This window comes from Schistocerca piceifrons, chromosome 1 (genome assembly GCF_021461385.2).
Source record: "Schistocerca piceifrons isolate TAMUIC-IGC-003096 chromosome 1, iqSchPice1.1, whole genome shotgun sequence".
Taxonomy (NCBI): Eukaryota; Metazoa; Arthropoda; class Insecta; order Orthoptera; family Acrididae; genus Schistocerca; species Schistocerca piceifrons.
In genome coordinates, this window is record NC_060138.1 from 768,532,445 (window position 1) to 768,820,802 (window position 288,358).

General features: G+C 39.8%; 2 protein-coding genes and 1 non-coding gene across 4 annotated transcripts; 2 read left to right on the plus strand and 1 right to left on the minus strand.

Moving 5' to 3' along the window:
* Positions 1-19,284: 19,284 nt before the first annotated feature.
* On the plus strand, positions 19,285-19,359 carry Trnas-uga. The gene has a single exon. It is a non-coding gene; the product is annotated as a tRNA-Ser (tRNA).
* Positions 19,360-30,195: 10,836 nt separating this feature from the next.
* Positions 30,196-181,242, minus strand: LOC124712359 (longitudinals lacking protein, isoforms H/M/V). Of its 2 annotated transcripts, none has more exons than XM_047242664.1 (10): positions 181,159-181,242; positions 180,828-181,032; positions 161,203-161,502; positions 113,224-113,373; positions 109,299-109,580; positions 107,074-107,184; positions 76,771-76,828; positions 61,638-61,899; positions 40,711-41,131; positions 30,196-30,869 (listed from the first exon to the last, which is right to left on the minus strand). In XM_047242664.1, the coding sequence occupies exons 3-9, from the start codon at positions 161,356-161,358 to the stop codon at positions 40,711-40,713; spliced, it is 1,440 nt and encodes a 479-aa protein (XP_047098620.1). In that variant the 5' UTR covers positions 161,359-161,502; positions 180,828-181,032; positions 181,159-181,242; the 3' UTR covers positions 30,196-30,869. The 2 variants fall into 2 exon arrangements, with proteins under 2 accessions (XP_047098620.1, XP_047098613.1); XM_047242657.1 differs by having other exon boundaries at positions 107,008-107,184.
* A 267-nt stretch (positions 181,243-181,509) lies between these two features.
* LOC124712376 (PRELI domain-containing protein 1, mitochondrial) lies at positions 181,510-211,043 on the plus strand. Its single transcript, XM_047242675.1, has 3 exons — positions 181,510-181,840; positions 191,333-191,546; positions 209,991-211,043. Exons 1-3 carry the CDS (start codon positions 181,749-181,751, stop codon positions 210,336-210,338), a joined length of 654 nt encoding a protein of 217 aa, XP_047098631.1. The 5' UTR covers positions 181,510-181,748; the 3' UTR covers positions 210,339-211,043.
* The last annotated feature ends 77,315 nt before the right edge of the window (positions 211,044-288,358 follow it).

Consider the following 288,358-nt stretch of genomic DNA (forward strand, 5'->3'; position numbering starts at 1 on the left):
TTTGAGTATTTTTTTATGTTGTATGGGCTTAAAAATGCTGCACAGACTTTGCAGTGGTTCATTGATGGTCTCCTATTTCACTTCCCCTTCTGCTATACATATCTTGATGACACAATTATCTTCTCATGTTCTGTGCAGATGAGGCCTCACTGCACCAACAATAAATTCTAGTCGCATTGCAGGAGGATTGAGTGATCAGTAATGAAGTGAAATCACAACTCCAGCAGATGGAAGTCACCTTTCCCAGGCATGCTCCTAACACTGCTGGCATCAAACTGACAACTGAACATTTGTTGCTGGTCCAGAAATGTACCACAACCTATGACGATTCCTTGGGATTCCCAACTTTTACAACCTATACTTACCACAGGCAGCAGAGTTGCAGATCCCACTAACAAATGCCTTGAAAGGCAAGGACAAACATGGGAAAAGGAAATCATTTTGGACCCCAGAAATGATGCAAACATTTCACTGGGCTAAAAATTGCCCAGTTCAAGCTATTACTTTGGCACACCCATAACCGGATGCGCAGTTGACACAATGGACATGAATGATGCTGCAATTGAGCAGTTCTTGAAAAGATTGTTAATAGTGTGCCACAATAATTTCGATTTTTCTCCAAGAAACTCTCAGTCACACAATTGAAATGGTCAGCATTTGACTGCAAGCTCCCCACAGTTTATTTCGCTGTGCATCATTTTAATGACAACATCAAAAGACACCATGCAACAATATTCACAGACCATAAGCCCTTGGTTGATGCCATTTGCAGTCTGTCCACAGATGCTAGCCCTCGACATTTCTGTCACTTGGATCTTATTGGGCAGTAAAAGACTGACATTCAACCGTCTTTCTGCAATCTCCCTACAATATGACATACAATTGAAAGGGCAGGGCACAAGTACAAACTAACGATGCCACCATCAATCAACTACTCACTGGGTTTGAGTCAGCTCTTTCCAATGCCACAAGGGCCCATGAACCAAGGCACTTCCATAGGTCCTACCAGACATATGTTGTTGTTGTTGTTGTGGTCTTCAGTCCTGAGACTGGCTTGATGCAGCTCTCCATGCTACTCTATCCTGTGCAAGCTTCTTCATCGCCCAGTACTTACTGCAACCTACAGCCTTCTGAGCCTGCTTAGTGTATTCATCTCTTGGTCTCCCTCTACGATTTTTACCCTCCACGCTGCCCTCCAATACTAAATTGGTGATCCCTTGATGCCTCAGAACACATCCTACCAACCGATTCCTTCTTCTAGTCAAGTTGTGCCACAAACTTCTCTTCTCCCCAATCCTATTCAATACCTCCTCATCTAATCTTCAGCATTCTTCTGTAGCACCACATTTCGAAAGCTTCTATTCTCTTCTTGTCCAAACTGGTTATCTTCCATGTTACACTTCCATACATGGCTACACTCCATACAAATACTTTCAAAAATGACTTCCTGACAGTTAAATCTATACTCGATGTTAACAAATTTCTCTTCTTCAGAAATGCTTTCCTAGCCATTGTCAGTATCTACTTCGACCATCATCAGTTATTTTGCTCCCCAAATAGCAAAACTCCTTTACTACTTTAAGTGTCTCATTTCCTAATCTAATTCCCTCAGCATCACCCGACTTAATTCGACTACATTCCATCATCCTCATTTTGCTTTTGTTGATGTTCATCTTATATCCTCCTTTCAAGACACTATCCATTCTGTTCAACTGCTCTTCCACGTCCTTTGCTCTCTCTGACAGAATTACAATGTCATCGGCACACATCAAAGTTTTTATTTCTTCTCCATGGATTTTAATACCTACTCTGAATTTTTCTTTTGTTTCCTCTACTGCTTGCTCAATATACAGATTGAATTACATCAGGGAGAGGCTACAACCCTGTCTCACTCCCTTCCCAACCACTGCTTCCCCTTCATGTCCCTCGACTCTTGTAACTGCCATCTGGTTTCTGTACAAATTGTAAATAGCCTTTCGCTCCCTGTATTTTACCCTGCCACCTTCAGAATTTGAAAGAGAGTATTCCAGTCAACATTGTCAAAAGCTTTCTCTAAGTCTACAAATGCTAGAAACGTAGGTTTGCCTTTCCTTAATCTAGCTTCTAAGATAAGTCGTAGGGTAAGTATCGCCTCACGTGTTCCAATATTTCTACGGAATCCAAACTGATCTTCCCCAAGGTCGGCTTCTACCAGTTTTTCCATTTGTCTGTAAAGAATTCGTGTTAGTATTTCGCATCCGTGACTTATTAAACTGATAGTTCGGTGATTTTCACATCTATCAGCAACTGCTTTATTTGGGATTGGAATTATTATATTCTTCTTGAAGTTTGAGGGTATTTCGCCTGTCTCTTACATCTTGGTCACCAGATACCGAGTTTTGTTAGACCTGGCTCTCCCAAGGCTGTCAGTAGTTCTAATGGAATGTTGTCTACTCCTGGGGCCTTGTTTCGACTTAGGTCTTTCAGTACCTTACCGAACTCTTCACGCAGTATCTTATCTCCCATTTCATCTTCATCTACATTCTCTTCCATTTCCATACTGTTGTTCTCAAGTACATTGCCCTTGTATAGACCCTTTATATACTCCTTCCACCTTTCTGCTTTCCTTTCTTTGCTTAGAACTGGGTTTCCATCTAAGCTCTTGATATTCATACAAGTGGTTCTCTTTTCTCCAAAGGTCTCTTTAATTTTCCTGTAGGCAGTATCTATCTTACCCCTAGTGAGATAAGCCTCTACATCCTTACATTTGTCCTCTAGCCATCCCTGCTTAGCCATTTTGCACTTCCTGTCGATCTCATTTTTGAGACGTTTGTATTCCTTTTTGCCTGCTTCATTTACTGCATTTTTATATTTTCTCCTTTCATCAATTAAATTCAATATATCTTCTGTTACCCAAGGATTTCTACTAGCCCTTGTCTTTTTACCTACTTGATCCTCTGCTGCCTTCACTATTTCATCTCTCATAGCTACCCATTCTTCTTTTACTGTATTTCTTTCCCCCATTCCCGTCAATTGTTCCCTTATGCTCTCCCTGAAACTCTGTACAACTTCTGGTTTCGTTAGTTTATCCAGGTCGCATCTCCTTAAATTCCCACCTTTTTGCAGTTTCTTCAGTTTTAATTTACAGTTCATAACCAATAGATTGTGGTCAGAGTCCACATCTGCCCCTGGAAATGTCTTACAATTTAAAACCTGGTTTCTAAATCTCTGTCTTACCATTATATAATCTATCTGAAACCTGTAAGTATCTCCAGGCTTCTTCCATGTATACAACCTTCTTTTATGATTCTTGAACCAAGTGTTAGCTATGATTAAGTTGTGCTCTGTGCAAAATTCTACCAGGCGGCTTCCTCTTTCATTTCTTAGCCCCAATCCATATTCACCTATTACGTTTCCTTCTCTCGCTTTTCCTACCACCGAATTCCAGTCACCCATGACTATTAAATTTTCATCTCCTTTCACTATCTGAATAATTTCTTTTATTTCATCATACATTTCTTCAATTTCTTCGTCATCTGCAGAGCTAGTTGGCATATAAACTTGTACTACTGCAGTAGGCGTGGGCTTTGTGTCTATCTTGGCCACAACAGGGCATTCACTATGCTGTTTGTAGTAGCTTACCCGCACTCCTATTTTTTATTCATTATTAAACCAACTCCTGCATTACCCCTATTTGATTTTGTATTTATAACCCTGTATTCGCCTGACCAAAAGTCTTGTTCCTCCTGCCACGGAACTTCACTAATTCCTACTATATCTAACTTTAACCTAGCCATTTCCCTTTTTAAATTTTCTAACCTACCTGCTCGATTACGGGATCTGACATTCCACCCTCCGATCTGTAGAATGCCAGTTTTCTTTCTCCTGATTACGACGTCATCCTGAGTAGTCCCTGCCCAGAGATCCGAATGGATGACTATTTTACCTCTGGAATATTTTACCCAAGAGGACGTCATCATCATTTAACCATACAGAAAGCTGCATGCCCTCGGGAAAAATTACGGCTGTAGTTTCCCCTTGCTTTCAGCCGTTCGCAGTACCAACACAGCAAGGCCGTTTTGGTTAGTGTTACAAGGCCAGATCAGTCAATCATCCAGACTGTTGCCCCCGCAACTACTGAAAAGGCTGCTGCCCCTCTTCAGGAACCACACATTTGTCTGTCCTCTCAACAGATACCCCTCCGTTGTGGTTGCACCTACAGTACGGCTATCTGAGTCGTTGAGACATGCAAGCCTCCCCACCAATGGCAAGGTCCATGGTTCTTGGGGCATATGGACTGCACATAAAAAGGACCTTCAGGCTTCGCTCACTGAAGCAATGTATGAAGAACCCCTTGCGCTACCTATAGATTCTATTCTGCCCGCGACCAACTTCAGCGAGTTCGGATCTTCTGCAATTTGTATGACGTATGAAAAATCACACCCGCCACACATGGGTTCCTATGCCGTCATCACACTCCCCGTTGAAGTTATTCATCCACACAGATCTTGAACACTTTGACCAGGTGATGATGTGTGATGACACAATACATTTCACATTGTAGCTTCCTTATTCATACTTTTGACATTTTGATTAACAAGAAATCTACCACAGTCTGCCTTGACTGCCTCAACCTGGCATGGATACTGCAAGATGGACCTCCTCATCGTTGCTGGATGACGACGATACCCACCTTGTCAACAACAACACGGCCACATGCAATGCAACATTTCAGCCGTCACAAGAGCTATGTAATGCTGCTTCGCCTCCGAATGAGCCAACCAACCTGACCACACATCCAATGTCACAGTATTGCCATACCAGACAGCTACTGCAACACCTTAGCCCTATCAGGTGCAGAGCATCTGTCTCACTACTTCTTCCTCCTAAATGAACTGAAAGTTATGCTAGTGAACCGTTCAATCTGTTATCTAAGCTGACCTGTTACATCTCAAACTGCAAGAGAGAGTGTGGCATTTGTCCTAGAGTGACTGAACATCTTTGGGATGAGTGGTGTGGAAGTTCTTTGGGACAACACAACGGGATTTTAGTGCGAGCTGGTCAATGCGACTGACTACAAGCTCTCTACTATGTTCTGTTTAATAAAGTGTGATCCAGGTGTGTTGTCTCTATTGGTGGCTTACTACTGCTATAGTACCTCACTTCCTACAAGAGGGGAAAAATCTTTCTTCAAGAGTATCCAGCTATCTAAAACTGTGATTTGATGACAGGAAAACAGGGATTTGAAATATAGTCAGATGAAACATTCACCTTATTCAGCAGAATTGTTATCTCTGCCTTCTATCTGTTCCCACATGTAGAGAAATTTTTTGCTGGAAATTATTTTGAGTTCACTCAGAAGGTTATGGTAAACCATAGGTGAATATTTTGAAGACCTTCCAGAATCACACGAGTGATATGTACTCAGAAAAGAAAAGAAAAATTAGAAGCAGTGAATTAACCTAAAATGTGAATACACCCAAAAATATGTGCAATTTTTGTACATAGAAATTAACCTAGAAGGGAATTTCTCTAAAATTAAGCGTGTTTTTGTAATGAGAAACGCAATGTTTCACTGTTAGGCAGAAAACTTTATCTTGCCCTGGTACATCTATTATGAAACACGTCAAAAAATTACATTTATATTTTGGACGTGTTTTTATGCATAACATTACAATGATTAGACCTTTCTTTGGGAAGCCCTTTGTTTGGCAAATCTGAAGCCAGCCAGTTAGAGCTGAGCTCCCTATAATGGCCACCACATAGCACAACCCAGTGAGAATTTGTAGCCTATGGAATCCTAAGGAAAGAAGAGTTGGGTTTAAAATCCCATCAGCAATGAGATCATTACAGACAGAGCACACGCTTGGACTGGGGAATGATGGAGGAATAAATCACCCACATTCCACAGAGCTCAGATAATAAAGAACCTTTAAGATTGTGGAACACATGGAGCATAAAATATTAAGCACTCACTGAATATAACACAGCATTGAAAGCAATGACAGACAACCATAGAAGAGAAGAGTGGCAGGGAATGTATGAAATCTTTGTACTGTAAAGAGGATGGGTTCTGAATTATTCCAATCTCAGCAATTTTTCATTTTATGGTTGAGCAATAATGGTCAACATGAGAATTCATTCAACTTGAATAACATGGTGATTGTAGCAAACTGACTCACACAGCTTATAATTTCAGATACTGTTTTTTTTTTCCATTGTGGCTGCAACTTATTTTTCTGGTACTTAGGCATGCAATTTTTGTTAGAAGCAGTACTGAAGCACATACATGGCTAAATTGTAGGAGTGTTATAAATATAATAGAACTGATCTGTACAAAAGCTGCCACATTCTCTATGAATGTTACAAATTTCACGAACCCTGACGATATTGCATATATTTCTTACCCTTTGTATGACCAATGTTACATGTAAAATACCGGAACACCATAAGGTATGAAAGTTATCTCTGACAGCAGTGATGGAAGAAGTCTTTGAAAGCTCAGAATATCATAAAAACCAAATGTTGCAAGCAAATATAGAATTTTATTCTAGAATATTGAGGGAAATTATCCACTTACATATATTAGTTATCAGTCCTATTGTACACATTGCAGTAATTTCTGTTTTGCTTATTACGCTATCTTCCACCTTTAAGGTTTTAAAAGCTCATCTGGTGCAGTGTCCAACAGTCAGTCTTTCCTTTTCACCTTGCACAAGTCTCCCGACTGGGATTCTGGGTGACTTTTCTGTACCTCTCCCCATTTTTCAAACCTTATCAGTCATTTTCCTTCATCTCTCATCCCTCCCCTTCAGCCCTCCTCCCAGCAGCCATTGGCTCCAAAAGCTTGCACATTACCACAAGTTTTATATGCTTTTTCTCCTGCCACTGATTGGTGTGTAGATTTTTTATCCATCCAATTATATTTTCAAAAACTGGTTATTCTCATTAATATGTTAGCTGCTATAAGCCTTGTTAGAGATTCTGTAAGAACATTTTTCTTGATTAATGTGGGACTCAACAAAAGCATTTTAATGGTATAGAAACAGCAAATCCATATGGTGACAATGGCTTCAAGGATAATATGAGTGCTGACTGAAAGGTTGGTAATATATATTACTTAGTGCCTACTCTTGCAAATCCAGGGCAGATCTCTAGTTTTACACAGTTCTGCTACAAAATAAGGTTAGTGATCTAAGGTTGCACTTCTGCTTTTTCCAGATAATTTGTAACAGTAATAGGCTCAAGACATCTACAGTAACTTATGTTACACTGCAGAGCAACTTAATTTGCAAATTATGTACAGCATCTTACATGAATCTTTTGTTGGTGCTTACAAGCTACTCACTTTTGCAATGGTACAGTGATAGAACAGTGGCGACAATAATCAAGTTTTCTTTGGAGGCGTGTATTGGGAGAGGTCTCACAGTAGGATTTTGTTACAGTCGTTGCAACACTTTTCTCTCACTGACCTTTTGGAATGCAAACATCTCCAGAATAAAATTAGGCTGTCTATGATTTTATGTTCTGCTTCTGTTGTATAGCAATGATGGTATTTAAGAATTACTTTAGGGCTAACTCAACTGTTCACTTGAACTTGCTCAGTGAGTTTGTAGAGGAACTCCAGCTTGAATATGATGATTCTAGCTCCTATCAGAGAAACAAGGAACATATACTGAGCATGCAGGCTTTTCTTCCAATTTTCATAGCGCTTTGAATTTTGGTGATTATTTTTGTTACACATGCATCAGATTCACTGACACTGTGCTCTATCTGAGCATCTTCAAAGATCAAGAGCCCTTCAAATAGATACAGTTTTTGACACTGCTTCTACAAATAATTATTTGTACCCTTTAGTCTCACTTGTCACATGTGTGACACAAATATCTTAAAAGCCTCTGCAGTTATGTTTATCGTGAGTGGATGGAGTCACCTAATATTTAACAAATAATTCCAACTTGTGTTCATTATTAACCCGTCAGCTACACTAAAGGCTATGTTCAGTGCGTAAATGCACCATGAGCTACTTATGAGAATCATGCAGCTTTCAACTAAATGATGCTAGTCTAGCAACGAGGGGTTGAATCCTGTTACCAACTGATTTAGAATGCTTCAGTATACTGCTTCGGATCACTCAAAAGTAATGCCTATAAAAAGGTTACAGCATTATGCTTTCATTTTCTAAAAGAAGAGCTCAAAAGCAATGATGCAGGATCTGGTTTTGGTGCAGGTGGCATTGTTACAACATTAAAAGTAATGGTATTTTATTTGTAGCTATTAGGCCTAATATATAATAATTTCCAAGAAATCTAAGAATCAGTAACTTTAATTCTTTGCTGGTACAAACGACCAAGAAACCACTTGCTAACTGGAATGGTGGCCAAATGATGTGAAGCTTGTAGTCAGATCACAGTAAAATTCCATGCGCATGGATTTGAATTTCAGTTTCTGCAATATTTTTCATGCTTTGGCAGGAAATAAAAACTGTAGCAAAATTTTTATACTGGGACTTTTAATCTCCCCCCTTTAAGACTCATTTATTCTTCCATATGTACACAATCACACAAACTTACTTTAGCAAATCCGTGTTAATACTTGAAGTGTCTCATTCTGCTATGGGTTTTAATTTGAAGTCTGATGAAGACTGTGAGTTCATCTGCTCTATTGTGAGCACATCTCAAATAATTTGCAAGAAATATATTGTACCTAGAAAGAGAGAAGTGATATTTCACCAATAATTGCTAAACACCTTTTCCTTTTGACATTTCCTTTCAAAAATTAACTAATTCTTTTTTTCACAGGTAGGGGCAAGCAAAAAATACAGTTTACATCGAGGTTCAAACACACATTCTTAAAACTTGTTAGTATGTAGGTTGATTACATTTTCCTCCCTCATAACAGAATTTATTTTGTTTTAGGTAATTAAATAAATTTTACCAGAATGAGATTTTCACTCTGCAGCGGAGTGTGCGCAGATATGAAACTTCCTGGCAGATTAAAACTGTGTGCCGGACCGAGACTCGAACTCAGGACCTTTGCCTACATTTTCCTCCCTCATAACAGAATTTATTTTGTTTTAGGTAATTAAATAAATTTTACCAGAATGAGATTTTCACTCTGCAGCGGAGTGTGCGCAGATATGAAACTTCCTGGCAGATTAAAACTGTGTGCCGGACTGAGACTCGAACTCAGGACCTTTGCCTTTCACAGGCGGTCCGGCACACAGTTTTAATCTGCCAGGAAGTTTCATATCAGCGCACACTCTGCTGCAGAGTGAAAATCTCATTCTGGAAACATCCCCCAGGCTGTGGCGAAGCCATGTCTCTGCAATATTTTTTCGTTCAGAAGTGCTAGTTCTGCAAGGTTTGCAGGAGAACTTCTGTAAAGTTTGGAAGGTAGGAAACGAGATACTGGCAGAGGTGAAGCTGTGAGGACAGGGCGTGATTCATGCTTGGGTTGCTCAGATGGTAGAGCACTTGCCCGCGAAAGGCAAAGGTCCCAAGTTCGAGTCTCGGTCTGGCATACAGTTTTACATAAATTTTCTTGAAGACTTTCATTATCTTGCCACACAGTAAAAAATACTGCACGACTGAACTCACGGAACAATAACTGACTGGTACCTTGCGCACTGCCTCAGCTAGTAGTAAATTTTCTCAAATATCTTCTTGGAACAGCATACTGAAGTCATTGAAATCAGGACCAATGGTGTCCTTATGAACAGAGATAGTGGCTGTCAACTGAGCTCTGACCATTACTGGTCACAATATGCAGTTTAAATGTCCTTAGCCATGAGACAACCAGATGGCACACAAAGTGGATCCTGGTTGAGCATGACAGGACTTGAGAATGGTGCCTCGCTTCAGTTTTGCCCATTATGTGACACTGTGAAGGGCAGAATCACCCCTGCCCCCCCCCCCCCCCCTTTCCCTGGGTTGCCTAAAATCACATCCTAGACACCATTTCAAGAATTTTATGGAGACAATCATCAAAATGTTGTGCCATTTCAATGAACTCATCTGGAAGGCAGCTCAAGAGCTTTTATATTAGTTCAGTTCACCAGAAAATAAATGCTGCCAGGATTGAGAGATATATAGAATGGATGGTCTAGGGAGCTTTTGATGAGAAAACGGTATCCACTAATTTTTCTATTTGAAACAGAAACAGGGCGAGTACAACACTTTGAGCTTCAAAATCCATTATTACAATGACATCTGTATAGTGGCTCTGAACTTCTCAAACAAATTATGCCAATGAAAGGCATCATAATTTAGTTGAATATTTAGAATTTGTTTAGAAACTCACCTAGGGCTTACAAGTTTCTGGAAAGAAATCTTTATTAATTGAAGATCTAGGCATTGCAAGTCAGCTTAAGATGTAATATACTTATTTACTGTATACTTTAAGCATAATCACTAACAGTCAACTGAAGCATGGTTGGGTTTCATCTCAATGACAATGCAACCTTTAAGGAGCCAGAGAAAGATGATGGGAAAAGTGGCTGTGAAAATGATCCCAGCATTTCTGCCCCAAATAATTTAGGGAAACCAAGAAAAGTTAAGGTATTTTGGGCACATGAGGGTTGGAAACCCTCTTCTTACAGTATCTTAACTGCTGCACAATTTAGCTTAGTCAGACTAGTTGATTTCCTTACATCAACAGGAAGCTGTACATTACTTTGTCTACATGTGTAATTCAGAAGCACATCAATCAGTGTCATGAAGGAAATACACCACTTATTCACCATAAGTGTGTGGATATGTACCTCAAAAGTTAAACAATGCCACAGTGTACCACACGGTGTTCCCAACATGCCTTCTTCATTGGTGTATCAGCTAACTCATTTCACTGACCTTAATATATTCATAACCTTGGGTCAGGATATACTAATCAGTTAGAATGAGAAGAATTCAACAAAAAGATGCATGTAAGAGATGAATTTGAAAACCTGATAAATTGTAAGAGGATTGTTGACAAAGGCAAGAGAGGGAGGAAGAAGGGGGTTACGGGGAGGCAACAAATTGAGAGAAAAAAAAGGGAAAAAAGTTTACCTTAGAGTGGTGACAGGACAAGGTTGAGAGATGAAATGTAGGTAGATAACAGAAGAGAGAATGTGCTCAGAATATGCTTTACAGCAACAGTGCTGAGAAGGATGTGTTCCACATGGCAAAGGAATGAGATATGGAACACACGGTCCAACCAGGATGACGTAAAGGTGGTGAATGTGACCAAGATACCACGGTCTGCGTCAAGAGAATAGTGGATTTCGTTCACAAGTGTCAGAATAGAAAATTATAGTTTTGCTTCCCTTCTGTTTCTATTTTTCTGATGTCTCAACATTTTTCCATTGGCTAGTTCTTCTCTACTACACGCTGCTTCTTTTGTGCTGACCATTTTGGCCTGATCAAGGGCTCCATACGGCCTGTCCCATCTGTTTCATCAGATCTTCAAATATTCTCTATTTTTTCTTTGATTGACACACTCAAACAAGTTGCTCTGCTAAAAAAAAAAAACTCATCCTATTTGAGCTACCGCTTGGAAGTAAGATACTTTTACTGATATTTGATTGAGGATGCATTTTAGATATCATTTTAATTACAGCTATTAATTCAAGTTTAAAATATATTAGAAAGGAAAATAAGATAGAGTATGGTTGTATGTCTCACTGCTACCACTGTCATGAGAAAGCAAACAGGCTTGGTTGTCCAAGGATGGGGTGTGAACTACCATGTTCTTTACAAAGCACCTAGCCTTCAATTTACATGATTAGAGAAGCTACAAAAAAAACCTAAATAAGTAAGGCTCTGCAGTTATTTGAAGCACACTCCTCCTGAGTGCAAGTCCACTGTCTTAAACGACTTTGTTCAATATATTTGTGTATGATTTGTACAATGGATATAAGCATAAGAAATGAATGCATGGAAAAATATTTACATTGTGTGAATATTAGTTAATTTTTTTTTTTTTTTTTTTGCATTGATAAGAAGAGATGGGATATAAATTACACATCTTATTCTTCTTCCTTGTATAAAGCCTGTTTCCTTTAGTACACCTCAGTCTGCATAGAGGCTGCCATTCCATCTTTGATGATCTATATTTCTTTTACCAGCTGGTGATTTTATTTTTTAAGAATTTTCATAATCTTCTGTTCACACACCCTGTCCATTCCATTCATGCTCTCTCATGTGTATGCATTCATTAATGGGGTCCAGTTTACATTCTTTTCTAAGGCTTTCACTTTTCTATCTCTCGGTACCTTCCATGTAATCCTCTGAAAAATTTTCATATTCATAGTTTCCAAAAGTCATCTAATTTTTGATGTTTCAGGTCTTGTTCCAATTGTGTAGGTCATAACTGGTCTCACTATTGTTTTGTTTATTCTTGCATTTGCATATTTTCCTATACATTTCTTTTCTAAATTTTAATATTGAAACACTCTGCAACTTCGTTTGCTTTTGCTGAGTTCTCTAAGCCCCTTTCTGACGTTTCTATTGCTGAACAATTCAGTAGCAAGGTATTTAAATGTCACACTCAATAATTATTCCACCTACTTCCAGTCTAATTGGTTCTACATATATGGTCATACATTGGTTTTTTGAGTGGATATGACCATATTTAGATTTTTGTCTGGCACATTAAATTACATATGTAAAAGTTTCTGCAGATCGTCTTCACCGTGCGCTAGCAAGGTTGCATCATTAGCATAATAACTTTATTTTTGTGTCCTCATTCTATTATTATCACCACGCAATATTTACTTCATCACATTGCCTATGAATATATTAAAAAGTCGCGAGTTCAAAGAGTCACCTAGTCTTACGTACCACTGTTAACTGGCTTACAGCTAGTTGACCTGGATGTAGTAGTTGGAATAAACGTTTTCAACTGCTTGATTAAGTTGATAAGAATGCAACAATTGTAAATCAGGTTTACCACACCTGTTAACTGAAAGCTTTCTGCAAGTCAATAAACAAAGATAAGCTGGTCTGTTGTATTCAATGGACTTCTCTACAATCTACATGAGAATGAAAACAACACCTGTGCACGACCTACGAGATATAAAACCATATTGCTTGTCAGCAAGGATTTTAATTTTTTTTCCCAATATTTTTGTTATGAGTTGAACTGAATAGACTTATCCCTCTGTGATTGGACAGGTCTTTCTTATCTCCTTTCTTGTACATGAGAATAGTGATACTAGTTCTCCAGTCATTTGGAACTTTATTTCAAGTGATAACATTGTTAACTAACTTTAATTCTTCCCTTAGTGAATATCCAAATACATTTGTAATTCATTGGGAACCCCATTTTTTCCCCTGGGGATTTCCTTTTTTTTTTTTTTTTTGCAGGCTTATGGCTTCTTCTACCTCTGGATCTGAAACAGTTACACCATTGTTTACTTGTATGCTGATCTCTGATATCTTTCTATTATCTGACAGTTTTTACCTTTAAACAACTGTTAGATATTCTGCCCAAGATTCCTCATTTATGTCATTCACTTTCAAAATTTCATTTAGTTCTTTCTTCTGTTGTACCATTCTGCAGATTTGTTTCTGAAGCTCATATAAGCCATCTAATATATTTTAGAAAAGATTTCATAGTGTTTCTTATTGATTTTACCTTGTTACGAGTTCTTTTGTTATCTTCGTACGACTCCTGGTTTGAGTGTTTCGTATGTAAAATCAGTACGTCTTTTTTTTAACCTCTTTGTGAAACCATGGTGTTTATTTTCCTCTGATGCTTTATAACTCATGTACCTAACGTTTCTTGAGCTGCTGCTTCAGTAATTTCCTTGATTTTCTCCCAACTCTTATCTACGTTATCCTCTGTTTTATTGGCATTCTCTCTTTTTCTCTCTGCTAATCATTTATGATATATAATATTTTTGTAGATTCATTCTATATTGAACATTTCTTCTTTTAATATAAGTTCTTTAGTATCTTGTTCCTTTCTATGGCATTTTGTGGCACAGTACTAATACTGTGGGCAATGAAGTTATACCTCCAGTTGGTTGCTGGCCTAGCTGCCAATGGGTTTGTTTTCCAAGATTTTCCTTCCCCTACACTGACTGCGTTCAGAACAGCTTAGGAGCCCATTCTGACAAGCCTTGTTTTGGAGTGCTAACATTTTGTAGACTTCAGTGCTCCCATGCCATTAATCCTGCAAGGCAGCAGGAAGAGCTAATTTTTATCCACTCCTCTCTCCAAGATTTTCTTCCCTTGAACTTTAGTGAATCAGGGACATTTCTACAAGAAGGTCCAAAATCAGGACGAAAATGAAAGACACCCTCAGAACTCAAAACCTAATACTGTTGGGGTCCAATAAGCAAGGAGTTGGCCAAGAGTAGCTGACAGGAAAGAAAACAAGAACTTGAGACCAAACGACTAAAACATCAGTAGTGTACAATACAGTGTGTAGTATGAACTCTAACCAATATTAGTGTAAATCTTACTTTTATTTGTTTGATTATAAAAATTAATTGCACTAAAGAAAAAAGTAGCATACACAACTCTCATAAAGAGCAGGTTTGATGGCTAATAGACGAAAGAAAATAATAATTAAAAAAAGCATTTGCATTAAGTGTCAAAATACATATTCATATAGGTGGTATGCAAGCGATATGTTTAATAAAGGAAATGTTGAGTTGCAAAAAGGCATAGAAAAAACCTGTTATATATCTGAGCTTTTGGCCAAAAGGCCTTCTTTGAAAGCGCGCACGCGCGCGCGCGCGCGCACACACACACACACACACACACACACACACACACACGGCATGGCCACCAAGTCTGGACTCAATGGCCCAAGACAGTGATTGTGTGCGAGAGTTTTTTTGCATGAATGTGGCTAAGTTTCCTATTGTGGAAGAAGGCTTTTTTGCTGAAGGCTCATATGTATAGCAGCCTTTTTGTTGTATCTGTCTGTGCCTCATCTCCTCTATATTGTGAGTAGCAATCTATCCTTTTCATAATATTGTCATTATCCCAACCTGGATTTTTCATTGTTTGACATGTTTAATGACTATACTATCCCCTTTAACGCATTTTGAATGCATGCTCATTGGTATGACCCTTTCCTCCTCCTAACTGGAGCCCTTGGTGGTACATGGAAATGAATAGTTGATGCTGAAAGGCTACGGGCAAATAAGCTGAGCTACCCATCATCTAATAAAACAAGCATTGCTACTGATGGTTGTCCATCATAAGACAGCAACACAATGTCTGGTGGCATAAGGCATTTCCATTACTGTGACATCTCTGTGACATTAATTCGGCCAACTAAAGAGAGTACCAAATGGTCTTCAGATAAAGTCTGACAATGACAACAGAGGAAGTAACAAAGCTTGAGTTAATAAACACATCTGATACAGCAAGAAATTGATGAAACTTTTATACAGTCATCGTGCAACTAACTGAGCAAAGCCATGTGCACCATCTCTCGGTGAATTGTGTAAGCTTTGGCCTATGTGGTGTCATATTTGAACCTTTGTGCATTTATATTTTGAGACTGAGGATTAGGCCATCATCTGTTTAAATAGGCATGCAAACTGTCAAAATAACACACCAGAATTTATCTGTGTAAAAGAAATAGGGTCATTAATATGGCAAATGGATTGAATTCAAGCCTGGCTTGGCAACCTGTCTCTTAATTTAGAGCACTGTCCATTACACTATATGAGATGCTCCACTGATATAAATGTATATACATGCAAAATTATTTTTGAAAATACAGAGGATAACTGAAATGAAACAAATGCACTTATATTAATTTTATTTTTATTTTGTTTTAAGGGCCAAACAGGCTACACTCTTATCAAAATAATGGAATAGCCATAACCCCTCACTATTATCTACGACAAAATGCATATTTATGTAGATATATGTACTATGGCATATTAAAACATATCAAGCCCAGTCATTCCACAACAAAGTATAAATATCACTTTCCATTTATAACAGCCGCAGTAAAACAATCCCAATTACAGAAAAACATTCATTAGAACATGTGGATATATGAAAATATCGTCAAATAATATTCATTCATAACTAACAAAAACCTTGTTTTGTAATGGAAACAATAACTGAAAAAGAAAAACAATATACTCATTGCACTTAATTTCCACCTGTTACGAAAATTGCACAATTCAAAATTTTCCAACAGTCAGACTGTATAATCAGATACATATCGATGAAAATGTCAGGCAACATACTAACCTAAGTCTAAGGTCAAATATATGATATGTGATCCTAAATCTATTGTATACAAAATATACTGAAACATTTTAAGTATATTTGGTATTTAATAGTCTTACATTTTTAAATGATATACTGGGCTTATCTTGACTCAAGCATTAACAATAACAAACTACACTAACACAGATTATTCTGCATAACAATTCTTCCATACAAACTTCCATAGCATACTCCATTTGAATTGGATTTATTTTCGAAAGCACAAAACTGCAATGATCACACAAGCATAGTACATGTGTTAAAAACTGTCCTTTTGATATATACAAATAACAATAAAGGCAAATTTAGCATGAAGTACATTATATACAACATCTAAGGCAAATGTTTCAAAGGAACTCAAGTACTGATTTGTGTGAAAGTTTTTGTGCTGTTGCACATCATGGAAATGTCTGCAATGGTAAATATGGCAAAGTGGGTAAGGCATTTCAATATTGAAGCACTTTGTGTGTTTCAAACAAGAAAATAACTTACAAAAATATGTTTTTGTTTCATCCAACATAGATGAGAATTCACCAGTTAGTAAGTGAACAGCGACATATATTAAACAAAGTAATTTGTTATATCACAAATTCTTGTGCCACAGTTCTCTTATGCAAAACCAGATTGTGAACATTTATATTAATGGTGTAAAATAGTGTAAGTTTTATGTAAATCATAGATCTTTGATTTCCAATAAAATTATTATTCCACAGTGAAATTATGATTGACACCATTTTGGGAAAAAACTGAACCTCATTCAAGTGGTGAAAAATTATCCAAATTTACTGTAGTGTCAATTCCAGGAAGCACCCCAGAAGTGTGTCAGTTCCAGCACACGTCATGTAACCACACTGCTAACGAAAACCGGACGTGTGAAATTCATACCTCTTGTTATACAACAAATAGAAGTAGGATTCTGCTTATTAAAAGAGCAAAATCTCGCATTTCAGTTAGCAAGTGAAGTAAAAAAAAAATGAAGAGGTTATATTTCCTGTGTGGCTTTACAGTAGCCATAAGTTACATTTTTAATTCTTACATTTGTAGAAGCATGAAAATAATTGTATGTGGTAAACACTTTGTAGCAATATTAGTACACCTAGTTATAAAATGCAGTAACTTAACTAAAAGTTTTGGATCATGGAGGAAGGAAAGGTTGCTGCACTCATTATAGGAATATTTAAGATATGCCAGACATCTCCAAATGTTAGGTCTCTACATTCTGTAACAGATGAGTTCCTTTTGATACAGTACAAAAGGAGTGGAAATACACGCATGAAGAGGTATGGATGCAGAAATTTCTAACCTGTGATGTAATATTAATGTATCAGGTTATTATTCTTGTGACAACAAAATGTATGTGGGTAGTCATACTCCAGTGATACACAAGTAATTATATTTTAGTATAATCAGAGTCTAACACATACAGTCACAACACTCCCAACTCATGCTTGTTATATACTACAATGGCAGCTCTCAAGGTAGACAGAACACTACACTTCTGAATATAATACGGTATGAGTGTTAACAGTATCACTTATATTGATTTGTAACTAGAATTTTACAATAGAGGACACATGCAGTGCAATTACAATCAGCACTAATTAAGAAATGACACAAGATTTGTTTCTCTTTAGTTTCTGAAGGTCCCAGGGACGTATGAAACGGTACATTACAGGACAGTTTATCTGCAGTTCTCTTGTAATGTACAGTACAGATATTTACTGAAGAACGTAGTTTTCTTTTTTTCCAACAGTGTGCAGCTTTCTTCAATACATTTCCAGTCAAATCAGTGAATGTGGAATGCAGGAAACTTGTATGGAATGTAAGACCTATATTATTTATCATACCAAATAAGCCACCACAATTGTAGCTGCAGGAAAAACCACACAGATGTGAGAATAAAAGTGGTTCCCACCACAGGAGAAACCAATTCCATAACTGTTGCTAAATCTGAGGCACAAACAGCAAGAATCAACATATTTGCCTTTGAAGCAAAATAATTACATTTACAAAAATATTTGTATTAGACTTGGGTGATGTGTAAGAACGTAAGAATCATTAGACTCCATAAAAAACTGTTTTGTGTCAAGAACAAAAGCAGAAATGTATGCTTCTCACAGATCAAATGTATGTTTATATCCCCTTGTTTTTAGTGGAGCAGGCTGCTATTATACACATATTTGAAAGTATTCCTTCATGAGTAAGTTTCAGCTTATATAATTGAAGCACTAACGTCATTTTGACTATCTAAGAGTAACAATTTTCACAGCAGTGTCATTACTGTATATGTCAGACTGTGGTATAATTCTGGTATTTGACCAGCTTTTTTTTTAATGGAGCCCCTACAGTTTAACCATAAGTTTCTGTTGAACACAGGCATGTACTTACAACTTACAATTTTATAATCTTTGTCAATTTACATTGTGATGTTACTGGAACAACCACAATAATTTTATTCTGAGAACAAAGAACCATTTCAACAATGTACTATGTGCTATGCAGTATGACAGTCAAGAAAGAGCATTTTCATTCAAACAAAAACGTAAAAATCACTAAGTAATGGAAACACCTCAATTCTAGGAATACCCAAATCAAGCTTCTTGCACTGCCACAGATGTTCTTTCACTCAGCATTCAATGAATAGCAAATGGTCTACACAATCTCCTGCATAGCAGTATTTAGTGTTAATAACCTCTACAATTCTGTTTCGCTGTAAATTATACTGCATCTCTGGTAGTCAATGCATGATGATAGAAGGTGGGAAAACATGAAACTGAACTTGTTAGTAACATATCTTGAACAAAGGGTACTATAAGAAACTTCCTGGCAGATTAAAACTGTGTGCCGGACCGAGACTAAAACTCGGGACCTTTGCCTTTCACGGGCAAGTGCTCTACCAACTGAGCCACCCAAGCACGACTCACACCCCGTCCTGACAGCTTTACTTCTGCCAGTACCTCGTCTCCTACCTTCCAAAACTTTACTGAAGCTCTCCTGCGAAGGAGATCTTCTGTAAAGTTTGGAAGGTAGGAGACGAGGTACTGGCAGAAGTAAAGCTGTCAGGACGGGGTGTGAGTCGTGCTTGGGTGGCTCAGTTGGTAGAGCACTTGCCCGTGAAAGGCAAAGGTCCCGAGTTCGAGTCTCGGTCCGGCACACAGCTTTAATCTGCCAGGAAGTTTCATATCAGCGCACACTCCGCTGCAGAGTGAAAATCTCATTCTGGAAAGGGTACTATAAACTAAATATTTGCCTCGGAATAAACATAAAATGTAACAACAAACAATGTTGCAAAATGGATTCAAACAGCAACTTAACAGTACTTATAAAATTTATCTAGCAGATTTCATATATCATTCACGGTATATGAAAATGTGGGGCTGGCATGTGTTAATGCTTTTTACATCTGACAGCATATATAATTTTTCTTCGACATAATGCACGATGACTTGGAAATGAAAATGAGCATATCTGGTTTGATATTCAATAAGAACAGATCTTTGGAACCATCACTGTCAGGTAGTAATACGTATTGTTCAAATCAACAGTGCACCTGCTGCATGTATTTAATTATCATGCAATATCTTTTTGCAGAAACATTGTCACACAAACTGCTAACTGCACTTCACATTTACATATCTCCTGTATACACACTACAATGTGACACCACCACAAATGCAAATATTATAACAATTTATTATGGTTGCATCCTTAAATTTTCAAGCACTGAATGAACAGATAGAGTGTGAATGATGAATGGCAATAAACACAATAACACACACTGTGATTCTCTGAAAACACATTCTAAATTATTTGAGAACCTAACCTCCAATAATATCATAAAGAAAAGACAAAATATGTATCATCACAAATATAACAAACACCAGTTCAAAAAGTATTGCAAGTAGCAGATTTTAATGTTTCCTACAAGCAACATGGTGTCTGCAACAGAACATCACAGCCAGAGAGATAACTGACAGATAGGCAATTGGTTTTTCATGCAAGAAGCGAACATTTCAACTACAATCCAAACAATTACTGAAGCAATATGTAAACTCAAAACTTTGAATACTGTCACTCTAATCCAATCAAAATAGTAACAACAAAAATTATAAAAGGCTAATAAAACACAGTCTTTAGAGAATTCTGAATAGCTTGGCCAGAAATTATTTTCAAATACAATTCAAAATCATTTCATTCTAAAAGGGCAAGATATATCGGTGGGCAGATATAGTTCATAGCATGTCGTTATAATAGAGCATACATGCACGTTTTTAAGCAGGAAAGGTCACTCGTTCCTTATGATTCCAAAACAGTGATATAATACACATTGATTTAAAACTTAGTTTAAAAATATGAAACATCAATGGAAGTACAAAAAAAGAAACACTGTTTGACAACAGATGATCAAATGAAAATAGCACCTTTCTAGAGAGGACAATGAAACAAGAATAATTACGACTATGTAAGTGTTCTGAGTATGTTTTCATATATATTTGCATGTCCCATTCTTTAGGTTTTTTTTTAAAAAACAGAAGAAACACATAAAGCCTAGCATTGGGTTTGTTTGTTTCTCATTAACAGAATAGACTAGTTTTTATTTGTGCATTCTGACACTCAAAGTAAAATATTTTAGTTTTAAGTTAGCCCAGATTTTAATTTAGCCTCCTTATTTAACAAGTTTTTGGCAAGAGAAGAAGAATTCAAAATATGCTTCAAATATTCAAGATATGTTTCAAGCTCAGCACAATCACTTATTCTAAGAATACTAAAGCAATAAAACACTAACATTTTGCCAATTTCAAATTAATATCAGAACACAACCATGTATACAGAATGTATTTTAGATCAGTATTATGAACAAGGGTGGCTTAAAAAGGTCAGAATATCGTAAATTACAGAAATGTACTGTTATTGTATCTGTTTTTTCTGTGTAAAAGTATTCCTTTTACTCAGGCAATGATATACTGAAATAGGTTGGTTGAATCAGGATCCTGCCCTCCTGATGTCTATGTTTACAAAGAAACAAAAAGGTGTGATAAACAGTAGGGAGACACTTTATATCGCACAACAACAATAATTCCACATTTATTCATCTGAAGAAATTGTCACCAAAACAAATCAGTCTGTAAGAAATAAAATCAAAAACAATTTTCTACTGCAAACTATGTGCTAAATATGAAAATTAATAATAACAATAATATATTCAAATAAGATTTTGGTATTCATTATCCATTTATATTCTGAAATGTCCTGTATGTGTCTTATTAGCAAACATCTACAATGATATACTTTCCCTTCAAATGTACAGGGCTGCGAAACAAGTAGGTTATAATAAACTTCTCAACATATATCAGTTTTTATGCACAATATAAATTTCTTATTTCCTACAGTCATAAAAGGTGACAGGAATAATGAAGATATAACTTCTTTCAGATTTTCTTCCTTTTACTGTACCTTACATTAATGAGAGACGGGTTTGGCACACCTATTCAGATCTTGAAGAAACTGTGCATTTACTGTAATTTTAATTCCCACAGTCAGATGTTAGATGTAACATTTTGAGGAAAGAGTCAAGAGACTTTACAAAGTTAACATCCATAAGTAAAAGTGTGCATGTTACAAAAACCCTTTCATATTTGAAGAAAGTAATTCTTCACCTTGCTGTATCAGGTGGTAAAAAGTTTTATATGACATGAATTCATCAGTGTTTGGTTATTTTAGAATGTGTTACTGTCTTATAACAGTCGTAGCAAATTGATTGTAACACCAAATTATAGAAGTAAATGAATCACGGAACATTAAAGATGTTTACATGGCAGAATCCACCTTGTTGAAATTATTAAGTGATTCTGCTACACTCAATGCATGATGATAATATACACATGAAACAGAACTGGATGGTAATGAGTACCTGTGGAAGAGGATTTATTACGAAACGAAACACAATTTATACCACAGTAAAAAGCGACTGAAACACAGAGATAACCAACTTTCAAATTGGAACTTTATCTTAATACCCCCTTTTCCCCTTCCCAGAACAGTATCAATTCTTGTAATACAGCATCCTGAAAAACAGGGAACAGTATACAGTGTATAAAGGAGACACAATCATACTACAAGTTTTGAATTTAATTTCTATTATTATCCAGAAGAATGCGCTACTTCATAAGATTAATCATCACAAAAATAGTTCCATAAAGTAAATAAAATTTAATTCTTCAATAATGCTGAAAGTTTTTGTAGCTGTATAATAGCAGCAACTGTTGTGAGAAATACTCATATCATCATCTTAGTGCAGTTGTGTGAAAAACAATTTCACGACAGACTATTTAAAATGATATCTTGTGCATAATGTCTGAGAAACATGAAAGTTACTTGTATTATATGCCAGTGAATGTAATATTTCCTGTATGTTTAACTTTATACTGGTCAGAATTAAAGTGATCATTGTGCAATACAGAACCATGGAATGAAACACTATTTTTATCATTCATGAAATTTCACATTCTTCCTGACAAAAGAATTTTGAGTTACACAAAAGGCAGAAACCTGATGAAACAATCGCTACACTTATATAATAATCTGTCATGAACTGAAAAAATGCTATAACAGAAAACGAAGAAAAAATGCTAGATTAACATCTGTAGAAAAAAATAATGCAATCACTTTAACTGCTTTCAGTTCAATGATCTCGCAAAACTTCACTAATTGAATCAAGATGTCCAACAAAAATAATATTTTTAAAAAGTAACTTATGTAATACCATCTGTTCAAAATAAAATTAGGAATAGTATCAATGGAATACAATCCCCTTGGAAAATGATGGCACTACAATTTCAAATCTTTCAAGACTGTATGAGCAACACACGTATGAAAATCAAGTAATTTGCTAGAACATCTTTATATAGGTGTCAATATGTTGCCATGCAATAAAAGAATGGTGTAACACACACACACACACACACACACACACACACACACACACACACACACACACACGTGACAAAAAACATTTATCAGTCTCCTGGAGAATAAATTATGTTAATAAAGCTACATATGGATAATAAATTTTGCATTTGATAAAATATGAGATCATTAAAAATAGTTTCTCCCTAACACACTAGCAAAATGTTGTTCAAAACTATCATCTTCATTTTATATTGAAAAAAAAAAGTAGTGTGTGCAATTACGCGAGCTTTCCTACTTGTCCTGAAATGGCGAAATCATGTGCAGGAAAGAATCCCCAACAGCAAGTACAGCATATATATTCATATCAAAAGACTGAAAGATACACATATCTTAAAGACTGAGATTCGTTCACATGTCCTACACCAACACTGGTAAAGAGCTGAAGCACACATGCATGGCTGTTCAAGGTGTTTGGTTCACTCCCAAAAGCTTATTTCTTAAGTGGGATATATCAGACAGAAATTTAAAACCTGGCTAAAAAATATCAAATCACCCATGTGAACAATAAATGCACAAAAGCAGTTACTATACTGGTCACAAAGTTACAAATACAGAAGTTAAGGTATCTCTGCTGACTGTACACTGACACCAATATAAATATCTATTTTAAGTAGGTAAGTGTAATGACTCACAGGATTTCAGCTTTCAAATCACTCCATGAATTTGTTGTATCTTTTCCAGTCTTGAAATATATTGTGATATACTCTCATTTCAAATGGTCATAACCTGATAAATTGACAAATCAATTATCTGTGATTGTGTGTGAAATTAAAAAAGATACAAACGAAGTATTACAATAGATATCTAGAAAATGGCATAAGTTGTGTTTTTAAATCAAATGAAACCTACTTCTGTCTGATATTTTTCACTATAAGAATTTGCAAGAGATTCACTTGCATATTATATTAACAGGCAGAAGCCTAACTTGTAATTTTTTCAGCAATATAAACTAATAAGAATAATATTCTGAGAAAAATAAGCAACCACAAATTTATTTATTTTTTCTCGTAAACTGCAGCTGCATATTCAGTAACCTAAAATATATCTTAGGAAGTTAAATGCAGAAATAATGCTTGAAAACCACTTGTGGGTAGCTACAAAATCAGAATAAAAAACAGCTGCTGTCATAAAAGTTATTTCTCAATTTAACAAACAATTGGAAAAGCAATGAACTAATATTTTTCAGTTTTCATGCATTTAAACTATCAGAAATCTGAGTAATGAAACTCTTTAAGCAGCTATCTATTTATACAGTTGCTGTCCAACAGCAACTTTCCTAAAGTTACTTTTCTTTACACAGTGCAGCTAAGATAATTTCTTGCCCTATGACTGGAGTAGTTTCTAATTATTTCATTAAGTTTCTTACACTCTCTCACAATTCTTGCTGTCACTGTGGTGGCCTCAGAATCTCTACAGAGCCAAGAACAACCAAATGACTTAACATAAAACAGTACTACACCAGAAAAATAACAAAATGTGGAAATTATATTTGAATCTGTAAAAAAGCAATGTCAGTGTTCAATGATCAAGGAACAAAAGAAAAGGAAAAAAACTGACTCATAACTAAAATAAAGAATGAAAGTGATGTACTTAATCAGAGCACATTGCACTAGAGATGAGTGAAAGTGAGAGGTGAAGAGATGGTAACTGCAGCTGCAGTTTACATAATATCAATGGCAGAAATAAAGAACCAACTTCCAGAGTAACCTCAATTTCAGAATTCTGCTTTGCACAAACCACCACTGTTCAACTGCTTATTGGATTCAGTTTGCAGCGTTTTATGATATAAGTGATAAAACGCATATTGCATGGACATTAAATCAGAACATAAGAAAAATGTTCATGTGTGTGTTTCACCTGTAAATTTCCTCATTTAGTTTAAAAACAACTGTGAAACTTTCATACAATTGTGACAATATCTCGGCAAAGGAAGTTCATTAAACTTACAATATGCATTTACAAATGAAAATAAACTAAAGAATTGCTTACAACATAAATAATTAAACAAGAACAATAGCTACAACACAAAAGTTGAGGTAAACTGCTAACAGTGTTGGGTGATGTACAAATGATGAGAACTGAAATGACTCTCCGAAATAGGTCTAGTACGTATAAAGTGTACTTTCCTCTCAGTTATCCAACATTTAGAATATTTTGAGGATAAATAGCTTAAACTTCCTCTTTTTGCCTCAATTCAAAACAGACGCTCTACAACAAACACCTAAGCATTAATATTTAATGCTAAAGTAAAAAGTTGTTTCATCAAATTGATACACAGCTACATTTCCTTTTTATAATGTTGCTCAAATACTGAGATATAAAAATTAGCAAGAATTATATTCTGATATAGGAACTTTGTGTGAGTGTTTTCCTCTCTTTTTTCCCTTCTAATACACATTCATATATTTGTAATTGAATTTTACATGTATGTATACATATATATATATATATATTCTTAATAATGTATCTTCGTCATAGCTACGTCAGTTACATATTTGGTTACAGATGATGCAAATGTAGCACAATTACCTTTTTAGAAAAGTGATTGTATTAATTTATGTTCCTTTGCATGAGGCACTGGTATCCACTAAATGAAGACCTGATAATTATCTACCAAAACTAAGAGAACCAAGGAAAATCTCTAAAATAAGACCCCAATGAAAAATGTACATACAAGGATTGTTTCACAGTGTGTATACAGACAATTATCTTTAATTACAAACCAATTCTAGATTCCTGTACATTTAAATGAAAAATGAGTTCATACATAATGGAAAAAATGTGAAGCACAAAACAAAAATTATTTAAGAAAACTTGGGCCAAATTATCCACAGCGACAGGTAAAAATACATAAATAAATTTTCTCAAATCATTTTGATATGCATACACTGCTTCTGCTGCAGTCTGAACCTACAAAACAAGGTTCAAAAACACATTGCCACAAACACAAAGATCACACTGCTCTGTGAAAATACTACACAATACAATGCACACAAACTAAATACTTTGATCATGGTTCAGTCTATATCTCAAAAATTATTCTGTCAGTTCTTTGGTCCTTGCTATGTCTTTAAAATGCCACAACAGAAAACCTGACATAAAAAAAGTATAAAAATTGTCATGAACACTTATGTTTGTCAGATGGCTGTGTAAACATATCAAAATGTAAATACGATTGTCTAAAACATACTTTATGTACTAGATAAAATCATAAGTTTATACTGATTATATCTGCAATGCATTTAACACTAATTTATGGTTCTATAAATTATATAAGAGATATAATAAATACTGACATTACAAGTAAATAAATAACTAATAGTTTCAAAACCCACTTTTCGCAACCGTTTGTTTTTGTAAACCCGCTATGTGGTTTCCAACAGAAGACTTCCATATCATATTTTTTTTTTTATTTTTGCATTGCTTCCATACACTATTATGGTGGCCACTGCTTTACTTGGTGTGTTTTAGTTTCTGCATAAGCTGTTTGGTGTTACAAGGTACTGTGAGATTATGGAGAAGAGCTCCATGGATGCGCCCACATACAGAGAAAATCACAGCTGTTACCGGTACAAGCGTACTGAGTGCCCCATTTTTTTGCTGAGAACATTTCGAAGTGAAGTTAGAGTGAATGACTCTGTGTGTGTGTGTGTGTGTGTGTGTGTGTGTGTGTGTGTGTGTTTTTTCTCGTTATATAAGCTATTTCAATGGTTTACACAGCAGCACTCTAGAAATACTATAATTGAAAATTATGGTTATGATGTTCCCTGTACAGTAAATTAATGTGAAAAGTCACTTCATTTAACCATCAGATTTCACAGTATGGAATGCCCACTCTGATAGTTAATTGCAAGAGTTTTAGAACTCAGAATACAATGGCAACTTCAGGTAGATGATTTGTATGCTGTTTCACATCCATGTACATCAGCGCTATTTCCACCATAAAAAAATTTGATGAATAGTTACATAAAACACATGCATACAGTAGGATTTTCTTTCTTGACACTGACTAGAATAAGTTAGCAAAACATTAATGAAGAAAACCACAAATACCTGTATACAACATAAAGTATAAGATATTTAGCACAAGTTAAAAATGAGAGTTCTGAGATTTCATTAGCCACATATATTAAACTAATTCAATACTCAGCATGTTTCTAAATAGTGTGAAAAACTCAAATTTTACAAATGTGATAATTTCATATTTTCCTTACATAAATGAGGACCAAATAATTGATGAAAGCACTCCATGAGCACTTCTACCTCAAAGTACCAATTAAAGATGAAAGACAAAGGTACGTGTAAAGATAAAGAAAGCAGTACTGGCAGACTTTTACTTACAAAGATAAACAACAAAAGTTCTACATCACACTCGACAGAGTGATCAGACATTGGAAGGTAGCAAATAATGAAACAAATGCAAGAAACCAATTCATAGATGGGCTGCCTAGATTCTGCCAACCTCTTCGTCACTGAGATGCAAAGGCAAGACACAACTAGACAAAAATGCCCAACATAGAATTATATGCAATTGAGATTACAACATTAGTCTGACACAGTGCAGCACAACTAAAGAAAAAAAGAGGTAAGTGCTTGGGAAGATACAGGCCAGAGAAGATAAAAAATGAGACTGGGCGTCAAATGATCTGTACTAAAGAATGTTGATGGTATGAGAAGAAATCTGACTGAAAAATGCAGTGTTTGCTAGTCACATGATTGGGAAGGGAGATGTAGGAGTGAATTAGTGTTACAACATCTGGAAGAATAGGACCTGAGATGAATAAAGATGGAAGTGAAGGAGAACTGGCATAATAAAAATGCTCCAATCGATACATCCCAACTTAATGAGAGATGGGTACAGTGACAGGAAACGTTTTGTGATTGAAGAAAAAGAAAAGATACTGTTATCCAGCAGTTGTTCTAAAGAGATTAGAGAAAGCAAAAAAATAAAGTGGGGTATAGCAACAACAATATGGAAAATGAGCAGTTTTCTGCTAATTCAATTTAAATTAGCCATGTGTACAATACGTAATGGCTGAGTGTTCTTGTAGAGGCAATTTCTTAACAGAACATATTTATTTGAATGTGTGGTCTGAAAGAACAGATACCACATGGAATCCAACACATCGAAAAGAACAGATACTACACATTCATACAATTGATTCACATTAATGGGCAACAAATCCACCACCTTCAGTGCAGATGCACAATTACGTTCTACCTTCAGCGGGAACCTCAAAGTAGCAAGCATGGAGGATACGGGCGGTGATTGTGGCTATGTGGCACTACATGGGACTGTGGGTCAGCGGAGATAGTCTGCGCAATTGCAATAAACACTGGGTCCGGATGGCACAGTGGTTAACACAACTGCCTACTAAGCAGGAGATGCAGAGTTCGAATCACAGTCCATAAAGATTTTCACTTGTTGCCACTGATTCTGCTTAAAGTCCCGATGCAGCTGACATCAATATTTCCTTCCCTTTCTCTCCCCCTCCACTTTCAGTTTATAGAAAAGAAACTACTTAAGTTTCAGTAATAAAATAACTCACGGCATTTATATATACTGACAGACATCGTGCTTTATCCAAGGCCTCCAAATCCTGATTTGTTATTTTTGAACAGTTTGCTCAATTACAAAAATACTGGTTGATTTGGTGATGTCATTGCTTAATTTTGTTTGTCTCTGCTGAAATAGAGAAACATGACAAGATTTTTCAACAGTGAAAATTAATACATTGAATATGCTAACTGTCGTTTACATCAGGGCACAGACCAGTATATGGAATTAAAATTATCATTCATGTTCAAACTGACTATTTGCTCGTTTTGGGAAACTGAAGTCTTACAAAAGCCACAATGTAAGCTTTGTAACAACAGTAATGGGCAAAGTAAACGAAGATTAATACCCAAGCAGCAACTTCATACATTATGTCACTGCAATAATGCATATTACACAGAAGTGAGCTGATTAGTGAAAACCTGCTATGTCTTCAACCAAAACTAATTTCACAATACTGGAATATCATTTTACTTACGCATTTGGCGACATCTCATGGTTTGCATTCGAAACAAAAAACCTCACTGAGTATTATGGTTATTAGTTGATACATTCTCTTATTTTCTGGCAACAAAAGGATACTTCTAAACAACTGAGATAAGTAGTTGTGGTAGTCATTCTGATGGTAGTGTCTGTCAAAGTAACATCAGCACAGTTATCTTTTATTGATTTTAGCTTCTGTAGATTACAGTATTTGTTTATAATACTATAACTTGGGGATGGCACCCAAGATTGCTTGTTGTGACATCACCAGACGTGTAGATTGTTACCTTCTACAATATTTAACACAGTCACTTTCTCATGTTTCCATTACATTTACAAACAACAAATGAACATAGCAATGTAAATGATTGAATAGCAACATTATGAACCAACTTTTAGTAGCACACGAAACATCCGAACAAAGTAACGATACTGTGATTGCGAGAAGTGGGTTTTTGCACCTTGATGTACCATCGAATCTAGGTGTGAGATATAAGATAATTACACCTTACAACAGCTTGAAACAGTCATTTCCAGAAATATCACAGGAATGGAAATAATAATCAGTACAACAAATTCAGACTTGCAGTACAAGCCTAAAATAACACAGCAATAATGTTTTCATTTTCTTCCTCAGAACTGCCAACTCGTATCAAAAGAACGAGTTAGATGTTGGTGGTGCAAGCAACATTTTGGTACTTGTTTTATTGCCAAACTTAAATTGTTTTTAACTTATGAAACTGTTCTTGACTAATTTTGCAAATAAGGTGACCTCTTTGCAGGACTGTTCAACATTTCCTTTGCTCACTGTGGTATTACTTCCAATGAGTGATAAAGAGTGTCACCATACTGAAACAATAATTACTCCTGCTGGATAACAAAATACTACAAAAAGCAACTTATGACCCAAGCACGACAAATGCAACTAAGGACAATTAAGAAAGAATGAAAATGACTTACAAATACGTTAATTTTGGAGGCATCAGTTTTAATTGAAATATGTCTATTACAATGCACACTGTGAGAAATAGAAAGCTGCATTATAATAGGCTTTTACCATATCTTCCTTAACATTAAATATTCTGTCAACAATATCGCTAGATCATTTCATTCAATATCATTTACTCAGTAAACATTCCTCAGTACAAAACAGAAATAAATAAAAAAAAAGTAAAATAAAATTAAGAGACTGTCTACAAAGCATAGACAATGTGGCTGTTAACACAGTCAGTTCATTGCAGTCTACAAAGAGAACAACTGATTGCACAAAACTCTGAATACCAGTCACACATCACATAAATGTGTCCCTTTTCTCAGTCTGTGTTGAGATACAAAAGAGGAGTGCGGATCCAGTTCTGTATGTTTTACATCTGCCAGTCAAATCCATTGCAATAAAAATAAACAAAACCACTGGACTTCAAAAGGTTATCCCAGTTCTATCATACAGCAGTAATTTCTTGTATTACAGTCACATGGCTACATCAATTTAGAACTATTTGTACCACATTCCCGAGTAACCATCACTTAAATACAATTTTCTTCATACAAATATCAGAAAATGTAGAAAAAAGGTGTGATGGCATCTTTGAAGAAGCTGATTTCATTTCAGGAATGTTCTGTACTGTTAGAGCCTTGAGGAATCAAACAGTTAATATCTGAAATTAGAAGAAAGAAACACTCAAATAATTAAACCATCACATAAACGGATAATATTTAAGACATCTAGATATTACGTATACATTCATGTGTAAAACAGACATGCACACACACGCAAGGCGGGGGTGTTACAGACAAGGATGTGGACCACACACAAAGATGGGGGGAGGACAAGGAAATGGACCACACAAAGAGAGGGGACAACAGGGCAACCACACAAAGAGAGGGGACAAAGTGCGGGGGCAAGGAGACAAAACAAGGTGGATGGTGGGGCAAAGAGGGGTACGAAGTGGGTGTGGGGCAAAGTGGGGAATAAAACGAATGAGGGGAAGAGGCAAAGACAGGGAACAAAGCGGATTGTGGGTTGAGGCAAAGGGGGGGGGGGGGGGGGACATCGATGTAGATTAAGGACGAAACAAAGAGAATTGGGGAGAGACAAAGAAGAGAAAAGAAGCAGATGGGAATGTGCAAAGAGAGGAAACGAGGCAGATGGGAATGTGCAAAAAGAGAGGAAACGAGGCAGATGGGAATGTGCAAAAAGAGAGAAAACGAGGCAGATGGGAATGTGCAAAAAGAGAGGAAACGAGGCAGATGGGAATGTGCAAAAAGAGAGGAAACGAGGCAGATGGGAATGTGCAAAAAGAGAGGAAACGAGGCAGATGGGAATGTGCAAAAAGAGAGGAAACGAGGCAGATGGGAATGTGCAAAAAGAGAGGAAACGAGGCAGATGGGAATGTGCAAAAAGAGAGGAAACGAGGCAGATGGGAATGTGCAAAAAGAGAGGAAACGAGGCAGATGGGAATGTGCAAAAAGAGAGGAAACGAGGCAGATGGGAATCTGCAAAAAGAGAGGAAACGAGGCAGATGGGAATCTGCAAAAAGAGAGGAAACGAGGCAGATGGGAATCTGCAAAAAGAGAGGAAACGAGGCAGATGGGAATGTGCAAAAAGAGAGGAAACGAGGCAGATGGGAATGTGCAAAAAGAGAGGAAACGAGGCAGATGGGAATGTGCAAAGAGAGGAAACGAGGCAGATGGGAATGTGCAAAGAGGGGAAACGAGGCAGATGGGAATGTGCAAAGAGGGGAAACGAGGTAGATGGGAATGTGCAAAGAGGGGAAACGAGGTAGATGGGAATGTGCAAAGAGGGGAAACGAGGTAGATGGGAATGTGCAAAGAGGGGAAACGAGGTAGATGGGAATGTGCAAAGAGGGGAAACGAGGTAGATGGGAATGTGCAAAGAGGGGAAACGAGGTAGATGGGAATGTGCAAAGAGGGGAAACGAGGTAGATGGGAATGTGCAAAGAGGGGAAACGAGGTAGATGGGAATGTGCAAAGAGGGGAAACGAGGTAGATGGGAATGTGCAAAGAGGGGAAACGAGGCAGATGGGACTGTGCAAAGAGGGGAAACGAGGCAGATGGGACTGTGCAAAGAGGGAAAACGAGGCAGATGGGACTGTGCAAAGAGGGAAAACGAGGCAGATGGGACTGTGCAAAGAGAGGCAACGAGGCAGGTGGGACTGTGCAAAGAGAGGCAACGAGGCAGGTGGGACTGTGCAAAGAGAGGCAACGAGGCAGGTGGGACTGTGCAAAGAGAGGAAATGAGGCAGATGGGAATGTGCAATGAGAGGCTCTGAGCACTATGGGACTTAACTTCTGAGGTCATCAATCCCCTAGAACTTAGAACTACTTGAACCTAACTAACCTAAGGACATCACACACATCCATGCCCCAGGCAGGATTCGAACCTGCGACTGTAGCGGTCGCGCGGTTCCAGACTGTAGCGCCTAGAACAGCTTGGCCATTCCGGACGGCTGTGCAAAGAGAGGAAACGAGGCAGATGGGGATGTGCAAAGAGAGGAAACGAGGCAGATGGGGATGTGCAAAGAGAGGAAACGAGGCAGATGGGAATGTGCAAAGAGAGGAAACGAGGCAGATGGGAATGTGCAAAGAGAGGAAACGAGGCAGATGGAAATGTGCAAAGAGAGGAAACGAGGCAGATGGAAATGTGCAAAGAGAGGAAACGAGGCAGATGGGAATGTGCAAAGAGAGGAAACGAGGCAGATGGGAATGTGCAAAGAGAGGAAACGAGGCAGATGGGGATGTGCAAAGAGAGGAAACGAGGCAGATGGGGATGTGCAAAGAGAGGAAACGAGGCAGATGGGGATGTGCAAAGAGAGGAAACGAGGCAGATGGGAATGTGCAAAGAGAGGAAACGAGGCAGATGGGAATGTGCAAAGAGAGGAAACGAGGCAGATGGGAATGTGCAAAGAGAGGAAACGAGGCAGATGGGAATGTGCAAAGAGAGGAAACGAGGCAGATGGGAATGTGCAAAGAGAGGAAACGAGGCAGATGGGAATGTGCAAAGAGAGGAAACGAGGCAGATGGGAATGTGCAAAGAGAGGAAACGAGGCAAATGAGAATGTGCAAAGAGGGGAAACGAGGCAAATGGGAATGTGCAAAGAGGGGAAACACGGTAGATGGATGTGTGCTTTGACGGGCAACAAAGCAGTTGGATGTGTGTTTAGAGAGGAAATGGTGCAGGAAGGTGTGTACTTGAAGGGAAAATGGAACAGATGGGTGTGTGCTTAAAGGGGAAACGAAGCAGATGTGGGTATTCAAAGAGGGGGAAATGAAGTAGTTTGGAGGGGGGAGGGGGGAAACGAAGTGGACTGGGGAGTGAAGAGGTTAAATGAGACAGATGGTGAGGGCAAAGATGGGAAATGATGTGAGTGAGGGCAGGTTGAGGAGGATCAAGTGGAACTAATGAGGGAGAAGGTGTTAAGGTTTTAGAGGAGTCTCCACACCCTCGGTTCAGATAAAGACATCAATGACTCTGAACCAGATGAAGGGTTTGGGATTCTGGTGATTAGGAAGCATTCTTCTACATGGCCAATGAATAGGTTATTATAGGATGGTGCCATGTAGGTGACCATTGCTGTACCATGAATTTGTTTCTGGGTGGTCTTTTCGAAGCATCCTATCTGTCAACACTGGCTGTATCACTGTTATTTTGATTTGCAGAGACTACCAGGTAAAAGGACTCAGCGAGCTGTCAGAGTCAACCACCTATCCCCCTTACCGCCACCACAAATGTTTCTCCCAACAGTTGCAGTTGCTGGCAGCCCAGCTTTGGTGGTCAGAGCAGAGATAGTGATCGCGAAAGCCTTTGTGTGTGTGTGTGTGTGTGTGTGTGTGTGTGTGTGTGTGTGTGTGTGTGTGTTTTGTGCCTGTTTGTGACTCAACGTCTGCTCTATATGGTGAGTAGCAATCTGTCCTATTTACAACATTAAAATAAAAACACTGTCCTAAGAAGACGGCATGAAAGTGAACTACCAACTCACCAAGAAAGAAAATAAGGAATCCATGCAACTGGGGCAGTTAACAGCAGACAGGAGCAATGAAAAAATATTTCTATTTGAAGGAGAATAAATACATGATACAACAAGTACAAGTATATGAAAATGAAGAATAAAGAACATATGCTTGTGGTGTGTGTAAAAATTGGAACAGAATGAGGAACCAAAACTCTATTCTGAAAGCAATAGCTGTACAAAAAGTTGCAGATATTGCGCAGAAAATTATTAACGATCATGCTGGTGACATGAAGATTGTGGTTTCAAATGATTGGTAAAAGTGAACTGGTGTAAAAGCTGATAACATTTTTGTCACTGATAATTGGAAAAGAGTATGAGGTGACAACACTTGTAGTACTGTATTTAGAGATAGACAGTGGATGAGGAGATAATTAGTTCAAAAGATCTTATGTAGGTTGATCTTTGTAAGGAATATGGAGGCTTGGACAAACAATGAGCCAAAATTAGTTGGTTTTACACGTATTGGAGCTATGAATAGCAATGCTAATATAATGCGGATATGTTTGGTAGAGGAGGCATCAGAGTGTACAATGTAATAGACAATATTACAATCTATCTAGCTGTAGAGTTTACGAATCTACATCTTAAAAGAGTATTTAAGAAATTTGTAAAAAAAAAAAAACTAATGAATTTTGGGAAAATTTTTTAACAAATAGGAAGTTTCATGTAAATGTAAAAATTTTAAAAAAGGACTGGCAATTTGGACTGAAAAGCAGTGACTATACCGGTGCATTCACATAAACGACAAAATGATTTACGAAAATCACTGGAGAGAATGTTAAAAGATGCCAGGTATGCTTGGTACCGATCATGGAATGTTGTGCCAAAAGAGCTGTAACCAGAATCATGTCGACAACATTTTTGTGGTCAATGATACAAGTAAACAACAATAACAGTGGCAAAGTATGAGCTACAAGACACCTCACTGCACCAAAGTAGTTGTATTTGTGATAAATTCCCAACAGCTGCATTAGGAAAGTACCTCCCCTCTCGCATGAAAGATTTTGTACAACTAACTAGAAGCATAATTTGTCAATGAATTGTATAAAATCTGATTCATTCTCATTTCAACAACCTATCATTTAACAGAAGGCTGCAGAAGAAAGTATTTGGATAGTACTACACATTTGAAACACAGCAAGGTGGACCAGATTCACTTGTCTTGGTATCATTCCTTACAAATAATATTTTTTCCTCTATTCTTATGTATGTACATAGGTCACTCAAAATGTGAAATTCTTTAAAGAGATTTACTTTTTATGATTCTTATAGTTTAAAATATAAGGCCCCATTTATTGACTAGCTTGACAGCAGTGTCCATTTCAATATTTACGAGGGCTATTTGGAAAGTAAGATCCGATTTGTCATGAAATGGAAACCACAGTGAAAACCAAAAACCATTTTATTTGCAACAGTTTGCAGTTACTTCTCTAAATAGTTGCTGCTCCAATTTAAGACATTTGTCTTAGCATTGTGCTAACTTTCCAATACCCTCATCATAGGAGGCAGCTGCTTGTTCTTTCAGCCACTTCTCTATGCGAGTCTGCAGTTCACTGTCTGTGCCAAAATGTTGTTTTCATAGCCAGTGGTTCATGTGGGCAGGAATGAACATCAGAGGCAGCCAAGTCTGGGCTGTAAGGTGGGTGATCAACACTTCCCATCAAAAACACTGTAGGGTCATCCTCATTGTCTCTGCAGTGTGCGACCAAGAATTTCATGAAGAAGAAAATGCATGACAGTTACCTAATGTGAGGTTGCTTGAAACCAGGTGCGCAGTGATAACCCATTCCTGGTGGCAGACACTACTGTTCTAGGCATCTTTACATGCCGACTGTTTGCTCAGAACTGAAAACAGCGATGTAACATGATCGACAGGTGTACTAGAAACAATGCCCAAAACATACGTGAAAAATTCATTGGATTTTCATTGCCATTTCTGGTTTGTGACCTATTGGTCATTACTTTCTGAACAGTCCTCACATACACAGTATCTCATTTTAAAGACCTTTTCTTCTGCCTTTATAAGTTTTCCTATCTTGTTTTTAAATTTTTAAATTTAGGAAACTTTGCTGTTGAAAAACATTATTTTTGTAAGGAACCAGAACTTGACAACTTCTCAAATGTAACACTTACAAAAATCCAGTATTACTATTTTGAAGCTCATTTTTGTTGTTGCTAAAAATGAATATAATTACTGAGAAAATATGTTAGTTAATGAAATATTTCAAACGTAAGATTTTGTTTCTGGGATACCTTTGATGGAGTTCACTAGAATACTGTGTCCATAAAAGTAGAGGACAGTACCAAAGTCATTTAGAGAATAATTTGTCATTAGTTAAATATAATAAATTAATTTTCATAGGTGTACAAGTACTGTCCATAATTCCTGTTTTTAAAATATCCATTGAAAATTTAATTGATATGTATTTTATTATTTTGTGAACATACATTAAAAATATTTCTATGAACATCTGAAAACAGGCATGGTGAACAATGCAATTGCTAGTGGCAAATAAATAGCTGTGATCAGTCAATCTCTGTTAAGCATCGAGTCACTGTCAATTTGTCTTCGGTAGTCAGTCAGTCAGTCAGTCAGTCAGTCAGTCACAATCAGTTACAATCAATCACTGTCAGCTATCATTCGTTGATTTAGGTTTGACGGTATTTTTTAAAAATTTTTAACTATCTGAAACAGCAAATTGATCATTTCAGCACTGGTGTTAAAATAAATGTCTACTGACAGTAATTTGAATATATGGAGCGTCTACAACTTTACTGAAAATTACTATCATCATTTATTATATTCTCTTTTGAGGCTGAATGAGGACATAAAATGAGGCTTGCAGATATGTAACAGAGATTCTAAACAGTGATTAATACTCAAGCAGTGATGGAGGATACGAGTAATGTTGCAACTATAAATAGAAATGGTAGGGGAGAGGACTTTACAACATCTCTATTTTCTTAAACAATTCAATTATTATGTAAGAACTGTCTCAGATTTCAGTTGGGTGGTGGGATAAGAGGATACATTGCAGAACAAGTTCCCATCTCTCGAGTCTGAGGAAACTGGTGTTGGAAGAAAGCCTCCAAATCATACCATAGCACAAACTGAAAAACTGGCTATTGAATGTCCTAAGTTGGACAATTGTTCTGTGGAAATTCATGTATATGGTCAGTTTCGTGGTGCTTATCCTTGAGTAGAAAGACATGCAGTGAACACGTCAGCTGGCAACATGTAAACTTTCGTTGTCATTCACCACTTGAGTGCAGACATAATTTGGTTCTTGATGCCCACTATCAGAGACAAGAACTTGTTCTCCAGGCAGAAAAACATGACCTCTGAATATCTTCTTCCCACCAACAGTCTCAGTTGCCATCAGTGTAATGTATGTGAAATGGTTTAATGTTGTTTATGCCAAAGATGATGACAATGTTAAATATTCAGCACACTCAAGTGATGATGACAATACAGACTAAGCATGAAGTGAATGAAACATTTCAAAAAATCGACAGAGATAAATGGTCAAGAGCAATTTAACAAACAATAGGTTATGTAAAAGACAAAAAGTTTGTTTTCTTTTAGAGTGTTTATAAATGTTATGTGTGTCCATACTTTATCACACGGCACACATCTACTCGATGGTCCAATTCTAACTATACCCAAATCAGTTCAGGAGTGATGGTAAAAACAGCTGTTGCATTGCAGTGTCACAGTTCAAAGTGCTGCGATACAGATGGAATGCAAACATTATCAATGATGTAATGCCGCAAGCAAAAATCACAAAGCATTGAGTCCAGTGACGATTGTGGGCACTTGAGTAGTGCTAGTTCAGTGGTTGCAACACAACCTATCCAGCAACATGGCAATGTCTCCTTCAGGTAAACTCATACACAGTTGTGGATATGTGGAGGGGCACCATTCACCAAATGTTATGTTTAGCTATTTCCCTGTGCGGATTTTTTAAAATGTTTCATGGACTTTATAATTACCCTGCACATGCAAAATATTTTTCATAGTTTTGATATGTGTTGAAGCAAAAAATTTTCAGAGAAAACTGATTGAAAATGGCCACATGGTCAAAACTATAGTAACTGTTTTCATGAACAAACAGTTTTTGCAACCAAGGCAACTATGATGTCCTTCAAAAAATTTTACTTGATTTTGAACCCCAACCATAAAAAGTTAACCTACAACAATTTTATTTTGATAAGATAGTCAGTATGCCAGTTATAACATTTTGGCTACCTGTGTGCGAAAATAAAAGAATACATTTGACATTGCAATCTAGTAATATTGATAACTCTGTTTTCTGTGTTTCAACGCTTCCACTTTAATACCTGTTCAATAACAGGGCCTCTTTCATTACACAGCTAATATTGCTCTTATAGTTACAAGCACAGCAGAACCTCACTATATGTCTGCACCCATAAGTGTATTGCTATTAGATGATTCCAAACCAGTGTGTTGGTTTACCATGACATTTGCTGCAACATAATAATTAACAGATTATATTATAGAAGTGTATCCTCATAAGGTCATACATGAATGATTAATGCATTAGCTGTATTTTTTCATAGAGTTAATTACATGCTGATGTTTGCAGTTCAGATTAAGCTGTGACACATGTCAATCTTCTATAATATTGGCAGCATGGGGGGAACGCAGATGACATAATACACTGAACGCACAGTAAAATGTGAAAATGTTTCAAATTATATAAGTAACTCTCACTGTGACAATAGTAAGTTGTTGTTGATAATTTGCAATGATTTATGAGCTAGATATTTTTAAAGAAGGAAGAGGAAGATTTGCATTATGCGAGTTCTTTGGCTCTGAAGTACAGTATATGGCCCCAAACTGAGCTGGATTGTTTGTAACTAAATAGAATTTAATGCAATTTTCTCATTTTCTTAATCACAATGATGTTCTTCAAATTTATCCAAAATGCTGAGCATCAGACACACAAAACAAAAGTAAGTATTAGTAGCTTCATTAGGAGAAGCCCATAATATGTGGACCCTGAAATGGAAATGGTGTGACACTGGAGAGGGAGATGGGGAGCAAGAAGAGGCTAGTGATAAAAGGAAGAAGAAAAAATTACAAAAAATTAAAAAAGAGATATTACTAGACAGTACTTAGCAGTTTTATCAAAAACACATCTCAAATTATGTTACAGTATAAATCAAGACTATAGCAGCAATTTAACACAATGGGTACAATTTTGTAACATCACTGTCCATATATGAATGTTTATATTAGTGCCATTTCTCAACTCTTATGGGAGGCTTATGGTTGTTATGTTCTTGTCAATTTGAAAATGTTACATTATTTATTAATAGCTACCTGAATGCAGCCATAAAGCATTCAACAAAAAAATTCAGAGGAAACATCAAGTGGTGCCTCGTAACTCTGCAAGGAACTATACCCTGACAGCAGAAAAGAAATGCCTGTTCAAAGAAGATTAACTTGGCCTACCAGCATATCAAATGATTCTCAAATGAAGAAAACACACGAGACAGTTACAACAAAGACAGGACAATAAGGAATATGAAAAACTAAACTCCACCCAAACAGGCCATGAAGGCCCAACTGTACCGACTGGCCGCCGTGTCATCCTCAGCTCACAGGTGTCACTGGATGCGGATATGGAGGAGCTTGTGGTCAGTACAGTGCTCTCCTGGCCGTATGTGAGTTTATGAGACTGGAGCAGCTACTTCTCAATCAAGTTGCTCCTAAGCTTGCTTCACAAGGGCTGAGTGAACCCCGCTTGCCAACAGTGTTCCGCAGACCAGATGGTCACCCATCCTAGAGCTAGCCAACCCGACAGTGCTTCACTTCAATTATCTGATTGGAACCAGTGTTACCACTGTGGCAAGGCCACTGGCATAAGCAATATGAAAATATTTCATCAGTACGACTTAAAAAATTCACAACTACAACAGGATCAAAGTGGCATAAAACAATGAAATTATACTGTTGTGGATAGTACAGTTTAGAAACATACAAATGTTTCCAAATGAAGAACCTCCTCTCTTTCACCAAATGAAATACTCCTTGGTTTTCTAAGTTAACTTCCCTCCTCCCCTCTCCACCAAATCTTTTACATTTGTTTAAAAGTTACATCTGCTGAATTTATTTCAATGTCTTTTCTTGATTATCTGTAAATTTATTTAGATTATTCTAATTTGCCATCATCTTTTACATTACCACACTTACATCCTTACTAAGTTGTCAATTTTTTTACGTTCTTTAACACCAGTCACTGTGGCATGCTTTTTAATTACAGAAAAGCGGTTTCCCAGATGCACCATTTTACTCTGCAGAAATCCTATGCATTACAGTTATGCAGTATCATGGCCAAATTGAACTTTTATTAGTACTGTTATTATCACCATCACCATCATTACCACCATCACTAACAACAACAAAGCAGTTTTCATCTGAGCAACCAACAATACTTACCTATTCACCTCCCTCGTCATCTACTCCATTTGTTGGTAGATGGCTACCAACAGTTTTTGTGTCGGAATGGTCTGCATCATTTGTTCCAACTGAAGGAAGGGCACTATCATTATCAATCGGTTCATGGTTCATCATTGTCCCTGGTGGTTCCTGTTTCACAATAGTGATATCAGGATTATTTTCAAGAGCTGACGTAAATTTCTTAACTGGTGTTTTATATGTATCTCCAAACATGTCATCGTGATCTCTTGCATCATCAAGGCTTTCATCTCCTTCATATTGGCGCAATGTAGAAAGGTAGTTTGCAAGAGTCGTCACTGTCACATTTAACATCTCTGCTGCTCGAAACAGTGTGATTTCTTTCCTCTGCACTTTAGCTAGAACGTCAGCAGGACCAGATTCTGACCAGAAATCTCTAACACTGTAGGCAAAAGAAAACTTAAATTACTTGATGTGAAACACACATGGGGGACGGAGAGTTATTAGTATGAAATTAACATAAGGTCACAGTTATTAGTATGTTTCATACTAAAACAAAAGCAACTGGGGAGGAGGATGCTAGTTCTCCCACACCTTGTCTTCCCTTTGTTTGTAACTGCCAATGAAAAGCCTCCGACCTAGACTGGCTTGACTTATGGCTAAGAGCACACTGTTAGCACAATGTCATTTCTGTGACAGCTGCTGCCCAGATAGTATCATAAGAAGCAGTGTCTATAAAAAACACACACACACACACACACACACACACACACACACACACACACACACACACACACAAACCTACCTTTGAAATTCTGCTGATTCAGTTGCCTATACATTCGCTGTACGGAAGTGTTGCATTGATTACAAAGAGAACTGTCATTTTCATCATGTACTATTGCTGTTCTTGTTTGTGATTTGAGATGACAGAAGACACACAAAGACATACACAAGGTACAAGAATTTAGGCAATCCCAGAAGAGACGAAATCTTATAAGCTTCATGGACCACAACTACAAAGTTGTAGGGTGTTTCACTCAGAACAATATAGAAAGTCTGTGCAGAAGGATGGAGAATCGAAACCTGCGGTTAAGAAACGAAGTTTTGATGAAAGACATATTATGCTGGAAAGATTCAATATTGAAGCAGCTAGGGCAAATTTCCTGAGAAAAATGTATAACATCTGAAAATAAAATTGCCATTTTATTATTTTTTGTGATTTTCAATCTAAACCATGCCACGAACCACATCTGGTAGGCTTCGAAAGACAATGGCTGAAAGTGTCAAATGGCGAAATGGCAAAGAAAACAGAGGGACTGCCTGTCAAAGGGCCATCTCAATATGACATTATCAAGAGCGCAAAGCTAACCTCTACATTTAGCAAATCTAATGATTATCATGAAAAGATGAATAAAAGTGTGTTTAAACACTACATAATACATGGCATTTATTACATGATTTATAAGAGGATTATGTGATTTCTGTGGATAACACCAGTTATAACCTAAAAATGGAGAAATAATTCAAACACAGACAAGGAATAAATTACATGTGCAGAGCCTAGAAGAGAAAACATTCAATTTTGAGCTGCTAAACGATTCCAAAAATGTTTGAGGAAGTTCGACACAACAAGAATCTTTACAATCATTTTGAACTATTTAGGCTTAATTTAGCAGCAGAAATGGCCATGAGATTGTGAGGTTTTCCTGTTGCCACTGCCAGTAGAACCCATTAGAAAATATATGGGTGCTAGTGAAAGGAAAGGTTGCGTCCACAAATTGTACATTCCAAATTAACAAGGTTCAGAATTTACGTGAGGAAGCCCTTGATGGTGTTATTGTGGAAATTTGAGCTATGTGCATACACCACAATGACAATTTTCAAGAAAATGACTTTCTGAAGGAAAGTATTCAATAAAATTCAATACAATGATGCACTGTTATTGCTTCAAATGATTCCTTCAATACTGAATTTCTGATACATTTAGTTCTTCAGGGCAGGATAATTAAACAACAATATAATACCTCTTATGTTTCTGTTTCTTGCTCTTTCACTTCATTAAAGCAATATATGCTGTCCCCCCCCCCCCCCTCCAGTGCCCTTTACTGTCATTTCACAATACCCTCTCTGCTCACAAAAATTTATCATTATGAGGCAGAACCGTGTTGGCACATTTGCCGATATCAGTTGTGGGGAGCAGAAGATTCATATTTTCTACCTCGTATTGAGGTCAAAACTGACATGTTGAGGTAATCAATGCTTAAATATTTACTGAACTAGCTTTATAATTTATGAGAAAAGCAGCAATAGTATAATATACAACATAATCCACACAGGAATAAATCAGTAATAATGCAGAGCCAAAGAATGAAGATATGGCTCCTATTTCACCACACCATTTTTGAACACTCTCTTGATCTATTGTTTCACATTATAAGAAATTGTTTAAAAGAGGTCAATGTTTGCTTCTGGCAGTAAAATCTTTATTGCACTGTGCTATCTGATGATTTGGTAATCATACCTTTCCAAATGAGCATCTAGTAATGTATACATGTACCAGACAGTACTGTTCAATAGCAAGGTTCAGCCCCATGCATGGGCCTTTGGCCAAAGGATTCCAACTTGTGACAAATGAGCACCACGGTGAGAACACGGGAGACAGAGTGTGTGCAGAAAAGGTGGAGAAGGAATCTTATGTACTTGCTCCTCCAGCCACCACTTCCATTGCTCGGTAGCATATGTATCAAAGAGCACAAAATTGCAACCCAAAATTGATTTTCAATAATTGCAGACCATTTTAATAATACCATCTGAAGAACAGTTCTCCTTCCCATAGACATATATCTTTTTCTTGCTGTTAGACAAAATGTGTCTACTGTATAAGTAAATGGTGATATCTCCGGGTGTAAGTCATAATGAGCGGCAAGTTCTCTTTTGTCCTCACACCCTGAAAATTTGGGAGTATTTTTTGTCAGGTATTAAACAGACATTTGGTAATTCTCTTGCAATGTTGATTCATTACTGTGGTACAGTCCAACATGGCAACTGTAGTTACTAGCTCAGAGTTCAGAGAGAACTCAACAACTAAAAGTTGCACTTTTTACTTCATCAAAAAATCAACCATAACTGCACGATTCTTTCAGTGACTTGTCCATCCATCCCAACTTCCATTTACTTATATTTCTAATCACTCAGGCATGTACTGTGGCTTGCCATCTTTCCAGCCACTGGCGACTCCACTGCAGGCGATCGCAAGAAAACAGTATGAAAATAACACAAGCACATCGAATTGTAAACTGCATCTCCTGCAACTGCCACAGTAACACACTTCCGTACTAGCAGTGAAAGAGTTGCCACAACAAATGTTGCCACTGTGGGCATTAATTAATCTTCTGATCACTTGCCTGCTGATCGCCATGGCAGTATTCTTCCACCAGGCAGCTATAAAGGATGCCACCTGGCCATTCTGCACCAGCTCACATTGTGAGTCACTTCAGGCCACTGACTGCATCCTACCAGCTCACATTGTGAGTCACTTCAGGCCACTGACTGCATCCTGCCAGTCTCCCAATAGTAGCTCCCTTCGCCCCAGTGCAACTGTTCACTCTGAGCTGCATCCAAGTATCCACTCCGCACCTCGTATGAGTTCTCCATGTTGGACTTTAGCATTGGCCACATCTACAGTCCACCAGCACGCAACTCACCTTCACTCCTGGATTGCACCAGCCATGTCCTTAGACTGTCCAATGGAGCTCATTTCTCCACATTGGGCACAGCAGCCACACTAACTCCGGTCGCTACAGGCCTCCACCTTACCAGAACCTCTCTCCTGGCGCTCACACTCCTGCTGTACATACGAGCCTAGTCCTTGGCCCGAGGTATCGCAGGCTAAGCTGTGGGTAGCTGTTCCTCCTAGATCCTTACGGGTTGGATTAGTTGTGCCTCTCGTTGTGGATGGTCATTGTGTGGTTTAGGTAATAAATCTTGGCTGCTAGCATGCACACACACTGTTGGTGGAGTTGGCAGTTGATGTTGTATTAGTTCTTCTTCCCCTCATGCGTGATGTTATTTAGTGCGGCCTCCAGCTCGGGTGAGAGCTTCCTTTGTCCATCTTGGACCTCCTTCCTCAGCCGAGCGACCGCACCCTCCAAGATGAAGCCCCAGTCGCGCGGCGTAAAGACCAAGTTCGAGTTGATGGTGTGAAGGTCCTTCTTTGAGACGAATTTGAGCATAATTGCCGATATCCGTCACGTAGCTCGAATGGCCGGTGTGGAAGTGGTGGATTCTGTTTCCCTTCTGCTTGCACGAAAAGGTAAGGGTTTCTGTGGATGTCGTACCGCCCATCTCGCACCATGGTGGTGATCACCTTGAGTATCACTGGCAGGTTCGTGATGTCCAGGAACGGTATGACTTCAGAGTGCATCCCTCCTCCCTCTTGATCTTGTTTATCCTGCTGCATCTTCTTCTCCCCATATGGAGGTGGTGGCGGTATAGGCTGCACCACGTCCATGTGCGTCTCCCCTGTTTCCTGTATTGCTACAGGTTCCGGGGGGACGTCCGTTTGTGTCGACACATCCAACCCAGCTTGTCGTACCACCATGGGGGTAGCATCGGGGGCGGGTGTCTTCTTTTGCAGCGTCCTGAATTCTTCCCGCAGCTCTTGCAGCTGTCGGTGGAGCGCAACTATCTCCTTCTGCACTGCCACCCTCTCTGCCGCCATCGCGGCTTTGAGAGAGGCCACAGCATCGTCGGTGGTGGCACTGGGCGAGATTGCAGCCTCCCCGTTTCCCCCTTTGGGAGGGGGTGGCGGGACCGCTGCCTCTTCTCCAAGTACCGCTTTCTTGGCGGTGATGTCCGCTGCTTCAAGTACGTGCAGCTGCAAGCGTTTGCAGCGAGTGCGCCGCCGCAGCTAATGCATGTAGGGGCAACATGTGGTGGTTTGTCGCAATCGCGCATGTCATGCGCCTTGGCACATTTCAGACAAGCGACTGCATCCCTACACGTCCTGGTGACGTGTCCGATCTTCTGGCAGTGGTAGCACTGCCTCCTGTGCTGCAGTCGGCCTCGCTGCTTCTTGTTGTTGCCACAGCAATCTCCTGCCAGCGTGAGCAGAAGCTTGGACACAGCAGCAAGTTTGTCTCCCTTTCCGCGTCCCAACACGGCGTTGGGCTAGTGGCGTTGGCTTGCGCGAGCGACGGTACCAAAGTGAGCCGCAGCGAGTCGAGCAGCAGTGTGCATACATCACGTTCCTCTCTCCTGGACTTTTCATGAGCTCTACTGCTGTCCACAGATACGGTCGCACTAATGCCGCCCTTGTAAAATCTCTCCCAGTGATATGACAGTAACCATATTGGTGGACAGGAAGCAAGTAGTGTGGATTCACTTCTGAATAACTTTTGTTGTACTCAGTTTACAAGCACAAATAAAGTTCATTTATTCTTACTACCAGGGGCACATTAATTGGCATGGCTCTCTTGGCTCAGACACGAAAGTCCTTCCCATGATCTTTGAACTGATAACTGACTCTGCCCCCTCCCACCTGTTACAGGGGGACCGATATTGGAATTACAATTTTTTCACATCAACTAACCATTGCCACATATGTAAGATATAATTAATAGGAACAAAAATTATCATCAAACTACAGTGGAATCTTGCTTAACGAGTGTCTCCCATAATGCGCAATTCACATAACGAGCAAAACAAATCATAAGAAAATGACTCGCTTACCAAGTGATGTTTTGTGTAATGAGTGATGATTAGCTAGTGTGACATCACCAGCCATTCGCGCGCAGTGGGGGAAACATTCTACAATATGAACACCTTTCATTGTCGACAGCGGCATATGAACAATATCTTTAGTGCTTACTGCAGTCTGGGTTTAGCACTCTTTCTGCTACCTTCTTAGTGCAGCTTGTGATCCCATATTTTTCTACGCTTTTGTTCAGACACTGATTTTTTGTGTGCAAATTTCAATAACCTTCATAGAAATGTCCCTAAAGATAAAGCTACAAGAAAACGACCGTAAGAGGAAGATAATGACCTTAGAAATGAAAAGTAAAAAGTCACTCAAAAATGCGAGCATGGTTTGAGCAATGATGGTTTAGCACAGACATATGGTCAGTCCACATCAACTATTAGCACTATCCTCAAAAACGAGGATGAGATTAAGGGGATAGATGCTCCAAAGGGAGTGACAAGAGTATCTACACAACAGTTTCATATTCTGGACTGCTTTTCTGTGCCAATGCAAGCAGTGATTAGAAAATTAAACTGCTGGTTGTTTACCATAACAACAGGACTCGAGTGACACTTGATCTTTTTTGTGATTGGATCAATGAAGTGTTTAGTCCTTCAGTGAAAAAATGTTTGCTTCAGATGAGTCTGCCATTCAACGTCTTGCTTATTATGGATAACACTCCTGTCCTTTTTCAAGACCTACAAGACCACCTTCTTGAAGAATTTCAATTTATCAAGATCCAATTTCTGCCTCCCAACACCATTCTATTACTTCAGCCTATGGACCAGCAGATTATTTCTAGCCTAGTCAGTACCTGTGGAGCCTGTAGTCAACAAGATTGTGTCTTTGGCCAAGAGTACACTAGACTGGACTCTAAATGGATAACAATAATATTGATGAACTTGTGGAAGATCACAGCCAAGAAATGACCAGGAAGAGCTTATGGAGTTGCAGTGTGTTGCACAGCAAGAAGTTATGGAGAGGAGTTCTTCTTCTTCTTCTTCTTCTTCAGAGGAGGAGGAGGAGGAGGAGGAGGAGGACGGGGTGGCAAGAGCAAAGCAGCAATCTTCTGGTGCAATAAGAGAAATGCTGAAAGCGTGGGAATCAGTTGCATCATACAATGAAAATAATCACCCCAATAAAGAAGTGGTTATGCGCGCCACAAATTTATTTGATGATGATTCTGTGTCCCATTTTCGCCAAGTGCTGAAGCGTCAGTAGAAACAAATGACTATAGATAGATTCCTAGTAAAAAGGAATTAGTTATGTATCGTGAATAATAAAGTACATAATACTGTATGTATAATTGTTTTTAATAAATGGCATGAATAAGATAAAACTTTTAGTACTTTTTCTCCATGGAACACATTATTGTATTTTACATTAACTTATACGGGATATTGTTTTGCTTAATGAGTGTTTCACACTACGAGTAAGATTTTTCTGGAATGAATTATACTTGCTATGCGGAGTTCCACTGTATTAGTAAAATCCCATTTATATGTGAAATAACCCACATAGCCTACACCTACAACTCTAAACTCATATACCTGAAACTCTTCATTCTTCTTTGAAATCAGTGTTGGGTAAACAAGTCCTTATTGTGTAAGTGTGTCAGTAAATCCAAATTTCTACAATTCAATTAATTTTAATAGCAATGAAGCACCCATTATTTCAAGAAGCCACCAGATTCCATGTTGACAGTACCCCAAATTTCTAGTGTGAGAAATCTAACAGATTCTACACCAAGTTATGGAACTAGCAACATTTTGTTAAATGATATACTGACATTTTAAACTGATTCTAGAACTTTTTTGTTCACTGTACAAGGTTTACCCGAAGTCCTATGACTGGAATAACAACTCTGCTTCCTCTTTATCACAATAGAAAAATTCCACTGGTACAACAACACTGACTTAGAATGAGTCAGTGTTCCTTTATATCCAGTTTCCCAGTTTGGTTTAAACAGTCAAATTGAAATTACTTGGTAGGTGATGTCTGTCACTTGCTGTTACAGTGTTGTCACATCGGCTTTTGGTTGCCACTCTGTTATAGCTGACACACAAGCACAGCCGAACACTTCACAATACTGCTAAGGGGGTTAACACGGAGCAATGTATTAAGCAGCTACAGTGAAATATGACTGAAATGCTAGATGCTTTGTCGACAGCCGATTTTAAATGAATAGTGACTGAACTGTGACAGAAGACGTTTTGTAGCCCTGCAGCTAAACTCTTGTCCTTATGCAATCATAACCTTGTGATGTGCAATGTATACAAGGAAATGTTGGCCAACATCTTGCAGCATAACTACAATCATGATCACTTTGTTCATGGCAATCAATGCTCACATCTACCAATGAGAAAACTCAAGACAGAAAAATTTCAGTTACAGCACTAAAATCAAACTATAATTTCTCACTATCACTGGTTACCTAAAACTATCCTCATACTGGCTACACAAGCTGCCATATTAGCAACCAATGAGCAGTCACAGATGGGACTCTGTTACAGGTTATAGGCAACACAGGCAGATTACAAACGAAATAAGGATGATAGGAAGAAAAATAAGTGGAAATAAAAATGCCAATCAATGGTGGTGATAACACGGCAGAGTATTAGAAGTAAAAAGTTACATTTAAACTGATTAAATGAATAAAAATAATGAAGTCATTTTCATAATAATAATGACCAAAAAAATTCCAAGCAGGCGACAAGATTCAAACTCGCAACCTTCTACATGTCAGGTCTGTACCCTACCCATTGAGCTATGCTATCAGACTACAGAATACTGTTATAACTCTGTTGACCCAGTCAGGACAATGAATTGCAACCTTCAGAAAGTTTGGCTCCATGCAATGTCATACGAAGCTAATCTAATGTACACCTATAAATCTCTTTGAATATAATATGCGATGCTGAATGGCGTCTTGTGCAAAATGATCCAGTAGTGTTTAGTTAGTGCTAGGATTCAGGATCCAAACATATCAAAGAAAAGAAAGCCATAAAAGGAATTGAAAGTTAACTGCCCATTTGTTGTGGCAGTAACACTGAGCAGTCTGATTGAAAGAAGATGGCTCCAAAGTGTGAAATGTCAACTATCAAGTAACTTTAATTGGAAAATAGTATTATCAACAATTCACTGCTGTTATTGTTGTTGAGGTTTGCTAAAAGCTGGTGCAGCACTGTCTAATCTACTGAGTGTCCTCTATTCATCTTGAGGTATAGGATTGGAGTGTGTAAGGATTCTCACAAAGAATAATCACAAAGTCACTAACACTCGGTAATTTTAGAAGAATTTCTTCAGTTTTGTAATTAATTCACAGTTTCATTTCAAATATGCCTCTAACATATTACGAAGAAGAAGTCTGTCAACTTGCAACTAAGATGATAACATCAATACGTAATGGACAATCAACAACAATCTACATTCTACAGTAGTTTTTACAATTTGGAGGGTGGATATCTTCTAGAATTTTATCCAACAGCGCTGCCAACGAATGTCAATGGCAACATGTGCCCTAAACACCAGACTTATAAGAATTTTGGAATGAATAATTAATCAGAAGTAGATATTATTATTATTATTATTATTATTATTACGATCCATGGTTTCCTTCTTTTATAAATATGAGAGTTGACTGAAAAGTAAAGCCTCTACCATCATAACTTTTCAACAGTTGGCAGCATTGGTATGTGCCAGGTACTGGCTTGTTCCATAGCCTCTTCTCTACAGTTCCAGTTGGCGGCAAGCCGTAGCTTTGAATGGTTGTGTTGTTACAGTGTAAAGTATGGAACCCTGCGCAGACCGTCAGTCAATGCGATTTAAGCAACGTGCAGTCATTGAATTCTTGACAGCAGAAGGTGTTACCCTAATGGAGATTCATCACAGAATGAAAGCAGGTTATAGTGATTGTGTTGATATGAGTACTGTGTGTCAATGGGCGATTACGTTTAAAGATGTGGAGGTGGGAACATCTGACCTATGTGACAAACAAAGAGTTGGATTTCCTGGGACAGCAATCCCCGAGTTTCGCAAGCAAAATGTTGACAGATTGATTCAGGACGATCGTCGTATCATCCAGAGAGAAACTGCAAGCACAGTCAACATTTCACAAGAAGATGGGGGTCACATTATTGCTTTGGTTGGCTATTGGAAGATCTGTGCACGATGTGTACCCCAGATGCTGACTCCTGAAATGAAAGCGCACAGATCTGAAATTTGCCAGGAACTCCTCTCACATTACGAGAATGAAGGTGACGTATTTCTCTATTCAATTGTGACAGGTGACGAAACGTGGGTACACCATTACAACCTGGAGATGAAACGTCAGTCTATGGAATATCGACACAAAGACTCGCCCCCAGAAAAAGAAATTCAGGACGCAGCCCCCAGCTGGAAAAATCATGGTCACAGTGTTCTGGGATGCAGATGGTGTTATCCATTTTGATATCCTTGATTGTGGAACCACAATATATTCAGAGCATTACATCACAATGCTGCAAGTTCTGAAGCAGCAGCTGACAAAGGTCCGAAAGGGAAATGTTTTCCTGCAGCATGACTATGCCAAACCACAAACTTCAAGTGCCACCACAGCAGAACTTCAGAGGCTGAATCTCACCACTGTACAGCATCCTCCATACAGTCCAGATTTAGCACTGTCTGACTTCCATCTGTTCCTGATAATGAAAGACGATCTGCGAGGACATAATTATGCTTCTGATGAAGACATTAGGAGAACTGTGAGACTGTGGTTGCAGAAACAGAGTGCTGACTTCTTCTGTGATGGCTTCAGAAAACTTGTTCATCGTTGGCAGAAATGTATCCAACTGGCTGGTGATTATGTGTAAAAGTGAATATCGGTAATTAAAGATCACATTCTAAGGATTATTTCTGCATTTGATTTATTAAAATATTCCCATTCAAACCCAATTAATGAAGGTCGAGGCATTATATTTCATTCAACCCTCGTAATTGTCTATACAGCTATGAAACCAACATCAAATTACATTACTCAACTATTGAAAAAAATTAATAAATATATAAATAAATAAAAAATAAACAAAATACTGAGAAAGAAAGTTTATCTAAAGGAGGAGGAAACATAAATGGGAAGGCGGGAATGAGACTGAAAAAGTGAGGTATTATTTAATTACAAACAAACATAAAACACAGTGAAAAGAAGTTAAATGCAATGGTAAAAAGCCAAGAGAAATTGGTAAAATAAAGCTAGACGTAAGTATTAACTGGTCATCATTCTGTTACTGTTTTATCTGCACATGATGAAGGGCACCGCCAGCACTCCATGTCAGACTCGGAAACTTGGACTACTACTTTCAGGAAGGTGTTCACACTGGTCTTCAATGTCTTTGGCATGAACATCACCACTCACCAAATGTGACTGTGGTCCTTTGTTCTGCAATGCAGACCCTGATGATGTGATGTACTGTCTTCCCTTCCTCTGTAGCAGGGCACAAAAAGCTGGATCCAAGTACACATTATGAGCTCAAGACTTGAGACATGTAGACCCTGAGAATAACATGCACTACTTGCCTAGTGCTAACGTCAATCATCATTTCTTTGCACTGTCCCTCTAAAGCTGAATCTACAGTAATACTTTAAGACATTACAAATCTTGTGTTCTGTTCCACTCAAAGAATTAAAATACTTTTGTAGTTCATTCACAAAATAAGTGTCTAGCAGACTGTTTGGGTTGGGTTGTTTTGGGGAAGGAGATCAGACAGCAAGGTCATCGGTCTCATCGGATTAGGGAAGGACGGGGAAGGAAGTCGGCCGTGCCCTTTCAAAGGAACCATCCCGGCATTTGCCTGGAGTGATTTAGGGAAATCATGGAAAACCTAAATCAGGATGGCCGGACGCGGGATTGAACCGTCATCCTCCCGAATGCGAGTCCAGTGTGCTGGCCACTGCGCCACCTTGCTCGGTCAGACTGTTTGGAACAGCACGTTTTTCTATCACATATGATGTCATATGAACTTCGACCTTTTAAAATTATCTGTGTCTGCATGAACTGTGAAACTTTGATTAAGGTACTCTATCACTACATGTTCATGTGTGTCTCAGTTTCTCAACTTCACATCTTTTGCTGCTTCTCATCTTGAATCCATCGCATTTGGAAGGACGGCTGTACAATTCTGCATCTGGCCATTCTGATTAAGGTTTTCCATGATTTCCCTAAATTGCTTCTGGCAAAGGCTGGGGTGGTTCCTTTGAAAGGGGATAGCCAACTTCCCTCCCCATCCTTCCCTAATCCGATGGGACTGCTGCTGATGACCTTGCTGTTTTGGTTTACCCCCCCCCCCCCCCAACCAACCAACCAACTTAAATTGACTGAGATAATTAGAATAGGGTCTGTGCCTCATCAGCATGTGGATCAACCTCCTCCAAAAGAACCAGGCGATTAATTTATCTCCAAGTCTGATACAATACTAGACACTATTCTTCCTAGATTAGTTTCACAGGTATTGCCATTACGTAATTCATATGTTCAGTTTTCTTCTTTTAAGCTATTAGGTTACTGCTCATTTCTCTTTCTTTTCGACATTGCTTTACCTATGCAAATATTTGGCACCTTGTTTTCTGATCTGTAAGTCCATCAAATCATTTCCAAACAACATGAAAAGTCCTACTGACGTCGTTGGCAGGGACCAGGGATCTTTATAAGGACACAATACTGCATTCTTTGTAGGATTTGAACAGCTTTTCTTTGCTGGATTTTGGAAATTAACACACTTGCACGAAAACTGACTACAAAGGTAAGTGAGTAACCATAATATATCCCACCATCAGCAATTATTGAATATTATTTGTGTAATGCAGCCAACCAGTTGCAAAAGGATTTTACTTTAATGTGGATTTGGCACCAATTATAGGTGTCTTCATCTGGAAGTCCAAACAATTACATGTAGTACCAGATGAACACATTTACAAGGAAAATATATATATATATATATGAATGTGTCTGTGTATGTGTGGATGGATATGTGTGTGTGTGCGAGTGTATACCTGTCCTTTTTTCCCCCTAAGGTAAGTCTTTCCGCTCCCGGGATTGGAATGACTCCTTACCCTCTCCCTTAAAACCCATATCCTTTTGTCTTTCCTTCTCCTTCCCCCTTTCCTGACGAGGCAACCATTGGTTGCGAAAGCTAGAATTTTGTGTGTATGTTTGTGTGTCTATCGACCTGCCAGTGCTTTTGTTTGGTAAGTTTCATCATCTTTCTTTTTATATATATATATATATATATATATATATATATATATATATATATATATATAGGGAAACATTCCACGTGGGAAAAATATATCTAAAAACAAAGATGATGTGACTTACCAAACGAAAGTGCTGGCAGGTCGATAGACATATACTGTGTATGTGTGGATGGATACGTGTGTGTGTGTGTGCGCGCGCGCGCGCGCGCGAGCGAGAGTGTATATCTGTCCTTTTTTCCCCCTAAGGTAAGTCTTTCCGCTCCCGGGATTGGATTGACTACTTACCCTCTCCCTTAAAACCCACATCCTTTCGTCTTTCCCTCTCCTTCCCTCTTTCCTGATGAAGCAACCGTTTGTTGCGAAAGCTTGAATTTTGTGTGTATGTTTGTGTGTCTATCGAACTGCCAGCACTTCCGTTTGGTAAGTCACATCATCTTTGTTTTTATATATATATATTTTTTCTGCAATAATTAGTTACCCGTGTATTCCATGAATTGTAACTGTAACCTCTTGCTACGACATTGTCACATCATAACCAGAATCAAGTCCATTCCCACAAGCATTATTGTCAACAAAATACAACACTTAGCACTGAAAGCACATTCTTACGAACTCTGACATACAGCCAGAACAGAACTGAATTCCTTTACAGAGTGCAGCTATTTATACAAACTTCAAGTAATCCAGAATGCTGGCATTAATACAAACACCAAATATTCCAGCATATACAAATGTTACAAACATAGGACCCTCCTGAAACAATAAATACTAAACACTCAATAATTCTTACAATTTTAAACATGGCTGTGAGCCAGCAACCGTACAGGAATAGGATTTATATAACTTAGCCAACTGGTTGCAACAAGATTTTACTTTAACCTAGTGTCGGCATCAATTATAGGTGTCTTTATCAAAAAGGCCAAAACAATTACATATAGTACCAGATGAACAGATTTATGAACAAAATCCCTTCATCATGAGCATTTTCCTTGTAAATGTGTTCATCTGGTACTACATGTAATTGTTTGGACTTCCAGATGAAGACACCTATAATTGGTGAAAATCCACATTAAAGTAAAATCTTTTTGCAACTGGTTGGCTGCATTACACAAATAATAATCAATAATTGCTGATGGTGGGATTCGAAGCATGAGGCACAGTAAACCAGTGATGCTAACCACGACACTGTCCTGCATTCACCACAGGTTGTGGCAATATTGACTGAGTCAGTTTTATAATTACATTATAAAAGTTTAGAAATATAACAGTAATATTGCAATAATAGAACACAAACACTTTCTGGCTTTATGTACAAGAGAGCTTCCACTACTTTCAGTAGGATATTTGATACTTTCTTGTTTCAAGTCCTATATTTCATGTGTTCTCAGATTCTGCTACCGTACTGCGTAGAGACCCAGTAAGAATGAACTTACGGTTATACTACAAAGTGAAAATGATAAAATAATTTTTTATTGTATGTGGAAGACTATTGTGCATTTGCACCATATTATTTGAAAGGAACTTTTATAAAAGCTTATAAACTGGTGTCATTACTGACTGGACATGGAACTTTCCTTTTTGCCTTATAACATGTTTAATATCCATGACATTTTTGTGTGTGGATACAACAGACAGAACAAAATGACTAGCATATGGACAAGGAAGGAAATGTGCATTTTAACAGAGCTAATATAGGAATTTTACAGCCATTCATTTTCATAAACAAACTGTGTATTTTACAAACCAGATACAGCCAAGAACTCTCACTGGATAGTGCTACAGCAGAAAATTATGTTGAGGTGCATGTTCCATGCTATGCACTAGCTCATTTCTATGCACGCACCAATCACAATGGAAACATCAGGTGTGATTAACAATGAGAAATACATCCTGTGTGACACCAGCTTAACCACCCATCTGCAGGTGATGTAAATGTGTGCATTCAGCTCTTTCTGGAAGATTGTGTAGGTCCGCTGTTTGTACACTGGAAGGCACAATTTTCACATTGAATCCTTCTGTTGCACTGGAACACCGGGAGTCACTTTTTATGCATTCTTAAGTCTCACTCCCACACTTACAGTTAGGTCTTCCCGCATGAGAAGTTCAATAATCATTATTGCCAGCTTGTGTATGGAACTATGCTTCGAGATATACCACACTCAGAAAAATTACAATAAAGTGCTTCTGTGTTTATAGCACTGAACGCGATTTTCACATTTCCCACATGCACATACACTAAATGTCAATAAAAATCACTTCTAAATTTATTTTTCAGTTTTCTTGTTACAATCCTTTAACACAATTCTTACAACTATACTAACTGTTGAATAAATGGTTTGCAATGTCATACAAAAAAATAGACATCGACTGCAGTTGGAGGGTTACGCCAGGTGCACATTGGGAAATGGTAGGGGCAGGGGCAGCCTAGCGAAGGAAATATTTTTCGCCACAGTGCGTGCACTCTGGGAGACAGTTCAGCCACTGTTACAGAGTCTTTCCTTGTTAATCCAGTGTGCAGTCCTTCAAATGTGAAGGTACCGAACTCCATTAGGTTCATGGGCTCATGCGGAAATCTACATTTTCTAAGGGGTGTAATGCCTAAAAACCAACTGCAAGTGAAGAAAAACTCGCCATGTTCCTGAGTTAAGTTTTACTGAAATTTCTTACAATGTAACGGTTTAAGCAAGAGTTGGACAGGTTACTTTGGAAACTTAATTAGAAAAATTGTTGTTACTATACATGAATTGTGCATACGGTTCCACAGCTGTACTTGAAGGCACATCTACCGAGTTCTGAAGAAGTGTCAAAGACACACTGCTGGCTTCTGATGAGTACAATGGATATGTAGCACTTGTTGCATCATAGTTCCACGGTGGTTCGAGTTCTTGAGCAGTAAGTCTGTGAGTTCCTAGGAGAGATGCTTCTGTTAGCGAAATCACTTCAGATATTTTACCTCAAATGAAATATTGACCTGTCAGTGGCATATTTTGCTTGGTCCATCAATATGAAGAAATGGTAGGGAGGGTTACTGACAGATGTTCAATTGCTCTTTCCTTTGGCCTTTATTTGCAATGCACAATGGAATGTTGTGTAAGCTTGGAAAGATCAAGTTTCTTCATTTACTTTAGTTGATCATTACAACATCGATGTTTGGTTAATGAAGAAAGCTCAATCCTGCATGACCATCAGTTCAAGATGTAACCTCATTATATCCACCGATATTTCCAATACCTTCACCTTCATTGTCATCATTCTGAGACACTACCCAGTGGGAGCACGTGTTATACTCACACAGTAAACTGTGTCCCGGACATTGTGCGGCGAAGGCGGAAGCAGGTGCTGTGCTACTCTGCCCTGCTCTACACATCAGTCTGTGCTGTTACATATACACCCGTGGGTCACAAAATCCTTCCCTGCACTCTCCTGCCCCTCCATTCACCTGTTGCATCCAAATGTGTGTACATTCTACTCTCATTCAGATATATCCCCAAATACCAGTTTACCATTTACCTACTAACCAGGCACCATTTTGTCTAATACCCAGATTCCTTGTTTTCAACCATTTTCCCATCAGCATCGTGTAGATAGTCATTTCCTGCAATCCTCAATTTTTTTTGTTCACAGCACTGCTGGGTTACACATTTGCCCTATCTGAGCTGTAGAATTCCCAGTAACTACCATGAGGGTTATCAGCTGCATATGTAATGACTAATGACATCAGTGACTCCTTTATCATTTCCAATAGTGACTTGCTCACAACATCGCAGAAGTCAGGGCCACAGAGAGACCTATGAGAGCATCCTTCTGTTATTTCTCATTTGGCAGTAGAATCAGGAGATGTCCATTCAGTACTCTACTGCGAAGGTAGTCTCTGAAGGAGTTACACAAACATGTTGTTAACTTCAGTCCTGAAAGATTACCAAATACTCCTGACATCGTTTATCACAGCAGTGACATCACATTCATGGTAATCATCAATGATTCAACTTGAACCTTGATTCTATTATGGATTATCTGTGCCAACACTTTGCTTGGAATTGTAAGCAAGGTGATTCCCCTCAAATTATGCCAGTTAGTGATGTCTCCTTTTTGGGAAATTTGATGGGAGTCACTCTCTCCACTCCTGCACTCACACTTTTCAAGTTCCACATCTTTATGGTGGAGAAGATCAGTGGCTGGGTCCAGGTCAATGGTCAGAAGTTTTGTGAGAACATTATCTGACTCTGGAACCTTTCCATTCTTTAGCTGTAAGATTGCCGTCTTTATTTCTTCCTTTGAAAGTGGCTCTGAATTAAACATATTTTCTGCCATTTCAGGATCACCTTCGTCTTTTGGTTCTCTTTCTTATTCAGACTGCAGATAAAAAAAGGAGAAAGCTAGTTTTAGAAGTAGCTGTTCTCGTACAGTTCAAATAAACAAACTTGGAGTCATAATTGAACAATCAAATAAACTCATTGCTAGTACTCTCTCCCTCTCCCCCCCCCCCCCCCCCCTCCTTCTCTCTCTCTCTCTCTCTCTCTCTCTCTCTCTCTCTCTCTCTCTCTCTCTCTCTCTCTCTCTCTCTTTTTGCATTTCATTCAACTCCATTAAAAAGAGTCATATGTGGAAATCTTTGGCAACGTGCGTGATACCAGAGAAGATACTACAGGTTATGAGGGATACTTACAATAACTACATATGCTGAGTCATCCATGAGAGTAAGCCTCGAGTTCACCAAGAATGTGTTTTACCTGCAACCATTTCTTACTGGTGCTGGATGGCGTGATATGGGAATTGGAGAAGAAGAAGAAGAGAGGAATACAATGAGGACTGACAGAGATTGGAAGATATAGAGCTTGCAAACGACATCCTCCTCTTGCAAACCCATATTGACGTGGAGGGAAAGCTGCAGTATCTTGAACATGAAGCCAGTACTGTTGAGCTGAAAGTGTATGCCACCACGATGAAGTTCGTGAAAATTGATACAAGAGATCTGAGAAAGCTGAGAGTGAACGATGAGGATGTTGAACAGGTAAACAAGTTCACATACACTGGGAGTATTGTTACTGAAGATGGAGGAGCTGCTGCTGAAGCCAGAAAATGAAACCATGGGGCCTTCATTCAGCTGCATGCATTACAGAGGGAGAGAGAGATTTCCATAACAACAAAACCACAAATATTTAAAACAAACACGAAAGCAGTGCTGGTATGTGGATGTAAACTTGGTAGCTTACCTCTACAATCACCAATGGTTTGCAAGTCTTCATCAATAGATGTCTTAAAAGAATCCTTAAAATCTTTTGGTAAACATGATATCCAATCATTGGAATCAAATGCAAGAAGAACCTATTGCTGTCCAAATCAAGAAAAGGAAGTGGAGCTGGATCAGACACACCCTCTGAAAAAGCGAGGATGCTGCAGAGAGAGATGCTCTCTGCTGTACCTCACAGTGTAAAAGGAAACAAGGAAGACCACAGTCAGCAAAGAGGAGGACAGTGCAGGGAGAAGCCAAGAAAATGTTTGCAGAGTTGAGGATCCTTGGCCCAAATCAAATGCCCTGGCAGAGCTTCATTGAAGCCCTATGCTCTGCACAAGAGCAACACGAAATAAGTCAAGTAAGTCATTATCAATGATTGCAACTGCTCGGTTTACTATGTACTGTTCAGCTTTCCCTTCCTGAAACCATAGTGTGTTTGATCAAGATCTGTTAACATTCCGTGTGCAATTATCTGATTATATGAATCGCTCTTATATTTTGCACAGTGTGTTCAGCAAGCAAATATTAATGAGTGACTATGGGATTTTTGACAGCACCTTTTTTGAGGTAATGATCATATTTTCCTGCTTTCAGATGGTTGGTTTCATGCCTTGAATTAAATATCCTTTGAACAGGTGGTTAAGGTAGGGATGTAAATATCCAATACACTCAACATCACCCAAATGATATTCTACTGTCCATGATGGTAGTTCAATTAATTTCCTGCACTACATCCTCCAAGATGATCCAACGAAAAAAATATAGGAAATTTATCCATTCCTCAGCGACCACGATGCATAAAACTTTTGAAATCATTAATTCTTCACAGTTATCTTTTGGTGCATCCTATCAATATAGTGGCACTGTTTTTAGTTCCTGAGGACCCTTTGGGGAATGAAACATTTTTTCTTGCTTAGTCATGTTGGAATTCAGTTTTATCCAGTCCTCCTCGAGTGCTCTGTATCAGGCAGTTCCAACTGGAATGCTCATCTGAAGGCAGTCAGACAGTTGGATTATACTCTATGTGATCATATTGCCTCAGCTGAGTGAACGCAGGCTGGGCGGACAAATAGCTTGTACACTGCACAGAACATAATCAACAGGGCTGCCTAGCAGGTAGCCTATACTACATGCACCTGTAGTCCATGGGGACATCTGTGTCCTGCGGAGCAATGTTTGTGCAACCCCTCTACATACTTTTATCTCCTACCAGACTCCAGTAGAACATCTGCTAGTTGAAAAAAATGACACCAAATTCTTTCGTTATTCTAACTATGAATTTCTCCTGGTTGCTATACCTGCCTTCAAAGTGAATTACGCAAAAACAGCCATTTCGTTTAATGAAATCATTATCACCATTTGACTAAGTTTTTGTTACTCTCTTATTTCACAATCACAATTTCACCTGAAGGGATGTTTTTTTGCAGGTAAAAAAATCAGTAAATATCTGACATGTCAGCATTGAAATATCACGACATGTGTGTACATGTTACCTCATTACAAAATCTGAGGGAAAATTAAAAACAGGGGATACAGGTGGTATATACATCCATGAATGTGTTTTAACAATTTGATGACAATGTGTTGTTCAGATGTGTTGGACGTTTACCGACTTTCTTTCGCCTTTGTGCTTCGAAACGGCTCTACAGCCAAAACCACAATAGTGAAACAAATTAATAGTAAAAACTTACAGTCTAGTGGCAGCAATGATTTCTTCAGATAATGTATTATGACCGTGGTCACCGAACAAAGAAACTTTATTTCAGCCAGTTGTTTGGTTCCTGCCTATTGGAGAAGCATCACAGTTGCTAGGGAAAAAACAAAAGGGAGGGGTAGTCTCTGAAATCATCCAGAGTTCTTTTACAAAGGATACAAGACAAATATCACTGACAAAAAATCTGCAACTAGTTTTTGCTTTTTGAACGACTGATTTATTTCACAGTAATTAGTTTGGATATAATAGAGAGAAACATTCCACGCGGGAAAAATATATCTAAAAACAAAGATAATGTTACTTACCAAACAAAAGCGCTGGCAGGTCAATAGACACACAAACAAACACAAACATACACACAAAATTCAAGCTTTCGCAACAAACTGTTGCCTCATCAGGAAAGAGGGAAGGAGAGGGAAAGACAAAAGGATATGGGTTTTAAGGGAGAGGGTAAGGAGTCATTCCAATCCCGGGAGCGGAAAGACTTACCTTAGGGGGAAAAAGGACGGGTATACACTCGCGCACACACACACATATCCATCCACACATATACAGACACAAGCAGACATATTTAAAGACCAAGTCACATCATCTTTGTTTTTTGATAAATTTTTCCCACGTGGAATGTTTCCCTCTATTATATTAAAATCATCTTTGTTTTTTGATAAATTTTTCCCATGTGGAATGTTTCCCTCTATTATATTAATATCATCTTTGTTTTTAGATATACAGTAATTAGTTTCACACTTAGGCTCCTTGTCAAATGGCATCAAGGATTTCTCACACACATTTCAAAAAGAAAAAGAAAAAAAAAAAACAAAAAACCTACAATTTTGTAGTTTATAGACTTTTTGCAGGTAATTTACAATCTCTTTTAATTATTTGAGGGAAAGTTTTACTATAGTTGAAGTAAAACTAAAGTTAAAGTAAAACTTCCCTTCAAATAAATAAGGGAAAAATAAAATAAATAAAAAAAGTACCTCTATGGGCAACAATAAAACAAACACCTTACAATATTTAGAACTTACCGGTAAGGATGTTTCAGACAACCATAAGCATCTCTATACCGCCCATACAAGGTGCCGTACGACACACCAAGTAATTCAGCACCAGTCTTCATTTCCAATTCTTTGCTCTTTATAGCATCCATTATCCGCCTTGTGAATGGCTCCTCCCAAAACTGCTGCCGCCTTCCTGTTGTCAGGTAGTCATTTAATTTGATGACATCCCTGTACTGCTCTGCTATCTGACTTGTTATGCCACTTGAAGGTGTTGTCGTAACTGGTGCACCTAAATTTTAAATGCAAATGCTAGTGTCCAATGAGCAAAAAACTGAATGCGTAACATAACATTAAATTCGGGTAAGTTTCCTACCTACGTCAATGTAGCGATTAGATACAATTCTCATAGGAAGATTGGAAGACTCGACATGATTAATTCAAAATAATAATAAATTATATATAAAAACAAAGATGAGGTGACTTACCGAACGAAAGCGCTGGCAGGTCGATAGACACACAAACAAACACAAACACACACACAAAATTCAAGCTTTCGCAACAAACTGTTGCCTCATCAGGAAAGAGGGAAGGAGAGGGGAAGACGAAAGGAAGTGGGTTTTAAGGGAGAGGGTAAGGAGTTATTCCAATCCCGGGAGCGGAAAGACTTACCTTAGGGGGAAAAAAAGGACAGGTATACACTCGCACACACGCACATATCCATCCACACATACAGACACAAGCAGACATATTTAAAGGTCTAGGTCTTTATCTGAAACCAAGTTTTTAATGCTTGCTGGCAATTTATTGAAAATGTGTGTTCCTGAATATTGGACTCCTTTTTGGACCAAGCTAAGTGATTTTAGGTCTTTACGTAGGATTTTCTTATTCCTAGTATTGATACTATGTATTAAGCTATTGGTTGGAAGTAGATAATGAAATTTATAACACTGTCAACCTCTTTGCTCTGCATGTCTTCACATGTTATACACATGCTGGAAGGACATCTCTTACAGGTTCTGAACTGCATATAGTGTGTCTTCTCGAAATTTAATGACAGTGAATTATCTTTAACCATTTACTAATGTCAGTGAAAATTTGATTAGCAGCTATTTCTGAATCTGTACTTGATTTGCTACTTATTGCAATGTTTGTATCACCTGCAAACAAAACAAACTTAGCATCTGGCAATGTAACAGACGAGAGGTCATTAATGTACATAAGAAAAAGCAATGGACCCAAGATGGAATCTTGAAGAACAGCACATGCAATTTATTCCCAATCAGATGAAGACTGACTGCTTACTGCACAGGTATTTTGCAGTGACACCCTTTGTTTGCTGTTTATTAGATAAGATTCAAAACATTTCGCAGCATTGCTGGTGACACCTTAATATTCTTATCTAATGAATTAAGTACATTCTCACTGTAAGTGTAAATAGCTTTCTCTATATCAGAACCCTTAAGAAAGCCAAACTGTGACTTGGACAATATATTATTTGGAGTCAGATGCTTAAGGAAATACTTTAACACAACCTTTTCAAATATTTTTGAGAAAGCTGGCAAAAGTGAAATTGGTCAATAGTTTGTGGTATCTCTTTATCCCCTTTCTGGTAAAGGGGCTTACTTTTGGCATATTTTAGCCAGTCTGGAAATGTTCCGCTGATAAGCGATTGATTACACAAATAACTTAAGATACGATTCTACTTGCATGACATTATATAAACAACATTTTAATAAAACTAAAACATATTAGCCCAAACTGTAGTTTACAAATTTGTAAAACATTATCGAAGTCTCTAATAACCAATTATTTGGTAAAATTAAAAACTATTTGACTACTGTGAAGGAAACAATAGGTGAATAACTATAAATAATAGTCGTTCCTATGCACTCACAGCATGAGGCTATTATCACCAAATGTAAGTTTAAAGTCACTGCCATAATAATGAGCAATGTTTCACACATGAGATCAACTGACATGTTTTTCAACCTTCCAAATGTGTGTTCAATTTTTTGCACATTCTTTTGATCTTTTTGTTGCAACAAGCAACACAGAAGTCAATACAGTTTTGTCAAAAGAGCAGCCACTGTTGCTCGTTTTTCGAAAAGAGTTGTTTTTGGTTAAGCGAACTTGTTGAAATACAAAAAATTTAAAAGAAAACCAATCACCAACCAATTATTGCCATAACTGGTAGGAAATCTTCACTTGACGAGTAGTTCAATGATACCATCACTCAGTTTGAAGGAAATCACAACCTGCTTTCTGTGATGACTGTGAAAATAGACAAATATTGATCTAAGGCATATTTGTCTAGAAGCATCCCTAAACTTGTGGGAAACTAGATAACTGCAGTGCCCAACACTTCCTCAGGTGATTCTGACAAGATTTGTATCCCAACATCAGTACCCGGGGAGCATGTCTTATGAAAAGTAGGAATAACATGCATTAAGTTATATAGCAGTTTTTATATTATATTTTCAACGATGGAAATTCCAGTCTGGAATATTTACAATGTAAGGAAAAGACAGAGTGTTACTTACCATAAAGATAACACATTAAGTGGCAGACAAGCACAACTAAAATACCCTTCCACATTAGCTTCTGGCCACAGCCCTTGTTAGAAAAAGAAACACAACACAACACATTTATTCAGATAAGCAAGCACATCTCACACACTCATGACTGCCATCTCCAGCAGCTTGGATCTGAATGCCCATGCTGGTCCAAGCTGCCAGTGATGGTGGTCATTTGCAAGTGAGATGTGCTTCTTTGTGTGAATAAGTGTGTGTGTGTGTGTGTGTGTGTGTGTGTGTGTGTGTGTGGGCGCGCGCGCGTGCGTTTTTTCTGGAGAAAGCTGTGGTTGATGCTAATGTGTGTCTTTTAGTTGTCCTTATCTGCAACTTAATGTGTCATCTTTATGGTAAGTAGCAATCTATCTTTTCCTTACATTATTTTTGTTTTCAATAAAATTATGAAAAAATAACAACACAGTGAGCTACAGTGTGTCCCACATAAATCTCTCTAGAAGCTGCGCAATTTTAATTCTCTGAATTCCAATGTGTCTTGGCAATAATCACATTAACACCTGTTTCAGTTCGCTCTGTTATTACATTACTTCTGTGTAGATAACATTATGATTCACCATAGTTGTACAAAACATTTAAGTACTGCTTCCTGTGAGTATCAAGTTAGTAAAATTACGATTTTATTGGCACAGACAAGAGTGTAAAATAGGCCCGTGTTCTAATGCAATTATTTGTCGTACAGGATAAATTTTCATTCTTGGCACAGACACTTATCATACAACTATAGCAAATAAGGAAGGAGGAAATTGAATTAATTATTAAACCACAGAATACTAAATACCTACATGGTTTGATAAATTACCAAATATACTTATGAGGAACAGGGAAATTTACAATTAAATTTTAATAAAGTCATTTATGTGTGTGTCTTTCAAGTACGTTCAGCTTCCAGATAGATTAAAATACAGGTTAGTAAACTACATAAATACAGAAATATATAATGTATGCACTTATAGATCAATTTCCTTATTATCAGTATAAAGACTTTTTGAAAAGGCTACACATAAGACAGTAGCAACACACACCAATATACATTATTTGCTGCCAGTTTCACATGCATCAAGAAGGAACATCAAGAGGTGCCATGGAACTGAATGGAAATTTCATCATTGGTATATTTTGTGCTTATTGAACATATATAGGACACAATTTCAAAAATTCTCTAATTGCAAAAGTCATTTCTGAAAGATATTTACTGTGATGACACTGCATAAAGAATGATTTTTTTATAATGTTAATCCTACAGTGAAAATATTTTTCATTTTTACACTGCAAAATCTAATTGTGCCAACTAACTACAAGAGCTGCATATTATACTACCTCAATGTTAACCCATCTCATACAAAGTTCCTAATCACAATTACATCATACGCAAGGTGGCTACGGGTATCTGAACAACTCTGAGGGCTACTTGTGTGGTGTGGAACTTTACAATGTTAGTTGATGTGAAGAACATACAACCATGAATCATCACTCTTTGAAAAAACTATGAAGTAGACATGAAGTACACGTTTAACTGAAGCCAAACAGATGAAATATAATCTAAAATGGATAAATAGCTGTTCACTACAAAGAGGTAGTGTTGACCAAAATACACGCACACACACACACACACACACACACACACACACACACACACACACACACAGTCTCTATCGTATCTGGGTGCTAAGAGCCAGGCCTCGTGCCCAGAGATGACAGTGGCCACGAGCGCGCACGTGCATGCGTGCGCGTGGGGGGAGGGGGGGGGGGGGGGCAGGGGCACATGCGAGCATATGTTTTCTACATCTGAAACGTATAATATTTACCAGAATTTTTTCAATGTGCCTGTCTATAGCGCAACACCACCTCTGTGTGGTGAATAGCAATTTATCTATCAATCATCATCACTATCATCATTTTTATTATTGCATCTGGATTTTAATATATTTTTGGATACACAAGGCACATGTAACGACTGGAACTCTCCAGGATAGGTTCCAGTGTCCAATGCAGCCATTCAAGCTGTGCAGTAGGTAGTACCCATAAGAGATTGCTACATGAGGTACAACTATGGATGAGCTGCTCACTAACCCAGATTTTGGGTAAGGTTACTCGCGTCCATGACATACCCTAAGTCACATGTGCCTCCTGGGTGGTGCTAAATGAGTAACAACAGGATGAGACTGAACTGCCCGAAAAGGCCTCCCAGTCATAGAAGGCAGAGAAACAACCAAAAAGTCCTTCTCAGGACACACAAGTTCGTAGAATTGGACCATCTATTCGTATATGCCAACTTAACATCGAAGTAAACTTTGAAGTAGTTTTTGATACCAAGTATCCACCTACCTTTCATTCAGGACGTTGGAACAGAGGATATACACCTGATCTGTGCTTCACAACTCAGCTTCACAGCACCCATACCCAGATATGTCACTGAATACTTAAAGATTAAAGAGTACCAATACTTAAAGATTAAAGAGTACCAGTACTGTATTAACTCATTTTTGATTCTTTATTATGGCATAATGCCACACGTGCTAGAAGACGAAAACATGCACTTGAAATGCAGCAAGCAGTTGAAATTAGCCAACAGTGTGGAACCAAACACTTTGTTTCAAACACATTGACTGCCTCAGCGTAGAAGATTAATAAAAACCAAATTTCTTTAGCAAACCAACAAAAATAACTTAATTGTTCTACAAGGCGTTTAATGCATGGCTGTCAGAAAAGTGAAAATAAAATAAAATCTGAAACTAATAACGTATATTAGCCTTCCATAATTATATGAATGTATTTTAATTAACTTGATAGCTCCTGGCCACAGAAATCCATTTTGTTATCATTTGACGTGAGTGCAGTAAATGAAGAGGAAACAGCAAAATCACTAAGTGTAAAAACGGGTCACGTGGAGACTACACACTTCCCCACTCTAACTCAGACTGCTCTGCGCATGAGCCTCGGATCTACGACATTTCCAAACCAGGACAATACTAAGATAGTGGCGCCCCCTGCCCCCTCCCAGCCCCCATCCCTCGAGCATTTAAGATATGTCAAAAATTTTAAAAAAATCGAATTTTCAAAAACATATTTATTTTGTAGGGCACATCTTTCTGAAGGGTCTGATACATATAACATATATTTTCATGGAAATGTAAGACATGTTATTTGGTCTTAAGTGTGCCAGAGTGCAGTGCTACCCCTCTTCACACAGTATTCTTCTATCACACGTCACTGTATTTCGCACTGTGGAATTGAAATGTGTATATTTTGTACTGGATGCCATCAAACTATATTCAGGACAGTGGAAATTAAAATGTCCTGTGATGCTTCTCCTGCTCCCAGTCGCCCAGTTTCACATCCTGTCCCTCTTTTTAAAAAAAATAACCACACCCACTCGCAATTAATACTAGATGGGATTAATTGTAAATGGGAGAACAAAAACTTTTCAGGAAATTTGCACTCTTTATTGCCTGTTATCTAATAACTTTCTGTTTTGGGTGACATAAAATTAAATATAGGATACATAAAACCAATAAAGACAAGAGACAAGCAATACAGTACACATTACTTCAATGCTTAGCTCCTAGCATTGTTTTCTCTCTAATCTTGCTACAGTTTTACATGGCGCGCTTTCCTTTCTGCGAAAGAATCTATTACCTCATCAAAGTTCGTCGAACGTTTTGCTACATGAAAAATCAAAATATCGTTGTCTAATACTGCGTAAGCTGTTAATACAAATAGTACCCAAGACTGGTGTGGTTTCTCGATCTCATTACGTCTATTTTGTCACTGTCTGCTAGATAAAAACAAAATAGGCCTTTCTAACACTATAGAAATTGTAACACACACCAAATAAACGAGACTGTTTTTGCACAAATTGTCATTTTTATAACACGACAGAATATAATTCAGAAGACCAACATAAAATGCCTATTAGGCCTACTAAAAGCAAAAAGCTTTATGTTCGAAAATAGTTTCACATTTCGTTCATATGCTCCAGTTTCTCGAGCGTGAGATCGAAAAGTAGTAGTACGAGATTTTTATATAAATTTGGAATCCTCATATTCTTCCCTAATTTGTGTGATCCCTGTTTCTTCTCCTTCCTCGTTCTAACAAACAATCTTGTCATGATTAATTCTGGAACTATTTCTGCCTTTGTCAAAACTTATTTGCCGGTTAACTTCACTAACCCTGCCAGAATCACCGGTTTAGTTATCCCTGATTATTCTCCGGTTAGGCATTGTTATGTTCATACAAACCATTTTCTGCAGTACTTCCAGAATAGAACTTAAGCGGTTGCTAGACGGGGACTGTACAACTGACTCTTACTAGTGTAGCGATCTGGCTAAAAATTTTCTGACAGAATTTCATTTTCCTGGATACACCGAGAAGATAATATGCAACCTTTCTTACCTGTCATTCTTGTAGGTCGATTATTTCCACTCTGGTAGTCTGAATCTATGGATTTCCCTAGTAATTCAAACAACGCTCATCGTTCGCAAACCCAAACAACAACATAATCAGAGTGAGATTTGCGTTCACTCATTCAGCTTTACTCCGCTCAGCTTGTATAGCCAGGTCCCCTTTTGCCTGCAGGAAACTTTATTTCTAGATGCGACGAGGATTCCCCTGACAGAGACATAATGTACACTACGCACGCATTCAAAAATCAACTTACGATTCTTCTTCTTTTTCTTCTTTTTACTGGCGGACCAAACTGCTGACGTCATCGGTCACTTGGCTTACACTATTTACTATAACTTGAACTAATTTATGCTAAGGACAGCACATACACCCTATGCCTGAGGGAGGATTCGAACCTCTGACGGGAGGAGCCGCGCGGACCGTGACAAGTTGCCTCAGACCGCACGGCTACCGTGTGGGGCTTACGATTCATTCAGAAATCAAGAGTGTGTTCAAAAACCAACAGGGATGTGCATCAAAATCATATGAGTACTCGATAGACCAACATCCACTGGATGCTAGGTACTTTGTGAAACTGTTTTTTTTCTCTTTAAGAATATGAATTTGGCGCTAAAACGAATCTAATGTAAACAGTTGTGACATCATGCTCATCGGAGGCAATTTGTTGTTATGAAGCATTGCATAGTCTTCCTAAAGCCTTTGACACACTTTGCTGTTGGCAAACGCTTGTATGAGCACTGCATTTTGTTGTTGTATATGGCACATTTCCTTTGCAGCTTATGTTTTTTTTTTTTTTTCCCCCCTCCTTGTTCACATTTTATTGTTGCATTATTATTCTGCAGTAGCAGGATACAGCAATATCCTTTGTTACAGTATCGATTCTTACCAGTCAAAGTTACAAAAATTTAACTGAAAACTAAAACAACGAAAAATTTCCGGAATGCTAAAAAATTCCCGGTTTTCTCCCGGGTCGGATACACCCTGATAAGCACACAAGAAGGGAAATCAAAACCCAGCTCAATGCCAAGAAAAGAGCAGCCCCAAATTCCTCTAAATTTTCCAATCCATTCGATGAAGAGGAAGTAAGAGACGCCATCAGAAACATGAAAGTTGGGAAGGCAGCTGGATTCGATGGGATGTACCCTTAATTTCTAACATACTGTGGACCAGCACCTATCATATGGCTTTCTAACTTCTTCTCAGACATTCTCTCCACTGGAAATCTCCCACCATTATTCAAGAAAACCAAGCTAATAGCAATCCTTAAACTGAACAAAGACCCAATAAAAGTAGGAAGTTACTGCCCAATAGCCCTGTTAAGTGTTACTTACAAACTACTTGAACAACTCATCTACAACTGGATCTATGAAACAATTAATAAACAAATACCCATAGAACAAGCTGGATTCAGGCCTGGTAGAAGCTGTAATGACCAAGTGTTTGCATTAACAACCCGTACTGAAAATGGATATGAGGAGACAGGCGCAAGCATAGCTGCTTCCTTGGATCTATACGCTGCCTACGACACCATATGGCGAGAAGGCCTTCTCTTAAAATTTGTGAAGATCATTCAGTGTTGGAAACTCACAAACCTACTTAGCAAGATACTACGCAACAGACTTTTCGAGATTTACTCTGATAACGACAGAAGCAAAGTCTTCAAATTAAGTGACGGACTACCTCAAGGATCTGTACTGGCCCCTCTCCTTTTCAACCTGTACCTTTATGACCTGCCAGCCACAACCTCAAGGAAATTCATATATGCTGATGAAATCTGGTTGGCAACACAGAGCTCCAGTTTCACCACTGCTGAAAGCACATTCACTGCCAACATGGAAATCCTGGACACACACTTCAGGAAATGGTGGCTCCGCCTAAACCCTATGGTGGCTCCGCCTAAACCCTCAGGAAACTGTTACTTCAGCATTCCACATACGGAACAGACACTCTGACTATAAACCAGAAGTTAAACTCCAAGGACAAACCTTACAGTACCGCAGCACTCCAAGGTTCCAAAGTACCTCGAAATGACACTTGATAGGTCCCTAACTTTCCGACAACATCTCTCCAACGTGGCCAAACAATTGAAGACCCGTAATAATATCATTCAGAAGCTTGCTGGTACCTCCTGAGGTTGCAGTGCTCAAACCCTAAGATCAACTGCGTTGGCACTATCATACTCTGTCACTGAATACTGTTGCTCGACATGGATGAACAGTGCTCACTGTAGCAAGACAGATGTGCAACTCAACCAGACAATGCGACTTATTACAGGCTGCATATGTAGCACTCAAACTGCATGGCTACCAGTTTTAAGTAACATCCAACCTCCAGCTCTACGAAGATCAGATGCTCTCCTGAAGATCTGGAGAAACAGTCAGAAGAACCCTCAGCAACCCGTACACAGCGATACTAGCAGAATATCAGCATCTGAAGTCAAGAAAGCCACCTTGGCGAACTGCACGTCATCTTGAAGCCTCCGACTTTAACATCAACGAAGTATGGAGAAATCAATAGGAATAATTGTCAGTGTTCAACGGTCACCTGGTTCAAAAGCCTTCCATGCGAGTTCCAGGTTTCACACTCCCCAGACGTCAGTGGAGAACTATCAACCGCATCCGAACAGGACAAGGGAACTGCGGATATCTAAAGCACAAATGGGGTTGGGCAACATCTCCAGATTGTGACTGTGGAGCTGCCCTGCAAACAATAAATCACATTGTTGGTGAATGCCCGAAACGAGCCTTCAGGGGACCAATAAATGACATCCACCATGTATCACCTGAAGGACTCAACTGGATCAACAGATTGGACTTAGAAATCTAAGAACTTGTGTAATGTGTACATAATTTAGTATAATACCTTGGACATTTGATTCTGTACCTGTATTTTGCTTGTCATTTCTTACACTGTATACTCTTAAAATTATGTACTTAAGTCAAGCTCTGCATCATCATACGATAAATAAAGAAATAAATAATAAGCTGAACCAAATGTAAACAGTGGTTAAAAGTCATGGCAAGGATTGTTCTATTTGTCTTTGTGTCATATATGACACATAAATGTTGCGGCTAGATGTGAGATATGGCGATAGTGTAGGCATGATACCTGAGCAGTCTGTTAAAGGAGTGCAGTGAACATAGCAGAACGTCAGAATAGACTTTAAACACAGGTTGATAATTTGCGCAAGATGCAAGCAAATTAGAGATCACACAGAAACTCGGGCTTCTGAGATCGGAAGTGCCTAAGGTGGTTCTCCAACATCACAGAGACAGTGTTTTCACATGTGTAAGCTACTGCACATGATGACCATGAACGTACTCTCACCTCCACAGAGCCACCTACGGCTAATGGTGGTTTACAGAGTGACAGACTATCACTGATTTGAATGTGGGGCATACCAGATTTCCCAGTTAAAAATATCTTTTTCTTGGGTGAAAATACACTATACCCTGGATGAAAGTAGATTTTTTCCATGTTATGTGACAACATACTTTCCCTCGGAACTGTAAAACTTATCAATCCTTTGAATGATATAGGTTTTATACATCGGTATAGAACTTCCCAGCACTTTAGGCAACAAAATCTAGCAGAAAACACAATGTGTTTTGGAAAGATCTTTGATGCGCAGCACCATGTACGTGGCATATTTTCGTATTATGAATATATAAATATGAATTCCACCAAATACAGCTTCTGGTTTCTGAAGAACTAAAATGGAGAGTGTGATGTGCTTTTGTCAGTCAATCATAGTTCATGTCATGTCATGTGATCTTGCCAGCGAATGACAGAACATATTCAGAGGAGAAAACACAAAATGTAGTCAGCCAATAGTAACATGACTTAAGTAGCACAAACACACACATATAGGAAAAGTTAATTGTTTTAATTAATATACATACAGCATAGCTACAAGAAAAGCTAAGCTTTCACATATAATACTGGTCTTTTCTGGCGTGTTATCCTTTACGATATATAAACACAAATGTGCTGTAAAATTTTAAATAATGGCATAAATGGCTGATCCTCAAAATATTAGTTCTGAATGAGAGTCAAACACTGTCAGATAAATTCATCATCAGACATTCTCACACTTAACACCTTCATCTTGCGTAAAAGGAAATTTACTTTCAATGAAGCACTTCTCAAATCACCATTCCACCTGTTAGAAATTTAATTAGTTGTGGTGCCACACTCATCAACAGCAGTCTGTTGTTATACAGTCTTGCATAGTTTTTGTTCTAAAGCCTTTGATACATTTTGCTATCAGCAGATGCTTGCATGTGCACAGTGTTTTGTTGTAAATTGTGCAAATTTTTAGCAACTAAAGCTTTATTTTGGCGTTCTTCTCTCATTTATGTTTTATTGCTGCAGTATTCTGCAGCGGCGGGCCAAAGTAAAATTCTTTGCTAGTGTATCAGTTCTTACCAGTCAAAATTACAAAACATTAACTGTAAACTAAAGAAACTGGAAAAACCCTGGAATTCAAAAAAAATTCCTGCATTTTCTCCGACTTCCCATGATACAGCCTGCCCGCTGTGCTAAATGGGGTCATAATAATGAGATTCCACTATATTTGCATGTGACTTGACTGAAAAAGTAAAAGGACACCTTCATCCAAACACTTTTAGGTAGACTAGGTAACCTAGGACTGGCACATCTGTTGGATACATGTACCGCACTGTGTGAACGGCATTTAGGTATTCTAAGCAAGTGAGGTGATCTCTTCAGCTGCAGTACCCATTAAGGCTGTGAGTACTTCTACTTTACACATGTTGAACCTTTTCTGAAAGTGGATTTCGAGCATGACCAATGAAAACTGCAGAGCAGCTGAACATATTTCCCAGCCTAACACCCAATGGCAAGATTATCAGCACCATGACATTTATTAAAACAATCGAATGTGGGCAAGAACTAAAATTGTCGTACATGCATGCACTCTAAATGACCACACACTATCGCACAGCCACTCTCACATGCACTAAAACCAGGGAGAAGGGAAGATAGCTAATCAAGAAAGAAAAACAGAATGAAATCAAGACACAGAAGAGCTAAAAGAACAACACAGGGAAATGAGACTGGCTGACCACTTACAAAAAGCTTGGTGTGCCAGCCACCCTGTTGACACGTTAAAAATATCTCCCCAAAATCTTGTTAAAAAGACGGGACAATTCACAAAACTTTAAAACACAAACTACATCTGTTTGATTACACAAAATAGACTGCAGATCCACCGGCAAATCACTGCAGTCTGCTGATCAGCAAATAAAATGCAGTCCAATAAAATGTGGCACACCGTGATCTGCATGCCACAGTGTACTTTGCCACTTAATTATAGTTGACACTTAGGATAATGCAAAATAACAACAATATTTTCCTGTATTACTGTGTCAAATCTAAAATAATTTTGAGGCTCACAGTCAGCAGACCATTTTCAAAGCATGACAACTGCCACAATGGCACTACCAAAATGGCTCTCAGTTGGCTAATGTTTAAGGCTTGATGAAACAAGGAATGAGCTGTTGCAGTGGTAGAAAGTGCAAGCAGGGCTCAGCATTCCAGTTACTAAATAACACTTGCTTTGAGTGTGCCAGCTGCTGTGCACTACTCAAGTGCACTGATGCTTTGTTGTGTTACATTGGAAACAGTGGACAATTTAAGCATAACACTAAAAGTTATGAATGGAAAAACTCTGTTTCAAGGTATGAAATGTCAAGTTAACAAGTAATTTTAATGCTACTATAATAACCGCAATGACAGTTATCTCTAACTTTGTGATCTGTTTGCCATATGTAGGGCTCAAAGCATTTTGTCAGTCAGTTGTGGATAATTGTAAAGCCTTTTCTGTGATTTAGTGTGTGACGAAGCAAGCTGGGATTTTTTACTTCCCCTTTTGTTTTGCCATCTGCCACCTTAAAATTCATTTTTTCACTTTTAACTACTTACCATTAACATACATTAGTATAATATGCATTTTCATAAAAGACAAAGGTTGGCCCTTAGTTTTGAAGACTATTACACCAGATCTAATTTTGGGCTTAGTTTTATGTAGGTAATCGATTCTCTGATTCATTTAGACTATTCCTAGATGGTATCTTTTGTTATAAGGTGAAACCAGTAATTGTTTCGTTCTATTGTTGACGTATAAACAAATATAAATTCTCTACTAATTATAAGCATTTGGAGGAACAACTAATGGTATTCTTAAGGGAGTTTTGTCGAAAGTATTGTTTGCATAATGATATATGTTAATTTCATCATTTAAACAAATAATTCAGCCTAAATCTTGTAACAGAAGAAACTTTTAAAAGGAACGAATTTTTCGATGTATTCAGTTAATTTAATGAGTTACGTTTTAACTGTAATTTCTGTAAATTTAACTTCGAACAATGCGTAGTTTCAGCACCTCCTATCATGAGGATATATAAGGGCCCAATTTTTGGTGCCGAGACAGTCAGTCCACGGCCGAGTTTCAGACAAGGAACCTGTATTGGTTAGATCAACAACAATGCATCCATGAAATAAGTGTAACACAATTAGGCCGTGTGTTAAAGCTGCATACATACCTCTCTATTCTTCAAGAACTGTGAACTTTGTGGTTAGATGTTCACTGCTCGTATATGTTCAACAGGAAACTATTGTAGCAGCATGTGGAGATTTGCCTGCAAACTATTAATGAGGCTTATGGAAAGTTAAAATAATAGTGCACTGGCCATATATAACTGTGTATTATTGGGCGGTTGTTAACAGGGAAAGTAAACTACTGTGAAACACAACTGTGCACCTGTTGGCTACATTATTTAAAGTAGTCAGTGTTGTACTTCCACAACCCATTTTTAAGCTAATATCACATTGACACCGAGGACAACAAACAATGAAATAAATAAAGAAGGTGAACCATCACAAGTGCTCAATCGCATGGAATAGGGTAACTAGGGATATACAAGAAACAGCATGGAGAATTACAGACAGGTGTAGAGCAGCAGGCCTTCTGACTTCAGAGAGAGGAACAGAACTCAGATCAATAATTTGAAATTTCATGCATGAATTATGGTGTTAGCAACTTTTATTCAGACTACACTAACTGGTTTGGTTTAAGTTCTCAGCATCACCCAAGTTTTCAAAAGGCAAGTCGTCCATCTAGACTAGAGGTATACTTGGCACTGAAATGCATAGCATTGGGTGCTTCCCACTATACCACTTATAAGGGTTTCTTCCCCATTCATTTGTGTGAGGAGTGTGTGTATTTTAGACATTTATTTGAGAATCTGGTAAATAAATGGCAAAGCGTATCACTTTGCTAAAAACACAATTATAAGAGTGAACATCTGGGCAAATTGAGAGGGGAAAGACATTATAGAACGTAGATGGCTTGCAATAAAATGGCATATAATACACACGTATATCTCGAAGTTCTTCTAGTCAGAGTAAAAAGGTACTGGTAAGCACATCAGAAAGGAAAGCAATGGTGATGGAAGGAATGCTGCTTTGGCCTTTGTGTCTCAGTTATTGAGATTACCACACGAAAATAAATTATGGCAGAGTAAAAAATATTTTAAAAACCAAATAACTTGTTTTTGTATTTCCTCTTTATTTTTAAGTTCTAAGATTTAGGAAAGTCATTCGTCAATATCAAAGATAACTTTTTTTAATTTTCATAATTTTTGTTTCTTGTAATAAACTCAAAAATAATGTATGTAATATTTTCAGAATATACTGAAACATTCAGTTTTCAAGGCTGCAACAATCTACTTACTACTCATTTCTCAGTTTTGTAATCTTGTTTGGAACAATCCCAAATTATGCCAGTTTCAAAGCTAAGTATCACAGATGAAAATTATAAAGTTAAAACCTCACCCACCAAACTCTCTCCAAGTTTCTGCAAGCAATAATTGTGGATTTTGCCCCTCATATGGTTACCTAATGATAGGTTTAAATATCATACAATAAATCCTAAAGAAAAGCAATGAAAACAGAAACAATAATAAAACTAGCAATCCAAACAGGAATAGTAAAAAATGTTTAAATTTAACAGATATGAGTTACAGTTTTTTAGCAAATAAAAATTTTCAATTAATATTAAGTGGAATATTAAATACAGGCATAAATATAGGCCACTTTTTGAAACATTCAAGCTACTCTCAAAGAAGAAAACTTCTTACACTTACCATCTGAGTATGACGTAGGCTTTAACTTTTCTTTCTCCTCAGGTTCAGCAAAACTTTCCTGAAAAATATATAAGCAACACGTTCTTATATCTATATGTCAAATCTGATCCTACAGAAATTAATAATTAATGGTTTTGATTTCAATCATAGTAATGGTAACAGATGTGTTTGATGTACCCTGTCAGTCCAAAACATTTCCAGATGGGACTATTAAAAATTAGAGCAAAAAAGTTAAGACGGTGATTTTACTGTTTCAGGTATTCTACACAGCCCCTTACATTTGAGTACAAGGCATAGAATGCTCATACATCAATGTGAAACTGCTAGGAAAGTCCTTCATTGGTATGATGTTTAACTCTCACATTATATTAGCACTTTCTTCAGTCTTTGTGAACCAGATGAGTCATTATGCACTTTGCTGTTTTGTGGTAGAGTCGCAGTGATAATATCAAGTCTCGTCACCTGTGATGACTTTTTCCAGAAAAGAATTGCTTGCTTTTTTATTCCAATCAAGTGGTGGCAGGCATCTAAACGTCATTTATTTTTGTTTGAGATGCAAGGTGTGAGGGATAAACTTCCCCACATACTTTCCTCTTCTACAAAACATTCAAAAGAACATTATGAACTGCTAACTTACAGATGTTCAGTTAGTTGCTTCATTGCAATGTGTGACGATTACAATTTGCACAACAACAACAACAACAACAACACACACTAGGGTCCCACACCCACTACTTAACACTGCATGCTCACAACTTATCAGTCAAATGCACTTCTGTTTTTTACAGTCGCTAGTTCAAGCTACCACTGTAGTTACTACACTGCCATCACTTATACGCCAGGAATGGGAAAACATAATTTATCCATTGCTGAGAAAGGATGGTTTAAAGTCAAACTACATGAAAACTTAAAATTTACTCTCATGTGAACTGAATGCGTGGAAACGGTTTGAAGTGAATCAAATAAATAAAGAATGCATTCTTACGATAAAATTGAGAACTTGCTTTGAAACATCTAGTTTCATTCAGATTTTGCGAGTCTTTTTACACCCGTGCTATTTCAATGTTTCAAACTTGTGCAAATCGATTCAAATTTTATAAGAAAATAGACAAATACACATAAGTAATGGCCATCTTGTTTTGTGCAAGCTTTAACCGTGGTCCTAAGTTGCACACAAAATGCGTATAAAATCCAGTTTTACATGAATCACATCTGCTGACATGGTTTAAAGAGATACAAGTGATGATAAAAAAACATGTTCTTGAGATAATTATTAGAAACTTTTGCAAATATATTTCATCATTCGGGTTTTACAAGCAAAAAAATCGCGCAACTAGACACGAAACTACGTTTTGTACAAATGCTCTGCATTTAAGTGCTGCATTTGGATACAATTAAAAAATCTGGTTATTATAGTTGGTTATCATTTCATTGTTTATACGTTAAGGATTTTATTCACTAGTGACTTAATTGTTGAAAACTCTTTCGACATGCAAAACAATGTATATACCAAATCAGAATTATGCCCAGCAACATACAAATTGTTGTACTGTTTGAGCGAGCATTTAAAGCTTTATCGATGAGCATGCAGAAAATTAAAGTAATTGTCAGAAAAATGGCAATCTTATTTCCTTGCATTACTGATCAGTTTGCTTAAACTGGAGTCACACAGGTCATTGCAGTTTAACAAGAGTGCTTGCTTTTAGTAAACAGAGATGAAACAAATTTGGAAAAATCAACTGAGTTTATAAAAAAGGACCTAGAAAATTGAGAGACTGCGCTTACACTTGAATATGTTAGCCGATATCACCAATAAAAAACAAATGGTCTTAAAAAAAAAACATGCATGATGTAAGAAAGTACATTACAGAAGAGCCTGCAGTTGGAGAAATGTTATGTGAAGTAGTGAAGTGCATTAAGCTTCTCCAAGTAGTTCCAATCACAACAGCAACAGCAGAATGGTCATTTAGTGCCCTTAGATGTCTGAAGTCATATCTCTGGTCAACAATGGGAAGAAGCGATTCAACAACTTGGCTGTTTTTCATGCCCACCGAGATGTTTCGGATGACTTAGATATTCGACCAGTCATCAATGACTTCATATTCAGTAATCAAGTCACATGATCAACATTTGCACCTTTCTAAAGGCACTCTAGCCATAATAACGGCATTTAGAGCAATATTAAAAATCTTTATAAAATAGAGAACTAAATACATGCATAATGTTAAATTTTCAGTTTCGAAATATTAGTACTAGTTTAGTAATGTATTACTATATCACTGTAGTATTAGTTATTCTCAAATACTTAAATATTTTTGGGATGTAAGACTCAATTAAAACCCACTGATTACATACTTTTTGACTGAAAGTATTAGGCATACTGTATTAAAGCATCAACTTTGAGATATTGTTTTTATTTAATGAACCCTGAGCCTTATTCATAGTAAGCTTAAATTACCTATTTCACTTATTAATCAAAGTGATATTACTGTGCAACAGCAATATTTTATGTTTTATTCTGTTAATGATAGTTTAGGATTTATTTAAATATAATTTCAGTCTTTTCAGAGCTATATACTCACTGCTCTGTAATAGTCTATAAGCATGATTATTACTGTAAATTAAATTAACTTTTTACGAAAATACCGTGTGTGTTCATGTTTTGTTTGTTTTTTCAAAGCCAAAAAAGTGTCGGGCTTGTCGAGTTTCCTGAAGTGTCAAGTCATCAAGAGTCCAGTTTTCGAAGTTATAATGTTGATCATATGACTCTTAAATGCTTAAGAAACTTTAAAACTCGCTGTTTTTCATCTAAAATTTAGAAAATTTCCCAGGGAAAGATCCCCAATATTTTTTATAAGTTGGGGCCCCTAACGACATGATGGCATGTGCCATGTTACACGACATAACATCATGTTACTTTACTTGATATGATGCATTATATTATATGACAGGAGTACTAATACTAACAAATAAAAAAATGTGAATATATCAAGAAGTTTTGATTTACATATTTTTGAAGTTGCCACATAAATCGGAATGCTAGTTCTCATATTTTAAGTCCCCAACACTGCCCAGGACATATCTGCCTTTTTTGTGCTATGATAGGAGCATTTTTCATTCTGGTCCCACTATGTTTAAGTTGTAGACCAGCAATAAGCTGATAAAACTAATGGCTACTCTGAAGAAATTAATATTCTACAAGTGGAGGAAAAAAAGGCAACAAATAAAGAAGCAAAAATGCAACAGACCAGGTTTTGATTGGAAAATTATTCTAGAAAACTGCAAAAGCTAGAGAACTAATCTTCACGTGCTGTGCATCGACTTCAAAAGTGGATGACTCGCTGCTTGACGGTTGGACAACAAAATACCTGGAAATCAATGGAGTAAGGAAAAAATTAGGAATGTTACAGAAAATACTGTGTAGCACTACAAGATTGAACTTTTGTTGGAAATAAGGAGTTACAGATTGTTCAACATCAAGAAAGCACTCATCTAAGGTGACTCACTTTCGTGACTCATTACGACTGACGATAACAATGGAAACATTATGTGGGCCAGAGATTGGCCTAACACTTGTGGAAAATCTCATCCACTGTATGTGTATAGTTCATAGAACTGGAAGTCAAAACACAGTCAGTGATCATTACAGCCCAGACATTCAGCATTGGCATCAATAAGGAATTCAGCCAGGAAAAATATGACCAAGTGGCACTAAAAACATAGAAGATTACTGAAAGGGAAGGCATAGCAATGACAAATGGAGAAGCCATCAAGTGCTACCAACTCTACAAATACATGGGCATTTTGCAACTGGACAAAATCACATTTGACCATGTGAAAACTGTTCAGCAAAGAATATGTCTAAAGGAGCAGAAAAATTTTCAAAATGCAAACTGAATGGTGGCAATAACACCAAAGCCATGAATATCTGGGCCATATAGGTACACTGCAGTCATTGGGGACTGTACACAAGTGAAACAGTACAACTTAAAAAAAAAAAAACCTTGAAACACTTCATAATTAATCATGTCTTACATCTCTGCATGTGATGGACAGATTGTACATGTCCAGAGGCTTCTGAAAGTTGGGGAGACGTTGGAAGAAAAAGAAAAAACATGGAGTAACACACTATATGAGACAGAGACCTCTGAGGGAACAATCTGATCAACAACTGAGTTGTTGCAAAGGTCACACAGACAGATTACAAGCAAAGCTGTGGCATGAATGATAAACTTATGTTAGAAATAATATCTTCAGTGCAAGAAAATCCAAAAGCCAGACTACTGTAGGAATCCCATTGATTGAACACTGGAGCACAACAGCCAAAAATCAGAATCGGGGAGAAATGGGAACTGTAAGTTGCATACATTACTATTCCAAAAGACAGCAGAGCTGACGAATAAAAGATGAAAAAACTTATACCACGGGCAGCATCACAGCTGAGCAATATGACCTCTTGCTGCAATCTACTTGGACTGATTTGTACACATATTCCCAATGGCTTTATATGGTGTTACATATTTGGAAATAGGCAGTCAGTAAACTTGTTCTGTGGAGATAGTAGGTGAATTGTCCACAGTCTGGAAAAAGCTAGAAGTTGTTTAGGCCAATGGTTACAGGCTTCAGCTTGCTGAATGAACCTGTGGTGATGTTGGGGCACATGTGGCAAAAACTGGGGCACCTCAGCTGCTGCTTAAACCCCTGAAAGCCTCATTTTCACTGCAGCTTCTGAAAGCAAAGCACATGACAAATTGATCTTCACTTGAGGGTGAAGTGAATAGTAACAAAATCTTAAATACAGACTGTGATGGAATTCGAGACTTCCTAGGATATAGAATCCGACACCTTCTTGAGGGAGCAAAACATATGTAAAAGTAATTTCAGTAGTGCCTCAAGAAAGTGATATATGACTATTATCGTGATCCTCAATACATGTGAATGATCTAGTGGACAATGTCAAACACCATGACGTTGTTCAAGATGGTTCTGTTGGCGTAGTAAGGTTGCAATGCCAGAAGACAGTACCAAAATGCAGGAATACCTGCAGATTCACAATTGGTGCAAGGACTGGCAGTTGATCCTAAACATAAATAAATGTAACATATGGCACCTAAGTAGGTAAAAAGATCCACTATTCTTTGATAAATCACTGGAACAGTAATGACTATAAAACATCTGATAGTACCTGTCCTTGGTGATCTAATGTGGTATGACCCCACAAAACCAGTATTACGAAAAGCAGATATCAGGCTGATATTTAGAGACATCATCCTATGAAAATGAAAACCTTTAATAAAATAATAGCCTAAAAACACTTGTTGAACACATTCCTGAATATTGTTCAGTCAGTCTTTGTCCCTCAACAATGTAACAGGTAGGAAAAATAAGAAAAAAAGGCAGGGGAGAGAGAGGGTTGGACACGGACGGGTGGGGACAGAGGCGGGAGAGAGAGGGGTGGACACGGACAGGTGGGGACAGAGGCGGGAGAGAGGGGGGTGGACACGGACAGGTGGGGACAGAGGCGGGAGAGAGGGGGGTGGACACGGACAGGTGGGGACAGAGGCAGGAGAGAGAGGGGTGGACACTGACGGCGGGAGAGAGAGGGGTGGACACTGACGGCGGGAGAGAGAGGGGTGGACACTGACGGCGGGAGAGAGAGGGGGTGGACACTGACGGCGGGAGAGAGAGGGGTGGACACTGACGGCGGGAGAGAGAGGGGTGGACACGGAGACAGGGGGAAGAGGGACACAAGGGAAGAGGGGGACGGGGCTAAAGAGGGGGACGGGGCTAAAGAGGGGGACGGGGCTAAAGAGGGGGACGGGGCTAAAGAGGGGGACGGGGCTAAAGAGGGGGACGGGGCTAAAGAGGGGGACGGGGCTAAAGAGGGGGACGGGGCTAAAGAGGGGGACGGGGCTAAAGAGGGGGACGGGGCTAAAGAGGGGGACGGGGCTAAAGAGGGGGACGGGGCTAAAGAGGGGGACGGGGCTAAAGAGGGGGACGGGGCTAAAGAGGGGGACGGGGCTAAAGAGGGGGACGGGGCTAAAGAGGGGGACGGGGCTAAAGAGGGGGACGGGGCTAAAGAGGGGGACGGGGCTAAAGAGGGGGACGGGGACGGGGGTGGTGGTGGTGGTTAGTGTTTAACGTCCCATCGACAACGAGGTCATTAGAGACGGAGCGCAAGCTCGGGTTAGCGAAGGATTGGGAAGGAAATCGGACGTGCCCTTTCAAAGGAACCATCTCGGCATTCGCCTGAAACGATTTAGGGCAATCACGGAAAACCTAAATCAGGATGGCTGGAGACGGGATTGAACCGTCGTCCTCCCGAATGCGAGTCCAGTGTGCTAACCACTGCGCCACCTCGCTCGGTAGGGGGCGGGGGGGGGGGGGGGGGTAAATAGGGGAACGAGGGGTAAATAGGGGGACGTGGGGGTAATAGGGGGACGTGGGGGTAATAGGGGGACGTGGGGGTAATAGGGGGACGTGGGGGTAATAGGGGGACGTGGGGGTAATAGGGGGACGTGGGGGTAATAGGGGGACGTGGGGGTAATAGGGGGACGTGGGGGTAATAGGGGGACGTGGGGGTAATAGGGGGACGTGGGGGTAATAGGGGGACGTGGGGGTAATAGGGAGGCAGGGGGGGCACAGAGAGAGGGAGGCGGGGGCGGCACAGAGAGAGGGAGGCGGGGACGGCACAGAGAGAGGGAGGCGGGGACGGCACAGAGAGAGGGAGACGGGGGGGGGGGGCACAGAGAGAGGGAGACGGGGGGGGGGGCACAGAGAGAGGGAGACGGGGGGGGGCACAGAGAGAGGGAGACGGGGGGGGCACAGAGAGAGGGAGACGGGGGGTGGGGGGGCACAGAGAGAGGGAGACGGGGGGTGGGGGGGCACAGAGAGAGGGAGACGGGGGTGGGGGGGCACAGAGAGAGGGAGACGGGGGTGGGGGGGCACAGAGAGAGGGAGACGGGGGGGGCACAGAGAGAGGGAGGCGGGGGGGAGAGAGAGGGAGACGGGGGGGGCACAGAGAGAGGGAGACGGGGGGGGCACAGAGAGAGGGAGACGGGGGGGGGGGGAGAGAGAGAGAGAGAGAGAGAGAGAGAGAGAGAGAGAGAGAGAGAGAGAGAGAGAGAGAGAGAGAGAGGGGGGGGGGGGGCACAGAGAGAGGGAGACGGGGGGGGAGAGAGAGGGAGAGAGAGGGGGGAGGCCGGGGGGAGAGGGGGCCGGGGGGGAAAGGGGGCCGGGGGGGAGAGGGGGCCGGGGGGGAAAGGGGGCCGGGGGGGAGAGGGGGCCGGGGGGGAGAGGGGGCCGGGGGGGAGAGGGGGCCGGGGGGGAGAGGGGGCCGGGGGGGAGAGGGGGCCGGGGGGGAGAGGGGGCCGGGGGGGAGAGGGGGCCGGGGGGGAGAGGGGGCCGGGGGGGAGAGGGGGGCCGGGGGGGAGAGGGGGCCGGGGGGGGGGAGAGGGGGCCGGGGGGGGAGAGGGGGCCGGGGGGGGAGAGGGGGCCGGGGGGGGAGAGGGGGCCGGGGGGGGAGAGGGGGCCGGGGGGGGAGAGGGAGAGGGAGACGGGGGGGAGAGGGAGAGGGAGACGGGGGGGAGAGGGAGAGGGAGACGGGGGGGGGGGGAGAGAGAGAGAGGGAGAGGGAGACGGGGGGAGAGAGAGAGAGGGAGAGGGAGACGGGGGGAGAGAGAGAGAGGGAGACGGGGGGAGAGGGAGAGAGAGAGAGGGAGAGGGAGACGGGGGGAGAGAGAGGGAGAGGGAGACGGGGAGAGAGAGAGAGGGGGAGAGGGAGACGGGGGGAGAGAGAGAGAGGGAGACGGGGGGAGAGGGAGAGAGAGAGAGGGAGAGGGAGACGGGGGGAGAGAGAGGGAGAGGGAGACGGGGGGAGAGAGAGAGGGGGAGAGGGAGACGGGGGGGGAGAGAGAGAGAGGGAGACGGGGGGAGAGAGAGAGAGGGAGAGGGAGACGGGGGGAGAGAGAGAGAGGGAGAGGGAGACGGGGGGAGAGAGAGAGAGGGAGAGGGAGACGGGGGGAGAGAGAGAGAGGGAGAGGGAGACGGGGGGAGAGAGAGAGAGGGAGAGGGAGACGGGGGGAGAGAGAGAGAGGGAGAGGGAGACGGGGGAGAGAGAGAGAGGGAGAGGGAGACGGGGGGAGAGAGAGAGAGGGAGAGGGAGACGGGGAGAGAGAGAGAGAGGGAGAGGGAGACGGGGGGAGAGAGAGAGAGGGAGAGGGAGACGGGGGGAGAGAGAGAGAGGGAGAGGGAGACGGGGGGGGAGAGAGAGAGAGGGAGAGGGAGAGGGAGACGGGGGAGAGAGAGAGAGAGGGAGAGGGAGACGGGGGAGAGAGAGAGTGAGGGAGAGGGAGACGGGGGGAGAGAGAGAGAGAGAGAGGGAGAGGGAGACGGGGGGAGAGAGAGAGAGGGAGAGGGAGACGGAGGGAGAGAGAGAGAGAGGGAGAGGGAGACGGAGGGAGAGAGAGAGAGAGAGGGAGAGGGAGACGGAGGGAGAGAGAGAGAGGGAGAGGGAGACGGGGGGAGAGAGAGAGAGAGAGAGAGAGGGAGGGAGAGGGAGACGGGGGGAGAGAGAGAGAGAGGGAGAGGGAGACGGAGGGAGAGAGAGAGAGGGAGAGGGAGACGGAGGGAGAGAGAGAGAGGGAGAGGGAGACGGAGGGAGAGAGAGAGAGAGGGAGAGGGAGAGGGAGACGGAGGGAGAGAGAGAGAGGGAGAGGGAGACGGGGGGAGAGAGGGGGGGAGAGAGGGGGGAGAGAGGAGGGGAGAGAGAGAGGGAGAGGGAGACGGGGGGAGAGAGAGAGGGAGAGGGAGGGGAAGAGAGGGAGGGGAAGAGAGGGTGAGGGGAGGAGTTTGAGGGGAGGAGAGTGAGGGGAGGAGAGTGAGGGGAGGAGAGTGAGGGGAGGAGAGTGAGGGGAGGAGAGTGAGGGGAGGAGAGTGAGGGGAGGAGTGTGAGGGGAGGAGTGTGAGGGGAGGAGAGTGAGGGGAGGAGAGTGAGGGGAAGAGAAGGGAAGGAAAAGAGTTAGTATACAGCGTTATATTTGCTCAGGGGGATCATTGTGTAATAGTGGTAGCATTACAGAGATCAGCAGCAAACTCTTAGTTGACACCACAAGGGAGAAGAGATTTCCTACATTTCTTGGAAGATATTGTCTCAAAATTATATATATATCAGTGGCAGCCAAACTTATTAAGCTTCTGAGCAACCACACTGTTTTTAAATGTATACCTTGATATTTCAGCTATGGAACATCATCAGGAGACAAACTGCTGTGTTAATAAGCTAGTCTGCTACAGACTGTAGATGCTATCGTATTTTTCTAAGTATAAAAACGAAATAATATGTACAATAAAACATAACTTCAAGCAGATATTCATTTTAGAAGCACAACAAAGTTGGAGACATATTTTAATAGCCCTTCACATTAGTAGAAGAGATGGAGAAGATGCATGTTAACATTAAGTGAATGTCTACAGAAAATGGTAATAAAAAAAGTTTCTAATCACAAAGAGGATGACATCCTGAAACAACACATGGAAAAGATGGGGAATCTGAAATTATAACTCATTTACAAATTGCTCTTTTGGGAGTGTTTATTAATTGATTCCATCACTTTTGATATCTTTACTGCCAATATTTTCTCCAAGGTTTCTAGACATGGCTTCACCATGTCTTGTTATTTGCAATATTAGTGCTTTTGGTGCAAGGTTATAACATGATTTGCAAATTTTTAAACATACATATATCAGGAGACTGGAATGTTTTTAGCTTTTCATGAACTACTGTACAGGAACCACATTATTCTTATTCTTATTATTAGTGTCATGTAAGAAAATGAAAATGTTTTCATCCACATTTACACTCAAAACACCTCTATACAGTGTATACAGGAGGGAATCTAATAACTTTTTTTTTTTAGCGTTCATACAAGTCTGCCTTCAGTATATTGATATGTCATTCCCATTGCTACTTCAATGAAACACCCATCTGTAATTCTAACTCAACTTATTATGCACTCCCAAATGAGTACTGATTTGTCTCCATATACTGTGGTTGGAATTATTGTACATATTTGGACTGTAAAGGTGGATCTACTAGGTGTAAAGTTAAAACTTGAGGGAAATCTGCAAGCTAAATATTTTCATATAGAATAAATTATATGGCTTTTATTAAGAGCTGAGTAAACTTTGTTCTTATATTATTTGTTACTGTCTATAACAAAACAAAAACTGTTCAGTTTATCTTCAAATTTTTCATTCTTAGCATTTATGATTTTTGGAAAAACGTCTGGAACAATGGAAGAGCAATTCCTTAGAACAGATATCCCATCAGATAAACAAAAAAATGCAGCACTTTGATTAAAAATAAATTGCAACAAGTTATCAAGAACTTTCAGTTCATAGACCTGGTATGAATGTTTCCTTTGGGGGAGGAGGAGGCCGGAAAGAAATAAGGAAGTTATGGTAATATCAGTAGCTACTGTCTAAGTTTTAAATTAACAGTGTTGCAAGCTGATTTTGAAAGTGCATTTAAAGGAACATTTACCATATACTCTGTTTCAAACTGCAGAGTGTTAAAAACAGGTGTTGAATATTTTGAGAGACGGCAGTAACCATAAAATGAAACATCTCTTCTATTGAATACATGCTCATAGCTCTTAAGGTGTGTATTTTAGAGCCCATGTTTATTAGAAATTTTCTTGTTTTGATGGTTACTACCACCTCCCAAAATAATATATTACAGTGCTAACATGAAAACATTTTCCTGCAAACTGTGGCAACTTGAGGGAGTGGGGTGAGGAGGAATGAAAACAACAACATCACCACACACACACACACACACACACACACACACACACACACACACACACAGAGAGAGAGAGAGAGAGAGAGAGAGGGGGTGGGGGGGAGGTTTATATCCTACTGTCTACAACTAAAACACAAGTAATAACATTGCTAATCTAATGGGATATGTGAAAGGAATGTGTTTTTGGGGAAAAATGCTGCATTTTTAAATTTAATCAAAACAATGCTTACTTTATTGTAGACAGTGGTGACAAGTCCCAGTAACTCAAAGAGCAAGTCATGTGTAACTAAAATACAGTCAATAAGAATACAAATAACTGCCTCTGAGAATAACACCAACTAATATTGTGTGACTTGTGTTCATATGACAGTAGACTGATCACTTTAACAGTGAAAGACAACTAAAAACAGCGAGATCCGAAGTCTCTCGATTCCAAAGTTACTCACAGAAGAAAGAGGGTCCTCTAAAAGTGGATGGATCCAGTCAGGGGAGTCAAACTATAAAACAAGGAAGTTAAAACACACTCAGTAAAAGGCATAAAAGGTTAAAGGACTAGTTCAACCACCTGTGAATCATCCGCTAACATTAAAATTAAGAAACACTACACTCAGCACGAAGGGTCAAAAGAAGGGAACATTCCACCAATGTTTGGGATACCGTCAGTCTGGCTCCACAACCATACTGTGGGGATGGTTCGCTGCATAGGTAACATAGATGGAAACCATGGGTGAGCCTGGCATGACCAATGCGTAGATAGCATGAAGCAGTGGACTCCTTCCAAGAGGACCAGAAGAAAGAGCACCAAAGCATAGTAGTCTCCTTGATTGTGCGGAGTTTATTACTGAGAGCAGTAGCACACCAGATGTCATTCAACATTTGGGAAAAAGAAAGATCTGACATAGACCTGCATATCCACAGCTGGAGTCATGAAAGGGAATGGAGGGTGAGTATCAGCTTATCCAGCCAAATGGTCAGCCAGTTCATTCCCTGATATCCACATGACTTGGGACTCAGAGAAAGACAACTGAGCAGGCAGCATGACCAAGGGATGAGAGGAGGTCATGGATAGCAGAGACCAAAGGATGACGAGAGTAGGTGGCTGCTCAATGAGTTGATACTTATTAAAATACTGTGGAGGGAGGCCTGAGTAATGAAATGGAGGGCCCTGGTAACAGCCAGCAGCTCTGCTTGAACACACTACGTGATTCTGGCAATAAATTGTGTTGGGTCATTCCATATCAAATCACCCAATAAAAAATAAATTTTACACCCACCTCCTTAGATTTTCATGAAATTTGGCTCAAATGGTTCTAATACCATCCTGACAACACCTGCACATTTTTTTTTTTTGCTGTATCTCTTATAGTTTTTTTTTATAAATTTTTAAAGTTTTTATATTTTGCGTTTTCCGAACCTTCGGAAATGGTAAATTTAATTTGTATTCAAAACTTTAAAATTGCTTATCTTAAAAACTCTTTTAGATAACATCATGAATTTTTGCAGCAAGTTTATTTATTATACATATTTGAAGATAAAAATGATACTACAAAAATATATTAATATTTTCTATAAAAAATATATATGTATTTTTTCTTTTTTTTAACAGATGTTTTGTTTTATAAGAATTGCAATATCTAGAGTCTCAGACCTGATAGAATGCTCAAATTTGTTTTAATTTACTCTTAAACATATAGGCTACTTGATAAAACAAAAATAATGATGGCTTTTTAACATATTTATTAATTATAGTAGATTACATTAGAATTATGTACAAAGATAGTGTACTTACGACACTTATGTATAACCCAACTGATTGCTTGAAACATTGAATTTTTTGAGTAATTTTGTCTTTTTAATAAACATTAATGCTGATTCGAACTGTTTTCCCACTTCATCCAAGAGCTTTCAGTTCTTCTGATACAGTCTTTTTTGAAGTAATACATTCTTCCAGTGTCGCTTGATTTAGGTGCGTCTACTACACAGACTGTGCTCCAAAGGCACTATGCAAGAATCTTCTCTTTCAGGCCAATAAAATGATGCAGCTGGTCCTGAAGGATGTAGAAATAGAATTTCTGCATCTTCTTCATCATTGAATATTGTTTTTACCAGTCCAAAGTACCAGTTACCATCATAATTTGCAGCCACATAGCTATTTATGGATGGTTCAACACGAACCCAATCAGAAGAAGAATGGAAAGAAAAGACTAAGGAGGGTTTTACACTATCTGTAGTCCTTCTAATTTCCAGGTTGTTTGTTGGAAGTGGTTTGAAGTTATGAAAACTTCTTGTTCCAGGAATGATTCAGGTTGCTGAAAAACGTTTTTCTAGTTTTAACCGTAGCAAATCAGCTTATTTTTTGTCAATAAAGTTAAAATGAATGTTTTCAATATTTTTTTCACAAAATTTGTACACATAGATTGCTGTCATTATTTGTTCTTCATCTGAAATCTGTAGACTGGCTTTCCTTAAAATTCTTTTAATAGTTCCTCCTAGGCCATCACAAATTGACTTCCCATGAGTGTTGGGCCTTCAAATTAAAGTTTCTCAAGTGTTCAGTGAAATTTTTAAAACTGTTTCTATTTTTGTACTGCCCAGCACAACCATCTGTAAAGTAGTGAACTGAGTCAATGTCAGTATGACGTAATGACAGCCACTTTGTAATTTCTTTTTGTACAAAGTTAACAAAACCAGTGTCATGTTCTTGGTCATCATTAATAAAACAGTGGTTGGAAACAAAAACATTGTTTTCCTCATTTCTTAGAAAAACTCCAACTGGATGTAGAGTACAACCACCTCTATTCCAGTGGTAACTTTGGATCTCATTTTGTATAAGAAAGGAATAATTTTCACTGAAATCCATCACAATAATTGCTGTTTTGGGTGGTGGGTCTTCTTTCAATCTTTTAAAGGCTGCTGATTGGGATTTTGCTATAAACGAGTGCGGGGTGAGCTTTTCCAATGACCTAACCAATAAAGAAATGTAGTCTTCAACACTGATAGACTGTTTGATCATTTCTGTCCTGTCTGTGTTAACCCACTGACTGATTACAATTTCTTCTTCTAAATCATAACACTCACTTAGTTTTTCAGTTAAGTACTCAGTTAGTGCAGTATTTGCAGGACAGCTGTTGCAATGATGTAGCATGCAGTTTTGGTTTTCCGTGTTGCACACAAGCATCTTAATTAGGTCTTTATAAGATTCTTCAATTTTCACAGCATCCAGTAATAGTTTAACATTCTAGTGGATACTGCATACACATACAGTGTGTGTGCCTGCAGCACCAGCAAGGATACACCATTTAGGTCTCAAGAAACAAAATTTTGAAAAGCCTACTTCCACCTCAGGATTCTCCCATTTGAAAGAATAATAGAGTTCTCTCAAGTTACACAAAATGAGTCTTTTTTGCATGTATACATTTTTTTGAACACTTACTTTGTCTTTTGTTCCAGGTAGCACCCTGGAACTTTCATCCTTTTCATAAAAATCTGTTACAAGTCTTACTGTATTTTCAGAAAGAGTTTTATCGTATTTTGGACCAGGAGTTTCCAGAATACCCTTTTCAGATTTTAGCTTTCTAGCTTGTCGCACCATGTACTCACTTACATTAAATTCTTTCATCACTTTATTTTGACTCCATGAATCTGGAGCCAAGGTCGGAATCTGGATTTTTCTAGACCTCCCAACAGATGAAATCTTCTCTTTCATAAGAGAAATCATTACATCAAAATCCTTTGCTTTCTCAACCACACTTGTATCCTCTTCGTCATCATCAGAACTTGGTGCATCATATTTTAATGCCTTTTTTGCAGTCTTTTCAATACTGCTAACCTTCCTTTTAAAATAAGACCCCTTACTTTGTGCTGACAAGCCATGAAGCTTTATCGCTGTTAAACCTAAATTATCAAGAGCAATGTTTGTTTGTACGAGGGATTCATTTCTGGATTCCAATGATTCTAATTCAACCATGACTTCATCATCTGTTTCACTTTCATTGACTTCAACTCTTAATTTTTCCTCACAAAAGTTATGGCATGTTGAGCAAAGCTTTTGCCCAGGTTTTATGCTAATATTTTTTGTCAGTAATTGTTTAGAAAGATCCAAGCCTACACTTCTCAACGATTTTTTGATGGGCTTTTTGTGTTTTTTTAGTGGGTCTACACATATTGTTTGATACTTTTCAAAAACATTTAAAAAGTAGTAGCTGTGGTATGAACATATATTCTTAAATTCACACAGATTAATTCCAGATAGTAAGTGGATCAAATCTTTTTCTTCCTCATTCAATTCAGATACCGGATGTAACTTTTTTGAAGGTGTGTAGGTTGTTTGGAAATAGTTAGATTTTTTAAATAACCCTACGCTACAGGTTTGAATATCTGACATATTGATTTCACATTTTGATTACTGTTCTGGTTACTTTTATAGGATATTGGAAAAGAATTTCTGTAAACTAAGTGACAGTACTTACTGAAAGTTCGAATAAACTTAATAAAATACTATCCAAGCACTATTTAACATTGTAAAAATTTTTTACTTCAAAACACAGGAGTAACAAAACAAAATCCAAGCGTACATTGTTATTCCAAGAAGACAGAAACTTATTTTCAGTGTCTAAGTGACTTGGTACTTTTTATTTTAAAAATATAATTAATATTATTTTAAAAATTAGATAACTATTAAACAGGTTAAAAAGCCAACATAATTTTTCTTTTATCTAATAGCCTATACAATTAAGAGGGTTTTAAAACAAATTTGAGCTTTCTATCAGGTCTGAGACTCTAGATATTACAGTTTTTGTAAAACTAAACATCCTTTAGCTAAAAAAATAAATAAAAAACTTGTAAATTTTTTTTCATTTGGAAGATTTTAATATATCTTTATGGTAATTTTTTTTAACATTTAGATATAATACACAAACTTATTCCAAAATTTCATACTGATATCTTGAGTATTCTTTAATACACAAATTTTTTTAGTTGTGAGGACACGTTTAAGTTACGATTTCCGATCGCTGATACAACGCCAAATCTAAAAACTTTAAAAATTTATTAAAAAAAAACTATAAGAGATAGAGCAAAAAAATTTTACAAGTGCTTTCAGGATGATAAAAAAAGTAATTGTATCAAGTTTCATCAAAATCTGACATGGTTGGTGTCAAGGCCTGGGTGACTTGACATGGAATGACCCTGTTCTAAGCCGGCAGGAGACATGAAAGCTTATGCCACTTTATCTATCACATTAGAACCATCAGTGTAGAAGATGGTTGCACCCTAGAACTCTGCAAGGATGGACTGTACAAGACTCCAGAAAACCATAGGGGTGACCGAGACCTTTAGACCCTGGAATAGGTAAGTCCTAACAAGTGGTCTACGCACCATTCAAGGGGGCTTGTGAGAGGAAATACAAGTAGCGCATTTCAGTGAATGGAGATGGAGATCTTGACAGAGGGAAGTGAGACGCATTCCAACCAACAATCCCACCCGTGGGCGATGATCAGGAGACGACGTCCTTCGCTTGCAAAGAGGACAGAGTACATGGGATGGTCAGGGAATCTGCGAATGGCGATTGTGTAAAAAAACAAGAGTGGGCTTCATCGTATTTGTAGAGGGGAATCCCTGTTTCTGTGACGGGCTGCCAACGGGACTAGTGCGAAAGGCATCAATAGCCAGACACACCTCACAATGATGAACAGGATCAAGTATTTTTACAGTGGAAGAAGCCACTGAGCCATAAACTTGACTTCCTTAATCTAGTCTGGACAAGACCAGAGCATGGTAAAGATGGAGAAGAGTAACATGGTCTGCAACCCAAGATGTGTGGGCCAGGAGGCAGAGAGCACTAAGCTTCTGCATGCATGTAGTCCTCAGGCAGCAAATATGGGGCAGCCACATCAGCTTTCCATAAAAAAGAACAAGGGCCCAAGAAATGGGACTGTGCTGCAACGTCTAGGAGCTGGTCTCCTAAATAAAGTTCTGGATCAGGGTGTACTACGAATTGAGGACACAAATGCAAAACCCACGTTTTGGTGGGAGAAAATTGGAAGCCCTGAGAGACAGCGCATGCAGAGTCCATTGGATGGCACCTTAAAGCTGGCACAGAGCTAACACTACTGAGTGGGAGCTGCACCAAGTGCAAAAATCGTCAGCATACAACGCCGGGGTAACCTGAGGGCCAACAGAGGTTACAAGCCCATTGATGGCTATGAAGAAGAGTGTGGCACACACAATACAGAATCCTGTGGGATTCTCCTGAATTTGAGGGGTGCTAAGTGAAGAACCAACTGAACCTGGAAAACCTGGTGGAATAAAAATTCGTGAATAAAAATTGGAAGGGGACCGAGAAGGCATCAGTCATGGAGGGTAACTAAAATGCGATGGCACCAATCTGTGTTATATGCTTTATGTAGGTCAAAGAAGACCGTGACAAGGTGCCAACAGTTAGTAAAAGTCTGTCTGATTGCAGCTTCCAAACTAAGTAAATGGTGAGTTGGAGATTGTCCTCCCCGGAAGCCACACTGATACGGGGACAAAAGGTCGCGAGATTTGAGTACCCAACATATTAGAAGCTAACCATCCTCTCAAGCAGTTTACGAAGTACATTCGTCGGGCTAATTGGGCAGTAGCTGTCGAGGGCTGCTGGGTTCTTCCCATGCTTAAGGAAGGAGATAACTATACTGTCTCACCATTGTGAGGCAAAGGCACCTGTGAACCAAATGTGGTTGAAGACCCTGAGTAGATATTGCTTCTGCATAATGTCCAAGTGTTGGATCATCTTGTTGTGGATGGAATCTGAGCCTGGGACGGTGTCAAGTGAAGAGGTAAGAGCCTGCAAGAAGTCCCGTTCAGTGATGGGTTCATTATAGGGTTCAGCTGGATGAGGGCTGAAACAGAAGGAGCTCTATTCAACACTGTGTTTCTGCCAGAGTAAGATGGCAGGGTAGGAAGAGGATGCTGAAGCTGTCGCAAAGTGTGTCGAGGGGTGTTCTGCAAGGACCAATGGATCAGTCGCCAGAGCACCTTGTAGGATAACCCTTGGACAGTTGACTGTCACTGGCAGCCCAGAAGGCTACAGAGCTTGGATCAAACCTGCGATGAACAGCCATATGTCCCCAGGGAGAAAACATAGCACTCCCAGCATTCCTTTTTACTCTGCTTAATAAGGTAATGAGCCTTAGCAAGAAGACACTTAAAAGTGAGGAAGTTGGCCTGTGGAGGGTCGTGGTTAAATCGCTGCAGCTCCTGTTGGCAGTCCTGGACAGTGACCGATACGTCCTTGGTCCACCACAATACTGGTCGATAGTGAGGGAGACCTGTGGATCAGGGGGACAGCAGTGTCAGCAGTATGAAGAATAGTGGCAGAGGTGCCCTGCACGATCACATCAATGCAATTATCATCACTGGTTGACCAATGTAGGCAAGCCACTAGAGCAGAGGAGGAGATTGTGACATTGACAACAGTAAAGGTGCCATGAGTGGCACTAAAGTGGGTAGGGGAAACGTCATTGAGGAGACACAAATCAAAGTCTGTAGCAAGTTGGTCAATTATAAGATCCCCACCTGATGTAGTGGCATTCCCCCACGGGAGGGGGGGAGGGGGGAGGGGGTACATTGAAATCCCCAAGGAAGTGTTCAAAATAAGGAAGTGGCCTGCCTGGAGGGAGGCAGACATTGCAAACAGTGATTGCCAGAGTCGTCTGCACTCTAACCACTATCGCTTCCAGGTTGGTATGAAGGGGGATCCAGTCACTAATGAAATCAGTGCGAACCAAAGTGCCGACCCCTCGAGATGCTACTCCGGGGCCGGCACAGTTTCAACAGAATGCCCAATAGCATGAAACATTAGAGAGTGGTCATCATGAAAGTGAGTTTCTTGAAAAGCAAGATAGAACAAATAGTAGGAGGAAACAAGCCGCTGTATATCCGGGAGGTGGAGATAATATGTGTTGCAATTCCACTGGATTACTGTGTGATGAGAGTCCAGGTAAGAAAAAGAAACCAAATTGAGCTCACATCACTCGGTCGGTGGTAGTCATCAACGAGGATGTGGTGACATCCAGAAAAACTGGGTGTTATTCAGTACAAGGTGGAGGGGGCGAAGCCCTCTGGGAAGCCGTGGAAGCCTCGTCCTTTGACTTGCGCTGCTTCTTCTTCTTCTTCTCCTCCCCCCTCGGAGGGAGGGAGGAGGTGTTATCAGTAAGGGAATAAGTGGCAGTGATGTCAGGATTGGATAGAGAGCGAATTGATTTGGGACCTCTGAGTGCGGGTCTCTCCTCCGGCCAGAGGGTGCAAGCTTCCAGTCCTGAGAATACTGGGGAGGGGTGTTCCAAGATGGAGCTCCATCCCTAGCAGGAGCCAGAGAAGAGGACCTTTCCCTGGTGACATGGAGGAGGGGGAGGGGGAGGAAGAGGAGGAGGAGGAGGAGGAGGAGGAGGAGGAGTGGTTCCTGGAGGGGTAAGGATGGGAGCCACCAAGGGTGAAGAAAGGAAATGGCAGCAGGATGGGAGTAAGGGTGAGGGGTGAGGAGGGGAAGGCGTAACTTAGGCAAAGGTAGAGGAGAGGTTTACAGGGTGAAGTCTGTCAAATTTCATCTGGGCCTCAAAGTAGCTGAGACGGTCAAAGGTCTTTATTTCCTGAATACTTTTTTCCTTCATGTACACTGGACACACTAGTTAGTGGGGAGAATGGCAACCGGAGCAGTTTACATAGTTAGGCATTGGGGGTGCAAAGGCTCCCACATGAAGAGGGCAGCTAGCAGTCACCACAGATGGGAGCGGCATTGCATCGCAAGGATATGTGGCCAAACTTGAGGCAGTGGAAGCAACGCACGGGAGGTAGAATGTGCAGTTTCATGTCGCTTCTGTACACCATTACCTTGACCTTCTCGGGCAGGGTATTCCCCTCAAATGTCACGATGAAAGTGCCAGTGTCAACATGATGGTCCTTAGGGCATTTCTGGACATGCTGATGAAACAAATGCCACATCATTCCTGATTACCCATAAGTTCATCATCAAACTCGAGCATAAGGACCCTATGGAAAATTACACCTGTGTCATACTGAGTGACTTGTGAGGAGCACACATTAGGAGTGATTTAAAATGGAATGATCATATAAAGTTGATCGTCAGTAAAGCAGATGCCAGACAGATTCATTGGAAGAATCCTAAGGAAATGCAATCCGAAAACAAAGGAAGTAGGTTACAGTATGCTTGTTCGCCCACTGCTTGAATACTGTTCAGCAGTGTGGGATCCGTACCAGATAGGGTTGATAGAAGAGATAGAGAAGATCCAACGGAGAGCAGCGCGCTTCGTTACAGGATCATTTAGTAATCGCGAAAGCGTTACGGAGATGATAGATAAACTCCAGTGGTGGACTCTGCAGGAGAGATGCTCAGTAGCTCGGTACGGGCTTTTGTTAAAGTTTCGAGAACATACCTTCACCGAGGAGTCAAGCAGTACATCGCTCCCTCCTACGTATGTCTTGCGAAGAGACCATGAGGATAAAATCAGAGAGATTAGAGCCCACACAGAAGCATACCGACAATCCTTCATTTCGCGAACAATATGAGACTGGAATAGAAGGGAGAACCGATAGAGGTACTCAGGGTACCCTCCGCCACACGCCGTCAGGTGGCTAGCGGAGTATGGATGTGGATGTGGATGTAGATGTAGATGTAGAGCAATAGCCATGGGGTTGTCTCCTAAATGGTCGCAGGCACACAGGGAGGCTGGCTGACTGGCAGAAGTTGTCTTTCTAAGGAGAAAGCCACATCTCATCTTGCTTAATGAGTCAACTTCACCAAACTTGCCCTCAGTATGTTCCACAAAGAAAAGGGGTTTGGTGGTGGCAAAAGTCTCCCTGTCAGTCCTAGTACAGACCAGGAAACATGGAAAGGGTTTCGCCTCAAGCCGGCATGTCTGGCTCTCTTCCCAGGGCGTATCCCATGAAGGCATGGCTGGAAACGCAGAAACAGGAACTGAGACAGAACTATGTTAAGGAAGGGATCGACCACAGTAGAGCAGCCAGACAGTTCAACATATTTCATGTGCCAAATGTCCGCCCTTGTACCACCCCCACTCTGAACAGGAGCTCACCTTGTGGGTGCCACCCAACGACAGCAATTGCGGCCTGGCAGGACGGTTGTTGCCAGGAGTTCCGATGCCCTGAAAAGATGGGCAACCAATTGTAGGCTTGCTCAAGGCATTCACAGCACAGGCGCCAGCAGCGTGATCCCTGTGGTATCACGGAGTTCAGCCAGATGGATACATAAAGCCCCACCGCACGGACTGGCTACCAAGCAGGTGACCTAGCAAGGAGGCGAAAGGGCTTTGGCAGGGAGAGAAGGGAAGGGGGAAAAGGGAGAAGGAGACGAAGAGGAGGTGGAGAGGAATCCATGTCAAAGACGCTAGGGAGGGAGTTCTTCCCCACCTGGCTCACACGACAGATTTCAAATTTGGAAATGGAGGTCAAACCCGTGAGGGGGACCAAAAAAGAAAAGCCAGAGAGGAGGAGGAAAAGCAACCAGCCAACACTGCAAGACAAAATTAAGTCATGAGGATAGCTGGGCTGACATAAAGAACAACACCAAGAGAAGGAAAGGAAAGGACAATGGGAAAGGAAGGACAGGGAAAGCAGCCTGGAAAAGAATAAAGGCTGCAGTAGCTCAGGGACCTGTGCACGCCACACATGTATCCCACAAAAGAGCTGTTGGCCCCTGGAGGGACAAATTTTGAGATCTCAAGGGTTAGTAAAGACATAAGTTGACAAAAAAATGTAAGGACTTTTGTATTTCTAAATAAGTGAGCAAAAATCTTAAGTACTAACATCAACATCTTTTGGAATGAACTATTTTGAGATGGAGAAAGGCAAGCCAAATGGTATGTATATGTTTCATTAAGACAACTGATGTTATTTTATTTCAATAAAATGAAACATTTGGTGACAAAAATACATATTTCATTGGAGTAGCAAGACAGATTTACATCATCACTGATCAATAACCTCAGAAAAATGTAGGCCTCTTGAAAGAAGTGTATAAGACAGGGAAGAGTTGTGTAAATGAACACTATAGGTGACTGCCAATAAATGTTGGTTCTACTATGTTTGTTATTGTCTGTTATTGCCCACTGTGTTATGTCCATTATTTTACAGGTATTGTGTGGCTTTTCTTTCGTGAAATACGTGAGTACGTAGCATACAAGCTGTTAGTGACTGCGACAAGTTTCTTCCTCTTATCATCCATACTTTCTAATATATAAACTACTTTAAAAGTGTCAAAATGTGCTAGAATAAATAAAATATCTATAAAATGACGCACTGTACAATGTTTCTTGTAATTCCTGAAGTCCACTATCAGTGGCCTCTGGTCCGCCAAGGAGTACCGCAGCCCTGAGTCCATGGATAAACCATGAAAATCTGCTGCATTATGCCACACACAAACAGACCTGGCCTGCATGCAGATCTGTGAGAGTAGATCCGACGGGCAGGGACTGCACATTAGTGAGAAATGATGGGCTTCAGATAGGCAGGCCTGATCTGTTAGCCAGGCCCGATTTGATGGCCAGGAGTTTTGGCCCATCATGGAAGCCCACTGTTATGGCCAGCTATTTACGTGTCACTGACATCATGTTGACAAAATGAGACTGTAGTGATCAATCCATGCAACAGATAACTTGCGTGAGTACTCTGAAAATCAATAATAATGAGGACAGGTAGCAACTCACTGTAAAGATGATCACCGAGCTGCAGACAGGCACATAGAAAAAACAATTACACTCTCACACATTCAGACACAACTAATGCACACATAACAGCTGTCTCTGGCTGCTGTGTCAACAGTCTCTGAGAATCAGATCCAAACAAACCACTCCTCATGCCTCCCTGCCTCTCTTCAGCAGCTGCTGGGCTAGCAGCAAGAAGTGGTGGCAGCACTGACTGCAAGCTGATGGGAGTGGTAGAAAGGGAAGAAGCAGTAAGAATGAGGGAGTAGGCAAGTGGCTCACATACTCAGCTGCGCCCAGACAGTGACGATGCACAGCATATCAGTAAGCTTCCAACCCAGACATTTGAATTTACTTAGGATTTCATAAATGACTCAGAAATGAAGTCAAACACACCTACTTAATTTGTTTGATATCTCACACTATAGTGTCACAACCATTGGGTTAATGACACTCTGGAATAATGACACTCTTTATGCTACTTGAAGAACAACCTACTAGTTTGATCTGAAATCTGTAATACCAGTCTACATCCTGCTTGCCCAACATCAAGCATGTGATATTCAAGCTGGTGCTAAGGATTCACAATCAGGAACACAATTGCTCCAATCTCTGTGTGTGTGTGTGTGTGTGTGTGTGTGTGTGTGTGTGTGTGTTTTGTGGGGGAAGGTGAGCTGTGATGCATCCACTCGCTTGAAAATGAAATTTTGATAAAATTGCTGATGTGAGATACTGATATCAAACATAAGTACAACTTTCCACACATGAAAAATTCTGGTAATGCAAAAAATGATCGTCAGGTTACTTTCCATTATGAAACTGGGTACACTCAGCAACTGTTATGGAAGTTATAAATGATAGAGCGCAGCAATCACCTCCCCCCCCCCCTTTTTTTGCAGGTTTTATTATGCAAATCCAGATTTTGGCTAGTGCCTAGCCTTTATCAAAGCACTATTTTTTAATCTTGATGCATGTTAGCTCCCTGTTGTTCGGGCTTCAGTCACAGTTCTTTGAATACTACTGTAGTAGTAGAAATCTGGATTTGCATAATAAAACCTGGAAAAAAAAGAAGATAGGACTGATTGCTGCACTCTATCATTTGAAAAAAAAAAAAAAAAAAAGATTTTTTGGACCTACAAATGAGACCGCTGCAATGGGACAAAGCTTTGTCTTCCTAAGCAATCCAACCACTGCACTTGCATTTTGTGCTTCATGTTGGGCATCTACATAAATAACTATAGTAATCTTAGCTCTCAAAAAAACTGTTAAAGATAGTGTTTGCTATGGAGTGGAACTGTGTTGTAATCACTCATTTCACTATCAGCAAACACAAACAAAACAACACAGCATTCGTAATGAATATGAAAGCCATGATGCTAACAGTAACATCTTATTTACAGGATTGGTAGTGACTGTAGACAAAACACTAGTGGCCTGTCAAACAACTCAGTCCGAGCTAGTAGGGCAAATTTACTGATAGTAAATATTAATTACACAGTTGAGTCATCACTTTAAAAATGTGAAGATGAAAATACCACCCCAGACAAATAAGGGTGCTTTCCTGCCCTGTTACAAACTGCAAATGCATGGCACAGGAAATGGGAGCTGGTGTGATAGGTCTAACTGAAAGACAAAACTACCCCAATCTTTGGCTTTTAGCTTCTTCTTGTAAATGCATCGAACTGAACTCTCATATCGACAAACTTTTAACTTGTAAGAGACTTGTAAAATTTCAGTATGGCCAATGTAGGAAACAGTTTTAAACCAATATTTTCTTTTAATATTGGACTTCACAGGAACAAAATAGCAACCAAACATTTTCTCCTGGTATTTCCTCTCCCAATAACCTTGTGTGTTTCACTACTACAATAGACATAAAAAAAACTGGACAGGTGTGAGCAGGACTCAATACAAACTTAATTATATATACAGATGATGATAATAATCTTTCTACTGGACACCACTCCAGTGACTTGCGTGTTCCTAACTTGCCCCACCCCAGCTAGGCAAGGGGGACCTACATTTTTAACAGGGATGGATGGTTGGTTCACTGGTGATGAGGCAGAGACCAAATAACGAGTTCATCAGTCTCATGATTCTAGGTGACAGAAAAGAAGGGAGGAACAATACCAGCAGCATGGTCCAGTTGATGGGACGGGAAAATGGACAAAGAGCAGGGGGCACCCCAGATGCACTATGCACGATGGGTCACCAGCACCGACGCAGACACATCTTGATCCCCACACCATACTACCATTGTGACACAACAGAGACAACAGCAGGGGAAGAAAACCCAATAAAAGGGGAAACAAAATGGCACAAAAGACCAGACAAGACATAGGAAAAATGGGGGAGCCTGGCCGGCAAGGAGGCAAGCCAAAGGCCTCCCAAACCCTTATCATTGCTAACCAAGGGGCTCCAATTCTGGAAGAAAATTCAGGTACTTAAATCTGGGAGAACTAACTCCTGTGACACCAACAGAGGGAGGACATATATAGTGTTAAGGGCCAAAAGGCAAAAGCAGTACAGCAAAACATGGAACACCGTGAGTGGAGGCCACAACTACTAAGGCAAGGGGGCTTTTTATGGAGTAAAAAACCATGGCTCAACCTGGGAGAGGGCGGTAGACTCCCGCTGGGAGAGGCGGATGGAAGGACACCATGTGGCAGGTGTCCCCAATTATTAGACGGGGTTCCTTCCCCAGTATCGGCCCATGATTGAGCGAAAAGGAATTTGATGTGAAGCTGCAAAACTGATCCTGGAGAGGTCACAGAGAATGGGAGGATACGTGGCTGCAGAGAACATGCCAACACGAAGTCAGAACAACCAGTGTGACGAACTGGCAAATTAAAATCAAGAGGGGGGCACCAAAGACCCCACTAATGAAGTGGAGGAAAGATGTGATGGCAACAAGCCACGTCTTAGTCCTTACAAAGTTCAAAGAAAACTGCGGCGGATGGCGGCGCTGAGAAAAGATGTGCCAAACTGCAGTTTCAAACTGTACCAAATGATCAATTGGAGATTGTCCCTCCTCAAAGATGCGCTGGCAGGGAGACAAAAGGTTCAGAGATTCAAGGGCCCAACAGAGCCGATAAATCATCATCTGTTCAAATAACTTGCAGTGTTGGGTTTGCTGATCTGGGGGAGCAGATCAAACGGCAAGACCATTGATCCCATTGGATTAGGGAAGGAAGTTGGCCGTGCCCTTTCGAAGGAACCATCCTGGCATTTGCCTGAAGCGATTTAGGGAAATCACAGAAAACCTAAATCAGGATGGGTGGACACAGGTTTGAACCGTCACCCTCCTGAATGCGAGTCCATAAATCCAGTGCGCTAACCACTGTGCTACTTCGCTCGTTTGTTGGTCGGACTGACTGGCCAATAATTATTGAGGGACAAAAGGTCATTACCGGGCTTATGGACAGAAATCATGATGCTGTCCCTCCACTGAGAGGAGAAAAAACCTTGGAGCCAAATACGGTTAAACTTCTACACAGGAGACGTCGTCGTGTATGACAGATTGAAGCAAGTGGTTTGGGATGGAATCAAGGCCAAGAGCTGAATCGTGGAAAAAGGAGAGGACCAGCCTGCTGTTCAGTAAAAGATTCATTGCAGGATTCTGCCTGACAAGGGGTAAAACATAAGTGGGTAGCTTCAATCTGCTGTTTCTGGAGGAGGAATTCAGCTGGGTAGGAGGTAACTCAGATGTCATCGCAAATTTGGTCACAGAGTGTTCTGCAAGAACCAATGGATCCATACTGATACCACCTAGGAGGGCAAGGCCCGAGGAGGAAGAAGGCCATTGGCAACCTTGAGTGTGCAGAGTGTAGCCCACACCTGTGACGAAGGAAGAGAAGAACCAAGTAAGGAGACTAAACGTTCCCAACACCCTGTTTGATTGATTGATTAGATAACAGGCTTTAGTTTGAAGGCATTGAAGGTAATAACATTGGCAGAGGTCTGGTGCTTCTTAAGGAATTGCAAGGCTCGACAGTGATCACAGATGGTGATGGCGATGGCAGTGGCCACACTCCATCATGGGACCAACCGGTGACCAATGTGCCCACTGAGCGGGGGGACAGCAGTGCAGGAGATGTGAATAATCATACTGGGCATATAACAGACAACTTCATCAATACAACCTGACAAAAAGGCAGGTAAACAGGTTGTGGAACAAATATAGAGGCCAATCAGTACCATGGAAAGCCCAGTGGGGTAACTTGCCCACTGGGAGGTGGACAGGGAATGAGAGAATCAGCATGAAATGGTCACTATTGCAGAGTTCATCATGCGGCAACCAGTGTAATGAAGTGAGAAGGCTAGGATATGTGAATGAAACACTAATGGCAGAGAAAGTGCCACAAGTGGCATTACAATGGGTTCATTACGAATGCACAGGTTGTGATCCACAAGAAACTGATCTACGAGAAGACCCAAACTAGACAATAAAGCACTGCTCCAGAAGAGCTAATGGGCATTAAAATCCCCAAGGAGGAGAAAGGGAGGGGGGAGTTGCTGAAGGAGGGCAGTTAGGGCTGTGGGCATAGGAGGTCTGTTTGCCGTGAAGTCTCCAGTCTGTGAGACACTGGGGGGGAGGGAGAGGGGTAGCAAAAGGAGGGGTTGGAGGAGCCTCAGGAGGAGGGTCCATCACTGACAGGCGATTAAGAATGGGGACATTCCTCCAGTCAGGTAAGTGGCACCCGGAGGGCATGGCATGGGAACTGCAGGGGAGGGTGAGAGGAGAGTGAGACAGACAGGCATAAGAATGAGGGAAGAGACGAAAGGATGTAACAGAGGCAAAATTAGATGCCATAGAAACAGGATGAAGAAAGTCACATTTCTGATGAGCCTCACTGTAGGATAAACAACCAAGAGACTTACACTCCCGTACTTCATTTTTGTTCGTATCAACCAGACCTGGCGAGTGTGAAGAACGATGGTTGCGTCAATTAATGCACATGACCGGCGGAACACAGCGGCTTCCCTCAAGGAGTGGGTGTCCATATTCATCAAATGGAGGGTCCGCTGTACAGCAAAAAGACATGCACCCAAAAGGTAAATGCGCGCGTGCGCGCCAGCACCCGCATGTGGGACAGTAGAGTGTGGAGGACAGTAGTTTACCTTAGGTTGAGGCTGGGATATTTTCAGGAATGGAGAATGACTTGTAACGATAACTCCCATCTACACAATACAGAAAAGTTGGTGGTGGAGGGGAGGATCCAAATGACTTGGATAGCGAAGCAGCCACTGAAATCAAGCATGTTATGTTCAGTTGTACATTGTATCACAGAGTGGTCTACTTTGCTCTTGGCCACAGCTTGGTGGTGGCTGTTCATCGTGGTGGACAGTTGGTTGTTAGTCATACCAATCTAAAAATCTGTGCAATGATTGTTGCAGAGCTGGTAAATGACATGACTGCTTTCACAGATGGCCTGGCCCCTGGTGGGGTAGGGTAAACCTACGACAGGAAGAGCTCGGTGGGTGGATTGGGCAGGTCTTCCACAGGGGTATGTCCCTAGAGGCAAGGAACTGTGATTGGTATTGGCATAGGGATGGACTAGGGTATTATGGAGTTTGGGTGGGTGATGGAATACGACATTGGGAGTGGTAGGAAGGATCTAGGGTAGGATATCCCTCACTTCTGAGCATGATGTTAGGTAATCAAAGTGCTGATGAAGAACGTGGTTCAGTTCCTGTACTTATGATATGGGATCACTCTGGCAGAACTTATAAGTGGAGGAGTCTGGTTTGGGTTCACTGATGACATCTTCAGGATCTGGACTAGGGGTCAAACCATCCTATCTTCGTTCCTTTGCAACCTCAATACCTTCTCTCCCATCCACTTCACCTGGTCCTCCTCAAACCAGCATGCTATCTTCCTGGATTATGACTACATCATCCTCTCTGATGGCTCCATTCACACCTCTGTCCACATTAAACCTAATAACCAACAGTATCTAAATTTTAACAGCTGTTACCCTTCCACACCAAAAAATCCCTCTCATACAGACTGTTAACCTGGCGATGGTGTATCTACAGTGACAAGAACTCCCTTGCCCATTAAACTGAGGGTCTCACGAATGCCTTCACAGACAGGACTATTCCTCAGACCAGGTCTGTGGACAGATCTCCCATGCCATTCCTCCTCACACCCCCAATCCTCCAACCACCGCCAAGAACCAAGCACATAGGAGTGCCCCCTTTGTCACCCAATACTGCCCTGGACTGGAACAACTGAACCACATTCTTCGCCAGGGCTTTGATTGCTTAGCACCATGCCCTGAAATGAGGGACATCATACCCAATATCCTTCCTACACCTCTTAAATTGTGCTCCTTCGCACGCCCAACCTCCACAACATCCTAGTCCACACCTATGCCACTTCAAATCTCAACCCATTGCCGCAAGAATATAATCCCTGTGGAAGACCCAGGTGCAAGACCTGCCCAATCCAATCACCTAGCACTTCCTATTCCAGTCCTGTCACATGCTTATTCCACCCCATCAGTGGCTGGGCCACCTGTGAAAGCAGCCACATCATATAGCAACTCCGCAGCAATCATTCCACAGCTTTTTATATTGGTATGACTACCAACCAGCAGCCCATCAGAATGAATGGCCACCGCCATACTGTGACCAAAGAGAAAAGTAAACCATCCTGAGGCATAACATGCAGCTAAACATAACATGCTTTACTTCAATGGCTGCTTTACTACCTAAGCCATCTGGATTATCCCCTTCACCACCAGCTTTCCTGAAATTCGCAAAAGAGAGTTGTCCCTACAAGACATTCTCTGCTCCTGAAATTATCCCAGCTTCAACTTAAGGCAACATACTATCCCCGTATCTTCCACCCAAAAGTTTCCAACCCTCTGTCCTATCACTGCCTATGTATTCTTGCCTCCCATCCATTTTGTGTGCCGCCGTTTGCCAACGCACTCGCCCATCACCCCTCCCCCACCATCTCCCTGCCTCACAACCACCCAACACTTTGCCTATTGGCAGTCTAGTCCCTGCAGACACTGCCAGACAGTGCTCTTATGCTCTTCTCTCCCCTCATCCGTACACTGCTACCCCTTCCCCTTCCCTGCCCCCTCTTTATTGCTGCTTCCATTGAAGGCCGCTGTTGCTAAAAGCTAATGTGTCGTATCATCTTTACGGTACGTTAACAATCTATCTTTCCGTTACATTGTTGATATATCAACCTGGAGTTTCCATGGTTTGACTTCAAAACTTAAATTTTTCACACTGCCAAGTACTGTATGTGACAAATTTAAACTTTATACCACGAGAAAAAGGGGTGTTAATGGTCTGACAGACAGACAAATGGTTCGTGAAGTGATCCTATAAGGGTTCTGTTTTTACCGACTGAGGTACAGAACCATAAAAAATAAACTATGCTAGCCTACAGCCTCAACTTTGTGCTGACTATGGAGTCAGAATGTGCCACCCAAAAAACAGCTAGCACTGAGGAAAATATACCTTTAATCCTTGATTCCTGGAAATGTAATTCACAATGATATTTTAATGAGAGTCAGAGGAACTATAAGCACGCAAATAAGCAGCCAAGAACTGCGGATCTCTCTCTCTGAATAATACCTTAGAAATAATTATGAACCAAAACAATGCAAAATACAATCACTGGCAAATTTAGAACAAACAAAAGTATGAATGTGTCAGCAAATTAACATGCAGTGTGGTGAGGTGAGGTACCTGTGATGGGGTCGGGGTGCCCTTGGCGAGGTGCGAGAGAAGTGTTGAATAACTTTGGACACTCACTGAAGATGCAGCTGGAGTAGCTTCTGCTGAAGTATCACAATTAATCACCTCATTTTCTGCTTCATCCCAAGCTGAAGTTTCATTTTCTGCATCAGATGTCCCAGTTCTGTCCTGTACGAAAGAAAAAAGCCATATTTTATCAAATGAAACCTGCCTCATCAAGATCATACACAGAATGGACAAAGTACTGATGATATGGATATAAATTACGAATTAGTCTTCCCAAGCACTTTGACATAAGATTACTGAAATGCTGTTGGATATTTCCACTACCCACATTTTTATTATTTTACATCTGAAGAAGAAGCAGACACACAAATTACCTTCTACTAAGAATGTGGAATGCACTCAATGAGAGTGATATGACTTTCAAAATGATGGAGAGCAAGAATCCGTCATTTCCTTTCTAGTTTTAGCCCAAACAGCAGCAGCTGACATAATAGGGCATGTATTAAAACTCTAAATACTGCAATGATAATGGCTAGTTATTAGTTGAAATTTGCTTAAGTAAAACCCGAAAGGAAATGACTGATGCTGCTCTCCATCACTCTGAAAGCAGGCAAAAATTTTTCTTACCTTTAATATTCTGGTACTTTAGTTAACTAACAGGTGAATGGACAATACAATTACAACTGTAATTCAGAATAGTTGTAAACACATGCAGATTCATTTACTCAAGTTAACTCTCACATATCTGCACACTACAAGAGAGAATCTTTAGAAACACAACAAATACAGTACAGGAAATACACATTAATGAAATATTACAATAATGGAGTGTGTGTGTGTGTGTGTGTGTGTGTGTGTGTGTGTGTGTGTGTGAGAGAGAGAGAGAGAGAGAGAGAGAGAGAGAGAGAGAGAGAGAGATTCGGAAGGGACCAAACCACAAATGAATGGCCTCACAGAACACTTCACTTAGATAAGATGTTGGCAGGTATGCCATTCATGTATGTTGATGTTGAACAGAGAGACTGAAAGATGATACTGTCCATCATGACACTCAGTATAATGCAGCGAAGCAAGACACTACAGGCTTCAGACCAATCTTCCTGCTACATGGTCACAAGGCCAAAATGACAGTGGATACATTGTTACCATTTCTGCCAGATGATGATCAATATGACTATGTGAAACATCACCAGGACTGAAGACGCAAGACAGCTGGCTCCGACTCTCGACGCCCAGGAGAAGGACCAAGAGTGCTAAAGTGCAAAGCACAGATACAGTTTAGGAGACTTGGTTTGGATTTTTTGGCTCTGCAGAAAGTAGGACTATTGGAAAAGTTACTAAAGGGCTGCTTTGGTTTGTATTATATCTTTCATTACTCGTCTAATGCTTCAGGTGAAGTCTAGGATTACAAACCTTCATCAAGAAGACAAAGGGCAGAGATGTCATCCATGCCCTCTGTATAAAACAATCCTACAGTCCAGAGGTGCAGATTAGTGATACGATGTTCAAAAAAACTACATCTTTGATGGGATGAACTATCCTCATCACAAGTCGCAAGGATCCACAAGCACCATCATAACAGGACCATTGACATGATCTCGAGCTAAGGTGCAATAGTTGAATACAAAAAGAACTTCTGGATCGGTGGGTTGCTGTTTCTCCAGGAGAGGGAGCAATGCTGTAAGCTGTGGTGAGTGCTGAGTGGTGTAGTGATTAGCGTTGCTGGTTGGTATGCTAAGGGTCACTAGTTGAAACCTGACTTGGAAGTTCCTGAAGGCTTCAGTTAATGTTAATAACTGATGAAGATACAGCTTTTTTGACTTACCCAACATGCGAATGTTACTTTCCCCACATATAAGAAATCTAGAACTTAACTCAGAATATATTCCAAAGTTAAATGAAAACATGGCAGATTTCAATAACTTTCAGTGAGGGGGGAAAAAAAGAAAAAGAAAAGGAAAAACAAACACTAATTGTTCCATACACTCTGAAGTTAATGAGAAGTATAAGCATTTAATGAACATATTTACTATTACAAAGTGATGACAACATGTGTGTGAATGCCTAAGGGACCAAACTGCTGAGGTCATCGATCTTACACACTACTTAAACTATTTATGCTAAGAACAACACACACACCCATGCCAGAGGGAGGACTCAAACCTCTGGCGGGAGGGGCCGCGCAATCCGTGACATGGCGCCTCCAACCGTGCGGCTACAATGTGATATAACTAATTCAAAATGAGCAATAGAATAAATTATTTTGTAGGACTTACTCTAAAAGTTGCTTCATTGGTGACAACACTTGACACGCTTGTCACTTTTGGATGGAAGACAGGACTGCTTGCATCCATGGGAGGACGACCTCTCCTCCTTTTCAGTGGTGGTTCAACTTCATTATCACTAACCACTGTGTCCATTTGTGATGATCGGGTGTCAGTATTGTTCACATTCTCCTCTACAGATTGATTTGCTTGGGTTTCAGATCGCCAGGAAACCTCTGCCAAGCCTTTAATTCTCAAGTCTTCTGCGGCTTTTAGTAAACTAGCCAAATGGGACTGAAATATAAATTACTCATTTGCCATAGAACTTACAATAAGAAAGGGGAAAAACAAGAAAACATCAGAGAATATAATAGGTGAAACAACGTAATGGAAATCGCAGACCTAAACTATGTTAAATATCTATCAACCTAGAATTTTCTCTCTATGCCTATACAATAAACATTAGGATAAGCAAAGTAAAGTCAATGAGATTTCCAATGTTGATCAAAAGAATAAACATAAGCTCCGGAAGCAATTTAAAAGTTAGCCCTATATACACACTGATTTAAAGAAAAAAAAGAAAGACACACCAAAAAGTAATTAATGTAGAGCAATGAAATTTTGAGAATACATATGTCTAGGTAACATATTTAAGTGACTAACATTGCAAGATCACATGCTGATGTAGTGTGAGATAAGCCATCGCAAATGTGAAAAGTGAGTACATTACAGTGTAACTGCCAAATTGTTGAATTCTAGCATACAAATTTTCACGCATTGTGTTGTACAGGTGCTGGACATTAGTTTGCGGTATGGAGTTCTATGCGTGTTGCACTTTGTTGGTCAATGCAGGGACAGTTAATGCGGTTCATGGATGACTTTGGAGTTATTGTTCAATGATGTCCCTCATGTGCTCGCCTGGAGGCAGGTCTGGTGATTGAGCAGGTCCAGGCGACACGTCAACACTCTATAGGGCATGTTGGGTTGCAATAGTGGTTTGTGGGCAAGTGTTATCCAGTTGGAAAAAACACCCTGCAATGCCGTTCATGAATGGCAGCTCAACAGAACGGATCAGCAGAGTGATGTACAAATTTGCAGTCAGAGTGCATGGGATAACCATGAGAGTGCTCTAGCTATCATATGAAATTGTTCCCCAGACTACGATGCCAGGTGTAGGTCCTGTGTTTTCAGCATGCGGGCAGTTTGGTTGCAGGCCCTCAACAGGCCGCCTCCTAACCAACACACAGACATCACTGGCACCAAAGCAGAACCAGCTTTCATCAGAAAACACAACAGCCTTCACCCTGCCCTCTAATGAGCTTTTGCTTGATGCCAGTGAAGATGCAAATGGTGGTGGTGTGCAGTTAGTGCATTGCACACTACAAGGCTTCTGGCTCATAGCTGTACCAATTTGTAACAATTCATTTTGTCACTGTAGTGCCATATGCAATTCAATTTGCTGCTGCAGATGCAGTATAATGCACCAGCGCTACATGCCAGACATGGTGGTCTTCTCTCTTGGTAGTGCCATGTGGGTGTCCGGAGCCTGGTCATCTTGTGTCCATACATTATCATGACCACCACAGGCAACAATCATGTATGGTGGCTACATTCCATAACAAGTCTATCAGCAGTATCTCAATAAAAAGATTCACACAGTTATAGTTTTCGGCCGTTAAGGCCTTTGTCAGCAGTACACACACACACACACAAATGCAACTTGCCTACATGTCTGCAGTCCCAGAGAGCTGAAACTACTCTGCATTCCATCTTGGATTTTCCGTTGTTTGATTAGTACCTTTCTTTTAATTTACCAACAGAAATTTGTATTATCATCAAATAGATAGTAGTGTTCTTTTTAATAGTCAGCACATTGACAAAATTGTGTACACTGCAGTATCTCGGAAGGAACATCCTGTTTCTCATAGCCCTATTACACATCATTCAAACTCAGTGAGCTGTTGCTAATGGTCCTTGTGTGTTAAAAATATTCTTAACACACATCAACTCACCAGTCCAGTCCCAGAGGCACTAATGCTCACAACTGTTATGGAGTGTATTTAAAGCAAACCTGATTTTTGTTCTCATAATGGCACTACTAGCGCCACTCTTACGTGACTGGCATGAAATTGGATTAGACATCATCTTTCAGATGTAGAAACATGCTTACCCACTTTTGTTTATGTCACAACTCCTCCTCGATTTTTTTTTCTGTCAGTATATTTAAGACCTAAAGCAATTAATGTATGATAATATTAAGATTATTTAAATATGTGTAAAAAGGCTCGTTTGGAAAAGAAGGAAAAACAAATTCTTGCTTTCATCTTCTATTCCACAAACTATTCTACAGTGGATGGCAGAGGATCTAGTAGTATATCATAATTTCTATGTCCCACTGTTCCATCTACAGAGGCAACACGGAAAGAATTGCTCGTATTTCTCGGCGTAATCTTGAAACCTAATTTTGTTAATGTGGCTATTACATGCGGTGCGTGTTGGAGCCAGTAATTTTCTTCATTTTTGCTGTTCATGGGCTCCCCGAATCTCGAGAGAAAGGTTCTCCACAATTCATAATGCCTTTCTTTTCGAATTTTCCACTGCAGTTTGCTGAGCAGTTTATGACACTTCCACACTGACTATTCCAATCTGCAACAAATCAGGCAGCTAGTATTTGATTGTTCACTGTGTCTTCTTTCAATTTGATTCAGTACGGGTCCCAACCTCATAAATAATATTCTAGAACTGGTCCAACAATTTATAACTGGTGTCTCTTGTCAGTGAATTTTACTTCTGTAAGAATCGTCAATTAAGTCTCCGTCTGGTATCTGCATATAGATGGTAAGATTTGAATGTTATTTTACCTCCCAGATTCATTCACATAAAATTGTGAAATTTTCTCGAAGGAATTTCTAAGGAAAACGTATTGAGACAAGTATTTTGTTACAGTTCTTCAGAACCATCATTCTCAAGAATTATTCATCAAGGAGTTTTACACAGATTCAGCCTGATTTCTCCCAGATTGTATGATTATACTTTGGAAATTTTAAGAGTTTGGACACTGATTCCAATGATAATCTATGAAGGAAGATTAAGTTATGGGTTTAATGCCCCATTTACAATAAGGTCATTAGACACAGAGTAGAAGCTAGTTATTTTTTCCAAAATGTAAATCCGGATAGCCAGACAAGAATTTGAACTGCTCCTCCCCATGAATACATGTCCAGTGTCATACAACTGCACCCTTTCACTCAGTGAGGAACTAAGGAAGTAAATGCTAAAGAGCACAGCCCTGAATACCTGAGCAAGTCCAATGCAACAGGAATACAGCAAACGCTTCGGAGATTGTTCGCTATCTACCGTTTTGCTTCAACAGCAAACCACTCGATGGGCGCATAGTTTGCCTTTAGTTTGAGGGACATTTACTGAGGTTGTACCAATAATTTCCACCCTTGAAGTCAACACAAGCTCTCAAGTTCCTGCGACACACACACACACACACACACACACACACACACACACACACACACACACACACAGAGTTCCGAAACACAAACTCAGCTATTGCTGACTAGCTCCTTGAGGTCTCGACTATCTGCCCTGATCTACATGACCAGTGTACCCAAACAATATTTCAGAATTATTACCTGGGGAAATAATGAGAATAATTGCTGACTATAACTAATCTGATTTTTATTTGAGCCACAGATAAATTTCAGTGCCAAATTTAATAATTATAATCACCACAGCTTGTCTGAAATGTCCTGTACGACGTGATCTGGTGTGGCAATGGAAGGAACCAATCCTCTTACTAGTGCAAAGTGCTTACGATGATAATGGGATGGTAGGGCATGAGGAGCTGCGAGGTGAGTTGATTAGATCACAAACATATAATCAATTAAAATTTCCAAGCAGAATGAACCAAGGCACTGATACTCACATGATCTATGTTGATTTCTCCACGATACATAAATTCAACAAGTGCTCGTATATCTGCAAACTTAACATCCTTCAAAATCACAATAGGATTCTTTTCTTCGTACTGAGAAAATATTGTATCGAAGTATGTACTACATGCTGACAGCACAACCTGTAAAGATAAAAATATAAACAGTTACACACTTTTAAATTTCAATTTTCTCACAATATCAAACTTTCTTCTTGGAGTGTACAACAATCTATGATCAAAATGTAGCAATTTATGAAATACTGTATAAAGTTCCTACACAACTATTATAAAAATAAAGGTGATGGAGAATGTAAATATTTATTTATATCAAAAAGAAAATTCATTCTAGAAAACTATAAAATTTCTTGGAGATACAGTGGCTGGCATGTACTTACATTAAAAATTCAAAATTCAAAGTACTGAAAAACAGACATGCCAAAGTAGACAGTAACTACTATGGTTCTGAGAACTGTTAATTTCTTTATCTGGTTGAAAAAGAGTAGGTTAGGAAATATTAGAAAGGAGCTGCAGCTCACTCAGTACATTGAAAGTGATCCATTTTTATCCCAGGCCATAAATATTATGTTGTATCTGTTGTTATTTATATTGTTATTTAATTACATAGTGTAGTCAGACTACAAAAAACTTTCTTTTTCACATATTATCATATTGACAGTCACCACTCCTTTTTCACTTGGAGAGAGTGTCACAGATTATTAAAAAGAATGTCTAAGACACAAAGTGAACTGTTCAGTTAACATGATGTTTAAAGGCACATATACACACACAGTGACAAAGGCACATGACATTATATACAGTCACAATTCAGCATGTCGTGACCGTAACTTGTACCGATTCGAGAATTTCTGTGTAAATTCTAGAACCACTCAGCCTTCCACCATCTCGAACACACAATATTCTGGATATGAGTGTGGGATGGAAGAATCCTACCTACTGCGTGTCAGATGTTTGTGTATGCAGGTTTAAAATCAGTTGCAGGAAGAAAGTAGACGCAGCAGTTGGACGGCACCGACAAGTACCTGTCGGGCAATCCATAGATGTTTTAGTGAGTGTGTAAGGAAGAACCATGGAGTTTATATGCAGCTCTGTGCTCATTGTGTCATTGACTATTGTTATTAAAATAAGAACAGTTGAAAAAGTACTCTTGTAGACTCTTGACGCAACCTTGTTAGAGGCAACTCGTTTTACGATTCATGTTAAGAAAGGTCATGGTATCCAAGCCAACTTTCTTTTAACTGTAACTCTATTTCTTTCTCACGTCCAACTGTACAAGAGACTTGCAGGAAGTTACATATTAATGTGGAAAGTGAGATTTTTATAGTGTATGGAGGTCAAACACATCGTTAGTTGACAAAAACTAAAGTTTGTATGTCTACTTATTTCATAAGTAGAAAGAGTCTAAAAATTCATGTACCTAGCATTATTCGACAGAGAAGAAGTCAAGAGGGTTTCCAGCAGCCAGCTATTCAGTAAACAAGAGTGGTTGCAAATTCCACGTCAGTCACAGTCACCTCGTAAAGAAGTGGAAGATGGCTTGGAGGCATAAGCTGATATAACACAGATCCACACTCATACTTTAAGTCGTCAGAACGTTAGGAACTATAGAAAGTGGTGTGTCGACAACGTCAGTGTCAGTTGCACAACAGAAATCAGAATGCAATGTCCTAAGAAAGTTCTCCCTGTGCATTTAATTCATGAGTAACTAATTCACTACTACTAGTAGATAGTAATATTATTCAAACTTTTTTCAGAATGTGCCCTGCTTATTTCAAAACAGTTCTGCAGAAGGATAAACCATGAAAATCCGCTGCATTATGCCACACACAAACAGACCCTGCCTGCAGGCAGATCGGTGAGACTAGATCCAAAAGGCAGGGCCTGCACATTAGTGAGGACCAAATGTGCTTCAGATCGGCAGGCCCAATCCATTACAGATACCCACAGAAACGGACTCCAGTTTTGCCTCATTGTGTATATCCACCCTTGTGGCCAGCTATTCTCGAGCCACGGACAGCATGTTGATGAAATGAGACCACATTGGTCAATCCATGCAACAGGTAACTTGTTCAAATACTCTGAGAATCAATAATAATGAGGATAGGTAGCAACTCACCGTAAACATGATTGCTGAGCTGCAGACAGGCACGTAGAAAAGACAATCGCACTCTCAACTGAATTTCAGCCATGGCTTTCATCAGAAAACGAAAGTACACACATTCACACAAATACCCAGACACAACTCACGCACAAATGACCACATCTCTGGCCACTGCATCTACAGCCTCTAAGAATTAAATCCAAACAAACCACTCCTCATGCATAACCTGCCTCTCGTTGGTATCTGCTGGGCTATCGGCAAGAAGTGGTGGCAGCACTGACTGCAAGCTGAGGGGAGTGGTAGGAATAGGAGAAGCAGTAGGAATGAAGGACCTGATATTTTCACAATGTGTTGGAAATGCCCTGATTTCCAGAACATGTGGCAAACCTGTATAATCTTTTTTATTGCCTATGTGGATTCTAGTTACACAAATATGAGTTAAAAATGTAATGAGAGCAATTTTTTCATAAGCATGAATTCTACTATTTTTCACACATCAAGGTTGTCCCCTTTGTACTAGTTTGACAGTTACACAGTGGCAAATGTTATGTTTCCAGTTTTTGTTGCAATCCTGGAAGGCTTCTGTTAAAATAAACTTCAGTTGGTCAGTTACACTTGGAAGTAACAGAGAAATACCCTTTAAGTAGATTTCAAACAGGGCAATAAAATGAGGTCACCGGACCAAGATCCAGTAACTAGGTGGACTGAGGAACTTACAGGGATACCATTTCCTGCCAAAAATAGATGGACAGAGATAGTCGTGTGATGGCACATAGCCACGATGCACATCCGAGTACATCCCAGTCCTGGATGCTCAGGTACAGCTTTCCTTGAGTTTTTCAAGAGCATCTCGATAAGAAGATTGACTGAAAATTTGTTCTGGAGGTACATATTCTTAATGGGGAATCCAGGAAATGTAGACAGGAAGATGAGGAGACGGCGAAAGCACTGATTTTGGGTTTGCTCATTCTCACTTTCTTTGAACAGGGAGAGTTTACCGTTATGCCACTCCAGACTTTGGTGTTTAATTCTGGGATCATATCTGAAAAACCATGCCTAGTCACCTATGATAATGTGAATGAAGAGATTCCACTTGAAGATCACTTGAAGATGTTCCTGAGACACCCTCCCAATTATTGTTGTTCTATTAGTTGTGAGGTTCTTTGGATCAAATTTTGCACAGTTTTCATGCATCCACATCCTTTGTTAAAATATGATGGACACTTAAGAAATTCAAATTAACTCCTCCCCCCCCCCCCCCCCCCTCTCTCTCTCTCTCTATCTCATCATCAGTTCACTCCTTTCACATTATCATTTGTTGTTCACATTTTGGATCTATGCACAAGCTTTGCCTTCCACTACTTCTTGGCCAAATAAAATGGTATTTTGTCACCTGAACATATGCCCTGGATGTAGTAAGTTCTCCATAAGCCCTTTATAACTTTTCGTAAGTCTCCGTAGCAACACACACTTTTGCTAGTCCCTGCTTGCAATACACTGAACAAATGCAACTTTACTTCCAACACTCTGGACACTCTTGCACAACTGCATTCAGTTCAAACTGGTTCCGAATCAAAGGTATAATCCACTTTAACTCTTGCACAAAGGGGGAGGTGTAGGTGTACTGCATATGCTTTCCTTAGCCAATTTGGAGTACTTTTCCTATGGACAAAACTGTCTTCGAGCTGCAATGACATCCATGCCTCATACATACAGTTTCTGCTCTGTGTCACTATGTTCTGATTATGGTCTAAAATGGACAAACTGGTAACCATTTTTAAATATCTATCTACGTGTCCAAAACTGCTTCTTAATTTTATTACATTTTTTCTATAGAACATTGCTTTTCCAGATTATGATTACAAAAATAATTTCACTTCGTGAAATGACTGGCAAATTAGATCGAACAATTGAAAGGGTGCACTGAGCAGCCACGTAAGAAATAGTGTAGCTTGATAGGGAGTGTATGTATTTGCATTCTTACATGCAACATGTTTGTACTTCGGCTGTTTATTTCACCATATACAAGTTACATTTAAAAGTTAACAGTGCCCCAGGAAACAGTATGTATCCACTCTACAACTAGATTTCTGGCAGGCAGGACGTACGTCCTGGGTATGCTTATTAAATTCACATAAAAGTGAACCTGACATAGGAAAAGATTTAAGTATGCTTTTTTACTGCCATTTAAGTAATATGGAGATTATTTGGGTGAATTAATCTGATGATCAATAGCTGTAATTAGGCTCCATGACTTGACGCAAAAATTGATTGTAGACTGGCTCTCAGATAGTCTTCATTATGAAAACCCATTTCCTAGTTTTGAAATTGAATCAATCAGGTGGCATCCCAGTATTCTGGAACTTTCACTGTAGTAGCATCATAATTTTTCTGCAAACCACTGCAAAATTCACTGTCTATTGAATGTACATTAGGATCTGGGACCAACAGAGATTACTTCCAATGGGAACACTGAGATAAGGCAATCAAACTTTCTCCTGTAGAGTTAGGAAAGTAACAGAGGAAAACTGCAAATGCACTCAAAAAGTGTTCAACAAAGCCCTCAACATGCAACCATTCACAGAGAACAACTTGCACGGTTAACATGTCTGACACAGTGATCTGTCATGCCAAGAACATTTATATTTTAATTCAAATGGCTCTGAGCACTATGCGACTTAATTTCTGAGGTCATCAGTCACCTAGAACTTAGAACTAATTAAACCTAACTAACCTAAGGGCATCACACACATCCATGCCCGAGGCAGGATTCGAACCTGCGACCGTAGCAGTCGCTCGGCTTCAGACTGTAGCGCCTAGAACCACATGGCCACTCCGGCCGGCATATTTTAATTACTTAATCAGTTAGGAATGGGGTGGGGCTGATACAGTTGGTCTCCGGGAGGGAGGGAGGGACGGAGCACATTAATCATAAAACTGACTTACATTCCACATCATAGCAACAGGTTGCAGTTACGATCCACAAAACATGCAAATAACTAACACCGTCTGCCTTGCTCTTGATATTCATTCAACTACTTTTTTCCCCAAAGGCTTTCCCTTGTCCCTCTACAGGCTTCACAACATCTCTCCAAGCTACTTGTTAACAAACTTAGTTAATAGGTCAGACAGGAAGGAGTTCACTATAAAATAGCAGGAACACATGGATGCCATCCAGCTTAACAACTAGCTTTTATTTTTTATTTTTTTTTTGGGAGGAATGGTGGTGGCGGTCTATTTAACCTTATATCATCTGCCAGCAAGAATTCATAAAAAAAATGTGATAATTATAATGTGAAAATGATATGGACATACCAGCTATATGTAAGTACTACAATATTTTACAACACATGTCCCTTAGCCCCTTCCAATCTTTTCAGTTTTGTCTTTTTTTTATTTAAACAGTGATCTCCAACATCGAGTATGGAAACAAGTATATGAATGTAAACCACCTGATGATTGGATACAAGCCTGAAGCTGGTTGTGTGTTAAATAAATTCCCCTTCAACTATGACTGGTAGCAGTTATTACTCTACACCTATAAAAGAACAGTCACTGAGTTCAACTGCATCCACTGTGGATGAAATACACCTATTGGAATTTCATCCACTGTTTCTGTCAATAGTTGCCTAATGTCCCATTTGAAACTTTCAGTAAACTCTGGTTCTGTCTATTTATCCAGGCCCCTCCCTTTTTCCCACCCTTGTGCAGTACCTTCAATATTAATCTGTAGCTGATAACCAATATACTACAGCCAGGTCAAATCAGCAAAAATGTTTTGCACTTTGAATTATGCTTTCAAAATCTCTTTCTTTATTTACCCACCCCCATCATCAGTCTTCTGACTTGTTCGATGCAGCCTGCCACAAATTCCTATAAGCCCTCAATTATTTGTTAGATGTTGTACAGGATATTTGACAAACTGACTGGTCTGTCTGTTCCCCCAACTTAAACTCCACCAAGAGATGCATTGAGCATATGTATTGCAGCACATTCACACACACAAGATGACCATCTAGTAGTTGTCAACTGCGCTCATGGAGAAATGGAATTCCTTACCACAAGAACTGCTTCCAACCTTGTGGTCAGCATGAAAGCACACTGCACAGCATGTACTGCCATCCATGTTGATCACACACCCTACTGAGAATGGTGTACTGCATATTTTATTTTATTTTTTTTTTTTTTTTTTTTTTTTTACAATGTTCAGGGGACCATCATAAATCACAATGACTTCAGTGTAGTTACAGTTTTTGAATAAAGGTGTCATTTCTGTTCGTCTAACAGCATATTTTTTTCTTTCAGCTACCTTCTACACTATACTATAGCAGTTATGTCTGGTTCAAGTTTTGTTGAGTATGTTATTTAGCAGTGACACATCACGTAAAAGTTACTTTCATCCTAAAGTTCAGTTGTTTGAAACAATCTAGTGTCAACAAATCTCTCAATCTCATACTATTTTTCCTTTTTACTCTTTTTGGACTACTGTATTACAATCTGCATCACAGTTAAATTTTCATTTCCCATAAAGTTATGAGTAATTTCTTTTGTTTATTATACATCTTTTCAATCTCTACATCATATGCACAGCAAATATGCGCGTAGATGTGTACTAATGTGTCTATCTTTGGTACAATAATGGGTTCACTATGCTGTTTGTAGTATCTTACTCGTGACCTTACTTTCTTATTGATTATTAGCCTTACTCCTGTATTACCCTTATATGATTTTGTGTTGACAGCCCTGCACTTACTTGACTAAATATTTTGTTCTTCCTGCCACTACACTTCACTTATAGGTAACATCTACCTATCAATTTCTCCTTCTAAATTCTCTGAACATGTCCCTGGGAATATAATGAATGTAGTTTCCACTTGCTTTGAAACACCAACATAGCAAGGCCATTGTAGTTACATCAGCTCAAAAATCCACATTATTTCTCTTAAAACTACTGAAAAGTTTCCTTTGTCTCTTCAGGAACCAAATGTTAGGCTGGCATAACTACGTATACCCTGCTGGCACAATTGCAGTTACTGTACGACTGTCTGCATTGATGAGGATTGTAAGACATTACACTGATCATGAGAGGCTGGGGTGGGGTGGGGTGGGGTGGGGTGGGGTGGGGTGGGGTGGGGTGGGGTGGGGTGGGGTGGAGGTGGGGGAGGAGAGAGGGAGATGCCCCTATACAAAGAAAAACCTGAGTAGTACCCCAGTTTAATTTGTATTCTAATAATATTCATGATACAAAACCCAACTCACTGCTTTCTTACATGACTTTCTGGAAGCACTGGATCGAAGTAATCAGGAACATGCTGTATTTCTTTGCTTCCAAAAAGCACTTGACTCAATGACAGATCAACATTTATTAATGAAGGTACAGTTATCTGTATCTGGATTTAAGGATTTCTTGGTACGGTGAATGCAGCACGTTACCTTTGACACAAATGCATAAAAAAACGTAGAAATAATTTCAGGTGTGTGCCACGGAAGTGTATTGAGAGCCTTTCTGTTCTTGTTGTATACAATGACCTGGCAGAAAATATTAATAGTAACAAATTTTTTGAATATAATGCGGTTATCTGTAATGAAGTACAGTCTGAAAAATGATCCGCGAATATTCAGCCAGTTTTGATACGATTTCAAAGTAGTGCAGAGACGGGCAATTTGCTTTGAACATTCAGTAATTAAATGCACACTTCAAAAAATGAAAAAAGTTAGTATCCCATGACTACAATATAATCATTCACAAATGTGATCCGTTCACTCAAACAAATACTTGGGTGTAAAAATTTGGAAGAACCTGAAACGGAATGATCACATAGGGTTAGTTGTAGGTGAAGCAGGTGGTCAGACTTTGGTTCATTGGTGTGGCACTTGGCCTACAAAGAAGGTTGCTTGCAAGACACTTGATACTAAATGATGAGTCTAGGAGAAAAAAAATCTGTAAATCCTTTTTTTCCTTTTTTTTTTCAGGAGACAAAATTTACAGTTTCAAGGCTCAAAATCTTTCAATTTATCATGTTTTTTTCTTTATTTTTGTTTAAGGTGATCATACTGCTCAAATTATATACATCTAATTAAGCAACTTGTACATAGGAAAAATATACCAAGTCGATAACATATTGCAAGTAGCCACTAGATTTCAAACACTAACCACTTTTTAATTTTTTTTTTAAATTTCTCATTATAATAAATGTAATTTTATAACAATACATTATGAAATACTATTCTGTCCTCTTTAAATGGGTGGGACTAAAGAAGCAGACTATCTAAATACACTTGCACTTCACTACAGCAAAATATTTTCTGGTCTTGCAAACCTCTGTACTCTTCAATAGATATTTTCAAATTGTCAGTAAAATAATCAGGATAACTAAATTCAAATAGTTACAGACCTCAAAAAATAGAAACTCACTTTGTGGAACAGAAAAACTTATACATTTACTGTCATGAAGGAGCTACAGTATGTTGATTTCAAGCAGATGGGAGGTTGAACTCTGCTTGTAAGTAGCTTGTCTTTTCCTCCCAGGTAGCAGTAACGAAACTTAGTAACAGGCTGCTTCTAAACTAAACCAGTGCTTCCTTACACTGTGCGATTTCCTGTTCTCTTATTGTCCTGGATTGGTAAGGGAGTTTCTTCTCGTATTCTGTATTATCCAGATGCGCAGTCCATCCTTTGATTACATTTGGGTGCTCCTCAACATCAATGACAACAGGTGGCAAAGGGTGCATGAAGAAATTCCAGAAAACTTGACACCACTCCTTCAGCATTTGACATTGGTCAATTATACTAATACTGTAGAGAACCAGTAATTCGAGCTAACTGAGGCTGACATTACCTCGAATTACAAAAAACACAGATAATACAAAAATATCACCAAATCAATGGTTAAATCATGAATAAGTGTTTAATGAGCACAATAACAAAAAAATAATAAAAACAACGTAGTACATACTGTGTTGTATGTACATATATGTGCAAGCATATCCAGTTGCAAAAATATAAGTTATAGTTTAAAGAAATTGTCCATTGTCCTCTGGTTTAAAATAGAACCTCATTTTTTGGCAGCGGTGTTATGCCACCATCTACGAGGCACGGTGTCAGTTATAGTAACATCTGCACGCTGCTCAATATAATGCAATGCCACATCTAGCACTGCCAAACCCTCGGTGTGAGTGGTCACTGGTACAATTACTTCAGGCAATTTCTCGCTGTCACTGCCCTCAGAAGGTTCAGTAACCATTTTGATAACTGCAAGATCAGTCACTTCAAACTGTTGTTCTATTTTGAAGCATCATTCGCATTAGCATTTTCACATCCAGCAAACTTTTCCTCAGTTCTGCCAACATCTTTTTTGTGTCTCCACTATGAATCGGCTATCCAGTAAACTACATCTTTTATCGCATATTTTTTTTTTTTTTTTTTTTTTTTTAAAGAAATTCTTTGATGGTTCCTTCACCTTGTGTTTGTAGAAGTGTGTGAAGCAAACAACGACGCTTCTTCCCAAGCATTGTAAAATGCCTTTATCCATAGGCTGTATTAAACTCATGACATCAGGCAGTAAGAACAATGTGCAAATACCATCTTATTGTAATTGTTCCTCATTAGGGCATGAACCAGCATTGTCAAAGCTTTAAGGTTGCTTTGGAAGGCAAGCACTTTTTCTTTAGGTATCTCTGGGTCTCTTGAACAAAATGTTCAAAAAACCACTTCTTAAAAATATTTGTCCATCCACGCAGATTTCTGGTGGACATACGTAACAAGTAGTGCTAAAGCAGTGACATTTTTTAAAGCTTTAGGATTAGTAGACTTTACTATCACCAGCAGCTGCAGTTTCTGGTTTCCACTTGCATTTGATGCAGCACTAACTGTTGACTTCTCTTTACATTTTCTGTAGGCCGAGGCAGATTTTTCTTCTTTTCAGGCTAGAGTTTTAGATGGCAGAATTTCTTAATATAGCGCCATTTCATCACAGTTATACAGCTGATCAGGAGTAAGATTTTCTCCTTGTACAATTTTTCTTTATTTCTCGCTAAACTGTGTAATAGTTTGAGACTCTGCAGAAATTTTCACGAAAAATGTCAAGCTGCCTTACACTATGTTGCTTCTTCCACCTATCCAGCCATTCTGAACTTGCATCAAAACTGTCCTCACCTTTCTTTAACTTATTTCTAAAAAATATAGCTTTTTCTTGCAGAATAGGCCCTGAAATTTGATTTTCTTTTTGTCTTTGTTGAGTAAATCAAATGAACAGCTTGACTCGTTTCTTCATACTCAGATTTCTTCATTGACTTCCATTCAAATTACGAAACAGAACATTTGTTTGATTAAAACTTCTCAATTTTGTCTCTCTTTCTACGCCAATCCCCAACTGTCACTTCACTGACTCCATACTCAGCAGTAAGATTTTTTAATGTTTCTCCTTTGTCTAACTAAACTACATTCCGTCTCAACAGATCTCTGAAGATCCTAACAGTACTGACCGATTGTCGCGTCATCCTCAGCCTACAGGCATCACTGGATGCAAATATGGAGGGGCATGTGATCTGCACACCGCCCTCCCACCATCGTAAGTTTTCATGACCTGAGCAGCTACTTTTCAATCAAGTAGCTCCTCAATTTGCCTCACAAGAGCTGAGTGCACCACGCTTGTTAACAGCGCTCAGCAAATCAGACCTTCACCCATCCGAGTGCTAGCCCAGCCCGACAGCACTCAACTTCCATAATCTGACAGGAACTGATGTTACCACTGTGGCAAGGTCGTTGGCTTCTCGTTTGTCTAGTGTTTTTAAAGCTTCCAGTTTCACGTTCAACAGCACAGATTTTCTCTTAATCCTACCACTCATTGTCATGTATGAATTAAAACAGTAAGAAACACACAGTTAGTGGGCTCACTACAATACAGATGTTACTAAACAACCAACTACAGTACATACAACAACTGTCAGTCAAAATTTGAAAATGTATACGGCAGTGTTACTTCAGTGTACTGTACTTTAACGATCACTGTCGCTGCACATTCCTCAAAACCTAATGGTACCTGTTGATCTGTAATAGAAATGCATTAGCAGTCGAGGCCAAAGTTATTTCTGTGCATTAGGAACAAAAATACTAAGTGGGACAGTTTTATCTGTATTGTACATGTAAAATAAGTTCAAAATGTCACAATTTCGAAAGTGCGTAAAATGTAAATGTGGACAACATATGAAAACATATTTCTACTCTAGTTTTATGTAAAATTTTAATTTTCTTAAGACCATCTTGTATTGCACAGAATCTTGAAATACTGTGGCTCCACTGTACTTTCTACCACAGCCAAGGCACGAATAACGTCTTATGGGGAATATGATTTTAACAATGCCCAGTTATTTTTCTGTATTGATTAGATGGTGAAAGAATCTGAACACAGTGGCATTCTTGTTTTGCCCTCTGCAGAAGTCCCAAACGATCTCTAGATTTCTGATATATAGATTTGAAAAATTGTGTACAAAATGATGAAGGAATGCTGTAACTTCATCTGCTCCTTTTCAGCTGATGTTGTCTGGATAATAAGAAAATTGGTCAGGTACAAGTAGGACTTGCGTACTTAAGCTCTCGTACAAACTTAATTATGTATATAGAAAGTTCATGCATTTTGTGAATCTAGGATTTCGACAATTTTTGGCAGTTATGCCAACATTGATACTGGCAAGATGTCGATTCCAGAGATTCGAAGACATTCAAGAATGCTCTAATTTCAAGTTTGAAGTCAGATAACAAATGACAAAAGAATTTTTTTGTATGATACAATTACAAATTAACAATTTTCTGACTTTTTGCCCTTTACTTGTACTATAGAACCTCCCTTCTTTGCTAAATGTGATGATTCTATGTCAAGCGGAAGTATCCTACAGGTATTAATGAGTGAGTCTGCGGGTATCAAAGTATGTACCATAAATGGCCATGTCTTTTGACCGTACTGACATAGAAGCTCAATGTTTGTCGAGAGACTGGTTTGATGCAGCTTTCCATGCTACTCTATCCTCTGTAAACTACTTCATCTTCCAGTACCTACTGCAACCTACATCATCCTGAATCTATTTAGTGTATTCATCTCTTGGTCTCCCACTATGATTTTTACCCTCCAATACTAAACTGGTGATCCCTTGATGCCTGAGAACATGTCCTACCAACTGATACCGTCTTCTAGTCAAGCTGCGCCACTAATTTCTCTTCTCCCCAATTCTATTCAATACCACCTTATTAGTTATTTGATCTACCCATCCAATCTTCAGCATTCTTCTATAGCACCACAATTCAAAAGCATCTATTCTCTTCTTGTCCATGTTTCACTTCCATACATGGTTACACTCCATACAAATACTTTCAGAAACGACTTCCCGATCCTTAAATCTATACTTGTTAACAAATTTCTCTTCTTCAGAAACGCTTTCCTTGCCATTGTGAGTCTACATTTTATATCCTCTCTACTTCAATCATCATCATTTATTTTGCTTCCAGTGTCTCATTTCCTAACCTAATTCCCTTAGCATTACCTGATTTAATTAGACTGCATTCCATTATACTCATTTTGCTTTTGATGATGTTCATCTTATATCCTCCTTTCAAGACAATGTCCATTCCATTCAACTGCTCTTCCACATCCTTTGCTGTCTCTGACAGAATTACAATGTCATCGGGAAACCTCAAAGTTTTTATTTCTTCTCCATGGATTTTAATTCCTACTCCGAATTTTTCCTTTTGTTTCCTTCACTGCTCTCTCAATATACAAATTGAATAACATCAGGGATAGGCTACAACCCTGTCTCACTCCCTTCCCAACCACTGCTTCCCTTTCATGCCCCTCAGCTCTTATAACTGCCATCTGGTTTCTGTACAAATTGTAAATAGCCTTTTGCTCCCTGTATTTTACCCCTGCCACCTTCAGAATTTGAAAGAAAGTATTCCAGTCAACATTGTCAAAAGCTTTCTCTAAGTATGCAAATGCTACAAGTGTAGGTTTGCCTTTCCGTAATTATTTTCTAAGATAAGTCGTAGAGTCAGTATTGCCACACGTGTTCCAAAATTTCTAAGGAATCCAAAACTGTCAAACTATTCATGCAGTATCTTATCTCTCATTTCATCTTCATCTCCATCCTCTTCCATTTCCACAATATTGACCTGAAGTATATCACCCTTGAATAGACCCCCTCTATACTCCTTCCACCTTTCTGCTTTCCCTTCTATGCTTAGAACTGGTTTTCCATCAAAGCTCTTGATATTCATACAAGTGGTTCTCTTATCTCCAAAGGTCTCTTTAATTCTCCTGTAGGCAGTATCTATCTTACTCCTAGTGATGTAATTCTCTACGTCCTTACATTTGTCTTCTAGCCATCCCTACTTAGCCATTTTGCAATTCCTGTCAATCTCATTTTTGATACGTTCGTATTGCTTTTTGCCTGTTTCATTTACTGCATTTTTATATTTTCTCCTTTCATCAATTAAATTCAATATTACTCTGTTACCCAAGGATTTCTACTAACCCTTATTTTTTTTCCTACTTGATCCTCTGCTGCCTTCACTATTTCATCTCTCAAATCTACCCATTCTTCTTCTACTGTATTTCTTTCCCCCATTCCAGTCAATTGTTCCCTTATGCTCTCCCTGAAACTCTGTACAACCTCTGGTTCTTTCAGTTTATCCAGGTCCCATCTCCTTAAATTCCCACCTTTTTGCAGTTTCTTCACTTTTAATCTACAGTTCATAACCAATAGATTATGGTCAGAGTCCACATCTGCCCATGGAAATGTCTTACAGTTTAAAACCTGGTTTCTAAATCTCTGTCTTACCATTATATAATCTATCTGAAATCTTTCATTGTCTCCAGGCCTCTTCCATGCATGCAAACCTCCTTCCACGATTCTTGAAGCAAGTGTTTGCTATGATTAAGTTACGCTCTGTGCAAATTCCACCAGGCCGCTTCCTCTTTCATTCCTTACCCCCATTCCATATTCACCTACTACATTTCCTTCTCTTCCTTTTCCTACTACCGAATACCAGTCTCTCATGACTATTAAATTTTCATCTCCCTTCACTATCTGAATAATTTCTTTTATATTATTACACATTTCATCAATCTCATCATCTGCGGAGCTAGTTGGCATATAAACTTGTACTACTGTGGTAGGTCTGGGTTTTGTGACTATCTTGCCTACAATAATGCGTTCACTATGCTGTTCGTAGTAGCTTACCTGCACTCCTTATTCATTATTAAATCTACTACTGCATTACCCCTATTTGATTTTGTGTTAATAACCCTTTATTCACATGACCAGTAGTCTTGTTCCTCTTGCCACCGACATCTAACTTTAACCTATCCATTTCCCTTTTTAAATTTTCTAACCTACCGGCCCAATTAAGGGATCTGACATCCCACGCTCTGATATGTAGATCGCCAGTTTTCTTTCTCCTGATAACGACGTCCTCATGAGTACTCCCCGCCCAGAGATCTGAATGGGGGACTATTTTACCTCCAGAATATTTTACCCAAGTAAATATAGTAAAGCTGCATGCCCGTGAGAAAAATTACAGCTGTAGTTTTCCCTCACTTTCAGCCATTCGCAGTACTATCACAGCAAGGCCGATTTGGTTAATGTTACAAAGCCAAATCAGTCAATCATCCAGACTGTTGCTCCTGCAACTTCTGAAAAGCTGCTGGCTCTCTTCTGGAACCACACATATGGCTGGCCTCTCAGCAGGTAACCCCCCGTTGTGGTTACACCTACGGTACGGCTATCTGTATCACTGAGGCATGCAAGCCTCCCCACCAATGGCATGGTCCATGGTTCATTGAGGAGGGGGGGAAGGGGGGGAACTGGGGGGAAGGGGGGAAGGGGGGGGAAGGGGGGGGAAGGGGGGAAGGGGGGGGGAAGGGGGGGGATAGGGGATATACCTGAGTATGTGATGCAAATTTCAATTTAATACGCTCTGACTTGTTCCCGAGAAAAATGTTTTTAAACAGCTGAAAAGACAGACAGGACAACAAAGTGATTGTACAAGGGTTTCATTTTCACTGATTGTGGTATGGATCCCTAATAATAACTATCCCATCCCCAAAACGTAAACATTAAAAATAAATACAGACAACTGTCATATACAATGAATTTAATTTGCCTTTTGTATTTGGCCAAGGGAAATTTTTACTGTAGTCCATAGTTACAACAACTATAGATGGACTCTTGACATTTTTTCTTTGCTTTTTCTTCCCATCATAGAACACTTTTTGCTTTCAAAGATGCAATTCCGGGCTGTTTCATTGCATCAATGTTCAGAATGAGGCTGCATTTCTTTTCAGTAGATGATGATGATGATGACTATTCCTTCTCCAAACTTTCCTCCTGACTACATATTCATCATAGAGACCATAAGATCAGATCATGGATATCTAAAACTTACATTGAAATTTGAACTGATCGCAATGTGGTACGTTTCATACGATACATTCTTATATTTGAACTATTACTTGAACATAGTGAACTTTTTTTCTGTATATTCAAGGACTCAGATATGTAGATATTTTTCTGTCTTTGTCAAACTGTAGTGGCTCTTGTGACCTTTAAATGAACTAATATGTCTTATTATTTACGGTTACATCTGTTAAAGCCTGTTGGAGGGTTCTGTGTCTTCCTTGGCTGTCTCGCGGAGACTGGTCTCCAGATTTAAGTTCCTTATGTAAATGATCTACCTTGTCCTCCTTTACTCCTTGTCATGACACAAATGAATGACTGCAAACATGTACTTCTTGGACAGTTCCATTAAGGGTAATGGAAATACTGGATTTATAAGATGTATCTTGAAATTATGCCTCCTGCTCTTCACTTCTGGGATGCCTGCACAGTATAGGATCGCTGTGATTGAACCATTTATATAACGTTTATTTCATCACAATTTTCAAATTGGTTCATCTTATTAATAATATTCCCTCAATTTTCATAGCTGACAATAGCAAAACAATTGTTTTTACGCTTACATGGTTCTCCTGTGTTATGTGTTTGCAGTTTTAAATGTTTTGAAGTATTACTAATGCGAATTTAATTGATGAAAGGAGAAAATATAAAAATGCAGTAAATGAAGCAGAAAAAAAAGGATACAAACGTCTCAAAAATGATATCAACAGGAAGTGCAAAATGGCTAAGCAGGGATGGCTAGAGGACAAATGTAAGGATGTAGAGGCTTATCTCACTAGGGGTAAGATAGATACTGCCTACAGGAAAATTAGAGAGACCTTTGGAGAAAGGAGAACCACTTGCATGAATATCAAGAGCTCTGATGGAAACCCAGTTCCAAGCAAAGAAGGGAAAGCAGAAAGGTGGAAGGAGCATATAGAGGGTCTACACAAGGGTGATGTACTTGAGGACAATATTATGGAAATGGAAGAGGATGTAGATGAAGATGAAATGGGAGATACGATACTGCGTGAAGAGTTTGACAGAGCACTGAAAGACCTGAGTCGAAACAAGGCCCCGGGAGTAGACAACATTCCATTAGAACTACTGAAGGCCTTGGGAGAGCCAATCTTGACAAAATTCTACCATCTGGTGAGTAAGACATATGAGACAGGCGAAATACCCTCAGATTTCAAGAAGAATATAATAATTCCAATCCCAAAGAAAGCAGGTGTTGACAGATGTGAAAATTACCGAACTATCAGTTTAATAAGTCACAGCTGCAAAATACTAACGCGAATTCTTTACAGACAAATGGAAAAACGGGTAGAAGCCGACCTCGGGGACGATCAGTTTGGATTCCATAGAAATATTGGAACACATGAAGCAATACTGACCTTACGACTTATCTTAGAAGCTAGATTAAGGAAAGGCAAACCTACGTTTCTAGCATTTGTAGACTTAGAGAAAGCTTTTGACAATGTTGATTGGAATACTCTCTTTCAAATTCCAAAGATGGCAGGCGTAAAATACAGGGAGTGAAAGGCTATTTACAATTTGTAGAGAAAGCAGATGGCAGTTATAAGAGTCGAGGGGCACGAAAGGGAAGCAGCGGTTGGGAAGGGAGTGAGACAGGGTTGTAGCCTATCTCCGATGTTATTCAATCTGTATATTGAGCAAGCAGTAAAGAAAACAAAAGAAAAATTTGGAGTAGGTATTAAAGTCCATGGAGAAGAAATAACAACATTGAGGTTCGCCGATGACATTGTAATTCTGTCAGAGACAGCAAAGGACTTGGAAGAGCAGTTGAACGGAATGGACAGTGTCTTGAAAGGAGGATGTAATATGAACATCAACAAAAGCAAAACGAGAATAATGGAATGTAGTCTAATTAAGTCGGGTTTTGCTGAGGGAATTAGATTAGGAAATGAGACACTTAAAGTAGTAAAGGAGTTTTGCTATTTGGGGAGCAAAATAACTGATGATGGTCGAAGTAGAGAAGATATAAAATGTAGACTAGCAATGGCAAGGAAAGCGTTTCTGAAGAAGAGAAATTTGTTAACATCAGGAAGTCGTTTCTGGAAGTATTTGTATGGAGCGCAGCCATATACGGAAGTGAAACATGGACGATAAATAGTTTGGACAAGAAGAGAATAGAAGCTTTCGAAATGTGGTGCTACAGAAGAATGCTGAAGATTAGATGGGTAGATCACATAGCTAATGAGGAGGTATTGAATAGAATTGGGGAGAAGAGGAGTTTGTGGCACAACTTGACCAGAAGAAGGGATCGGTTGGTAGGACATGTTCTGAGACATCCGAGGGATCACCAATTTAATATTGGAGGGCAGCGTGGAAGGTAAAAATCGTACAGGGAGACCAAGAGATGAATACACTAAGCAGATTCAGAAGGATGTAGGTTGCAGTAGGTACTGGAAGATGATGAAGCTTGCAAAGGATAGAGTAGCTGGAGCTGCATCAAACCAGTCTCAGGACTGAAGACCACAACAACAACAACAATGCGATCAAATTTCTTCTTGTTTTGGTCAGCTTCTCTGAAGACATAGTATATTTTTCTTAATGAGTGGATAAGTCTCTATTTTCTTTATTATATTACTTTGACACAGCACAATGCTAGATTGAACTTCCTTTACAAAATCCACAAACCAATCTAAAATGGTCAAATTAAACACAATGACTTTGGCGACAATGATAATATTAGCCGTAACAGACCTACACAAGCTAGGAATTATAACGTAATTAAATTTTCCCATTACATTCCCTGGACTTGTCAGAATATTCCCTCATTTTGCATGGACTTTTAAGATTTTTCCCCCTACATGTTTTCAAGTTACTGGAATATCTCTCGATTTGTCACATTTTTGCCCAGTTCTGAAATTCTTCTAAGACTACACTGTCTGAAGTATTAAATTATGAAAAAAAAAAAAAAAAATCAGAAAATCTGTAATTTCTGACTTTTCAGGGTTTTCCCTTGGATTTTAATGTATCCAGAGAAGAGTGGCACAAATAGAGTTTGACTCATGGGGAGGTATCACAGAAATGCTGTAAAACTTGAATTGGTAGACACTTAAAAAGATAACTCACAACTCAGCCAGCAAAAGCCTCCTTAGAAAGTTTCAAATAACAGTCATATACAAGACATCTAGGTACATGTCACATCTACATATTGTTGCACCATTATGAGAGAGAGAGAGAGAGAGAGAGAGAGAGAGAGAGAGAGAGAGGGGGGGGGGGCAACTAGAGTAATTACAGCATGTTCATAACCATTTAAGCTATCATTCTCCTTGTACTCCACATATGAATGGAAGAGAAAGGAACCCTAATATGTGGTACAGTGGGAAATGCCCTGTGCCATGCAATTCACAGACTTTGCAGTGTGTGGATGTAAATGCAAGGTGAATCTATGTGCCCCTTTTTAACAACATTCCTATAATAAGCAGCTTGCTCTCTGTACACTCATTTTCCGTTGAAAGTAACAAAGAAAATGAGCAAGCACTTATGCACACACGCGCGTGCGCACACGCACACGCACACGCAATGTGGGGTTAAGGGACTCAATAAGGTGGTACACGTAATGGATAAATGGATAATGAAACCAATGTGTACAACAGTAAAGGCAAGTAGAAACTTAAGTGAAACAGACAGCTGATAGGAGGATAGTGAACAGCATCTAAAATAAACAATTTGGAACAAAGGTGGAGGTTCAAGAGTGGAACCAACAACCAATGAGGATATGGAGATGCAGAAACGGAGAAATGGGAGCTGTGAGAAGTGTGAAGCTAATTAGATATGGAGGGGGAGGGGGCAGACGGTGGGAACAAAGGCAGTTGCAGGAGATGAAGAAAGAAGTAGAGCCATGTGGAAGACAGGAGCAGATGGAGATCAATGTTGAAATAGTTGGGCAACCAAATGATAACTAGGAGGTACACTCCCACTTTCTCAGTTCAGTTCAGAGAAGATACTTTTAAAAACTGGCGAAGATGGAATCCAAATGGGACTGGTTGTGAAACAGCTATTGAAGTTCATCCAACAGCTTTTTTGAGGGGAAGGGGTAAATTACATAAATGATTAATTTTATTTATTCCGAACAGGAAGGGCCACAATGGCTGCTAGATGGCACGGCTGCATCCACCACAAGTCCTTGCGCGCGCGTGTGCACATGTTGCTCACAAAGGCCTTAATGGCCAGAAGTTTTGTGTGAATCTTTTTGTTGTGCCTATCGTGACTCAGCATCTCTGCTATATGGTGAGTAGCAACTTTCCTTCTCAAATAATGTTACATTCCGTCCTGGATTTTCCATTGTTTGGTGATAAGACTGAAATATAAACAAGTAAATGGGTGGTTCATGGAACGAGTTTTGTACTTGCGTCATAGTTCTGAGTTCATTGTAGTAATATCACACTAATATGTGCGGGGGAAGAATTTTATGAGAGCCTTTATCATCTCATGGCACGAGGAAAAAGAATTAAGGTCCATGTAGAGAACATGTTCAGTTGCCTCTTTTCAGCACTTGTACTGTGGGAAAAGTCAGAAATTTGTTCATTGTTAGTGAGCTTTAGGATCATGGAAAGGAGTGGTGTGGCAGATCAATTCATAGAGACGTTGGCAGGACATTTGGCACAATAGCAGTGGAATTTATACTCCTTACATCATGGGCACTTCACTTCATAATTAAATTATTTTAACAATATACACTGAAGCACAAAAAAACTGGTACAGGCATGCATATTCAAATGCAGAGAGATGTGGGTTTGAACATGAAGTTATAGTCAGTGCACGAGCAATAGGACACAGCATCTCCGAGGTAGCGATTAAGTGGGTATCTTCCCGTACAACCATCTTTTCACAAGTGCACCACGAATATCAGGAATCTGATAAAACGCCGTATCTCAGACATCACTGTGGTCGGAGAAAGATCATGCAAGAATGAGACCAACAAAAACTGGAGAGAATCGTTCTGCATGACAGAAGTGCAACCCTTCCACAAATTGCTGCAGATTTCAACGCTGGGCCATCAACAAGTGTCAACGTGCGAACCATTCAACGAAACATCATCATCGATATGGGGGGAGCCCAAGGCCCACTCGTGTACCCTTAATGACTGTATGACACAAAGCTTTACATCTCACCTGGGTCCATCAACACCAACATTGGACTGTCGATGACTGGATACATGATGCCTGGTTGGACGAGTCTCATTTCAAATTGTATTGAGCGGATGGTTATGTATGGGTATGGAACCAACTTCATGAATCCATGGACCCTGCATGTCACCAGGGGACTGTTCAAGCTGGTGGAGGCTCTGTAATGGTTTAGGGCATGTGCAGTTGGAGTCATATGGGACCCCTGATATGTCTAGATACGACTGACAGGTTACACACACATAAGCATCCTGTCTGATCACTTGCATACGTTCGTGTCCATTGTGCATTCCGACTGACTTGGGCAATTAAAGCAGGACAATGCAACACCCCACACATCCACAATTGCTACAGAGTGGCTCCAGGAACACTATTCTGAGTTTAAACACTTCCACCGGCCACCAAACTCCACAGACATGAACATTATTGAGCATATCTTATTAAGACTTTGGCAACCAAGCATTTACTCTAGCCACAAAACTGCGTTCAAAGGACTTCACCTGATATATCTTTGGCTGTGATGCTTCACAACACACGAGCCACAAATCACTTGAAAACTGGACTGCTTTGGTATGGGAATGTATGGACATCTTGCTGCCTGTCCCTGGACAGATGCTGCCCTCTGTTGCCAGTTTAAAGAATTACTTTGATAGGAGAAGTAGCAAACATAGGAGTTGCTGTTGTGACCAACAGAGCCACTGCGTGCATGCGTTATCGTGAGATTCATACGTGTGTACTCGTTAAGTTTGATGAGTTCTGTAATTCTGTTACAAATGGCAAGTTTGCTGAGTGTATAAGAAATTTGAAAACTCTTAGAGGAACCACTGAATGATTCTGGATTAGAAGGAGAAATGTATTAGTGGGGAAAAGCTGAAGAAATTGCTGAAGGACAATTCCCCAGGAAGGTATGACACTTGCTCAAGAAATTGTTCCTAGTGCAGCTATCAGTAATAGGCTTGTTGGATGCAACATTCCTGTTAAAATTCCTACAATTCAGGTGAAACAACATTCAAAATGTGTTTGTAAGATTTGTTCAGAGAAGATGAAACAATCTTGTGGTGAAACAAGCAGGAAAGAAAAGAATTGTAATTTATCACAGAACTACAATAAATTTGAAAAATATTTTGAAGCTTGGTCTTTTTTGTGTGTTTTGCTCTTTGAGAGTCTCAAACAGTGATGTGCCAGTTACATTTTAAATAATAGCATAAATGGCAAGTTCTACAGGGACAATATTAATCTAATCAGCTGGACCTCAAAGCTGTAAGTATGAACTCGGGAAGACACTACATTCAAACACACAGCTGATTATTTACGAGGGTAACATTTATACAAAGGTGGTTCAAAAAGTAAATGCTTTTATTTTATTCTGCAGGATCAATTTGTTTCGGCATTTCCGCAGTTTTCAAGTGCACCTATAAAAACCAAATAAAGCATAGTTTGAAGAATGTACACTCTGTGCAACTATTGAGATGACAAGTCACAATCTGAATTTCCCTGTATTTTCTGCTACAGCTCTAGATGCTTATTAATTATACTTTGAAAGACCAGTCATGTTTGTAAAATAAATATTTTCTCAAAGTTAGTAAGACAATTGATTCAGTGACATATGATCTTCATGTTGGCAGTTCAATGTGTGAAGGGATGAGAACATGCAGGTTCCAAAGCTCATATACGTATGAAACCACAGAAAATAATGCATTCTTGGAGGCACGATATTTATGATCACGCAAGGAGGTGGGAGAGGAGGGAATAAAAAATATATATATATATATATAAAAACAAAGATGATGTGACTTACCAAATGAAAGTGCTGGCAGGTCGACAGACACACAAACAAACACAAACATACACACAAAATTCAAGCTTTCGCAACAAACTGTTGCCTCATCAGGAAAGAGGGAAGGAGACGGAAAAGACGAAAGGATGTGGGTTTTAAGGGAGAGGGTAAGGAGTCATTCCAATCCCGGGAGCGGAAAGACTTACCTTAGGGGAATGTAATACAGCTTACTAGCTTATATATATATATATATATATATATATATATATATATATATATATATATATATATATATATATAAAAACCACATTTGATCAGTTTTGGGCTGTGAGAACACTGTATAGTCTTACTACGACCCACAGCCCAGGTTACTGCATTCATTATATATATTCCTCATTTTGCTTGAATTTTCTTTTACTTATGAACCTCTCCTTCATTTAAATCTTCCTCTGCATTATTTTGTCTACAGCGTAATAGGAATTTGCGCTACATTATGTTTCTGTGACAATTAACATGCCAAAAAAAAAATAGTTATCCCCATTAAGTAATCAATGACTCTTTATTTTGTTTGTGGTTCAATTGTTGTAGGTAATTTGAAGCACCGATTCAGTTCATTGGCTGGGATAATGGCAACACCTGCGGCTTATACCTGGCCTATACTAAGACAACAAAGGTTTTTCCATAGGACAGCTGGTTTACTTCTGTTGTTGGTTAATGTATGGACATGCCTGAGTTTTTGCATTTCTCACTCCACAGTCAACATAAATAGATTATATTGTCTTTTGCTTTTTAACCAATGGATCAAAATTTTCAAATAACTGAGTATGGTAATATATAAATATAAATAAATCCACATTCACAAAAATTCCTAATGGAATGAAAAAGTTCATATGGTGATTAAAATGTGACAAAGGAACAGAAATAAAAAAAATAACATTACACCAATTAATTGATTAAAATGGTGATCAAATTCATTTCAAAAAAGATTTAAAAATAAAAAAAAAAAAAAAAGATTTCATGCATCTGACAAGATCTGAACCTGCAACCTCTTGCATGTGAAACCCTTACCCTATTCACTGCACCTCACAACCAGTCTTCATAATACAAATTTTTAATGCTACTGAGCATCATGCAACATTCCGAAACTTTTTTTTGTCAATTACTCGCAAATGAGGCTCACCAGGGTGAATGGCTGAAGAGTATGATACCTGGGATCTTAACCTACATTGCTGTATGTATAGTTTCAAAAAGTCTATCCCACTACTGGGGACCTCTCCTTGTCAGAGAGAGATCAGCTGGTAGTTTTTCGGCTACAGTATTTTGACTCTTCTATCACCTTCTCCTATGCTATGCTAATTTTTTTATCACTCTGTTTGTTACACCAAATATGCCCCAAAAATTTGTGTTGCACATTCTAATCTTTGGCTCCGTCACACATTATACTGACCACTGTGTCTCCCCACTCAAAGTTAATCAAACATGGGTGACTAAACACGTCTAATCAACACAGCTCTCCATGACATTCCTCCACTGTCTACCATTTCTACACAATTTCAGTACCTGTCCAATTAATTTTTTCCATTATTGTGTGGCTACATCTATAACACTTCCATTAGGCCTAACATGCTAACTCATTTAATAGGTACTGTTCTCAGGCTCTTGCAGATAACATGGAAAAATATAATAACAATATTTCTTTTTCCCATAGCTACGACATAGAAATGTGGTCCAGTTGCCTTTGCTGATATGTAATTTATTTTTCCATTTATATTACACTTTGCTCAACTGAGCTAATGTACAAGACATTACTTTTGTTACAAGTTTTCCACAATCTCAAACAACAATCAACAATTATTTATTGTTAAACAGAACAGTATCTATGAGGCATCATGGATCTCATCCTCTAAATATCTTTGGCCTATGTGGCAGGCACAAGAGCGGCCAGTTTACATTATGCGGTGGGCCAAATTCAGTTGGCTTCGCCCCTTGTTCGCCTCACACACAGTAAAAGAAAACAACAACCAGAATCAAATTCTTTTGAAAGAAAATGAAATACATTAAATAACAGTCCATTATAGGCGTAGTGAAATTAGGTATTACCTGCGATTGCATCAGCATTAGGAGAAAGAATGCTAATGTCAACAATTTTGTGTCATTACATAACTCCCCTCCCTTGCTAGCTCTGTAACCACAGGTAATGTAGTCTGTTCCTAATATTAATCAGACCGACGACATACTGATCCACATGAATGAGCAACACTTGACAGTCATCTGGCATATCAACACTTATTGACACTATAAATAAAACTCCACCTCTTACCTTTTTGTTTCTTTTTTGTCCATTTCACAAATCCAGTATCTGCTTGATTAGTATTAATCAATGTATACATGAAAAGTAAATTCACAGTCCCCTGTTTATACACTCGTCTTCACACACACCAAGGACTCATCTCATACTTTATGATTTTGACAGTTCGTAAGCAACACTGTGCACAAGTAATTATATTCTCCAGCCAATACAACAAATTAGGAGATTATGACAAAGTACATCAATTATTTTCTCTCTTCTATTTTAGCCTTTCCTTATCAATCTATGTCTCACATAATATGCGTGTTTTCACTATTTCAACATTTCAGGACCCACATATATAGATGACTCTTCTGCTGTGGCCCATGCTAAGTTTGAATGACGTTCATTAATATTTCACAGTTGTACTGGCTGATTATGGCACTAAGGTCATTCAACTTCTTTAAAATTGGGTTTCTTTTAAAGAATCTATATCAAGAATGGACTACAACACTTATTTATTTTTCAATGTAATTCCCCTAAGTTCTACGTACTTACGTCAACAATGGACAAGCTTACATGCACCAAGTATAGCAAATTTATTTTGTTAGCAGCTGTAACAGATAAACCTCTAGCTTCTTCTTCATCAATTAGAAACTGTCATACTGTGTTGACTTTTCACTCCATTTTTCTAAAGCTGTGTCCTCTCCCTTTAAGAAGAATCTACAAAGATATCTCTGTGTATTAGCCTGTATAGGAAGAAAGCCTTCCCACCAACTTTATAACCTTCTGACCACATATATTACGCCCTCTACGGGAATGGGCTGAAATACGTATGTCCATTATTACTTTATGTCAGTGACCACTTCATAAGAACATAAAGTTTGTTGTGCTGGACTGGGTGGTATTAGGAAGTCCTAATGCTCTATGTTTTGGGTACCGTTTAAGAGGGAATATAATGGATTTTGGTCAAAAAATCGTTTTTCAAAAATATTATTTTCTTCATCTACACAGTTTAAACTATGTTGTGTGTGAATTTTATCAAGATAGCAACTTTAGAAATGCTTTTAAATTATTAAACTGATTAACTCTGCACTGGTGGCCACTCCCACCTTTTCCAACATTTGGGAAACTACTTGCTTCAGCGGAATTTTTGTCAGTGTGAAGGCTATTTTCTTTCGATATCTTTGGCTGATGTCTATATCTTTGCCTGAAAACTTTCTTGCAAGTGGTTTATTTATCTTTTGACAATATTAACAGATATTAGTAGGTGGAAGGTTGAATTCGCAAACCTATACATGTAAGTCAAGATTTACACATAATGGGTGGTGGAAAAGCTGTGTTTAGGAAACTGAGGATTCATGGAAATCTGTTTACCAACAAAAAAGAGGAAGCAGCTTGAAATGAAGAACATAAGCTCTCAGCTTCAGCATCGAAACTTGAGACAGGAGAATTGTACGCATGCATGAATGATATTTATATGGATTCCTCTGGATTCAGACTTCTTGATTTAGAGTCTCTCTACCAGGGTATAAAGTTCTCATGTTCATGTGTTAGCTGTAAAAATACGGAATGCACAATTGTTGTTGAAGAAAGAAGAGTGAGAATAGCTTGCGATTTTAAATTAATTTGTGTGGCTACAAATTTTCATTTTCCCCCTCCAAAAAAAACTGACACTGGTACCTATGAAAGCAATTTAAAAAGTTAGCATATGCTCTGAGATGCCTTGGAGACGGCAGGGAAGGGAAGGAGGTAATTTATTGTGTGGTTTTCTGGACATGCCTCCATGTTGTGCAAGCGTTGAAAAAATAAATAAAGAAATGTCTGATGCTGTATGTGACAATGCCAAAGCTTTTATGAAGAAAGCAGGGGAGGAACTGGTGAAAATAACCAGAAAGAAATAGATCCTGGGGATGGGACCTGGATGAAAAGACATCACACATCTCTGTCTCGATTTGCATCTGCTACTGGTATTGATCCAGGTAAAGTTTTAGATATAGAAATTATGTCTAAATACTGTCACCAGTGCGCAGCAAGGAAAATGTCCAATGACGACATTGAGAAACTGTGGCAAGAAAGCATGCAGTAGCATGTTCTAAAAATTATAGTGGCTCAAGTGGGGGCATGGAGGCTGCTGCAGTTGTGAGGATGTTCTCCAGATCTGTGGACCAGTATGGTATTAGATATGCTAAATCACCAGCTACGACATAATCGCACCTTGGTGATGGGGACTCCTCTTCGTTCAAAGCTGTAACAGATAAAAATCCGTACAATACAACAATAGAAAAGTTGGGATGTGTTGGATACATCCAAAAAGAGGCTTGATGGTAGGCGTCACTTGCTGAAAGAGAAGAAAGGTGAAGTACTTGAGGATGGAAAACCACTGGGAGGAAAAGAAATGCTTACTATGAAAGAAACTGATTTTCTTCAGTTATTTTATGGGAGAGCTATCAGGAAAAACACACACAATTTAGAGGCAATGAGGTGTGCTGTGTGGGTAATTTTTTTCCACAAACTATCCACTGACCAAACACCAATGCACAATCTGTATCCGAAAGATGATTGGTGTAAGTTCAACAACAGAAATGAGACATCCTCACATAAACACTTAATACCAGAACCTGTTATGAATGCAGTTAAGCCCACATTCAGGTTTCACGCAAACCCTGATGTACTGAGGAAGTGTCTTCACGGGAAGACACAAAATGCAAATGAAAGCCTCAATAATTTAATTTGGATTAGATGCCCAAAAGGACATTCTGTGGACTTGAAGTTCTCAAAATAGGTGTGTATGATGCAGTTTTATGTTATAGTAACAGAAATAATGGCATAACTGCATAAGTGCTGAAGAAAGTTGGTATAGATCCTGGTGTGTTTACAACAAAAGCATTTTGCACCATCAACGAGAGCAGTGTCAAGAAAGCTAACAGTTCAGTGTGTTACCTGCAAATACAGCCCAGGCGGATTCGAAGAGGACAAAAGAGAAACCTGGAGGATGAGGAGTATCAGTATGGAGGATTTTAAAATTGAGGCAAGCTTATTACGTGTAGAAGTACGAGAAGAAAATCTTTAAACCCCATTTTCTATGTTTTACATTTTTTACATTATTAGAAGCCTTTTGATAGGGACTAATGCTATGAAATTTTCAGGAACTTTTCATGTGTTGCTGCCTCCCTGGAACTAAAAAGTATGAGATCCTGCAATTAAATTCTGATTTTTAGATGATTGTATGTAGAAAAAAGTTAATTTTGGATGTTCAAAATTTAAAACTCTGTTAATGATACAATTTATACCACGAATTAATAACTACAGTTCAGTGGTCTTACATCCTTCTCAGGACACTACAACAAAATTTTCAGATTAATTGCATGATTAGAATTTGAGTTGTGGCTTTTTATAAAAGACAATAAAAAAAATAAAAATTCAGATTTCTGGCAAAATATTAATCCTGCATATTTTATTATATTTTTCTGTTAAACCACAGCTCTTTTGCTTTACACATGCAAAATTTTAGATTTGTACATTAATAAATATGGCTGCATGATTTTTTTAATAAATTTTTACATTTTCCATTACATTCCCCCTTAATATGGTTTTTGTTAATTATTTTGGGATATAATCTGGGTATCTTCTTGGGAATTTGGGATGTCATATTACATGTTCTTTTGGATAGTAGCACTTTGGCTGCACCCAGGGTTTAACAACTAAATACATTACATTTCATATTCCACAGGGAACACACTTTCTTGAAACAGTTCTGGATACCTCCTTATCCAATACAATACTTATCGACTCAAGGATCTGATGAAGGGAAAAGTACATCTATGGGTGAAAGATTTGCCCTCACCTTTCCCCCAATACAAAACTATGAAGAACCTTAACGTTTCTTACTCGAACAAGATGTTTCTCCTCAATGACCACTTTTAGTCGAATACAGAGGCTATCCTAAGATCCTTAAAAATACACCCAGAAATCCTGTACATAATAATTTCAACCCATTACAGAAGGTGTCCCAATAAATTATCCCAGCACAAAGTTACACAGAATGTTACTACTTGGAAAAACTTAAATGAACCATCAAATTAAGTACTAGCTGTCATTGGTCATGACACAGGTGTTACTTTCCTGGTTTCATTATTATTTGTCCTACAAATAATAATAATAATAATAATAATAATAATAATAATAATAAAATGTACTGGAGAACGATGAATACAAATTATACTGGAACAGAAGCATTATAACAGATAAAACAACACCACATAACAAACCTGACATCATACTCACCAATAAAAAGAAGAAATTAACGCAACTAATCGAAATATCCATACCCAATACAACAACTATACAAAAGAAAACAGGAGAAAAAATTGAAAAATACATCCAACTGGCTGAGGAAGTCAAGGACATGTGGCATCAGGATAAAGTTGACATTATACCAATTATACTATCAACTACAGGAGTCATACCACACAATATCCACCAGTACATCAATGCAATACAGCTACATCCAAACTTATATATACAACTACAGAAATCTGTAATTATTGACACTTGTTCAATTACCCGAAAGTTCCTAAATGCAATGTAACATATACCGTACAGTTAGAAGGAAGTCACGCTTGATCAAGGTCCGCGTCACCTTCCATTTTTAACCAGACATAACGTCTGAGACAAGAAAGAAATAATAATAATAATACTCTCTCATCACAATGGAAAAACCTTGGAATGATTAGCAAGCAGTAGTTTATTCAGGTTGATATCGGAGAAACACAAATCTATATTTTTAATTTTTGCATTAGATTTATGTTACAAAAATTCACTGCAAGCTAAAACCCCACTTTCTTTACATTAACTTCAAACTATAACGAGTACAGCTTAGAAAAATATAAAAATAAGTTTAATCGTAATGATTTACAGCTGGCAGCTCACTGCAACACTCGTAGCAATACAGTCACTTGGAGCAAATCAATCACTTTGCATCCAAAGAGTTTTCAGTTTCCTCAACTTTAACAATTGTGTTTGTTTATATTTACCCTTCATTTCATCTTACCACAGTTATTTCGCTTTCTTTGTGTTTGAACCCCTTGCATGCATCATTAGTTTTCGTTCCTCCACTGTGCAGCAACTACTTTTGCTCACTGTCTGTCCCTCTTGGGGTTGAGCCTCCACTTGTGAATTCTGACCATTCTTTCTCCATTTTTTTCTTCGCGAGCTTTATTAAGGATATCCAATTGTTCCCAATAACTTAAAATTTAACTGACTCTCGATCACTCATTGCCAGTCATTTTCTCCTGCACATGGGCGGGCACGCTACTGATTAATACTCTCATTAGATGGCTCTCATTACTAGGTTCATCCAACAAATTTATCCTTGTTTGGTCCCATTCAAAATACTTTCACAATCCACCCCAACCCCATTTAGGACAGTACAGTTTTGGGTCCACTAATTCTAGGGTTACTTTCAGCTGGTCTTCTTCAGATCAGTATCTCTCTTTAAACTGCCTCTCAAAATCCTTCCAATTCTGGAATTACTTCACATTAAGGACTGCCCACTCTCCAGCTGCGGCCCTTGGTTTTCTTTTTATCATTCCATACTGATGGAAAAGCATCTTCAAATGTTTGTAAAAAGACTATAGGATAGATTTCCTCTTAAGGGGGTTTTCAAGTCTTCTGAGCATTATTGTATGCTCATGTTCAGCATTATTTTTCCTGCAAAACATTTTTTTCACACAAATCTATAATCACAAACAAAAGTACATTTCCTAAATATTATTTAAATTCATGAACCTATTTGGCACAAAATGGCTACATTATCAGAATTAGTTTCTGTTATGAACCTGAAGAGCATTTCAAAATGCCGTCCACTTGAAAACGTAGGTAGAGAAAATCAACTTATTTTGTTGCCTTTAAATGTAAATAAATAATGAACATCATGAAAAAGTGCTGTATTTTGAGGTTCACACCAAAATTACAAGTGCCTATTTTATTAAATCCAAACCTGCATCTAATTTTACAATTTTTTTTTAACATGCGAACAAGCAAAAAATTCTCAGGGAATGTGCATTTAAAGTTTTGAGTTCATTTTTTGTGTCTATAACTTTAAAATTTTGCAACTTGCCAATAATCCACTATTTCTGGGCCATACAATATACCTTCCTCTTCTTGGAAGAAATCATTTTCTGAAGTGCGAGTCTCTCTAGCCACAATTCTAGTCGTGACACTGCTCTGAATAAGGCCGGGATTACACTATCAAATTTCTTTGTCAAAGATGTGATCAAATATTCATCAAATATATTTGACAAAGATCTTCGACATGGTGCTAAAAAGAGGTATTACACTGTCATCATATTTTTTGTCAAAGTTCAAGATGGCTGACAACAACTTGGTGCCAGCAGCAGTGGCATGTACCACAACTGTACTGTATGCACATGCGGGAGAGAAAAGCGGTAGGGGGGAGGGGGGGGGGGGGGGGGAGAACTTACCTGGGTGAAGCAGTGGGTTTTACGACGACACGGTAAAAGCATTCAACAAAACTTCTTACATGAGCTTATAGTGGAGGACGTCAAGTCGTACATCAATTACTTAAGAATGGAAGAGTATACATTTCTGTATGTGCTCAGTGAAGTGTATCCTCATATCTTCTTAATCTATTTTTGTATTCAGGGTGTGTCACACTGTAAAGCGCCTCATCAGCTTCATACATCTCTACTAATTTTGTAGTTGTAGGTACACACCAACTGTATTTACCAGCAATGTTTATAAAAACACTACAGATGACAGAATGCTGCAGTAATGCTCTGCGTGGTAACATGTCACATTGCAGTGGACAGAAGACAAGCGACTTCTTTGATCAAATCTACAGCGACGCCCTACATTTGGTCAAATATTTGATGACAGTTGACGAAGTTCCCTATTACACCATCAAATTTCTTTGACAAAAATATCTGACAAAGATATTGGACAAAGAAATTTGGTAGTGTAATACCGACCTAAGCACCAATCCAAATTTTTGAAGCGTTTCGCTTCAGTTTTCATGGTGAATGAGCAAGCCGTGGTGCTCATAACGATTCCTACGAATCACGTAAAGCAGGACACCCTTAAATTCATTGTTAAAAATCAACACACACCTGACTGTTAGCAATTTGGATGACTTTTACATTCAAGAACATGTGTTTTGGAGTATAAGTCCAAATAAATGACTTTACTGTTGTGCTGCATGCAGGCTCAAGGCATCTCTCCATCAAATTGTCATCAGTAACAACAGTTTCAATAACTGCATTCCTCTGGTGGCTTATGATCAAAAGTACCCAGTGTCCTGTTCATCTTAGCTTGCTTCCAAATGGTTCAAATGGCTCTGAGCACTATGAGACTTAACATCTGAGGTCATCAGTACCATAGAACTTAGAACTACTTAAACCTAACTAACCTAATGACATCACACACATCCACGCCCGAGGCAGGATTTGAACCTGCGACCGTAGCTGTCACGCGCTTCCGAACTGAAGCGCCTAGAACTGCTCAGCCACCATGGCCGGCAGCTTGCTTCCATCTATATGAACTTTTTGAACAGTAATAGAGCTACCAATTGTCAATCCCTGAATTCATTGGAAAAAGTGGCACCATAGCCGCTTTTTTCATCCTCACTTTTGTTGAAAACATGTACCTGAGACATGCGGTGAGCACGTACAACATCCGTTTCAATACTTTCTTTGACCTAGAACGTTACAATAGCTTTACGGAGAGAGAGAGAGAGAGAGAGAGAGAGAGAGAGAGAGAGATTGGAGTTGCAAATGGCCCAAGCGCCGAGAGGGTCTAGCGCAGATGTATGCATGCTTCCACTGAAACGATTTTAGAGTATAAAAAATAATTTGCTGAGAAATCTCTAGACCACAAAATCCTCTTAAAGGCTTGAAACACGAAAATTTATTACATAGATGACTTCCACTGTCTAGACAAAAATTCCTCCTACCACTCGCTAGCTTTCCCCATAATTCTGGTTGATGGCACAGTACTCCCTTTGAATTCTCCCTTGTTTTCAGATTCTTCAAATCAATAGTGTTGGTCTTTCAATCTCTGTGTTTGCTAAGTAGTCCTTTCAGTACATTTAATGTTTATGTGCTTAGCAATGTTTGCCATCTGCCTAGTGATTTCCTGTAACAGTTTCAGTGTGTTGTATTCTGTGCACAAAATCTACTGGTGCAGTATACACTTTTCCCAAGGATTTTGTTGGGATGTTCCTTTTAATTCCATAATTCTGTGACCGTTAAAGTTCACTCTGTTTTTTAAAGTTTTGAACTCCCGTGTTTTTAACTCAAGTTGCTACATGCAAGAAATGATTTTCCTACAATTTTCTTTGGGCACTTACCTCGGATGACACTTCCTGCACAATTCCTACAACTTCAGTATGCTGTACTTCTCAATTACCGTTGAACTCTTCTCACGAACATGTTATTTTTAACAAGTTCCTCCTCTAACCTAGGTTTTCAAGTGTTTAATTATTCATAATTAATTTGATTTTAACTTCTTTTTTCTACTCTCGACTCTGCAATATGATCTTCCAGTTGTTTGTCAAGTTTTTTCTAATGCTCCTCATTTGGCTCTTCTTGATATTCTTCCAGTGACAAAGTTTCACAAACACACTCCACACTCACCGGCTGTTCAGTTTCACCTTGTTCACCTTTAAGACCAACTACCTTATGTTTGCTGTTGGTCTCAACTGCTACTGTAGCAGCATTTCAGCTGCACCAATCTGCTATTACGCATTGAAAAACTGTTCAGTCTCACAACAGTCAGCTGGCAACAGCAGTATCATATGTTGACCTCAAAACTTCAATGAAAACAATGTGCGAACAGATGCGAGGTACTTCTTGGGACCCAGTGCTGCTGTAAATATCCAACTTCCCCAAAATACAGTGGCTCCAAACATTCTTCTTTTGGCTACTATGGTTGAGGCTATTATTTGCAAAATATTATGTTTCTTGATTCACTGTTTCTCTCCAGTTCGTTTCTTTCCCTTCAGTTATGTCATGGTTGACAGATATAATTGTTCTGTTTCCTGACGTTTAAAATAGCAGGCTCAATTCAAGAAAAGGCAGCTAACATGGAGAAAGTGTAATGATGATTTTTTTTCTTTTTGTCATTGCTGTGAAACAAAAAATGCAGTCTAGTTGTCTTTGCTGATGTATGATGTATTTTTCTATTTATATTACATTTTGCCAACTGAACTAATACATGAAACTTGTTACTTAATTGTGATAAGTTTGTAATCAATATATAAAATACAATCAACTCTCATTTATTGTTAAAAAGAACAGTATCTATGAGGCATCATGGAGCTCATCCTCTCAAGCCTGCACAGGCTATACAGCGGCCGAACTCCAGTCGGCTGCCGCCCTTGCTTGCCTCACACAAGGAAGTGGAAGGTGGGGGTGGGTTGGGAGTTGGGGGTGGCGGGTGCATCACAATCAAACACTTTTAAAAGGAGATTTAATATATTAAATAATAGTTCATTCAGGTCACCAGGCTGTAGTTCAGGACGAAAAAAATCAATTTTTGGTTTTCATCATATTTCGATATATGAGGTTTGATTTAAGTACTCTGAAAAGTATTTTGCTGAAAACAATTTTTTCGAGCATTTTCCTACCATGTGTGCTTATGTGCCACGCCCACTTTTCTGCATATATTTTAGATCTTTATATCCCCCACCCCCACATTGCACGTTAGGAATTTTCTTTATGTAAACAACACGCTTTCAAACACATGATTAGTTTTGTTCAAGTGTGATTGCAAGTAGTTGTTATACTTACACAGGTTGTGTAGCGTGGACTGGGCGGTTTTTTAGGTTAGATGGCCTCGGGCAAGTACAGAAAGGGCAACAGCCTCAAAGGGTGCGAGGCAAAGTCAGGACATGCGGGGGAAAAGCAGCAATCGGTGTTGCAATTGTAAACTGTCGAAGCTGCGTTGGTAAAGTACCGGAACTTCAAGCGCTGATAGAAAGCACTGAAGCTGAAATCATTATAGGTACGAAAAGCAGGTTGAACCCAGAGATAAATTCTGCCAAAATTTTTTACAAAGGAGGATAGATTGCATGCAACCGGTGGTGGCGTGTTTGTCACTGTTAGTAGTAGTTTATCCTGTAATGAAACAGAAGTGCATGTTGTTGTTGTTGTTGTTGTTGTCTTCAGTCCTGAGACTGGTTTGATGCAGCTCTCCATGCTACTCTATCCTGTGCAAGCTTCTTCTTTTCCCAGTACCTACTGCAACCTACATCCTTCTGAATCTGTTTAGTGTATTCATCTCTTGGTCTCCCTCTATGATTTTTACCCTCCACGCTGCCCTCCAATACTAAATTGGTGATCCCGTGATGCCTCAGAATGTGTCCTACCAACCGATCCCTTCTTCTAGTCAAGTTTTACCACAAACTTCTCTTCTCCCCAATCCTATTCAATACCTCCTCATTAGTTATATGATCTACCCAACTAATCTTCAGCATTCTTCTGTAGCACTACATTTCAAAAGCTTCTATTCTCTTCTTGTCCAAACTATTTATTGTCCATGTTTCACTTTCATACATGGCTACACTCCATACAAATACTTTCAGAAACGACTTCCTGACACTTAAACCTATATTCGATGTTAACAAATTTCTCTTCTTCAGAAACACTTTCCTTGCCATTTCCAGTCTACATTTCATATCCTCTCTACTTCGACCATCATTAGATATTTTGCTCCCCAAATAGCAAAACTCCTTTACTACTTTAAGTGTCTCATTTCCTAATGTAATTCCCTCAGCATCACCCGACTTAATTTGACTACATTCCATTATTCTCGTTTTGCTTTTGTTGATGTTCATCTTATACCCTCCTCTCATGACACTGTCCATTCCGTTCAACTGCTCTTCCAAGTCCTTTGCTGTCTCTGACAGAATTACAATGTCATCAGCGAACCTCAACGTTTTTATTTCTTCTCCATGGATTTTGATACCTACTCCAAATTTTTCTTTTCTTTCCTTCACTGCTTGCTCAATATACAGATTGAATAACATCAGGGATAGGCTACAACCCTGTCTCACTCCTTTCCCAACCACTGCTTCCCTTTCATGCCCCTCGACTCTTATAACTGCCATCTGGTTTGTGTACAAATTGTAAATAGCCTTTCGCTCCCTGTATTTTACCCCTGTCACCTTCAGAATTTGAAAGAGAGTATTCCAGTCAACATTGTCAAAAGCTTTATCTAAGTCTACCAATGCTAGAAACGTTGGTTTGCCTTTCCTTAATCTAGCTTCTAAGGTAAGTCGTAGGGTCAATATTGCCTCACGTGTTCCAACATTTCTACGGAATCCAAACTGATCTTCCCCGAGGTCAGCTTCTAGCAGTTTTTCCATTCGTCTGTAGAGAATTCGCGTTAGTATTTTGCAGCTGTGACTTATTAAACTGACAGTTCGGTAATTTTCACATCTGTCAACACCTGCTTTCTTTGGGATTGGAATTATTATATTCTTCTTGAAGTCTGAGTGTATTTCGTCCGTCTCATACATCTTGCTCACTAGATGGTAGAGTTTTGTCAAGACTGGCTCTCCCAAGGCCGTCAGTAGTTCTAATGGAATGTTGTCTACTCCCGGGGGCCTTGTTTCAACTCAGGTCTTTCAGTGCTCTGTCAAACTCTTCACGCAGTATCATATCTCCCATTTCATCTTCATCTACATCCTCTTCCATTTCCATAATATTGTCCTCAAGTACATTACCCTGGTATAGGCCCTCTATATACTCCTTCCACCTTTCTGCTTTCCCTTCTTTGCTTAGAACTGGGTTTCCATCTGAGCTCTTGATATTCATACAAGTGGTTCTCTCTTCTCCAAAGGTCTCTCTAACTTTCCTGTAGGCAGTATCTATCTTACCCATAGTGAGATAACCCTCTACATCCTTACATTTGTCCTCTAGCCATCCCTGCTTAGCCATTTTGCACTTCCTGTCAATCTTGTTTTTGAGACGTTTGTATTCCTTTTCGCCTGCTTCATTTACTGCATTTTTATATTTTCTCCTTTCATTAATTAAATTCAGTATTTCTTCTGTTACCCAAGGATTTCTACTATCCCTCGTCTTTTTACCTACTAGGTCCTCTGCTGCCTTCACTACTTCATCTCTCAAAGCTACCCATTCTTCTTCTACTGTATTTCTTTCCCCCATTCCTGTCAATTGTTGCCTTATGCTCTCCCTGAAACTCTGTACAACCTCTGGTTCTTTCAGTTTATCCAGGACCCATCTCCTTAAATTCCTACCTTTTTGCAGTTTCTTCAGTTCATAATCAATAGATTGTGATCAGAGTTCACATCTGCCCCTGGAAATGTCGTACAATTTAAAACCTGGCTCCTACCATTATATAATCTATCTGAAACCTGTCAGTATCTCCAGGCTTCTTCCATGTATACAACCTTCTTTTATGATTTTTGAACCAAGTGTTAGCTATGATTAAGTTGTGCTCTGTGCAAAATTCTATCAGGGGGCTTCCTCTTTCATTTCTTAGCCCCAATCCATATTCACCTACTATGTTTCCTTCTCTCCCTTTTCCTACTACTGAATTCCAGTCACCCATGACTTAAATTTTCGTCTCCCTTCACTACCTGAATAATTTCTTTTATTTCATCATACATTTCTTCAATTACTTCATCATCTGCAGAGCTAGTTGGCATATAAACTTTTACTACTGTAGTAGGCGTGGGCTTCGTGTCTATCTTGGCCACAATAATACGTTCACTATGCTGTTTGTAGTAGCTTACCTGCACTCCTATTTTCTTATTCATTATTAAACCGACTCCTGCATTACCCCTATATGAGGGTTGTTTTTTAAGTAAGGGCCATTTTTATTTTCAAAAGAAGATACAAATACTTTTGTAAAAAAACTTTTATTTTCTGATTCTACACACTTTTACCTACTTTTCTACATAGCTGCCTTGTTTATTTAAGCACTTGTCATACCGTATAACTAAGTTTTTAATTCCCTCTTCAAAGAATTCGGCCGCCTGCTCCAACAGCCAAGAGTTCACGGCCGCTTTCACATCATCATCGTCATTGAAGTGCTGCCCGCCAAGATGGTGTTTCAGGTACCAGAAAAGGTGAAAATCGCTAGGAGCAAGGTCGGGGCTGTATGGTGCATGGTCCAAAAATTCCCAGCCAAAAGAATCAATCAAATACCGAGTCTTTTGAGAGGTGTGATGCCTAGCGTTATCGTGCAGGAGCAAAACTCCTTTTGTCAGCATGCCGCGCCTTTTGTTTTGAATTGCTCTGCGGAGCTTCTTTAGAGTTGCACAGTAGGCACCCGAGTTGATTGTCATTCCTCGTGGCATGAAGTCCACTAGCAAAACACCGCACCGGTCCCAGAACACAGTTGCCATAATCTTGCGCTTTGACAGCATCTGTTTGGATTTGACCTTGACGGGTGAGGTTGTGTGTAGCCATTCCAACGATTGTCGCTTGCTTTCGGGAGTGATATGGGATACCCATGTTTCATCTCCAGTGACAATTTGACTCAACATGTCATCCCCTTCTTCCCCGTAACGAATCAAAAAGTCCAATGAAGTGGCAAATCTCTTCCCTTTGTGGTCCTCTGTGAGGAGCCTGCGTACCCACCGATAACACAGTTTCTTAAAGTTTAGGTTTTCAGACACAATTTTGTACAAAACCGATCTTGAAACTTGTGGAAATTCCAAAGAAAGAGTGGAAATTGTGAATCTTCTGTCCTCACGAATCTTTGTTTTGACTGCAGCCGCCAAATCATCAGTGGTCACAGAGGGCCGGCCTGAGCGTTCTTCATCATGGACGTTTTGACGGCCATTTTTAAACTCTCTAACCCATTGACGCACTTTACCTTCGCTCATTTCATTCAAGCCATAAACTTCTGTTAACTGACGATGAATTTCTGCAGCTGATAGGCTTCTCGCGGTCAAAAAACGTATCACTGATCGTATCTCACACGCGGCGGGCGATTCAATATAATCGTAAACATTATAAAGTAGCACAGCGATGCGTACACGTCAGCTACAGAGCTGCAACTTGCGTCAGTGTGAACGGGAAGGATGCCGGCAAGTGGCGCGGTGGCTTGTTGCGGCGTCCGTGCGAACTACGGGACTATACGCGCGAATGGCCCTTACCTAAAAAACAACCCTCGTATACTGCTTCCCCCTACTTATACCTCCCAAGGAGATCACAAATGTAAAATTAGAGAGATTCGAGCACGCACGGAGGCTTTGCGGCAGTCATTCTTCCCATGAACCATACGCGACTGGAACAGGAAAGAGAGGTAATGACAGTGACACGTAAAGTGCCCTCCGCCACACACCACTGGGTGGCTTGCGGAGTATAAATTTAGATGTAGATGCAGTGCTTGTTTTACGTGTGTTTTGTTGTGTTTATTGAAGATGATGATACGTAAAGGCATTTTCAAGAAACAACAATTTAGAGGAAACAAGTTTATAAAGCTTTCTTTACAAGAGGTTATGTCACCTGACAAAAATGTTTCTAATTGTAATTCTTCAACAAGTGCGTCATCAAAGAAGCTCTCACCATTTCGAGAGAGTTGCAACAAATTTACTGTAAGTGACACGGGGTGCAGTAACATTATTATAAATTTGAGAATATTATCAAATGTAATTTCTAAATTTGTACAATGTAGACACTGTGGTGAGTCACCGAGTATAAAAATTTGTGAGAATGCCAGTGGGAGAAAAGGCCTAGCAATTGCCTTGGATTTAATTTGCACTAAATGCTCAGCTGTGATTTCATTTATGAGTTCTTCAAAACCAGATGCAAGTGGCCCTAATGAAATCAATACTAGATTAGTTTATGCCTTACGATCCATTGGCATGCGCACGGCTGCACGGAGAAAATTTTGTTCAGTGATGAACTTACATCAACCACCAAATAAATTTGAAAAACTGACTGCAATATTAGAGAAAGCTGTATGTGAGGTCAGTGAGGAAAACAAGAAACTGGCTGATAGGGAAGCAGTGAAAGAAAATGATGAATGTTCAGATATTGCAGTTGCACTTGATGGAAGTTGGTAGAAAAGAGGACATACTTCTCTGAATGGAGTAGTGACTTCCACGAGTGTAGACACCGGTAAAGTGTTAGATGTGGAGATAATGTCTAAATGTTGCAAATCTTGTAAAGTCAATGAACATGAAGAATACAACTGTGTGGCTAACTTTAGAGGAACAGGTGGTGGTTTGGAAGTTCATGGAGTACAACAAATATTTCATCACTCTGTAGAAACAAGAGGCATACAGCACACCAAATATTTGGGTGATGGTGACAGTAAGGCATACAACAATGTGGTGAACTCTAAGCCATATGGACATGCCATATTAGCAAAATAGAATGTGTAGGCCATGTTCAGAAACATTTGGGAACAAGGCTGAGAAAACTAACTGTTGATATGAGAGGAAAAAAATTAGAAGATGGAAAATTGTTGACCGGACAGGGTCGGTTAACTAAAACTGAAATAGAAAACTTGCAGGTATACTATGGGCAGGCAATTAGGAGAAATAAAGAAAATCTGGAGGCGATGAAGAGAGATGTTTGGGCCATATTCTTCTGTAAGTCCTCCACTGATAAGCCATGTCATGGATTGTGTCCATCAGGAGAAAATTTGTGGTGCAAATACAATAGGGCTCAGGCAACTGGAGAATCTTATTCTTACCAGCATTCTCTTCCTGCTACTGTTATTACAGCAATAAAACCTATTTTCATAGACTTTGCTCATCCTAACCTCCTAAGGAAATGTCTGCATGGACAGACACAGAACACAAATTAATGTTTCAACAGCAGAATTTGGAACCACCTTCCTAAAACTGTATTTGTAGGCATGCATACAATGAAACTAGGAGTTCATGATGCTATTATTACATTCAATTGTAGTAATATTGGAAAGTGTTGGGTACTGAAAAAGCTGGGAATTAATTCTGGTGAAAATATAATCACTGGGCTGCAACATTGCGATAAATGAGGATAGCCGATGCAGGCAGGTCTGCATCTAATATGGCCAAGAAAGCAAGACAAACATCCAGGAAGGTGAAAAAGAAGCTGAAAGACCTGCCAGAGGCCAAAGAAGGCCATCATATGCAGCAGGACAGTTTTAATTAACTGTAAGTAACAAATTTCAAAAGTTTTTTCTTTAAAGTCAATTTCCCGCAAACTAAAGTTTTCAGTACATATGCCCCATTACATTAGAAACTATCGTAGATAAATGAATGAAATTTTCAGACTCTGCATGACATAAAAAGCCATCTCTGGTACTACATTCATTAATATTCCCCCATTAGGAAGTTCACAAAAAATATTTTCTACAGAAAAACTTAATATTTTTTTTTAATAAATATGAAAAAGTATTTCTTAAAAAGTATAAAATGGATAAAGTAGATTTCAGTACAGTTGACTCTATTAGCATCCTGAAACATACAGTCAAAATATTAAGGTCCTGCATCAAACAGTTTTTCAGAAATGGGTCAACTACTTGCCTAAATTAACATGGGTTAGATGGGCAGGGTGTGCTCCCCTTAAAGACATAGTGAATTACGCATTACCCACAACTGCGCCAGTAGCAAAAGATTATGAATGCTAACGTCAATCATTTTGTGTTGTTATATCTTTTTGCTAGCACTTTATTTCACAGTAAGACGGAGTTGTCACTATCCACTAATTAGATTTTGTAAAACTTCATGCATTCAGTATACTCATTTGATGACTGGGAATACTAACCGACCATTATACTTAACAAATTTTCCATAAGCATGCTGTTTTAGACCAGACTGTGGAATATACAATTAGTATTGAGTTACTGCAATCAATTTGTGTCTTCACTTTCATGGGAGTTTGCTGTGATGTATCATGAAAGAAAACTGAATAAAGAATAACTAAAAAATGAGACAGAGGTGAAGAGATTCTTATTATCCTCGTAGACTGACCTCAAAGTTTTTCCAGTTACAAAGCTGAAGCAAATCTTACCATAAAAGGAGTTACATTATTTCCAATATTTGTCATATGATTCCCCCAGATTTGACATCTTCAAAATGATGAGTTCTGTGTGTTAAAGTTTAAAAAAATCTCTTATTTCTTTCCTAATTATTGACATAAAAAATATCTTTTTGCTGAAGAAAGCTTTCTCTTCTGTGCCAGTTTCCTATGTTCCTCGTGGAACCCATCAAGAAGTTTTGTGCTAGACATCATGCTTTCTTATATTGTCTTCACTTACTTCTGTTTTGGTCAGACATTTGAGCAGAGTGCAAACATAAACTCCATATAAATTACACGATGGATTTATCACATCCAGACACCATGGGGCTTGGTGGTCACCCCTCTTTACAGATGTCAAATGTCGTAGGCTGGGCAGACTAGTAAAACAGAACAGGCGGCGAACTGTGGCAGAGCTAACATCAGGCTTCAATGCTGGGCAGAGTTTAAGTGTGTCATAACACACAGTGCATGGAACACACTAATTATGGGCCTCAACAGTCAATGACCTATGCACATGCCAATGTTAACACCACGATACCAGCAACTACGGCTGAAAAGAGCACGTGATCATCAGCACTGGACATTAATGTAATGGCAGAGCACTGCATGGCCTGATGAAATGAGATACCTTCTTCATCATGCCGAGAGGATGGTGGGAATCTTTCGATTTTCAAGTGAACAGCTCCTTGAAACCTGTACTGTGGGATGGAGACAAGGTGACGACAGTTTCATTAGGCTCTGGGAAAAAATTCATGTGGGCATCCATGGGTCCAATGGAGCTCGTGCAAGGCGCCATGATGGTAAAGGAGTATTGTACACTGGTTGTAGACCACATAACCCCTTCACGACGATCATGTTTCCGGACGACAGTGGCAGTTTTCAACAAGATAATGTGCCATGTCAAAAGGCCAGGAGTGTGATGGAGTGGCTCAAGGAACACAATGGCAAGTTCCAGTTGATGTGCTGACCTCCAACTTGAAAGAGCTGAATCCAATCGAACACATCTGGGACGTAATTGAACATGGCATCAGAGCTCATCACCCCCTCCCTGGTCTTTACATGAATTACGGCGACGTGTGTGTGTGTGTGTGTGTGTGTGTGTGTGTGTGTGTGTGTGTGTGTGTAAAACGGGAGGGGGGGGGGGGGGGGGCATGCATGTGCACATGTGGTGCCAACTCCCTTAAGCAGCCTACCTAGGCCTCACTGCTTCCATGCCACAATGTGTCGCCCCAGTTATCCACGCCCATGGGTGTGGACATACCAGCTATTAAGTAGATGGTCACAATGTTCTGGCTGATCAGTGGGTATTCTTAATAATAATAATAATAATAATAATAATAATAATAATAATAATAATAATAATACAATACCGAGCAATATTTAAATATCTTGAATGTCATACTTTATGAACAAAGCATAAAAATAGAAAACAGATTTCGAAAATATTCATGAAGTGATTTGTCTATAAGTAAGAAATGGTATATTAAAGGAACATTCGATGTCCCTTTGAATGATTTTTGAAATAATGTGCTGACTGAGAATGTAAAGTTAAATGTCTAAATTAGAATCAAATCTTTTTAATGTGTACCATAGGATATTTGTCTGTTGGATTAAGCAGACCATGCAGTCTGCTGTTGTGTGGCCTGGAGATATGCCCAACTGTGAAGGAGAATTCCAACAATTTTTCAGTCTCAATAAAAAAATTTTAACAGAAAATCTTCCAAATATTAGGTAAGAGAAAGCATGTGGTGCAAGAAGTAATGTTTTCGTCACAAGTGCTGTCAATATCTTTGTTCCTGCTCTTCCCTCCCATTTGCATTACAGCTGCTACTGTTCTTTGTTTATGTTTTTAAAAATTTAAACACTTCATTTAGCAAAGCAATGTCCACCACTTCTTGCTTCAAAGTTCAAAACGACTTGGGTTACGAGTATTTCTGTAGATAAGTGCCACCGTGCATGGACATTCTCACAGAGCCAAATTATCAGAACATCATTATACTGAAAATTCAATATTAAAGTTTTATTCTGAGGCCAAAAAAGAATTTACAGATGTTCTTAAGTTATGAGCATAAGCAGTTACACAAAGTTTCATGAAAATCTCCGATGGTGGGTGACACAATGTGGGGTAATTTGACATGGACTGACCCCATAGCTTTTTACCATAACCTAATAAACACAATAGATACGTATAACAGATTTTAGCAATCAATAATATATTCTCCTTCACTATTTACAACAGTCTGCCAATGCTGGGCTAACTTTTCGAATCCACAGCTGTAGAAATCACATGGGTTCAAGATGATGTACTTGCTGAGCTATGCTCAGAGCACGTTTTTATCCAGAAAGGAAATTCCTTTAAGATTGTTTGACAGAGAGCACATAACGTGAAAATGTGGGGGTGCAAGATCAGGTAAATAGGACAGGTGTGAAATGACTTCATAATGCAGCTCCTGTATAGTGTTTTCTGTCAATCTAGGAAGTTTGCCTACATGAACAACTGGGCCCTAGCTGTACAACATGAATCATTTGAGGCCACTGAAGATGTCCTGTGCTCCCACCTAAAGTCACTGAAAGACTACTTTCGCAGCTAAACCCAAACAAGACCAAAGAATCGCACCTCCACTTTAGCAACCACTCAGCAAGAAGAGAGCTTAATGCTATCCTTGAAGGGAAACGCCTTAACTGTAACGGCTACCCCAAATATCTAGGAGCTACATTGGACAGGACACTCTCTTGCAAGGAGCACCTGACAAAGACTTCAAGCAAAATGAGGACAAGAAATTGTGTGGCACTACTTGGGGGCTCCACAGCAGATACACTCCATCCATCAGCAACTGGCCTTGTCTACTCAGTAGCAGAACACTGTGCACCAGTATGGATTATAACCCATACACAAGCAGAACTGATGTGGCACTAAATCACACTGTAAGCTTTATCAGTGGCACAACATAATCCACCTCTACCATATAGTTGCAAACCCTAAGCCATATACCACCATCAGAGATACAACAAAAAATGCTCTCCTCAGAGAATACAACAAGGTAATTAATAACCCTCTGCCCATACATAATGATACAGCTGAGCTGGGAGTGAAGAAGACTTAAATCAAGGAAACCACCACTACTCACTGCTAAAGAGATGACGACCTCCAACTTCGACATTCACAATTTCTGGAAACAGCACTGGTGAGAACACTGCCCACCAAAAATGTCAAAGCTTCTTGACAAATGAGAAGTCACCCAGCTTCAATCAATCACGAAAAGTGTAGACAACTTTAAACCACATATGCACTACGGAAGAGCTGCTGATGCCCTCGACAAATTGGGAAAAATACCAACTCCACATTGCAAGTGCATTGCTGAGAAACAAACAATCCGGCATATAGTATGAAGGTTGGAACATTAATAGTGGCAACTACTTATTTACAGCTTGTACAAAATAGACACACATTTCAAAGTTTTAATGACCTTCAAAGTAGTCACCAGCATTGTGTATAACCTGTTGCCAGTGATGTGGAAGTCGTAGGATACTCTTAGCAGTGCCAGTTGTGTTGACAAATTTGTAGCAGTTGTGAAGCGAATACTGCGAAGTGTTTAATTCACTTTAGAAATCGAGTTGAACTCACAAGGGCTTAACTCAGGAGAGTGCAGTAGGTGGTGTAGCACTTAGCAGCCCCATCAGTCAGTCAAATCAGTAACAGCTTGCACTGTACATTCTTGAGCATTGTCCTGCAAAATGATGGTCAGGTCCTGCAGAAAGTTTCATCACTTCTGTCTCTAAGCTGGTCGTAGGTTGTGTTCCAAAAATGAACAGCATAGAGACAGAAGTGATGACACTTTCTGCAGGACCTGACCATCATTTTGCAGGACAATGCTCAAGCATGTACAGTGCAAGCTGTTACTGATTTGTTTGACTGATAGGGCTGCTAAGTGCTACACCACCTATTGCACTCTCCTGACTTAAGCCCTCATGAGTTCAACTCTATTTCTAAAGTGAATTAAACACTTAACAACATTCGCTTCAGAACTGCTACAAATTTGTTGGGCAATAGACCGTGCCGCCTGAACTGTCAATACAACTGGCACTGCTAAGAGTATCCTACGACTTCCACATCACTGGCAACGGGTTATACACAATGCTGGTGACTGCTTTGAAGGTCAGTAAAACTTTGAAACATGTATCTATTTTGTGTGAGCTGTAAATAAATAGTTGCCACTATTCAAGTTCCAACCCTTGTATAAGAATGTCCAGCTCAAGCTTACAAGAGAAGAGAAGAACCTTCATCAACTTCCTAGCTGCAACAGATGAGGCTAGTGATTATAGTCAATGTCTGAATGTTAATTTGTAATTAAACTGTACATAAAGTCTACAAGATAAGCGATGTATGCCATACGATGAATAAATGTCAGTCTTAACAGAATGTGAGCAGGCATTATTGAGGAGTAGCATCATTTCACTCAGTCTTCCTGGTCATTGTTCTTGGATTGTGTCTGCAAGGCAACTCATCTGCTGACAATAAATGACAGCAATGATGGTTGCACCTCAGGGAAGCAATTCTGAATACACAATCACTGTTCCACCAGATGTGTAACATTACCTTTTGTGGATGTGCATAAATTTTTGTACAGGGAGTTGCTGCTTTGTTAGGGCTCAACTTTTCCATTCTATTCCTTATGTTAGCAGAAAGACATCACTTCTTGTCATCAGTAACAATCCATGATAGGGAAAGTCAGTGTTGCTCGTGAGCCAATTGATGAGGAGCAAGCAGAGATGGCTACCCACTGATTGCGATTCTGGCTTAGAGCAAGTGGTACCCATTCACCTGATTTTTAAACCTTCCCCATGGCACACAAATGTCATATGTCCTTGCAATGAGCACAGTTCATCACATCTGCCAGTTATCAAGTACACTGACGTGGATCATTGTGGATTGAGACATTTAAACAATCTTCATCAATTCCTGAATGTCTTTCTGAACGTGGACAGACACTATAGTTGTGTCACGAAAGATGGCAGTCGAGTTTAGGCTTGTTCTACGCACCTATGTCACACATTCACCATCAACCAAAGAGCTTTCAGTAGGGTACTGAGAACTCTGCTGTGAATGGCGTAGTTAATTTATACATTAAACGTGATCATAGCAAGTTGTCATCGATGATTGTGGTGAAAAGTGATAAATTCTGCATAAGCAAGCGAGACACACGATTTGCAGGATATACACTTTCTAGTGCACATACCACAGCTCTCATTTTGAATCGTCGCCTATGCAATCTCCGTCCATGCCTCGACATGCGTGGACTGCCATGCTTCATGGATCGGACTGTAACATCGGAACAATCCTCCTTAATACAAAGAAAAACTTTTCTTGCTGTGCTTTGTCCAATGGCATTATCACCGTACATGGTGTAAATATTTCTGGCTGCCTCCACTGCTGTCACCCCTCTACTGAACTCAAGCAGAAGTACATGTCGGAAAGGTTCAGATTTCTCCGCTTGGCAATCCATTTTCTAGCATTTGCAACTCCAATCAATATCTCCCAATGACAATATGTACACTCAAATAACAACAGTGAACTACAAATAAAAATTGACAATCGATAAATAAATCGACAGCAACTGGAATTCCAGCATGCAAAACAAAAACTCTACAAACTTGTGCACCAACCTAATATTTTATGGATGGCAAAATAGGCCTTCTTAGTTAATGCAGTGATAAGAGAAATTCACTGCTGATAATCCATTTCAGGGAAAAATACCAAGAGTGCCAAGATTATCACAGAAGTAAAAAACCAGATTAATTATACAAAACAAATTCCAAAAGACACTCATTAATTTCTACTAGTCAAAACAATAAATTAAGTAAAATAAAGCACAGAGGAAGAAAATAAACATTTACCTCAGTTTTGCATTTTGAATTTAGAAATTCAAACTGGAACTTACTGGTACTTTACAACAGCTAATAATATTCAAAAAATAACACAAAAAATTACAGTTGTGTGTATACCCACTCACTCATAACTAGAAATTTACTCACCATTAAATAAACGTGTCCGAGTCTGTGACATTTAATATGTTTGAAAAAGATAAGCTACAATAATGTATATGAGAAAAAATTGCACACAACACGCTAAAGCCAAAACCAAGAACTAACTCTTCATAGTCTTGCCAGAAATCTTTTAGAAACTTCATACAAACCTTGTGAGCACGCAAAGTTCGGCCCTCACATGCAAGGGTCACATCGCAAAAACTTTCACGCTCTAGCAGTTGGCTGAACATGACTTGCAGATTGTTGTGGTGGTACTTCCACCTCAAACAATACTGCTGTGGCAGCATTCTCTGATGTGTATTCATTTTACTTTAAAAGTTCTTGTTGCCTCCTTATCTGAAATTCTTTCACCACTTAATAATCTGAGCAGTCAGGCAATTTGTATCCAACTGGGCCTTCCTCCTGATTCAGTGTCTTTCTCGGATATTCATGAGTTTCTTCAAGCTCTTCTATCCATGCAAAAGTAAAGAAAGAAATTTTCAAAAAATTAGTAGCAGTCAAAATATTAATGACTAAAATCTCTCTCTCTCTCTCTCTCTCTCTCTCTCTCTCTCACACACACACACACACACACACACACACACACACACACACACACACACACACAAAATAAAAACTAACTAAATATCACCCACCATGCCATTATGGATCCTAGCCTGAACGACTATGTAGGTGAACATTTCTACATACATAAAATTGGAGGGAGGAGGGGGGGGGGGGGGGGAAATAAATGTTCATAAACTGAGTTACCATGTTTCAGTTTATGGGCCTATATCTCTCAACGCTTTCACTACACAATGAGTGGTTATGTCTGCTTATTCCACTGTTTGTTACAGAATATTACTGTATCACATTCTATAACCTCCTTCACAATTCAAGAAAGAATAGAAATATTACCAAACACTCAAAAATTTATCCATGGCAAAATAAAATGATAGTGTAAGCTGCTAAAACAAACAAATTCTGACATTTCACAAAAATATAATTACCAAGCAATATTTGGCCATCTAATAAATAGCCTAAAGAAGGATAAACGGAACTGATTGGTCAGCAAAGGCAGCTCACGAACAGTTGCAGAATAAAAATGTACAATTAAAGTTAAGGTAGGAGGAATGGTCAATATACAGGAATGTGACAGAAACTAGCTTTCAAACCAAAAAAGGACTCTAAAATAAATACCTTATTGAAAGCTCTCTACTTCCCAAGCTTATAAGGGGCATTCAAAAAGAAATGAGCAGGAGGAATAATTACAGAAACCAGTACCTGTATGTCAGAAGTATTGACCCCAGCTGTTGAGACACTTGTCCCACTGTGACACAAGGCGGTGAATGGCTCTCTCATAAAATTCCCAGGGCTGCAGTGTTAACCAGTTCTGCAGATACAGCTGGACGTTGTCGTCCACATGAATCATTTGCCCCTCGGAGCCTTTTTAAGAGAACCAAGATGGCCCCCTTCTAATTCACTTCTTGCAGCACGGGACAACAGTGAATGCCCAGCATTACTCGCAAACCTTGACCACCCTTCGCCAAGCGATCAAATCAAAACGAGCAGGCAATCTCACCTGTGGGGTCCTTCTGCTCCACAACAATGCAAAGCCTCATACAGCCAACACGGTTGTAGCACCATTCAGAAATTCAAATGGCAGGTTCTCTGCCACCCTCCATGCAGTCTGGACCTTTCCCCCTGTGATTATGCCATTTTTGGTCGCCTTAAAAAGGCTCTGAGGGGCAAACGATTCCCCTCGGATGCCGATGTCCAGCTGTACGTGCGGAACTGGTTAACATAGCAGCCCCAGGAATTTTATGGGACAGCCATACACCACCCCGTGTCACATGGGACAAGTGTCTCAACAGTCAGGGTCAATACTTTACATAAAGGTACTGGTTTCTGTAATTATGCCTCCGGCTTTCTTTTTGAACACCCTTTACAGAAAGGTGGTGGCCTGTGGCCTGAATGGGGAGGAGGGGTGGGGGTGGGTGTGGGAGCGGGGAGCAACCCAGTGAACACAAGCTCTGAAATGCATACCTCAAGACCTATAAGTGCTTGTTCATTTCTGCTACAGCAAAATATCCACTCATTGTTCTTAAGGTGTACATTTACATCACGTTTCCTTGCCTTTTTTACTTTGAATAATCATTCCCAGAACAATGACCGTTCCTCGTGACACACACTGAATTAGTGATTTTTCGGTTATGTTTAAGTGCAACTGAATAACTCAAAACCTACAGTTTTCCAGATGCTTTTCACCTTAATTAAGACATATTTCAGGCAGGATGGGTTTATGGTGTTTTCAGGTTGTAACGATATGGTGGTAAGGTTCTGTGTGGTATGTGTACTATACTGACAAGGAAATAACAACTGGAACTTGTATTTTAAGGTGAAAAAAGAACACTTGCACGATATCAGGGCAGCAATCAACCCCACATGAAAATTGCTGCACAATTCTGACAGTGTGCAGTCATAACCTTCTGAAAGCCCAGCTTTTAAACTTTGCACGCTCTGGTTGTTGTAACGTGCTCTGCCCCTCTGCAGTCGGCTAATTCCCTGGAGCAAGAACTGTAACAACCACAGCCAACCTACTATATTTGTGGGATACTGAAGATGAGGGAAGAGTTGGAAATCTCTGCCTATTGCATTTTGAAATTTTGTTCGAGAACAGTCATGTTATTCTACGTGAAAGATCGTAAGTTATATAAGTATATAATATGTCAACTTCACGCACATATACGTTCATTTTATATGTGCCTCAAAATTAAATTTAATAAACCTAACTAACAGAAGAAAGTAGGTTTACATTGGAACCACAAAAAGAAGTATCAACACTCGCCTAACTGAACATAAAAGGAACTGTCGACTGGGACACACGGACAAATCGGCTGTAGCGGAACATGTTTTTGAGACGGGTGACCATGAAATAAAATTTAGTGAGACGAGCGTGCTAGCTAAGACATCGCATTATTATGCACGTATGTATAGAGAGGCTGTAGAGATTTTTAAACACCACAATAATTTTAACAGGAAAGAAGAAGGCTTGAAGTTAGATAAGATATGGCGATCGACTTTGTACCAAAGATGTGACAATCTATTACCTTCGATTGAGAGTAATGACGCCAGCCAGAGATAGTTTTACTGTTGACAACACGTGACGAGTGGTGGCGCCCTCTACGCGCTCTATATAAACAGGACCTCCACAGCCTAGCAGCCAGTCGTAGATCACCTCAGATGATGTTGCCCGCAGCTGGCAACGAAACGTCAGGGAGAAGTATTTCTACTATTGGACTATGGCCTCTTAGCCTGGAAGTTTTAATTACTGAAGACACCGGCCATGAAAGCCTACACGCTATGATTAGACGCCTCTACGGGGAGGATATGTCGGTTATGGTACGACGATTGGAGAGCCTACGCAAGAAGAAGGCCCAGCAGCTTTGTTCGCTCACTTTCTTGCTACGTTGTTGTGACACCGGTACAGTTCCGAAGTTTTTGAAGGTGAGAAGATTGTTTCATTCAGCGCAAGCTAGCCGTATCTATTCACACATGGAACTGGCAATGCTACGAGAACGGATCCATCAAACACGTCGAGGACTGGCGGTAACATGCAGTCAACTATTAAATCTCCATCTATTTATTAGAAATACAATGCAGGTTTGCGATTGGAATAAGGTAGATGGGCTAACGTTTAGATTCATGGAACATAGTGCAGAAGTGTCTTTAATAGGCAGAAGAAGTAGTTTGATAATCTACAGAAGAGCAGACAGGAAACACCGGTTATAGACAATTCTCGAACGGTTATAAATTTGTCCGGAAAAGAATTATCCAGGGAAGAAACTTCTGTTCTCTCGAAAGGAGGAAATTTTGCAATTACTCCAATGAAGATTCCAACGGAGGATATTGTAGCTAATATAGAGGCGGGGATTTGGCTGTACCATCACACACTGCTGATGAAGTTAGGACGGAAACAGCCAGGATACTGCGTAAAGCTAAGCCACCTAGCAGTAATCTGTCTCAAGGAGAAAAGAAAGCATTACGGGAGATTAATGCGGACAAGAGTATTATTGTACTTTCTGCTGACAAGGGAAATGCAACCGTGGTGATGAAGAGTGAAGACTACCACAAGAAGATCAGTGACCTTTTGGATCTTACCACTTATAAAAAGTTGAAAAAGGATCCTACAACAAAAGTGTTGACAGTTACCAATCAATTAATAAAAAAGTCTTCTATTCCTTCAGAGGATAAAAAAGATCTCTGCAAAACGGAAGCTTATCCTCCTATATTATATGGGCTACCTAAGGTGCATAAGCCTAATGTCCCACTGAGACCAATAGTAAGTGCTATTGGATCCCCTACTCAAGAGCTGACTAGACATCTTGCCACCTTGTTACAAACGTTTATTGGAAAAATTGATCATCATATTAAAAACTCTATGCACTTCATCGAAAAATTGAAGGAGATTACCGTCAGCCCCAGTGATATTCTTGTCAGCTTTGATGTGGTGTCTCTGTTCACCATGGTTCCTGTCAACGAAGCTCTTGCTTGCATATCTGACATATTTCCTACTGATATAGTAGCTTTGTTTAGACATTGCCTTTCCACGAATTATTTTCAGTACAATAATGAGTTCTATGAACAAATTAATGGAGTGGCAATGGGTAGCCCTCTAAGTCCAGCTGTTGCTAATATTATTATGGAATTTTTTTAACAGCGAGCACTGCAGTCAGCCAGAAAAAGGCCTTTGAAGTGGTATCGGTATGTGGACAACACTTTTGTCATATGGAATCACGGTGAAGAAGAACTGAACCGTTTTTTTGAAGCATTTGAATAGCATCAGTTCAAAAATACAATTCACTATGGGGACAGAAAGTAATGGACTGATTAATTTTTTGGACGTCTCAGTAATTAAACGAGCAGATGGGACTCTGGGTCACAAAGTCTACAGAAAAGATATGCATACCGATCGTTATCTTCATAAGGATTCAAACCATCATCCCAGGCAGAAGAGAGGTATTATCGAGACATTTGTGGGCTAATAAAATCTGAGAGCCAGCTTATTTGCAAGAGGAACTAAACCACTTGCGAACCGCTTTCCAGAAAAATGGGTACGCTGGGTACGAGCACTCCATCCCAGAAGAAAAATGTCCGAAAACGTGCAACAACAACAACAACAACCGTCGGTGGGGAAAGTTTTTCTTCCATTCATTCACAATATTACGGACCGTATCGAGAAAGTGCTGGGCAAGTTCAGAGTTGAAACAATCTTCAGACCCACCAAGAAGATTATTGAATGCTTAAGATCGGCAAAAGATGCCCGACACCCTTTAGCTACTCCTGGTGTGTATAAGATTCCGTGTAGTTGTGAGAAGGTTTACATTGGAACCACAAAAAGAAGTATCAATACTTGCCTAACTGAACATAAAAGGAACTGTCGACTGGGACACACGGACAAATCGGCTGTAGCGGAACACGTTTTTGAAACGGGTGACCATGAAATAAAATTTAGTGACACGAGCGTGCTATCTAAGACATCGCATTATTATGCACGTATGTATAGAGAGGCTGTAGAGATTTTTAAACACCACTATAATTTTAACAGGAAAGAAAAAGGCTAGAAGTTAGATAAGATATGGCGATCGACTTTGTACCAAAGATGTGACAATCGATTACCTTCGATCGAGAGTAATGATGCCAGCCAGAGATAGTTTTACTGTTGACAACATGTGACGAGTGGTGGCACCCTCTATGCGCTCTATATAAACAGGACCTCTACAGCCTAGCAGCCAGTCGTAGACTCACCTCAGATGATGTTGCCCGCAGCTGGCAACGAAACGTCAGGGAGAAGTATTTCTACTATTGGACCACGGCCTCTTAGCCCGGAAGTTTTAATTACTGAAGACGCCGGCTTTGAAAGCCTACACGTTATGATAACAGAAGAAAAATTATGAAAAGAGGTTAATGACTTCTGATTTACAATTTAATCATGCCAGTCCTGCTGAAGAATACCGCATTTCACACGAATTTACTTCACTTTAACAGTGCCAGCAGTGGTTTTGGCATAAGAATGACTTCTCCAGGACATGAGCAGGAACACATGCTGAACACGGCAAAAACGCATTAACGTTCAATATGTCCCAATAAATTAAGTGAAAAGTTTGTGACAAAATGTAATTTGCATTTATATGGTAATGAGAAATCCTTGGTCGATGAATGGAATCTTAGGCTTAACTAGTGACACCATCTGCTTACACATCAACAATCCCCATGTGCTTGTTGCTACCTAACACTACCCATCCCAGCGTGTTACCAACTTCAAACCAACAAATTCATTCTTTGTGTACCTGACACACAACATCCTTACGCATTAACCATTTCTCATTTGAAGAGAATAAGTACAAACAAACTGATGAGCACAAAAAAACATCATCATAAGACAACTTGTTATGGACCATCTGGAGGCAACCATAGCCACCCAAATTCCCCAGCCCCCTTGTCTGGTTCTAATCCACCAATGAAATATTCATATCTAGACCATGGACCAAGAAACTATTCCCCATGCCTTTAGAGTCGCAACACCTTCTCTCCCACCCACTTCACTTGGTCCCCCTAAGCCCTTGTGCCACTTTCCTGGATGCTGACCTATATTTCTCTGATGGTGACATCCAAATATCTGTCCATATCAAGCTCATTAGCTAACAACAATACCTGCATTTTATAGCGGTCATACATTTGACACAAATAAGTCTCCCCTGTATAGTCTAACCACCTGTGGATAGCACATCTAAGTGACTAGCAATTTCTTGCCTAATATATTGAACACATTACTAAGGCTTTTCGCAGACAAGCATTATCCCCCAAATCTATCCATACACATTTCCTGTGCCATATCAACATATGCCCCTAATCCTCTGATGAACTCCAGGAGCCAGCTGCAAAGAGTCCTCCCTTACCCCCCCTCATATCATCCTGGACTGGAACAACTTGACCATATCCTTTGCCGTAGCTGTTCTTACTTACCATCATGCCCTGAAATGAGCAACATCCTACACACAATGGTGTTCCACAGCCCACCCAATACCCTACACCATTCTTATGTCACACCCACTCCCAAGCCTTTGTCATCTAGATTGCAGCCCTGTGGAAGAATCAGGTGCAAGACCTGTCCAATAAACACACCCAGTACATCCTACTCCAGCCCACTTCCAAGCTCACCCTGTCCTAAATGAGGCAGGGCCACCTTTGAGAGTGGTCATAGCATACTACAGATCTGCTGGAATTTTTACTAGCTGTTGTGCCTAAATAAATGGTTACCACAAAATTGCGGCCAACAGTGGAATTTAATGTCCAGTAATTGTACATACTGCTGAGCACAACATGCTCAATTCCAATGACTGCTTCACAACCATGCTATCTAGGTCCCTCCAAAACCAGATGGGAACTGCCCCTGTAACACATTTTTGGATCCCATAATCCTCCTGGTCTTAATCTTCACCAGCCTGCCCTGCATCCAAAGTCATTTCTGTCCTATGACCTGAGCCAGCCCAGTTTATCTTGCAATGTCAATGGCCATCCAAGGTGGCTACATTGGTTCCTGTCAGATGACTGAAGTTGAGCATTGTTGGACATGGCCAATACTTTGGATAGGTGACCTAATGGATATGCCACATGCCATTGACAATTTTCTCTTTGCCTTTACAGCAGAAGGGACAGAGGAGTGGTGTCATTAAGTTCCTGATCACCACTCTGTTTCTACATCCTGAACCTTTCTGCAGTGTCTCATGAAGTGAGGGCATCCAACACTGGTGGTGGTGGTGGTGGTGGTGGTGTTGATATGTCCACCAGATGGGCATGTTAAGCTTAGCAGGCCCTTGGTGATCTTCCAAGAGGAGTAGGCTATGAGCCAACACTGGGTCCCCCCCCCCCCCCCCAAATCTCTCTCTCTCTCTCTCTCTCTCTCTCTCTCTCTCTCTCTCTCTCTCTCTCACACACACACACACACACACACACACCATTATATCATATGCACTAACACACACAGCTCTCATATTTCATATAGGGTGGGTGCCTCTGGGTGTGGCGGAAAGGAATAACATTTCCAATTAGGCAGATGATCCTGCCCTTCCGGATTTACCAGCCATTAGTGCATACAACTTTGCTTTGCATTTCATCTTGTATTCACACCACCTCCTTTAGCCCTCTTCCATTATTTTATTCCCCCAGCCATACCACTGTGTACAGTTTCCAACTCCTCCTGTGTATGGCACCAGTCAAGCTGCAGTTCCAGCACAGTGTAGTCAGCTGTGACAATATAGGTGTGCAGATGTGTGTGTACTCTACAGTTCTAAAGAGTAATTTGTCCTAAAGCTAGAAATGATTTCAGCATTTTTTATGTGCCTACTGATGATTCGGTAATTCAACTACTCAATGAGTTGTTACCTTTCCTCCTTCAATTGCATTTATTCAGTTGCTCATGAACATAACGCAAAAAATGATTACTACATTATCACTAGCAACTGAGGTTTGGCAGATGAACAACATGTAAGATGTTAAAGCAATTTTCAATGTCAAAGTTACTTTTGGCATTACATTTAGAATTAATACAGCTGGCATAATAATCCTGATCTCTAACTATTATCCATTTACTTGGAAAATATGGTCATGAAATCAATTTTATACAGAATCTATGAGAAAAGGTCATGTAGTCACTAAATGGAAGAGGGGATGTAGAATGACTGCTGTCAAAGTGACAAACTACTTTGCCTTCTTCAGACAGAATTAACGTATTGTACTTAATATTTTTCTCCTACTGGTAGCTTAACACCTACACCACTACAATGAGATTTATTACAGGATGACAGCTATCCACATGCCGTAAGAATAAAGGCATGTTTACAATGAATATTACAGCAGGAAATTATTGACATTGGACATGCAGAAAGAAGGAAAGGAAGGAAGATTAGGGTTTAACATCCCGTCAACAGCTTCACAGGCAGAAAGAGTTTGACAAAATTTCCATTTAGTGCAAAGAATCATAACTCTCTTTACATGTGCTTAAATCCAAGACATTACATTTACAAAAGAAAAAGAAATCAATTTTAACATATTACAATATTAATGTCTAAAATATGCAGCAAGTAACTTTTAAATATTTCAGGGTGGTACAAAGAAATGATACAAAATGGGACGAATATGTGAAATCATTGTTAGATAAGGCAAATGCAAGATTAAGTGCAGTTGTAAAGGAATCGCAAGACACTACTGTGACTAGTTCTCTGCTCCAGCATGTGGAGCCCTTACCTAGTACAATCAGTTAAATTCAAAGACACTGGCAGCTTTGACATCAGTGCGAAATTACAAAGAGACAGAATGGCCAGTACTTACTTTCTGGAGGCTACATTCCAGCAGTGTTATAGACACATACAGAAGTACACAAAACTGTCCTGCCTTCTGAGACTACTACTTTCTTCCTCACTACGGAAAAAGGGGTAATTTGGGAAAAGTTAGAAAGTAGGCGAGGCAGGTCACTCAGACCTCGGATGAGAAGACTCACCGGAAGTGAGAACAAAAGGAGATTAAGATGGTCCATAATGCTTGGTAGTTTGCTTATAAAACTGTTATCAATTTTGAGCTGAGAGAGAGAGAGAGAGAGAGAGAGAGAGAGAGAGAGAGAGAGAGAGATGAAGTTGCCCAAAAACAAATTTGCTCTCAGGGTGAGTTATTTTTGAATCTTGTATCACAGAAGGAATGCCCTACTCCACAATTGCATTAACTACTATTTGAAACAGCATCTTTTTCTCCAAACAGGGTTGCCAACAGTTTTTAGATGTGAAAATGCATATTTCAAAACAATATTACTGATTTAAAGGGGAAATATCTCATATTAAAATGCCCAATTAAGATCATAATTGACTGTTTACAAATAAGAAGAAATAATTTCTTTAACTTTTACACTAACATCTGTCAAAAGCAACATGCTTCATACTTATTTTATCTTTATTTCACCAAGAGGAATAGTAATTCCTGAAAACCTTTTTTCTGTGAGTCTTTGATTAGCTTCAGAGGTCAGATTATTAGGTGATATAAGTTATTCCTCTTCTTGCTGTCGTTTTTGTTTAAATATTTTTCTACATGACAAAATCTTCTTTTTCTCCACAGTAAGTTTTTGTTGCTTGTCTTCCTCCTGAACTGTTCTTTTTTTTCCTCTTCATATTTTTGTTTTTGCTTTTCTTCCTCCTCCTCCTCCTCCTAGGTAGAACCAGTATTTTTTTGTATGCACACTGCACCAAAGAAAGCAGCTCTTCGTAAGTACTTTTTCTGGATTGTCATACAATTTCATTTTACTTTTTACTGTCATAACATTGGCAGTTTTTTCTGAGTGTGATGCGCAGTTCTCTGTAAGACATCTTTTTACACAGAAAAATCCCCTTTCAACCTCAGCCCTCCCAGGCGACATGCCTAAAGCTGCTTTCACCTCAGAACATAGTAAAAGTGACTTCTAACAAAAAAAAGTAAGTATAAGAAAAAAGTAACTACAAGTAACAAAAGTGATTTATTGATAGCACTGCTGCAGAATTTCAAACTTCCTTTTAGTTTCTTCTCCTGAAGGTTTACATCGCCCTGTCAAGTTTCTCATGCAAATCAATACTTTAGAGCATAGATAAAATATAGGATTCTTTAAAGTAACAACTGTATCATGTCTGGCTGTAACTAATTATGCAAAAACTTTTACATTGCCTTTGCTCAGTCTTAATCAGTCTTAACAAAATAAACAATGAGATGTGCAGTAGCTCCACTTTTCCCACCAAAAACATTGGACACCACATCTGACTCAAGGATTTGCTTCACAGTGTTCAGATTTTTCGAAACAAAGGTGAGAATAGTCAGGTAGAAGATTTTTTATGCTATCTTTATAACAAAATAATTGACTGGCAGTCGTTTACTTGCGACAATACATGATTTGCTTAGTTTCACTGCTTGTACACCAGAGTCTCTTCAGAATCAGTGTCCTTGTACAAATCAGTAAAGTGATTTAAGTACATTTCTTCCTGTTAAAATCTCACATTGATGAAGCATGCTAGCTTTTGATTCAGCATTGGAAGCTCTCAAATCCATCAAAAGCGTGTAGTCCTTTTAAATGATGCTACAGGCAAGAATTTGGAAAACCCAATTTCCTGGTCATGTTTGTTTCAATAAACAATTAACATTTATATCAAATTGTCTAGTAACACTCATTTTAGTTTACCACATACCAGTGCAAAGCCTGCTGACCTCTTCATTAAAATTCAAGCACTCAAGTCTTCATTCCATGAGAAAGAACTTTGCCGTGTTTTTTCCTCAGTGCTGCTACTGCACCATTTCCAAAGTCAACTTTGTAGTTATTTTAACAAGAGTTTAAATACCACCCTGATTTTTTTGCAGACAAACTCCTTGGTGCCAATGTGAGAATACAAAGTTTTTGGCATGAACAGAAGTGTGTATTTTTTTCCTTTCTAGTCTGCCAACAGCTGAGTATAATCAGAATGTTTCATATACTCATTTTTAGTTGAACCTGCAGACCACTATAACTCAACTGGATGAAAGCCAACCAACAGATGCCACTTGGCTACTTATTAAGCTTTGAGTCTCATTAACTTTGCACTTGATGTAGTCTTTTGAATCGTGTTTAACCCTCTGATTGTTAAGAGGACAAGCCCCAAGAGAACTCCAACTTATTGCACCCTCTACTCTGCACATATTCATCAGATGAAAGCAAAGCCAAAACAGCAATAAATTTGTTACAAATTTCCACAGGACAAATTTGCTTTTGGATAGTTCCACCCTGAGCAAACATTTTTTTACCTGGACATGTCTTGCTGAAGTTAAAGAGAATCATCAAATGGTTTGTTATTTTCGGTCTTGTTGCCACATGAACCACAAAAATCACAGCATGTGGTAAAAAATTTGACTTCAGCGAAATATGTCTGTGTAAAAAGAAGGGAAAAAGTGTGCACCCTCAAGGCAGAACCTATTCAAAAGCAAATTTATTTGTGAGCAAACATGGACAAAATAGTGAGCTGAAGACGAATACTCCAAGGAAAACACATCTGAGGAAATTTGATATCTGTAGAGAAAAAGATGCTCTCACAAATAGATCACGCACCCCTTCCAAGATACCAAGGCCCAAAACATCACTCACTCTGGCATAATCCTCACACCTGTCTCTCTCAAAAACTATGAACCGAAAAGTGACAAAACATACAGGTTTTATAAATAATCTAACAGGATATAAGATCACAAAAGGAGAGGTTTCTAAACCAAATGCGATAAGAGATCAAGCTATTTCCAACATGGGAGAATTTTTGTCGAGACAAATGTTACTGACAACTTTTGTGTGCCAAAGAAATAGTTTGGGAAATGACAAAGCTTACATAATGTGCACAATGCTGACCATTCAACTACATTGCAATGTTCTTTTGCATTATCACAATTACTCATTGAATTACAACACCTTGAAGATGGTTAAAATTTTTAAAATGTTGCAGTAAAATCTGCACTCTTTCCACTTAAAAGACCTCTACTCAAAAAGTATTAAAATTTATAAATCTCCACTGTGATCAAATACCAAACCTGCACGTCAAATTTCAACAAAAGAAGTGATGTGGACCCCTAGATTACTTGACATCAAATCACCCCTAGACTAATGGCATTTTTTGCTGTTAATTTCTCACAAATATCTTGAATGCAAATGTGTGAAACAACAAATCTCATTGGCTGGTATCAACCCCCCCCCCCCCCAAATTTTATTAGTGCACTTCCAGGAAACATTATACTCATCCAAAAAATTAATGACAATACAACAACAAAGTAAAATATTAAAGACTATGGACTAAAGTACAAATATTACAAAACCGCATTAAACTTAAATAAAAATTGGATAAATGTATTTAAAGTATCCTCTGAAGATCAAGTGGTTAAAATTAGTTTCAAAAGGCATTACTTTCACTTTTCCACATATTAATATAAGATTAGTTTCCCCGTAAAAAGAGAAGTGGTGTTTAACATTGTCCTAAACAGATCCCATATCTTTGTGAAAGTTATAGTGAGATAGCGTCCCTTGCGATTGTGGCGACTAGACTGATCTGTAGCGCTGTCTGAGGTCTAAATTAGGTAGGAAGGTGACAACCTTGTTTGACACTTGGTGAAGCTAACAAATATGAATACGAAATGAAGTCTGAAGAGATTTATCTGTAGGTTATCCTTGTATTGATGTTTGCTCTGTACAAAATTCAGTTTTCATTACAACAAAGTGAAACCACAAGGTGCAAGGTAAATGAAGACAATAAAAGACAAATTGTGACAATTATTTTGGTCCTGGTTTCATACATATAGCATATACAACAGGAAAAAATGTGTGTAGGAGAGGGGGAACATGTAACTCTTACCCCTCCTGATACTATCTTGCCAGCAAACACACTGCATCCCGTTAACAAGTTGTTAACTGTTGTTGTCGCACCACAGCCACTACATGCTAAAGGGCAGATGAGAAAGCCACGGGTTAAGGGACAGTATCATACATGGATGAAAGGTGGTATTACCTCATTTTAACTTTGCTACCATGAGGACATACACAACTGCTACATGATTAATTAAACTGCTCTCTTGGCAATAATATAATAAATACAATACATCCCATTAATGATATGGTCAGTCTTCTAGACAACGGAAATCAGTGATGTATTCTTTGGACAGTGACATCATGTGTTTCGTAGCTGGCATCAGTAATATCTTCATATGTTGTATGTGTTCTTTAATAATATGTGATTTAATTATTTAGAGTAGTTGCTTAGATTATGTTGTATACTAGACACATATAGGTCTACTACAGATTGCAATTACACTAAAGGTTAGGTTATGGTAGTGGTGTTTAACGTCTCGTCGACAACGAGGTCATTAGAGACAGAGCGCAAGCTCGGGTTAGGGAAGGAAATCGGCCGTGCCCTTTCAAAGGAACCATCCCAGCATTTGCCTGAAACAATTTAGGGAAATCACGGAAAACCTAAATCAGGATGACCGGAGACGGGATTGAACCGTCGTCCTTCCGAATGCGAGTCCAGTGTGCTAACCACTGCGCCACCTCGCTCGGTAATTACACTAAAGGATCCAGTACTGTCATTCTGCTTTCCACTCTTTCTTAATGATGTGGCAACAGACTAATCTGTGGTGCAGCCTAGGGTCTGAGTTAGGTTGAAGTGACAGTTTGGTTGTGAGACTGTGAAACCAACGAAACTATGATAACATTTTTTTTAATACCTTGTGTAGCCCATAATTAAAATAATGAAATTATTTTCAAATTTGTGATGTTTCGAGGCATTGGTCTTTCCTGAGTCACTTATCTCCACCATATTAATGATGCCACAGGTCTTTTGGCATGGTATCGCATTATTTGCTAATTGTGATATGGTTCACATGTCAAACATGGATACACACATCTCTCTGTCTTTCTCTATGAAATAGAAGGTACACAGATATGCAGACATACTATACATACATCGCTACAAACATTTCAGACATTTTCTGACCACCCTATATATATATATATATATATATATATATATATATATATATATATATATATATAAAAAAAAAAAGAAAGATGATGAAACTTACCAAACAAAAGCGCTGGCAGGTCGATAGACACACAAACAAAAACAAACATACACACAAAATTCTAGCTTTCGCAACCAATGGTTGCCTCGTCAGGAAAGAGGGAAGGAGAAGGAAAGACAAAAGGATATGGGTTTTAAGGGAGAGGGTAAGGAGTCATTCCAATCCCGGGAGCGGAAAGACTTACCTTAGGGGGAAAAAAGGACAGGTATACTGTGCGAGTGTATACCTGTCCTTTTTTCCCCCTAAGGTAAGTCTTTCCGCTCCCGGGATTGGAATGACTCCTTACCCTCTCCCTTAAAACCCATATCCTTTTGTCTTTCCTTCTCCTTCCCTCTTTCCTGACGAGGCAACCATTGGTTGCGAAAGCTAGAATTTTGTGTGTATGTTTGTGTTTGTTTGTGTGTCTATCGACCTGCCAGCGCTTTTGTTTGTTAAGTTTCATCATCTTTCTTTTTAGATATATTTTTCCCACGTGGAATGTTTCCCTCTATTATATATATATATATATATGTGTGTGTGTGTGTGTGTGTGTGTGTGTGTGTGTGTGTGTGTCAGTGCAATTGGTGAAGTTACCCCACAAGATAAAACAGTATATTATATGAGGCTTTATCTCACGTACAAACATCTTGAACGAACAATTAAGTAAATATAGTGGCCATTCCTACCGCACAATCTCAATCCAAAAGCAACTTGTTTGGGATGCTCTCCAGAGGCATGTTGCTCGTCAATCTTCCCCTCCACACCCTTGCCATGCCGAGTGCATCTTTGCAAAAAGAACATAATTAACTTCTTGTGGAGTTAACAAACACCAGCAGCCTTAAAAATTGCTTTACTAGACAGTCACTTTTCATTACTAAACTTGCATTTGCAGTCAGTAAGCTGTAAACATCACAGATGTCTGAGAAAAAAACTGTGCGATGTTTTATTTGGCTTATGTTGCATGCTCTATATCTACACTGTAGGAGATCCACAGCAGTTAAATTGGAATAAACTTAAAGAGCGATTTCAATGCTGGTAATGCTCATTAAATCCTAGAGTCAAATTCCTGAGGATTCTATCACCCTTCATACGCCATAAGAAATGATAAGACTAAACAGTTCAGTACATGATTCACTATCAGTTCAATAATTCACCAATGAAATTAAAATTATTTAAATTTCTTTTTCAAAATCACTCTTATGATAAAATGAAACCCTTTTTGTGTTACCATATGTTTACACTGTGATGCTACTACAGACTCTCCTACAGAACTCAACCCAAGTGCCTAAAGGTAATATATGTATCGGGTATTACAAATACATAAAAATATGGAAGTAGCAAGTTTTATAATGTTCCTGGTGCCTGTCCATTATATTAATCACAAAAACATTGAATTTTTTCCATGAGCTGGATCAAATGGTCTTGTGAACTTGCTGGGAATTATGTTTCAGTAAAAGTTATGGAAGACCGATTCTACTTGTGGTACAAGTTATGTACTGAATCCCTTGTATTTTTTTGTAAATTACAAATCTTATATGTAGGCCTACATAACATGCATCAAAATACTCTGAGACATGTCCATTACCTAATATACACTTTCTGAATTTACCATACAGCTTCAGTTTTTGTGACAAAAAGTGCATTAAACAGGGCAAAGTGAATTTGAATATGGTGCAAGTATAAACACTAGCCTACCTACATGTCAATATGTTGCCAGTCTTTACTTGGCACATTCATATTCATTGGTATTGCCAACTCTCAAACAAATTATCACCTTTCAACCTAAGCCACACTTGAGCTACACTACAGATCAGTCTGTCACCACAATCATGATTTCAGAGGGGAGTTCCAAGAGCACACTCTAGTCCTCCCTCTTTCCGTCTAATTTGAATATGGGGACTAATGATGTAGGTCAATAAAAATCTTCTATTAAGCACCATGAGCTAGTAAACCAATATCTAGATCAACAGTAAATATAAAAAGGGAAATACGGAAGCGTCCGATCCCACCCGTCTGCTTTGACCCATAACATCACAAATATGGCGGAAACCAAAACAAACACACACACTTTCCACAAGAAGCCTAATGACACTAACGGGACAAGCGCGGGAAATGGGGTGTTTTGGGTGGGGGGCAAACTAAATATAAACAAATTTAGACGCCTTGCGTAGCTACAACGTGTAAGTGAAGACAGCCATGCATGAATACCCACCCACCTCCCCAGGGGTCGTAACCCCTGCAACCCATAGAAGATAAAGATGCTTCAGTAGCTGATTGGTGTTTTTTGTCTTTAAAAAAAAAAAAAAATCTCACGGGATAGAACGAACAGATCACAAAGATAAATATAATAAACTAAAACAGAAATTCGAGGAAACAGATACTTAAAATAAGTAATAAGTGTTTTTAAATTTAAAAAAAAATCTCACGAGATAGAACGAACAGATCAGAAAAGTAAATAAAATAAGATAAAATAGAACTGGAGACAGCCACACTCAAACCAAACTCCGCGCCGTCATGACGTCACACACGACAACACCCTTACGTCACGGGTCAAAGCCGACGCGTGGGATCGGACGCTTCGGTCAACCCATAAAAAGAAAAAATAATAGTTCCATTCTTTGTCAGTGGAACAGACATTCATGCAAATAAATTCTTTGAACAAATATGTGGCAGTATGCCCTAGTGTGAATTAATTCTTACCAGAGAATATGAAATGTGTCAAATCTGTGTTGTTTTCAGTAAGGTGCAAACACCAGTTCCACACATCACTCACTCATTAATATGTGGGGCGGCACAGGTGTCATAAAGACAGAACTTTGCCTTGGAAGTAGAATGAGCCAAGTGGTAAATATGCTGACAGGAGCAGCTACAGTAATCTGTTGCTGTACGTTACAGTAATACAAAACTATTGCTAATTTTAATAAATGCAGAATTACAACTTTGATTCATCTGGTATATGTTGCTACTTTCTGTTAAATATTAAACTGGTTTTCAATCTGGGAAATGCAACAGAGCTACAAATGGTTTACGTACCATATTAACAGTGTGGGTCTCACTGAATCATTTGAGGAAAAACACCATTGAAAATAAAAAAAATAAATTATGATAATAAATTTATCAAGTTTACCTTCTTTAACACCTTGAATTCATATTTTTCTTAATGTTTGCAGATGACAATGTTGTCATATAAACGTACTGCCATTTCAGCAGCTAATCCAGGATCAAGCAAACTGACAGTGGTCAAGACACTGGACTCACATTTGAGAATTGCAGTATTCAAGTCTCCATCCTTTGTTAGCACTTTTATTAGGTATATGTCTTCTTCCCAACTCATTTTGAGTAGGTGCTAGAATGGTTTATTTTGAAAAACCACTGCTGATTTCCTGCCACTTTTTTCCAGTCAGATCTTGTGCTTCACCTCTAATGGCAGGACATTAAAGCTAACATTCTACCCTTTAAATTAAAGTCTTTTGCATAAGATATGCAAGTATGAGTTACACAACCTTCTGTGGAGGAGGTATAAGTTACTGTAATTATGCACTCCCTACTTCCCCCCCCCCCCCCCCAATGTGACAAACATAAAGCTATGAAAGTTGAATATAATTGTAACAACTTCCTTTTACAGACTGCTTCCACAGATCTCATTTCACATGCTGATGGCGGTAAAAAGTGAGTGTGTGTGTGTGTGTGTGTGTGAGAGAGAGAGAGAGAGAGAGAGAAACGGCAATAAAGAAATTGCTGCAAAGTAGAAACAACTGAAATTGGTAAGTGTTTCCTATTAGCTAAAGCTGAATCCACTCAGGAAATTGACAGTAAGTAGTGAATGCCGTAGTACGATAGGATTTTACTTACATATCTATGTTAAATGTCTTTTGAGTTGCGGCCACGCACTCGCCTAATGAACACTACCGCATCCCGAAAACATTCGTGACCTGAAATTCGCGGAACTAGTCTACCAACGACCCGTTATGTTTTTCATCGGAACTGATTCCCGTTGTATCAGCACAGCAAACAGATGATGCCCGATTTATCACACATTCATTACTGCACCATAATCAGTAACCCTGTACTGCTGATATTTCTCTTACAAGGTACATACTCGCCAAATACACTAATGCTGATGCTAGCATTCACACAACAACCCTTTACCCTTCTATGTACTAGTAAGTACGTTGCACGAATTTGGGCAAGCAACGCAGGCAAGAACCCTACAACAATTACTAGTTATATCTAAATAACATTTACTGTCACAACTCCGTTTCTGGTTACCGTAAATTACAAAACTGCGAATTACAATAGTACAGCCAATCGTTTGCAACGCACTATGTGCGCTACGTTTTACTAGGCTTCTTGGCATTTCTTGATAATTAATTCCTGTTCTCTAGTCGGTAACATTTCTCAGTTTGAATGAGACTTAAAAAATTCTGAAAGACGCACTCTTATACCACTGCTTTCATATTAAAAAAGAAAACGGAATGCAAGTCTATACACGTTATCCACGCGTCGCAACATTACAGCCATTAACATTGTGGGGGTAGTTATTTAGGGCAAGGCAGCGGTAACGTCAGTCTTTAAAATCTAGTTAATTTCTCGTCAAAAACTGAAAATGGCGCACGTGTTGTCCTATCGGTTACAGCGGCATATCGATGCTGGCTTCAGGAAACATATTACGGAGAATACATTATCCAGATTAGCGACTTACCTCTATATTATATACAAAAGCTTTAACGTGACGATCTTCAAGACCGCCCTATTTTACAGACTTTTCTCCGCTCGCTCTGAACGTTCTTCCCCCGTTTGTATGCTTCAAAATATTCAAACCTCCATGATACACGTTTTTTTTATTTGTTCCACTATACCCAGTAAGCTTTGTACTGCTCACGTTAAATTTCCAATATGTGAACTATAGAAACATTCAACAGGGTGAAATTAATTTGCCTAGACGCTGTCTCCCGTTCATGGCACTTTTTATGAAATGGGACAATTATAATCTGACCTTTAACAAATGTTTCAGAAGACTTTATGGGCGTATCTAATTCTTTCTGGTCGTTTATAATTGGACTAAATGAATATTTATATGTAGCCCTACAATTAAGTTTTGTATTAGTTCTATAACTATAGACAAATCAACATTTTAATGGTAACAACATATAATACGCACCTATGTATGCACCTTTATTATTGTGTATAAGCTTTTGAGGTGTGAATGATATTTCTTCTTACACACGATGGGATTTTTAGCTGAGAGCCGTAACAGAATAAGTTTCCGTTCCTATAGGTCATTCACCTGAACTCGGAACCGCTATACTACGATCGTATTGCAAACAAACTTCATTTCACTTTTTGTCGCGCTGAACAAGAAGAAACTAGCAAAACAAGGTGTTGAATTAACATGTGGGCATTAATAAAACTAGTTTTCTCTAATTATGCGGAAACACTCGAAACAAAACATGAATAGGGAAACATGAATATCTTACTCATGCAACACTCACTAATAACTTCTCTTTCTTCCAAATACATGAAACTAGTCTGTAACTACACACGTACACTATATACGTAACAAATCGCACTTCATGAACATAGAGGGTATTGTTCCCCGTGCGCAATGTGTGAAGCATTTGTTATGAATTTGTCAACAGTAGTGTGAAGTTCAGTGCGAGATAAAATCTTTTAATGTCAACAACACAAAAACTTCTTATTTACTTTAACACTTTCTGCTCTCACCGAATACATTCTATGATATAATTTTTGTGCTTTTTTAAGATATACAAATATTTATTATAGCAAGCTTTCAGAATGGGCAATATGAACTAAAAACAGCAAAAACGAAGTCGAATACTCGATCCCAATAACAAGTACTGTGGACACCAATGTTTGTACCCCTGAAGTGTTTATCTACGATTTTAGCAGGTAGCATGGCTTGAACGTAAGGATGAGTGTATTCCCCTAAGTACTGTTAAAAAGCAGTTGGCAGAATTTTTTGTAACTTTACTCCGAAGTTGATGTAATTAATGGATCCAAATAAAAGTACTTGAAAAACTGGTGTGCGTACCCATTTTATGCGCCGATTCCTTGTGCGAAAATGGTGAGGTACTTTGAACAAAGTTCGGTGTTCCACTATACTTGGGAACAAGTTGCTCAAGGATTTTGGAGAAGATATCCCAACCCGCACAGGTATGTTGAAACATTAATCGTGAAATTACTTTGTTAGGCATCTTACTTCCACATCGTCACTAGCATGATTTGAACTATAGGTCAGTAACAAACCACGATGAATCACGTACAGTAGGAATGCGATGTTAGGAAAGATCCTTAACAGACCCAGATATGGCACAATGTAGTTTTCTGATAATTTTAGCTGTTGCAGATCACAGTAGAAAACCGTGTCATAACGCAAGACAGACAAAAAGAGGATTAAAATGCCTCTTAACATACAGGAACATCACATCTCAAGCAAAAGTAACATTACAAGTAACTTATAGTTAATGCAAAATGTAGAAGCAACCAACGGCAGTGGTTTTGCATAATTGGAGCTACTAGAGTATGTGTTTTAAAGGTAGCTAATTGTGAGGAGGGAGAGTGCAGTTCATGTTCCGCATTACAGTGTGTGTTTCTGAGTGAAATATGAAAATCGTATATTGTATTTATGTCAGTGCTGATTCACTCTGTATGCAGACTCCACTGCAGAGTCACTTTTGGGCGGAGACGATGATGAGGGTCACAGTAAAAGTCGTTAGGAGGCTTGACGGCCATATTACAACAGAGATTGACAATTTGTTTTTAGACTCGAAAAATCTTCATTGTTAGATAAAACCAGTTGTCAGATCTCGCCCATGAAATGGGAAATTGACATCACATCCCATCATACCAGTTATTAGGGTCTCTTCCTGTTCCATTCATGTATAGAGTGTGAGAACAATGATTGTTTGAATGCCTCTATGCATGCAGTAATTATTCAGATCTTATCCACACAATCTCTGTGCGAGCGATTCATAGGGGGTTGTAGTATATCCCTAGAGTAATAATTTAAAGCCAGTTCTTGAAACTGTGTTTATAGACAATCGCAGAATAGTTTTTGTCTGTGTTGAAGAGTCTGCCAGTTCAGGTCCTTCAGTATCTCTGTAACACTCTCCCTCAGATTAAAGAAACCAATGACCATTCATGCTGCCATTCTCTGTATATATTCAGTGTCCCATGTTAGTCCTATGTGGTATGGGTTCCACACACTTGAGCAATGTTCTAGCATGGGTCACACAAGTAATTTGTAAGCGATATCTTTTGTAGGCCGATAGTGCTTTCCCAATACTCTACCAATAAACAGAAGTCTACATCCTACTTTACCTAAGACTGAATATATGTGATTATTCTATTTCATGACCCTACAAAGTGTTACAGCCAGGTATTTGTACGAGTTGGCCAATTCCAACAGTGACTCATTGATATTATGGTCATAGGATACTACATTTATTCCATTTTGTGAAGTGCAAAATTTTATAGTTCTGAACATTTAGAACAAGTTGCCAGTCTCTGCACCATGTTAAAATCTTATAAGATCTGACTGAATATTTATGCAGCTTCTCTCAGATGGTACTTTGTTGTAGATAACTGCATCATCTGCAGAAAGCCTGATTTTACTCTTAATATTGTCTGCAAGGTCATTAATATAAAACATAAACAGCAACACACTTCCACAGGGCACACCAGAAGTTACTTGAACATCTGTCAGTGACTCCATCCAAGATAACATGCTGCATCCTCTCTACAAAAAAGTCCTCAATCCAGTCACAAATTTCACTTGATACCCCATATGATGGTACTTTTGACAATAAGTGTAGGTGCAATACTGAGTCAAATGCTTTTCGGAAACCAAGAAACACTGGATCTACCGGATTGCCTTGATCCAAAGCTTCCAGTATTTCATGTGAGAAAAGTGAGAGTTGGATTTCACATGATCAATGTTTTTGGGTGTTGAGACCAGGTTATTCTGTTCAAGATGCCTCATTGTCTGAGCTCATAATATGTTCTCATATTCTCCAACAAGTCCTTGTCAAGGATATTGGATGGTAGTTTTGTAGATCACTTCTATTATCCTTCTTGTAGACTCATATGACCTGCACCTTTTTACAAGAACTGATAGATTATAGTTAAAGAGGGACTAACTTGGTGGCAAATTCAGTATAGAATGTGAGAGGGATTGCATCGGGACCTGGAGCTTTGTTCAGTTTTAACAATTTCAGCTGTTTCTTATCACTAATGACACTAATGCATATTTCATTTATCTTTTCAGTGGTACAAGGATTAAACAGAGCAATTGTCCTGGGTTTTCCTTTGTAAAGGAAAATTTGAAAACTGAGTTAAGTATTTCAGCTTTTGCTTTGCTGCCCTCAATTTCAGTTCGTGTCTCATTACTAGGGACTGGACACTAACTTTGGTGCCACTAACAGTCTTTACATATGACCAGACTTTCTTTAGAGTTTGTGAATTGTCCTTTGACAATATTTTGCTATTGAAGGCTTCATCCATTGCTCTCTTGACAGCCAAACATGTTTCATTCAGCATCTCTCTATCTGTAGCCCTACACTTCGCTTTACACCTATGATGCAGTAATCTCTGTTTCTTTAGAAGTTTCTTTACAGTGACTGTATACTGTGGAGGTTCCCTCCCACTATGAACTGTTCCACTGGGCACATATCTGTCCAGTGTAAGGTCAAATATTCTTTTAACTTGAAATTTGTGACAGTCCTCAATAAACTGAAACATTACTATGTAGAATACATGGAGGTATGGATTTGGCAGTAGTATGTGGAGATTTCTATGCTGCTCAGTCTAAGAGATATTTTCAGTTTAAAACAAACAATAACAATTCCAGCTATAATTGCAAAAGCTTGTGCCACCATGGACCAAATATTTGTCAACACAATGTATATGGCAGCTTGTGAAAATACAAGTTTTAGTGACCATGAAGCCCAAATGGTAACACTCTCAGGCTATTTACTATCCACCCAAAGCCATAAAAGAACTGTGATTGCAAATAGGTTCATTCATTTATTTATTTACGTGTTCCATAGATTCTTGATGCGATTTTATCACTAGGATGTAGAATGTGTTTCAAGTATTTAAGCAACAACACAGATTATAGTAATAATGATTACAAATTATAAGTCTTACATTCGAAAACATTACCATGCTGAGATTTTGTATATCTTTGTGAAGATGGAGTCTCGCAGGGCTCTGTATTGAGTTTATCTCTATTTTTAGTGGCCAATAACGACCTAGCAGTGGCTGTAGTGCTGTCCGTCTCACCTTCTCTGTATGCAGACGTGTTCTGAATTTCATACTGCTGCTACAGTACAGGTGTTGCTGAGCGGTGTCTAAAGGGGGCCATCCACAAGGTGCAGTCATGGGCTCTAGCCAGTTTTCAGGTGCAAAGTCGTGTCAGCTGTGTACTATTCATCCAGAACCAGAAATTTACCTTAATGACGATCTATTCACTGTAGTGGATACATATTGATTCTTAGGACTGATTTTCAATGCCCGATGGGCTTGGCTTCCTGATCTTCGTCAGCGTAAGTGGAAATGCTGGCAGCACCTCAATGCCCTCCGCTTCCTGAGCAACACCAACTGGGATGCATATCACTCTACACTGCTGAAGCTCTACAGGCCCCCTGTTCAATCCCACCTTGACTATGGAAGTCAGGTTTACGGTTTGACAGCACCCTCAGCATTGCGTTTCCTCGACCCAGTGTGCCATTGTGGTGTTCGACTAGTGACAGGAGATTTTAGGACGGGTCCGGTGACCAGTGTCCTGCTGGAGGCCAGACTCCATTGAAAGTTATGTTGCACATGTTCCTAGTTCTCCTGTATATCCAAATTACCGTCTCCTTTTACCACCAACAGCGGCTCATCTCCCGCATCGGCAGCGCAGGTCAGGGCTTACAATTGCAGTTCGTGTCCAATCCCTTCTATCTAAAATGGAGTCCTTGCCTTTACCACCTATACTCGGGGTCCAATCATGTACACCTCCATGGTGTACACCTCGGCCGTGGTTTCGCCTGGACCTTTCACATGGTCCTAAGGACTCAGTTAACTCCGTGGTTCTCCTCTGTCACTTCCTCTCGATTCTTGACATGTACTGAGTCCATGAAGTGGTTTAGACCAACGGCTCGATGACTCTCGGTCATGTTGGCTTCACATATGTCCACAGAGGACATATTGAACAACATTCCTTGCCTGATGGCTGCAGTGTTTTCACTGCAGAGCTGTCGGCTATATCTCATGCTCTTGAGCACATCCGTTCGTTCCCTGGTGAGTCATTTCTTCTGTGTACTGAGTCCTTGAGCAGCCTAAAAGCTATTGACCAGTGCTACCCCCGCCATCCTTTGGTAGTGACTTTTCTGGACTCCATCTATGCCCTGGAACGGTCCAGTCGTTTCGTGATTTTACTGTGGATCCCAGGTCATGTTAGAATCCCAGGCAATGAACTTGCCGATAGGCTGGCCGAACAGGCTATACGGAAACTGCTTCTAGATATGGGCATCTATAAAACTTACTTGCATTCAGTCTTTAGCCGCAAGGCTTTGGGTGACGAAATGGGATAGTCGCAGTATGCACCACAAACTGTATGCCATTAAGGAGACTACAAATGTGTGGTTCTCTGCCAGCTCTGCATTGGCCGTACATGGCTAATGCATGGTTACCTCCTCCGTCGCAAGGACCCACCTCGGTGTCTCTGTGGCTCCCCTACGACGGTCGTCCACATCTTGCTGGACTGCCCAGTTTCAGCCGCTTTGCGACAGACTTTTAACATTCCCAGCAGCCTACCTTTGGTGTTGGGCAACAATGGCTCAGCAGCAGATTTAGTTTTACGTTTTATGTGTGAGTGGTGTTTTTATCATAAGGGTGGGTGTTTGGCCTTCTCTCTGGGGCCTCCACCCTTCCTCCATTTTAACTCTGTCACCCTTTCTTTGCATTTGTTTGTCCCGGTGTTCATCTTTTCCCTTCATGTGGTCATCTTGCCTTATCTTTTGGGGTGGACATTTTAGTGTGTTGCAGAGTGTGTGGCTAATCCTCTTTTATTCTTGTGATCAGGCAGTCCAGATCATCTGCTCTATGGTTTTAATACCTTCTTCTACTTTAGTTTGTGGTGTACATTTTCCCTGTTTTCAGTTCATTCCATTTGTTTTCTTTTTAAGTGTGGTTCCACATTGCTTTCCCCGTTTTACTTTCCCAAACGTAATTAGGGTGTTTTATCCTGAGCCATGTTTGCGTCAGGGAAAAGGGACTGATGACCCTGTAGTTTGGTTCCTTTATACCTCAGACCAACCAGCCAACAATCCCCCGTTAGTCCTATTTGGTATGTGTCCCACAGACTTGAGCGGTATTCTAGAACTGGTCGCTCAAATGACTTCTAAGCAATCTCCTTTGTGGAGTGATCGCACTTCCTTGGTATTCTACCAATAAATTTAAGGTTACCGTCTGCTTTATCCACAGCTGAGCTTATGTGAATTCGCATTTCCTATCCCTAAAAAGTGTTACACCCAGATATTTGTATGACTTGGCTAATTCCAACAGTGACTCAATGATATTACTGTCAAAGGATACTACATTTTTTTCATCTTAGCACAATTTTACATTTCTGAACATTAAAAGCAAATTGTCAATTTTTTGCATCACTTTGAAATCTTATCAAAAACTGGCCAAATATGCAGCTTCTTTCCGGTAATACGTACAGATAACTGCATCTGCAGAAAAGCCTGATCTTACTATTAATATTGTCTGCAAGGTCATTAAACATGAAGAGGAAGTTGCTTGGTGTATGTCCAAAGTTACTTGAACATCTGACGATGAGTCTCCATCCAAGGTAACATGCTGCATCTTCCCTACCAAAAAGTCCTCAGTCCAGTCACAAATTTCCCTTGATACCCCATAAGATAGTACTTTTGACACTAAGAGTAGGTGCGTTACTAAGTGAAATGGTTTTAGGAAATTAAGAAACACTGCATGTACCTGGCTTACTTTCAAAGCTTTCAGTATGTCATGTGAGAAAAGTGCAAGTTGGGTTTCACATGATCAATGTTTTCAAAATCCATGCTGGTTGGCAGTGAGGAGGACATACTGTTCACGATATCTCGTTATGTTTGAGCTCAGAATATGTTCTAAGGTTCTGCAACAAATTGACATCAAGGATATTGGATGGTAGCGTTCTCAGTATAGAATCTGACGGTAGTGTTTTCAGTATAGAATCTGATAGGGATTCCATTGGGACCTGGCGCTTTGTTCAATTTTAACAATTTCAGTGGTATTAGGATTTAACTGGGGCAATTCTCCTGGGTTTTTTCTTTGTAAAGAGACATTTGAAAGTAGAGTTGAGCATTTCATCTTTTGCTTTGCTGCCCTCAGTTCCAGTCTCATTCGCTAAGTGACTGAACACTAACTTTGGTTCCACTAACAGCCTTTACATGCGGCCGGAATTTCTTTCGGTTTTGTGAAATATCATCGGACAGTATTCATCTACAGAAGTCATTGAAGGCTTCATGCATTGCTCTTTTGACAGCCAAACCTATTTAATTCAGCAGCTCTCTATCTCTAGTCCTATGCTTTTACACGTATTATGCATAGTCACCGTTTCTTTAGAAGTGTTTGTACAGAGACTGTATATCATGGAGAGTCCATCCCATTATGAACTCTCTACTGGGTGCATATCTACCCAGTGCGTGGTCAACTATTCTTTTAAACTTGATGCATACTTCCTCCAAATGCTCCTGCCTTGTGCTGAGAGTTTCAAGTTCCTCATTGATATATGACACTACTGATTTTTTTATCTAGTTTACTGAACTTATACAGCTTTCTGCTTGTTTTAGTTTTACTTCTTCCATTAGTAATCAATGCTGTCACAACCAGGTCATGCTCACTAATACCAGTTTCGATGTGGGCATCCTCAAAGAGGTCAGGTCTATTTGTTACCATTAGATACAATATATTTCCATCATGAATGGGGTTCTTAACTATTTGTTGTAGGTAGTTCAGACAATGCATTTAGTAATGTTTCACAGGATGTCTTACCACACACACCACTAACAAAACTGTAATTTTCCGAATTAATTGTTGGATGCTTAAAGTTCCTACCAGTGATTACAATATGACTGGGTAACCTACTACAGTATGACTGACGAATGTATGTACAAGTGAGCTGAGATTTTCTCTAAATTTTTCAGTTACATCAGGAGATGAGTCTGGTGGGCAATAGAAGAATTCAGTTATCATTTTATGCCCACTCTTGATACTGAGTAGTGCCCAATCTCACATGCAGCTCCAATTTCTATCCCAGTGGATTTGAGTTTCTTGTCTACACCAACTCCATTTCCCATTTACCCATCCTTTAGAGATACTCTGCAATTCTCCCTCCCCCCCCCCCCCCCTCCAAGTCTCACTGCTGTCAGTTTCGGGTTTCAACTAGCTTTCTGTTCCTAGTGTTATGTGAGCTTCACTGCTTCTTATAAGTGCTTCTAACTGTGACACTTTGTTGCAAATGCTTCAGCAGTTTACCATTATGATTTTTAATACTCTCACCTGTGGGAGGCATTTCTTTTGATCTTACAATAATATGTCCAGGTGTTTTATGGCTATTGTTATCTGGATTGGATGGAGTGTTGACTAATCTAAAAACACTTTGTGTGCACCCCACACACAGTCAGCTACCTTAGTAACAGTCTCTGATGTGTAGTGCACATCTGACCCATTTAGTGGGACCCTATGGTTGTACCCTAAGAAGGCGCATCCTAGCTTGTCACAGAAGCTTCTGAAGTATCTGGTTCATTCCTTCCACTTTACACAGAACCAGTGGGCCATGATCAGTTCTGGGGACAACATTGCAAATTGTGACCTCCGTTGAAACTCCTTGCACAAGGCTGGTCTTCTCAACGTCCTCTGCCAGTTGCTGGAAGACCCAAGTATGAATTCAAAGCCCAGGTGATAGGCATCATATGTTCCAACATACACCACAATCTGCAGTTGGTTGCACACTGTTCACTCAGTGGCTGCTGGAATAACTTCTTTAACATGTTGAATGAGCCCCCCCCCCTCCCAAGCATACACACCGAGTGCACTAGGTGTCCTTTACTGTTCTTTGCTGCCATTTATGTGAGGGGTTCTATCATTCACTGTATGTTTCAACTGCCAATATTAATATAACTCTTATCCTTCTGTGTTTGCCTCCTCTTGAGACTGGACAAAATAGGTTTCCCCAAAACAGGTGAAGTGAGTCTCATTAGCTCAGTTTCAGTGAAAGACAGCACCTCAGACTTATCAGTTTGGGGGGGACCAGTACATCACCCTGAGTCCTCCCTGGTCCCCATTCACCCTGTATATAGTGAATATCACATGTATTCTAGCAATTTTTCTCTCATACAAGATTACTACCCTCTTTTAGTTCCCAAAAGAAGTAAATGAGACAATTGCTGAGTGTGATAACACATTTATTATGTATAAAATACAGCATTCTTGGGCAAAATCCAAGTACACATACCTTGTGGCTCACATTAGCTTGCATGCCTTATGTTGAGTGCAGTATACAGAGCTGTAAAATAGCGAATCAGTTCATGTTCTTCATATCAGCAACATGACACAGTATGAAGTGCAAAGCAGTGAGGGACAGGCAGTGGTCAGGAACTGGTTACAATTACATTGACGTAGTCCGCACATGTACATGCTGCATCCCTTGATCTCCACTTAGCATCATTCAAGCCTTTAATTAAATAAAACAAACAACACAAACAGTAGTATTGAAACTTTACTTAATATGAAATGAAATACAGTGCCAAGACACCACAGGATATATTTTTGAGTTTGGGCCCCTACATTCAACTAGTTGTAGTCATTTAGGGGATGGGGGGATAGAGAGAGAGATATATGTAGATATGTAACCTCACAGCATGTTATGAAACAATCGTATTAAAGAATCTTGTAAAAATTATGTGAAACACATTGTATGGAAGTTTACTTACGGTAACATTGATGGTTTCAACTGATTGCACTAATTAGTTGTATTGGAATTTTGCTTGATTTGGAGATCAGGTGATCTATTTATATACAACTGTCACACAATATGACAGCAAACTGGATTGGTTAGTAATGATCCTTTTGTAAATGGAAACCAACATTAAACCATTCTCCCATATGTAGCAGAGATTTGCTAATGATGAGGAGCATGCAGCATGTATACGTTCCAGTGTTTCTCCAGGCATGCTTTTTATTAATTTTAATTTTAGCTCTTATTGTTGAAGTACTGGTAACCTTTAGCTTCTTATGAGTGGAATGTGAATATGTGTTGTTCATACCTTGTTATTTCTAATTCATTCCCCCTATTTTGGGTTTATGATGGTTTAGCATTTGAAATGCTATTCCCTCCCCCTCAGGAATATTTACTTTTTTACTTATCATGATGAAAGAACCTGGAAATTCAGAAAGCTTTGGATTCAGTGATTTCTAACTGTGTGTGTGTGTGTGTGTGTGTGTGTGTGTGTGTGTGAGAGAGAGAGAGAGAGAGAGAGAGAGAGAGAGAGAGAGAGAGAGAGAAAGGGGGGGGGGGTATATTCCAGTTGATCCTATTTCAGCATCTTGTAAATAGATACTGCTGGAAGTATGATATTACATGTCTTGTGATTACAGCAATCATGTTTTGAGTGAAGATACAGTATTCAGAGAAGTTCGGGACCAGAAGCTTTATACAAAACGACTCCTTACAAAAACTAACAGAGTTCCTAAATGGGGTGAAAGATTCATTAGTGGCAGAACAGTCAAAGTTGTTGAAGAGTCTGTTGTGGATCCTAAGCAGAAGTTGTTGGTCACCTACACCAGAAACATTGGATATGTCAGAGTTATGGTAAGAATGCACACATTCCTCTTTTTTTGTGAATATATGTGATTTCACATTTGAACTTGCCTGTTGTAGTTAAGCCTTCATCTCCCTGTACAATTTTTATCCTCCCACACTTCCCTCCATTACCAAATTGACTTTTCCGTGATGCCTCGGGATGTGTCCTATCAAATGACCAGATCTCTTAGTCGAGTTGTGCTATAAATTTCTTTCCTCCACAGATTGATTCAGTACGTCCTCATTACTCATCTGATCTTCAGCATTTTTCTGAAGCGCTGTATTTCAAAAGCTTGTATTCTCTTTGTGTCTGAATTGTTTATTGTTCACTTCTGTATAAGGCTACACTTCTGTCAAATTTTTAGTGTAATGATGTCAAACTTCTGAAGTTACTTGTAAGTAGTAACTATTCCAAAAGAAATTTGCAAATGATGATAAAAAAGAAAGATTTAATGATACCCCATAATTAGTGCACAGGAAGCATTAAATGCTCCAGAGATTTAAAAAAAATTAAAAAAAACTACAATTTTACTGGTTTCTCTAAAAGTACCACAGACTGTAATTCAGTTTGCACAATAATGTCACATGCTTCATTGGTTTAAATGTTCAGTTGGACAGTTGAAACCAGACCTTTGTCTAGTCACTCTCACTGGGAAGCCTTTACATGATTTTGTAGTAAGCTGCATCCACCCAAATGACTGAGTTTTGTAAGTTGTTTATATCACCCCCCCCCCCCCCCCCCCCATGCACCCATGCCTTCACAGTGACGAGGTGTATGACATGTTGTTTAAGAAGGAATGTGATATTAAATGTGGAAAACTGCTAATAAATATGTTAATGGAAATAATTGCCATTCCTAGAAGCTGCAAAATGTAGGTATGCATTTAAAAAAATAAGCAGCTTTTGGTGGCATTAGCAATAGCACTATTTATGTGCTATGAATGACAGTGTTTCCAGTTGCTGTTCCTCAGGCAATAATAAAATTAATTACCATAAAATAAAAGGTTCAAAATGGCAGAGTCTCAGGACCAGTAAGATAAATGAAGATTTTCCTAGTCCATGCTCCCTTTCTTTTTCTTAACTCTCATTTCAGAAGAGGGGAGTTATTACTGCCTTTATTAGCAGTGTAGTGAAATTTTTGTGCATGTAGATATTTTTTTCCGTTTCAGCTGCGTCACATGTACGAGTGCTAAAATTAATTTTAAACATTGTCTGTGCTACTTACTAATTTTAGGCAAGTTTTTACTCCTCAGTCGACATGCTTGCCGAATAATAAGTCGCTTGAGTAGAAGAGGTGTGAATGAAATTTACATAATACACAGTAGGGGCATAAAAATGAGAAAATGTTAAGTAAAAAGTTCAGAGCATACAATACAGAGGTGAAAGTTGTTTAACTGTATTTTTGATTCCAAGCTGAGAGATGGTTAGAGAAGAGCACACATCACCAGAACTACACTGTGACTGACACTGCTAATAACTGGAAATGATTGTCAATTATTGTTTGAGTTCAGTGTGGAGTGGCAGGAAAAAAAGTAATAAAAACTGTTGTCAAAAGGGACATAGTAGAAAAGAGCTGAGCTGGAAACAAAAAGGAATGAAATTAGAGAACATATTATGTGAAATCGGAGCAGAAGATGTGGACGGCACAAATAAAAATGTGGTAGTGTGCCTTGACAGCCTACACAACCAAGTCATGTGTTATACACTGTAAGGCTCACATCCATTTGAACTGAACGGATCAGTGGAAGAAAATGATAACCAACAAGAACATACTTGGTATTACTACTTGTTATATGTTTATGACAATATTCTGAAAAGGATAGATTGCTACTCACCACATAGCGAGGATATTGAGTCACAGATAGGCATAACAAAAAGACTGCTAAACAAGTAAGCCCTTAAAAAAAAAGACAACATACACACAAGCATTCACACAGATGCAACTTGCACATGCAACTGTCTGGTCGCCAAGGCCAGCATGCGGTGCATTAAAAACATGAGAGATAACTCGATCAGTAAACTGAGTGATAGCACTTTCTTCTGCCAACCCCTTCCAGTATCAGTCTTGTGTTTGTGTAAAGTAAACAGTGTCTTTCCGGAGTAACTGATGTGTTTTGAGTTTATAGCAAAGTTGACAAGTCCTTTGTTTCCAGTATTTACGGAAATAGGCCAGTTCTTAGAATGTTGTATGCAAAATAGAATCACAGACTAATCTAGAAACCCAAAATCATTTCAGTGACGCCTAGTGCAGTAACTTTGAAAGACTGCATAGGGGTCAGTCCATGTCCGTTCAACCAGGGGCTCCAGCTCATAGTCTCAGATTTGACTGAAATTCAGTACACTAATTCTACCATGTGTGGAACACTAGTGTACAAAGTATTAGTTTCCCCTGCCAATTAGTTCCAGAATTATGACTTGTTAAAGAAGGTGGCGTGACCTGGAAATTGCAACCCGCATCTAGCAGTCTATCTTCAGACCCAACTTCAGGTGGCGTGACCTGGAAATTGCAACCCGCATCTAGCAGTCTATCTTCAGACCCAACTTCAGGTCTTAATAACTTTGGAACTATTCCACACAATCCAGTGAAATTTTTACAACCCAGTTACATCCACTTAGAGAACACACTCCATGAATCAAAACACCAACAACATATTTCTGAGGGAAAATAAAAAATTCCAAAATGTGATTTAAAAAATGTAATACGTCAAAAGGTACATATTGTAGATGCCTTCTATGCCAAATATATTTCACTCAAAAAGGGTATAAATTTTTTGTGGTAAGCTTAATGTAGCCTAAACACACACAGAACTCATCATGCCCATATCAGTCACAAAAACTGAGTTACATGCACACAAAAATACAAAAATTTGAAAAATTACCTGAAAAACATGGATTTTTGAAGTGTGGTAGCACAAAAGGGACAAGTGGTATCCAAGCCAAATTTCACACACTGCATAAGTAGACCATAATATAATATGTGGCAAAATTTCAACTTGTTATTGCAAGGCAAACGTAACCAAATACATCTTTGTCAACTTTTATTGTACACAAATGCCTTGCAATAACAAGTTGAAATTTTGCCACATATTATATTATGGTCTACTTATGCAGCGTTTGAAATTTGGCTTGGATACCACATGCCGAAAATCCATGTGTTTCAGGTAATTTTTCAAATTTTTGTATTTTCGTGTGCATGTAACTCAGTTTTTGTGACTGATATGGGCATGATGAGTTCTGTGTGTGTTTAGGCCACATTAAGCTTAACACAAAAAAATTATACCCTTTTTGAGTGAAATATATTTGGCATAGAGGGCACCTACAACATGTACCTTTTAACGTTTTACATTTTTTTAATAACATTTTGGAATTTTTTATTTTCCCTCAGAAATATGTTGTTGGTGTTTTGATTCATAGAGTGTGTTCTCTAAGTGGATGTTCCTGGATTGTAAAAATTTCACTGGACTGTGCATAATAGTTCCAAAGTTATTAAGGCCTGAAGTTGGGTCTGAAGATAGATTGCCAGATGCGGGTTGCAATTTCCGGGTCATGCCACCTTCTTTCACAAGCCATAAATATGGAACTAATTGGCAGGGGAACTTAAAATTTTGTACATGAGTGTTCCACACTTGGAAGCATTGGTGTGCTAAATTTCAGCCAAATCTGAGACTATCAGCTGGAACATTTTCTCAAATTGGTTGAATTGACATGGAATGACCCATAGGTGCTGTTTAACTAAAACAAATGATGTTTACATGCTACATCTTTATTCTTCACATCTACATATTTGCAGCCCTCTACTGCTAGAGGACTCTGAATTGTAGTGTGTAACATGATGGTGTATAATGTAACTGCCATTGTGGTTAAAGTATATTGTGCATGACAAAATGACCCTATCCAAAATGCTGAGGCAGCTGTGTTGCACCACGGGGCATAGATGACAGGAGTGAACAGTGGCTCTGGAGATGTATGTGGGGGAATAGACATGCAATTGCTGAGCAGCTGACTGCCAAAATGAACCTAGCGACTGCCAACAGTTCTTTCCAGCAACTGTTCAGCAAACATTGCTGCATATAGGCATCTGCAGCAGGCACCTGGTTCATGCAGCCATGCTGACTCCTGTTTATCGTTGACTAAGGCTGGAATTTGCAAGCACCACAAGTGGTCTCCCTTTGAATGGTGACAGGTTGCATTTTAAGGTGAACTACATTTTGTAATTCTTCAGACAGATGGCCATTGGCATGTACAGCCTGAAATACCTGAAAACACACACCCAGCAACAATTGTTGGAAGGGTTCAGGCCAGAGGAGGGAGTGTTACGGTCTAGAGAATGTTTTCGTGGCATTCCCTGGCTGATCTAGTCATTCTGGAAGACACAGTCAATTAACAGAAGTATGCATCTATCCTTGAGGACTATCACCCCACTACATACAGTATTTTTCCTCAGCACATAGCTCCCACTATATGTGTGTGGTTCAAAGAGCACCAGAATGAGTTTACTGTACTCCTTTTACCACCATACTCCCCAATTTAAACCCAATGAAGAGTCTGTGGAACCACCTCTATTGGACTGTTTGCACCATGGATACTTAATCGAGAAACAGCACAGCTGGTCATGGCATTATTTAAACCAACCAAGAGTCTGTGGGACCACTTCTATCGGGCTGTTTGCACCATGGGCCCTCAATCGAGAAGCATAACATAGCAGGTCATGGCACTACTGATGCATGGCCCTACATCCCGGGTGGTACCTCCCAGAATCTCGCTGACTCCTTTCTAGTGCGTCTTGCAGTGGTCCACAGTGCTGAAGGATTATTCAGGCTTTTGACAGGTGGTCACATTAATGTGACTGGACATTGTATTTTGTGAAACCAGCAGGTAAATCTCTGTGTACTGCAGCAACTTTTAAATCACAATAGACTATCCACTCATGATTACATATTATCATCCATTAGTAAGACAACTCGTTCATATGTTTCCTTCTCATCCCCTGAATGAGCCAAAGCTACTGGTGGAAGTTTATCACCATTGTGTAAAAACACCTTTTTTAATCAACTTTTAGACACATTAGTAAACATTCGTAAATGTTCAGTATTATGCTGAATACCCAAATCTTGATCAGACTACTTACATCTGTGTAAACAATCAATTTTTGTTTTCAAAGTAACAAAAAAAAAAAAGCGTATAAGAGTAGGACGCACACATTGAGGGTTCCGTACAAACTGAATTTTTTTATATATTGAGTGGGAAGATATCGATCTCGGGGACTCCAAGACTTTCAAGAATGTTGTAATTTCAAGTTTGAAGTCAGATAACAAATAACAAAAGAAATATTTTTCATGTGATATGATTAAAAATTAACAGTTTTATAATCTTTCTTTTACTTGTGCAGTGAAACTTCTCTTCTTGCCAAATTTCATGATTCTCCATCAAGAGGAAGTACCCTATAGATTTTGATGAGGGAGTTTGTGAGCATCAAAATTTGTAACATAAATGGCCATGTCTTTTGACTGCATTGACTTAGAATCTTCTCTTTTTTATGTCACCAAGGGACCACAGACCTTAATGTGTGACATAAATTTCAACTTGATATGTGCACTCCTTTGTGATAAAAAGGATTTTGAACAGTGGGACAGACAGACAGACAAACAGATATATGGGCAACAAAGTGATCCTATAAGGGTGCCATTTTTTATCATATGGAACCCTAGAAATATGAAGAATTTTAAATAACAAAATTCTGATTGTGACTGACGTTTTGCGTTTCTAACATTGGTTTTCATCAAACCTACAATACTGTGTTAGGGCTGTTGTAGATCTTATCCAGCTCACAATTATACCGATGCCAGTGATATCAACTTTTTCCTGCATGCAGGTCTTCCAGATGTCTTTCTGTTCAAAAACAGGAAGATTATTTAAGTCGTTTTTCTTGACATCGAAGTTTTGCAACCATATAGACCTACAGGTAGTATCAGTGTTTTGTACAGTTGGAGCGTGAAATTCCTTATAGAATGTGTGGGTAAAGAATAGTGACAGAAAAAAAAATTCAGATCAAATTAAGGGAAAGTTGTATGAGAGGAATTGTATGCAACTAAACGGCAGTAAAGTAGTTACATTTTTGTCATTTGTTTTACATGTAATGTAGCTTCTCATACTCATGATCGTTTGGAGGAAATACTGAGGTTGGCTTCCTCTCCTCTCTGTGATGTAATAATGTGTCAAGTAGGTGGCTTCATCATGTCAGTAATGTACGGATGAAAGTGAAAGAAAGGAAGGATGTTACCTGATGTCAACATATAATCTATTTCTTTCTGTTAGCATGAAGGGGATTTCAGAGATCAATATCTCAATTTTACAAATATATTAATAACAGTGACTCATGTCCTCACTTCAATTTGCAATTTAACCTAAGACATAACCACTAATGATAGTGATGAAAATTGTTCTGTCACCAGGATCCAATCTGGCTGCCCTATGGATCAGACCCCACCATATAAGTGTATATTAGCACCCTTAGCCTTGGAAGTATTTAGTTATTCATCTGTGCCTTGCAATTAAAATGCAAACTCAGTAAAGTGGGCAATGAGAACCACCTTGAATGAAAGAATAGACATTACAGATGGGGAAATGCTAAGTTAATGGAGTAGGTGAGGCAAGAATGGTAGGATTGTAATAAAACAAAAGCAATTAATAAATTAAATATAGTTAATGGAGAGGAAAGAAAAAATCATACACGTTAAAACAAAAAAAGAAATTGCAAGTACGTAGGTGTCTGCAGGAGGCAGTGGGGGAAGGGGTGGGAGGGGAAAAGGAGGCCCTTCCTCTCTCCCCCCACCCCCACCCCTTTCTCTCTTTCCCCCCACCCCCCACCCCCACCCCACTTAGAATCTCAAGTACCTAAGGTTGTACCTCTGTGCCCCCCTCCATTCTGCCTCTGCCCGGTTAAGTTTCTGCTGACACTCATGCACAAGTACAATATGAACAGTAAATATTGGCACTTTCAATGAGGGATACTGGTGGTAGCAGACACACCTGAGAGCAGCCCAGTAGACCTCATGCAGTCAGAAAAATAGGACTTGGAGCCCAGGACTCCCGCCTCCCCAGTCGTCTTGTGCAGTGATAGTAAATAGTAAGATATCTACATATTACTATAATATATTAAAGCTATTTGGAGGATATGGTTAATTCTTCAGTTGATTTTGTTAGTTGCCAGTAGCTTCTGCACAGAACCCACACCTCCTGCAGTCATAAAGATGGAACCCATGCCTCCCAAAACAGTTATGGGTCTGCCTGGCGCACAGGACTCGTGCCTCCCGCAGTCGGCCCAGTCTTCGTCTTATAAAAAGGTTGCTTTACACACACACCTCTAGTCGAGGCTGTAAAATTTTTTTGTATTTGTTGTATGTAACAACAAGGAATGGCCCTCATTATCGTGCATCTTGAAATCAAAAGATAATGAACCTCTTAGGGTTAAATGTGAATTAGTGGTGTTTATACTAGTTCATTTAGCATTATCCATGGAGGAACTGTCTCACACCCAAAAGTGTGTGTGTGTGTGTGTGTGTGTGTGTGTGTGTGTGTGTGTGTGTGTGTAGTATTTTTGAATATATTTACAAATTTATTGATATGAATATAATAGAGAGAAACACTCAACGTGGGAAAAATATATCTAAAAACAAAGATGATGTAACTTACCAAATGAAAGTGTTGGTATGTTGATAGAGACACTAACAAACACAAACACACACACAAAATTCAAGCTTTTGCAACCCACGGTTGCTTCATCAGGAAAGAGGGAAGGAGAGGGAAAGACAAAAGGATGTGGGTTTTAAGGGAGAGGGTAAGGAGTCATTCCAATCCCGGGAGCAGAAAGACTTACCTTGGGGGGAAAAAGGGACAGGTATACACTCTCGCATACACACACATCCATCCGCACATATACAGACACAAGCAGACTTATGTAAAGGCTTGTGTCTGTATATGTGCAGATGGATATATGTGTGTGTGTGTGTGTGTGTGTGTGTGTGTGTGTGTGTGTGTGTGTGTATACCTGTCCCTTTTTCCCCCTAAGATAAGTCCTTCCACTCCTGGGATTGGAATGACTCCTTACCCTCTCCCTTAAAACCCACATCCTTTTGTCTTTCCCTCTCCTTCCCTCTTTCCCGATGAAGCAACCGTGGATTGCAAAAGCTTGAATTTTGTGTGTGTGTGTGTGTGTGTTAGTGTCTCTATCAACATACCAACGCTTTCGTTTGGTAAGTTACATCATCTTTGTTTTTAGATATATTTACAAATTTATTGTAATATTAATCTAGTATGTATGCTGCACGTCTTTAAAGCTGGCAATATTTTTCATTTTAGTTAGCATTTCTAGATTTTATTTTTTAGGAAACTAATTTCAGATATTGTGTTCTTGTAATTTTTCCAGTTTTGAAGTTCTTCCCTTGCTACATCATGAAGGAGTTTATTTAATTCATTTATTTTGAGGAATTGATTGTGGTTTTGAGTTGAATTTGCTCCAATACTTCAGGAAATCTGTGTACAGGATGATTCAAAAATAGTTTACAAACTGACGTGGCACATCCGGCATGTAAAGATCAGTAATCACATGGGAACTAGGGTTGCAAAGACCATTTGGGGCTACTAAGTGGCATTGCAGTTATTTAGTCACATGCTACAAATGGGATGCCCGCTACAGGAGATGCTCAAAGCTTCGCCCAGATGCATCCAGGCAGGTTTGACATCTGTGCTGCATTGAATGGTGCCCCCTCTAAAGATACCTGGTGTGTCTTGAAGACATCCTGCTGCCACAACAATCCTCCAGTGATGTAACAGGTGTTTCATAAACAAGGCCCGTCACATACACCCACAGAAAAACCTTGGTTGAAAATGGATCAAGTGATCATGGTGGCGTGTGACTGGCGCACTGCGACCAATCCAGCGGCCAGCAAAGGTTGCCTGCAAATGTGCCCTCACTTGCCTGCTGAGAAGCACTGGGACTCCATTGCACTGAAATTGAATGTGACGTTGAATAGGCACCGGAACATCATTCAGCATGTACAACAGAACCCCTCACAGAAATATGAGAGATGTACGGCCTAATTAAACAGTCTCCAATCATGCCAGCCTGCATGTTACAAGTCGGTTTGCATTGTGAGGCACATGTACATGTAGCATGTGATTTCACATCCACCCACATATGCAGGTTGTGAAAATTCATCATACTATCAAGTGAGAACACCACCTCATCTGTAAAGAGGTCACTTGATGTGAAGCTTCACTATGCAGCAGATTCTTGCAGAAACTGCCACACAAATGACATGTACTTGTTGTTGTTCCCCAGTTTCGAAGTCTGGGCACATTGGAAATGAAATGAATACAGTCCATCATATACAATGTGCCAGGCAGAGGTTTGGGGGATATCTGTGGTGCAGGATACTTCATGTACTTGTTGACAGCATACGCTGCACCCTTTCAAGAATACTTCCGTCACAGCTGTCCATTGCACATGGAATGAGCCAGTTTCTTGTAGTTCGTGATGCAGGGTGGTGAATAATGTGTGGCATGGCACCCCTTTATTGGGACATTTTGCGTGATATAATTACTTGTCTTCTCTTCCATTGCAGCTGGCCATGCCATAAATCAAATGCATCTCAGTCATTTCGTGGTATGTGTAGCTAGCCATGTTACTCCCAACGCTTCCACAGTGTGAATGGCGACAGTCTCTGTATGCTCCACCCACGTTTGTATTGCAATGCCTTCTCGTGACCGTAGCGCCCGCTTGTGTCATTTGTGACCCCCTGTGCCTACATGATTACTGATACTTATTGTAGGTCCGATGTGCCATGTCAAGTTTGTAAACATATTTTCGGATCACTCTGTGTATCTGTACTACAGGATTAAAACTGACTATTGTGCTTGTTGTGGAAACTTTCACGAGGATTGGTGGTTCTCTGTATATAGCGACTTGGTTCAGCTGACATGGTTGAAGGAATAATTTCATCTACATAAGTATACACTAAGCACTCAAAAACAACTGTAATTTTTCAGATACAGGGATTTTTGATGTTAAGTCCTCAACAAAACAATTAACAATCATATCAGGATCCAGCACTGTTAAGCGAAATGTGTAAGACGGAAACTTCACAATTTCATTTGTACTAGTAGTCAGGTAAAAGTCCAAATGTTTGTACCTTTCACCGACAGCTGTGTGTTGGATGAAATTTGTCGCTGGATTCTTACATCAGTCCACACTTCATAATTCCAGCTTTCGTATTATTTTCTTCAAAGTCTGGAAATATTGTTGATGGGGATATTTCAGGCCCAGATCAGCATATTTATCAACAACTGGTGAAAGGCCTTCCAGTAACATGAAATTTCCTTATTGTTCAACAAATAAAAGACCATTGGAATTGTAATGTCTGTTAATAGACCAATGGACTGTAAATACTTGACGAAAAAAAAAAAAGTTTTGCAGTATTTGAAAGTTCCATTGACATAAATTGTGTCACAATAGTTATTTTGAGGTTTTTCACCTTCAAATAATAGTAAGATGTTTTTGACAGCATCATTATGTTAAAAAATGTCACACGTCCATTGTGCTACAGGGACATTATGAAATGATCTGCTGTAGACCGAAACAAGATGTCAGGCAACCATAGTGAAGGGACAGGAAGGCCTCGGGTCTTCTGCCTGAGCTGGTAACTAGATTTGTTCTGGAGGCAATGGTCCTGCTACTTACTAAGCCTATCTGGTTAGGGGAGGAATGGGTCCTGCACCCCCTCGACACAGTGGCTGTTGCAGTGGGTGGGGAGGTGTGGGGGAACAAGCTCCTTCTAATTACAGTATAAGCAGTAAATTGGAATCAACATTGCATTCAGAATGCCCACTGCAATGCTATTTTGCTGAGGCATGCCATATTGTTTCCTAGCTAAGGATGGCAAGAGGTTGACCAGTCGGTAAGTTTCTGGCTTTCATCAGTTTCTACACTCCAACAGACGTAAAAATTATGTTGCACACAGGAGAAGTGCCCTGTCAGTGTGTCGAGGGGCACGAAAAGAGGAAAGTGCCATATGTGCATGAGCAAACACGGGCAGCGCCGTCACAGCAGTAACTTCATTACATCATCCTTCTCATTTTTAGTATGCATGGTTTGCAATATTGTGTGTTGCAAGTGTTGTGATTTATGCTAATATTTTTTCCTTGATGTTGTGACAGTGCAAATTTAATTGATCATATAATAAAAAAGGATACTTGGAGAGGCAGTCCATAGGGATGAAAGATGTTTAATTGCACAAATTATGAATCACTGATGAGGAAGCTACAAAACAGTATCTGGTTGTTCGTGTAATGAAAGCAACTGGCAGGGTTGCAGAGTTCGTGACACTTCACAGAAAATAGTCCAACGGATAAGAAACGAAGTTCTTGGCTGTAACAAAGCAAACAGCTCTTGTCAACTTGCGGAAAGGAATGGAATCACTCAGAAGAGCGTAATGTACGTGTTGATAGTTTCTACCATCGTAAAACAAAGGACATTACTAAGGGTTTTTTTTTTGGGGGGGGGGGGGGGGGAGGCGCGGCAGAAGATAGTTTTTACATGTGCCAAACCCTTACCTGTTCTTAAAGGGAGAATCAATTTCTAATGAAAAGGCACAGCATCAAGACACAACTCAAAGGAAGTGGGCTTTAGATAGAAGAAATGTGTGTAGGAAAGAAAAAATTAATAATAAGGTCAATATTATTAACTGGAGGACACACTGTTTGCGGAAGGTAAGGTAATTGAGGGGTGATGGTGGGCCGATATTTTGTGTGTGTGAACTTGGGCTGATACAGAGTTAACATTCAGAAAAGTCAGCAAGGTACTGACATTGGAGTCACAAGCCATGTAAAAGCATCAGGGAGAAGGCATCAAACTGAGTAATTGTACATCTTGGGGGATATTCAAATGTTGTTGAAAGGTACAAATTACTATACAAAGTGGGAACGGATACTGGTGATTACCAACGTCTGTAAACTCGAGTAATTTAAGAAGTGGGTCGAGAAGAAAGTCATTCGCAGTTTAACAGTTTAAAGAAACTGCAAAGAGAGTCTGTATTGGTTGTGGACAACACTACCCTTCATGGGAAACAGGTCCACAAAACATTGTTGAAAAAGCCACAAAAAAGATAAATACTTAAACTGAGAAGACATGGGGTGAGACAATGCGAAAGTGTGTGCTGTTTACAGAAATAGAACAAATAAGCCCCAAGGAGAGACTTATTACGTTGATAAACTGGCTATCTGCGGCCATTCTGTTGTCAGACTACTGCCATATATGTTTGAACTTAATGCCCTCAAGCTAGCTTCACTTTAAGTGAAGTCATGTAAAACCACACAATACAGATTGTGACATGTTACTGAAAAGATTGCAGCTCTTGAAATTATGATATTCAAAGTATGGCAGCAAAAAGTCGGCCACGTTTCTGTCATGAAATAGTGAAGTTAAAGATTACCAGTAAAGCTCCGATTCTTTGAAGAATTGAGCTCCCATGTATAAAACAGCTTCAGATGTCTGTTTAGAAATGAGTTAATGTGTTAAATATTTGTCTTTAAGCATATAAGCAAGAAAAAGTTAAGAAAAGATTTAAATTATGCTTGAAGTTTGTTAGAAGTCACTAAGTGTGCTCATTCACAAAGACTGGAGGAGTAAAGTCTGGGTATTAGCATGTCGCCAATTGCACACCTGCCCAAGCGAGCACGCGCGCCCACACACACACACACACACACACACACACACACACACACACACACAAACACAGTTTGCAACTGTAATACTTGTCTTATTGTGTTAAACTTTCAACATAAGATTATAACCGTAAATGAGTAGATTATGACAGCATTTTAAATGTGTTAATTAGGTTAATGATTACATGAAATATTGAAAATCAGATTTCTGTTACCCTTGGAAGCCACAAGACAATGGTGGCTGGCACAGTGCCCTAGGTTCTGGGATAGTCGTTTAGTCATATAGATTATTGGCGAAGAGATGGAACCATGGAATAAATCATAGCCAATTTAATATATAATGTAGGACAAGGTGACACTAAGAAAACTAACATTATTGAATTTAGAAGCTGCAGTGTGATCGAAGATATTAATGACTTCCTCAGTGTATTCACCCCTCTGCAAGAAAGCTAAGTGAATCAGTGTTTGTAGTTTAGGTTATAGCATCAGCGCCAGCTAACATTCGTATACAAGCCGCTGCGACTTCTCATGGCATGAGTGTAGGCTGAGTAGGGGATGTGCAGAAAAGAAGGCTATCATTTCAAGTAAAGTACCTTAAACTAAAAAAGGTATAAAATTTTCACAAATTTAGATTAGAAATAAACACTTTATAGAGGTAACTAATTAATCTGTTCATCTTTTCCCTTCTCAGCTTCTAGTTACACAGATTTATTGATACATGTAATTACTATTGTGTGCCCTCTAGTGAATAGTTGTTAAAAGTTAGAGCCCTACTTGATACAAGATATTGGCAGAACAACCTTTGTTAAACACTGTTCTGTTTCTCTCAGTTTATCTAGTATTGTTATAGTCTTGTGCTGTCCATTTCCACGACTGCAGCTAAGGGGCGTGCAGCACAAAAATTTAAAATAAGAAATGTCAGTGTTTAATACCGTCGTGTGGGGTCTCTTGCAATCATCAAAGAAGTAGACATAATTGACGTTTATGGGTTCATTCAGCTGAACTTTTCAGTGGACAGCTCGTATGAACTAACTGAGCATTCCTTCTCAGTCCTCCCTCGTGTACAAGTCTCAGCAGCATCTGATCAAATGCGTAGCACCTCAGTTGGCAAAATTTCTGACTTTTGAAAGAATATTTAACAGAATTTTTGCAGTTGAAATGAATTCTGTTTCACTGAAAATTAATTTACCCATTACATGTGCTGTAAAAATTGCATATTACTAACAACATTGGCAGCATGCGAATTGTAGGCACATGTTTGGCAATAATGCCGGTCACTGTTGTACACCAGTGTTTGCAGCAGTACATATCTGTGCCAGAAGTGTTTTGATGAGCCGCACCCTGGCTTTAAAGTGGACAAAAGCAGTCTAGTGGAAGTGAGTGTGACTTCCTTGCATTTGCATTTCAGAAATAAAGAAATTATCAAAAGTAAGAGAATGTGTCCTTTTTTTTAAGTAAGCAAACTGTTTCTATGCTTCACCTTGTGAGCTAATGAATGATATGTGGTTTTTACAGAATGCTGGAATACAAATTTCAATACATCGCTTAAAAGCAATTCACTCAAGAACTGGTAAGGGCCAATACTAATCGGCTACTCGTGATTTACATAGAAGTTTGATGTACCTCTTTAAAGTGTTCTTCTTATCAGTGGGGTCTGTCTTGCAAAACTTTGGTTGAAGGACTCAAAATATGCATTAATGTAGTTTAAAATGACAGGCCAGATGGCTATTGTTGAATATTTGATTATTGTTCACGAGCACAGTTACGGAATTATGAATTTCATGCATGTAACACTTCTTTGACCAGAGTTATGGTACTTGAAAATTAACGTATACGAAGACTGTAATAACAAAAGATGGTTTGCTCAGTTATTGCCCATTAAAGGACGATTCACACTGGACATCATCGGAACAGAAAGGCAGGTGACCTCACCATCCCATTGATGGCATATGCAGGGCTCTGCCAGAAACAAATGTGACAGAAATGGAAGCTCTAGATGGCAAAGCATTAATAAAATATATTGTTTTTGGCACCAGTCAGGAGGGACATGAACCATTAATATTAGTGTAATTTCCAGGCTGCTGTTGGGCACAGCGAAAAGAGTACAGAACTGGTAAACTGGAGGCTGTGAGGTCAGGTCCTAATGCAGAAACTCCTTTTTCTTATTTTATTTTATGTTTTCAATTTTTATGTTACATACACAAGCAAATAAACTGAAATATGAACAAACTAGCTCAATTGTATACAGCCTAATATGCTATAAACCTTTCTGGAAAATTATACCAACAGTCTACATATACCTATAAGAAAGTAATGACTCTTACGGACTGGGGATTCAAAAAATGGTGAGTGAGGATCCGACAAAATATAAGAATATCATCATTATTTTGTCAAAATCTGCTGAACTTAAAAGACAGCATTATGTAAAACCTTTGTGACTAATTTGGTAACAACCTATGTGCAAGAGAACAAATTTCTTCTGTTAATTGACTCGTAGGGAGAACAAGCAAATCCACATCATATGACAGTATTTTTAAGCTGAAGAGGAATTGCCATCTTGCAGTATTAAAGTGATTCCTTCAGATGCAATTCACTACTACAACCCTGTGATGTCGGTTTTTAGTGTCAGATAAAGAATTTGATCAAAAACTTAAAAACTTGAAAACTGCTCTTATCTCCTCAAGAGAGAAAAAAAAAATCATATCCATAGAATTCTAAATCAAAATATATTTCAATGTAGATTCTCAGACAAGACGTTAAATGTACAACACTCACCTGCTGCAAACACAAGTAACATAAGAAGCACCTCACCTTGTACATGCACAAAGCCTACTCTCCTCTCCACGTCTCTTCTCAAACGGCTAAAATTTTTTGACAATGTAGAATATAAATATCACTGCTACTCATTTCACTTGCAGCAATCTGAGCTGTCGGTTTAAGCTCTCACGTTCCTGCCTAATCACACCCACAAATATAGCAACATATTCAGAAATAGGCAGCAAAATATTTTTGAGAAGTAAGGAATTACAAGAATGTGATTGCCGTTCATTTCGCCTGCACCAGTGTAAGCTGTACTCTTAGAAACCACAGCCTATTTGTAATGAGCAAGGAATTATAAATGCCACTGCTGCTATTAAAAAAGCTAAAAACCCGCCTCGATTGCGAAAAAAGCATCTAGTGTTAAGTGTTAACCTTCCCAGTGGAACATTGTTAACACTTAACACTAGGTGCTTTTTTCGCAATCGAGGCGGGTTTTTAGTTTTTTAATATATTAACCAACGATTGCTGACGTGCTGTGATGTTGAGGTTCCATTGCTGCTAGTTTTACTCTCAGTAATTTAAGTTGTACTCTCTGCTCCTTCCTAACTACACTCTCGGAAATTGTGCCAGTAATGTGTGTGTGTGTGTGTGTGTGTGTGTGTGTGTGTGTGTGTGTGTGTGTAAACTAATAAATGTGCCTAATTTTATATACAAAGTTCCCGGTCCGGGGGTTAGAATAGGCCCGAGGTATTCCTGCCTGTCGTAAGAGACGACTAAAAGGAGTCTCTCACTTTTCGGTCCTGTGAGTTCAGGTCCCATTCTATGGTTTGACCTGTCACTTTCAAAATTCTACAGAAGTGCAGGCCATATGGGGAAGGACACCTTACATGGTGCACGAGTGCCCTCAGATTCGATCTCCTGAATCTCTTGTCATGGCTTTGCATCTCCACCTGCGATTCAACTATTTGGGCAAGGAAACTTTCCAGAGTACGTCATTTTCTTTTGTTGCCTCCTGTCCTCTTTTGCCCCCTTGACAATGTTGGATTTCTCTGCCCCAATATCCAGCGCGTTTTGTTGTGGTGGGGCTGTCATGTACCTATTTGGTGGTAGCCCCCTGACAACACAGGGATCACACTACTGATGCCGAGCTGCAAACTCCCCACATATGCCGAGGTGTAGATGCCTGTCTTACTGGGGCATCAGGACTCCTGGCAACGGCCATCATGCCAGTTGGCCTTTGCTGTCACTGGGTGGTGCCTGTGGGGAGAGCCCCTGATCGGAGTGGGTAACATCAGGGTCGATAATCCACAATGAAGTGGGTTAAGTCATCTCTTGCTGGTGACCATACGGCACAGGGTCCAGGTAATTATTTTCCATCGTGACCTCCTCTTGGAGGCTGACAATGAGCTCCACGCCAATTTAGAACAGTGGGGTGTTCATTTCATCCGGCGCATTTCCAGGGACCCAAAGACAACAGGGTTGCTACTGGTGCCTTCATCTTGGCCTTCGAGGGTGATTCATTGCCTGAAAAGGTCAAGGTAATGGTTTACCGCTGTGACGTTAAACCATACTTCCCTCCTCCTATGCGGTGCTTTAAGTGCTCGAAGTTTGGGCACATCTTCCCGCTGCACTTCCAGCGCCACATGTCGACACTGTGGACGTCCACTGTAGCCAGATACTCCATGTGCGCCATGTCCCACTTGCATCAACTGTGGGGAGCACCACTCCCCCTGCTCACCAGACTGCCCAGTACTCCAAAAGGAGTGGAAAATCATGGAGTACAAGATCCTGGACCAGTTGACTTACATAGAGGCTAAACGTAATTTCAAAAGATTACACCGCATTCGGTTGACGTTGACATCTGCTGCAGCTACATCACCATTGCCGTCCCAAGTGCCAGTGGTTAGTGGTTCCTCACTGTGTGACACGAACAGCGGGCCCTCCGGGCCATCACAATACATCCGCCCCTTGATGGTAGGGGCCAAATCTTCCCCCGTTGCTCCTAAAGCACCTACTTCAGGAGCAAGCCCTCCCTTTCCCTCCCCCCCCCCCCCCCCCCCCAAATGCAGAGGACATCGGTCCCCTCCCCCCTGCTGAAGAAGCAACAGCCTCCTCCAGCTCCTCTCATGCAGAAGTGGTCCCTTGGGGCCCTCTCTCTCAAAATCTCCACTGATGTCACGGCGGACACTCGCCAGTGGCTCAAGGAGCCAAAAGCTGCAGGATGAAGAGCTTCACGGCCTTCCTCCATGCTTGAAGCTCCTTCAGAGAAATGTTCCCAGCAAGCCCCTAAAGAAGAGTGAGAGAGCAAGCAAACTAAGAATAAGTATGCTAAGAAACAGGACCCTCTGGTGGCGCCAATACCACCACTCCCTATCAATTCTGCATCTGAGGATGCAGTGGAGATCTTAGTGTCCCCTGCGGACCTGGATCTCACTGATGCCTCATCCACCATAGAAATGGCTACAAATACTCAGAGGCAGCAGGTGACCCTGAGCCATAACCTGCCTCCTTGTGTCCTTCATGCCTTCCCAGCCTCACGATAACGTCATCTTCCAGTAGAATTGTGACTGTTTTTTCAACCACCTGGCTGAACTACGGCAACTGTTAAGCTTTACACCTGCTTTCTGCATTGCCCTCCAGGAAACCTGGTTCCCGGCAATGTGGACCCCTGCCCTCCGTGGCTGTAAGGGATATTACAGTAGTCTGCTCCTTCAAAGAAAAATTGTAGTTGAGGAGAGAGAGACAAAATGAGTACTAACTCAAAAACATGAAACTCAAATATAGATGAAAAGGAAACACTGTTATTTAGGAGTAATCGAACATCTTAACCAATACACATGACAAAGTAAAAAAGAAAAGTATTTCCATACTGTTATCAGATACAATAAGTATTTTGAGTGACCCGTATGTTTCAGTTCAAAATAAACTTCAAATTATTTAGAACTTAAATGTATTTTGTTTTGTCTGTTTCAGAGTGTTATAGAAAAGGTGACATACAGAGTAAGCAAGGAAAATCCGAACTGGACTGTAGCAGAAAGATCAGCTTGGATAGATTCTCAAGTGTTTGGATTTGGGCGTGCTATACAAGCATTTGGCGTAGAAAGATTTCGCAAAAATTGTCAGAAAATGGTTTCAGGCTTCAATTATGTACTTTCTTCGTTGTTTCCTGTTGCATCAATCCCATTAAGAGAGGAAACAATGAACCAGGGCTTAGGATCAACCAAGAAAGATGCCCTCAAGGATGCCGCTAAGAAGGCTACTGATCTGGCAAAATCAAAAGCTGGGACAATTTATGCTTCCTGCCATGCAAACCAAACATAGTTCACCTTTATAAGAGAAAGGTTTATGTTGCTGATGTGCACAGGGAAGTTGTTTCCTGTACTGACAGCGTCAGCTGACACAGCTTATAAGCCGAAGAAGTTATCTTTGTAGCCTAGTTAATTAAAATTGTAGAAAAATGTTACCAGAGTAATTATGTCACAGTGAAAGGTGAAATATACTTGCTACTTGTTTCAGAGTAATTGCATTTGAATGAAACTTTCTGTGTTGTGTTTGCTGGCATTTCATAGCCACTTTGGAATGGTGGATGTTATTGCTTCAGTGCATTTATTATACACTATTGGTGTAAATATGGCTACTTCTTGATTCACAAAGAAGCGTAGGTATAAATATCAAGACTTATATTTGTAGAATATTTCTAATAACTTTCCAAGACTTTGCAGGCACAAATGCTTACTATATTTTGCATTTCATACTGTCGGATTAAATGTTCATTCCTGCAGATTTGTTACATAACACAGCATGTAAATTGCATTCTGTCATGTTATAAGTATGTCTTCATCCAACACATTATTAACTTAAAGAGACTGCACACAGGCTGACATACATTCTGTTTGTATAGTGTTGATCTTTTAAATAAATTTTATAGTTAGGAGCAAGGAAATTTTGACTATACTTTATTGTTGTCAGGACTGTATTTCTTGCTTGACTTTCTGCAGAGGATCAAATTAAAACTTTACAAATATATATTTTATTTCATGTAAGCAAATAAGAATATTAACCAAAGGGATGGAGTAAATGAAGATGTGAAGAAGAAGAAGAAGAATGGGACACAAGTCTGAAAAACGGTACCAGTTGGTTACCATGCTTCATCATATAGTATATGACAAGATTTTGTTTCTGTTTTGTTATTCTGTCATGTCAAATTTGGCCCACTACATAAATTATGCATTTTTGATCTCTTACTTTTAAAATTTTGAAGGAAGCTCACTATTCTTTGATCTGCAATGTTCTTAAACACTGACTTACTAAGATCTCATACTTTCTCATGATTGATTTGAACTGGTGCTTTATAGTAATAATATTTGATATAGTTTTATTTGTTATGAAAATAACAAATTAACTGGGAATTGAATTTTTTATACTTTGTAACCAGTGCTAATGGTATATGTCAACTGTAAATCTGGTGGACAATGTAGAAACAATGAAATAAAACATTTTTCATTATGATTGCCCAAATTATGGTAGTTTAATAGAAAGCTACTGTCTGCATGTGAGCAGCTGAATGTACTGCAGAAGCACTTCCTTTTAAATTATCTCCACATTGACATAATTTTAAATGGAAGAAAAACTTTAAAAATTGCGGGAAGTTCATCCAATAAATAAATAATGCTGTGTAGCACATTTTATAGTTTTTAGGAAATTGCAGAATAATAATGTAATAGCAGATATGTATTGTTTGTGCATGTATACTATTGAAGATACTTGGTTGTGCTTTTTAAAATTGCACTAAGCATAGTTTTTTTGAAAATAAGTATTAAAATGGAAAAATGCTGTATAGGAATAGATATACAGCATTATCCCAGATCACTCTGTACTCTGTTGTGGTGTAATGAAGGTTGTCTTGAATCAAAAAGTAAGAAAGAAAATTCCAACAACAAACGAAATAATACTTATTGTAAACTGATTACTTTGGTCTTGAAAGAGGTATGGGAACATGAGTTTGTCATCAACTTGACACACAAATTTGATGCATTAAACTCAGTTGTCGCACTGCAGGTTTTTGTAAAAATGCATGTTTTTTGGCTCCATATAATCCACCATGTCCAGTAGATCCCTTTTCTTCTTCTTATAAAGTCTGTGTCCATTTGTACAGCAACCACACTAGACAATTTTTTACTTGATGTTCACAACCATATTTTATGGTATAATGTCTTTCCAAATAGCCAAAGCACATTGTGACTACAACACATGCTTGCACCTTGAGGATCATCACTGCGCAGCTTCAGCCAGAGTAAATTAGTGGTTTTCAAAGTAGGTGGCTTTTTGAAAACCAAGTCAGTGGATCCTACATCCTTGAAGTCTTCCGTCATCTCCTCCTGAATGTTCAGTTTTGAAGGATTGACAAAGGCCTCAGCAGTAACATGCTTCCATTCTGAGTGAACAATAATGTTTGACACTTTATTTCTTTTCTCGATCATTGCAAAGTCCTTGTCCTGGGGTAGGAAACTATGACCCAAATATAAAAACTTCTGATGTATTTCTGTAAAAAGTGCTTGGAGCTCACCAGATAGAAATAAAGTGCCAAAACTCTCCAGCCCGACTCAGCAGTCAGACCGTACAATCAGTTTGTGTTCCATACCTTCTTCATGCATATTGTAATTGTTTGTCACAAATTTAAGCATACAACAAACTATTTCATCTGAAGCTCTCCTTGCAATGGATTCATCCCACAAATTTACTGTGATGTTTCCAGTTCCTAATGTCATGAACTGTGAAATTCTATGACAACAGCAGTCTGTGGTAAAATACCATGGAATGTGACAGTGTTGGACAAACTAAAACCTGTTGTAAGTCAACACATATAATGTGTATTGTTGTTCCTTTTATCCATTTCCATAATAATAATAATAATAATGATATTTATTCAACATCGAATAATCAAATACAATCCCTAGAAATAATACAGTTTCAGGACATCATACAGATTATTCTTCTGAGACATCATACAGATTATTCTTCTGAATACGTCAGTTTATAAATTACAAACTAAAGATTTGTTTGTATTAATAAATTTTACATTTGGTAGTATACAATCACAATATTACAAATATTGTTTTTATCAACATTATATTAGTTGTAGGTTACTTAAAACTATGAGCTTGACATACTTATGAAGCACTTTTCATACAGATATAACACTCGTCTAGGGAATAAAAAGGGTTTTCAATTAGAATTCTTTTTAGCTGATCTTTTAATTTGTTAGTAGGAAGGGTTGTGAGACTTTTTGGTAGGGCATTGGCTAGCTTCAGCCCAGCATGAAGTGCATTTTTTTCATACAAAGCTGTTCTGTGGCTATTTACATGTTAACTGAACTTTTGCCTTGTATCGTACTGGTGCAGGTCACAGTTGAAATTTGGATTTATTGTTTTCACAAGCAATATAACTTTCAATATGTATACACCTATAAAGGTAAGCACACCTAATTTTGGGAACAGATTCCGACATGCTTCTCGGGGTTTGGCACCACAAATCATTCTGATAACTTTTTTCTGTAGTATTAATAATGTACTTAGGTTGGCTTGAGTTGTTGCACCCCATATTTCTACAGCATAGTTTAAGTTTGATGAGAATAGTGCATGATAAGCAGTTTTTAGTACACACATGTCCTTACAATATTTGATAATCATATTTATAGCAAACACATTCTTCAACAGCTTACACGCTAAGGAATCAATATGCATGTCGCATTTGAGGCTGTCCTGGATTGTAATTCCCAAGAACTTTGTCCATTTTTCCTTTTTTACAATGTCATTTCCTGTGAATAATTTCATGTCAAATTCTATTTGTTTCCTTGTGTTAAATTCAATCATTGCAGTCTTTGAAGCACTTACATTTAGATGGCTTTCATTAAAATACTTGACTATTTCATTAGTTACACTGTTGCACAGTACCTCCAGACTCATATAGTCTTTGTGTTTACACACTATTGATGTGTCATCTGCATACAGTATTTTTGTACAGTTAGGAGAACAATACTGTATATCACAAACATAAATTAAGAAAAGAAGGGGTCCCAAGACAGAACCTTGAGGCACTCCATACTTGATATAAGTAATTTTAGATTTGTAAGACCCACTGTTTGTTTTAAGCAAGACAAATTGTTTTCTATTGTTCATATACGATTTTATTAGCTCATAGCCAGTTCCTCTGATACCCAGGTTCCACAGCTTGTCAAGTAATATTGTGATGTTGACACAATCAAAAGCTTTTTCTAGATCAAGGAACACTCCAGTTACATACTCCTTGTTCTCTATGGCCATTATTATTTTGTCTATTAATTGTGCTGCTGCTACTGATGTTGACTTGTTTTTCATAAAGCCATTCTGATTCTCAAATATTAAATTGTGTTGACTCAGGAATGTCATTAGTCTAGTATAAATAACTTTCTCAACTACCTTAGAAAATGCAGGTAAGATTGAGATGGGGCGGTAGTTTTCAATTTTAGATTTATCACCTTTCTTGTAAATCGGGGTTACTTGTGCTGTCTTTAGACTATCTGGGAAACAACCTGATGCAATTACATCATTTACTGCTGTGGCCATGGCATCAGATATGTTGTCTATGCATCTTTTCAGTGTACTGATAGACAATCCATCATATCCTGCTGATTTTGTATTTTTTTAATGACATTACTGTTTTTGACTTCTTTGTTATTGGTTGGGGCCAAGTATATGCTTTGTTTCTTAGCACTTTGTAGGCTTGGTCTACTTTTGTATGACACAACCGACTCTCAAGTTCGATGCTGTGCAGTTCTGTTTCATCTGAAGCTGTGATTATTTTGTTAAACGACAAATCGCATTGTCTACAAGTATCTGGCCTAGGTGTTCCAAAACTCAAATTAAAATCTGTTTGAAACACTCTTTGCTAGTATGACCTGCTTATTGATTTATCAGGAAACTTTAAATAAACAATTGATAACATTCTGTTGTTGAGATTGGGGAGCAGACATTCTTTTGAAGATTTATTAATGCTGCAATGGCTCAACTGTTTTAGGAAACTCAAAATTTGTTCTTGAATCAGAGCACTGCTGTCATTTGATGTGGCCTGTTGAAATGTGTTCCTCAACCATCTTGAGGAGTAGTCATTCCATCTTTTAGTTTATGTTAAGAGTCTGTATCCATCGCTGCGTGATGCGGATTATGTCAAGCAATGTTTTTTGACATACTACATTTGACTAGGCTTTGTATTGAAAGTAGATCGTTTCCGTGAAGTATCATCTGTCTTACCTTTCTTTCGTCTCATTGGCATATCTGTTTCCATGGATTTTGTCAAGTAAATGGACTGCTCATCATATGTGAAGGCATAATATTCTTTGTACAACTTTAACTTAATTTCAAGGTTTATGTCCATGCATCCTTCTGTTGAGCACACTTCAGCACTGCATACACAATCTTGAATCATGCAATCAATCAATGTTACTACCTATACCTAATATTCTACTGGATTATCACATTTCACATTCTCTTTAATAATGTAGCAGTGCTCGGATTATATATTATATTTTTTCATTGGTGATAACTACAGAACTGTAGCTAATTTTATTCATGTTACCTATTTTTGCTGTGATGTTTTCAGAAGCTGCATATAACATATGTCGTTACAGCCATGTACTCTACAGGGCACATACACCACTATACAGGACACATATGCTACTCTATAGACACACACCTTTTTACAAAACCCATAAAACATTATTCCAGTAACTCCTATTGAAGGCTATTTAGCAGGCACTACCTTTCCTATTCATGATTCATTTAAATCCAGCATCACAAAGCCTTTTCTTCTCAGTATCTTGCCAATTATCAATGTTAATTTTTCCTTCTCATTGCATTATTTGCATGTATCAAACCACTTGTGGTAAGCATCACCTTGCCACACTCCACCATTCTTGTAATATACAGTATTGTTATATACTGTATTGTATACAGAGGCACAAAAACTGCATGCCTTGCTGTTTAGTGCTGCCCTCAGATGGTAAACAGGTCAGCAATTACAGCAGGCTATGCAGACTGTCATATGCAACATTACTCCACACAATTCTACAAAATGTCAAAATGTATGCACGCTTCAAGTATTGTGACCGAGGCCATAAATAGAATTCTATTGAAGATGTATGTGTGCACATCTAGATAGTATTATCCAAAATATATCCCTCTTGTATTAATACAATGCTATCAGCACATTTTCGAGTTTTCATATGTTTCCTCCAAATTGGAAACTACAAGGCATCACATTGAAGCCGCTTGGACCACCTTAGGTATTAAAATTACAGCCTTTCGAGCTCCTTTTAATTTGAGGAAGCATAAAGAAAGCACATTTTTCGTGATAGGATATCCACAACTGTTATGTATATCATGATCGACAATGTCTGTCCACTACAGTTGTAATAAATATCAATAAAGAAATTGGGTGGAAGATGGAAACCAGTGTGGACTGTGTAAGGCATTGTGGCAACTGTTGCCACATTTTGAACCAGTTGCTGCCTCACAATTTGGGGCATATAACTAGGTATTTTTCTTATAGCAGGTAGTGTGCCTCCACTAGGTTCAGACATGTTAATGTTTTAACATCAGTCAACATGACAGAAGCAAATGGTAAGGAAGGCATCTCTTCATCTTTATATACAGAAATCCCATTAAGATTTACAGAACAACATAAATCCATTTCTTGTACTTGGACACACGCCCTGTACCGCTTTACATGTTTAAAGGAGTTGAGTGAGAGAATTTGTGTAAAAGTATTTTACATTTTCATCCTACAAGATAACCTCACAGTTTGGGCACTTTATATTTTGTTTAGAATTCTCTCGTTTATAACCACATTAAAAGTGGACAGACCCCTTTACAAAACAGAATATAATAACCTTACATGTTAAAGATAAACTTTCTTACATATGAAAATGAATGAAGGGTAGGTGACATTGGAATTTACTTTCCTTTTTGTCTTGCAAGGTTGTTCGTTTGGGATGCTAATATCTGAAATTTTCTGAGTGGTAACATCCAGTCCTTCATATTTGCCTGTTCAGTGACAGTTTCTTTATCTCATTGTACAACCTGCAAATAATATCACTGGTCATTTGTTATGTACAAGACAGTTAGAATTGCGTGTACATACGCTACAAGATGATTTCTTTTTCAAAATAGGATAGTAAATATCATGCAAACCGTGTCCTACAGTAACTACTTAGGAAGTAGAAGACATGATTGACAACATGCATTCCAAATAGTTTCAAATGAAAATTTAATAAAAGAACAGTTCTGCAAAAAAGTTTGTTTTTAATGAAGATTTGAAACTAAGAACAGCTGTGCTGCTCATTTTTGGAACACAACCTACGACCAGCTTAGAGACAAAAGTGATGACACTTTCTGCAGGACCTGACCATCATTTTCCAGGACCATGCTTAAGCACGTACGGTGCAAGCTGTTACTGATTTGTTCGACTGATGGGGCTGCTAAGTGCTATACCACCTACTGCACTCCCCTGACTTAAGCCCTTGTGAGATCAGCTTGATTTCTAAATTGAAGGAAACACTTCACAGAATTCTCTTCAGAACAGCTACAAATTCATCTGGCAATAGACCGCACTGCTAGAACTGCCAAAACAACTGGCACTGCTAAGAGTATCCTACGACTTCCACATTTCTGGCAACTGGTTATACACAATGTAGGCAACTACTTTGAAGGTCAGTAAAACTTTAAAACATGTATCTATTTTGTACGAGCTGTAAACAAATAGTTGCCACTATTAAAGTTCCAATCCTTGTATATGACAATAAGTTGGTTGGTTGTTGTGGTTTTCAATCCAGAGACGAGTTTGATGGAGCTCTCCATGCTACTCTATCCTGTGCAAGCTTCTTCATCTCCGAGCACCCACAACAACATACATCCTTCTGAATCTGCTTAGTGTATTCCTCTCTTGGTCTCTCTCTATAATTTTTACCCTCCATGCTGCCATCCAATTGTGATCCCATGATGCCTCAGAACATGTCCTACCAGCTGATCCCTTCTTCTAGTCAAGTTGTGCCACAAATTCCTCTTCTCCCCAATTCTACTCAATACCTCCTCATTAGTTACATGATCTACCCATCTAATCTTCAGCATTCTTCTATATTACCACATTTCGAAAGCTTCTATTCTCTTCTTTTCTAAACAATTTATCGTCCATGTTTCACTTACAAACATGGCTACACTCCATACAAATACTTTCAGAAAAGACTTACTGGCACTTAGATGTATACTCGATGCTAACAAATTTCTCTTCTTCAGATACGCTTTCCTTGCCATTGTGAGTCTTCATTTTATATCCCCTCTACTTCAACCATCATCAGTTATTTTGCTCCCCAAATAGCAAAACTCATCTACTACTTCAAGTGTCTCATTTCGTAATCTAATTCCCTCAGCATCACCCAAGTTAACTCTACTACATTCCATTATCCTCGTTTTGCTTTTGTTGGTGTTCGTCTTATATCCTCCTCTCAAGACACTGTCCAATCCATTCAACTGCTCTTCCAGGTCCTCTGGTGTCTCTGACAGAACTACAATGTCATCGGCAAACCTCAAAGGTTTTATTTCTTCTCCATGGATTTTAATTCCTACTTCAAATTTTTCTTTTGTTTCCTTTACTGCTTGCTCAATATACAGATTGAATAACATCGGAGATAGGCTACAACCACTGCTTCCCTTTCTTGCCCCCTCGACTCTTATAACTGCCATCTGGTTTCTGTACAAATTGTAAATAGCCTTTCGCTCCTTGTATTTTACCCCTGCCACCTTCAGAATTTGAAAGAGAGTATTCCAGTCAACATTGTCAAAAGCTTTCTATGCATCTACAAATGCTAGAAGCATAAGTTTGCCTTTCCTTAATCTATCTTCTAAGATAAGTTGTAGGGTCAGTATTGCTTAAGTGTTCCAACATTTCTAAAGAATCCAAACTGATTTTCCCCAAGGTCAGCTGTTACCAGTTTTTCAAATCGTCTGCAAAGAATTTGTGTTAGTGTTTTGCAGCTGTGACTTGTTAAACTGATAGTTCAGCAATTTTCACACCTGTCAACATTTGCTTTCTTTGGGATTGGAATTATTATGTTCCTCTTGAAGCCTGAGGGTATTTCACCTGACTCACATATCTTGCTCACGAGTTGGTCGAGTTCTGCCATGGCTGGCTGTCCCAAGGCTATTAGTAGTTCTAATGGAATGTTGTCTATTCCCGGGGCCTTGTTTTGACTTACATCTTTCAGTGTTCTGTCAAACTCTTTACACAGTATCATATCTCCCATTTCGTCTTCATCTACATCCTCTTCCATTTCCATAATATTGTCCTCAAGTACATTGCCCTTGTATAGGCCCTCTATATACTCCTTCCACCTTTCTGCTTTCCCTTCTGTGCTTAGAACTGGTTTTCCATCAAAGCTCTTGATATTCATGCAAGTGGTTCTCCTTTCTCCAAAGGTCTCTTTAATTTTCCTGTAAGCAGTATCTATTTTACTCCTAGTGAGATAAGCCTCTATATCCTTACATTTGTCCTCTAGCCATCCCTGCTTAGCCATTTTGCACTTCCTGTCAATCTCATTTTTGAGACGTTTGTATTCCTTTTTGCCTGCTTCAATCACTGCATTTTTATATTTCCTCCTTTCATCAATCAAATTCGATATCTACATACATACTCCGCAATCCACCATACGGTGCGTGGCGGAGGGTACCTCGTACCACAACTAGCATCTTCTCTCCTTGTTCCACTCCCAAACAGAACAAGGGAAAAATGATTGCCTGTATGCCTCTGTACGAGCCCTAATCTCTCTTTATCTTATCTTCGTGGTCTTTCTGCGAAATGTAACTTGACGACACTAAAATTGTACTGCAGTCAGCCTCAAATGCTGGTTCTCTAAATTTCCTCAGTAGCGATTCACGAAAAGAACGTCTCTTTTCCTCTAGAGACTCCCACCCGAGTTCCTGAAGCATTTCCGTAACACTCGCATGATGATCAAACCTGCCAGTAGCAAATCTACAGGCCGCCTCTGAATTGCTTCTACGTCCTCCCTCAATCCGACCTGATAGGGATCTCCTGTTACCCAAGGATTTCCAATCGTCCTCATCTTTTTACCTACTTGATCCTCTGCTGCCTTCAATATTTCATCTCCCAAAGCTACCCATTCTTCTTCTACTATATTTCTTGCCCCCGTTCTTGTCTATCCTTCCGTGATGCTCCCTCAAAAACTCTCTACAACCTCTGGCTCTTTCAGTTTATCCAGGTCCCATCTCCTTAAATTCCCACTTTTTGCATTTTCTTCACTTTTAATCTACAGTTCATGACCAATAGATTGTGGTCAGAGTCCACATCTGCCCCTGGAAATGTCTTACAATTTAAAACCTGGTTCCTAAATCTCTGTCTTACCATTATATAATCTATCTGAAACCTTCTAGTATCTCCAGCCCTCTTCCATGTATACAACCTTCTGTCATGATTCTTGAACCAAGTTTTAGCTATGATTAAGTTGTGCCCTGTGCAAAATTCTACCAGGCGGCTTTCTCTTTCATTCCTTACCCCCATTCCATATTCACCTACTACGTTTCCTTCTGTTCCTTTTCCTACTACCAAATACCAGTCTCTCATGTCTATTAAATTTTCATCTTCCTTCACTATCTGAATAATTTCTTTTATCTCATCATACATTTCTTCAATCTCTTGCTCATGTATGGAGTTAGTTGGCATAGAAATTTGTACTACTGTGGTAGGTGTCGGCTTCGTGTCTATCTTGGCTGCAATGATGTGTTCACCATGCTGTTCGTAATAGCTTATCTGCACACCTGTTTTTTTATTCATTATTAAACCTACTCCTGCATTACCTTTATTTGATTTTGTATTTATAACCCTGTATTCACCTGACCAAAAGTCTTGTTCCTCCTGCCACCGAACTTCACTAATTCCCACTATATCTAACTTTGTTGTTGTTGTTGTTGTGGTCTTGAGTCCTGAGACTGGTTTGATGCAGCTCTCCATGCTACTCTATCCTGTGCAAGCTTCTTCATCTCCCAGTACCTACTGCAGCCTACATCCTTCTGAATCTGCTTAGTGTATTCATCTCTTGGTCTCCCTCTACGATTTTTACCGTCCACGCTGCCCTCCAATCCTAAATTGGTGATCCCTCGATGTCTCGGAACATGTCCTACCAACCGATCCCTTCTTCTAGTCAAGTTGTGCCACAAGCTCCTCTTCTCTCCAATTCTATTCAATACCTCCTCATTAGTTATGTGATCTACCCATCTAATCTTTAGCATTCTTCTGTTGCACCACATTTCGAAAGCTTCTATTCTCTTCTTGTCTAAACTATTTATCGTCCACGTTTCACATGCATACATGGCTACACTCCATACAAATACTTTCAGAAACGACTTCCTGACATTTAAATCTATACTCGATGTTAACAAATTTTTCTTCTTCAGAAATGCTTTCCTTCCCATTGCCAGTCTACATTTTATATCCTCTCTACTTCGACCATCATCAGTTATTTGGCTCCCCAAGTAGCAAAACTCCTTCACTACTTTAAGTGTCTCATTTCCTAATCTAATTCCCTCAGCATCACCCGACTTAATTTGATTACATGCCATTATCCTCGTTTTGCTTTTGTTGATGATCATCTTCTACCCTCTTTTCAAGACACTGTCCATTCCGTTCAACCGCTCTTCCAAGTCCTTTGCTGTTTCTGACAGAATTACAATGTCATTGGTGAACCTCAAAGTTTTTATTTCTTCTCCATGGATTTCAATACCTACTCCGAACTTTTCTTTTGTTTCCTTTATTGCTTGCTCAATATACAGATTGAATGACATCGGGGATAGGCTACAACCCTGTCTCACTCCTTTCCCAACGACTGCTTGCCTTTCATACCCCTCGACTCTCATAACTGCCATCTGGTTTCTGTACAAATTGTAAATAGCCTTTCGCTCCCTGTATTTTACCCCTGCCACCTTCAGAATTTGAAAGAGAGTATTGCAGTCAACATTGTCAAAAGCTTTCTCTAAGTCTACAAATGCTAGAAACGTAGGTTTGTCTTTCCTTAATCTTTCTTCTAAGATAAGTCGTAAAGTCAGTATTCCCTCACGTGTTCCAACATTTCTACGGAATTCAAATTGATCTTCCCCGAGGTTGGCTTCTATCAGTTTTTCTATTCGTCTGTAAAGAATTCGCGTTCGTATTTTGCAGCTGTGACTTATTAAACTGATAGTTCGGTAATTTTCACATCTGTCAACACCTGCTTTCTTTGGTATTGGAATTATTATATTCTTCTTGAAGTCTGAGGGTATTTCGCCTGTCTCGTACATCTTGCTCACCAGATGGTAGAGTTTTGTCAGGACTGGCTCTCCCAAGGCTATTAGTAGTTCTAATGGAATGTTGTCTACTCCCGGGGCCTTGTTTCGACTCAGGTCTTTCAGTGCTCTGTCAAACTCTTCACGCAGTATCATATCTCCCATTTCATCTTCATCTACATCCTCTTCCATTTCCATAATATTGTCCTCAAGTACATCGCCCTTGTATAGACCCTCTATATACTCCTTCCACCTATCTGCTTTCCCTTCTTTACTTAGAACTGGGTTTCCATCAAAGCTCTTGATATTCATGCAAGTGGTTCTCCTTTCTCCAAAGGTCTCTTTAATTTTCCAGTAGGCAGTATCTATCTTACCCCTAGTGAGATAAGCCTCTACATCCTTACATTTGTCCTCTAGCCATGCCTATTTAGCCGTTTTGCACTTCCTCTCGATATCATTTTTGAGACGTTTGTATTCCTTTTTGCCTGCTTCATTTACTGCATTTTTATATTTTCTCCTTTCATCAATTAAATTCAATATTTCTTCTGTTACCCAAGGGTTCCTACCAGCCCTCATTTTTTTACCTATTTGATCCTCCGCTGCCTTCACTATTTCATCCCTCAGTGCCACCCATTCCTCTTCTACTGTATTTCTTTCCCCCATTCCTGTCAATTGTTCCCTTATTCTCTCCCTGAAACTCTGTACAACCTCTGGTTCTTTCAGTTTATCCAGGTCCCATCTCCTTAAATTCCCACTTTTTGCAGTTTCTTCACTTTTTAATCTACAGTTCATAACCAATAGATTGTGGTCAGAGTCCACATCTGCCCCTGGAATTGTCTTACAATTTAAAACCTGGTTCCTAAATCTCTGTCTTACCATTATATAATCAATCTGATACCTTTTAGTATCTCCAGGGTTCTTCCATGTATACAACCTTCTTTCATGATTCTTGAACCAAGTGTTAGCTATGATTAAGTTATGCTCTGTGCAAAACTCTACCAGGCGGCTTCCTCTTTCATTTCTTAGCACCAATCCATATTCACCTACTATGTTTCCTTCTCTCCCTTTTCCTACTCTCGAATTCCAGTCCCCCATGACTATTAAATTTTCAGCTCCCTTCACTACCTGCATAATTTCTTTTATCTCATCATACATTTCATCAATTTCTTCATCATCTGCACAGCTAGTTGGCATATAAACTTGTACTACTGTACTAGGCGTGGGCTTCGTGTCTATCTTGGCCACAATAATGCGTTCACTATGCTGTTTGTAGTAGCTTACCCGTACTCCTATTTTTTTGTTCATTATTAAACCTACTCCTGCATTACCCCTATTTGATTTTGTATTTATAACCCTGTATTCACCTCACCAAAGGTCTTGTTCCTCTTGCCACCGAACTTCACTAATTCCCACTATATCTAACTTTAACCTATCCATTTCCCTTTTTAAATTTTCTAACCCACCTGCCCGATTAAGGGATCTGACATTCCATGCTCTGATCCGTAGAACACCAGTTTTCTTTCTCCTCATAACGACGTCCTCTTGAGTAGTCCCCCCCCCCGGAGATCCGAATGGGGGACTATTTTACCTCCAGAATATTTTACCCAAGAGGACGCCATCATCATTTAATCATACAGTAAAGCTGCATGCCCTCGGGAAAAATTACGGCTGTAGTTTCCCCTTGCTTTCAGCCATTCGCAGTACCAGAACAGCAAGGTCATTTTGGTTAGTGTTACAAGGCCAGATCAGTCAATCATCCAGACTGTTGCCCCTGCAACTACTGAAAAGGCTGCTGCCCCTCTTCAGAACCCACACGTTTGTCTGGCCTCTCAACAGATACCCCTGCATTGTGGTTGCACCTACGGTACGGCTATCTGTATCGTTGAGGCACGCAAGCCTCCCGACCAACGGCAAGGTCCATGGTTCATGGGGGGAATATCTAACTTTAACCTATCCATTTCCCTTTTTAAATTTTCTAACCCACCTGCCCGATTAAGAGGTTTGACATTCCACGCTCCGACCCGTAGAAGGCCAGTTTTCTTTCTCCTGATAAAGACATCCTCCTGAGTAGTCCCCGCCCATAGATCTAAATGGGGCACTATTTTACCTACGGAATATTTTACCAAGAGGAAGCCGCCATCATTTAACCATACTGTAAAGCTGCATGCCCTTGGGAAAAATTACAGCTGTAGTTTCCCCTTGCTTTCAGCCGTTTGCAGTAACAGCACAGCAAGGTTTTTTTGGTTAATGTTACAAGTCCAGATCAGTCAATCATTCAGACTGTTGGCCCTGCAACTACTGAAAAGGCTGCTGAAAAAGCTACTGTCCATAAAATAGATGTTGAGTAACTTACAGGAAGTGAGTTGCCACTTTACTTCCGCTGCCCTGCGGCATGGCATGGGTGAATGGTGATGCTGTTGGGGATGTGCTGTTGTATTCGGTGGCCAGAGGAAGGAAAAACAGGGGAACATATTAAGGAACAGTGTGCCAGTAATAGATGCATTGTAGATGAGTGCAAGGGACAGTGGACAATTTGGGCAGCCACTGGGGTGGGGCAGGGGAGGGGGGAGATGGAGGCTATGGTTCAGCGAGAATTCACATGTTTAATTGGAAAATGTCGTGGTGGATGGATGGGAGATTCAGGAAGCACTGGTTTTGTAGCAGCTTTTGCAATCAGTGACATTATTTTGACTACAGTCTGGCTATCCATCAGGGCTCCATTGGCTCCTTGTTATGCAGAGTATGGTTTGTTCGTGTAAAACATTAAAAGATCTTGCATTGTGTCATAAAAGAAACAAGACATCAAAGGATACTTCAAGAGCATCGGAATTTCGTGAACCATACTAAAATGCATAATTCGGCTTAGTGCACAATCGTATGTCCAGATTCGGATGTAAATTTCCTTGAGTACCAGTACTCTATCATCTCGTGTTTGGTTCATTATTATGGCATAATGCCATACGAGCTAGAAGATGGAAAACGGGCACTTGAAATGCAGCGAACAGTTGAAACTAGCCAACAGTTTGAAATTAAACACTTCGTTTCAAATAAATTGACTGCCTCCGCGCAAAGATTAATAAAAGCCAAATCTCTTTAGCAAACAGACAAAAATAACTTCATTGTTCTGCAAGTCGATTAATGCTCAACTGTCAGAAAGGTGGGAAAAAACTTGAAACTAACAACATATTTTAGTCTTCCGTAACTATGCGAACGCATTTTAATTCATTTGGTAGCTCCCGGCCACAGAATTCCTTTTTGTTTTTATTTACTGTGACAGCAATAACCGAAGTGGAAACAGCAAAATTACTAAAGTGCGCGTCATTTATGTTGGCGGCCGAGTTTAAGTTCGTTCTGCGCGTCTGACGTCAAAAAATACAGTCAGCCAATGAACAGAGAACGACGTTGCCAGATCTCGACTGCAGAGCAGAGCAGGGACGAGTGTCTTCAGTTTTAGAAACGTTCAGTCATAAACAGAGTAATAGAACAAAAGCAATGTCTTGATAGCAGACTTTGTTTTTTGAAAGTTTGGAAAAACCATTCTTTATACCAATTGCTTCATTTTCTATTAATTAATTAAACCAAACAAGCAATAAGACTCTTAATTCAGGCGATAGCAAGGAAAGGTGTTTGTATCAATTTCACGAACCGCTTTTTCGCAATAAAGAACAGCGGTAATGGTTTATTTCCTATTGTACTTCGACGAAGTGCGAGTAATTCATAGGCATACCAACAGTGTTTGTCAGAATTTTGCGTGACCCTGTTATAGTCCTTATGGAGTAACATAGCAGGACGAGCTGCAGTAGCATATGGGTTAAGGCGTTGGGTTAGTAAGCAATAGGTAAAGAGTTCAAACCTTGTGCGATGCTAAATATATTTTTATTTTAAAACAATATCGAAGTGTCTTACTTCATGAATTTTATTCGTTTGAATGCAATTTTTTGAAATTTCTAGTGCTTTGTCTCTTCTTTAACCCTTTCGCTGCTGCAGTCACGTGCTCCCCGCATTCCGCGCTGTGCGCGATTTTGTCATCACTGCACTGCTCGCCTGTGCAGACACGTGGTGTTCCCACTGCTTTGACACACTTATCATTCGATTTCACAAAAACTATTTGACCCAAAAATTAGATTTTTACACATCTTGACTGATACCTTCCCCCCATAAATGACTTAATTTTGTTTCGATGTTTAACCCAGTTATTGTGCAGCATTAAATGTAGTAAACCATTGCACGAAATTTTCGTGAGTTTGCGGAGGTAAAAGTCCATAGCGTATACTTTCCGTATGGTCGATTTTAGTTGCCACAATATTGAGAATGAAATGTGGACAAGGTACCTAAATTTCATATAAAATTTACTGTATAACAATATCTCATTTAATTTAAGTACCACATAGGTGTCGTATGTAATATTGAGAAATATTCCGTCTTTCGCGACTGTAATAAAAGTTTTATTTACACCGGGCGCGTTTGGCTTTATTTTAAAGCACTTCAGTCAGTCAGAGGAAGTGGGGGGAAGGTATCAGTCAAGAAGATGTGTAAAAATCTAATTTTTGGGCCAAATAGTTTTTGTGGAATCGAATGATAAGTGTGTCAAAGCAGTCGGAAACACCATGTGTCAGCACAGGCGAGCAGTGCAGTGACAAAATCGCGCACAGCGCGGAATGCGGGGAGCACGTCTCTGTAGCAGCGAAAGGGTTAATGCGGCCGTGGTGGCTTTACTTCATAAACTGCGCGCTCCTCCCTAAACGTAAGCTTGCGAACTATGCTATACTATGGCGCTGTTTCTATTGGCGCGTGCGTCGTGTGCAACTGGCAACGCAGCAATCTCCCGCGTCTGGGCGGGCATGCGCGAGCCGCCAAGATAAAAGAATTCAACTATAAACGTAAACACAGGTCACGTGGAGACTACCCACCTACCCAGTACAACTCTGACTGCTCTGTGCATCAGCCCCGGATCTACGATTTCCGAACCGGAACAATTTAGATAGTGGCGCCAAGCCACACATCTGTAGCCAGAAGTGGGAGAAGGTAGCCTACCCTGTTTTTTTCATTTCTGCAAATGCCAGCTGTATAAGTACATGATGAAAGACCTCCAAGATGCCACAAAGTTATTATTTATTTAGGAACGAAACAAAAATAAAACACTGATCGAATAGAAGCATTAGCAAGGATGTTAATTAAGAATGCGCGGTAAGGTGCAGACAAATGAAAAGACATTTTCTTGCACCGGTACAGTTTTTTGTTTTAGACAGCCACACTAAGACACTCTCGTATGCAGAAGGACGATGAGGATGTGCGATTTTAGATATGAAGTGTTGCGATCTCGATGTATCATATGTGTGCGTGAATAATATGATGTTAAAATAGGACAAGCGCCAGTGTTCCCGGAGTCTGCCTCCTGTAGCTTCAACTAAAAATGTAAGCGAAGTCCAATCGAAGAAAAATTAAGATAAGCACAGAAATTTAGTAACGCAACCATATTCAGTTATATTTATTTATATTTTTTTTTATTACAACTGTCGACCTATGTGCCAGGACTTAAGGGCACCGGTCGTCAGTAGTGATTGTTAACTACAGTTATAATAAGAAATTTATGTGACTTGTTATGAATTATAAAAACTAATTGCCTGTATTTTCTGTCTGCATGAATCACGACAGAGAGCAAGTAACGCAAAAAGGCAAAATTGAGGAGAAAATTTTTGAAAGGAATAAGAATTGGACCCAGGTCACGTAAGCTGTTTTGTTCAGCGCAGCAAAGGTAGGACCTAGGCAAGTTGCTTGCATCGTTACGCTTGGTAGGGCCTCTTTTGATGTAGATAGAAACATTTTCCCCATATTTCCCTTCCTTTAATCTTATAGGCGAAAAATTTACAGGAATTTTTCAGTTTGATACGCATTGTCTGTAAAACATACAGTAATGTAATACAATAATTTGCACATTATAATAGACATAAAACGACTTTGACATAACGTAAATTACATTTATCAAAAGTAACAATTAGCGTATGAAATTTTAACAGTTTTGTGAAATTTCTATTTTTTTGCATATTCATAACATTGCCGAAAAGTATATGCCCATTGTTGACAGCGATTGCGAAAACGTAATCAGCCAAGATGGCGTAGAACTGCGAGAGCGAACAATTGAAGTTCAGGCGCCATGCTTGCCCACTGTAGAAGGTTGAAGTAGATCAGAGATTAGTGTCGTAGGAGTGACAAATGATAGCGACGCTCCACAACAGAATAACCTTGACAACACAACGTTTACAATCGATGAGACAGTGTCACACATCTCCCAGAGCGACATACCACTCATGAACGAAACGTCGGAGAGCTATCCAAATATGAATATTGACAATACATTACAAACACCACTAGGTCACAACACAAACAGTAACTTGGGAAGTACAACAGACAGCAATCACAGTACTAAAACTGATGCAGTGCTATGGCAGTTATTATATAATATAACCGTCAAACTCAGCGATATGAAACAAGATATGAATACCAAAATTGATAATTTGATATGAAAATGGTAAAACAGCAACAAAACACTGTTACACAAGATCTAAACGCAATGAAGCAAGAACAAAAACAAGGATTTGCAAGACACAGTCTCACAGAAATTCGATGACTTAGCCAAAAATTTTCGCACTGAAATCGTCGAAAAACTGAATGATATGAAAACACAAGTAAAGCATGAAATACATTCTGAAGTTAACAGTAACATTACAGAGGTAAAACAAAAGGTGTATTCTTTTAATGAGCATTACGATCGAGTTAACAGTAACATTACAGAGGTAAAACAAAAGGTGTATTCTTTTAATGAGCGTTACGATCGAGTACAACAACAGATAAAGAATATCACAGATGCAAACACAAACACTGAAGCCACACAAAACCAGTAACAACGGTAACCACTGACGTTAACACACTAAATAGAGACTATGAAGATGTACCTCTAGCTGTAGAAGAGATTTACGTTAAGGGTAGCAACATTAGAAATTGACTCAGCATGTGCTAAGAAGGAGAGAGAAGAGTAATGAAAATCTCAATGATATCATTAGTCAAGCTGAAGCAGGTACCTTAGATAAGGGTAATACCATTGCAGAGAAGTTAGTAACCGATTGCAAGTTATACATAGTTGTGGTAGAAAAGGCTATTTAGAAAAAAGAAAATGAAATCGCGAACAAGGTAAACATTTACCTAAAATCCACGGAAAATAGGATCCGCAATCTTTTAGAAGAAAATATTACCAGATCTCGAAATACGCATGTAAATAATACACAGGCTACAGTGAACAAACCACAACCCGTTAGCATCTATTCACAAATTGTCACGAGTCCCACAGCAGGTACCAGTGACAGTTGTAGATTGCAAAACGTAAACATATTCTCAACTTCAATACCTGAACAATTACCAGCCGGAATTACAGGTAACTATAATAACAACATAAATCCGATCGAAAATGCCACGAGTCTATGAACTATTTTTGCAGACGAAGGTTTGCTGAGATATCGACAAATTCCTACATTCACTACCGAAGGTAAAAGAATGAATCCCGTAGTATTTATTAGTGCTTTTCGCCATGTGTTTCCATGCAGGTGGACGGAAGCACAGAAAATCAGATTTTTCGTGGGATACACGCAAGGTAATGTGCTTTTATGGGCAACTGAAGTGGCCGAACGTTGCAGCACTTAAATCCAATTTGAATGAGCTTTCCTGGACAAATACTGGTCTGAGGCAGTGCAAGAAAGACTCAGACGCAAGGTTTTCAACCTCACACCATTCAATTGCAAATATGGTAGCCTATGTGGATACTTTGAAAAAATACCTGAACAACCCAATATCACAGGTATACGTGTTAAAAATTTTGAAAAGTCGTTTATCATCGCATATTAGAGAAAAATTAGTCACAACACCAGAGCATGACACTGAATATTTTTTGTCAGTACATGATTCTATCGACTTAATCTCTGAAGAAAGACCTGCTCCCAATAGAGCAACAGAAAACCATGCACAACAACAACAATGCAAATCAGTCAGCAAAACGTGATTTAAACACACAGCAAGGTTGGTGCACACAACAGCAAAATTACATATACAGAGGTAACGTGTACAGTAACGGGAACGGAAAAAACAAACGATTTAAAAGATATTTCCAAACAACAGGGGTAATTTCAACGGACGAGCGAACTACAATTCACCATCACAAGGCCCTATGCCGAATAAGAATATAAACAGTCATCCGCAGCAGTGGCCCCCGCGCGGCAACAATGCCATGCCTTACGCTGTACCGCAGCCGACCTTTGGGCAGCAAAATAACTGCACAGCAGCTAACGACACAAATTTACGAAGTACCCAAACAGTGAAACTAATTGAAAATTCTCAAGGTAACGAATTAAATCACACTATGCTGTCGGAAAACACCAACCGGTCGTAGTTAATCGCAAGACTATTGACCTCTCAGGGAGTGAGGGCAAAACAAAACCACAAACATGTATCATAAGGTTTGACAAATAAGGTGATATCAAGAATGATTTGTATCTGCATGAGTTAGGGACAGTAGATAAAGTCCAGGAAGAACAAATACAAGTAATCATTAAGGTGAAAATATTTACTATTGACACACAGTTAATTTTAGATACAGGTTCACCTACCAACCTAATGTCAAATGCATTTTACTGTGAATTGAAGAAGAGAGGCAAATTCCCTACATTTCCTGTACAAAATAGCAAGGTGCAAACTGCTACAGGCAATAAGACTAAATTGGTTAAGCATCAGGCACTTATTCCATAACAAACTGAACATTTTATAGTGAAGTGCAACTTTCTTATAATTGACAAACTTATAGTAAATTGTCTTATTGGCATGGACACACTTAGAACATACAAAACATAGATTGACATAGGTAATGGTAAATGGCACTTTTATGTTAAGGATCAGATTTTTTCTATTCGTTTAGTCAAAACAGCTGATGAAAGTAACAAAAAAAAATCAGAGTCAAATGTAATAGTACAATATTCCTTTCTAGCTGTATATTTCACAAACAAATTTGATACTAAACAAAAAACAAACACTGAGTTTAGTTACGAAATGGTAGAGCAGAAGCTAAGTGAATCACAGGTACTAAATGATATCCAATGACAAGAACTTTCTAACTTGTTTTATTAGTATGCCAATGTTTTCAGTAAGGAGCCAGGAGTAATCAAAGACTATGAATATAAATTTGATGTCTACCCACATGAGATTTTGTGTAATGTCATATCCTATTCCGTGGGCAAAACGAGAGTCGGTAAGGAAAGATATCAATCATACGATTAAATGGGAAATTATACAACCTTCAATTTCACCCTATTGTAGTCCAAGATTACCAGTAAGCAAACCAGATGGTTCTGTAAGATTAGTTCTTGATGCTAGAGGTATCAATAAGAAGAACACACAAGGCCAGACATTTTGGATGAACACCTTCTAAAGTTTTACAATACAAAATATTTCAGTATACTCGATCTCAAATCGTCCTACTGGCAAATAAAACTCCATGAAGAAAGTAGAAAATATACAGCACTTGTTTGTGGTGGCAGAAGTTACGAATTCCGTGTTCTACCTTTTGGACTGAACATTAATGCATGACTGTTTATATCTGTACTCGACAAGGTTTTAGGACCAGAATTGCTTAGCAAAGTCACTGTCAATGTAGACGACCTGCTAATTGCCACACCCACTTGGTTAGAATATATCAGGCCCATTGAACTGATGCTTCAACAATTTGCAGATTACGGAGTAACAGCCAATTTAAAAAAGTTTTTGGTAAGGAGCAAGTCAAATTTTTAGGACATGTTGTGTCAGAACAAGGTATATTACCTGATCCGACAAAACTTGTCCAGCTTCAAGGAATAAAAAAACAACTAAAAGCCTCTTTAGGACGAGCATCGTTTTTTATAAATTCATACCGCTACAACTGATGAAAAGTGATGCATTGCTCAACTTGTTACAAAAAAATAGGCTTTGGCTATGGGCTGATACGTGTCAAGACGACGTTAATAACATTAAGCAGGCATTAGTCAACACAAACATTCTTAACTACCCTGATGTGTCCACGGATTTTTGTCTATGCACAGATGCCTCATCTCAAGGGCTGGAAGCATGCTTATTACAGATGCAAGAGGAAGAAGGTAAGGAAGTACCCAAGGTCATCAGCTTTGCTAGTCGCACGTTATCCAAAGCAGAAAGGTCTTACTCTGTGTCTGAAGTGGAAAGTTTATCGATAATATGGGCATTTTAAAAGTTTGAATATTTTTTGTGGGGCATGACTGTGACCATCATTCACTCTCATTTCTTTTAACATGTAAACTATTGCACCGTAGATTGACTAGATGGTTTCTATATTTACAAGAATTCAATTTCGACATCATTTATATCCAAGGCAGTCAGAACGTTATTGCAGATGCCTTGTCTAGGCTACCACAAGGTTCAGAGGAATTTGGTGAATTAACAGAGCAGTATTCAGAACTCAAAATGTTATTAATGCAAAGTACAACACAACAGTCTGGTTACTATAAGTTTTGTAAGCAAATGCAAATTATACAACAGCAAGATTGCAGGTGGAGTAAAGTCATGCAAAACCTTAAACAAAATGAAGATGGAAAGGTAAGTAAATGGTAACAGGAGCACAAGAGCGTTCTGTTTTATAGGATACATGAAAAATCTGATCAGTGGTGTATGTGTATTGCTGAAGATTATATCGACTATTTCATGAGACACACACATGAAGTATGGGGACATTTTGGATTAGGCAAATGTACTGAAAAAAATTGCAACACTTCGTTTTTTTTCAAATTTGAGAAGGTGAGTCCTACAGGTATTAAGAAAGTGTGCAATATGTCAAAAGTCAAAACAGTCCAATGTGTCAAAATATACTGAGCTACACCCAATATTCACAAAAACTCTCTAGGTATAGTGTCCCTGGACATAGCTGGTCCATACCCAAGATGTAAAGGGGGAGTAAAATATGTAGTAGCACTATACAATATTTTCTCGAAACATATCAAAACGTATGCCATTAAAAAATTCAACAACCACAAATATCAGAAAGAGAACTGAGGGAGACTATTTGAGAAGAGTAGGTAAACCAAAGGTACTGCTAAGTGATAATGCTTCATATTTCGTTGGGCAAAAGTGGAAACAATTTATGAGCTCACAGGGCATAAAGCACATATTAGTATACCTTTTTCACCCAGAAGCAACCCCAGTTGAACGAGTTTTTAAAGAATTTAACTAGTTTATTAGGACATACACCCCTCAGAAACACACCTAATGAGTAGAATACGTAACTCCATTCATGCAAGGTGTCAATAGCCTTCCACATTCTTCAACAGGTTTCACACCTAACGAATTGATGTTCCAGACAAAACAAACGAATGAGTGGGAGTCGCCCATATCAAAGGTACCCACTACAGAAATGACACTACAGGAGAAAATCAAACAAGCCATGGTTACACAAGAAAACAGAACAGAGTATAGAAAGAAAATTTATAACAAGAAATTGAAACGTGTTACACAACTTTCTGAAGGACAACAAGTCCTCTTACGGACCCATCCTAAATCGACAAAAATTGGCAAACAAAATTTGCTTATGGCTCAACTGTCTGCGCTCAACAATATGCACTGACGTCAGTAGCAGCAGAGGAGACATTGACCTGTGCGCATGCGCAACAGACTGGCAGAAGGCGCAACCAAAACAGGAATGCATTGTGTACTTAATCTAAACGCAAAGAAACTAAACTGAAATACTACGCAAATACATCTACTGTCGAAGAACTAAGGAACATGTTGATATATGTACACAGATATTTAATTAAATACTAAGCTATATACAACATATTTACAGCCAAAAGGAAGCATTATGAAAAACTATACGAGATGTGCAAGCTTAGGGCTAATGACAAAATACCGTAAGAAATGTCAGATAATTTTCTTTGCAGCATAAATGATCATGAATGGTAACAGAATAAACGAATGCCCATGAATTTAAACAAAGTATGAAAATATCTGCAGACGTATGCAATGACCAAATGTATCAGTGGCCACCAAGCTACGTAATGCAGTTAGTTTTAAGTTTCTTTCTTTCAGTGACCAGTGCATCATCACGGCGCAGAAGAAGAGAATTATGTCGAGAGTAGTGGAGTCAAGATGGAAGAATTTCCTTCATCTTGAGAGGCACTGGTGTCCTTGGAGTTGGCTGCCTGCATCTACAATTAACATGTAGGAGAGGAAGTCCATGGTCCTATTTCGTAAGATTAGCAGAACTATAAGAGCTTTCTGGAGGCGAGGAATATAATTAAAATACATTGAACGATGGACACACACACACAGAAAAAAGAGAAGCAATACAAGGTAAAGTTAATAATAGTGCAATTTTACTATCCTTTAATTTTTTCCACTTTTATTATATATAATTTTTTATTATTATTATAATACACAGCACTTGTCATTGCCAAAGCCAGTGGTACAAACACAATGCCAGGGTAATGCCAGACAGCGAGAAAGCTGGGTTCTGACAGCTTCATCCATGCGTTTGAGACAAGGTTGCATCTGCTGTCTGCACTAAGTTCTTCACGGTATTTGGTGTCACTGACCTGCCGACCGGCCATGCCCACCGCCACCGACACAAAGTGGAACTTGCCCCGACAGCATCACCCGCCAATCAACTTCACCAACAGTGATTTCCCAGTGAAACTTGGCCCCACAGCAACAGCCGCCAGTCAACTTCTGTCTGATGGCAGCGGCTTGTACCTCACACTTAGCAGACTTCACATGCAATCATCACAGTCATGTGTGGAGCTGAGGGCCGTCTCCAGAGTGGAAGACCATTGCGGCACAATGTCAATGTTCATTCTCTACAGAGGCTGCCAGCCTCAGCAGCATGAGGCACTGGCTCAACAGCACAAGGTGAAAGCCACCTCCTGTTCATCGGCCCCAGTCAGGGTCAACAAGGAGAGGTGTGCCTGTCTCACCACGCAATGTACTGAAACTAGTAAAAGTTCTTTGTAAATGTTAAAATTGTTTTCCCTGAGTCCCATGGATTATCACAACCAATCACCATCTGATCACCTCAGTGGTGTCCAAAGTGGGATCTTTGAGCCTGTCACCACTCTATTTGGTGACAGTAGAATGAGCAACAACGCCTAAAATACCTTCATTGTTGGGTGTAGTATTTTGATTTGCTTATGTTTAGTTCGAGTGTCATGGTAAGTCAGTGGGTTTTGTCAGGGGTTGACTTCTGCTTGTAAGTTCAGTGGATGACGGAGGAACACAGACAATAATGGGAAGAGGCGTAAACGTAAGTGTTAATTTTCAAGTGGTTGATATGCGCAATGTGGGTCTCATGAGGAAAATTTGTGGTTCATTGTTGAGTAGTACATAAACTGTTGACTGTGAGTAGTAATTCGGGAGGTGAAGCTAAGTTTAGTCATTGGTTTGATTGATACTAATAAACATGAACAGCCACTCGGGTTACAGTAATTAAGTTGCAGTAAAGGAGTTATATGATAGTGTTACTGTTAGTGTTCTCGTAATTTGATTTTGTTTCGTGTAGAGTGCTTAAGCATCTAGCGCAGTGAGAAGTATTAGGATAGTAGTATTTTTATGGTTTTCTTTCTCCCTCATTTATGATTGTATAGCTGATAGGTATTCGTGTTGTGATGAGTATCACAGGTAGCAGGGATGTTATACGGCAATGATCTAGCAGGCAGGAGGTTTTGAGTATCTTTAAGAGATAAAGTAGATAAGTTGCAAGCAGAAAATGGGGAGAAGAATAAGAGATTAGAAACACTTGATTCTGAAATGAAGGAAATAACTTATCACAAAACCGTGGAATACAGGGAGAAGATGTGGAGAGAACATGAGGAATGGATAATGCAAGGTGGACCTCTGGTTGTGAAGAATAGGTTGATTTTGGAGAGAATAGGAAGAAAGACAAGAGAGGAAGCAGTGGGATGAAGCCGAAAGGGAGAGGAACGAACAGGCTTGTGAGTAGTTTACGTATTCCTGTGAAATGTCCAGCTACCGTCAATGTAGATAAACCTGTCAGTCCTCAAAAGAGTAGGGAAGAATGTAGCAAATGGGTGGACAATCATGTTAGTGGGAAAATTAAATTAATTGTAGATGGCGCCAAAACATGAATTCCTGGGAATTTAAGCAAGTCACAGAATAGTGACGTTGCTTAAGTTAAAGAGAGTGATGTAGAAGTACTATCTCTGATGTCCAGCGGAATTGTGGAGTCTGGGGATAAGTGTAGTGCTGGAGAGATTGAGTGTGACCTGTACCAAAGTGATTACAAGTGGGGATAACTGATTTAAGCACACTAGTGTCTGCCCCATTGGGTGATGATGAGTGTTTTGTTGACGCCAGAGAGCCTGGGACAGGTGCACAGGGATGTGCATGTACCAGTGGTTTTCGAGTTGTGTAGAGTGAAACTGCAGACGATTTTGTTGTTTTGGACGCTTCAGGGAATACACAGGAAGTTGTGTTACAGATGTTGTGGCAGAAATAGTGCAGGTGCGTATATTTCCTGAGAAGCAGGATGAACAAGGGAAAGGGAAGAGAAGGCGTGTTTGTAGAGTGGAGTACAAGGTGCCTCCAGGTCGCAAATGCGACTAATGTTTATTATTGAAATTTTACAATAAGTCTGTCTGTATTGTCTGTCGCCTTTCAGCTTATGTGTCAACAATCGATCTGTTCATGCTAGAACAGGCCGAGTCATAATACCTCCTTGCCAATGAAATCACATTGCCTGATCACCTGACTGGTGAGACAGGGCTCTCGGAGCCACAATCGAAAAATATATCTCACTTCTGTTCCGAGGCTCCGCCTAGAGGAGACGCTATATGGCTTAGTTTCTTCACAACTGAATTTCCTATTCTCCTTTGATATGGGTCTGGGTCTGCTGGAGTTATCTTCTCTTGTCCACCAAGCAAACCTCCTCATGGAATCCCCCATCAGCAAATAAACCAATACAGTTTCTTTTTCTAACCTGGGCACTGTGTATTAATTACAAGGGAACATTGCTTTCCAATTCATTCTACACTACTGACCATTAAAACTGCTACACCAAGAAGAAATGCAGATGATAAACGGGTATTCATTGGACAAATATATTATACTAGAACTGACATGTGATTACATTTTCACGCAAATTGGGTGCAAAGATCCTGAGATATCAGTACCCGGAACAACCACCTCTGACCGTAATAACGTCCTTGATACGCCTGGGTATTGAGTCAAACAGAGCTTGGATGGCATGTACAGGTGCAGCTGCCCATGCAGCTTCAACACGATACCACAGTTCATCAGGAGTAGTGACTGGCGTATTGTGACGAGCCAGTTACTCGGTCACCATTCACCAGACGTTTTCAATTGGTGAGAGATCCGGAGAATGTGCTGCCTGGGCAGCAGTCGAACATTTTCTGTATCCAGAAAGGCCCGTACAGGACCTGCAACATGCGGTCGTGCATTATCCTGTTGAAATGTAGGGTTTTGCAGGGATCGAATGAAGGGTAGAGCCACGGGTCGTAAAACATCTGAAATGTAACGTCCACTGTTCAAAGTGCCGTCACTGTGAACAAGAGGTGACGGAGGCGTGTAACCAATGGCACACCATACAATCACGCCGGGTGATATGCCAGTATGGCGATGACGAATACACGCTTCCAATGTACGTTCACCGCGATGTCGCCAAACGCGGATGCCACCATCATGATGCTGTAAACAGAACCTGGATTCATCCGAAAAAATGACGTTTTGCCATTCGTGCACCCAGGTTCGTCGTTGAGTACACCATCGCAGACGCTCCTGTCTGTGATGCAGCGTCAAGGGTAACCGCAGCCATGATCTCCGAGCTGATAGTCCATGCTGCTGCACGATCCGTTACAGACATGCGGATAAGCTGCCTGTCATCTCGACTGCTAGTGATACGAGGCCGTTGGGATCCAGCACGGCGTTCCGTATTACCCTCCTGAACCCACCGATTCCGTATTCTGCTAACAGTCATTGGATCTCGACCAACGCGAGCAGCAATGTAGCGATACGATAAACCGAAATCGCGATAGCCTACAATCCGACCTTTATCAAAGTCAGAAATGTGATGGTACGTATTTCTCCTCCTTACACGTGGCATCACAACAACGTTTCACCAGGCAACGCCAGTCAACTGCTGTTTGTGTATAAGAAATCGGTTGGAAACTTTCCTCATGCCAGCACGTTGTAGGTGTCGCCACCGGCGCCAACCTTGTGTGAATGCTCTGAAAAGCTAATCATTTGCATAATACAGCAGCTTCTTCCTGTCGGTTAAATTTCGCGTCTGTAGCACGTCATCTTTGTGGTGTAGCAATTTTAGTGGCCAGTAGTGTATGTTTGGCTTTCAAGTGCTACATACAAAGTACTAAGCCATGAGCAGATATGTAAAAGCGTTGTGCGCGGCCATCCTGCTTAGAAATGTGATGCAGTGGATGAGTGCTTTGCTCATTAAGTCCAGGCTGCCTGCCCCAGTCTGCCTAGAAGCGCCGCCACCACCGCCTTTGCAGCCACAAAAGGCCAACCAACCTCACCCGTTGCTTCTGTCACCTTCACAAAGCCCCATCGTGGGTACAATGTTCCATCGAGTCACTGCCTGACGCCGCCACGCTGTTCATCGATCAACAAATGTAAGTCGCAAGGTTTACTTTTACGAAGAAGACACCATTGCGGTCCCATGCTTCCTGAGTTGCAGCCAACAGCTAGCGCCGTATACTTTTTGTTTGTTTTGATGTGTATAGTTTAAACCAATGCCCACAATTGGGTCACAGAGATAGCTGGAGATGGATCCTGACATGGCAAGCAAGGCTTGAGCAACTCCTGATGAAAATGATGTTCTACACACTGCGCTACCTGGGGTGGCCAAGCGGCTCTAGGCGCTACATTCTGGAACTGCGCGACCGCTACCGTCACAGGTTCGAATCCTGCCTCAGGCATGGATGTGTGTGACGTCCTTAGGTTAGTTAAGTTTAAGTAGTTTACGCTCTAGGGGACTAATGATCTCAGAAGTTAAGTCCCATAGCGCTCAGAACCATTTCAACCATTTTTGAACACACTGCCATAAAGAGGCATTGGTAAATGCGACCCCGCAAAGCAGAATGGTGTCCGCAGTTAGCCTAACTATCCCAATTCCGGGGTTCCAACAAGTACATCCTTCCTGACCTGTAATTGACATTGCCGTGGATTCCCTGGTACCCACCTTCGTTAGCAAACCAGACGAAAAAGTCCACACTTTCATACAAAATATAGCAGATGAGGGGGAAACTGTCCACATGCAGTGATGAAGTGTTGATAGGAGTAGCCCACCTTAAGTTTAAAAGAGAGGCACGCACTTATATAAATTCCATGGGAGGGCTCAAAAATCTCATGGCGTTTGAAATCCTTTCACAGGGGATAGTGGCTAGATATGGAGGTAAGCACAGCATTAGCTGCCATAGGAATCACCTTTCCACATTATACCAAAATTCCAGAGGGAATTAGAGCACTTTGTTGACCGAATAAGTGCTTTGTCGTGTCGCACATGTAGGCAGTAGGGCAATGGCAGTGCAGCCCCACTCTGCATTACTGCCAGATTTATTCAGGATTTCAGATCCAAGATGGCGTCCATATATGTGGCGATGTCTCAGTGACATCTTGGTGGGAAATTCAAATTTTGCTGGGAAAACAGGTCAATTGGGCTACCTCCAATAACATAACTCCACCCTCCCCTTCCCCTCCTTTTGGCCATCTGGAAATTGGCAGGAAAAGAACTCAGTCTGTGCTGGGTTGCCACATAAGATCGACTTAAGTCTTTATTTTGTATGCAGTGCAATATATTGTTTATTTAAACAATTCGAATTGTCATTGATTGTGCACTAGACAGTAGCTCCATCCAGTGTGTTCACCGTGAGGCCTGAACTCCAACCGACCTATTTCACAACACTGCCACCAGAGAGCGCTATTGACCCTCCCCCTTCTCCTCCCTTGATGTAATCCGAGATGGCTACCTGGGAAAAATTTCAGGAAATTCGCTCAGTCTATGCTGAGCTTCCCGAGTGGACGGACACAATTGTTTACTGTGTTCTATGTGTTTAATGGATGAAATGTGTGTGCTGTAGAAGGTGGAGTTTGACAGGTATATTAGCTGTAATCATGCAGCTGAGGACTGTGTCCATAGCCACCTGCATGATGCTTGGAATGCAATGATATTTGCTGAATGTATGAAGAAGATGAATGTTCTTCATCAAATAACAAAGATGCAGCAGAATGGGGCTAAGTTACACTTCACACCTCATGCTGATAAATGTGTGTGCTGTAACTGTAGATCGTTTGATAAAAGTCCAGTCAGTCCTCCAAAGTGCAAGAGGCAAGATGTTCACCCACTTTGGTGCAAGGATCAATGTGCACAATTGAGGAAATGCTGGTGATGAGCGGGGATGAATTTAATCAGTGTACTACATGCAATCAAACAGCTGAGGACTGTATCCATAACCTCCTACACAATGCATGGAAAGTAAAGATAATGCATGAGCATGTGGTGGATACTCTTCGACAAACAAGGAATGCAGTGGGATGATGCAGTTATGTTACAGAACTCATGGAGATAGATGCTTGTGCTGGAACTGCTTACTTTTTTTGAAATTGCCTAACACCCCATATCATCTTTGCCCGACTCTACAATGAACCATAGGTGTTTACCTTGAGGCTCGGAGGCAAACTGCCCTAGTTGACAACACCACCATCAGAGGATATTGTCGGCCCTCCCCCACTCCCCTCCCCCCTCCCAACCCCTCCCAAGACGTAATCCAAGATGGCGGTCCAGAAAAAAGGGTGCAAACTAATAGGAACAATGAATTTGGTGACATGATAGACTTCAGCCAAAAGGATGGCAGTATCTGGTGACATCATCAGAGGAAATGTAGGACAGGCTCAGCAGCTCTGCGATCACAGTCTCACTCAGTCAACCAGCAGCAGCAGCAGAAAGAGAACCATGAAGCATCAGCAGCAGCAGTCTAGATCCAGCACATTCCTACAGAACAGAAAAAAGCAGAAAAGAAAGTATTCCATATCACGTCTTTGTCTCTAGTTAGCATTGTTATTGGTTGTTTTTGTGTCTTGGTCTGCATTTCAACGTGTCGACCTCTGCTACATCCAGACCCGTAACAACTTCAACCGTCATCTTGTAAGACCTGCACCGATCTCTAGACCTGCAGGAGCAACAACCTTCAGTGTGTCTGGACCTGTAGCGACCACATGGGATCCTGTAGCACACATAGCCCACTTACCAAAGCAGGGCAAGAAGCTGTTATTGTCTGTCCCACTCTTTGATTTGGGCGATGAGGACGTCTCAAATGCTGCTGGTGGTCCTAAACAACAGCAAGATTGAGGTCAGTACTGGTCACCGACATGTGGCCCATCCCACCAGAACAACGCTGTGATTGTTCAGCAGCACAGAGCAGATACTGCGGATAAGAAAGTTCCACACATAGCCTACGTGCTGGAGCAGGACAAGGAGTTGGTATTGTCTGTTCCCCTCACTGATTTGTGTGGTGAGGATGCATGGTCTACTCCAACGACTCAAGTTCTGCTGGTGGTCCTAAACAGCAGACTGGAGGACAGTTCTGGTCATTGACATGTGACCCATCCCAGCAGAACATACCTGCGCTGGCCCAGGGACAGAGTGCAGATACCATAGATAAGGAGGTATCAAGTGTGCACAAGTTTTTCAGTTCTAAGTACAATTTAACTCCTAGCGGAATAAAATATGTAAATGTGGGTGTAGAAGCACATCATGGCTGGGTCTTGTATGTGAGAATAGAAACTGAAAATGTGTTGAAGGGTGTTAAAGTGCCTATTTCTAAGTTCGACTGAGACAAAATACGTTGTCCTGAGCGCTACATCAAACAGCAAGTGACACAGAGTATTCTCCAACTTGTAGCCCCCTGGACATTCGCCTTACTGGTGTGATACTATCTATTACTACAGAGTACGATGACACAGCACTATTAAGAAATCAGGTGACAAGTGTGTTTATCTATGGCACGTCTCAGCTGTGAACTTATACAATGTGGATACTGCACTATGCCTCCCATTGGAGAGACTAGTCAGTGGTTGCTGAGCATAGACTCGACATACTATGATGTTGTAAGCTTTCTACATGGGCATAGCGTACATGTTGATGATTTGGAACAATGCCTTTGTTTCTGCATAAACGCAGAGCCAAAAGAGAAACAGGTTAATTGTGTGTGTGAAAAACCAGAGTATCCTGAGATGCCCATTGGTTTGAAGGAGATACGCACGGAATTTATTGCATATCAAGAAGCTTTATCTAGGAAATATTGTATAGGTGCAAAGAAAATAAAGAAAGAATCTGATGACTTTTTTGAAATACCGCATCCGATGTATGATATTTAAATAAATAATATGTATATATAATCTCAAACTGTGTTTACGTTTTATTTCATACCTCTCTCATTTAGTCCAAGTATTACACTTATTAATATCATTATTTTCAGTGCTGCACCTATAATCATGCAGCAGCAGACAGCTGCATCAAACACCTATGCACCAGTCATTATCAGACAGAAAGATGAAGTTACTTTTCATGGATGTGTATGTATATGTACAGTTGAATTCTCCGTGTAGCCAGTGTAGTTCAGCTAATTAAGTGACGGAGCTATGGTGGCTATGTTATTACCATCCTTCCAAGTGTGTCTTTCTGCATATACCCTCTACTTGTCACTACCTGACGTAGTTGGTATCATGGCAGGTTGGGTGAAACATCCTCGGCACAAGGACTTTGTTGTAGGTGACTGGTACTGTGAAGGTACAAAAGAAGACCTGAAGAAGAAGAATGGAATACTCCTTTCTGATAATATAGGAACAATTACTGTAGGTCCATTCAAATGTGGCAGGACTAATGTTCTCATGACACTGCTAAAACATGTAGATGAAGTCAGATTTGAACGTGTTTTTGTAATTTCAAAAACACTGTTTCAGTCCAAATATCAGCTATTACATCAGATACTGCACTGTGTAAAAGGCGTTACATACACGACATTAAATGAGAGCAGTGACATGCCCCCACCTGAACAATTATAGCCAAGCACTATGTTCATAATGGATGATGTTTCTGTGGCAAAGCAAGACCAAATTCGATAATATTTCTGTTTCGGTCGTCATATGGGTGCTGATGTATTTTATCTAAGCCAAACATATTCCAGAATCCTAAAACAGTTGGGAACAAAGATATGTGCCGACTGCTGGAATCATTCGCAGTATGGGTTTCTCGTTATTGATAAAACAAGAAAGTTGAATGATGGTGGGCATAGATGAAACTTCCAAGAGTTTCTGTGTATATAGCCCGGTAAGAGAGGTGATTACATCAGTATACGCTGCACCATGGACAAATTTGAACGTACGTCTAGATCTCAACCCGATAGAATGGGTGTACCTAGACAGAAATTCCATTGTAAATGGATGCGAAAATTCAGGCTATTGTACACAAAGTTAGAAGTATGCACAAGAAGCTAGAGACATATTACTGATCTCTTCTGATAAAGATCAATGCATTACATGTGTTAGTTAATGAAATCGGTAAAAAAAAGTAACCGACTTAACTGAAAAGGTTGAGGCTATTGAGGGGAAAATATATGTAGAGGCCCTTGTTATTGGGGAGAGGGAGCAGGCAATAAGAGGAAGAAGAGCAGATATATAAAGCCTCACACTGCAGAGACGTCTGAGTAGTCTACACCGAGAGGTCAACAAAGCAGAAAGTCATTCAGGGGCGGAAATCCATTCGAGAGATAGGCAGTCTGAGACAACCTGGGTTAATGTATGTTATTTTCCTACGTCCCACCACATAAAAACCCATAAATAATTGTTCAATTAATGGTAGCGAAATGTACTGTGAAATACTGCATTTCACTGATGTACTGTCGTGCTGAAAGATATCTGAACGACCTTAATTGCATGTCGCCTGATTTGCATGCAACCCGCATAACGCAGCTGTCTAGCAGGTTCTCTAATCGCTCCTCGGTACAGTCGTTTGACTATTGAAAATGGATCCAACAAGTCACCATTAGAAAAAACTGCTCAGTATCGCAATACTTCAAGATGTAAAGTAATACCGCGATACTGCAAATAATAGGGAACGTCTTATCACAGATGAGACAGTCCATAAGGCTTGTAAGCTCACATTTATTACAACAAATGACATACCTGAAATGTTAACCGCCCTCATTATTATGTCAGATAACCAATGCACGTAGTAAGATCGTCGTATTCATGATTTCCTCTTCAAAGTAACATTCTGCACTTATCATTTAACACAAAATGACATTATAAATTTACGTTATTCACGAGCAACTAGTTGATAATATGTATGAACTTCAAATGACACGAAGAAACGTCCCGTTCTGCATATGGATTCAAATCCAGGTCATGCAGACTAAGTAAAGATTTCGTAACTGACGGAAACTAACAGTCACTCCTGACTAGGCATACAGAGAGTGATATACCTCGATTTTAGACAGTATCAGTTAGCAAACATCAACTTTAAATTATGTAACGTAAACATTTTTAGCAGACGCATCTATTGTCCTGTTAACGAAATACGAACGATGTTAAATATAGCTTCTTCACAAGTAATTTACTTGAAAAGCCGCCAGGTAAAGCTTTGTGTTGGACAGGGATTCGAACCCAGAAACTAATCGGATTGATATCGAAGCACAATCAAATGTACACATCGGATCTTCTCGGCAGTAGCCAGATGTTTTAACTGAAATGACGAGACAAAACATTAATTTTTTCCTTCCCAGGACTAGAACCTGGCACCTATCGCTGTTGTATTCTAGAGAAAACGAACATAACTAGAAATAATATGACGAAGAGTTCAGTGCTGACTGAGAATCGAACCCACACATATCGTTGTTGACACAAAGAGACGTCAGCTATCGAATTTTTCTCCACCAGCAGCTCGGAATAACATCCTTGAACTTACAGTGATCTCGCAAATACTTCTGTGGCTCACTGGGAGTCAAAAACGTCAGATATCGTTAGTGTTGACAACGAATGAAAAATACATTAAAAATCAAAATTATTATCCACCAGCAGATAGGTGTTCTCATGCTAGAGCCTGATAATACGTAATACAAACTTGAGTGCCAGGCCAGGATTCGAACCCATTCATGCACAATATGTGGAGATGTTGAGGAATCTGCAGTTTTAAACAAACTACAAATCGTAGTCGAGCTGTATTGTCACGAAGGGATCAAATTCCGTGTTAAGGTCAGTCATAGTTGCATTCACAGTTCAGAACCAATTTTATCGTCATACAGAAGCTCAAGTAAAAGATGGAATATGTGTCTGTGACCCTACATAGCGTTTGTTTCGTCACTAGAAATATATAACTAGTATAAGAAAGGTTACTGGTGATAGAGTTTCTACATGTCGCCACTCCTGACTTTATTGTAGTTCAACCTAACATCTACTTGGTAGAGAAGGAATATCATGTTTTATGTGAATGTCAGACCACAATGCTATTATACCTTCTTCATTTGGCATAGCGAAAAGAGAATAGAATCTGTCTCTCCATATCAAAAATCATTTTTCTATCATAACGCCGTTGCGCCACACTGGATGAGAATTTCTGAAACACAGGCTCCCTGTAGTGGTTTGCGTTTGCAGCATGTTCAGTACATTCATTTACTTGGTTGACCAAACGCCTTGAACTAGCTGCCTCGGCTACCCAGCGCATACATTCGTCTCTATTTTGTAATCACTGAAATAAAATCGCGTAACTGCCACTTACACAGAACTGCCAACAGTGTAGGAAGTGTCCCTTTCCACTTGAGCTACTCTATTGCGCTATCTGTTTGTTGAAAACGTCGAGCAGTCCAAAAGAAAAGCTGTAACTGTCTGTCTCTCAGAATTCTAGATCCAGCCATTTGCACTGTCTCACAGCAGTGTGGAATGCGGTAGTTCTGGAGGCATTGTAATTGACTTCTAGAGCTGCAGTAGCTACGTGTCAGCTAGTAGCGTAATGGTAAGTGTCACACTCGGTAGATGAGCTGTACTGAGTTCAAGTACATTCACTGCTACATTTTTGAAAACGCTATTCTGCTGTTTGCTGAAGTTATCAATCTAATGGAACTTTGAACATAATTCCCTTCACCTCTCAATCCAAAATAGTCACGTGTGGAAAAAGGGCTAACTTCCGCAACATTTTGTTCTTTTCAGGTTTAATAGACGGCCAGGCAGGAGATGCATCTCGACAGTTTTGTCTTATGTATGGGGAGAGTGCATCGTGCCTAAATACGTCAGAAAAGTACTTTCTACGTTAGCTGTCATGTGGTAGTGGCATTTTATTCTTCTTCATACCTTGTTTGACAGCTTTAACTCAGAACAAGTTTTCTATATGCATGTAATCAATAAACTGCATGTTTATTGTCAGACTGTTATTGATAACATCAGAGAATTTGCATATATCATTGATGATTAATTTCTCTCTCATGTTTATTGTTGTTTTAACAACACTAAAAGAAACCTTACGAAAATTGTGCACTGTAATATAAGAAATGAAATAAAACTACCCACAATAACCTTACGACGAAAGTGTGTTTTAATAAAACTGAGTATCTGTACACAAGCGTGCCTCTATCGGCGCGAATTAGTAAAATACTACTCACTTAGATTTCGATTGGGTCTGTGTTTAATTGGTATGCTGTGTCATACTGAAGAGGTATGCAAATGTGGCATTTCATAAATAAAGTTATGTATTCCTAGAAACTCAAAATTTGCTTGTCAGCAGCGGAAAGAGGCGTTACCTGTTGTGCAGCATTGTAAGTTTTTCACCATTGCACTATGGGCCGAAGGTATTTACCGGAGATATCCTTATCGATGTTTGATCTGACTGCTTGTAGCTCTTTCACAGAAGGGATGAAAACATTAGAGTCAGCGGGACTGGAACTGCAACCCATAACAGACACTTTCCACAGGTCAGCACGTTACCACAGAGACCTCTTACGAGGTCAATAGTGGCTGGAACTCGTAAACTACTATTTAAAGGACAAGATCAGTTGCGATTTCCCCGTGCAACGACTTTCCTAGGCTGAAAACCGTAAATTTGCAATCTTTTGTTACACACTCAGATTATTCAATGGAAATCACAGGAAAAATTAACTGAACTTTATGCTTAATTCCGTGCACACCAGGAAGTAACTTGTCGATCACAGAGTTGCCAAAGATACCTTGTCTCAGTTACAGTACCAGCAGGAAGAAGACGAACCGATGTGATCCTACAGCGGACTGTGAAGTGACCATACTTGGCGTCCCAAAGACGCGGTTGCGTAGGCCTGGAATACGTAATGAGTCTCAATCGCATTTCTGTAACTAGTTTTAGGGTCTGGAGCGTAATTACTGATAATACTCAGAACTGCCTGCAAACTAAGCATCAAAAATCAATAACTCTCATAGTTGATTTTATATTTCTTTCATAAGTCTACTCAAAACTAAGAAAATCATTCACGGACGTTTTCGTACCTCGCTGATATTCGAGCACAACAAACAAATAGAAATATAAAGAATGTGTGTGTGTGTGTGTGTGTGTGTGCGTGTGTGTGTGTGTGTGTGTGTGTGTGTGTGTGAGAGAGAGAGAGAGAGAGAGAGAGAGGGAGAGAGAGAGAGAGAGAGAGAGAGAGAGAGAGAGAGAGAAATAAAAAAGAATGGGAGAGGGAGTAAAAAGTAAAGAAACTGAATCATGGTATGTAAAGAAATCTTTCATTTGAATGACACATTCTACATCATTACAAAATGTCGTATTCATGATCTATGGAACAAGTATTAATCTAATCTAATCATATCATATTGCTGACTAGCCATGAAGAGTCATGAATTACCGAAATTTTCGCCAATATCAGTAACCAAGTCTAAACTAGAAAATAAAAGACGACAGTGTTTGTAATAAACCGGGACTCATATCAACACCCTTTCGTCCCTCTTAACTAACCACGAAAGATGTCTGATATACATCCATTCAAAAGTAACAAAGTGTGTATGCATTTAAAGACGAAGTGCATGATGTGAAGTTCTGTGACGGAGCCCGACACATAAAATCAAATGTTACATATAGGTTTTCCTTACCAGCTGCTAGGTATTTGAGTCTAAAATAAGGATACAAATTTTAGTGCCTGAGCGACAATCGAACAGCACACCTACCGTCCTTCTTTATCATCCACGAATATAGCTTAAGTATCAATTGCTTACTCACCAACAGAAAGATTTGTGCGTGTTTGACCAGAAATAACGAAATCTATTGCGATTGTAAAATGTTCAAATGTGTGTGCAATCTTATGGGACTTAACTGCTAAGGTCATCCGTCCCTAAACTTACACACTACTTAACCTAAATTATCCTAAGGACAAACACACACACCCATGCCCGAAGGAGGACTCGAACCTCCGCCGGGACCAGCGCCCTAGACCGCTCGGCTAATCCCTCGCGGCATTGCGATTGTAGGCAACACATGAACAGACATTAAAAATGCACGTTAATTTTCACTAGCAGGCTGGTGTGCGCGTGATAAGGATTTGGATCTACATACTTACCTTCGGAGGAGATCTAGAGAATATTGTAGTCTTGGGAAAAGGAACGAAATGATTGAACTATACTGTTCCGGGAGATTCAGATCCTCGAAAGAGGAGATACGAATTCGAATCACAGTCCAGCGCCAAATTTTTCAACATCTCTAGTTCAATCAAGTACAATTGAAATAAGAGCCCTGTTCCTTTAAATGGCTATCGGTTAATCAAATAAAATAAAATTCTCTAACGTAAGTAAGTTTACTGGCGCCAGTATTTCTGTTTACCATGACGCCCACCTATGTCATTTCCCAACGTAAACCAGCTCTGCCCAGTTGGTAATGAGGGAATGTGGTGTTCAGTGTGGATTCTGGATTATAACGTCTTTCTCTTGAGGTTATCAGAGGCAAAGTAAATCTGTTTGTGCCTCTTAAAAGTAAATGCCTGAACCCACGCATTGTACCTGTGATAGTTCGTTCCACCAAACCATTGTGGCCACATTTCCCAGCCCCAGGAGTGTGCTATAACGGATGATGTGCTTAGCTTACAAAATTAATCTCGGTGGAAAAAATGCGAGTCTATTAAATGGTTAAGTCGATGCAAGCTTCTGACGCGGAGATTATGCTATTCTCAGGTCAGCAGGATGTAAGGACTCTTCTAGGCATCATAGCCTCCATATGAAACCATTTTGAAATTTTCACTAATTCAACAAATTTCTTAGTTCTAGAAAATCCACTGTGAAGTGACCCATAAGTTGATTATATTGTTACTGTCGTTATTACTATCATTTTCTTCATACCGATGCTGGAAAGCATGTGTTTGAAAATCATTTAGTGTCACAGAGTGACAGATTCATCAGAAAGCTTGCTGCCTCTGTTCCCCGGCGATTAAGTGCAGTTGTAGAAGAGGACGGGAACTGGACGCGGTACTGAGTCTACTGTGTTAAAAGAAAGAAGACTTTGTTTAAAGCACATTTTGTTTAATTTCAGCTTAACTTCTCTTCAGCGATTAAGATGCTCTGAACAAAAGTAAAACTTATCCTATTTTAATTTTGTTAGTAAAATTTTAATGTAAAATACATCGCAAATATTTGCATAACAAGACAAAGATGTTTTTTTAATGAAGATTACGTTTTTTCTCATAAGACGCACAACGCCAATGAAGATTGAGGCATCGAAGAGAGACCATTAATGTTGTTTCATTTTTCTCCTTTTCTTTTTATGCCAACTTGAAGGCATTACATTCAATTTAATTCTCTTTAATTTGGTACAGGGACACACAAGTACCAAAGCAGACACAAACGAGATATCCGTAATTTTAATGCCATGCAGAAGTCACAGTGGTGGCTACATGGTGGCAAAGTGGTAAAGAGCAAGACTGCAAATACCAATCCCTCGGGTTCGATCCCTGGTCAGTTCCACGTTTTTTATGTGCCATTTTACACTTATTTCCCCTCGGGCAGTGTTTGTTGACGTGAAAAATGCCGAGTTGCACTGTGGTCCGAAAGCCACGTTAAACTGTATGTTTCCCTATTAACTGGCAAGGTAAGTCAACTCAAAGGTCGGAGGAAAGCAACGGCATACCACCTCCAACAAGACTGTGCCTGTGTTCAAACAAATCTTCCTACTGATGACTACTTTACTTTACTATGGGTTCCAAAGTTAATGATCTTCGGGTTATTAACATTTCTGTGTTTTCATGCTGTAGCTTTTATGCCAGTGAACGTAACCGGCCGAGCACTGTCACCATTCTAGTTGTCAAGGTGGTAGACAACGATGCTGTCGACGCCAGTTACAATCTTGGTCATGGCTATGTTTCAGACGAATACCTCTATGTGCCCTTCTGTGTATTTCAAGATATACTTTTATACACTTGATACGCATCCAAATTGATATCTGATAGAACTGTATTTAGCAACATGAATCAGATATGTTTTCCGAGCAATATATCGGACAACACGTCAGTGCAGCAAGATTTCGTTTGTGTGTTGCGCATGGTGCAAGAAATTTTTGTGTTTTGCTTGCTTCTGTGATAGGTTTCACCCCACTGAATGCGAGCAAGCTGACGAATAGACTGTCAATAATTGGAATTACGCAATAATACACTTAAAAGGTGTATTTTTGCATAATATATCCCGATGAAAATGACTGCAAATAGACTATATGTCTACTTGCTTATTACTCGCGCTTATCGGTGCTTTCCTCAAAAAATAAAGAGAGAGAGAGAGAGAGTGAGAGAAAACAGAAATGTATTTCAAATATCAGCTAGGTGACGCCATGTTCGTCTCATGACGTAAAGCAAGGATATGGTTCAAATGGCTCTGAGCACTAGGCGACTTAACTTCTCAGGTCATCAGTCGCCTAGAACTTAGAACTAACTAAACCTAACTAACCTAACGACATCACACACATCCATGCCGAAGCAGGATTCGAACCTGCGACCGTAGCGGTCGCGCGGTTCCAGACTGCAGCGCCTACAACCGCTCGGCCACTTCGGCCGGCTCTTGTGTTCAGTGTAATATGAAAATCTCAGTAATAAGAGAATACGACGACGGGATGCCAGTGATGCAGGCAATAACAGCCAACTATTTCTGTCGACTTAACACCACGACGACAGACAAACTGGCCTCTCAGTGTATTTTAATTATAATTCGTTAGCCTTCTTGCGTGGACCTCGTTCTAATACCTCGTGGGAGCAGGCACACTATTTTGTTTCCTAACACCGGGCAATAACACACAAAGGTAGTAGATGGAAGGATACAAAGAAACAATCAGACTCATGGGTGTGGATCCAGTACATCATTAGAAGACTAAACAAGAGGGAAACATTATGAAAGCAATGAATACCCTGGTTAGTATACATTATTTGTATAGATCTGAAGATGAAAAAGCGCAGATCTACACAGTACCCGCATCTGCACTTTAGTTTCTGTCTTAATGGGCATAATTTTTAGTTTCTTCACTTCTGAATTTTTAAATGAATTGACTATTACATGGCACAGAATAATAGGTTAACTGTGTTTCTTATAGCTTCCATTCGCACCAACATTTTTGTATATTCTCGTGCAATTTGTGAAATTCTACTTGTATGATCACAAGACTGCACATAGATGCAATCGATTTCGAGGTGCAACGTGTTTGTTACATTATTTTACTTGACAGGTGGGAAAAGTTGATTTCCAAAAACTTTTTATTGTACTGAAATAATATTTTGTCACAAAGTAACAAGGTAAGTGTTTTATTCGTATATATTTTGTGGGAAGATCATACACCTGAATGTTTGACACAACTGGTAGGAGAAAACGCTGCATATTAACCAAACCCCACACCTCCTCTCCGTATCCTCCTATGACACGAGCACAAGATTCCCCTCGCATACTGTTACAGAGCTGTTTCTAGCACAGCTGAGAATTGGCAACATCGTCACAAACATCTGGAAACTGTGACAGTGCAATTACTTCCACTTATGATACTGAATTGACTCGCTAAATTCACTTTCCATTTGAATGGCTCGTGCTATATAATCCTCATGTAAACTAAGACACTGAGACAGAAAATTCAATTTTTTGGCTAAAGAAATTCTATTCTTTACATTAAGTGACAACTTTTATTATCTTTCACGATGCGTTATGAGGCTGAGCGACCAATACCATGGTGAGAGGGGCATACTGGCAGCAGTGCGTCTGTAGCCCCGTGGTACTGCCCATGTCTCGTGTCGCAACAGCTGTATGAGCCGTCAGTTCTAACTGTGGTAGGGGCCAGAGTGTGTGAGGTTTTTTTTTTCTTATTTATTTTATGGAGCTGCGGAATTTCCAGGAAAAATTCTGTGAAGAAATTGGAAGAAGACCTTTACACATCGCGTCCTCTCGACTCAGTAAGTTGTGTTAATGGTCATAGATCTTAGCTTTCTGACTGCCAAACTGCTTCACAATACAAGCGTCTCTGAAGAAATTCGAATCGACCGTCAATGATACGAATTTCAATATTGTTCTTCACATAAGACTCACATGCCAGGGTGATACGTATGAAGAAAATGAACCTCTTGATTACTATAGGGCTTCATTACTAAATTTTCACAGTAGCAATTAGGAACTCTCTGCAGATATTTGCTAACAGCGGCTCTAGCAACTTACTTTTTCTCTTGGTAGCATGAAATATGGGCAGTTTTGCCGCCTTAAATCCAATTGAATATTTTAAATATCACTTTTGAATAGCATTCACTTCTCCATTAATTAATGTATGGACCTCAAAACAAGCAATTTGACTGAGTAGCTATAGAGCAGGTTCTGAAAGGTATTGAAACAATGTTTCGCATCCATTTATCATAGGGAATCAAAGAAAGAAACCAAATACATTACATTGCATTTACTCTCTGTGCCTTGACTAACACATATGAATCCATGACAAAAATAATTTATTTGAAGAATCTCCTGTGAAAGGAAAAAGAACAGGATGTGACACTTTAATTATAGCGCACTGGATCAGAAACAATGAAATTCATACTGTACCACATTGATGTATTGCATACTAGTGAAATAATATACTCATCAAATAAAAATGGTTTTGTGCCTCCGTTGCTATCGAGTGTGAAACATAAATCGTAGACAGATTTTGTGAGGTCGCCACTCAACAACATTAAAGCATTTTACACTGTCAAGAGCGAGGAGTGGAGCAGATGTCGGCAGAAGGCGAGGTAGCTCAGTGCCTCAGCCCCCGCCGGTAGGCAGCAAACGGGTCCCAGAGAGGCAGATGGTCGCCCAAGAAATCTCTCGCTAAAATATTGTTGAACCGAACTGTTATTGCCATTGTGACAGAAAGCGAATCTATTGTAGATTCGCTTGAATTACACTCATAGCTTCAGCACCGAGAGGTAAGGGGCGGTAAAAATTTTGTCGACATGTGTTTTCAGTTGCCAGACGTCATATTAGATAGTCTCGCATTTTACCTTAAGACTATGGTCGTAGTAAGATTGATGTACTCAGACTGCAGTCATGATTTCCTCCGGGAAGTGCCGCAGTCTACAGTGTTGCCAGATCGAGCATACTGCTGGACATAGAATTCTGAGGGGAGCACAACTGTATTGTCTATCTTACGTGAACGACTCGGCGGTCAATTTTTTTTTTAATCTAAGACTGTATCTACAACACCTATTGCACGCTGAAGACCCAGAACAATTAAAAAAAAAACAAAATTAGTTTATGAGAGCAACGTTAACTATAGCATTCGAAATATACAAAGTATTGTAGACGTGTGTGTAAATGCCTTCTTTTTTTTCTTTTTCTTTAGGGCCTTCCTTCTCACCTCACAGCCCTTCCACACACTCACCTTGTTTTTCCTTCTTCAGCTAGCTTCTATGCTTTAGTCGTTTTTATTATTATTATTATTATTATTATTAACAGTCCATCCTCCTACCAACTTTTTTTTTAATTTTTTATTTTATGTACTTTTTTATGTTTTTGAAGCCAAATCCTCATTTTTCTTACTATTTTTTTTCTTCTGGTCGGTTTCCTATTTTTTATGTAAGCCTTTGCTAACATAAAAGAGAATAAATATTTCTTCTTAATTAAAGGAAATTAATCTTCCTCTTGATAATGGAAAGACAAGTATATTAAAATAAACTGAACGTGAAGTCTCTCATCCTCATAAGGAAAACATAAAATTTTGTATCCCCTTGAAGGTAAAACTTTTTTTAGAACTCTAAACTTCTCTTCTTATGGATTAAGGTAAACACCCAGTAATCTTCTTTGCTTTTATTTTCTGACTTCGAGATATAGTGCAGTGTGTGCCCTTTTAGCCAGTTAACAGCATTTCTTTTCGTATTAGGATATGGCATTGCGTCTGGAGTCAGAAAATCTGCGGCGGTGAAAACGGTTGGAGATGTTCTGTTAACGGTCGCTAATTTCTGCTTAACTATATGCCAAATGTCTCTTACTCTTTCACACACGAATCGGTGCTCTTCAGTGTCACGACGGTTGCATGACGCGCACAAGGGCGAATTTGTGAGATGTATAGCATGCAATTTGGAATTAGTTGTTATTTTCCTGTTGACTGTATTGTACCAAGTTGCTTTCACCTTAGAGGGTAAGTTCCTATCGTGGATATTTTTCCAAATTGCGACCAGTCGTTGTTAGGGTATTTTCTTTCAATAATATTTTCTTCCTTAGTTTCCATCAAATATGTATCGGTGTCCTTTACTTTCGTCAACTGCTGTTCTGAGAGCCTCGATGAGATATAACTGTACTCAATGAGAAAAGTTTTTAGATGACAAAGACCAGCTGCCATATGCTGCTCATCTATTGGGGGCTGCATGCTTGCAGCGGCAATTTCATTCAGCAAGGGGGCCGTTAAGCTGTCCGACAATTGTTTCCATTGCTTGTACATTCGACACATTAAAACCCCTTTCTTTGTTAGGAGTGTTAGTGTATCGAACTTCACTTTGAAAATATTGCCTTGGCTTACAAAGCTTCCTATCGCGGACAAAATTCTTCTGGCTGTTTCTAGTGGCATCGGGAAAGCTAAGTTTGGATGTTATATACACATTTACTATAGTGCTTTACTGTATCTCGTCCAGTTGCCTCATACTGTTTCCCTGCACAGACGCTCGTATGCTTGCAAGTAGTTTTTTATAATTGACGGCAATGGCGTGTTGGATGTTGCTGCTAAATTCAATAAGCAAACATTTCGAAGTTGATACTTCCGTGCCGGCCGCGGTGGCCAAGCGGTTCTAGGCGCTTCAGTCCGGAACCGCGCGACTGCTGCGGTCGCAGGTTCGAATCCTGCCAAGGGCATGGATGTGTGTGATGTCCTTAGGTTAGTTAGGTTTAGGTAGTTCTAAGTTTTAGGGGACTGATGACCTCAGATGTTAAGTCCCATAGTGCTCAGAGCCATTTGATCCATTTTTGATACTTCCGTCAACTGTCCCCGATTTTGCATGCGTATTCCTCTGCCTACGTTCATGATGCCTGACTTTCTTCCATTTAGTTTGGTGCCAGAAGCAAGTTCATATGTGTGTACAATCTGAAGAGCTTTCGCCACTTCATCTTCATTTATAACGAGGGCGCCCACATCATTCGCGTAGGCATTTCACACTATTTTCTTGCCGTTTATACGAAATCCTTGCAGCTGATGCAAGAGTGTTGCGAGGAGAGCTTCTATTGAAATTGCGAAAAGGGCCATTGACACTGGGCAACCTTGTCGTACGGATCCAGTCAACTCAATCTCTTTACTTAGTTGTACATTTATCATTATTCATGCTACATTGTTTTTCAAAATTTGTTGAATAGTCCTCACGAATCGTGGTGGGAATCCCATTACTTCCATGATTCAGAGGAGATACTTATGATCTACTCTGTCACTATCGCACATTTTATTCGGCATACATTTGCGGCCTCGTAACACTAACCAAAACGGCCTTGCTGTGCTGGTACTGCGAATAGCTGAAAACAAGGGGAAACTACGGCCGTAATTTTTCCCGAGGGCATGCAGCTTTACTGTATGGTTAAATGATGATGGCGTCCTCTTGGGTAAAATATTCCGGAGGTAAAATAGTCCCCCATTCTGATCTCCGGGCAGGGACTACTCAAGAGGATGTCGTTATCAGGAGAAAGAAAACTGGTGTTCTACGGATCGGAGCGTGGAATGTCAGATCCCTTAATCGGGCAGGTAGGTTAGAAAATTTAAAAAGGGAAATGGATAGGTTAAAGTTAGATATAGTGGGAATTAGTGAAGTTCGGTGGCTGGAGGAACATGACTTCTGGTCAGGTGACTACAGGGTTATAAACACAAAATCAAATAGGGGTAATGCAGCAGTAGGTTTAATAATGAATAGGAAAATAGGAATGCGGGTAAGCTACTACAAACACCATATCGAACGCATTATTGTGTCCAAGATAGATACGAAGCCCACGCCAACCACAGTAGTACAAGTTTATATGCCAACTAGCTCTGCAGATGACGAAGAAATTGAAGACATGTATGATGAAATAAAAGAAATTATTCAGATTGTGAAGGGAGACGAAAATTTAATAGTCATGGGTGACTGGAATTCGGCAGTAGGAAAGGGAGAGAAGGAAACGTGGTAGGTGAATATGAATTGGGGGTAAGAAATGAAAGAGGAAGCCGCCTGGTAGAATTTTGCACAGAGCACAACTTAAATCATAGCTAACACTTGGTTCGAGAATCATAAAAGGAGGTTGTATGCATGGAAGAAGCCTGGAGATACTGACAGGTTTCAGATAGATTATATAATGGCAAGACAGAGATTCAGGAACCAGGTTTTAAAGTGTAAGACATTTCCAGGGGCAGATGCGGACTCTGACCACAATCTATTGGTTATGACCTGTAGATTAAAACTGAAGAAACTGCAAAAAGGTGGGAATTTAAGGAGATGGGACCTGGATAAACTGACTAAACCAGAGGTTGCTCAGAGTTTCAGGGAGAGCGTAAGGGAAAAATTGACAGGAATGGGGGAAATAAATACAGTAGAAGAAGAATGGGTAGCATTGAGGGATGAAATAGTGAAGGCAGCAGAGGATCAAGTAGGTAAAAAGACGAAGGCTAGTAGAAATCATTGGATAACAGAAGATATATTGAATTTAATTGATGAAGGGAGAAAATATAAAAATGCAGTAAATGAAGCAGGCAAAAAGGAATACAAACGTCTCAAAAATAAGATCGACAGGAAGTGCAAAATGGCTAAGCAGGGATGGCTAGAGGACAAATGTAAGGATGTAGAGACATACATCACTAGGGGTAAGATAGATACTGCCTACAGGAAAATTAAAGAGACCTTTGGACAAAAGAGAACCACTTGTATGAATATCAATAGCTCAGATGGAAACCCAGTTCTAAGCAAAGAAGGGAAAGAAGAAAGGTGGAAGGAGTATATAGAGGGTCTATACAAGGGCGATGTACTTGTGGACAATATTATGGAAATGGAAGAGGATGTAGATGAAGATGAAGATGAAATGCGTGAAGAGTCTGACAGAGCACTGAAAGACCTGAGTCGAAACAAGGCCCCGGGAGTAGACAACATTCCATTAGAACTACTGACGGCCTTGGGAGAGCCAATCCTGACAAATCTCTACCATCTGATGAGCAAGATGTATGAGACGGACGAAATACACTCAGACTTCAAGAAGAATATAATAATTCCAATCCCAAAGAAAGCAGGTGTTAACAGATGTGAAAATTACCCAACTATTAGTTTTATAAGTTACGGGTGCAAAATACTAACGCGAATTCTTTACAGACCAGTGGAAAATGTAGTAGAAGCCGACCTCGGGGATGATCAGTTTGGTTTCCGTAGAAATATCGGAACACGTGAGGCAATACTGACCCTACGACTTATCTCAGAGGATAGATTAAGGAAAGGCGAACCTATGTTTCTAGCATTTGTAGATTCATAAAAAGCTTTTGACAATGTTGACTGGAATACTCTCTTTCAAATTCTGAAGGTGGCAGGGGTAAAATGTAGGGAGGGAAAGGCTATTTACAATTTGTACAGAAACCAGATGGCAGTTATAAGTGTCGAGGGGCATGAAAGGGTAGCAGTGGTTGGGAAGGGAGTGAGACAGGGTTTTAGCCTATCCCCGATGTTATTCAATCGGTATATTGAGCAAGCAGTGAAGGAAACAAAAGAAAAATTCGGAGTAGGTATTAAAATCCATGGAGAAGAAATAAAAACTTTGAGGTTCGCCGATGACACTGTAATTCTGTCAGAGACAGCAAAGGGCTTGCAAGAGCACTTGAACGGAATGGACAGTGGATTGAAAGGAGGATATAAGATGAACATCATCAAAAGCAAAACGAGGATAATGGAATGTAGTCGAATTAAGTCGGGTGAGGATGAGAGACTTCACGTTCAGTTTATTTTAATATATTTGTCTTTCCATTATCAAGAGGAAGATTAATTTCCTTTAATTAAGAAGAAATATTTATTCTCTTTTATGTTAGCAAAGGCTTACAGAAAAAATAGGAAACCGACCAGAAGAAAAAAAATTGTAAGAAAAATGAGGATTTGGCTTCAAAAACATAAAAAAAAGTACATAAAATAAAAAATTTAAAAAGAGTTGGTAGGAGGATGGACTGTTAATAATAATAATAATAATAATAATGCTGAAGATTAGATGGGTAGATCACATAACTAATGAGGAAGTAGTGAATAGGATTGGGGAGAAGAAAAGTTTGTAGCATAACTTGGCTAGAAGAAGGGATTGGTTGGTAGGACATGTGTTGAGGCATCAAGGGATCACCAATTTAGTACTGGAGGGCAGCGTGGAGGGTAAAAATCGTAGAGGGAGACCAAGAGATGAATACACTAAGCAGATTCAAAAGGATGTAGGTTACAGTAGGTACTGGGAGATGAAGAAGCTTGCACAGGATAGAGGAAGACCACAACAATAACAACATTTGTGGTTGATAGTATATCCCTATATTCGCATATATTCTGATAGATGTTTCTGTCTTTGCCTACACGCGTTTGGTACGGGTCAGTTACAGAGTTGATACCCATTTTTATTCTTCTTGCTAATACGTGGGCCATAATTTTGTAATCACTGTTGAGTAATGTTACTGGGCGAAGGTCTTCAATTGCTCTGCTAAATGAGTTTTTAGGAATTATAACTATGGTCCCTGCAGGAAATTCTTTGGGAACGTCAACATTTCCATTCATGAGTTCGTTGTACATGCATAGCAACTTGCTTGCCATTTGTTGGCAGAACACTTGGTAGAATTCCACGGGGATACCATCAGGTCCTGGAGATTTATTTTTAGGACTCTGCTCTATTGCGTCTTTCAGTTCGTCCTCTTCTATTTCAGCCGTGCGATTTTGTACTTGCTCTGTACTAATTCGACCTAATACGTTTCTAACAAGATCACGCCGCGCCTCGTCGACGGTAGGTTTGTTGTACATTATATCTGAGATATATTTATGAGCAGCGTTTTGAATTTCATTCTGTTTTGTGTGACTGGCCCCATCAGGTAACTTCTGTCAGTATTATTCTGTTGCCTCTCTTATTCTCACGCATTACATGGTACATAGCTCTTTCTTCCCCTTCTACAAAGTTTTGTATTCTCGCTCTGACTTTAAAACCTTCTGACTGTCGCCGCTTCAGTGCTAAAAGTTCTGCTTTAATTTTCTGAATCCGGGTAAAGTCCTCCGTTAATCGTGTGTCTAGGGTGTACAGGTCCCTAAGGCAAATAAAATAAAACCCAGTCGTCTTTTTAATCCAGAAGCTTTTCTGTCGTGAGTAATCGATCAGCAGTCTCCTTACTTTAGGCTTAGCACATTGTAACCACCAAGCTATGGCAGAATTTTATAGCGGGAATCGTTTTTCACATGCTTTCCAGGCATTAGTAAATGCCACGCGACGTTCCTCATCTTGTAGATGTGTAATGTTGAGTTTCCATATGCCCCTCGCTCGGTAATTCCCTTGTTTTTCCAAATTTATTGTGGCGATGTACGCGGCGTGGTCAGAAAACATAGTGGGCCAGACCCCCGACTGGAGTACATGGTTCTGTAGATTGGACGAGACGTAAATCCTATCTAGCCTGCCTGCTGAGTGACTGGTAAAATATGTGAAACCGGGCTGGGCGCCATGGGTATGTTCCCAGGTATCGGTTAACTGCAAGTGGTGGACTATTCTTTCCAGTTCTAAGGACTTGTTGAAATTCGGTGTCTGGTCTTTCGGGCTAAGTACAGAATTAAAATCGCCGGCTAGGATTATATAATCTTGACGTGTACCAAAGTGATGAACGATTTTACATTTTAAAAAATCCGCTCTAGCACGCCTGTTATTGTTGCCTGACGGTGAGTAAACGTTGACGATGCGGGCGTTATTTACAGTCACTGCAGTTCCTCTATTGTTTTCCAGTTTTGCTATTTGTGTGACACAAATGCCTTCTTTCGTGAGAATGGCGGTTCCCAGCTCTGAACTGACACTAAGGTTTGTTATGGCGTTGTACCCACGTTGTTGTTGTTGTGGTCTTCAGTCCTGAGACTCGTTTGATGCAGCTCTCCATGCTACTCTATCCTGTGCAAGCTTCTTCATCTCCCAGTACCTACATCCTTCTGAATCTGCTTAGTGTATTCATCTCTTGGTCTCCCTCTACGATTTTTACCCTCCACGCTGCCCTCCAATGCTAAATTTGGGATCCCTTGATGCCTCAAAACATGTCCTACCAACCGATCCCTTCTTCTAGTCAAGTTGTGCCACAAACTTCTCTTCTCCCCAATCCTATTCAATACCTCCTCATTAGCTACGTGATCTACCCACCTTATCTTCAGCATTCTTCTGTAGCACCACATTTCGAAAGCTTCTATTCTCTTCTTGTCCAAACTAGTTATCGTCCATGTTTCACTTCCATACATGGCTACACTCCATACAAATACTTTCAGAAACGACTTCCTGACATTTAAATCTATACTCGATGTTAACAAATTTCTCTTCTTCAGAAACGATTTCCTTGCCATTGCCAGTCTACATTTTATATCCTCTCTACTTCGACCATCATCAGTTATTTTACTCCCTAAATAGCAAAACTCCTTTACTACTTTAAGTGTCTCATTTCCTAATCTAATCCCCTCAGCATCACCCGATTTAATTTGACTACACTCCATTATCCTCGTTTTGCTTTTGTTGATGTTCATCTTATATCCTCCTTTCAAGACACTGTCCATTCCGTTCAACTGCTCTTCCAAGTCCTTTGCTGTCTCTGACAGAATTACAATGTCATCGGCGAACCTCAAAGTTTTTACTTCTTCTCCATGAATTTTAATACCTACTCCGAATTTTTCTTTCATTTCCTTTACTGCTTGCTCAATATACAGATTGAATAACATCGGGGAGAGGCTACAACCCTGTCTCACTCCTTTCCCAACCACTGCTTCCCTTTCATGCCCCTCGACTCTTATAACTGCCATCTGGTTTCTGTACAGAGTATTCCAGTTAACGTTGTCAAAAGCTTTCTCTAAGTCTACAAATGCTAGAAACGTAGGTTTGCCTTTTCTTAATCTTTCTTCTAAGATAAGTCGTAAGGTTAGTATTGCCTCACGTGTTCCAGTGTTTCTATGGAATCCAAACTGATCTTCCCCGAGGTCCGCTTCTACCAGTTTTTCCATTCGTCTGTAAACAATTCGCGTTAGTATTTTGCAGCTGTGACTTATTAAACTGATAGTTCGGTAATTTTCACATCTGTCAATACCTGCTTTCTTTGGGATTGGAATTATTATATTCTTCTTGAAGTCTGAGGGTATTTCGCCTGTTTCATACATCTTGCTCACCAGATGGTAGAGTTTTGTCATGACTGGCTCTCCCAAGGCCATCAGTAGTTCTAATGGAATGTTGTCTACACCCGGGGCCTTGTTTCGACTCAGGTCTTTCAGTGCTCTGTCAAACTCTTCACGCAGTATCTTATCTCCCATTTCATCTTCATCTACATCCTCTTCCATTTCCATAATATTGTCCTCAAGTACATCGCCATTGTATAGACCCTCTATATACTCTTTCCACCTTTCTGCCTTCCCTTCTTTGCTTAGAACTGGGTTGCCATCTGAGCTCTTGATATTCATACAAGTAGTTCTCTTCTCTCCAAAGGTCTCTTTAATTTTCCAGTAGGCAGTATCTATCTTACCCCTAGTGAGACAAGCCTCTACATCCTTACATTTGTCCTCTAGCCATTTTGCACTTCCTGTCGATCTCATTTTTGAGACGTTTGTATTCCTTTTTGCCTGCTTCATTTACTGCATTTTTATATTTTCTCCTTTCATCAATTAAATTCAATATTTCTTCTGTTACCCAAGGATTTCTACTAGCCCTCGTCTTTTTACCCACTTGATCCTCTGCTGCCTTCACTACTTCATCCCTCAGAGCTACCCATTCTTCTTCTACTGTATTTCTTTCCCACATTCCTGTCAATTGTTCCCTTATGCTCTCCCTGAAACTCTGTACAACCTTTGGTTCTTTCAGTTTATCCAGGTCCCATCTCCTTAAATTCCCGCCTTTTTGCAGTTTCTTCAGTTTCAATCTGCAGTTCATAACCAATAGATTGTGGTCAGAATCCACATCTGCCCCTGAAAATGTCTTACAATTTAAAACCTGGTTCCTAAATCTCTGTCTTACCATTATATAATCTATCTGATACCTTTTAGTATCTCCAGGATTCTTCCAGGTATACAACCTTCTTTCATGATTCTTGAACCAAGTGTTAGCTATGATTAAGCTATGCTCTGCGCAGAATTCTACAAGGCGGCTTCCTCTTTCATTTCTTCCCCCCAATCCATATTCACCTACTATGTTTCCTTCTCTCCCTTTTCCTACTGACGAATTCCAGTCACCCACGTATCTTTTCTAATTTAATATCTGTTACTTCCTGTAACAGTAGTTCAACGTCAGATGCGTATAGAAAGTCTTGCAGATGTTGTAAATGCAGGGAGGAGCGTATCTTATTAATGTTCAACGTGGCGGTTTTGTAGGCTTGTGCTGCGTTCATATTGTCCTATTCATTACCGAAGTCAATATTCGTCATACGACGTGTTTTCAGACGAAAATCCTTTTTCACGCGTATGTTTCGGCGTGTTCAGTTAATCTCGTGGGGCGGGAGACTGTCCCGTTCCTCCAGTTTCATTCAATTTTTCATCTTGGTTCCTTTCGTCCTATTCATCAGCGCAGTTTTTGTGTTGATTAGCTCTCGATGTCACTTTTTCTGCATTTCTAGTCTCAGGGAAAGCCTTGTCTGTATCGAAATTTGCTAGCAGCTTCAATCTTTCGTGTGACGAAAGGCACGTTGACGTGGGGCATGGTGTATTTGATTTACCTTGCAAGGGGTCTGGTGCCTGCATACTCAGAACCGGACTGCTATGTTTTTCTTGATGCAGTTTGTTGCTAATCTGCTTTGCTTTTTCTCGCAAAGGAGGTGCCAGTCGTTCAGCGCCCTTCTGAGCTAGTCTCCTCTTTTTATGTTTCCTTGGAGGACTGACTCTTGGCGAGGTTTCAACGTTTTCTATTGCCCCTTGGGTTTCTTGCGCTCGGTCCTGTTCGCTCGCAAGTGGTGGGTCCGTTTTCTTGTTGTTTTCTGGAGTCTGATCATTCTGATGGACTAAAATCGGTTCCGGGGTTTGTTCTATTCGAACAGAGGCATTTCGTTCTTTTTCTTGAATCATTGGTTGTGTTGTCACCGCCAAGTCGCTAACGTCCATTATCACTTCATTGTCGCGAGCAGCATCATCCTGTGTAACGTCAGGAGCATGGCGCGTATGTAGTTGTCCAGCGGCCGCCGCTGCGTAAGTTAAAGGCAACTTTGACATGGCTGGGGTCTCACTGCTTCGCCCGCAGGTAGCTGGGCCTGCGTTGTATACACTACGAGCGGACACGGCCTGTACCGCCGCAAGACGCGCAGGTTCTTGGCTGCCCATCATGCATTACTATAGCCCGATAACCACAAACATTTATATACGAGGGTATGTGCTTGTGTAAATCAACTCGCAATTGCCTGATACCATTTAAGACGAGGAACTTGTGAGCAGCAGACCACTTTTCTCCAAGAGCTTTCACCGAATTGATCTGTTCAGTTGTGATTTCAAATGGTAGCTCAAAGATACGGACAGTCCTTAATCCAAAGCCAGCTTGCGTAACATGAACTTCACTAATATTGCCATCGTGATGTTTGAACTTAAATGTTCCGCCACTAGATTCAACAATTTTGTCACACAATTCGGTGTTTTTAAGCTGAACATACGCGATGGTACTCACAATTGAAAGGTGAATACCTATAATATCCTCAAACGAAATTAACTCAACTTCCTCTAGCCAAGTCTCAATTTCGAACGAATTCGGTCTCTGCCCTTTCTGGTCAAAAACAAATTTCAACGTGTCTCTTCTATTAGGCTGATCCCTCTCTCCTTCTAATACGAATCCATCAAGAGTCTGAGCTAACGCAGCTAACTATTGCAACAGACGATTGACTTACCGAGCGAAGCGCACAGACCGCAGCGCACAGCCCACGCCAGAGGTCCGCACACCACGGCCGCCAAAAGCCGATTGCTTCCAATGCCCACTCAAGGAAGACAAGGATACACAGTCTAGCTTCAGTATTATAAATACGCCTCAGTTTGCGGATGAACTCAGACTCAGGTCGATAATCATTTTGAATATTTAGCAGTCCTGTACCCACTGGTGTTAAACTCGTTTTCAACCAATGATTCCCACAGCAACAGGAACACTGCTTGTGATACCTCTTACACAAAATATTTACTCAGCGCTGTCAGACGAAAAGATCAACCTGGCACAAACTGTGGGACGTTTGCTTTAAAACCGTCGTACCTGGATAAAGAGTTTTTCCTATTTGAGACATCTGTGAATGTTGCAGCATACGACAATTTAAGAAGAAACTAAATTTCTTCAGCTACGACAATGTTTAAAGAAATCGTCTTAACGGCACTAAATCGTGGTTTGTGAATCGTTTACCGGCCGTACTCTGCCGCATTTCGCTGGTTGGAAGACAAAAAGCTTACTGACAAATTTCACAGAAGAAAAAGGGGGACGAAATGTCTCCCACTGGAAGGTCATGTTGTTTTATTTAAATGATTACAAAATCAGGTAAAACGAACAGTGAGGTTGTCAGTATAAGCACATTACTGTTGTCAATATGATGTTACACTGCCCAGAGCCTGTAATGATAAAGGGCCCGTTTAGTTCAGGCATATTGTATACAGAAATGGAAGAGAGAGCACCACTAAATTCTACAATCCGTATGCATTGCATACACACAGAAATTACTGTTACGGTGTACTTATGGAGCCCAATGAGTGAATTGCATATTTTCCTGTGAGAAAGAGCACTGGCAAACAGTCTTCCCTACATTAGGTTACTTAAACTGGTGTCACTCTGAGCTAGAATTTATGGTCAGCGACTACGTGTAAGGTCAATGAGAAGGATGGGGGTTTTGCAACTGTCAAATACTTTCCTACGTTGTAGAAACTAATATTAAATTTGAACTAATATTGCGAAATTACGAACTTGGATAGCTTAGAATGAAAATCTTTCAGTTTATTGCAAAGGAAAACAATTGATTTTCTAAAACATTCTGTGTCATACACAACTTGAAACATGTCACGTTGACCAAATCATATGGAAGAACTGACAGCGACGTATATCGGAAGGCAGTAAGATCCCTTGGCTTTTGGTTTGGCAGTATTCGACAACCATTTGTAGGCGCAAGTAAATGAAGAAAGGCAGCGCGTTTTTGCTATCAAGTAACGTCTTCATCAATTACTTTAGTTTTAATGTAATCTACGATTAATTGTTGATGTTTGATATTAACATGAATAGGATTCCGTAGGCAGGGAAAGAACCTGTTCTTGGGCAACTGCTTCTATGATGACCAAAAGGCATTAAATGATCTTCAAGCACATGTGTTCCGGCAGCGGTATGAAGAAAATGATAGTAATAATGACAGTAATAATCGAATTATCCGGTAACTTCACACTTCACAGTGGATTTTCCCGAACTAAGAAATTTGTTGAATTAGTGAAAATTTCAAAATGGCTTCATATCAAGGCTACGATGCCTAGAAGAGTCTTTACATCCTCCTGATGAAATGAGAATAGCATAATCTCCGCGTTAGAAGCTTGCATCGACTTAACCATTTAATAGACTCGCATATTTTCCACCTTGATTAAGTTTGTAAGCTAAGCACATCATCCGTTATAGCTCTCTCCTGGGGCTGGGAAATGTGGCCACAATTGTCTGGTGGAACGAACTATCACAGGTGCAATGCGTGGGTTCAGGCATTTACTTTTAAGAGGTACAAACAGATTTACTTTACCTCTGATAACCCCAAGATAAAGACGTTACAATCCAGAATCCACATTAAAGACCACGTTCCGGTTTCAGTTGGGAAATGACATAGGCGGACGTCATGGTAAACAGAAATACTGTCGCCAGTAAACTTACTTACATTAGACAATTTTATTTTATTTGATGAACCGATAGCCATTTAAAGCAACAGGGCTCTGACCAGTTGCAGCTGTAGCGGCGCATCGAAAGCTAAGTACTAATTAATTGTTTGTGTATAGTAGTTTATTTAGGAACTTTAGTAGTCTTCAACCGGTGTTCTTGGTGTTTTCCAGTGAAATAACTTCAGAAGAAATTTTTGCGAACTGCTTTCAGTTTCGTTACTGTCATTAGACTTTTGATTTTCTTTCTGTGTTAGTATTTTGTTATGTTCTCATTTGTTGTTGATTAATACTGTCAATAATAGTAGTTACTTTCCTTGTAGAGCAAGTTTGTGATTACTGTAGTCAGTTTTTAACATTTTCTTATTGTAGTAGCGGAACTTAGATAAAGTTGTTTTCTTGTTTCAATAACTGTAAAATTTTACCATGAGTGAGAAGTGTGGGCTTTGCCGTAGGTTCGTGAGTAGTGGATTGCGGTGTGAGACTTGTTCGAAGTATTTTCACTGGGGGGAATGCAGTTTTCACTGGGAGGAATGCAGTGGGGAAGCCAGTGGGCATTCTGGTGAGATCCTCTCCTGGAACTGCAGGTTATGTAGCAAGAGTAAGTTGATAGAGGAGCAGGAGCGTAAGATCTGTGCCCTTCAGGTGCAGTTGAAAAACGCACAGGAGGAGCTAGATAGGATGAGGAGGGAGAAGGGGGTTGGGGAATGGGAGCTGGCTGTTGGCAAGAGATCTGCTAGGAGAAGGAGATTTTCAGATAGTTTTACTATTGGTGTTTGTAATAGATATGGCCAACTGTCAGAGTCTAGTGGAGAGGAATCTCTAGTAGCTGTAGATGTAGGAAGTATGCAGCAGACCTCAGCAGTTACGGTGGCTAGGACAGTTGCAAAGTCTAAGAAAAAGAAGAAGGTTCTGCTGTTAGGTAGTTCTCATGGTAGAGGTGTAGGCCAGCAATTGCAGGAAGTTTTGGGGAGTGAGTACCAGGTCACCAGCATTGTGAAGCCTAATGCAGGATTGGCTCAGGTGACTTTTAACATAGGGGGGTTATGTAGGGATTTTACAAAAGAGGATCAGGTAGTGATTGTGGGTGGGGCTGGTAATAGTATTGATAGGGATGGGGAGTATGACATAGATGGTGACCTGGAAATGATAGCCACTCAGACTGGCAACACAAATGTGCATTTCGTGGAACTGTTTCAGCGTCACGATCGGCCTCATCTTAACACAGCCGTTAGGCGTAATAACATGATACTTGGGGGTGCGCTAATGACAGAAGGCATGAGTCACATTTCAGTGGTGTCGGTGGAGTCTATCAGCAGGACGGGTTTCACTAGACATGGCCTGCACCTCAACAGGTATGGAAAGGGGAGGTTGGCAAAGCTTATAGGTGACAGCATAGGTGGGGGTGGTGTGATCACTCATGGGAAAATTCCGGTAGTTGTGGGTGTTAGAGCTGTACCTTTTTTAGATTGAAATCAGCTGACAGGTATTCCTGCTTAAGGGAAGTCTCTCTAACAAAGAAACCACTTTCGACAAAGCTTAGGTATCCGATTAATGAGGGAATTAGTATATTTCATCAAAACATACAAGGCATTAGAGATAAAGTTACTGAACTGCTTATAGATGTTGACTCTGAAATTATTGGTGTATCTGAACACTTCTTAAATAAGGAGATAATTCAGAGGCTTCCTTTACCAGGATACAGGTTGGCTGGCAGCTTTTCTATGAGCTCTTTGTGGTGTGGGGGAGTAGCCATGTATGTGAAAAACGGTATCCCATTTGAGTCAATTGATGTTTCAAAGTACTGCACTGAAAAGGCGTTTGAATGTTGTGCAAGTGTGGTTAAATTGAGTGGAGCTAAACTTCTTACTGTTGTTATTTATAGATCCCCAGACTCCGATTCCACAACATTTTTGCTAAAGCTAGAGGATGTTCTTGGTTCACTTTATAGGAAATACAAAAAGTTAGTTATATGTGGTGACTTCAATATAAATTGTATAAGTGATGGTGCAAGGAAAAGGATGCTGGTAGACCTCCTTAATTCATATAATCTTATGCAAACCGTATTCTTTCCAACGAGAGTGCAAGAGAACAGTAGAACAACCATAGACAATATTTTTGTTCATTCGTCATTACTAGAAGGGCATTCTGTTAGCAAAATGATGAATGGCCTTTCAGATCATGATGCACAAATTTTGAGTCTAAAAGATTTTTGTATTGCAAAACATGTTAAATATAGTTACCAACATTTTAGGAAAGCTGATCCAGTTGCTGTAGAGACTTTTGTAAACCTTATCAAGGAACAACAGTGGCAAGATGTTTATAGTGCTGGTACAGTAGACGATAAATATAATGCTTTCCTCAAGACTTTTCTCGTGCTCTTTGAAAGTTGCTTTCCGTTAGAACGTTCAAAACAGGGTACTAGCACAAACAGGCAGCCTGGGTGGCTGACTAAAGGTATAAGAATATCTTGTAGAACAAAGTGGCAATTATATCAAAACGTTAGAAACAGTCACAATCTAAATGCAGTAGCCCATTACAAACAGTATTGTAAAGTGCTTAAAAAAGTTATTAGGGAGGCAAAAAGTATGTGGTATGCAGATAGAATAGCTAAGTCTCAGGATAAAATTAAAACCATATGGTCAGTCGTAAAGGAAGTGGCTGGTCTGCAGAGACAGGTTGAGGATATAGAATCAGTGCGTAGTGGGAATGTCCGTGTTACTGATAAGTCGGCCGGCCGCGGTGGTCTAGCGGTTCTAGGCGCGCAGTTCAGAACCGCGCGACTGCTGTGGTCGCAGGTTCGAATCCTGCCTCGGGCATGGATGTGTGTGATGTCCCTAGGTTAGTTAGGTTTAAGTAGTTCTAAGTTCTAGGGGACTGATGACCACAGTAGTTAAGTCCCATAGTGCTCAGAGCCATTTGAACCATTTGAACTGAGAAGTCGCATATATGTACAGTATTTAATAATCACTTTCTGAATATAGCAGGTGAACTAAATAGAAACCTAGTCCCAACAGGGAATCATATAGCGATCGTAGAAAAAAGTGTTCCGAGACTGTTACCTGAAATGCTCCTCCATGATACTGGCAAGAGGGAGATTGAGTTAATAATTAAATCACTAAAGACCAAGGACTCTCATGGATATGACGGGTTATCTAGCAGAATACTGAAGTATTGTTCTATGTATGTTAGCTCAGTTCTCAGCCATATCTGTAACTTTTCCTTTAGGAGTGGTCGGTTTCCTGACCGATTAAAGCACTCGGTAGTGAAGCCACTTTATAAAAAAGGAGACAGGGATAATGTTGATATTTATAGACCTATTTCTATGCCATCGGTGTTTGCTAAAGTTATTGAGAGGGTTGTATATACAAGGTTACTGCAGCGTTTAAATTCACATAATTTGCTGTCAAATGTACAGTTTGGTTTTAGAAATGGCTTAACAACTGAAAATGCTATAGTCTCTTTTCTCTGTGAGGTTTTGGACGGATTAAATAAAAGGTTGCTAACGTTAGGTGTTTTCTTTGATTTAACGAAGGCTTTTGACTGTGTTGACCACAAAATATTACTGCAGAAGTTGGAACATTATGGAGTAAGGGGAGCAGCTTACAATTGGTTCGCCTCCTACTTTAAGAACAGAAAGCAGAAGGTAATTCTCCGCAATATTGAGAGTGGTAATGGTGTTCAGTCCCAATGGGGCACTGTTAAATGGGGCATTCCACAAGGATCGGTGCTGGGGCCACTGCTGTTTCTTATTTATATAAATGATATGCCTTCTATTATTACAGGTGATTCAAAAATATTTCTGTTTGCTGATGACACCAGCTTGGTAGTGAAGGATCTTGTGTGTAATATTGAAACTTTATCAAATAATGTAGTTCATGAAATAAGTTTGTGGCTTGTGGAAAATAATTTGATGCTAAATAACAGTAAGACTCAGTTTTTACAGTTTCTAACTCACAATTCAACAAGAACTGATATTTTAATCAGACAGAATGGGCATGTATAAGCGAGATGGAACAGTTCAAGTTCCTAGGCGTACGGATAGATAGTAAGCTGTTGTTCAGAAACTAAATGCTGCTTTATTTACCATTAGAACAGTATCTGAAATAAGTGACATTTCAACACGAAAAGTAGTCTACTTCGCATATTTTCATACGCTTATGTCATATGGAATTATTTTTTGGGGTAATTCTTCTGATTCAAAAAGGGTATTTTTGGCTCAAAAACGGGCTGCTCGAGCTATGTGTGGTGTAAGTTCAAAAACCTCTTGTCGACCCCTATTCAATAGTCTGGGAATTTTGACATTGCCCTCACAGTATATATTTTCTTTAATGTCGTTTGTCGTTTGTTGTTAGCAATATTAGCTTATTCCCAAGAGTTAGCCGCTTTCACTCAGTTAATACTAGGCAGAAATCAAATCTGCATGTGGAATGCACTTCCTTGACTCTTGTGCAGAAAGGAGTGCAGTATTCTGCTGCATCCATTTTCAATAAGCTACCACAAGTACTCAAAAATCTTAGCAGTAGCCCAAACGCTTTTAAGTCTAAACTGAAGAGTTTCCTCATGGCTCACTCCTTCTATTCTGTCGAGGAGCTCCTGGAAGAGCTAAAAAATTAAGCAAATTCCAGTGTTACATTCTTGATTTTCTTTATTTAAAATTATGACTTGTCACCTGAATATGTTTTTTTATATTTCATTTTATCTGTTTCTACAATCGTGTTACAATTTCATGTATTGACTAGTTCCATGACCATGGAGACTTCTCCTTAAAGTGGTCCCACGGAACAATAAATAAATAAATTTTACTTGTACTTGAATGAACTAGAGACGTTGAAAAATTTGGTGCTGGAATGTGATTCGAATTCGTATCTCCTCCTTCGAGGATCTGAATCTCTCGGAACAGTATAGTTCAGTCATTTCGTTCCTTTTCCCAAGACTACAATCTTGTCTAGGTCACCTCCAAAGGTAGGAATGTGGGTCCAAATCCTGATCCTGTACAAAAATATTCATAATTTCATTTCAAGCCCTATCACGTGCACACTGGCCTGCTAGTGAAAATTAACGAGCATTTTTAATGTCTGTTCATGTGTTGCCAACAATCGCAATAGATGTTGTTATCTCTGGCCATTTACGCACACATCTTACTGTTGGTGAGTAAGCAACTGATACTTAAGCCATATTTGTGGATGATAAAGAAGGACGGTAGGTGTGCGGTTCGACTGTCGCTCAGGCACAAAAATTTGTATCCTTATTTTAGATTCAAACACCTAGCAGCTGGTAAGAAAAACCTATACGTAACATTTGATTTTACTTAGTTAACAATTCGATTACATGTTGGGTTCGTGTTTTCGTCACAGAACTTCACATCATGTGCTTCATCTTTAAATGCATGCACACTTTGTTACTTCTGAATGGAGGTATATCAGACATGTTACGTGGTTAGTTAACAGGGACGAAAAGATCTTGATAGGAGTCCCGGTTTATTACAAAAACTGTAGTCTTTTATTTTCTAGTTTAGACTTGGTTACTGATATTGGCGAAAATTTCGGTAATTCATGACTCTTCATGGCTAGTCAGCAATATGATATGATTAGATTAGATTTGATTAGATTAATACTTGTTCCATAGATCAAGAATACGACATTTTGTAATGATGTGGTACGTGTCATTTTAATGAAAGACTTCTTTACACACCATGATTCAATTTCTTTACAACAATTTTTTAATCTCTCTCTCATTGTTTTTTATTTTTATACCTCTCTCTTCTCTCTCTCTCTCTCTCCCTCTCTCTCTCTCTCTCTCTCTCTCTCTCTCTCTCACACACACACACACACACACACACACACAAACACATTCTTTTTTATTTTTATTTGTTTGTTGTGCTCGACTATCGGCTAGGTACGAAAACGTCCTTGAATGAGTTTATTAGTTTTGAGTACACTTACGAAAGAAATATTAAAACAACTATGAGAGTTACTGATTTATGAAGCTTAGTTTGCAGGCAGTTCTGAGTATAGGGTTATTACAAATGATTGAAGCGATTTCACAGCTCTACAATAACTTTATTATTTGAGATATTTTCACAATGCTTTGCACACACATACAAAAACTCAAAAAGTTTTTTTAGGCATTCACAAATGTTCGATATGTGCCCCTTTAGTGATTCGGCAGACATCAAGCCGATAATCAAGTTCCTCCCACACTTGGCGCAGCATGTCCCCATCAATGAGTTCGGAAGCATCGTTGATGCGAGCTCGCAGTTCTGGCACGTTTCTTGGTAGAGGAGGTTTAAACACTGAATCTTTCACATAACCCCACAGAAAGAAATTGCATGGTGTTAAGTTGGGAGAGCATGGAGGCCATGACATGAATTGCTGATCATGATCTCCACCACGACCGATCCATCGGTTTTCCAATCTCCTGTTTAAGAAATGCCGAACATCATGATGGAAGTGCGGTGGAGCACCATCCTGTTGAAAGATGAAGTCGGCGCTGTCGGTCTTCAGTTGTGGCATGAGCCAATTTTCTAGCATGTCCAGATACACGTGTCCTGTAACGTTTTTTTCGCAGAAGAAAAAGGGGCCGTAAACTTTAAAATGTGAGATTGCACAAAACACGGTAACTTTTGGTGAATTGCGAATTTGCTGCACGAATGTGTGAGGATTCTCTACCGCCCAGATTCGCACATTGTGTCTGTTCACTTCACCATTAAGAAAAAATGTTGCTTAATCACTGAAAACGAGTTTCGCACTGAACGCATGAGCTGTTGCAACCGCGCCGAAAATTCAAAGCGTTTGACTTTGTCATCGGGTGTCAGGGCTTGTAGCAATTGTAAACGGGAAGGCTTCTGCTTTAGCCTTTTCCGTAAGATTTTCCAAACCGTCCGCTGTGGTACGTTTAGCTCCCTGCTTGCACTATTCGTCGACTTCAGTGGGCTACATGTGAAACTTGCCCGCAAGCGTTCAACCGTTTCTTCGCTCACTGCAGGCCGATCCGTTGATTTCCCCTTACAGAAGCATCCAGAAGCTTTAAACTGCGCATACCATCGCCGAATGGAGTTAGCAGTTGGTGGATCTTTGTTGAACTTCGTCCTGAAGTGTCGTTGCTCTGTTATGACTGACTGATGTGAGTGCATTTCAAGCACGACATACGCTTTCTCGGCTCCTGTCGCCATTTTGTCTCACTGCGCTCTCGAGCGCTCTGGCGACAGAAACCTGAAGTGCGGCTTCAGCCGAACAAAACTTTATGAGTTTTTCTACGTATCTGTAGTGTGTCGTGACCATATGTCAATGAATGGAGCTACAGTGAATTTATGAAATCGCTTCAATCATTTGTAATAGCCCTGTATTATTAGTAACTACGCACCAGTCCCTAAACCTAGTTACAGAAATGCGATTCAGACTCATTACGTATTCCAGGCCTTCCCAACCGCGTCTTTGGGACGCCAGCTATGGTCACTTCACAGCCAGCTGTAGGATCACATCGGTTCGTCTTCTTCCTGCTGGTGCTGTAACTGAGACAAGGTATCTTTGGCAACTCTGTGATCGACAAGTTACTTCCTGGTGTGCACGGAATTAAGCGTAAAGTTCAGTTAATTTTTCCTGTGATTTCCATTGAATAATCTGAGTGTGTAACAAAAGATTGCAAATTTACGGTTTTCAGCCTAGGAAAGTCGTTGCACGGGGAAATCGCAACTGATCTCGTCCTTTAAATAGTAGTTCACGAGTTCCAGCCACTATTGACCACGTAAGAGGTCTCTGTGGTAACGTGCTGACCTGTGGAAAGTGTCTGTTATGGGTTGCAGTTCCAGTCCCGCTGACTCTAATGTTTTCATCCCTTCTGTGAAAGAGCTACAAGCAGTCAGATCAAACATCGATAAGGATATCTCCGGTAAATACCTTCGGCCCATAGTGCAATGGTGAAAAACTTACAATGCTGCACAACAGGTAACGCCTCTTTCCGCTGCTGACAAGCAAATTTTGAGTTTCTAGGAATACATAACTTTATTTATGAAATGCCACATTTGCATACCTCTTCAGTATGACACAGCATACCAATTAAACACAGACCCAATCGAAATCTAAGTGAGTAGTATTTTACTAATTCGCGCCGATAGAGGCACGCTTGTGTACAGATACTCAGTTTTATTAAAACACACTTTCGTCGTAAGGTTATTGTGGGTAGTTTTATTTCATTTCTTATATTACAGTGCACAATTTTCGTAAGGTTTCTTTTAGTGTTGTTAAAACAACAATAAACATGAGAGAGAAATTAATCATCAATGATATATGCAAATTCTCTGATGTTATCAATAACAGTCTGACAATAAACATGCAGTTTATTGATTACATGCATATAGAAAACTTGTTCTGAGTTAAAGCTGTCAAACAAGGTATGAAGAAGAATAAAATGCCACTACCACATGACAGCTAACGTAGAAAGTACTTTTCTGACGTATTTAGGCACGATGCACTCTCCCCATACATAAGACAAAACTGTCGAGATGCATCTCCTGCCTGGCCGTCTATTAAACCTGAAAAGAACAAAATGTTGCGGAAGTTAGCCCTTTTTCCACACGTGACTATTTTGGATTGAGAAGTGAAGGGAATTATGTTCAAAGTTCCATTAGATTGATAACTTCAGCAAACAGCAGAATAGCGTTTTCAAAAATGTAGCAGTGAATGTACTTGAACTCAGTACAGCTCATCTACCGAGTGTGACACTTACCATTACGCTACTAGCTGACGCGTAGCTACTGCAGCTCTAGAAGTCAATTACAATGCCTCCAGAACTACCGCATTCCACACTGCTGTGAGACAGTGCAAATGGCTGGATCTAGAATTCTGAGAGACAGACAGTTACAGCTTTTCTTTTGGACTGCTCGACGTTTTCAACAAACAGATAGCGCAATAGAGTAGCTCAAGTGGAAAGGGACACTTCCTACACTGTTGGCAGTTCTGTGTAAGTGGCAGTTACGCGATTTTATTTCAGTGATTACAAAATAGAGACGAATGTATGCGCTGGGTAGCCGAGGCAGCTAGTTCAAGGCGTTTGGTCAACCAAGTAAATGAATGTACTGAACATGCTGCAAACCACTACAGGGAGCCTGTGTTTCAGAAATTCTCATCCAGTGTGGCGCAACGGCGTTAGTATAGAAAAATGAGTTACAGAGAAGAGGATCTGGTGGTCTGTTGGATTGTTCATTTGTTCATATACTTATGGTCTGGGTTCGATTCCAACTTCTGCCAATGATTTTTGATATGAGAGACAGATTCTATTCTCTTCTCGCTACGCCAAATGAAGAAGGTATAATAGCATTGTGGTCTGACATTCACATAAAACATGATATTCCTTCTCTACCAAGTTAGGTTGAACTACAATAAAGTCAGGAGTGGCGACATGTAGAAACTCTATCACCAGTAACCTTTCTTATACTAGTTATATATTTCTAGTGACGAAACAAACGCTATGTAGGGTCACAGGACACTTATTCCATCTTTTATTTGAGCTTCTGTATATTGATAAAATTGGTTCTGAACTGGGAATGCACCCAGACCGCCCTTAACGCGGAATTTTATCCCTTCGGACAATACAGCTCGACTACAATTTGTTGTTTGTTTAAAACTGCAGATTCCTCAACATTTCCACATATTGCGAGTGAATCGGTTCGAATCCTGGCCTGGCACTAAAGTTTTCATTATTTATTATCAAGTTCTAGCATGAGAACACCTATCTGCTGGTGGATAATAATTTTGATTTTTAATGTATTTTCATTTGTTGTCAACACTAACGATATGTGACGTTTTTGACTCCCAGTGAGACACAGAACTATTTGTGAGATCATTGTAAGTTCAAGGATGTTATTCTGAGCTGCTGGTGGAGAAAAATTCGGGAGCTGAGGTCTCTTTGTGTATAGTTGAGAGGCACCCACATGCCTTGCTCATACTGTGGCACCAAGCAGTCAGGCCTGCAAGATAAGTGGTCTGCCAAGCGAGTGGATTCATTCTTATTTATCAAGTAAGATGAGCTCTAGTACTCACAATTAAGTTACAAATTATTCTCCTGTTTGAATATTACGCAACGGAAACGGAAACGCACATCTGACTTTTAGTAATTTACACAACTCTGACTGTTCACTACGCACTGGCAATACATTTTCCTTCTTATTTAACGGCTTTGATCAACACGCAATGAATGGCGCACACATTATAAATTCTGGGTATCATGACAACATACTATTCTAAGGAAAAGGCCACCAATCTTTTTCTTTTCACTATCTTATTTATTCCGATAAATTCTATAACCTAAACACACAAATTCTGTAACCTACAACAATAACACATGAGAAATTCCGCCCAGTGGGCATAGCTTTACATTGGTGACTCTCTATCTTATGGTCTTGTAATTATTTAACGCAACAGTGCACTTTCTGGATAGGATGATGGGTCTTTTGCTACATCTCACACTTCGACTCTCACACCCATCATCACGAAAGTTTCCTCCAGACCGAGTGGTACAAAAAGGAACATGCATAACCCACTGCCTCTGAAACTATCTTGTTACTCTCCCATGCCAACCACACATACTAAAATCTCAAGAGATACATCACACTGGCAACATACATCACAAAGAATAGTCACAACGTTATAATCACATCACTTTCAGCTTTCCCACTTCAATTAGTATTTATCCCAGTTTCACACGACACTGCCCCACTCCGTAACTTTTCTTTCCTACTATGATCTCTGGAGGATATATGCATGTCTTCCTGTGCAATGCAAGCCAAGTGGCGTTGCTGGATAGACGGCTGACTCACCTTGCTTCTCTCTCAGAGTATTATAGTTTGAATCAAGCGTCACACGGAAACATAACACGCAAAGTAATATTAAGAACATATTCATCACACACGCGAGTCCTCAACTGATACCATGGATGAGTACTTCTCTTTATCCTTTGTCTCATACACAGATTGAGACTCACACAGTACTCACCACGTGGAAGTACTCGTCTCTAATTTCAAATCCTGCACACGCCATTTCTTAAATATTTCCAACTTATAGTACACACGCTAGTAATTCAGCTTAACTTAAGCATTCGGAAGTATTTCAACTTATTGCTACATGTGGTTTCATTATGACCGTTGATCACTTCTGAAGATTACTACGATCCCCTTAATATTACCTGCCTGACATTTAATTCTCCCCACAAAAAGCTCCTGAAATAGAGAAATTATTATTCCAAACTACTCTTAAGTATTTCACATGCATACCATGTCTCCACTCTTTTGTCTTTACGGAGCACACCTAAGACAGGTCTTACCAACACAAGATCCAGCGGCAGAGCGCTGAAAACATGGCCGTTCTTCGTCATCTCGCATCTCTGCCAAAGTGGGGGAGCACCTTGCTACCGTATTGGTCAGCCACATTTCAGGCGCTCAAAGCTCCGGTAAATTTCATCTCTTTGGTTCCACCAAAGGTGACCAAAGGACCGTCTCAAAGATGATCATATATTCACATTCACTATCTGCAGTTATCAGACGACCATACATTCATTCATTTCACAGATCTCACCAATTTGGATGTAGGGATTTATTTTGTGGGAGTGCACATGTGATCAATTAAATAAATAAATTATCCTTCTTTCCTACACTGGTATCCAGCTTCGTGTATTACGTGAAATTGAGCCATTATTACAAAAAATATGTTGTTATAACAAGAATAACGAAGAATGTTGTTCCTATTTTCAATGTCGGGCGGTACTGTACCCTTTCATAGTCAACAACGATTTGTGTGGGGTTCGTTTCCCAGCCAGCACTGCACTCTTCGTCTGCCAAAGTGGGGGAGCACCTTGCTACCGTATTGGTCAGCCACATTTCAGGCGCTCAAAGCTCCGGTAAATTTCATCTCTTTGGTTCCACCAAAGGTGACCAAAGGACCGTCTCAAAATTTCTAGTTCAAACATACTCACATTTCGTTGCTGGTGTAAGACACCCATATTTAACGTTTGTGTTCTCTAGAATATAACAACGATAGGTGCCGGGTTGGTGTCCTGAGAAGGAAAAAATTAATGTTTCGTCTGGTCATTTTAGTTAAAACATCTAGCTACTGCCGAGAAAATCCGATATGTCACAGTTGATTGCACTTCGATATCAATCTGATTAGTTTCTGGGTTCGAATCCCTGTCCAACACAAAGCTTTACCTCACAGTATTTCAAGTAAGTTACTTGTGAAGAAGCAATATTTAACGTCTTTCTAGTTCGTTAACAGGGACAATAGATGCTGGGTAGGAATTCGCGTCCGTTAAAAATGTTTACATTATGTAATTTAAAGTTGATATTTACTAACTGATACTGTCGAAAATCGAGGTACATCACTCTCTGTATGCCTAGTCAGGAATGACTGTTATTTTCCGTCAGTCTCGAAATCTTTGCGTAGTCTGCATGACCTGGGTCTGAATTCATATGCAGAACGAGGCGGTTCGTCGTGTCATTTGAAGTTCATACATATTCTCAACTAGCTGCTCGTGAATAACTTAAATTTTTAATGTCATTTCGTGTTAACTAACAAGTACAGTATGTTACTTTGAAGAGGAAATTACGAATACGACGAACTTACTACGTGCATTACCTATCTGACATAATAATGAGAGTGGTAACATTTCAGGTATGTCATTTATTGTAATAAATGTGAGCTTACAAGCCTTAAGGACAGTCTTATCTGTGATAAGGTGTTTGTAGTATCGTGGTATTACTTTACATCTTGAGATATTGCGATACAGAGCAGTGTTTTCTAGTGGTGACTTCTTGGAACCATTTTCAATTGTCAAATGACTGTACCAAGTAGCGATTAGAGGACCTGTCGCTAAAAGCTAGAGCAACAATAAACATAAAACCTCTTTTAAACAAATACTTGATGGTGAAAGCAACAACAGCAGTAGTGGTGATGGTACTGACATTCAGCATAAAGTATTGGACAATCGAATCCCACAGTCGCCGCCATCTTGGATCTGCTGTCTTGAATAAATGTGGCAACAATGCGGAATGGGGCCGCACTGCCGTGGCCCTAGTACTCGTATGTTTCAGGGGAAAGCAACGGAAGGGATGATATACTACTGTGTAGATGTGTTTGTTCCCAGGATTGACCTACAGGTCGGTGCTGAGGTGAAGTATTCTTCTCCAACCACTCTAATGGTGGCTGTATGACTCACATTTCTGTGTGAAGGGTCTCGACAATTTGTCCAATCTTCCACCAGGGTAAACCCCCCTAGAGGTGAATTCATTGCCGAAGCGCACTGCGCTTGCAAAAACCCAAATCACAAGGATCCTAAGTGTTTTCCACCAGCGCCGGCCGCGGTGACCGAGCGTTTCTAGACGCTTCAGTCTGGAGCCGCGCGACTGCTACGGTCGCAGGTTCGAATCCTGCCTCGGGCATGGATGTGTGTGATGTCTTTAGGTTAGTTAGGTTTAAGTAGTTCTAAGTTCTAGAGGACTGATGACCTCAGCTGTTAAGTCCCATAGTGCGCAGAGCCATTTGAACCATTTTTCCACCAGCATGATCCAGTTGTAGAAAGATTGGGCATGTTAGACAAAACTGTCGGTCTCACAGCATTCCTTGCCTAAGCAAACAGGTGACTAAGGTGCACAAATGAATGTGAATACGGGAAACGCGTACGGGAGCGGTTCTGCCACTGCCCCTCGCTCCCCTGTCGCAAAGCGAGTCCAATAAGAGATGCAGGATTCACTGAGGTGGCTAACGTAACTCTGGAAGGTAAAATCAACAGTAGACAGTCTACCTTTATCACTGATACATTTGCACAAGTAAGTGTTTTGTTCACTAAATCTTCTCGCGTTTACTATTAAAACCGCCGCGCTGTAGGCTGAGTGGATTGGGAAAAAAGGTAATTTACCCAAAAGGTTCTCAATATGTGGAACTGGAAATAGATGGAAAGAAGTACCAGTTCATATTCGAAGCGGTTTGGAAGGATGACTACGATTTTGAAGCCATTTTAAGCAACGACTCCCTGCGCCATTTTCAAGCCATAGTTAACTTCCAAACACAAGAAGTGCAGATTGGGGAAATGTCTGCCATTTTGGCCGTGTTTTCGCTAGAAGGACGCGATGGGTCGAGAATGAACTGCCACTTTCTGCTAATCCACTAAACGATGTACTAAAGCGAAACAGAGAAAATTTTGGGTGGTAGTAGGAAAATCGTTTTGATACAAGTGAAGATAGAACATTTAAGAGAAGATATTTTCAGTGGAACCATTAACAATAAATGAAGCTTTAGATGGTAAGCAGATGCTTGTGAAGGGCAATTTATCTCAGTTGAGTACCACAGATGACGGTACGTTTTCTCCCGTGAGTATAGATAATTTAGGAATAGATGTCAAAATTCCCTGGGTTCCCATGATCGCCATAGTGTGTGAGGCAGATCGAGACGTATTATCCCGTTCTAGACGAATTTGCGAGTTTGTTTGAAGAAAAGAAACAACTTCTAGCAGCCTCCTTAACGTGCCATGGGATTCATATAGGTGATGCTAAGACTATAGCCCGGAAACTTTAACATTTACATTATTTGCAGCTCGTAGTAGAGAAAAATATTTCAGATTTGCTAGAAGCAGGAATAATTTAATTTTCTTTCAGCCTCTGGTTTTCCCCTATAGTGATTGTTCTGAAGAAAATCTGTAATGGAGAAAAAGCTTGTCGCATTTGTGTAGATATGCGAGCGGTCAAGAAAGTCACAGAACCGGATACTTGTCCCTTTCCAAGGATTGATGACACTTTGGATCACCTAGGCATATGCAAATTCTTCACTACCGTAGGAATGTACTCTGGCTACCATCAAATACCTAGAGATGCAAAATAAATGGAAAAAGACGTTGTGCTCTCTGCGCGTTACAAGTTCCTAACAATGCCCTTTAGACTCCGAAACACTCCTGCTACATTTCAGTGTTTTATTGATTTATGTGGTCTTAAGCTGATCATGTGTCTAATATACCTGAATCACATAATTGTATTTTCAAGTATGATGAGAAAACATGCAGAACGTCTGAGAAACCTGCAAACTCGTGTTAACGATGCTAATCTAAATCTAAAATTAAGAAAGTGCAGTTTTTCTCAGTTACAAAGTGCTCTATCTAAGTCACATAACTACGGCAGTTGATGTGTGACCACAGCCGTGGTAAACGGGCGCAGTGAACGATTTTCCAGCGCCAAAGAACGTTAAAGAATTGCATTCATTTCTTGGATTAACAAATTACTATCGTCGTTTCTTGGAAAACCATACAGTCATCATGAAACCGTTCACAAAATTATCAAGGAAGGGAATTCATTTTCTTTGAACAGCGGATTGCAAGAGCGCCATTTTAAAAGTGAAAGAAATTCTTACAAGTTCATCTGTCTTGGCTTATGTGGATTTTGCGCAACCCTATAGCTGTTGGTTACACTTTCAGTGGAATACAAGAGAGTGAAGGAAAACCAACTGGTCACGGATCGCATCAGTTGAATCAAACAGAAGAGAACTACAACACCCTGGAAAAGGGACCTCTGGTACTTGTTATTGGTACGCATTACTTTCGGTGTTACCTATAAGAACGACGGTTCACAGTAATTAATTTTAAAAGACCACAGGAGGAGACTTGGTATATGGGCCTTAAAAGTTAGCGAATAGAACTACATAGTCAAGAACAAGACTGTTAAGTCAAACGAGAACGCAGAGTAGGAAAAGTAGGATCCTGAAAGTAAACGACATGCATGTTGAAGAATTCAAAAGGTCACAAGAATCCGATGTTGAGTGTAAGTTAGGCTACTTCATCAGACTCTGTTACAAGAGATGACTTTTATATAATGCCCAGTAGGTTCGTGACATGTGGAACTGGAAATAAATGGAAGCAAGTACCAGTTCATATTCGAAGTGGTTTCGAAGCATGACCGCGATTTTGACACAAGTGTGTGTGTCTTTTCGAACCCTAGCAATCGATGTGGTCCGACCGTTCCCCATAAAAGCCCAAAATAACAGATATGCTTTATCTATCGCTGACCACGGCTTCGACAACTTATTATAATATCTGTTGAAGACATTACCGCTGAGACAGTCACGAAAGCATTTGTCAATCAATCAGTACTACCATTTGGAAGTTTAGAGGCTATTATAACAGCCCAAGGAGCAAAATTTATGTCCAATTTTACGGTACAGGTGTGGACTACTTAAAATAAAGAAACGGCTAACTACTCTGTTTAACTCTAAGAGTAATGTCAGGATTCAGTTGAAACTGAAGCGGTATTGTGAACCTCTACTGTAATGGTCGGTTGCGGATGTTTCTCCAGCCGGATTGCTTGCAGTTGTAAAAATGCTGTGTTATTAGGTGAACAGCTCACATTCAGATTGGAATAGGCTATTGCAATTTGTAATTTCATTGTACAACACCAGGATACATGAAGAACGAGGTTGAGTCAAGAGATTAAAGTTTCTTTGGAAGATAATTCAGCAGATCAATGCAACCATGACGCGGAGGCAACAGCTTCGTAATCAAAAGAATGCCACGACGCCGTTATACCAAGTAGGAGATTATGTAATGTTAGGACAAACTGCCGTGAAATCGGACAGAACTAAGAAAGTTACGTGGCACAGGGATGAACCACTTCAGATACAACATTTCACGTTGTTCGTCAATGCCGAATTACAGCTCCCAGAACGGAAGATTGTATTTCATTTCGATCACTTAACCAAGTGTACAGGTAGCGATATACCATCAAACTTGTTTTGCAAAAGCACAGACCACATTATCGCGAAGAAGACTGCCGCGTTATTTTGAAGAAGATTTGCAGAAATAAGATCCAGCTCTCCGCTGATCAGGAGTACCTACTGTTGAACCGCTGCTGAATAAGCGCAGCCTGGCACCACTCCACATGCCTGGTCTTCGAGTAGACATTGGCGACACACTTCAGCATCGCTTGTGGACTCCTCTTCCTTTTTGGATCATAACTGAAGACAGTTTCTCATTTGTAAAAAAATCAGCTGGTTCCCGCATTTACTGGTCGAATTAACGCAACCTTTGTTCCACGGCATAAGAATGGGCTAATTGTTCGCTGTCCCATATCCTATTCAGCTTTCATCTGTGCATTCAAATCAGAATTTCATTTCCCACGCCTACCGCTTAATGCTAGATAATGCGGACTTCCATTCAAAGCATTCCGTTACTATACCGTGAGACCAAAATTTCACTTCTTTGCACAGAAGAAAGGAACTTTGAATGACACTATCGAACCATTCCTCTTATTCATCCCGCAATTTAGCTTGTCTCTCAGCGCACGTCCTACCTTATTAGTTCTTTCGGATACTAACAACAATGAATTGTTCAAGTCCTTGGATTAGTTGTTGACACAGCAGCATCAACAAATTTCACTAGATCAAACAGCCGCCCATATCACAGCATTCTGTCATAATTTACCTAATATAACTGTTCTCGTAGTTACTCCCGCCCTGCTTGTACTACGATACTGAGCATGACCATATACTGATGTTTCACACGCAATTTATCTGCCGTAGTAGACCACATACAAAAACTCCAACTGATGAAGTGCCTTGGCCAAGTTCCAACGCAAACATTATGACGACTTTTATTCGCCTCCCCTTACGAATTATAATTTTCTAATCTCACTTAGAACTGTTTTGTTAAATTAAATTTATTTTTTGTATTTGTTTTACAAATTGGTTGCTTTTGTGACTTTCAAACAGTAGGCTTTTATTACTTGTTTATTTGTTCATTTGATATTGTTTTATTGTCATGGATTGTTTTTACAATCTGTCTATCCAGGTTAATTGGACTGACTTGTTTTGCGATCAAGTAAATCTGGATAGAAGGAATCACCCTTCCGGTGTTTGTTGTGAATGGTTTATTATTTGTTTGTAAGATGCACCAATATAATGAAGAGCGTCATATTTTGCAGCTGTTAATTTATAGTTTTATTAGTCAAACCTATTTAATTTCATACGTCATTCTGGTTGAAACTTACAAAGATTTAATCAAGTAGTTACAACGTTACTTAGAGGATGTAATCGGTGGTGATAAAGGACTCGAAATGATTTTGAATTTTGACTTACAATGCTTCCATCCTCCCTGATTATAGTTAAAACAAACTGTCTTGTTTCAAAATTCTGTTCCGTGATTTCGAGCTGCCTTATCGTCAGGTTGAGAAACAACTGGTGCCACCCTGCTGATTACCAGGTCACCGTAAGGGTGTTCGACACTGTGTGACATTCTATCACCGATCGACTGCAATCCGACGAGAAGGCGTTTCAACGTCACGTGGATTTTATTCTGAAACAAACTACATCTGGTGCACTACTTTTTCCAATAACGTTGAAATCAATCAGTTATTTCCTTTATTAAAAGAAAAAAAACAGTAAAAGAACTTAAGAACTCGATCTGTAAACGTGTACCTTGATGTAAGACTTGGAGAATCCGGGACCACAGGGAAGTTGGTACGATGACTCATGGATTGGGGGTATTTTCCGCATGGAGGAGCACCCCGTTGACGGCCACCAGTTGATGGCGGGTGGAGAAGAAGAATCGGAGGTCAGTTTGGGCGCGTGGCGGAGGAAGCGTCGGCCAGCTGCGGAGAACAAAGCGGTGCACCAGTTGCAGGAGCGGATCTGCGATCGTCACTGCGGACACTCTCTCAGCTGTGACTGGGAATGCAGCTAAGGCATCCTGTATGTCGTCACTGACCTGAAAAATTAGGAGGTCCGACGAATCGAATGCCGAATCCTGGTCGGAGAGGAGCTGAGACAAGACACCGGCGCTGGCTTGCTGGGAGGTGGGCCAGAAATTGATGGCGTACCTAAAACGTGAAAGGAATAGGGCCCATCGCTGCAGGCACTGGGAAGTCTTCGTAGGTAACTGGGTTGACGGGGAAAATAAGGCCCCGAGGGGCTAATGGTCAGTCATTAAGCGAAAAGACATACTGTAAAGGTACAGGAGGAATTTGGTACAGGCAAACACGATGGCTAGGGCCTCCTTCACAATTTGGGAATATTTGCATTGGGTATCTGCAAGGGATTTAGATATGTACAGCACTGGGCGTTCTGATCCATGTAGTAGACGGTGCGAAAGGACAGCCTCAACACCATAGTCTCAGGCGTCCGTAGCCAAGAGTAGAGGAAGAGATGGGTTATATGGCGTGAGACACGCCGCAGAGTGCAACCTCCGCTTTAAGGTTTGGAAAGTCGATTCACAAGCCGGGGACCAATAAAAAGGCACGTTCTTTCGGCATAGGTGACGGAGGGACGCCGCAATGTGGGCGGCGGAGGGAATGAACTTTCGAAAGTAAGCAATTTTACCCAGGAAAGACCGCAATTGGTGGACATCGTGTGGACGAGGAAGGGCCTCTATAGTGGCGATGTGGGAGCAAGTAGGTGCCATTGTGGGAAATGATGTGACCCAGTTAGGAGGTAGCAAGTTGAAAAAAGGAGCATTTAGCAAGGTTGTATTTTAGAACCACAGTCTGCAAGTGCAGGAACAATTGTCGCAGATGACTGAGATGTTTATCCGTGGTATGGCCAGTGACGATGATGTCATCAAGGTAGTTGATACAACCTGGCGCATCCCGCAAGAGCTGTTCCAAGTAATGCTCAAAGATAGCCGGTGCACTAGCGATGTCATACATGAAGCAGTTCAACCAGAACAGCCCACACAGTGTGTTGACGACGGCCAAGTGAATAGAAGGCTCTTCGAAAGGTATTTGGAGGTAGGCCTCAGCAAGATCAATCTTCGAAAAAAATTGTCCCGCTTCGAGCTTGGAGAACTGGTCCTTGGGACATGGAAGGGTATAGTCTTCAGCCTGTAGCAGAGGGTTAAAAGTAGCCTTGAAGTCGCCACAAACTCGAAGACGCCCATCTGGTCTCTTGAGGATGACCAAGGGTGTCGCCCACGAGCTATAACAGACCGTAGTGACGATTCTCTCCCTGGTGAGACAGTCCATTTCTTGTTGAAGAGGTTGCTCGAGGGCATGGGGAACCTGCCGGGCACAGAAGGACTTCAGGTGGGCAGACGGTTTCAGCTGGAGTGACGCATGAAGATCTTGAGCACAGAAAACGCTCGGCAAGAAGAGGTCCTGGAATTCCATGCACAACGTATCGACTGCCAGAAACGGAAACTGGGAAGACACCAGATGAACATTGTAGTCTATGTCGAAGCCAAAGGCCCGGAAGGCATCCAACCTGAAATGATCCCCCATGGCCACGTTCTAGACCATAAGGAAGATAACTTCCCGGCGAACCGACTTATACAGGATGGAAGCTGCGAACTGTCCCAAGAGGGCGATCGCTTGCTTATCATAAGTAAGGAGGCATCGAGGTGTGGGCGCCATGGGGGGAGGGGGTGGCGCCCCAATCTTTGCATAAGAGGAATAATTGATCAGTGAGATCGCTGCTCCAAGATCCACCTGCATCTACAGCAGCTGATCGTTGACCTGAACATCGATCATCAGCTTGGAAGATCCCATAGACTGCACCTGGTTGATGTCCATGGGTATAGGCCCCCGATGGTCATTGGCTGGATGAGGAGGGGGCTGCCGAGATCAGCAGACCAAACTGACATTTCCATTATGGGTACACACTGCACAATACGCCCACCTGTCAGGGCAGTCTTCCTGTGCATGGTTCTTAAAGCATCCTGGGCAGAACAGCAGCCAGAGGGGCTGACAGCACTGGCAGGGCACGGGGGCCTCGGTGCACCAACGGTCTGAGCTGGGCCCATGGAGCCATCCAAAGGCACGAATTCCTGGACAAGGCGGCTTCCCTGTCAATGCTGTGCAGAAGAGGATGGTCGGCTGCAGTCATCGGAACAGATGGTGGCAATGTCTCCGATCTCTGCCAGCGATGCTACAGGCTCTGAGGCGTCGTGGTGGTGGAGAGCCGCCACTTCTGACCAGGATACCAAACACTTGTAGGCCACCATAGAGACTTCGTACTTGAATGCTAGATCAATGATCTGGTCCAGAGTAGGATCGTCGAGTCAGAGGGCGTCTCGCCAGAAAGCCATGTCAGAGGTGGTCTGGATGAGGTGGTCGCAGACCATCTCGTCTGTGTAGGATTCTTTGGACACTCATGTGTTGAAGTGGCATTTCCCACTGAGACCCTGCAGTTCTGCTGCCCACTGGCGATAGGATTCACCAGCCTTCTTGTGTCACTGGTAAAATTCGACACGGTCATCCAACATGTGGAAACTTCGTTGGTAGTAAGTCATGAGAACCTCACAAATCTGGGAGAAACTCAAAGATCCAGAGATCGAGGTTGGAGTTTCATCAAGAGAAAATACACTTTGGACTGGATCCAGGACAAAACTTAGGAACGACGAGCAGCGTCTTGGACAACCTGGTGGATTTGAAAATGCTGCTGGAGCT

Bases quoted from the DNA above. Each gene is read 5' to 3' on its own strand.
- LOC124712359 (XM_047242657.1), bottom strand. From the start codon at position 161,358: ATGAATACACATCAGAGAATGCTGCCACAGCAGTATTGTTTGAGGTGG. The intron at 113,374-161,202 runs GTTTGTATGAAG...TTATCTTTACAG, and splicing joins GAACTTTGCGTGCTCACAAG to GTTGTGCTGTCAGCATGTAG. The intron at 107,185-109,298 runs GTAAGTCCTACA...TCTTTCGTACAG, and splicing joins CCAATGAAGCAACTTTTAGA to GACAGAACTGGGACATCTGA.
- LOC124712376 (XM_047242675.1), top strand. From the start codon at position 181,749: ATGGTGAGGTACTTTGAACAAAGTTCGGTGTTCCACTATACTTGGGAA. The intron at 181,841-191,332 runs GTATGTTGAAAC...TTGTGATTACAG, and splicing joins AGATATCCCAACCCGCACAG to CAATCATGTTTTGAGTGAAG. The intron at 191,547-209,990 runs GTAAGAATGCAC...TGTCTGTTTCAG, and splicing joins TTGGATATGTCAGAGTTATG to AGTGTTATAGAAAAGGTGAC.